Source organism: Lemur catta, chromosome 2 (genome assembly GCF_020740605.2).
Source record: "Lemur catta isolate mLemCat1 chromosome 2, mLemCat1.pri, whole genome shotgun sequence".
NCBI classification, from domain to species: domain Eukaryota; kingdom Metazoa; phylum Chordata; class Mammalia; order Primates; family Lemuridae; genus Lemur; species Lemur catta.
Genome location: NC_059129.1, coordinates 99,702,983 through 99,991,340, shown reverse-complemented (window position 1 = coordinate 99,991,340; position 288,358 = coordinate 99,702,983). Strand labels below are relative to the sequence as shown.

Genomic DNA, 288,358 nt, shown 5'->3' with positions numbered 1-288,358 from the left:
TATTTTGGCCTTGTGAGCTGTACCAAATCAGGATGAGAACAGAGAACATGGATGCAGGTTTGGGGTCCCTGCTTCCCGCCTCACCTGAGTGCTGGGGGAACCGAGTATAGAACAGATGCCTCAGATCCATGTGGGGGCTCCCAGGGTGGAGAAGACTTGGGCCTCCCTTCCCACCGTGAGTCCTGGTGTGACTGGGAGCTGCCTAGTGAAGCTCCATCCCCTCCCTATCCCCATGTCATTGGAGCATCAAGCAATGATGGCCAAGTGACCTAGACAGAAGGGCCTGGAGCTGGCTCTGTGACAAGCACCTACAAGGCTTGAGGGCATGGTAGTCAGAGTTCCTGAGCCCTGCATTTGAAGGGAGTGTAGAAGAGGCGGATGGTCGGCTGGCAAATTCAGAGAAGGCTGGGTGGAGGAGAGGCCTGCTTGGACCGAACAACCAGAGAACAGAACAGGGGCCCCTCGGCTGGCACAGCAGGGACAGCAGCTGATGCCCAAAGACTGCAGGGGAGGGGGCCTTCCTCAGAGGAGAGGTAGCTGCCCCCACTGCTCCAGCTTCCCTAGGGCTGGTGAGGGACAGGGGACAGGGGGCTCTACTTGTGCTAGAGGTACGGGCAGGGGGTGGGGGCAGGGGCTGTTTACACAGAAAACACTGAGCTCCTCCAATGCCAGAACTAAACTCAAGAGTATCTTAGCAGTAGCATCTGCCTTTCCTTAGGGAACATCTTTATCCACAAACAAGGAGGGATATTTCAAAGCCACGCTCATCTATTCCCACAGCACAAGGGGTCCTGCAAGATGCCAGACCATCTGAGGGGCTGCATGTTCTGTCTAAGACACGACGTCACAAGGCAGTGGCAGAAACCCCTCTGGCCCAGGTGTGCTGGATGCTTGCTGTGTGGGGGGACACCAGCCTAGAGGCAGGAGTCTGCACTGAATTGCCCCCCATTCTGTAGGTCAGCTTCATGACCAGACAGAGCCCTCTGAGCAGAGCTGTGGTCTCAGGGGGGTTATTCCAGAATAGCCTCAAAGTACTTGTTTAAATTCAGGACCACAGTGAGGCCTGGAATGAGACAATAGTCCGTAATTGTCTCCCATTAATTCTCTTTCATGGGAAGCAAAGCTTTTGGTTTCTTTATGCTTTAATTTCTTTACCTGCTTTCTTGTTGTTATGTCATATTTATTTGCCTCATTCTCAGAACCCCTCCTTAACAGATTTTTTTTTTTCCCACTGCTGAAATCCAGTCTGCAGAGACTAGAATTGTGCATTGGGTATGAAATTGAGTAAAATGAGCCTATTTATTTCCCAAACTGAACTTATGAGTTCAAGATAACTTTTGCTTTAAAACTCAGACTCCTCTGAATCAATAGTCAATTTCTGAATCTTCCCCCGTCCCTGGGTTATCTTCTCCCTGTTGAAGTCCCTGGGCAGAGAGTGAGGGCACTATAGCACCCAGGCACTGCTGAGAGGAAGTTTTTGGCTCTCACCATCCTCCGCCGTCCTTTGGCATTGGCTCAGCTGAAACTTGGCATGTCTTGTCCTTATAGTCATGTGCTGGCGTCTACACTTGTGCCCAAATCCAGCATGGCCTCACGTAACCAGCCCCACATATTCTCGTTCTCTTGACCCCAGCCTCGGGTTCCCCTGGCTCTGCAGGCAGGCAGGCTCAGCCACTTGGTGTTTTCTCTTCCCTGGGCTGGGGGCTCCGGGGGCCTCTGGGACACCCACTTCCCTGGCCCTTCACTCAGTCCTTGCAGGGGCCGTGCCAGATGGGGGCCCCTCTTACGGGCGTGCCCCGGTTCCCACTGTGCCTGGTTGCTCTCTGACCAATATAGGTTTGGGTTTTTATTGTCCCACCCTCAAAGTCAAGCAAGGCCAATGGGGAGGACAGGGTCTGGGACCCTCTCAAAGACATTCATTAATGTCTATTTTAATCTCTTCTCACAATTCTCTGTCCTCAGACATGCCAGGGCTTGGATGACATGACTTAAATTATGAATTATATCAAATATCCCCAAATTAATTTATAAATTCAATGAAATCCCAATTAAAATTCTAGCTGTGTGTTTTGTTTTGAGAAACTTGATATATTTATCCTAAAATGTATAGGAAAAAAATAAGTTCCACAAGCAGCTATATCAATCTAAAAAGGGCAGTATAAAGGGGAAATTGCCTACCAGATATTGAGACACCGTACAAAGTTGTTTTCAGTGTGGCAGTGGAGTGGAACGGTTTTCAGGTAGCTCTACATGTACCTGCGAACTTCACATAACATAGAGTTGACACCACGTGTTGGTTAATTAGGGAGGGGATGTATTGTTTAGTAGATGGTGTGGGAAAATAGGCAAAGAAACAAAGGATGCAGAAAAATAAAGTTGGAGCCACATACAAAGGAGATTTCCAACAGATTAGAGACCTAAATATGAAAGGTAAAATTATAAAATTAATAGGAGAAAAAAGCATTGGAACCTGGGAGGAGTAAAAACAATTCTTAAACAAGAATTCAAAAGTACAAACCACAAGGCAAATTGATAGATCTGATTACATTAATTTCTGTGAACAAGTAACATCACAGTTGGATTGAATTGAAGAGATGGAGGACAGATTGGGAAAAGAGATTTATGATATCTAAAAGTGACAAAGGATCAATATCTAGAATATACAAAGAACTCCTGACACTCAACAAGATAGCACACCAAAAGAAAAATAGGTAAAGTGTACAGACAATTTACAAATCTGGAAAACCAAAAGCCTAACAAGGATATGAAAGAAACTGCCCATTAGTAATCAGAGAAATGCAAATTAAAGCAATGATGAGAGGTCACCTTACACTCTAAGGCTGCGTAAAGCTATAAGGCTATTACACAGCTATTAGCCTGGGGAAGATGGAAATCTGGAGAATGCCAAGTGCTGGCCAGGCTGTGGGGATAAGAGATTCATTCTGCTGCTGGTGGGAGCACAGGCTGGAGAATAACCTGGTGCTAGCTAATCAAATTAAGTATATGGATACCTTATAACCCAGCAATTCCACTCAGGGGCATGGGTCCCTTAGAAATTCTTACACAGGTCCATTAAAGGGATGTGTAGGAAGGAGCAGGGGCTGATCCAGGATTTGTGGGGCTTGAAATTTAAATAATTTGGGGAACCCTGTTGTAATATTGTGATATAATAAGAAATATGTATTTGGTCTCTGCCACTGGTGCCTGACATACACCTCCTAAAACATTTGGAATCTACAAAGTGCTAAGTGTCTCTTTGTGCATTAATGAGATGGCAGGTGGCTGGGGTCCCCTAGATAGCTTTAGGATGGGAGCTGGTCACAGGAAAGCCTAAAGCATGATTAGAGGGTTAGGACTTTCAGCCCCATTCTCCAACATCCAGGGAGGGGAGGGGGCTAAAGGTTCAGCTGATCAAGGGATGATTTAATGGCCAATGATTGAATCAGTTATGCCTATGCAATGAAGCCTCCATAACAAACTCAAAGGACTGGATTCGGATGAGCTTCTGGATTACAAAACATGTGGAGGTGCCTGGAGGGCAGCACACCGAGAGAGGGCAAGGGAGCTTCATGCCCCTCCTTGTCCTGTGCATCTTTTCCATCTGGCTGTTCATCTGTATCCTTTGTAATATGCACTATAATAAATGGGTAAATGTGTTTCCCTGAGTTCTGTTTCCCATGCTGGCAAATTCATCAAACCCAAGGAGGGGGTTGTGGGAACCCTAATTTATAGCTGGCTGGTTAGAAGCACAGGTCACAACCTGGGGCTTGTGATTGGCATCTGAAGCTGGGGGCACTCTTGTGGGGCTGAGCCCTTAACCTGTGAGGTCTGATACTATCTCCAGGTAGTAGAGCCAGAATTGGATTTGAGGACACCCAGCTGGTGTCTGCTGGAGAATGATGGTATGTGAGGAAACAACCCCCCCACATCTGGCCAAAGAAGTGTTCTGTGTTGTGAGAGTATAGTAGCAGAAAAACAGTTTGTTTGGTTTTCTTCCCCATCAGACTTGTTTAAGCAAAGAATACAAATTATGAATACAAAACTAGGTACGGGCTTTGGAAGGAGCTTGTCCAAGTGCTGAGCCCCAAAGCTTAAGCTCCCTGTGAATCTGCCCCCACACATGGGGAGGTTCTCTGTGATGTTGCATGCAACATGAGGAGTTGAAAGCTTCTAAGCCAACTCGGTTATCACACCTCTTGGTCTCTTTGGGGTAGATCGTTGGTAATATTATCTCAGCATTCCCATTAGTATTAATAGTAAGACATACAGCTAAACTTAAAAAAAAAAAAAAAAAAAAAAAGGCAATCCTCCAGTAATGGGGATCCAGATCCCCAAACTGGCTCAAATAATCTCCTACCACTAAGGCTAAGGGCTGCTGGGTGTAGACAGGCAAAGGGACCCACAGCGATACAGTCAGGAAGTCTCCATGCCTCTGGCATGGCAGGAACATTCAGTTGTACTTGCTGAGAAAGAACATTTTGTAATACTTCCCAGTATGTATGTTTATTTTTAGACATGTCTGTCTACTACAGAGAGTATTTGAAATAAGCAGCTCCATGAGACCTGCTGGGGGTGCTGGGGCTTCCCTCTACCCTGTGAGCTGAGGGCCCGGAAGTTCCCCTGGGCAGTGTGCTGCTTTCATCTGCCCCAGCCAGTTTTCTGGAGGGATCTCCAAACTGTTTCTAACGAGGGGCAGTGAAAGCTGGAAACACCGGGATTCCACCTGAAGGTACTCGGAGAAATGAAAGAAGCTAGAGGAGCACTGCTCTCTAAGTGGAGCCAGCTCTAGAGATGGCTACTGTCAGGGATCAGAACACACCACCCCAAAACATGCACTTTGGCATAAGGATTATTTTGAGCTGAAGACAATAAGAAGAGCAGACACCAAAAAAAGCACTCTGCCCTCCTTCCCCCACCATTTGCCTGAAAGTAGGCCTAATTCTTAACCATCAGACTCTTTTATCATCTTCGAGACAGCATGAGAAGAATCTACACAAGGAACCTTACTAAAACAATCCTTATCTCCCATTTGTTTCCCCCATATGTTTACCTTGCCACAGTTTGCTGCCCTTGTGTCTTAGGGCATTCGCTGCTGCTATAACATGATGCCACAGACTGGGTGATTCATAAAGAAAAGAGATTTATTTGGCTTACAGTTCTGGAGGCTGGGAAGTCTGGGAGTATGGCACTGGCATCTGTCGAGGGTTATTCCTCGCTGCAAGAGTGGAAGGCAGAAGTGAGCCATGAGACAGAGAGGAAATTGAGCCAAACTCATCCTTTCTATCAGGAATACACTCCTGAGATAACTAACACACTCTTGTGACAACAACATTAATCCATTTATAAGGGATTGACCTGATCACTTCTTAAAGGTGCTGCCTCTTGCAATAAATTTAAACAAGTTTTAAAGGGGACATTCAGAGCATAGCACTCTGGAAGCCTAAAATCCTTTTCCTTTGTTTTATCACTTCTCTACACATGTATTGTTCTTTGTTAAGATATTATATAAGCCCAAGCTCCAGCCACCACTCTGACTTCTCTCTGAGTTTCTCCTGTGTGTATGTGCGCTGGACATGTTAATAAACTGTTTGTTTCTTGTGTTTTAGACTGTCTTTTGTCAGTCTAATTTGCAGGACACCAGCTGGAGAACCTAGGAGGTAGAGGAAAAAAAGTGTTTTCCCTCTCTACCCTCCCCACGCCTGACTAAGGAGCAAGGAGGAGGCAGCACAGGTAGTGAGTGACTCCTGCTGCAGGGCAGAGACAGCCCGTGTAAGACTGTTGACCCGCAGGGACCAAGCGACAGTTCTGTGGCTGTGGTGGGTGTGTGTCTGGCTTATTTGACAACCAGAATTAGAGACATTTTTATCAATCTTCATCTATTCAACAAAATGAAATTCAGTAATCATAAAATTGAAATGGATAAGAATAGTGTCCAGAAAAGAAATAATCAGTACTTTTTAAAAATTGAACTTCATAGAGTCATGCCAGTAAAAAATAAAAATTAAATAAAATAAATATTAGAGTAAAACAAAAAGAAAGGAAATTATTTTTATAACATTAATAAGATTTTTGGAAAAAGGGAAAAACTTACACCTACATATTTATTTGTAGTACAAGATGATGACATTACAGTTTATAACAAATAATAACGAAATTTTCAATTTAAAATATTTAAAAATTAGTAAAATATTTCATGTATAAACTAAAATTTGTACATACTAATCAAAAATGCAGGGGAATGGGGAGTGACTGCTTAATGGGCATGGAGTCTCTGGGAAGGATGAAAATGTTTTGGAACTAGCTAGAGGTGATGGTTGCACAACATTGTTAATGTACTAAATGCCACTGAATGTACACTTTAAAATGCTTAACTGGGTGTTATAAAAATTTCACCTCCATTCCAAAAATGTTCAAAAAAAAAATATACCTTGAAGTTCGTGCTGTTTCACTGCTAAATATCTTAATATAATACAAATGAAAACTCCAAGTGGTTACCTAAAATGCCAGTACTGAGATAACTGAAGTTCTGTTTCTTTATTTTACAATCATTGTGTTCTCTTTGTTTGTTTTAACTCTAGCGTTTAAAGGCAGATATATGTAGTACCCAGGAGGTGGCCAAACAAGTGTCTTGGTGGAAACCTGGAAGGATTCTGACATTTCTGGATTTATCCTGGTGCAGCTGAGACTGTGCAGATGAGTCTGTGTCAGGAGATGACATAACTGACACAAAATTAACTTTCATGCAGAGAACAATGCATATTAATGGATAAGTAATACAGTTTACTAATTTGAATCTTAATGTATATAATTAAAACTCAAAAATAACCACAGGAAGTATTTAGAATTTAAACCCAAAAACTGTTTTGTGAGAGAGGTATTTTATCACAGCAATTATGTAGAATTGCCCATTCATGGTGATAATAAAAGGCAGATCACCTGTTAACTTGGTTTTATTATTGCTTGTTAAATACTCTGTGGACAACGCACTCCTTTATTGCCTGCACCCGTAGCAAGCCACGCACCTGGCTCCCCTCCCAATGCTGTGGGCATCCACCTGCCGCAGGAGGCGCCACTGAGTCGGTCGGACCACTTGTCAAGGGCAGCCATCTGCCCTTCCAGCCTGCCCTGAGTTGGCCCTGGGAAGGTGCCTGGAGAGGCCAAGTTGGTAGGAGTAGAATTGGACACATTTCCACATTTACCCACTCTGCAGGGGCTGCCTGAGCAAACCGCACTAGATTGTGTTAAGAGTTGGAGAGAGGGCAGATGGCAGGTTTTTAGAGCCTGTTCTTACTTCAGAAAGATTTAAGTGGATCTCACGCTAGAAAGGAGTACTTGTGAGGGCTGCCTGCAGTGGCCAGTACTCATCCATGCCCTGGGGCTGGGTGGGGTTTGTGATAGAGCAAGTAACAGAGCACCAAAGAGGCACCCCCCGGCCATACCATGATAAGGGGAATGGTGTCCCTGGCCAGTGCTCAAGACAGAAGCCCACCCTGGTGGAGGGGCCATCATGGTGTGTTGTGAGTCTATGTTGTGTGTGTTGGCAGGTGCCCATCGCTGCTTCAGCTCCCTGGCCTTACCCTAGGCTCAGAGCACAAGGTCAAAGACAACTCAAAAGACTTCAGCTGCCATTTGCTGGAGCCACGGAAGCTTCTGGGCAGGAGCTCAGCCTGAAACAAGGGAGCAGCTGAGCAGAACTGGGCCGAGTTACCAGCCCCTAAAGGAACAATGATTTCTGGCTTAGGAGTTGAGCCATTTACTGGTAGCATTTCAGCTGGTCTTACAGTTAGAATTTGCCTATCAGGTATGGAGAAAGGAGGAAACCCCATGAGCCAAAGTGGAAGAGGGACATTTTATGGCCCCTTTGGGTATTCTTGACTGTGGCATGGGCCCATGGCTTGACACAACAGGAGAATAACAGAGAAATCTGGGGTCAGTTTGGCAAGGGCCTCGAGTGTGTGGGGCCAAATAGCTGGGGCCATGGGGAACAACAGAAGATTTTTAAACAAAGAAAGGGGGAAAGAAATGTTTTACAGATATGACTCTGGAGCCAGTGAGGAGGGAGAACTGGGAGGGGAGATGTTGATTAGAGGCATTAAGACTCATCGTGAAGGTGCCTGCAGAAGAGAGAACAGGACCTGAGCTAGGGGTGCAGGGTGAAAGGGCCAGATCCCCCCTAAACCTAGTGTGGAGGAGACGACAGAACAGATCAACACACCTGCCAGATAGAGATGCGAGGACTATGGCAAGGCACAGACAAGCACCTCACCCAGTGTGATGGGCAGGAATATCACAAAGGGTAACACCTGCACCGTGCTCTGACGGCTGATCCAGAGTGAGCCGGGCAACAACAGAAGGCAGCAGGCAGAGGGAACAGTGTGGCAAAGGCGTGGAGGCCCAAGACAGCATGGAAGCTTCGCAGATCTGCAACGGGTTTGCTTTGTGGCTGCTGCATGTGGTATGGGTAAGGGAGTTTCAGGGGGGCTGACTCGTAAAGGGCTTGTACCCCAGTGCGATGGATTTAGGGAGAGCACAAGGGAGCCATTAAAGGTGGGGTTGCAATATGGGTCTGGAGCCTACAAGCCAAGTTGGGGCAGAAGATACAGAATGGAAGGTCATTGTAAGCAAATGCTGTTTTGGAATAGCTGGAGGAAAATTCCCAGATTTCTTCTGTTTGTACTCTATTCTTTAAATTGCATTTTATGTGGCAATCAACGTACTGGTACTTTCCGCGGTCTAGACAATTGCCAGCATGAAATTAGTCTGCTGTGTGGAGCAAGTTGCTTGGGCAGAATAACCTTCGAACTTTGTTTCTCCCTGGCAGCTCCCAGCCCCAGACGGGTGCGGGATGTGCTGAATTTAGCCCTGCACCGAGTCTGGCGGGCTGATGGCCGCTAGCCAAGGCTGCAGAAGGAGGTGGCTCCTGGCCTTCAGGCCTCAGAGGAGGCGCAGAGCTGCCTGGACCTGGGTTTAGCATCTCTTTGGGTTGCTCAGAGGGCACGGTGTCCTGTGGAGGGTAAATTGTGGGAAAGCAGTTTAAAAAGTGAGAGGAATGGGAGGGACGAGGCTTATTTCCTGGCTGTTCTGCACTGTCGGTATTATGCTTGGGAGTTGAAAACGATTTTTCTAGCCCATAGAAACTCAAATTCACTGAAAAGGAAAAAAAGTTGGCATTGCTTTAGCAAAATTCAAGTAGGCTCTACATTCCACTGGAACAATCTAGAATGCATGTGCTAGTTTCTTCTGTACTGCAGGTTGCATTCTCTGGCAGGCCTGCCTCACTTGGCAATGACACATTTAAAGAGAAACTGCTCCATTTCCAGGTTCTGTGCCCCAGGCTGGCCAAAAAGAGGAATAAAACTAAAACGGTATTTGAACTTTTTAAAACATTGAAGTTGCTGGCTCAATTCAGACTGCCGTTTCTTAAAATACTGCTCTCTGCTCCCCAATCCACTGCTGAGGAAACCATAGTGGCTGTCTAATGTCCTTTGGATTTGGTTAGGAGAACTCCGCTTGCCCACCAAGGCTCTGCATAAGCCCTCTCTTCAATTTTGCCTCCCTCACCTGTGAATTTCTGTCATAGATTCTAGGCCAGCCTGTCATCTTACTTGCCCTCCTGGACACCAGGTGCTGTGCTTGTTTCTGTTTTCGCATTCTGTTAGGTTGTGTCCTTTGCAACTTAAAGAATGCAAAACCAGTAGAATGCATTTCTGTTCTTGCATCCTATTTTGCATTCTTGTTTAGGAAGCTCCTCCTAACTGCCTCTCTCCTTCATCTGCCCAAATATGTCAAGATTCAGATTTGAGGCCAGGTGCGGTGGCTCACACCTGTAATCCTAGCACTCTGGGAGGCTGAGGTGGGAGGATTGCTTGAGGTCAGGAGTTTGAGACCAGCCTGAGCAAGAGCCAGACCCCATCTCTCCAAAAATAGAAAAATCAGCCAGCTGTGGTGGTGTGTGCCTGTAGTCTCAGCTGCTTGGGAGGCTGAGGCAGGAGGATCGCTTGAGCCCAGGAGTTTGAGGCTGCAGTGGACTCTGATGATGCCACTGTATGCTAGCCCAGGTGACAGAATGAGACTCAGTCTCAAATAAAAATAAAAATAATTCAGATTTGGACCCAGCCCGTCTGCTTCTGACTGTGCTGGTGATCTCTCCTCCCTGCCAAACAGGACCTCAGTGCTGCTCAGGGGTCCAGCTCTCCTCTACTCAGGGGACAGTATACCTGACCCCAGCTCAAGGTAAGCTCCAATTGGCTAGGCCAATCACTGTGGTCTCATGCCCTTGACCATGACTAGTTGGAGTGGGCCATTAGTTGTGAGGGAGAGGGTCTGTCTAGAGACCTCTGGCATGGTTTCCTCTTTCTTAAGAAGCTGTCCCCTCTCTTTCACTGATGTACACTGCTATGTTTGGATGTTTCACTTGGAACCTGTGTAGCCGTCTTGCCACAGCTGGAAAACTAGCATATACACTGAGAATGGCCGAATGGAGAAATGGAAAACACCTGCCCTAACTCTCTGCTTCCCATTAGGTGAGATAATGCACTTTCGTTTTGTTTAAGCCAATCTGAGTTAGGGCTTTCTGAAAATGACCACCAAAGGCTTTCTAGGTGATCCAGGAGTTCTTAACCTGAGATACACAGACTCTCAAGAGGTCTGAGGATAGAATTCAGAGGTCCATGAAAATCGCATGTTTAACGGCAATTTAGTATTTCCTGCCATGATGAATATAGGCAACAAGCCTTAGCAAATTAGCAGAACCTGTGACTTATAGAAAGTCACGGGTAGAAATCATGGATATTTTCATGTCACATTTTGGTTGCTACAGGAATCTAGAATAGCCCTCGCTCTCCCCATGAATGATGCTCCATTTTTGTTATTTGTGTAAATTGATCCCCTCCCTCTATAAGCTCTTTGATGGCAGACAGTCTGGCATCCCTGTCCTTGGACCCAACAGTGCTTGCACAGCGCTGGTCACCCAGGAGATGCTCGGTGAGCGCTGACTTGACTTCACCTCTGAGCGTGACCCTGAGGGAAGTGGCGTGGAAGGTGCAGTTGTCTTTTGTGACCTCAATCAACAAAGCCCACAACCTTCTCATTTTCCTTAATCTGAGTTGCAGGTTCAAGGGCCTTATGAATTTCCCTAGAGCAAAATGAGTTACAATTAAACAAAAGTTCAGTGTGTAGGGCAGGAGGGTAAGATACGAAGAAAAAATAAGAAATCTTACTTCAGGGAGGCAAGGAGGAAGAAGTCTTCCTTAGAGCTAGAATCAACGTCTCTGTTTCATACAAGTATCTCTAGGGACCCGGGACCCCCAGGCCTAGGCCAGAGTCCAGCTCTACATGGTTTCAAATGCCAACCTCCAGCTAGAAAAGTAGAGGGAAGCTTAGAAGAGGCCAAACATAAAATAGGAGGCTGACAGGAAGCTCTCTGCTGTCCCTGCTTCACCAACGGTTAGGGGCCCAGTAAGAGTGATGTGCACCACCAACTTGCAGGTATTATTCTCACCTTTCATCCTCACCACAACCCTGTGGAGATGGTATTATATTCCCAACTCCACAGTGGAGAAATAGGCCCAGAGAATTGACAGTAAGTTGCAGACCTCCTAAAACTAGTCAGGGTTCCCTGAAGAAACAGAACCAATAGATTACCTATCTGTCTGTCTGTCTTTCTATCTCCTATTGGTTCTGTGTGTGTGTGTGTGTGTGTGTGTCTGTGTGGAGAGAATGGGAGGGAGACTTTGCTTATGAAGAATCGGCTCACTTAATTACGGAGGCTGAGAAGGCCCATGAGCTGCCGTCTACAGGCTGGTGGTATAATTTAGTCCGAGTCCAAAGGCCTGAGAAACCAGGAAAGTTGATAGTGTAAATCCCAGTCCAAGGGCAGGAGAAGATGACATGGCATGTCCCAGCTCAAGAAGGCAGAGGGGAACAAAAAGGGAGACTCTCTCCTTTTTCTCCCTCGGTGGATTGGAAGATGCCCAGTCCTCGGGGAGGGCCGTCTCCTTGACTGAGTCCATTGATTCCAATGCTGATCTCACCTGGAAACACCTCACAGACACAACCAGAAATAACACTGAATCTGGGCACCCCATAGTCAAGATGACACATAAAATTAATCATCACTCCTAATTTCTTTAGTGTGTATCTCCTAAGAGATCCATGGCTCCATATGCTCCTATATAATGATGGTACAATCAGTACCATGTTAATTCAGAAAGGTTAGTCTTGATAAAATGCTAATGTATAGTTCAAGTTCAAATTTCCCCAATCATCCCCATAATGTCCTGTGTATATATGAGTGTGTGTGTGTACATATGTACATATATTTTGGAGCCAGGGTCCAGTCAAGTATTGCACATGGCCTTTTAGTTGCCACATCTCTTTAGTCTTCTTTAATCTAAAAGAATTACCTAGTCTCCTCCTTCTTATTTTGGCTTTTTATAACAATGCCACTTTTAGAGAGTTCAGGCTTGTTGTTTTTCAGAACATTCTTCAATTTTTATTTGCTATTTCCTCATGATTAATTAGACTCAAGTTAAACAATTTCGGGCAAGAATATGGGTAGTCGCTTGATTTATAGAGAGAGAAACTGGTTTTTATAATTTCTGGGTCTTTTAAAGTGTGAGGGGAGCCACAGAATCCACGTTCTTGGAGGTATTGTGTTTGTAAGTGAGTTTCTCAAATACGTAACAGTCTTGGGGATCATGTGATTTTTGTGTTTCTTGTCCAAATTACTGAAGCCACTGGCATCAAGACAGGCTCTGACTTCTCCAGATGGTTGGCAGTCCTGCACCATGCAGACAATGCCTGGACCCAGGGCCCTGCGGCTGGGCCGTGGGTGGAGATGACAAGGGCGTGGCAAACGCCTGTGCTAGCGTCACAATCCCCAGTGCGAGTTTCTCCAGGGGTTCAGCAGGGGCTCAGTTTACAACCTCTAGGGCTCTCCCTCCTTTCTGCCTGGTGGCTCCCAGCCCTGGTCCTCAAAAGGCTGACTAGGAGGGGAATAGGGCCAGGCCCTTGTACGGTGCTTCACTTAGGCACAGGGTAAATACTCCCAGGGAGTCAAGAGTAAGGAGATAGAAAGAGCTTCATTGATAACTGACTGGCTGCTTTTCAGATCAATGCCATGAAATGATACGAACAGCAAGAGTAAATTCAATTGTTTATACTTTATTTTGTTCACCAACATTCTGGAGCTTTAGATAAAATTGCAAAGGAGCTATTATTACTCTTTGGTGCCTTCAATCCTCCCCTTCTGGTCCCTCACAATTGTCCTTCCTTAGAATTCTAGAGCTCAGAATTGCTCCTATAAGAACTTAGATCTGGCTTCTTTGTTCATGCTAAAGTGCAAATGGCTAGTAACACTTTACAGTGTTACTTCTGTGGTGATACTGGCATTTTGCCATGCTCAACAGCTAATAGAAGAGATGAAGCTTAAATTTTTTTGCATCTGCCAGATGGGAAAAATATGTGAGTTTGTATGTGGATCGCCCTTAAAATTCATTTATTTGTTCAATAAAAATTTATTGAGACCCATTATAGCAAAACCTTGGGGAAATAAGGGGTGCATATAAAAGTACACAGGAAAGAATTTGCACAATGGCCAAAATGTGACATGGAGCATTTAAATGTCTTGCCTGAGATTACCAAATTTACTTCTGACAATAAATCCATAAATCACTCGAGTGTTTATTGATTATTTCTAGATGTGTCCTTTGCTATGCAAAGAACCATGGGAAATACAGAGAAATGTAACTCAGTCTATGGCCTGAATTTACAATCTAGTTTGGGCAGCAAAAATAATATACATGAAGCAATTAGCCAATTGTTATGGACTGAATGTTTGTGTTCTACCCACCATCCCTCTAATTCATATGTTGAAGCCCTAACTCCCGGTGTGATGGGACCTTCGGGAGGTAATTAGAATTAGATGAAGTCATGGCGGTGAGCCCTTATTTGGGCTTAGTACCCTTGTAAGAAGAGACACCCAGAGAGCTTGCTCTCTCTCTCCATGTGCCATGCACACAAAGAGGAAGTCATGTGAGCCCACAGTGAGATGCTGGCTGCCTACAAGCGAAGAGCAGAGGCTGCAGAATGAAACCTAACTTGCCAGCACCTTGACCTTGGACTTCCCAGACTCCAGAACTGCAAAAAATAAATTTCTGTTGTTTAAGCCACTCAGTTTGTGGTATTTGGTTATGGCAGCCAGAACTGACTAAGACTCCAGTGAAGCAAAATAATCAGTAATTGTATATTAACCTGTGTGATATAAAACATAGGGGCTTTAGTAGAGAAGAAAATCAGGCTTTAGCAGGGGCATCTTTAATACCTCTGTTCAGGTATCACACGTTGCCTTTTCTTTTTTGGAGGAGGGTGCATATTTTTTAAAATGTTAAAAAGTACAAAGACTAGTGTTACAAGCCCCTGTGTACTCATTATTCAGACTTAAAAAATGTTAACAATTTTCCACTTTGTCTCATGCATAAGTTTTATATAAAATGAGGATATTATCTTAGATAAAGTTGAGGTTGTCTGTGTTCCACTCTCCATCCCCTTCCCCAACGGCTTCTTTTTCTCAGCATTGTACTTGTGAGATTCATGAATGTCGTATGGGACAGTTGTTTGTTCATTTTCAGTGCCAAATAATGTTCCATTGTGTGATGAGACCAACTTTATTCTACTGCTGATGGACATGTGAATTTCTATTTTTTAAACATTATAAATAATCTTGATAAGACATTTTTACATGTGTCTTTGGTTACCAAATAGACTCATTTCTCTTATGTGTGTGGCTTGGAGTAAAATTGCTGCATCACGGTATATGTGTATGTTCAGCTTTAGTAGATGTTGCCAAACGGCTTCCTAACTTAGTTGTGCCGGTTGCTCCACATCTCTGCTATTACTCAGCATTCACACCTTTTTAAATTTTAGTCTTTTGGTGGATATATAGAAATACCTCATTATAGTTTTACTTTTCACTTCTCTGATGACTAAAGAGGCTAATTATTATTTGCACATTATTATTCAGTTAAATTTTCTTTTGCAAAGTGCCTATCCAAGTCTTTTACCCATTTTTATAGTGTGTCAGTTTTTACTTACTGACCTGTAGGTCTTTATAGAGCTTGAATGCAAGATCTTTGTTACATGTGTCATAAATAATTTCTTCCTCTCTGTGGTTTATTCTATTAATGGTGTTTTTGATGAACAAAATTTTCTAATTTTAGGTTGTCCAATTTGTTGATCTTTTCTTTTATGGTTAGTGCTTTACAATTCCTGATTTAAAAATCTTTGCCTACCCTGAAGGATATAAAATTATTCTCTTTTGTCTAGAATCTTTATTGTTTTACCTTTCAAATTTAGATCTACAATATACCTGGAATTGATTTTTTGTGTATGGAGTGAGATTGAGGTCAAGTTTTGCTTTTTCCCATATGATATCTTATTGACTTGACGTCATTTATTGAAATGACTACTCTTTTCATACTACTCTTCAGTGCCACTTTTGTCATACTCAAGTATATACCTCACACCTCAGATTTGCCCCAGTAAGGGCTGAGGAAGCTGGGGGATTGGCCACCAACTGTATGGCTCACCTATGAGAAGTTGCTCCCGGGCACATGGACTCCCTTGCACTTCTGCCCTCCTCCAGACTCGAGCCAACAACAGTCCTATCACCAGGGAAGGTAATCAGGATTCATTTCTCCACTCACACTGTTGTTGGCAGCATCCAGTTCCTTGTGGTTATTATGGGACTGAAAGCTTGAGTTTTTGGTTGGTTGTTGGCCAGAGACCACCCTTAGCTCTCAGGGGATACCCTCTGTTCTTTGGCACTTAGGATTGCCAACATGGCCACTTGATTCTTCATAGTCAACAAGGGAAAAAAAGACTCTAGCAAGATGGGCACTACAGTCTTATGGAATGTAATCACATAATCTTGTACATACAATCACATACATCTTGCCCCTTTGTTCTATTCTATTCATGTCACAGGTCCCACACTTATAGAGGAGTGTATCACACAAGAGTGGGGCTACCAAGAGGCAGGAATCATAGAGGCTAGCTTGAGAGTCTGCCTTGGCAGGTATGGCAAGTATTTACCAAGCTGAAGGTGACCCCCAGAGTGTGCCAAATAGATATTGGCAAGACACCATTAGGGCCAGCTGTATGTCTCTATTCCAAACCACTCTTGAGTTTTAGACTTGTATATCCAATGGGCTACTAAATAGCTCCTCTTGGACAGCTAATAAGCATCTTGTATTTAACATGTCCCAAACTGAACTTAATTCCGCTCTTCCCGCAACAGTAACAAAAATCCTGCATTCTTCCAATTACAAAAATCCTGGAGTTGTCTTTGATTCCTGTCTCTTACAACTCTGTCGGTTCTGTTCTCAAGATAAGTCTAGAAACTGACCACTTTTTACCACCTCTACAACTACCAACCTGGTCTGAGCCACCATCATCTCTGGCCTCTTTCTATTCTTTAACCCCTGTAGTCAGCAGCCAGAGAGATTCTGTTTCAGTGTAAGTCTGAACATGGCAGTTCTCAGGTCAAAAAGCCTTCAGTGGTGTCCCAAGTTCATCTGAGTTGAAGCCTAAGGCTTCTCGTGCCTACAAATCCCACATGTCCCCAGCTCCAACCCCTGTGACCTATCCCCCACCAGCCTCCCCTCTTCACTCTGCTCAGCCAAGCTGGCTGCCTTGCTGTGCCTTGACTGCACTGAGCATTCTCCTCCCTCAGGGGCTTTGCACGCGCTGCTCCCTCTGTTAGAACACTCCTCACCTCGACACACATGGGGTTCATTCCTTCAGCTCCTCCTGGTCTCTGCTTAAATGCCCCCTTATTGGTGAGGCCTTCTGTTACCATCCAGCATAGAACAGGCCCCTATGCCCCTCATTCCACTTTATTTCCCTCCCGAGCAGTTATCATATAATGTGACAGTTCTGTATTTATTTTCTTATTTATTTATTGTTTCTCTTCCCCTACTAGGATGTAGGTTCCATGAGATTAGGGACTTCATCTCTTTTATTCACTCTTATATTCTCTAGATACAGCCTAGAACAATGCTTTACATGTCGGAGATGCTCAATAGATAATTGCTGAAGGAATGAATGCTGTGTCCCAGAAGAGACCTTAGAGGTCATTGATGTAGTTTCAGTTCAGAGAAGGGACCAGGCTGTCACACATTCAGTGAGTGGTAGAACTGGGACAAGAACCTAAGTCCCTTTTTTTCTGGTCCATTGCTCTTCCCACTCTACTACTTTTTATAGACAAAAGCTCAACACCATCAAGTGGTAATAGTAAAATAATAGGGAATAGTGCTGAACATGTTCCTGAAGTTTCTGGAAAACAAACTATGCTGCTCTTTTAATCTATTACCTTATCATCCAAAGCAAATGTCAACGGTGAGTAGAAGGCAGCAAGGTATGAGTTTTTATTAATATAACTGATAAAGCAGAGGGTTATTGATCAAGTGAGTCACTGTCCTGACCCAGGGAACAATAGTTTGAGTTGTCTGCAAATGTAAATGACCCTGATAAGGAACCCGGTTCCAAGTGAGGGAGGTATCTAGCTCTGTTCAATGGTTCCTTTCACTGTGTTCTTTACCCAAGCAGTGGCTTCAGGAGCTACTCTTAAACTCAGTGTCTCACCTACAAAGCCCAGAAGGAAATCCCTCCTCTACGAAGGGGCTTAGGCTCCTTTTGCAGAGAAGATACATGTGGAAAAGAATGCCTCCCCACCATCTCTTTCCCATCCCTTTCCCTGTCCCTTCCCTTACCATCATTTTTAGCAAACTGCTTTGCTAAAATAATTAAGCCAAAACAACTTCCAAGGTCCCCAGGCCATTTTTCCCCCCATCTTGTTTTCATGTGTCTTCCTTTCTCTGCACTCTATTCAAATACATTTTCTGTAATGGCTGGACATTGACATGGGATGCAAACTCAAAAAAAAAAAATGTTTTATTTGCTTATTTCTACAATTTCTCCAGCAATATGATAGATTGGAGTAGTGGAGGAGTTATGTTAATTTTTTAATTGACAAATAAAAATTGTATATATTGTGTATAATATAATTTTTTAAAATATGTATACACTATGGAATGGCTAAATTGAGCTAGTTAGCATATATATTACCTCATGTACTTATTTTTTTGTGTGCGTGATGAGAACACTTAAACTCTTAGTGATTTTCAAGACTATAAGAATACAATACATTATTAATTACAGTCACTATGTTGTATGAAGATGTCAAATTTACAGGTAGAATATGTCAGAAGGTTATCTCTACTAATTTAAAAGAATTCCGTATAAACTGTGATATATAATACATATGTGTAAATTAACTCTGCTATTCACTCTAAGGGACATGGATAGCATTTGAAGGAACCTAATCAGGAAACCAACATCTAGAAGTGGTTATGTAAGCATTATAAATATTGTTATAGAAATCTACACTAGAGGGTGTGCCAATTAGCATAAGTGATGTAAGAAAGACTTTTTTATTGGCTAAATGAATAGTGTTCTAGCTATGAGGTTGGAAAGAAGACTATACTAGGTCCCACCATCCTTGCAAGGGGATAGTTTACCTTTGCAGCAAGCCCAGGCGCCTTACACTTTGGGGCAGTGCCCCAGGTGCAGAAGTCCATCTGGCCCTGCCTCCTTCTACTGCCTGGGGGGCTCTGCTGCCTGACCTTGCCAAAGGCCAACTGAGCTGCTGTTAGCATGTGGTGTCTGCCTCCTTCTCATGCAAGGTGCTTGTTAGTATCTGAGTGTGGGAACTTGACCAAGATTAAAGCAAGATGATTTCAGTGCCTGCTTGCAAATGAAGGAGCTCAGGAAATTTCACCCCAAAATATGACTCCTTGGTATAAAGTGTATTTTGAATTACAGGCCCTTCAAGATCAAAAAGCATTGGAAGGGGCTTTCCCTCTTTCTGCATAAACTGAACTGTGACAGATCAAAAGAACAATTGACTCCCCTTCCTCTCCCTGTTATCTCGATATATTGCAGGAAAAGTGTCAAGAATGCAACCAGACTTAGCCCAAATAATTTTAAATTAATAACTATCTCTCAGGTTAATTTAATTTGCTAAGAGACTCATTTACAAGTCAATCTGTTTCCCCCATCCACTCATTCTCCTTAGCAACCATTTATTGCCCCTAAACAGAATTATCTATACTGCTCATTTCCCCCTCCCCTCTAAAAGGCAGGTATAAAATATGTGGAGCCCATTGGAATATTGAGTAATCACTCTGTGATTCTCCCCATGTGCATGGTTAAAAAAAACCAAAAATAAACCTCTCTCTCTTATAAATCTTCCTTAACTGTGAGTTGATCTTTCAGCGAACTTTAGGGGGAAAGGGCAAGTTTCTTCTCACCCCCACACTAATAAGGTTTGTAAGTTTAGCAAAAACTGGCCTAAGACTAGCTTTCATCATAATGAACCACCTGGGGCTGAGGAGCTGGTGGAAAGGGATGTAGAATCTCCACCCTCCTCTAACCCCAAGTATTTACCAATATTTACCATAGGAACCTGATAATTACTGAATGGTCAAATTGGCTTAAGTTAATTTGCAACGCATATCTTCAGCCATATTTTATTTTTATTGTTCTTGAAGAGAAAAAACAAATAGGTCCTAGTGGTTAGTGAAGGATGGCAAGAGGTTCGGATTTTCCCTCCTACGTATCTTTTGACATACCTGATGATGCTAATATTCAGGATTTCCTGATGTCTTTCCTCTCCCTTGTCTGGGAACATGGTGGACACAAAATGGTGGGACTTGGGCTTTTCTAAGGTAACTGCTATTTAATAGAGGAGCATTCTCTCAATGGTAAATGAAAGTCAGAACCGGGGAGTCTAGGCCAAATAATCAAAATATCATTTTCAACTGTGATTTTGGCCATTGGTACCTGTGGCCAGGATGGGGTTACAGAAGGAAGAGAATGAGAAGACACAAAATGTTCCTCCTGGCCAAGATCAACCCCTGCCCCCAACTCTACCCCTGAGTAGCGTGGCTGGGGCATGAATGGTTTGGGCTGATGCAGGGTGGTTCCCAGAAAATAAGTGACAACCCATCAGGAGAGGTCAGGTTTCTAAGGGACAGATTTGGGAGGACACTCTCAGTTATGGGAGTGAGGAAGGTGGTGTACATGCAGACTGACTTACACACTTTTACTGAGCCAGACAGCTCCACAACACAAAGAGATGTTACCTCTGCCCTTATACTACTAAGTGGGGGGGGGGGGCTCCCCCGAAACATACACTCAGAGTCCAGTGGGGCATATGCCTGGCCTGGTATGTGTATGGAGGGAGAGGCAGCTACAGGCAGCCTTGTCTTTCTCTTTTTCACTTTGAAATATTTAGGGGCAGATGAATTGGCATAAAGCAAATATAATTACATGTTAACTTCAAAGATGGAAAACACCACGGACGTTAAATTCCATAACCTGCCATGCAGGAAATTATTCATGTTGACCTAATTTTATTTCTTATCTACCTACCATAGTTTAGAATAAAAATGTTGGTGTTTGATTTTATAATTCAATACTTTTACTGGAAAATAATTTTTAAATGGCAATATACTTCTGAATAGAATATGCATTGTTCCAATAACATATTTTACACGGAACTGATAACTATGGATAATGGGTGGCCACTTTGGTAGAGAATTTCAAATCTTTTTTTTTTTTTTTTTTTGAGACAGAGTGTTACTTTGTTGCCCTGGCTAGAGTGAGTGCTGTGGCTTCAGCCTAGCTCGCAGCAACCTCAGACTTCTCAGCTTAAGCGATCCTACTGCCTCAGCCTCCCGAGTTGCTGGGACTACAGGCATGCGCCACCATGCCCGGCTAATTTTTTTTTTTAATATATATATTTTTTAGTTGGCCAGATAATTTCTTTCTATTTTTAGTAGAGATGGGGTCTCACTCTTGCTCAGGCTGGTCTCGAACTCCTAACCTTGAGCGATCCACCCACCTTGGCCTCCCAGAGTGCTAGGATTACAAACGTGAGCCACCGCGCCCGGCTGAGAATTTCAAATCTTTTTAAAAAGCAAAAGTATATAGGCTCATTCAGTTTTTGCCTTCAGATAGTTTGTCTTTTATTCTGATCATTATTATTCACTTATTATTAATCATGGTTTCTTTACCTTCTTGTTTTTTACAAATGGACTCAATTGGTTTGTGTCTAAATTTCTGGGTAGATGCAAGATCATTTTCACTATTATTTTCTGGTTTATTTTATTTTTGATGCTAGGGAAGACACTGAAGGGTAGAGATCAAAGGGATTTCAGTTATCATTCAATCCAACTTCCTGCTTTAAAGATGGAGAAACCGGCAGCAAGACAAATGACACAACTTATCCAAGCTTTCACAGCCAATTAGTCGTAAAGATGAATTTAGAGTCCAAGGTTCTTGTAGCCATGCTCCTGTAAGGTGGCTTGGAATTTCTCACCGGGCTCAGAGTAACAGGTGTGGAGGAAGAAGTGGGGGGATTAACAGCCTTCCTCTGTTGAGGAAACAGGAAGAAAATGAGGGTTGTCCTTTTAGATGCATCTGGTAAGTGAGGCAGACATCCTGAGGCTGCACCCGACTCCCTGCCCCTTCAGCTTCTGCTGCCCTACCTTTCCTCTGAACAACAGAAGCACTTTGTGCCCTGCATTTAGGGTGCATTGGAAAGAACACTGGGTGAACACCCTCAGGGAAGCCGTTTCACCTCTCTGGTTCCAGTTCCCTGATACGTAATGAAGGCTTAAAATTGTCATGGCAGGTGTTTCCCAGAGTAGCAGGAACTAGAACTGTGGCTTCTGCTATTCATAGTGTATTGCACTCCTAAGGCAGCAGCCGCTCTGGTGAGAAACGTGGAAGAAGTTGTGGGTGTAGAATAAGAAAGTATCCGGCCTGGGGCCAGAGGAAGAGAGCTAGCCCCAAGCAGGGACAGTTGCTGCTCGGTCCTGCCAATTGTCAATATGAGGAAACTGGGGCCCAGAATAGCCAGACAGTCTTTTTTTCCAAGAAAAGCTAGAAGTTCAGACTTTTCTGTTAAATTTCCTGTTTTTTTTTTTTTTAAAGACTGGCTATGAATTCATTAAAAAACAAAAACAAACCCCCAAAAAACCTACTGCTTATACAAAACAAATCTGAGGGCTGATGCAGCCCAGAGGCTGTCAGTGTGTGACCTCTTTCCTAAGTCCTTTAAAAGAGGAGAATTGGAATTTTCATCAGACTGGAAATAGGTAAACAGGACAAAGACTCTTGAATTGCTGCTTGTCCTAGTGTGGCAGGGCCTGGCCACGCCTCCCCGAGGGAAATAGAAACACGGATTTGCCCTTCTTGATGGGCACAGTCTGAATGAAATATTGTTGTCATACCTTTCCATTGCAACTAAATACAAAAATATTCAACAAGTCACATACTATAGGATGAAAAGAGACTATTATAATTAGTTGATTAATCATTGCCAGCCTCTTGTTGTGTGCTGATACATGAGTAATGTATGTTGGGAGTATTGATTACATCCAAGCTAGGGTTCCTTTGTGGCCATCACCTGAAGGACACAGTGACCACAGAGGTCCACCTCATGGTACTGCCTTTTGCAAAGTGATGATGGGTGCACAGCCAGGTGTAATTCAAGCACATCTTCCTACAGGCAGTGGGTGGTTACTGGTGCACTGCTGTAGCTGTATTGCTTTCAGCCTTAATGGGAATCTTTATTGAAACAGAAACCTAATTCCATCTAGGTTAATATTATGCCCACTCAATCTTCCTCTGCAGAACCAGCCTGATCTTTACACTTCTGAGCGGAGACGGGCAGTGATTCCTCACTGCGGTGGATATCTCATCAGATAAAGCAGGGTTAGGAGAGATTTACATTTCTACTCTAAGCCATTCTGATGGCTTTTTGTTCACAGTGAAAGTGCAGCAACTCTCTGTTATCTCTGCATGCAGTCTTGCTACAAATGCAGCGTAGGACCACAGTAGTTGGCATTTGTCTCCCAGATGGCCCAGGCTGAAACTTGGGAGTGGAGTGAGCTTATACCCAAGTTGGTGTTGAACCAGGACTACAGCTATTCAGTCCAACTCTGCTCTTTTAATCCAGGCTCCCTGCATGATTAATGGCTACGGAAATAATTTATGGGGCCAAAAGGAGGTTCTGGGAATGTGACAACCTGGATGTCTTTTCCATCCTTCCCACCCCCTCTCCAAAAATTCTTCCTCTTCAGACTCAAACAGCTGCTAACTCCTGTGGGTGGCTGGATGTGAGTAAGGCCTGCAGCTCTGGTAGATTCTAAGCAGAGAGAATTGTAAGGTTCCTTGTCCCAGTGGGCTGGACAAGTGCCTAGAGAATAGTGTCCAAGGTGAAAAATGGAAGGCAGCAAATCCCTAGGAGAGCTGGGCGGTCAGGGCTAAAGTCAGCACAAGCCCATGTGACTGCTGAGTTTTCCTGTCCCTAAAGAGGCTAAGGAGGAGCTGAATGGGAGGCTGAGTCCTCGACCCTGAGGCTGGGTGGGGTGAGAAGTCTGGGGGGCAGGGAGGCTCCTGCAGGTGCCTAGCAGGGTGCTGGCAGCCTGTGGGGACTGAGATTTCTTCACCTTCCAGCACCTGTGGGGCTCATGCCACTTGGAACACATAAACCACCATACCCTGAGACCTAATGAGCCCATGGAGAAAAATAACATCCCATTTAAAAAGGGCCAGCAGCCAGAGAGAGAATAATCAGTTAGAAAAGCAAAACACATTCCCAGCAAAATAAAGTGCTGGAAGGAGATCTGTGTTGGGGGAGGGGTGATAGGAGCTTAGATGAAAAAACAGCGACTGTCGGTGAGTGGAAGGAAGGAGAGGGGCAAATACACAGGATTCCAAGGCTGTAAGGAGGGGAGGGGAGAGGACAGCAAAGTGACTCTAAAGCTCTCCTCTTGTTGAGTGAGGAGGAATCAGGAGGAAGCTGAATCATCTCAGTGGTAAAGATGATAGTATCTGGTTTTCAGATGCTAGTAGTCAAAGTATGTGTTGGAATGGAACCAGGAAGAAATGATTTTTTTTCAAACCAGCTACAGTAAGGGAAAGAAAAAAACACTAAAATTATAGAGAAAAAGTTGGAAGAAATCAAATTAAGTAATATATCACAAAATGTGAAAACTGACTTCTTTCTTTAAGATAAAGTATTCTTAAATACTATGATGTGAAATTGTAAAAAAAAGATAAACTATTGGATTGGGCTAAAAAAAAAACAAACAAAAAAACACCCAAACCTACGTATATAAGAAACATAACTAAAACTCAGTACAAAAGAAGGGTGAAAATCAAGAAGTAGGCAAATGCAAGCAGAAAGAAAGCAGAAATATTAATATTATGTATGGTGGAATTTTAGAGGAAAAGCACTACAGGGGAGGTTTAATGTAATGATATAAGAGATATTATTAATAAGGAAAATATAATGATCAAAACATATAGGTACCAAACATCAAAGAAGCCAAATCTAAAGCAAAAACAATCAGAAATGCAAGAGCAACCTAACAACAAATATAATGATGGTGGGAGACTTCAATATATTCTCCCATGAGTGAATAGGTCTAATAGATAAACAATAATTAAGGACAGAAAGGAATTGATTAATATGATCAATAAAATTGATTTAATGACTATATAGAGATATCCTTCAAATAGAGAATATCATTTTTTATTGTGCTCATGAAACACTAAAAAAAAGTCAATTCTGCACTTGGCCATAAAGACAATACATTTTTAAAAAGTGTGATCTAACAGACCACCTGATCATAATTCAATGAAATCAGATATAAATAAGATGACAAAAGAAATTCCTAATGATGTGGAAATTAGGAAATGTGCTACTAGATAACAGGTTGGCTCAAAGAGGAAATTTAAAGGAAAATTACAAACAAAAGCAAAGAAAGGAACAAAGCTGTGGGACACAGTGAAAGCTTACTCAGAGGAAGTTTATAGCTTTACATTATTTTTAAGGAAGAAAGAATAAAGGAACTAACTATATTCATCTTAAGATATTAGAAAAAGAGCAATAACCAAAAGGAAAAGGAAATTAACAAAGATAAAACACATATGAAGCAAACAAACAAAAAAATATATATAAAGGATAAATCAAAATGTAGCTCTTCAAAAAGACTAATAAAATAGATAAATTTCTCAAGGGCCTGCTAAGAGAAAAGACTAAGAGAAGAAAAATATTCAAGAGTTAGAATGAGAAAGGTGGTATAATTCAAATAAAGACTAACAGAATTATAAGAGAATACTACAAGAAACTTGGGGCAACAAATGTGAAAGCCTAATGAAAATGGATGATTTGCTAGCAAAATATAAATTAATAAAATGGATCCAAGAAGACATGAAAAATCTGAACAGATCAATTACCACAGAAGAGATTGGAAATACAATTAAAAATCTACCATTGAAAAAAGAATCAGGCTGGGTGTGGTGGCTCACACCTGTAATCCTAGTATTCTGGGAGGCCGAGGCTCAAGTGAGGATCACTTGAGCTCAGGAGTTTGAGACCAGCCTGAGCAAGTGTGAAACTAGAGATTCTTCTCTATTAAAAATAGAAAAAATTAGCTGGGCATGGTAGCGTGAGCCTGTAGTCCCAGCTACTTGGGAGGCTGAGGCAGGAGAATTGCTTGAGCCCAGGAGTTTGAGGTTGCAGTGAGCTATGATGACGCCATGGCACTGTAGCCCGGGCAACAGAGCAAGACTCTGTCTCAAAAAAAGAAAAAAAAGAATGGGAACTGGATGGCTTCATAGACATGTCTTATCTAATTTTTAACACAAATAATTCCATGTTATTTAAATTATTCCAGGCAGTAGAAAAAGGTGAAAGGGTAACCATTTTGTGAGCCAGCAAAACTGTAATACAAAAACCTGACAAAAGCTATTACAAGAATAGAAAATTATAAAGTAATCTTGTGAATGGATGCAAATTTCTAAATGAAAAACCAGGAACATCTGGTTAAACTTCACGTAGTGAGCAGAAATATTTACTATTGTTCTCTTCTAAAAGTCTAATAAAATGACAGTAAGATGTTCAACTTGAAGGACAAAAGAACAGGAGAGGGTAACAGCAACAAAATTTTGAAAGTTTGAAAAGAGATGTATGAGTGGTAACCGACCAAGCAGACTGTAGATAGCCAAAACCCAAGACAGAAGTGAGTTCTGCCCCAGAAATGCTCAGGAACTGGGGGAATCGAGTACCTCTGAAAATGGGGGATCTAAGAGGAGTGGAAAACAGGGAAATTAATTAAAAATCCACATAAGGAGTTCTTAAGGCTCCCAGGTCACTTCCTTTGCTGTACACAGGATGAGTGGCCCTCCGCTCATAGGAGACTCTCTGGAGCCACCAAACCAGAGGGATTTGGGATTCAGGGACACCAGGCACACTGAGGCAAGAGTACCATATAGAAAATGGGAATTAGGAGGAAGAGTAGTTATAGAAAGGTGGGACCCTGGGTCTTCTTCCAAGCTTTCCCTCCCAGAATGCTAACAGCCATGCTTATCTTTTCCAGGAAGAACATTAGAGGTTTTCACTTTGGGAATCTGACCAGCCTAGGAAAGGAGACCTAAAGATACTGACAGTAGAAGCCCCCAGTGAAAGAGGTAGTGGTGCAGGGAGGCTCACAGGTTCTAGCCACACCCAGTGGACTCCCAACAGCCATTTAGTGCATCACTCTTAAATATGAGCAGACAACCAAGGATCACCAGGCATGTGAGGAAATCTAACATGAAAAGCAGAGACCAAAAAAAAAGAAAGAAAAAGCATAGGCAGTGGAAGGAAACTTTTTTAAAAAGCCTTCAATCTCTCTAGAGAGAAAAGAGAAGATACCATATTTAAGAAACAAAAGAAGCTAGTAAAGGAGGAGTGTTTAGAGAACAATTGAGAGATCTTGGAGATTAAAATAGGATAGCAGAAAGGAACAATTCAGTAGTAGAGTTGCAAGAAGTGTTGTCAAATTTAGCAAATAAAAGTTCAGGATTCCCAGTGTTATTTGAATTTCATATAAACAACAAATAACTTTTTTTCTCATTGTATATTTTTTATTGAGGTTTAATTTATATAAAATAAAAAACACAGATTTTAGATGTACAGTTCTTAGTGTTTTGATGAATTTATTTCTCCAGGTAACTCCCACCCTAATTAAGACATGAAACATTTCTGCTACCCAAGTAAATTTGTTTTGTGCCTTTAATTCTTTCCACATGGGCAGCCACTAATCTTTTTGCCATGAGAGATGACTTTTCCCTGCTCTAGGGATTCATACAAATGGAATTAATATAGTTAGTAGCCTTTTGTGTCTTTCTTTTGTGCCACATAATGTTTTTGAAATCCACCCATGTTGTTGATCTATCTACTCATAGCATTCTCTTGAATGGAAATCATTACATGTGATGTTTTATGTCTAGTGTCTCTCCCTACTTTGTAGAAGTGAATAGCCAAAAACATTAGAATTGAAGCATGGAGAACCAACCTGGGATTTCAAAATGGGATAGAGGCAGTAAATGTTAGGATCTTGGCGGCAACCAAAATGGACTATTCTGTGGCCAAGGAAGACATCTGTAGGGAACTTAACATTGGGGTATAAGCTGAGTTGATACAAGGGTGCCTAGTGACCTGCATAAATGAGGGCTACAGGATAGCTGTCGTTGGGGGATCTGGGTTGTTTGTCAATATTTCTCTGGCAGGGACTGGTCTTGACTCCACCCTGAGGTATCTGCTGTTATTGAGCTTCTTATTTTTGCTGAACATTCTTGCATTTTGCTTTCTTGAGTTTTGCTTTGTGGTTCCTGAACCAAACCTGCAGTGCTGTTGGATGTATGTCAATTTTTGAGGCCATCTCTTTCTGAAGGCTGGGGTTTGGGTATGGGTTCTTATTGAACAAGATGTTCAAAGTTTCCAGTCGCTTATCAGTAAACACGGTTTGTTTTCTGTGTGGATGCATCTGGTGCTTGCCTGTAGGAAGCTCCTCCGAGGCTAACATCTTCTGATCCAGATGTGCTCCTCTGGTCAAATACAGTGATGAGAACTCAATAGCAAATAACTTTTTCATATAATTGTGTCCCATGCAATACTTAGTTTGTCTGAAATTCAAATTTACCTGGGTAGCCTGTATTTTACCTGATAACTCTTGTTGGAAGATGAAGTCAATGATGAAGTCTCCAAGAAAACACAATCAGATAGACGGAGAAACAGAGAAAAGAAAAGATAAAATTCAAGGTTCAGTTGAGGAAGTCCAATATCTGAATGACAAGGAGTTCCAAAAAGGGAGAACAGAGGGAATAAACTATCAAGCAAATTTCTTAGAACAGAGTGAGTCTGCCCAGACCCAAGCACCAAGCATAAAACTACCCGACACTAAAGCACAGCACTGTGCAATTGCATGTCCCTAACGACAAAACAGTGAAAAATCAAGCCACATTCAGAGGATCAGGAGTGAGAATGGTAAAATTTCCCTGTAGAAAACAATGGAGCAATGCCTCTGAATTCTCAGAGAAAATATTATTTCCAGTCTAGAATTCGACACCCAGCCAAACAGACCATCAAATGTGAAGTCAGAATAAAATTTTTTCAGACCCTCAAGATCACAAAAAAATCTAACTTTTATGTGCCCTTTCTCAGAAAGCTCTTGGGGAGTGTGCTCCATCAAATGTGAGAATAAATCAAGAAAGAAGATAAGAACTCCATGAGAGAGAAGGGAAATCTCGGGATGACAGCCGTGCAGCCGGCCAGGAGGATTATCAGCCCTGACTGGAGCAGGATAGAAGGCTCCAGATGGGAAATCTATTTGAAAAAGATGCATTTGATGGAATATGTGATTTTTGGAAGCATGGAAATGAGATTTTTCATTCTGTCAGACAGTTTGGATGTGAATCAGTGATTGGTACATAAGAAAATTATGAAAGTAAAAAAGCAAGGAAATTATTAACAGTTGAGAAAAACCTCAAGTTGTACAAGAAGGAAACTTAATCATAGTTCATTTCATGACTTAGTTGGGAATATTATTTACATAGTCATAATAATGCAAACTGAATATTGATCAACCAAAATTATGATATAACTACATGGCCTGGGGAAGAGTGGGTTTCTACGTGTGAGTGTTCCTAGGGCGTGTGTGTATGTGCATGTGCATTTGTGTGTATGTGTGTGGGGGGGTTGTGTGCGTAAAGAAGCTAAATCCCATAATCCAATAGTTGAATTCTCTGCATGGTATCTATCAGAAACTAAAATACCAAGAAATAACTTTATGTCATTTGGAAATAGAAAAGCAAATACCAAAAGACACAGATATAAAAATTGTAAGTTTTTATCTTCTAGAAAGTGGGAATTGAAGAGTAGGTAGGGTAAGGCAAGGACTACTATTTTGTATTATAAATTTTATGGAACTATTTGACTTTTAAAAACTATTTACCATTTTAAAACATAACACATTTTGCTTTACATACAATCTAACAATGCATCCAAAGAATAGCAACCTTGACCATGTAGGATTTATTCCAAGAATTCCAGTGTGAGCCAATCTCAGGAAATCTATCAATGTAATCTGTTATGTCAGTCAGTTAAATCTTAACAAATGATCATATCAATACTGAAAATACTTTTAATAAATTTAAGCAGAACTTCCTAATAAAATTTCTAAGTAAGATATGAACAGAATAAAACATATATTAAAAAAATATATAAAATACTACCAAAAAACAAGAACAAATATTATTCTAAATGGTAAGAGATTGTTCTTGAGAGGTAGCAGCTCCTGTATCATGAAGAACCTTTTTCTGTGAAGATATTTAGGCTATATCTTTCCTGTATTTCCCAAAATGTGAAGAATTGCTTGTATTCAAAGTACTTATTTTAGGGTCCCAGGAATCTACATTTTAAACAGGAGCCGGAGTAACTCTGTTTTGGATTAACCTCGTGAATGCCTGTGTAGGCCAACAGAAGTTACCAGAGGGTTCAAACTGAGGAGCAACAAAATCAAATTTCCAAAGACCTCCTCCCTCCTCTTCTGCCCTCAGCCCACCCTTGCCCACGTCATTACAATGGAGGGCCAATAGAGTTGTTTTTATAAGTCAGCCGCCCCATTTCCTATGGAAAAGTTAGGTCGCTTGGGCTCTCAATGCCGGAAAAGTTACTGAAAGTGGCCTGGTTCCTGGAGCATTATTGTTGTCTTATCTGATTCACAGTAAACAGCGAGATAACATCTTCCTGGGACAGGGAAAGGAGTAAATGCTGTGTCTTGTCTGGAAACCTGGAAGCTGGTCTATCTCAGTTTTGAAAGTTTGCTGTTGTTTGTTAAATTCCATAATAACAAAACTGAAAATAGCTCTCAGGGGGAGTCATGTCACAGTGGAAGGGAGGCCTAACATAACTAGCTCCATTTTGCCTCTGACCCCAGCCGTAATATCCTTTAGGTTAAAAGCTTCTGTTGAGCTCTGCGCGTAGGCTAGAAGATAGGTGACAACCATGCTTTTTCCAAAACTAACTCCCAGGAAGATAACGAAAGTTATACATAGGAGTGTGATGATACTGTGTTAAAGATTTGTAGGAACATCCCGACCTTCATCCTCCAAAGTTAACTGACCAGGAGCAAAGAAAGTTTACAACCTCCTCAGACCCTCACTGATGTCTGTGGTCCTCAGTTACCTCTGGCGACCCAACCCCTCTTCTCCCTTTCCTTAAGATAAAAAGGAGCCTAAAGTTCATACTAAGATGGTTCTTGGGGACACTAGTCCGCCATCTTCTCAGTTTGCTGGCTCTCTGGATAAAAGTCGCTTTCCTTGCCCCAACACCTTGTCTCTTGACTTATTGGCTGTCCTGGGGCACGTGATGGGAAATTGAACTTGGTTACAGTCAGTGCCATTTTTGAAAATGCTGCAGGAAGTGAGCAGGGTTGAGGAAACCCTCTGGGTGGGTTTCAGAGCCTCGCTGGAGCCATTTTCATTCAGAATTTGGTGACAGCAGTCTAGGGAGGCAGCCGGGCTATCTCTAGGGATCCTGGGCAGTGACAGTCATAGAGAACCACAGGGCATCTCAGGAAACCTAAAATAACAGCAACAATAACAAACTTTCCTTCTGATAACACGGTTCCATGGGGAGCAAAGGAAACGACAGAGTGACCTGGTGAAGCTTTGCCCAGCTCTGGGAGACCTGGCTAACAGAAACCCTAGGCAGCGGTTCCTAAAGTTGCGCATCCATCAGAGTCACCCAGAGGGCCTGTGAAAACACCGAGAGCTGAGCCTCAGCCCAGAGTCTCTGATTCTGTAGATCTGGGTGCAGCCTGAGAATTTCCATTTCTAACAAGTTCCTAGGTGCTGCTGATGCTCCAGGGACCACACTTCGAGAACTACTGCCCAGTGGTTGGCAAAGGGAATCCTCTCCTCAACATCTTTTTTGTTTGGGCAATGGCCTCATGACTCTTCTGAGGGAGGGAAGTTAGGAATGCTGATGGGATGGGTGCTGGGGTCACACTTAGAGGTCAGCGTCATAATAAAACACTACTCGTCTTGGGGCTAAGGAGCAGATTGGGGCCTTCTTGGCCCGATAACCATGCACCTGCATCCATCCATCAAACCACAGACATCTGACCAGTGACTATCATAATTACTGCTACCATTTGTCAAGTGCTATCTATATGCCAGGCACTTCATGCACACGAGTCTCCACGGCAGCCCTGCCACTTCCTCCACACTAACCTCGCTGGGCATATTCCTACCCAGCACCTTTGGCACCAGCTGGCCCCTTGGCCTATGTAGGGGAAAATAAATATCTTTCCTTCCCATCTTAGGTTCTTGCCTGAGGCCCCTATAACAGAAGACAGATTAGCAAGAGAAAAGCATACAAATTTATTTAATATAAGTTTTCAATGGCATGGGAGCCTTCATAAGGAAATATCTTATGACCTGCTTCCAGGGAAGACCAGAAAAATCCTTTCTAGGTTTTATGACCTGCTTCAGGTGGGAAGGGGGGAACGTGAGACTGAGCTTCCTGCTTTTGATGTTTTCTTGAATGCCAAGGTGCCATATTTTGGGGGAGGGTGTCCTGAATCCCATCACCTAAAACCTGCTTCTCCTACACAGCTCTCTCCTACTCTTCTTTAAGGTCTCTGCACAGACACCACCTTGTCAGAGGAGCCTCCCCTGGCCACCCCATCTAGAATCTCAACCCCACCCCTGCCTTGACACTTCATATCCCACCTTCACGGATTCATTTTCTCTCCTGAGCATTTATGACTAACATTCTATATATTTTGCTTGTTTTGTGTATTATCTGTCTCTCTCATTAGCACGTAAGCACAAGGGCAAGGGTTGTGTCTGGTAGGTAGAGTCAGAACTGTCTGGTACAGAGTCAGAGGCAGTGCTGATTGGTAACGTGAACACAGGGAGCCTTTAGGGAGCCCAGCCTTGCTGGGCAGGGATGTGTAGAATTTGGTAACGTGATGATTAGAGCCCATCAGTTCAAGAAACAACACAGCTGTCATTTCATTGGTTGGAGCCGTTTCAATGTGCAGGAAAAAAAGGAGAAATTTCAAAGAAAGAGAAGACAGGAAGTGGGAGATGGGGGTGCAGCAGGCTGGGCTGAGAGGAAGCCTGGGCCGTGGTGCTACTCCCTTTGGCCCTGGGGCAGCTGTCCCCAAGACAGTGGGTATGTCCCTCTGGCTCTTCCTGGGAGCAGAAGAGAGCATCTGGGGTCAGCAAGTGTGGACATCCCTGCCCAGGCCGGGTGCTGGAGAGGTGGATTCATTTCTGAAATGACAAAGAAGAGTTAGTTGAAAATAGTAGCTTTGAAATGGCCAAACCAGCTAACTCTGGAGGGAACTAGAACTGGGTTTCCACCCAGAAGTAGCCGCTGGCTCAGCAGTGCGGTGGCATTAAGAAGCAGTGCCAGAAAGAAGGGCTGTGTAGCAGCCGGCTGCGAGCCAGCAGCCAGACTCCTGAGGCAAAGGGAAGAATCTGAACCTATGATTTAACTGCGTAAACAGGCTCAGTCTGGTTGGAAGCACTGTCTGACAGAGCCCATGCCACGTGGAAAATATTAAACATTTCCTCTCTTGGCACCTGCTTCTAACAGACAGACTGGAGTGTTAGCTATTTTGCAATGATACATAAATCCAGTTCTTTAGTGAACTCCAGGAAGAGTCCACATGCCCTGGCCAGTGTGGCTTATCTCTTATTTGAACATGAAAATAAAAGAGAGTGTCTGAGTGGTTGAGTTCCTGGCACTACGCACACACAGGCAGGTGCTCTGTCACGCTTCGCAGCACCTATGGGGAGAGAGAGGAAAAGGAACACAAAACCATTTAAAAACCAGTAAACAGACTTCACCCACAGTGATCAACTGACCAACCACCATTCAATTCAACTTAATTCCGCAAACAGCAGTTGTAGAAATCAACTTAGAGTAGAAAATCTTTCTCTCCAAGTGAAAGCTGAAGGATGACAGTGATGATGGGGCCTCCAAAGTTGACAGTTCTCAAATTGCAGAGTAGGTAATTTGGCAAACCTTCCTCCCTGTCTCCATCAAGAAGTCGGTGAGGACCTGCTATGGGCTGCTGAGTAAAGACCATTTGCTGTAGCAAGCAAAAGGGAGTAGATACCAGGCTAAGGGCTCAGTGGAGGGTAGTGGAATTGTTAACAGAGGTCAACCCATGTGCCCATGAATACATGAGTGGATCAATGAAATGTGGTATATGTATACCATGGAGGATCACTCAGCCATGAAAAAAAAAACCAGTGAACTAATTAATACCTTTTTGTAGTAACCTAGATGGAACAGGAGACCATCCTTTTAAGTGAAGTATCACAAGAATGGAAGAAGAAAAACCACATGTAATCAACACTAAATTGAAACTTATAGATCAACATTCATCTGCACATATGGTAGTAAAATTCAGCGAAAATCAAGCAGGTGGCGGGGAGGGGAAGGGATGGGTAAAGTCACACCTAACAGGTACAACGCACACTATATGGGTGATGGACACACTTATAACTTTGACTCAAACTGTACAAAAGCAATCCATGTAACCAAAACATTTGTACCCCCATAATCTGAAATTAAAAATAAATTTTAAAAATAGAGGTCATTAATAAAGGGCTCCAAGGTCAAATATGTTTGGGATGTATCAGGTTAAACAAAGTTAAACCAGTCTCTTGACTGTTTTCTTTTATAGGGTAGTGTGTACTAGGAATCTGCAAGAGAGGACTACAGTAGAGAGTGTTTTTCAAATATTTGACCTTAGAAGCCTTTTTTCAGAGAATTCACAATAGAAAAAACTGCTCTAAATTCGTTTATTCCATCTGCATCCATGTAGGGAAAGAAGGCTGTGGTATAAGTGTGATTGTTTATAAGCAGATTTAGTTAGATGGGGAGAAAAGCTTTGGTCACAACTGGATTAGTGAGTTCTTAAAATGGAAATTAAATTTCCTCAGGCCCCTAAGCCTGACTGTGACAAACAGTGACCTTGAGAAGATCCCCCTCCAGACGGGACTCAAGGTGGGGACCTTTCCTGGATACGGCTCATACTGCAAAGCTTCAAACCAGACCTGCTGTTGGATTCCAGTGTTTTTGTTTGTATGTTTGTTTTTAAAGTGCTGCTTATAACCTACCAAACTGATTTGATTAACGTCTACAGGGCTACAATCTGCAGTTTAAAACTCCCTAAACTTTATCATAATTTTAATGTATAAAAATTCTCATATCCCTTTCCCCCCTAAACTCTATACTTATTGTTTTATGAGGTATGAGAAGAACAAAGGCAGGTTGGAGAGGGCTTAAGGCCATGTTTTTCCTTGAAGAAAGGAGGTACCTAGTACCTTCTTCGTGTCCCTGGCTTTGGAAAAGAACAGGGAGAACTGTGGTTAAAACTGTTAACACTTTGCTTTCAAATTTTAAATGTGATTTCATATTCGAATCTTATTCTGTTAACAATTCACATCGATTCTCTACGTGAGTTCTAATCGAGATCACAGATGAACTCCCAGATAATAGGATTGCCATGGCTTTGGTCTATAACATATTGGGAGGCTCCCAGCTGCAGGGGAAAAGAAATATTTTTCTTTTCCGTCTTATGTTCATGGCTGAGGTACCTATAACAAAAGACAGATTAACAAGAGAAAAGCATACCCATTTGTTTAAGTTTTATATACAGGAGCCTTAAAAAATGAAGACCCAAAGAAATGAGTAAACCTGTGTATTTTCATGCTAAGCTTGATGAAGTGGACAGTGTGAAGTGTGACTGGACAAATGGGGTGTGATCTAATGCCAATACCCTGAGGGAACTTAGCAAAGCCCGTTTGTTCAGGTTCTTCTCTGTGTCCCTGTCTCCAGAGATAAAGGCGTTCCTTTCTTCCAGGTATGGGGGGCATCTCTGCAATGAAGTTTCTATGATCTGCTTCCGGGGAGAAGGAGGAGGAAGGGGAAGGTGAGAGTGACCTTCCTCCTTCTGCCGTTTTTCAAATGCCAAGGTGCCCTTTTGGGGCCAGTGCGTCTGGAACCGCCCACAGGTAATCACAACGCAGGCAGGCTCTTTCCTTCGCCTCACAGTTAATGTTGTAATGTTAGCTCCTTGCCACTGAGCCTGGGCTCAGCTTCTGAGGGAGAGCAGCGCCCCAAGACTCAGGGCCTCCTATGGTTGCCTGCTGCATTGAGAAAGACTAGTGGTTTTTTAAAAAAAGAAATTCTTAATACCTTCCTATCCTATCAGAAGGGTCTGAGCCTAAAGGCCCTGGCCCCAACCCTGGGGTGTGGTTTACAAGTCGGCCAGCGCCTCCTCCTCACCCTCTGGTATACCAAGGGCACTTCCAATGATTCTTTTTTTTTTTTTTTTAACTAGCAATTGAATGTGATATTTTGCAGAGCAGTGTGGCTTTTCAAGCTTTATTTCAAGGGGTCTAGAAAATATTTGTATTTTCAGTTTTCTTTTTCCACTCTCTTCCTTCTCTTCTCGATTGATTTGATTTTCTTCTGAGCATTTTGGCCATAAAATTCCCCTTTATTGTTCCTTGGAGTGATATCTGAACTATAAAATGCAATCTTGTTTGGAATTAAAAGAAAAATAGAAGTGCAGGTAATGGGGCTTGGGGGCCAGCGGGAGAGAAGAGGGGTAATGGTGGAGGGACCATGTCTACTGAAAATGGCAAATGACTCCACATAATTTCAAGACTGAAAAAAAGTGGATTTTATCACCCTAAATCAACTTAACTGTTCTAATGATGATTGTTTCCCTGGTGTTTATAAAAACACATGAAATGAAAGGAGACAGACTCATACAGACTGAAAGGGTTTTCAGAAACCATTAAACCCACAAAGTCTGTTTTGGTTTTGCCCGATGCTATGATTCCTGACCTATCAATTTCACTGCCTGCAGAAAAGGGACGGTAGAGCTCTGTAGTCAAGGCTGGCTCTGGACACGGCATCTGTGTTCCCGCCACTGCCACCGATTCTCCAGGTGACCCAGGGCAAGTCACCTCACCTTGCCAAACCTCAGTTTCCTCCTTTTATAAGTGCAGGCCATTTGAAGTTGTACTTACTTAAAGTATTGTCAGGATTTAATGGGGTAATATGTGGAAAGCCCTTACTAAAACATCTATTCTATGGTGAATGCGCAGGACATTTTGTTTTGAAACTGTACATGAATACAGTTCCTGCAAGTCAAACAAGATTCAGTCATTGGCAGGGAGTTCTGTGAAAGCCGTGGGAGAGAGGAAGACGGCATGGGAGTCCCCGTAGGCCTTTGGCTCCTCACACCAAACACAGCAGATTTTAGCTGGGAGTGATTTGCCCGCTGGGGCACATTATCAGTGTCTGGAGACATTTTGGGTTGTCATGATAGTGTGTGTGGGGAGGAGGAGGCTGCTACTGGCATCTAATGGGTAGAGGCCAGGGATGCTGCCTAACATCCCATAACACACAGGACAGTCCCTGCAACAAAGAATTATCTGGCCCCAAATGCCAATCATGCAGAGGTTAAAAACAACTGACCTAGCTCAGTCCCTTTAACATCTTAGGTTCAGAATTAATACTTTCCTTCAAGGCTAAAAAAGATGGTAAATGGAGTCTCGAGAGAATATAAGAGAAGTCCCAATTCCCTATGGGTCAAACCCCATTGACAAAGGGGAGTTGGGAAGACTTAGGAAATGCAGATTTTAGCCTGGGAGTTAAGGCTAGAGACAGAACCCTGGGATGTAACCATGTCCTGTCCTAGGCTTTCAATGTTGAGGCAAATGGAGGGGGCCCAGAGGCACCCCAGGGAGAATGAAACCAGTGAGAGCGTGGGTTTACGCTACAGGGTTTAGTCTGGTGAGGAGAGAAAATTTTGATATTAATCTGGGTCCTGAGATTAAAGCCCAGATATACCAACTCCAAGGGGAATATCTTTAATAATTCCTTAGGCCCATTTAAAAGTATAAGTCAGGATGGATCCTTTTGGGAAGGCTTATTTTGATTCAAACCAATATATTCATACTAAGTTGTGTGTGATTGTCCTAGATTTCCACAAATCGGATCCAAGGACTTTTTGGATTTCTGTTGACAATAGCCCCAAAGAGCGGCCTGTATCTTTATGCTGGACACCCTCCTACCTGCAATTTGAGATCAAACCATCTTCCCTTGTCATTTCAGAAGCAGCAGTATATGCCTCTCAGTTAAAGACAACGGACTGTTGTGCGTTTAGGAGATGGGAACCTGTGCACCTCACAGTCAGCTCCTTGTTTTTGTCTAGTAGAGAGAAGGCCAGGCAGCAATTGAACCTCTAGGGTGCAGGTGGACAGGTCGTTCACCTCTTTGCTCCACAGCCTTTTTGGCATTTGCCTGGGTCGCCTAAGGACCAGTCCTAGGGCTGGTGCAAGGGAGGTTGAAGGACAGCATGCTTACCTGGAAAAGCAGAGTAGAAAACCCCTGAAAGATGACACATGACTGTCCCATGTCAAACTTGAAAGATAAAGGTGCCACTTGAACTATCATTTAGGTCCTATTCCTCTTTATGAAATCCTCTTGAAATTTTTTTTCAAATTTAAATTTCTGTTGGAGCTTTTCCAATTGTACAACATCTCCAATGGCAATTTCAAGTTGAAAACATTTCAAAAGGATACAAAAATTGAGTAGGCTTCCTGGTTTGGGGGATGGGGTGATCGCAGTGCAAGGAATGCACTGGCCTTGCTCTTTACGAGCAGAAGGCAGATGTCTCAGGATATTCACAGAAGGGAATAAAGTCTACCCTATTGTCCCATCTGAATGTGATGCCACGGTTAGGAGGACAACAAGTTTGATTATATGGTTACCTTTGTTGTAAGAATGGAAGTTTGCATCATATTCATAAACTCGGGGCAAGTGGGCTCAATAAAATATTTTAAAGCTAGAATGCACCACAGAGCACTGAAACTTTTGATCCTGGAAAGAAATACCTGCAAGCAAATAACTTTACGGTAAGTATTATATTTTTATGATAAGCATTATATTTTGAAGAGCTCCCTAACTGATCATGATATAATGACCTCTGTCTTCAAAACTCGTAGCCCTGGAGAGGCTCTAATGGAACCTAGAGATCTGTAGGGTCAGGAAGAAATCTCCTTGGCACCTACATGAGTGACAAAGGCAGCAGGAAATAATACGTAGTGGCAGAAACTGCCCTGGACCAGCAACCCAAAAACCTGGCCAGCTTCTCACTTGCTGCTCATGCGATCTCGGATAGTCTCCAAACCCTCTGAGTTCAGTGCCCTCAGTGAAATGAGGATGGATGATGGCATCTGCTCTGTGTACCCCACAGGGCTGTGAACATTTGAGGAAGCTTCACGAATCATTGACTGAACAACCAGTGTCTTACTGTTCTTGTCAAAAGGTAATGAGAGTCAGAATCAAATTGTATCTTATTAAGGAAATATGTTTATAACCAAATTACTTCCTAGGAACTTCATGTTTCCTGGCATGGTCTTTCGTTTCTCTTCTAACATAAAATCTGTCAGGAAAAACCTACGTTTTCCTGAGTGCAGAATTGCATAGGCAGTAAATATATTTTATTAATAAAACGTCTCATTTTATAGTCATCTCCTCTGGTCATCTAGATGTGATCTTTTGGAGGAGGTTCTAGCCTGAGATCTTTTTTGTTACAGGGGACAGAAACCCATCCAAGTGAGTACAAATGAGAGAGAGCTTGTTATAAAGACAGAAACAAATAAAGTAAAAAGCCGAAGCTTATCTCACATGCATTCCAATCAACATAGAGCCACTAATCAATCATGCAAATCTTACCGCAAACCCACAAACCACAGAAGCAGCCCGGTCAATGCTGCTATCGGACCTTACTGGTTCAATACTCATCACTGATATACTGTGGTTTCTGTGTCTCTTCATTTAGTCTTTTTCCTTCTTCATTCTTCTTGCCTGGAATGCAGATGCAATGTTCTTTCTACTACAGCTTCCTTTTAATCACTTAAAGCTCAGAGTGCATGTCACCAAAGCAATAGAGTGACAAGCATGTTTGGAAGTGTACTTATACAGAATCACCTTTGCTCAAGCTGCTTAACCTCTATATGCCTCAGTTTCCTCCTCTGTAAAATAGGGATAATATTATTCCCAACCATAGTGCCTGATCCATGATGCTCAGCTTAGCCATTGTCATTATTAATTTTGGGGAGAGGTTAGTTTATGAAACTGACCCAAAGCAGGCATAGGACTGTGTCATCCAAACTCTGTATCAAGTTCTAAAATAAGATGAACTGCATTGAGTTTGTCAGGTAAGTTTCCAGAGAAGGTGACTTGACCTCAATCTTAAAGGAAGTGATGTTTGGGTTTTTTTTTTTTTTTTTTTTTGGAGACAGAGTCTTGCTCTGTTGCCCAGGCTAGCTGTGGCGTCAGCCTAGCTCACAGCAACCTCAAACTCCTGGGCTCAAGCAATTCTTCTGCCTCAGCCTCCTGAGTAGCTGGGACTACAGGCATGTGCCACCATGCCTGGCTAACTTTTTCTATATATTTTTAGTTGTACAGCTAATTTCTTTCTATTATTAGTAGAGATGGGGTCTCGCTCTTGCTCAGGCTGGTCTCAAACTCCTGACCTGGAGCTATCCTCCTTCCTCAGCCTCCCAGAGTGCTAGGATTATAGGTGTGAGCCACCGCGCCCGGCCAATGTTTTGGTTTTCAATTGCTGCATAGCAAACCAGCCCAAAACTTAGTGGCTTAAAACAACACTAATTATTTGTTTGATCATAATTCTGCAATTTGGGCAGGGCTTGGCAGGGATGGCTCATCTTTGCTCTACGTAGCATCTACTGGTTAGACCATCCAAGGTAGCCTCTTTATTTCCACACCTGGCATTTCAGGTGGTGGCTGGCCAGGCATCTCTCTTTCCGTGTGGTCTCTCCACATGGCTAGCTTGGAGTTCCTATCATCGTGATGGTCTCAGGGTAGTCTCAGACTTCTTACAGTGTGGCCAGCTTCTCCAAAATACAAAAGCAGAAGCTTTTAAACCTTCTTAATACCTAGGCTCCAAAGTTCCAGGATGTCATTTTCAACACATTGTATTGGTCAAAGCAGTCACAGGGCCAGCCCAGCTTTAAGAGGAGAAGACTGCACAAGAGCATAGCAGGAGGTGTTTGGCTCACTGGGGACACCCATGAAAGAGACTATGAGGTTAACACAGAAGCTTAGCTGCAGCAGATGGCGAATACAAAAAACAAAGCAAATAAACCAGGGTCAGCCAAGATGAGCATGATAATTATGAGAAGATACTGGCAGCTGTTGTTTTGAAGGATAGGGCTAGAATCTGGGGTTTATTTGGATCTAAGATAGTTCTATTAATATTATATCCCCTATACTGTAAGATTCAAAGGTTCGAATTAGGGAGTCATAGAAAACCCCCTACATGTCCCTAGAAGCCATTGTCTTTTGGGAATTTGAATAATCTCGTCAAATCCATTTGTTCCATTCATATCGAGCTTTCAAGCTGGGATTCTCACAGGCAGATACCAACACCAACAGCAGCTCTGAGTCAGGCTCTAATAGTTCATTTCCATGGTTGCTCTTTTCACCTCTCACCACTGGGATTTTTCCTCTCTATTTTTCCCTCTATTTCTCTGTTTCCTGAAGCAATAAAACCCTTGATTTTCTATGGGCAGATTATTTTCCATAGAGATAGATGTAGAAATTTTCCCAAAGAAACAGCATTGGGTTGGGTTGTCCCGGGTGTTGTTTGGGCAGTGGCTCTCCGCCCCACAGTGGGGGGGGGCTGGGGGTGGCCTGAGGTTGGTTGCGGGTGAGTGGCACGGCATTTGATGGGGTTGCTTAGCTGGGGCTTGCAATTTGTGCCCCAGTACTTCTCTCTCCTGCCTCCTAGAGTTACTTCTCTTCCCTAGAGGGAACCCCATAACAGCCAGACGTGCCCACCATAGAGAAGGCATCACGGTTATGTGTTAATTAACCAAGAGGACACGGTCCAACCTCACATCTCATTGTCAGAAACTGCTTTACAGAGGAAGAAATGCCAGAAGCCCAGCATTTGTGCTGAGCGGTGGCCTGCCCTGAGGTTGCAGCTGAGAAAAGGTCAAGGCCATTCATCATGGCTGCCTCTTCCTTAACCCCTCTGCCATTGTCTCTGCCTCCTGAAGGAACCACTCAGCACTGCACTCTTGCCACTTAGCTCTCCAGAGATTCAATCCCCTCTCCCTCTTTCCAATCACCAGACCTCTCTATGGTACCTTCAGAATGTGAGACATTTTTTTAAATGCACACGATTTTGTTTTAAAGTACCACTAGTCTCAGGCAGGGTTCATTAATTAGGACATCTCATGTAAATAGAGCATTAACTCATTCGTGGCTAAATCCTCGGTGCCTGGTGCAGACGCTGGCACAGAGTAGGAGAGCAATTCATAGTTGTTGGATGGTGCATGAATATCACCATGCAAGGAATCACACCCCTGCTTGGTATTTTATATTTTGTTCCCTAAGTGTGTCCCTCAGGACTCTTCTCCCAACACAGACTGTATCAAGGGAAAACAAGAGATGAATTTCTTAGAAACAGCTTCTGTCAACAGTTTCCCTCCCTCCTGCCACCTCCTCTGCCAAAAGTGGGGAGGCTGTAAACAGCTTTTATCAGAAAACTGGCACTTGGAAAATATAAAACCAATTAGGGAGCTGTGAAATGACTCCGGAGAGCATTATTAGAGAGCTAGAAGGGAGAATACACACATCTCAGACAAGAACCTTTAAGATGTAACCTTTAGGAAGACAGCGTTGATTGCGAATAGTCAAGCTTTAAGTTTAATCATTTGGTAGTTACTGAACTTCTTTAGATACATCTTTTTGTGCTTTGTAAGGTTGCTGGATCGAGGAGATTTATCAAGGGGAAAGTCGAGATAGTTTGTCAGGGAAACGTTTTATGTGATGTTCTTTTGCTTTGTGTATCAGTCTGCTCAGGCTGCCGTAACACAGTACCAAAGACTGAGTGGCTTAAACAAGAGAAATTTATTTTCTCACCATTCTGGAGGTTGGAAGTCCAAGGTTGAGGTGCCAGCAGGGTTGGATTCCTCTGAGCTCTCTCCGAGGGTTGCAGACAGCCACCCTCCTGCTGCCTCTTGCACGTGTACCCCTTGTGTCTCTCCCTCTTCTTATAAAAACACCAGTCATGGCTGGGTGCAGTAGCTCCTGCCTGTAATCCTAGCACTTTGGGAGGCCAAGGCGGGAAGATCACTTGAGGCCAGGAGTTTGAGAGCAGCCTGAGCAAAAGCGAGACCTTGTTGCTACAAAAAATAGGACGATTAGCCAGTTGTGGTGGCGCACACCTGTAGTCCCAGCCACTCAGGAGGCTGAGGCAGGAGGATCATCTGAGCCCAGAAGTTTGAGTTGCAGTGAGCTGTCATGAGGCTACTGCATTATAGCCTGAGCCTCAAAAACAAAAAACCCCACACCAGTCATATTGGACTAGGGCCCACTCATAAGACCTCGTTTAACCTAATTACCTCTTTATAGGTCCTCTGATGTATGAATTTTGGAGGGACACAATTCAGTCCATAACATCTTATTTGCTTGTGTTGGGGGGGAAAATAGCATCCTTTCTCCCCTGCACCCACTCTTTCTGCCAGTCCCTAGGATTGTTGAGACAGGAATGGGCTGTAAACAGGTGAGGGGATTGTACAGGGAGCCCCAAGAATTAGCTTTCCTTTTTCTGTTAGAAGGAAAAGAAATCAGATTTGACAAAGGGTGGGAGGGGGCAAGAAAACAATTACTTAATAATTAATAATCTTTTCAGAAGCCCGGTAGGTTTACCACTGAGGAAACCCCATGGGAGGTCATATTACAGTATTTTCATTTGAGTGTAGGACAAAGAATTGGCTGGCTAGCTATAGTCTCTCCTCCAACCTAGGGATGCGTAACACCTCTAGTCTTTTGTCTTGAAGGGTGTCTTGTGTAGCATTAGAAGCTAAAGCCATTGACAAAGCAAAGGCTAGAGCAAGTTGTCATGTGATGCTGTCAACTTGCTAGGTCAACACTTGCTGCTACAACAGCCCAGCTGCCCGGCAGTTCCCGCCCAGGATGAACTCCGGCAGTTCCCGCCCAGGATGAACTCCGGCAGAAACCCTTTATTGACCTGCAGAAACCAGACAGGTTTTGCTTTTCAACGGAAAGAGATCATGTCAGGACCTCTGGGATTAAAGCCCAGATTATTTTCAAAGGGCAGGATACAATGCTATTTTCGTAAAAGTTTTTTCCCTATATTAAATACATAGTTTTCTTCCAAGGAGCGTAAGATTATTTAGTGGTCTAGAAGAACATACACCATAGAAGCAGACCATCTGTGTTTTCTCTGGATGGTGGGATTACAGGTTCCTTCTTTTAATTCACTTGCATTTTCTAATTTTTTAATGAAGAGATGATATTCTTAATAATAATAAAAAGTTCTTTTTTTCCAAGGATGGGAGCATTTTTAATTTGTTATTTAAGTCTTTCATTGACTCCACTGGCACTTGGCAGGATAGAAATATTGCCTTTGTTCACTGAGTTTGCTCACCAGTGCCACAGATTGGAATGTGATGAACTACAGGTGTCTGATACGTGAGGGACTGGACAAGATGACTTTAGTGTAGCTCTGGGAGACATATCTCCTGTGTCACTAGAGTTGTGGGAGCTCTATATTTCTGTTCCAGGTCACAGCTAGACTTACTAATCTCTCAAAAGGAAGAAATTTACTGATAGTTTAAAAACTGATTGAATCTTAGCCAACCAACATACTTCATTTAAAATGCAATTGTTTTTACTTGCTTTCTGTTTTTTGTTTGTGTGTTTGCTTTTGAGACAGAGTCTCACTGTTTCCCTGGCTAGAGTACAGAGGTGTCATCATAGCTCACTGCAGCCTCAAACTTCTGGGCTCAAGTGATCCTCCTGCCTCAGCCTCCTGAGTAGCTGAGACTCCAGGCATGTGCCACCACGCCAGGCTAATTTTTCTATTTTTAGTAGAGACGGGGTCTTGCTCTTGCTCAGGCTGGTCTCGAATTCCTGATCTCAAGCAATCCCCCTGCCTCAGCTTCCCAGAGTGCTAGGATTACAGGCATGGGCCACCACACCCAGCCATTACTTGCTTTCTTTATGAGCACGGGAAATGACATCAGGGAGAAATGATCTGGTATGTTTTTACCTTTGCTTTTACATCAAGAACTACTTTAATTTGTTTCAGAAACATTTTATCTACAACAAATGGTGTGACTGAGGCTACTTAATAATTTTCAAATAATAGCAAATGGAATTATTGACACAATTGAAGCGATTATTTAATATTGAATATATAAATTGATCAAGTTTTACTTATTGAGGTATTTCTATTGTGTTTTTGAGAACCACAGAGGTTTATCTTGGAAAAGGATATACCCAGAAATGTTGGGGGAGTATTTACATGATTTTCAACCAAAGACTTAGCTTTTAAAAGGGCAGTTTTGATTAAATGTTAATATAAAAAACCCTATTGACTAAAAATAATAAAAAGCTCGAATTAAAGTTAGAAAAAATATCTTAAGAGAAGAAATTTATAAACTTCTTTAAAGCTTCATTTTAACCTATATTTCACACATTTGATTCCACAAAAACTTACCAAGCTTACCTTGCAGAGGTATGCAGAAGTCATTCTTGTTACCACAGTGATTAATAATTAATTCTTTTACTTAATTTGACCTTTCTTCCTTTATAGGGAATGTATTCATTTCCTAAAGTCCATTGGCAAAGTGACAATGATAAAACTACATGTTTTAAAAGCCGTTTTCTAGTCCAGAGCAATTTCTAATTAGATGTTGTAAAACAGTTTTGATTCTATTTAAATAAATAAGTGGGTTTATTAGTTTGTCAAGGACTTCATGCAAGTGTTATACTTTTAAATGAGATGCCAGAGTAACAGACCAAAACACATAGTACGCCCAGTGCATGCTTACCGTTGGCATACGGAGCTTTTAGAGAATGACGGGTTCATCCCAGTGGAGGGATTGGAGTCTCTGAATATAAACTAAAGAGTCCCCTTTCTGTATTCTTAGGCGTAGTTATTACAAACCTCTTTACTGATGGCTTACTGGTCTCCCGTCTTAAGATTCAGAGTAAATGGAGCGAGTCCTATGTAATCTAGCTTCATTGTAAGCAAACTCCACTGACCAGAACAACCAATGAGAAATGCTGGTAACCCTTAGGAAGGCCTGGTAAGTTTAAACAATAACGTATGGAGGAGCAGGAAGCGTTGCCCAAAATTCTGGTCAACCCCTATGAAGATTAAAAAGTATTTTTACATTTCAACTGAAATATTGTTTACAGCTTTTATATATGCATTTTTTATTTTAAAAAACTGCTTATCTTTAGAACAACTGTATGAAATATTACATAAGACACAAAGTCTGTTTCTAGCTGATTCTACATGCGCTCTGTCTTGCCCTTTGGTTAACACATTCTTCCTAACACTAAACATTTGTCTATGCCAACATTTGAGACAGAAACTAAAATATTTTCAACAAATATAAATTCAGATGCTACCATATGAGTCCTGGTTAAATGTGCCAATTAAACAATTATGTTTACTATCACTCCCTCTGGAAATAACTCTTAAATAATAGTAAAGGATTGAAAGAGGCACTGTGATTTTAGAAATCACAAAAACACAGAGAATGGAAGGAAAAATTAGGTAACATCAAAAAACTGGAAGCTGGAAATATTTGCACTAAGTGGTTTAGGGCAAGATCTCTCAACCTTGGTACTGCTGACATTTTGGGCCATACAATTTTTTGCTGTAGATGGCTGTCCTGTGCTATTGTAGGACATTTAGCAGCGTCCTCTACTCACTAGATGCCAGTATCACCCTCTCTCTAGTTGTGACATCCAAAAACATCTCTGATTATTGCCAGATGTTCCCTGGGGATAAAATTGCCCCTGATTGAGAACCATTGATTTGCAGAATAAGAAAAACCTAAAAATTTATCCCTAGGGAAAGTCCAAAGGCAGGTTTATTCTGGCCAAAGAATTCCCCAAAAATTCAGGAGTTAGTCAGAAAACAGGATTGGCTAAAAATGTGTATAAGAGGTAGATTAGATCCTCTATGCCCCTCTTCTAGAGATTTATTCTTCAAAGAGGCCAAATTGTTGGGACTCTAGGCCTGAGGACACCAGGTACCATTGAGGGTGAAGTTCCATATTGAATGTGGCTATTATGTGAAAATGTAATAAACAAGTGGGATCCTAGCTCTTTGCTCAACTCAGCTCTAATATTTTCCAGGTGAGAGTCTAGAGGATTCTTCTGATAAAAACTGACCAGCTAACAAAAAGAAAAAAGATCTATTGTTAATTACTCAAATTTAGTGAATTGACCTGGCCTTATCACCCCAGAGCCCTAAAGTCAATGACCCTCCCTCTCCTCTCCACCATGCCTTCTAAGTATAGGTTTTTTAGTGCCTCACTCACATGCAGATGGATAGCCAAGGAAGGCCAAGCATTTGAAGAAGTCCTCCAGTGTGAGAAAGTAAAAAGAAATAAGAAAGATGAACTTAGAGAAAACAGAAATATTGTGGGGAACAGATGAAAACTTCAAAAGCTTCTCTTCCCAGATCTTGGTTTCTAAATATCATTCTTCACTGAGGTGGGGGCAAGGAAACGTCATCTTGTGCCAGATAATAAAGAAATGTTCAAACAATGATGAGGCCATGAAAAAGAACATAGAATACAGCTTGAATGGATGTACCCTGGCCAAACTGAGGACACTTTGACCATAGATATAAATAAAGAGTATAGGATTGTAACTCTTGATTAAAATAGAAATCCGTGAGTCCATCATGATATAAATATATACGGAAAAGGGAAAGCACTTCCTTTCAGTAGACTGTCAGCTAATGAGTGTGGAAGGAACAATGGAAACATCACCACCATTTGGCAGCCCAATCCCTGGTAGCTGATACAGACACAGTCATCAGTGAATGCTGAGACTGGTGTGTGGAGATTTGGTGAAGAACAGGTATTGGCATAATCTCAGAATATTTCTGCACAAAATGCTAATCAAATGCAAAGGCAGAAGTGGTGACTTTATAGTGGAGAAAACTGGCAGACACTAAACAGAAGTGATCGATGTTAATACTGCCAGTAGTGGGTTGGGTTGACCTCACATGCCTGAGGTGATGCACTAAGAGCACAGCACCCTTTTTGCCGTCTTCCTTCCAAGAATCTGTGGCTCTAGTCTGGTGATGGGGAGACACTGGACACACAAGTGGACCATCATTCTACAAAATGAAATGTCTGTACTCTTAAGACACGAGAGAGAGTGAAAGGCTGCAGAAGTGTCTCTCACTGACACATAAATGCAATGTATGTTTTCAAATGGGATTCCTAGACCTTAAAAGAAAAAGAGCCACTGGGGAAACCTGCAACCTTAGGGCCACATGTGTCCGTCTAGATCCTTGAGTGCGGCCTTTTGACTGAATCCAAATTTTACAGAACAAATCCTTTTAATACAGGGATATGTTCTGTGAAGTTTGCCTTTGGTCTAGGGGCTCCTCTTGGGGATCGGGAAGGCCACGGGTGGCTTTGAGGCCACAGGTTCCCCACCCCTGGTAGACATTTGGTGAAATGTAAAGGGGGTCTAGCAAAGATACCACTTCTGGCTCAGCAGCTGAAATCAGAGCTACTTCTTTGTCCACTGTTACCCTTCAAATTCTGTGTTTTTGTTATTTCTTTGTTTGCAGGGGACAGACTAGGGAATTAAGGGGAGATAGCATGGGGTCCACCACCCCTGCATTCTGTAAGCATTTAACAGTGGCACTAATTTCTGCCAGACCTTCTGTAATGCAATATTGTTTTCCATTTACTGTCTTGGCTGTGTGTGTTTTGTGTGTGGGGTGGGGGGTGCAAATTTCAGAGCTTTTCACTTGCCTGTGTTCACTCTATTAGCTCTTAACCCCACAGGCCAAGGAAGCAGTGCGGGCTTGTGTCAATCACCAGGAATGTGTATTCCAGGTATACATTCGGAGACCAGGAAATTACTATGGATGGGTCTGCAGACCGACTGGATTCACTGGAAGCCACACCTGGGCCATAACTCCATTTATGACCAGGCCCCTCATATATCCCCACCACAACCAACTACACATATATTTTTTAATAAGGGGCCCAGCACAAACTGAAAATGCAGGACCCCTTATTAAAAAATTATTAAGAATTTCAAGAGGGTAACTGCAGAGCATTAAACCAATAATTAAACCATGCTTAGAACCTTCTAAATGTGAAGTCTCATGTGACTACACAAGTCACACACCCATGAAGCTGGCCCTGGCACCCACTCTAACAGGGTCCCTTGGTGATGATTCAGGTCTCTGTTTATTACTGTCAACCCGGACTCTCTGCCCAGCAGTCCTCAGAATGTTTGGCTATTCTGCTTTCCCAGTGTGGAGTGGCCCAGGTAAATGGCCTGTGAGCCCTTTGAGGAAGAACTGGGAAATCGTCACTGTGAATACTTGTGCCTTCCTGGGCAGCCAGCCTCTCTTTCAAGTGATGAGTCCTGGCACCCAAAACTGGCTCGGTTCTAGAAACTGGGCAAGGCATCCTGACTTTTCATTGCAACGACTGTCCTTACCCTCCATCCTTGATTTCTTTTGTTTGCACAGATTAAGTAGTCCCCCTTCTGGACACTTGTGTGTTTTTTCCCAAGAACACCACGTTGATTAGCCATCTCCATAACCCTCTGTGGGTCGGGCCCTTGGCTCCCAGCCCCCCCTCATTACAATAATTGCATCCACCTGGCTTCTGATGGCTAAGTACTTCCACCTGGTGGTGTGTGTGTGTGTGTGTGTGTGTGTGTGTGTGTGTGTGTGTGTGCGTGCGTGCACACACTGGCAGGAGCTGCCCTATCATCCTTATTGCTATCAGTGAGCCCAGTTCTGTAGGCAGAATTTCATCCCTAGCCTGTGGGGAAGAGCTACTACTGAGTTCTAAGAGATGTTAGTACCTTCTTACCAGCACATTCCTTACTGCTTTGGTGCATCGTGAATGCTTTGGCCCCTCCCAGGGAGCACAGTCATCTATGCCTTACAAGATGTATACACTCTTCTCTGATCCCATAGCCATACTCACTTCTCCGAGCCTTGTAATCCATCTGTCAAGGCAATGCTGGCATTTTATCTTCACTTAGTGCGAACTGTTGCTTTTACCTGGCTTCTTGGAGCCAACCTAAGAGTATGTCTGCACCGTCTCCTGGGGCCTTGCCAGAGTGTTGAATCCTGTATTCCAGGATAGTGGTCTTGGGAAACACCTTCTTATTCAAAGTAATGTATTGCCTGCTTTGATCCAACACCTACAGAAATCCTGTCCCCTGTGTTGTCTCCTGGCCCTCCCAGTACCTGCTGGCCAGGTCTGCAGTGCCATCTGTGTCTAGTCCCTTTCCTCCCCAGCTGAGTTACATGGTGACTTAAACCTGGTGATTGGCCTTGTGGTCAGGATGGGAGGTTGGGGCAGATCTGAGGGGGGCACATGTTTTGCAGGGGAGCAGCCTCTGCATTGTCTTCCAAACGAGGGGGGTAGTAGTCCGTACTAGGCAAGGTATGGACCAGTTCTGCAAGTGCCTCAACCCAGAGGCCCCATCCTACTGTCGGCCTCCTAGGCCTCCTATTCTTTGCCAACCAGAGCCCTGACCTTGGCATAGCAAACCTGCCTAGTTTGAGAGATGAACCTTTTTTGAAAATACCCTCATGAGAAGTTCTGAGCCTCGTCCTCAGCTTTCTCTGCACCCCTGCTGCAGGAAAAAGAGGTTCATTATATGCTACCGAGGAAGCCTTGTGGTTTTCACACTTAGCTTTTGAAAGTGGATTAATCACTTTTAGTTTTTTGCTATCTTTTTCCAAAGCATCAGTTGAGCATAGTAATAACTACTATGTCCATCCTTTTAGCTTCCATTTCCTCCACGTTGCTCAGATGCCTGGTACAGTGCACCAGCTAGTATGTTTGCTGCCACCAGGGAAAGTTGTCTTGTGCTGTCTGTGCTCCCCCTACAACCAGCAATGCGGTTCCCAGTGCCAAGCAGGTGGCATGCGATCCAGCTCCCAGACCCATCTTAGCATTGCTTTCTCAGACCATTTCTGGCACCAAACTGTCTCAGGTTGTGTTCCTCTGCAGGCAGACTCGGGGACAGAGACCAGCAGACAGGGGGCTGATTAGGGAGTACTCTTGCGATCAATACCTGTGGGAGGGAAGGAAAGGCGAGGAAAGAGATTGGGCAGAGGGAGAATTTGGTTGTAACAAAGACCTTAGCTGACTGCACAGGGAGCCCTACGGCTGGGCTAGCCCTTCAAAATTGTCCCAAGCTGCAGCCAGGGTCCTCACCCCTGCAACACCATACCAGTGGTGTTGAAGCTGCTCTGGGAAGGAGTGTTAACTATGGATAAGGCAACTCTGTGAAGGTGAAGTAATTCCGAAGCAGGCCAATGGCGGAGAGCTGTCTGCCAGCAGCACTCCCAACAACTGGGGGATAAATCCATATTCTAGAGGGATCTGGATGACTCATCACAGCATCCACTGCAGCATACTTTGTAGTAATTTAAACCCTGAATTTTAAACCCCAATCAAAAATTATGCTCTAATTGGGAGAAGAAATGTGTGTTTGTGTGTATGAGGTTGAAGGATATAAAAAAGAAAATCTTCTTTTTATATAATAGGAAGCCAAGAGATTAGATCTAAAATTTTGTTTAAAAAAATTAAACCAAAAAATCTACTATGAAATAGGCTGTACAAAAGGACCGGTGTAATTTACCCAGGTATTTCTGTCTTTCCTTATTAAGGATACTGCTTTGTCTACCCACAAGGAAAATGTTATATTTCTAAAAAATTATTTTCCTATAAGTTTTAATGATAAAGGCATTTTGCATCTAGTGTTTACATTTTCATTTTCTTGGACTGGAAGCTAAACCACCAATTCAGTGTTGGACACCTGGCAACCCTAGTGTCAGTGAAGACAAAAGGAATTGAACAAATCTGATATATTTAGGAGGGACTGGTTACCTCTTTCTTAGTAAGGAATAACAGCCAACTTAAAATTGTTTGACAGCTTTCAAACTGTTTTCACATCTTCAGTTCTCGCTGAAATTCTCCAGTGTCAATGGAGCAGATGTTATTATTCCCATTTGATGGATGAGGAAACTGAGGCTCAGAGGGACTATGTTTTACCAATAAAATCTGTATATAAACACTGGACATTAAATTCAATTATCAATGGATTTCCTTTATGTTTCAACTGTTTGTCTTGAATTTTAAAACAACTGCTGATAAAAAAGAAAATGTTTAAATATTAAATTGTATCGCATGGCAGATATTTTTCCACTCAAAGGTTTCTAGGGTAGTCTTTGACAGATAATAAGCTTGTTCTAGAATAATTTCTTCAGGTTTCAAGAACATCATGTCAATACCCCAAAAAAACTCACTCTGCCTTTTAAAAGATCTAAATTGTATGAGCTGTCAAACAGCGAAGAGTGGAATTAGATAATTCTATTCCTATTGGCAAATGACATATAATTTGTGTTGGAGATTGTTGGGTGTAAGTTTAGAAGCTAAAGCAAGACAGAGTGTTTGGACAGGTGGACGAGGCTCCCAAGGCTTGGCAGGATCTGAATAGTGGCAGTCATGTTTAGTGCTGTATATACTAGAGTACTGGGGAGAGGGCTGGGGAAGCTCTTAGTTTCACTCTGTGAAGCACTCTTCCTATAAGAATTTGCTGAAGTCATTCAGAACTTCATGATTTGGTCCATTTATATTTTTACATTGTGGAATGACTGCAGACCACTTTGGTCCCTGACTTTTGCTGTAAAATAAAGTACAGGAGATCCCCAGGTAATGGATGAAATATGTTCCTGAGAACAGCTTTAGGTTGGATTTGTATGCAATTCTGATGCCTGATGAACAGTGCATATGTGGGAATAATAATAACAATACTATAATGGCTCATATGTAGCAATAATAATACAGTGTAATACTATAATACTAGTAATAATACTACTCCTGTACTGTAGTAATAATTTATAGAAACTATTATATTCTTTCTTTTAATTCAAACTAACAACATAAAAACAATCTCATACAAAAAATTTAGACAGAAGATAGGAGAAACGTCAAAAAAGATATTGAAGGTTAACACTCACCTAATGTTGCATCAACACTAGGCTAATAGGAATGTTATGCTTAGTTTGATCTTCGAACCAAATAAATAAGAACCTTTCCATTTCAATAATTAATCCACTACACTGATTGGTAATAATTGATGTTTTCATTGGAGCACTGCCTTTCACATGTTCCATTTATTCTCACTTTATCCTTTATAAGTATTCTGATAGTCACCCAACAGAATCCTAATGCTTTCCCAATGAATGATGGTGTCTGGCCTTTCTTCTAATGCTTAGCTATTTCTACTTTCATTTCCATCGCAATCACCTTTCTCTTCACTGCAGGCTCATCTGGATTCACCGTGGACTTTAGCTTTGGAGGCATGGGCATAGGATGAACACAGACTCACAAAATCGAATAAAAAAGTTAAGACAAAAGTGATAGTGTGCATAGGCAATAATATAAACAATGAGACTAAGCTTGCATAAAGATGCTGCACCAATGAACCACTTACGCCATGTGGGCTTGTTTACATTCATGGAAGAAATTAGTTCCCAAATTATTAATTTAATTAATTATAAATTATCCTTATGGGGGGCCTTGGGAACCCATTTGTAAGTATGGAACGCCATTAAGTCGGATCGTCAGTAACCCGAAGACTGCCTGTACTCGTTTTTGTTTGCTTGCTCTTTGATGTCTTCTTTACATAATATAACATTACATTGGAGCAAGTACTTACTAAGTGCATTAATATCAGGTCCCCATTACTTGCTAAACACTTATTTAGTAGATTACCAAATTCTAACCTTCATTGGTTGCCCATACACTTTCTGCAGCTCTCATGTAAGAAATTAAAATAAATTGGGGGCAGGTAGAAATAAGGTAGGAAGATATAATATATTTATAAATTTCAGGCCTTGGTTTTTATGATAAATTATTTGGCTTACTTTAAAAATAGTGTGTGTGTGTATATACACATATATACACATACGTATATATATATAGAGAGAGAGAGGAGAGAGTTCATTTTCAATGGTACAAAAGAATCACCAGTGAAAACCAAGTCTCCTTCTCTGCCTGTCCCAGAGCTACCTAGTTTTCTACTTCAGAGGAAACTAATTTCTTGTGTTCCCCTTTCCAGAGATACTTTCTACATGCACAAACCTATACATAGATCCTACACAAATGGCAGTTTACAACATATAGTCTTCTACAATACATATCAGAACATAATAAAGCTACAATTTTTATTTCCCAGTGGGTAATCATCTTAAATGGAATGGATATACCATACTGTGTTTCATTATTGAAGGGCATTTAGGTGGTGTCCAATCTTTTGCTTTTAGAAGCAATGTTGTAATATAGTTTTCTCTTCTGTTTAAATCTTTGCTACATTGGAATTTATTTTGGAGTAAGAGGTGAAGTAGAGATACAAATTTATTTTTTTCTAGATGGCTACCAAGTTATCCTAGCATGATTTATGGAATAATTCATCTTTTACTGATTCAAAAGGCCTCCTGTATAAGAAAATTTTTATAAGTGTCTGAATAAATTTCTGGAATTTCTGTTCTGCTTCACATGTATCTACCTATGCAGACATTTTAATTATTATAATCTTATCATGTGTTTTAATATCTGATAGGGCTGTTTCCTCTCGTTATTAATCCTTTTCAGAATTTCTCCTAGCTTTTATTTCTCTTATATGGCCTGTGTAAAATAGTTCCAGATTGTCTATTTCCCCCCAAATTTCAAGTGACTATTGAGAACTTGATATGTGGCTAATATCACTAATGAACCAAATTTTACATTTTAATTAATTTAAATAGCTACATGAGGCTAGAGGCTACTGTGTTAGTGCATTTCTAACATATTCTTGTTTGCATATATTTAGCTCATTAAATATGAAATGTCCAATTTCAAATCAAAAGTGCAGTTTATTATATCTCAAACAAGGAGCAGTACAGTTAATCAAAGTATGCCCCTAAACTATTGACAGAGTTTTGCCATCTTAATGGTAGCTTGTGTATGCCAGCAGCAAAGAAGCCTGGAGAGTGAGTAGCAATGAAATCACAAAAAGGGTTTTTCACAGTTGTTGAGAATTGAATATTTTTCCTTGCAAAAAGTGGTCCAAAGCCTGAAAGAGGTGGTAGTCAGTTGGTGCAAGGTCTGGTGAATATAGTGGATGACAGAGAAGTTTCAAGTCCCGCTTCTGTAGTTTGAGCATTGTTGTTTTTTGCGACATATTGTCTTGCAAGAGGATTGGCCTGTCTCTATTGACCAATCTCAGCTGCTTAATCACAAGCATCCTCATCATTTTGTCTAGCTGGTTGCAGTAGACATCCATTGTAATTGACCAGGTTTCATGAAGCTGTAATGGATAATAGCAGCCCTGGGCCACCAAACAGACACCATTAGCTTTTTTTTTTTTTTTGATGAATATTCAGTTTTGGACAGTGTTTTGGCACTTCATCTTTAACCAACCATTGTGCTGAATGGTTGTGATTGTTAAAAAGAACTCATTTTTCATCACGCATAACAATAGGGTGTAGAAATGGTTTGCTTTTATGTTATGACAGTAAAGAAAGACAAGCTTCGAGACGATGTCTCTTCCGATGCTCGTTTAATTCATGCCGAACCCATCTATCCAGCTTCTTTACCTTGCCCATGTTTCAAATGGTCCAGTATTGTTGGAATAGTAATGTCAAACCTTGCTGCTAATTCACAAGTAGGTTGAGATGGATTCGCTTCCGCTACAGCTTTTAGCTCATCATTACCCCCTTTGGTCTCAGGTTGTCCACATGGCTCATTTTCAAGATTAAAATCACCAGAACAAAACTTCTCAAACCATTGATGCACTGTGTGTTCATCAGCCACATTCTTCCCAAATACTTTGTTGATATTTCGAGCTGTCTGTGTGTCTGTGCTGCATTGGTTCCACCACGGAAGTCATATTCGAAAATAACGCAAATATTTGACTTATCCATGGTTTCATAAAAATTACTCTAAAAAATGTGAAAGATAATCATAAGCCAAAATGGGCATTTGAAAGCCTGAGGATGTACCTTCACAATACAAATAAAACAAGAGTGTCAAAGTGAAATGTCAGAGATAACAACTGTCAAATTTAGTACTTAGGGAAATCGGGCATTTCATACTTAATAACCCTAATAGAAAGGCTATTGATTTTGGAACATTAATTTTGTACCCAACTTCTTAGTTAAGTCTTCTATTATTTGTAATAGTTTTAAGTTGATTCTCTTGGGTTTTCCATGTATGCAATTATATAATCAGAAGTGATTATTTTACCTCTCTCTTCCCAATTAATATAACTTCTATTTATTTCTGTCTTTTAGTTTTATGGAAACAGTGGTGTGTTGACAACTTCATGATGTAAATTAATTCAGTCAACAAACATTAACTGTCTTCTAAATGTTAGGTCTTAGAAGATACAAAATAATTAAGACATTCACTGCCTTCAAGAATTTGTAGTGGGGTGAAAAGGACTATGTCATAGGAAAGTGTAATGGAAAAGTGAGGCCAATTTGCCAAGGCCTCATGTTCAACCCATTACAGAGATATGCAAAGGGTTTTGCAGGGAGGCATTGGCACGAGTGCCGTAAGTGGTGTGTGTGTGTGTCAGATGGGAGGTGGAAGAGGAGATATGGATTTCTGACAAAGAAGATAGCAACTGATCTATATGTAAATATTTTAGCATTCTATTTCTTTTTGACTTATTCAAAATGTTTACTCTTTAGCTATGGTATAGGCATTTGATCAAATATTTGTATGACATATTGATCAGGCATATTTTGAAACTATATTTGTCTTTGGAAACTGAGGGTTTTCATAAAAATAGCACATGATAAAAATAAAAATAGAAGTGATATTTTCAACTAATGTTTAAGTCGCCTGACTATAATGGTGGCAGTGCAATTTAAAAGTTGATTGACTAATTTCAAAGTTAATTTTATAGTAGCCTTAAATTTTTTGCTAGTCATTATTTCATATTGGCAATCTATTTTGCCTCAAAACATATGATCCTTTCCTTGTAAAAGTGCTGTTGCACCAGGAGGTTTTTTCTATATAAAGCCAAAAGGATAAATTTTTATTTCCTTTGATATGCTTAGCTAAATTGTTTCTTCTAGAAATGTTGAAATTTAATCAATCACCATCTAACCAAATAAAACCCCAAAACAAAAAACTAAAACAAAAACAAGTGTACATTTAAACTTTTTGATGATGCTAATTCTTTCTCTCTCTAATATCATCTAGGTCATGATTAAAAAGGCTTCAGTATTACAAAAGCTCTAATTCAAGACAGAAACTTGCCAAATGATCAATTTATCAAATTATATATATATATATATGTGTGTACCTACTTTAAAAATATTAAGTTCTTATAAAATTTATGCCAATTTGCTGAGTTATACCAATTTGCTGAGGCCTCAGTGTTCAGTGTATTTGGGAAATGGGCATACCATGAATGTCAAGGATTTTGTAAATGTCCATGAAATAGAAGCATAAAGGGCCATGGAATGGATTGAAAATAGTAAACATCTATCAAATTTGGTGAATTAATCTCACATTTCTTTATAGTGATCTTTTCAGGCTATGTTGAAGATTTTGTCCCTTACAGAAAACTCTTTTTCTCTATAAATTGATATCTATTCAATGTAACTTAGTAAATGTTTCTTTTACTTTTTATGGAAATGTTAATTTCCCAGGCTTTTCACTTTTCGGATGCTGAAGCACTTCTGGAATGCTCAATTTCTATATATAAATGGGGGGCTTTCCCTAAAATGTAGTTGAAGTTGTTATGCATATGAGGAGAGCAAGTGAGAATGCAAATGTGAAATCCCTCCCTGGACCATTTCACCAGGCTCTCCCTGCAACCCTCTATCTCCCATTCAAGAATGCATACCAGTGAATGAAGAGAAGTAGGAAGGATAGTGACTGCTATATTGCTCAAGATGTGACATGTTGTGCTTCAGTAATATTCTACCCCAAATGTCAGCAGCTTAAAACAACAAAAGTTAAACAAGAGTTTTATTTCTTACTCGTTCTACACATCTATTGGTTGGCAGAACAGTTCTGCAAAACTTAGTCACTCAGGGACTTGGGCTGATAGAGCAGCACCCATTTTGAGCATTGCTGGAGGGAAAAGAAAACACGGTACCCACTCAGCAAACACTGGCCCAGACACGTGACACTTCTACTCACAATGGATTGGCTGGAACCAAGCACAAGAACCCACCTAACCATAAGGGGGTCTGAAAATGGAGAGAACTGGAAATATTTGACAAACAAAACTAATGATTACCATGGCTGTATTGAAAATGTGTTGAAAAAGCACTTTTGGCAAGAGCAGAGATGACTTCAGCAGAAATGGAAACAAGTGAACAAGTCTGGGTCACTAGTGCTGGCTATTCTATGATTATTCACATTTCTTCTCCTTAAAACTCTTTTTCAGTTTAATTCAATTCAATAAACATTGATAAATGCTTTATACAGCAAGATACCTGGTTATACAAAGGTGGGACAATAGCAAAACTGTAGGTATCACTGTTTCTTTTGAATGTTATACTCAGGTTACTTTGGGATCACCTTAAGAAAAACCCACAAATCTTTGACAATGGCCCCAAATCAGACCTAAGTATATATAAGCATTTAGACTATAATAATAGTGTGGACAGGAACTGGGTTAATTTCTCTTTTTAAAAAAAGTTACATTCCTTCTTCATATCATTTATTAACAATTACTACAGATACATTTGACATATGACATCAAAGGCAAAAGCCACAAAAGCACAAATAGGTAAATTTGACTTCATTAAAATGAAAAACTTTATTGCTTCTAAGAAAACCAAAGAAAGTGAAAAGACAACACATAGAATGGGAGAAAATTACTGTAAATCTTATATCTGATACAGGACTTACATCCAAAATATACACATTTTTAAAGACCTCAACCTCAACAATAAAAAGACAAATAACCCAATTTGAAAATGAGCAAAAGATTTAAATAGAAATATCTCCAAAGAATATACATAAATGGCCAGTAAGCATATGAAAAATATATGCAACATCATTAGTCATTAGATAAATACAAGTCAAAACCACAATGAGATAACACTTCACACTCACTAGGATGGCAATAATGAAAAAGACAGTCAGCAAAAAGTGTTGGCAAAGATGTGAAGAAGCTGGAGCCCTTGTACATTGCTGGTGGGAATGTAAAATGGTGCAGCCACTTTGGAAAACAGTTTGGCAGTTCCACAAAAAATCATATACAGTTACCATATGACCCAGTGTCTTAGCCCATTTTCTGTGGTTATAACTGAATACCATAGACTGAATAATTTATAAAGAAATTTATTTCTTATGGTTTTGGAGACTGAGAAGTTCAAGATCAAATGGTCCCATCTGGTGAGGGCCTTTCTGCTAGTAGGGACTCTCTATAGAGTCCTGAGGTGGGCAGAGCATCACATGATAAGATGGCCAAACTGGCTTTTATAACAGACCCACTCTCATGATAACAAACCCACTCCTTGATAACTCATTAACCCATGAATGGACGAATCCATTCAGGAGGGCAGAACTCTCATGATTCAATCATTTCCCAATGTCCCACCTCTCAACACTGCTGCATTGGGGACCAAGTTTTTTACATGAACTTTTGGGAAACACATTTAAACCATAGTGCACAGCAATCCCACAACTAGGTAAATATCCCGGCAAAATGAAAACACATTCACAGAAATACTTGTGCATGAAGGTTCATTATTCATAATGGCACAGAAGTGGGAACAACCCAAATGTCTATCAACTAATGATGAATAAACAAAATGTGATGTATCTATATATTGGAATATTACTCAGCGATTAAAAGCAAGAGATATTGATATGTGCTATCACATGGGCAGACCTTGAAAACATTATGCTAAGTGGAGGAAGCCAAACACAAAAGGTCACATATTGTATGATTCCATTTGTATGAAATGTCCAGAATAGGCAAATTCATAGAGACAAAAAGTGAATTAAATGGCTGCCAGAGGCTGGGAGGAGAGTGGAATGGGGAGTGACTGTTAATGGGCACAGAGTTTCTTTGTGAGACAATGAAAAAGTTCTGGAATCTAGTGGTGATGACTGCACAACTGTATGAAGTGTAACACCAATTTTATTAATAAAACACATATACTCATAAAAGGATGTACAGGTAGTTAAAGCTAAATAAGCAGGAGGTCATTAGCATGGGATTGTTTCTGTACCCAGAGCTCTTAGGTAAGCACACAGGAATTTAACTTGGAAACATTTCTTGTAACTCACTTGGTTAAAAAAAAAAAAAAAGCTTCAGCCAATCACTGCTAACCAGCTGATTGGTTATACAGCTAGGGCCCTTTCATCAGAGCGTACCCAAATAAGGCAAATACCTCATCACAACATGCCCAAATAAGGCAAACATCTAGCTGTAGCCAATCAGATAATTTCTCTACTTTGTTTCTGTGTTCAGCCTATAAAAGTTCACTGTTCACACTACTAGGTGGAGTTCTCTGAACCTCTTCTGGCTCCAAGGTGCTGTCTGGTTCCTGAATTGTTGTTCTTTGCTCAAATAAACTCTGTCAACTTCATTTTTCTAAAGTTTTTCTTTTAACAATATAGTATTACATGGTGAGATAACAAGTGTTTTTTTCTTTTATTGTGCTTTTCTTTTTCTCCTCTCTTACAGAGAACATGCATTACCTTGTAATTAGAAGAAAACTTGTTAAAATCAATTCAAATTAAAAAGCTGAGATTGTACATTCTCCTAACAATTTTTGAAGTGACCCAATACAGATTACATTCAGATGAAATTCTAGAATAAGCAAAACTAAATTGTGCTAGGAAAAAAATCAGAAGAGGGTTGCCTCTGGAAGGGTGGAGGCAGAGATTATTAGCAAGGAGCGTAAGGAAACACTCTGAAATGATGGAAATGATAGTAATGGTCTATAGGGTGATGGGATTTGTGTTACACAGGTGAATGGATTTTTAAAATTCAGGGAATATATACTTATGAGTTATGACATTTCATTGCATGTAAATTTTACATTAAAACTATAACCAAATATTGAACTCAAGTTAATGACAGGCATGTTGCACTAGTTGGGGAAGTGTGCTTTGAGGTATATATACTTAAAATAGGGTGGATTAATGGATAAATAGAGGTAAAGGGATAGATCTGTGATAAAGCAAATATAATAAAATGTCAATGGTAGAACATAGGTGGTGAGTATGTGAGTGTCCACTGCTTTATATTTGAAATTTTTCACAAAACATTGGGGGAAAAAGGAACCCAATATCAAGGCTTCATTATCTATCCTCTGTCTCCCAAAACTCGATCTTACTTACTTGCCTCTTTTCCCACTGCCTGTTAGGCATTCCTGGTTAGTTGTAGAATTCATCTTCAGTCCCTACAAATGTTTCTTGCTTTCTCCTTTTATTAATGGTAACACCACTCTTCTAGTTGTAAACATTTTGCAGGAAAAAAAATCATTTTTCTTTCCCTTCCTTTCTCCCCTATCCTCTAATCCAATTATGTTCTAAATTCTTCTAATTTCCACTTTATAGCATCTCACTTATTTTATCATTAGCACCACCTTCATTCTGCACCAAATACCTGGTTATCCTAGTGGCCATCTCCAAGAAGAAATAAAGTGGTATCACTAAAAAAATAATTTGCATATAATTTTAAAAGAAAGCTCTTTTTACAAGCTTGTCTATAGAATCATTCTGTAGGGTACCATATTAGAATTAAAGTGTCCTTGGTTGTTTTAAGTCTTCAAACTCTGAATTCCAGCCTCACTTTCTTTTAGTTCATATGTTAGTGACCTGAAACCAGTTTTGGATAATTTAAATGCATACATCTCTACCACAGAAAACAAAGATAGGACTTAAATTCATGACTACATGCATCTATTTATAGCTACAAATTATTGAGTGCTTTTTCTGTTAGACACCAAGCTAGGTGCTTTTAGTGCATCATTTAAATTGAATCCTCCCAACAACCCCATGGAGTAGATATTATTCCTATTTTACAGATCAGGATACTGAAACTCAGAAAAGTTACACAGTTCATAAATGTCAGTTAATAGGATTCAATCCCAGGTTTGTCTGACTTTTAAATCTGGTGGCCTTACCCCACTAGGAAACCTACTGGGAAATTTCCCACTATATCACACATCATTCAGCCTTAAACATCTGTATAGATATTGTGACAAGCATTTTTAATATCTCATTCTAGGTTTTCTTCTTTCCCACTTTTACTATCACTTCACCAATTTCCTCAACTATTTACTTTTATACCATTGTAATAACATATTTTTAATAAACCGCCTAAAATCCTTTTGGATTTATATTCTATTGAGGTAGAAATAAACAGAAATAAAAAAGCCCTCTGAAATCCTGTAATTACTTTTACTTAATGTTGGCTGTTTTTTTTTTAATGTTATTTGCCTTTATTCTCAGGTTTATGTTCTAGTGTACACACTGCTTAAGTTATGAAATAACTGAGGAAAGCCTATTTTAAACTGCCTCTGGTGCTTCTAAACACAATGAATAAATTTTGCCCTAGGCTTGCACAGAAAATGCACATTTCGCTTTGGTACGGATAACCAGATGTTTGAAAAAAGGGAGGGAGATTAAAAATAATTAATGAAAGTTCATAATAAAAGCGAGTTTTAAAATTCCATTGTTTTGCTCCCCTGCTTTGAATGGGACAGAGTGTGGCACACAGCTTGCCGAATCCCAGGGTCTACCTATTGGTACCCTGTAACCATCTCTCTTTTCAGGGTCCTTTAGATTCTGTTTAAAATCCTAAAGGTACTTGTTTACATTAGAAGGTGCAGGTTATTTCCTAATAGGAATAACCACTCTTTTGTCATTTTTATAAGCTACTCTTCTGTACAATGCTGTCTTTTTGGATGGGCCACATTCGTTGTTGTGACAGAGGACCTAGCATCAGCCATTCAAAGAGAACATTCTGCCTCCTTGGTGTCAAGTGATTTTTTTTGGTAATGCTAAGTGTGGGCCAACAGGAACACTGGTTTTCCCACTTGCGCCTCGGCTCTATGTGTGGTGTCAGGGTGCCAAGTTTTGTGACGGCACCACATTTTTTCACTCTGGCTTGTTTTTGTTGTTAATTCTAACTGTTGCTTTGTTTTTTGTTTGGTTGATTGGTTTGGTCTTGCTAGGGCTTATCAAGGAACTCATCTTACACTTGTAGCCACCTTCACTTTTCAGAAGCGCTCTGGTCTAGCAGTTCCGGGGCTAACAATTTCAGGGTTTAATTAGCTGAGACACAAAAACCATTTGTCACTCAAATTCTCACACAGTGACTTGGCAAAATGAGATCTACTAGATTTAGGGTAAAGATGAAGGGAAGAGAAAAACAAACTAGGTATCATTTCATTCTAGGTGGGTATTATTATGTGAGAACAGTAAGTATTTGACTTCTCTATTTCCAGATTCAAATTGTTAGTGCAGCTCAAGTAGAGATACAGGAACAAGAGAGTAAATATTCTTAGAAAAATTTTCATTTCAAATTATACATACATAAAAAATGACCAGGGCAAAGATTTATTTACTTGTGCTTTACATCATATTAGCTCCTTCAACTAAAATGGTTTCCTCTTGTTATAAAAGAATGTAATTCTCTCTCTTATGAATTTCTTCCTCTTTCAGAGATTCAGAGTCAAATTTATGAGAATACTATTGAGCCTAGCACATAAAGCTTTTATGTAAAGTTTATCAGATTGAGTATTTGAGAAGAGGAGGATCCCAGGGAGGAGAGAAAACTATTAATGGAAAGTAATCGGCAGGTTAAATCCTAGAATAAAACATCCCAGGGGTTCTGCAGATGGTTCTGCCTTAGTATTTTTTCCTCCTGTACTTCTTATTTAGAAAAGGTTTTTTCTTACTAAACAAAACGAATTTAGTAAATAATAGTTCACCTTTCTAATCTTCTGTATTAACAATATACAAGTGCCAAATTAGAACACCTGATCAACACGAGGTGACAATGGTGTTCCAGCAAAGAGAAAGGAAGCCAATGATAGCCTTATGGTGAGTAAATGTATGATTTCCATTAGATTTTATCAAATATATTATACAGATCTCCATTAATATCTCTCTGGGATCAAGGAGCCCAAATAAAGAACACTTGTAGACAGTCAAGAGGGTAAGAAAACCATAAGAAATAGAGAATCTGGGGTCAGGGAGGACCCTGCCATGGGCCTCCTCCTTTAGCATCGTCGCCAAATTATCTGCAAGTTTTTCAGATTGTGTGTTACTTGTGTATTTTGAACCCTTCTCACTAAAACCATACTCTCTACCGTCTACGAAGTTTCCATTCCAATATGGTCTGTTAGTTTACAACAAATGTTTCTATGGCATCATTGAGCTCATTTGTGACCAGTAAACAAGAGAATTAACTCAGTGTAACATGGAATTGTTCTGGCTCCTAGGCATGGGCTCTGGAATAACAGAAGTAAAATTTTAACTGTAAGGATTAAATGAAAAAGTTCTCAGTCATTTTAGCTCTATTTTTAGAGAAATAAAAGGAGTGCCTGCACCTGGGGTTCCTCCTCAGAGTGGCATACCCTAGGTTTTGCATGATTCTGCCCCAGAAAGGTTACACTTCCCCTGTGCTCTGAGTTCCTCTTCCACCTGCTTTGCTCAACACTCAGAAGCCAGTATTCCTACGTGATTGTTTCTGTGCATTTTTAATATCCCCTGAGACAGCCTTCACCACAAGATGAGCTGCCAGCCTGGGCTACCCAGGTTCTCTCTGGAGGTGCAATTATTGTTTCTGTTAGTGCTTTAGTTACAAAGCTGTGCAAGTTTCGAGTTTATCCCTGATCTTATTTTTACCGTAAGCTCTTGTTCTTTTTAATGAACAGTTTTGTAGAATGTATTGTTTTTCAGGAATATGTATCTTGTGTTATAGTAGAAATCCTGTACTTTGCACTTAGTGGATGCTTAATAAATGCCAATAGATTATTTATAATTAATTATCACAAGAATTTAAAAGTGATTCCAAGGAAAGACTGTATTGAGAATGAACCTAATTACAAGAATTGAGCAAGATCATTTGACTCTCTAGAGAACAGAATTTCTAACAGTCATTTTAATTTGCATGATATATTTATCTCTATTGTTTTAGAGAAACAGAAGCCAACTTTTCATTTTCAAGGATTGACGAACAATCATTCACGAGTTCTTGAAGTTGAGTAACAGGAAACTGTACTTGTTTTTCAAACCACTTGGCAATTGTGAGAAGCTGCTGGTCACAAAATGCACGCCCAATGAACTGCAGTCCTATTGGCAGCCCTTGGTTTGAGAGTGCTACAGGGATACTCACTGCTGGCAATCCTGAGGAAAGGAAAGAAACCCATTAGTTGATTAATTCTCTGTACTAAAAGCAGAGACCTCTTCCACTTTCCAGTGCTAGTAAGTATTTAAGACAGGATAAGGTTTAAAAAAACAACATAGTGCATTATGATAATGCATATATACTTCCGTACCATGCTTTGTTCCCTTAACAATATATCTGTGAAATCACTGTATCAGTTCACAGAAACCTTCTTCATTCATTTTTTTATAGGTATATAGTAAGTACTCCATTGCATGGTTTTACCATAATTTATTAAACCAGGCTTCTATGGTTGGGCATTTAGGTTGTTGTCAATATTTAGCTATTTCATACAATGTCCCAGTGAATACCTTCTATACATGTATTTTGGTATTCTTGAATGTTTCTTAGATGAAGAGGGATTGCTTTATCATAAGATAAGTACATATGTAATTAGATATTGCCAGATTCCCCTCCAAAGAAGTTGTACCATTTTGAATTCCCACCAGCAAAATGAATGCTTTATTTTCTTAAAGCCTTGCCAACAGAGTGTGTTGCTGAGCTTTTGAATTTTTGCCAATCCATTAGATGAGAAATTAGCTCAGGGTAGTTTTAATTCCAGATTTGGGGCAGAGAAAATATAAAAACCCAGAACATCTTGTTATGCCATAAAACAAGGAAGTTTTCAATAACTAATGGGAACAGTTTTAAAGGATACATACAACTTGAAGGGGCAACTATTGGCCAAATTTGGAACAATTTGAGCATCAAAAACAATAATGACAGTAATTGCTTATAACATACTGAATTTAAAAAAAGGAAAGTTCTTCTTTAGAGAAACTGCTAGCTAATAAATGCAGAAGGAATTATAGAATTAGAGAAGACAGAATTTTGTAATTCTTTAAGTAATAATTAGTTCAGGAAAGCATCATCAATGGCTGGTAAAATAATTGGGTTCAAGATTATTGAGAAATAGGATATATACATGGTCTCAAAATGTCACCCCATAAATTGCTTATAAATGATAAAAGGAAAACAGTACCCTTATAAGGAAAACATCTGGTGGTTATCTCCTTAACCAAGTGGTCAACTTAGTTTCCAAAAGAGGAATAAACTGAATTTAACTGTTTCCTGATGTGAAGAGTATGTAGTGTTGTAGTGTTTCTGTCAAACACGTTTCCCTCAGTCCAATCATGATGAAACAATTTGACAAATCCAGATTATGGATGAGACACTCTACAGAAAAAGTGTACTGGGCTCTTCAAAAAAGTCAATGTCATTCAAAAGAAAATTTTTAAAAGGTGGGGGATTTCTTATAAGAAACTATGCAGGACAGAAGAAAGTAGCACAACATTATTTAAGTGCTAAAGACAAGAAAACCAGAATCCTATATCAGCAAAATTACTTTTCAAAATGAAAGGGAAATCAAGATGTTCTCAGGCTGGGCACGGTGGCTCATGTCTGTAATCCTAGCACTCTGGGAGGCTGAGGCTGGACAATTGCTTGAGCTCAGGAGTTAGAGACCAGCCTGAGCAAGAGCAAAACCCCATCTCTACCAAAAACAAAAAATTAGCCAGGTGTCATGGCACGTGCCTGTAGTCCCAGCTACTTGGGAGACTGAGACAGGAGGATCACTTGAGCCGAGGAATTTGAGGTTGCTGTGAGTTATGATGATACCACTGCACTCTATCCGGCGTAACAGAGTGAGATTTGGTCACACACACACACAAAAAATTCTCAGAAGGAAAGCTAAGCGAATTTGTGGCCAGCAGACCTTTCCTAAAAGAATAGCTAAAGAAATTTCTCCAAACAGAAAAGAGGTGATAAAAGAAGGAACAGAGTAAACAAAAGTATAGGTAAATAAAATAGACTTTCCTTTTCATCTTGAGTTTTCTACATTATTTTAATTTAACTTTATTTTCTACATTATGTACGATAATTGAAACAAAAATTGTAACACAGCCTGATGTAGTTCTAAGAAAAACTAAGAGAGGTGGGGTGACTATTCTAGATTTTAAAAAGATACTATAACCAAATGTCATATATTAGGAGAAAAAATAATTTATAAAAGACATTTTTGGTACAACTGAGAAAATTTGACTATGGACTATATTTGGATTACTAATGAATGAATGTTAGTTTTCTTAGGTGTAATAATGAAATTGTGGTTATGTGGGAGAATTTATTCTTAGAAGATTTGTGCTAAAGTGTTTGGACCCCAGGTAAAGTGTTATGATGTCTGAAACTTTCTTTAAATGATTTAGCTAAAAACAAAGTGTGCGTGTGTGTAGAAAGAGAGAGAAAAAGAGAAGAAGAAACAAATAAGGCAAAATATTAAAAAGAATGAATCCAGGCGAAGGCACATTAGTATTCATCATACTACTTTTTTAGCTCTTCTGTGGGTTTGAAAGTTTTCAAAATAAAAGTTAAAAAAAAAAACCAGTAAGACTATTGGTTCAGAAAACATGTGTATGTGGTGTGTGGTGAGAGTATGCGCACATGTCTACCTGTACACGCACATACACACATTCCTTCCTAAACATTCCAAAAGGACAGGCTATCGCTTTTAGGGAACAATCTAGCTAGAACTTAAGTTGAAGACAAGGCTACCTGCCTAAGAATTTGAACAAAACCAAAATGTTGTTGAGGTATCCTTACCTGCCATATTTACAGCCTGTGTAAAAATATCGTCCTGGGCACTTCGTGTTCTGTTGTCTTCTTTGATGAACTCCAAGTATGGTACTGCCTCACTCAAGGTAGTGGGAGTTAGCAAGACATCTACTCCAGAGTTAAAAACATTCACAAAGTCATTAGCAATGAGGCGTCTCACTTTCTGGGCTTTGATGAAATAATTCTCATAGTTTCTATGGGGAAAAAAATGGATGATATTTTAAGGACTTTTTGTATTTTTCCTTGAATCAATTCTCTTCCATTAGGCTTGATAAAGAACCACGGAATTCTTGAGCAGGCATCACTAAGATTTCTAACAACACATAGAAATGAATTCTGTTCAACTGTATTGTTATACTAGTTTGTATATCTAGAATTTAATCAATCAGAATTCACTATTAGATGCAATTCTATACATATAATCACAAAAAATTAATAATTCCAGGGATATCAGTAACCCACAACATTCATTTTCAGGTGAGGAAAATAAAGCACATAGCAACTAAATGACTTTCTAAAGGTTACAAAGCTAGACAGTGGTACAGTAGGTTAGAATTTTCTGTTATAATGCCTTACTTCATCTTTAATATAATGATAACTAATTATTATAAGGACTCTGAGGTTTTGTAAAATTCTAGCATGCCATTTGAATTAGACACTAGGAAACATTCCTACAAAATAGGTTCTGAAAACAGAAGCTGGGGAAAGTATGCAGTGTTTGAATTTTGAATGTTATGGATAGGCATAGCCCAGGAGTAGAAATGTGAAATTCAAGAAAGAATATTTATTTTACCAAAAAAATTAAGGAAAAAGCCAGACATAGTAGTGACCATAAATCAATGATGCAAGGATAGGGAAAAAGAAAACGTTTTAGATCCTTCTGAAGCTGTTAAGAAAGATTAGAAAAAAGAACTAACTGTTCTAAACCTCAGTTTCCTCAACTGTAAAAATGGATATAACAACTACAGTTCTACTGAGGGCCAAATAAAATAAGATAAAAATATAAAATCTTTTTTACTGTACAAGAGTGCTACAGAAATATCAGATATCTTTACTATCATTTGACTACAGGGTCTACAGAGAGATCAATGCATGCATCACATATAATATATGCAACAACTATAACTGTTGGTGGCTTAAATACTACACTAACAGCATTCTCAAAATCTAAATTTTATAATAGAACAAATATTTGTTTTTTAAGAAGAGGGACCCTTAAGAGGTGATTAGGCTATGATGGCTACACCCTCACGGGTGGGATTGGTGCTATTATAAAAGGGCCAGTTCAGCTCTCTCTTGCCCTTCTGCCTTCCATCATGGGATGGTGCAGAAGAAGGCCCTCACCAGATGCTGGCCCCTCACTCCTGGACTTCCCAGCTTCCTGAACTATGAGCCGATAAATTTCTGTTCATAATAAACTACCCAGTCTCAGGCATTCTGTTACAGCAGCAAAAATGAATGAAAATACCCTGCCTTCTAAACAACTAGAAAACTGGACAAAACACATGAAACAACATTAAACAACAGGCATTCTGGAGAAATACTTCCGAGAGATGGAATGCAAATGAGGTAACACACTGATTTCCCCAGATTAATGCATGGAGGCAGTTTTCAGGCCTCATTTCAGAGAAGGGAGTTAAGTGGGTTGTGGTGGGTGTTCAATAAGTTAGAAAGACAGAGATCTGAAGTTCAGGGAGGTAAGGACAGCTAGAATTTGCAAAGCAGAGTACTGAATAAGAGAGAGTAGCACATAGATAGAGCTCAAGAGATCTGCAGAGATCCCTTGAATCTTTGGCTGAGTACTGATCTATACGTGCATAAGAAGAAACTTCCAAGGCTGGGGAAAGAATCACCAAAAAGTAGCAGGCCAAATAATTCCTAGAGCTCATACAGGGTTAGAAATATTACAGTTTGTGTTCCCAACAGCCAAAGTAGAAAGACCTCATAATATATGGGCATATGGTGAAAATTTTCAAGGGTATCACCTTAAACTAAGGCTAACTTAGCCCTAGACTGAAGGGCTGCTTTGGACTTATCCTAACAAAGCTTAAAAGGAAGACTTAGAAGGATCCAACATATTCCAAGCAACTTAATTGTGTCCCAGAACAAATCTCAATACTGTTTAAAGGAATATAACAAAAATTCAGCAAGTAACAATGTGAAATTCACAATGTCCAGGCATGTAAAGCAGAAACTATGACCCATATCCTGGGTGAGGGGGAAAGCAATTAATATAAACAGATCCAGAAATGTTGGAATTAGCATATAAGAACATTAAAACAGCTACTATAAATGTACTTTATATGTTCAAGAAGGTGGAGGAAAAGATAACATGAAGGAACTAAAGGGGTAAGAAAACCTAACTGGAATTTCTAGAGGCAAAAAATACAATATATAGACTAAAAAATAAACTGGTGAGAATTCGTACATAGAAAAAAGATCAGTGATTCTGAAAATAGTGATAGAAACTATCCAAAGTGATGTACAGAGAGACAAAAGATTGGAAAAGAGGAAGAAGAAGAAGAAGAAGAAGAAAAGGAATGGAAAATCAGTGAGCTGTGGGATGACATGAAGCAGATTAATATACACATAAATGGTATCCCAGGAGGATGGGGAAAGGACAGAAAAAACATTTGAAGATATAATGACCAAAATTTTTCCAAATTTGATTCAAAACCTATAATCTCATGGATCAAAGAAGCTCAAAAAACCCCTAAGGAAAAGAAATATACAGAAAACCACATCAAGTATTATCACAGTTAAATTCCTGAAAACCAATGATAAAGAGAAAATCTTAAAATCACCCAAAGGAAAAAAAGACACGATATAGAGAGGAATGAAGATAAGAATGACAACAGACTTCTCAGAAACTATGTAAGCCAGAAGACAATGAAACAATGCCTTTAAAGTACTGAAAGAAAAAACTATTAATATACACTTTTATATCCAAAGAAAGTATCTTTTAAAATTAAAGGCAAAATAAAGACTTTTACATATAAACAAAAGTGGAAAGCATTCATTGCTAGCAGGACTGTACTAAAATATTAAAGGAAGTTCTTCAGGCAAAAATATCAGACAGAAATTTAGAGCTATACAGACGGTGTGAAAAGCACCAGAAATCATAAATATGTAGGTAAATATAAATGATCCTTTTTCTCTCTTTTTAAGAGGAAAATTATTATTTAAAGAAAAAAATGAAAGCAAAAAAAGGTTAAAAGAAAGAACAGATGGGACAAATAAAAAGACAAATGGCAAAAGTTAGATTTAAATGTGGTTCAAAAGTAAATATTTATGTCAATTAAAAATAAACTCTGGATTCCAAATTCAATAAATTTGTGTTTACTAAATACAAGGTAAGAGAAAAATAAAAATCCTATAGTGAAGTATCATATGAATAAAAAGTGTTAGGACTGTTTACAGTTCCTGGCATATAAGTTGACTTTTTAAGATAAAAAAAAAAAGTACTCCAAATCCCACTTTTCCTATCACCCATGTCTACCCCCTTAAACTTAAAGAAACAAACACACAAACAATCCCCCCCATCCCACAAAACAAACAAGTCCTCCCTAGTTGGAACTAACTCAGAAGCAGGGATACCAGCAGTAATTCTCACTTCCTTTTATCAGTACCCCCAACTGGTGACCATGGAAGATGCTTTCAGATTCCTCTCCCTCAATTTCTTTTTATGCTGTTACAATGACCTATATAATTCATCAACTTGTACCCTGAGATATATATGATTCTAATCAGTAATATTTGGCAAATGTAACATCTTTAGCTTAATAAAAGTTTTTCTTTAGAAAACTTTTAAGCAATATTTCATCTTCTTTTCCTACTACAAAGTCATTACAAGCATCTGGTAAATATGGATAAGAATCTTTTAATATGGAACATAATCAAATAGTATTTTTAGAAAAAGTAATCCTAGCTATTAGCCCTGAGAAGATGCACAGATGAATAAAATGCTTTCTGCCCTTGAGGGCATGGAGAAAACCTCCAGGAAGCTACTCGTTACAATATCCAATCTTACTTTTTCACACTTCTCAGGTCCTCTTACACAGACTTGATGGTATGGAAGACAAATATGATTCACAAGATTGTGAATAAACTTATAATGAAGACAATCTAAGTAGGAGACATAGTAATTTAGAATTATTTCTTGGAGCAAACAGATACCTAATATAAGGAAAAACTAAATTGATTCACTAAATTTTCAAGAGACAATAATATAATTCCCTGCTTAAAGCTCTTATATCAATAAGCCAATGTGGCAATAATGGCCAGAGGACATTTAATGAGACTAAAATCCTTAAGGGCTTCCTACTCACAGTCATCTCTCATCTGTGGGAGACTTGTTCCAGGACTAACCCTGGATACCAAAGTCTGGGTATGCTCAAGTCCCTTATATAAAATGTATGCATATAACCTATGCAAATCCTCCTGCATACTTTAAATCACTTCTAGATTACTTTTAACACCTAAAAACAAGTAAATGCTATGTAAATAGTTGTTATGCTTTTAAAAATCTGTATTATTTTTTATTGTTATTTTTTTATTTTATTTTTTGAATATTTTTGATTCGTGGTTGAATCAAAATTCTGTAAATGCAGAACCTATGGATCCAGAGGCCTGACTGTAGTTTGTACTAATCATTTAGCTAGAGTGTCAATTTTTTTTGTTTTTGAACCAGGAACCAAAAGTACCATAAACAGGCCTTTTCTAATTCAAATAATAAAGACTTTGTTTCTTTAGTAAATACCTTAACGTATAAGACCTGACAGACACGCTACTACTTTACTCTTGAGGTTTCAAGAATAGAGAAAATTCCTCAACTAATTGACTTACTCTTTTAATAAGAAAAAATTTCCTGAGAGAATTCTTCCTCTCACCACATCATTGAACCCTTCTCGTCTAGTTGCAGCATACATGGCTTCAGTGGACACATCAATGTCACATCTGTGACCTGAAAACAAAGAGATAAACATTACTGGAAAAGGAAGTATAGTTTTGGCTAAAACTAAGCCTAGATTCACATTTTTGTGACCAATAATAAAATTTAGGAAGCTTTACCTTAATGGTTACTTTGCTCTACCTGCCTTTTGACTGACTGACTGACTGACCAGTCATGGAGAGAGAAGAAAATAACTAAGAAAGAAACTTTATTTGTTTACTCCCTCATTCATTCATTCAAACATTTATTGAGCTCCTTCCCTGTGCCAGGCACTACATTAGCTGGACTGACCATACAAATGTAAGACACCATCCTTTCAAGACAGTCACAGTCCAGAGAAGCAAACTGAACACAGATATTTATGATGAATGACAAAGGTAAAATGATTCACTGATTTACTTTTCTGAATCATTAACATTATCTCAGGCGATAATTTTTTTTGTCACTAATAAGCAAAACTTTCAAATGTTTGAGACAACTACGTTAAAAATCCAGAAAACCCACCATCTTACCATATTCTAGCCCATCAAATCTTGCCATATTCGATGCCACTTCTGATGTGCACAATACGTGGTAGCAGACAATTGAATAACTGGTGTGGGGAAGGGATACATCAATTACTTTGGCTCCCTCAGATTCAAAGAGGTCAGCGGCTTTGGACCAAAGAGATCGTACTTCACTTGATAATTCTGGTACAAGATATTCCTTATAGGAGAAAGTCAAGATGCAGAAATTGGAACATTTGTATATATGATTTTATAAAAATTTGTACTCCAGGACCTTTGGTAACACATTAGAAAATATGATAAAATTGCTGGTAGGTAGCCAGAAAGATTGAACCCATTTAAGAGTGTTTATGGTATGACAAACATAGTACTAGATATTATGACCTAGATATAATAACATAAAACATTAGAGATCTGATTGGGGAACATATTTGTTAAATGTTCATTATGTATCAGATACTATGCTAGATGTTTTTCAAAGGTTCTCTCATTTAATGCTTTTAACAAGCCCAGGATATAGGTATCATCCTTCATTTTATTAATGAAAAATATTCAGATGACAGGTTAAGTAACTTTCCTAATGTTACATAGCAGGTAAGTAGAGGATCTTGGATTCCAAACTAAGTCTGTTTTAAAATCTGTTTTCTAAATTCCTTTTTTTTTTTGGAGACAGAGCCCCACTCTGTTGCCCGGGCTAGTGTGTCGTGGCATCAGCCTATTTCACAGCAACCTCAAACTCCTGGGCTCAAGCAATCCCGAGTAGCTGGGACCACAGGCATGCGCCACCATGCCCGGCTAATTTTTTTAATATATATATATTTTTTTTTAGTTGTCCAGCTAATTTCTTTCTATTTTTTTAGTAGAGACGGGGTCTCACTCTTGCTCAGGCTGGTCTTGAACTCCTGAGCTCAAACGATCCTCCCGCCTTGGCCTCCCAGAGTGCTAGGATTACAGGCGTGAGCCACCACACCTGGTCTAAAATCTGTTTTCTAAATTCTTAAAAGAAGGCACAGATATTACCTTAATGAAATATTTTAAATAAAGTAGTATTTCTCTACAGCAGTGGTCTCACCTGGAGGCGATTTGTCTCTTTGTCTCTAGCCAGGGGACATTTGGCAATGTCTGTAGACATTTTTGGTTGTGGGGTTGTGGTGACGGTGGGGGTGCTACTGGAATTCAGGAGTAGAGGCCAGGGAGGCTACTAAACATTTTACAATGCACAAGACAGTCTCCTACAACAAACAATTATCTAACCCAAAAGACCAATAGCACTGAGGTTGACAAACCTCATTATTCTGAATGGTAACTTATCTTTCTAGAAGATCTCTGAAATGTTTAAAGCATCAATATATTGCTAAGTTTAATATTTTTAAAAGGTCAGTAATTCAACATGATTACATTCATGTATGAATTATTCGATCGCTACTGTAATATGTGTTGTAGTGTAATAATAAAGATGATAACATTTATTGAGGTCTTACTATGCAACATATGGGTTTGGGCTAAGTCCTTTACATAAGGGATTGGCAAACTATGGTCCACAGGCCGGATGTAACCAGCCACCTATCTTTGAAAATAAAGTTTTATTAGAACACAGACACACTCTTTTGTTTACATATTGTCTAAGGCTGCTTTCTCACTATAATGGCAGAGTTAAGCAGTTATAATAAAGACTGTATGGTCCACAAAATCTAAAACATTTACTATCTGTCTCTTTACAGAAACAGTTTACAGACCCTGCTTAACATGACTATTACCTCCTAAATCCCTGAGGTCAATATTTTTATTATCCCCATTTTACAGATGGGGAAATTGAGCTTAGAGAGATTAAGTCGCATGGCTAATAAAAGTGGCAGAGCAGGGCTTCAAACCCAATCATTCTGCCTTCCACGCCTGAGGTCTCTATTTGACTTGACAATATTTCTGTTAAGTAATGAAAGGAAGAATTTACCTTTGGAATTCCTATACATAGTTTGCTCACATCTGTCAAATTGGGAAGCACAAATGGTTTAACGGGATCTTGTACTGTGGTAGAATCTTTGGGGTCATGTCCAGCCAGTATACCTGTAAGGAGAAATACTTATGAGTGACAGATACTGTTTTACAGTGAAATTGTTTCAAATGGTATAGAATCATAAAAATACCCAACACAATTGCTGCATCATCCACATATCTGGTTAAGATTCCTGGCACATCCATTGAATTCACCAGGGGAATGAGACCATGACGAGAAACTAAGCCATAGCTTGGTTTGACACCAACAAGCCCACAGTGGGCAGCAGGATTTCTGGTTGATCCTCCTGTGTCTGATCCTAAAGCCCTGGAATTTAAACAGAATTATCTTTAGAAGAATGACATATCTCTAATTATATTTGAAATCTACCCTTTTAAATGTATGTTTTTAAATGTTATTTTCCCCTGATTATACAAAAGTAACACATGCTCATCTTAGAGAATTCATAAAGTGTAGAAAAGTGTAAAGAGATAATCCAATATTCCATTACCCATAAGCAAAAACTGTTAACATTTTGGCATATGGACTTCAAATCTTTTTTAAAATGCATTTTTCTTTTATAGTTGAGATCATTCTATAACCATAAGTTTCCATCCCTTTTTTGCTTATCATGAGTCTTTCATTATGGCATTAAAATTACTGAAAATATAAAGTATATATAATATTCCATCATATAAATTGGTGATTCTCAATATTTTAAAGTCCATTCTCCTACTGCTATACATACAAATCTTATACTTTCCTCTGTTACTTGATATTTAAAATAAATCATATTAATGGCTATTTTATACTATGCTTTTACAAACTAAGCACACCCCAGAAATTCAGATACAGCCCTTTTGCTACTCCATTTAGAATCATAAAGATGTACAATAATTTACTTAAACATTTATGTTGTTTTCAACTAGATTAACTATATAATAAATAACTTTGTAACAAAACCTTTAAACATAAATCTTTGCCTATATGTCTGAATACTTTTTAGGCTACCTTCCAAGAAGTAGAGTTAATGGGCATAAACATCTGCCTATTATTATAAATTCTTGATATATATAGTCAAAATCACTTGTCAGAAAGATTATGCCAGTTTATATTCCTAATTGCAGTAAATCAGATTGTGTTTTAATGTTTCAGTATCATCACTGAGTACTAGCAGTTTTTAAAAATTTTTGGTAAATTTGATAATCAAAAAGTTTTGTTAATGTGCATTTTGGAACAATTTTTCACATTTATTAATATTTGTATTTGTAATACAACTATGAAATGACTGTTCATTTTTTTATCCAATTACCTACAGAGTTTGTGCTGTTCTTATTTTAAAAAACCAAAAATTAACCTAGAGGACATTATGCTAAGTGAAATAAGCCAGTCACAAAAAGACAAGTACTATATGATGTCACTTACATGAGGTACCTAGAGTAGTCAAATTCATAGAGACAGAAAGTAGAAGGGTAGTTACCAGGGACTAGGAGGAGGGTTAATAGGTACAGAGTTTCAGTTTTGCAAGATGAAAAGAGTTCTGGAGATTGCACAACAATGTACTTAACACTTCTGAACTGTACACTTAAAAATGGTTAAGACAGTAAATGTTATGTGTATTTTACCATAATTAAAAAAACTATCTCGATGCAATCCCCATCAAAATATCAACGACATTCTTCACAGAAATAGAAAAAATAATCCTAAAATTTATATGGAACCACCAAAGACCCAAACACATCCCAAGCAAAAAGAAAACTGGAGGAATCACCTGACTTCAAATTATACTACAGAGCAGTAGAAATCAAAGCAGCATGGTACAGCCATTAAAAACAGATGCACAGACCAATGGAACAGAATAGAGAACACAAAGAAATCCACACATCTATAGTGAACTTAATTTCTGCAAAGGTACCAAGATCATACATTGGGGAATGAACAGTCTCTTCAAAAAATGGTGCTGGGAAAACTGGATATCCACATGCAGAAGAATGAAACTTAGATCCTTACCTCTTGCCATATACAAAAATCAAATCAAAATGGATTAAAGACTTAAATCTAAGACCTGAAACTATGAAACTAATAAAAGAAAACATTGGCATACCCCCAAAGCACAGGCAACCAAAGCAAAACTGGAAAAATGGGATCACATCAAGCCAAAAAGCTTCTGCACAGCAAAGGAAACAATCAACAAAGTGAAGAGACAACCCACAGGATGGGAGAAAATATTTGCAAACTACCCATCTGACAAGGAATCCATAACTAGAATATATAAGGAGCTCCAGCAACTTAATAGGAAAAAGAATAGTCTGATTAAAAAATGGGCAAAAGATCTGTATAGACATTTCTCAAAGGAAGACATACAAATGGCCCATAGGTGTATGAAAAAATGCTCAACATCATTAGTCATCAGAGAAATGCAAATCAAAACTACAGTGAGATTTCATCTCACCCCAGTTAAAATGGCTTCTATCAAAAAGGCAATAACAAATGCTGGTGTGGATGTGGGGAAAGGGGAACCCTTATACACTGTTGGCAGGAATGTTTAGTGTAACCACTATGGAGAACAGTATGGAGGTTCCTCAAAAAACTAAAAATAGAGCTACCATATGACCCAGTAATCCTACTGCTAGCTATATATGCAAAAGAAAGGAAATCAGAATATTGAAAAAATGTCTGCATTCCCATGTTTATTGTAGCACTATTCAGAATAGTCAAGATTTGGAATCAGCCTAAGTGTCCATCAGTGGATGAATGGATAAAGAAATTGTGGTATATATATAAACAATCAAATACTGTATAGTCATAAAGAACGAAATCCTGCCACTTGCAACAATATGTAGGAACTGGAGAACTTTATGTTAAGTGAAATAAGCCAAGCACAAAAAGACAAATCTCACATGTTCTCACTCATATTTGGGAGCTAAATATTAAAACAATTGATCTCATGGAGACAGAGATTAGAATGATGGTTACCAGAGGCTGGGAAGGGTAGGGGGGGTAGGGGGACAAAGTGGGGATGGTTAATGCATGCAAGAATATAGTTAGATAGATAGAATGAACAATATTTGATAGCACAGTCAAGTGACTATAGTCAACAAGTTATAGTATACCTTAAAATAAAGCTCTACAGAAAATGCAAATCAGATTTCCTTTCTTACCAAGTCCATTTAAGCTACAAAATCAGACTACTGCTTTCACAATTTTAAAAGATACATTTTCTTATTAGCATTCGCTGGCAGCTGTGTAAAAGTAAAACTTACATTTCCACAGGAATTATGTGTCAAAATGCCATCTTCTCAGAGCACATTCAGAAAGATGAACACTAAGTGGGATGATGAGGATAGAAAAAAGGCACCTAATCCTGCAGTCCTAACTTGTCAGAACTCTCATTAATATTAATGCAATGCTATAAAATTCCACAGAGATAAAATGAAATGGTTTTACTTGTTAATAAGATTTCAAGAAAACGGAAAAAAAAATCTGTAGAATTTAAATCTCCATAGCTCTAAAAAATATAAAAATTTATTGGTTGCAATGTGTGCATGAAAGAGCTTAGTTTTAGTGGACAATTAAGGAGAGATAAAATACATACAATATTACTAAAGAAACACATTCAATTTGGTTGAATTGAGACTGATAAAATAAATATAATAACAACCATATTTACTTACTCTTCTTTAGATGGTTAAGAATTGCTTCACAAATGGGTCTTAAAGTATGATCGATAGATTCTTACCAAATACAAAGTACGATAGATAAACAGAATCAGTTGCTAACATGGAAAAGACTTTACTTACTGACATACATTTTTAGTTGCAGATTTATGAAAACATTAAATATCCTATTCATACATATTAAGAGCATTTTTTCCTTTTCTTTCCTGTTTTCTTTTTTTTTGCAAAAGTCAGATTTAGCTGAAGGATAAAACATTACTAACAGTTTAGCTCAGCAGCACTCAGCTAAAGCCATGGTATATTTAGTCCTTAAATACTTTATAAACAGTGAATACAAAACAAATTATTTTAAAAATGAAATTCAATGAAGTCCATTTATGCTCAATGCTTTATTCTGCAAGATCCATAAAACCATGTTTTTAAGAGAACCAGATATTATAGAGGAAAAGTTTAAATATTATCTTACAGTTAAATGTGTAAAATACATGTAGTGTACTGTATACCTGAGTGTATTTATATGATATAGTTTTGATATACATTTGAGCACAAATAGCTCACTAAAAAGAAAGAAAAACACCAAGGTATGCACTACACCCTATTGTTGGATTTTGCCTATAGCTTATGATTGTTTGTATCTGGATAGGTTTTAAAGTACATATAAAGTATCTTACGCAAAGCACGTGAATGCTGATACAGCAGCTGCGCTCCCACCTGAGCTTCCTCCAGTTATTAGCCAATTTGAATCTTCCTTCCCACCACGTGGCTTCTGCTTCCTCTTTTCTCTAAACTGTTTTGAATAACTCCAGGGGTTTTTAACCGGTCCAAATACACCATCTGTGCTTCCAGATCTGAGATGAAGAAGTGAAGCAAGATACTTTAGTAAAACTTTCATTTTATGTGAAAATTTCATCTTCTGAATGTATTATTTGCTTCCGACATTCACTGAGCTTTTAATAATCCACTGTAGCAGGAATTGGAAAAGGCAGGAAGTCTGCTCAGATGTAGCTTTCATTAATTATATGGTTGAGGAGGATGGGAAGGAAGAGCATTTGTGGTAGAAAGTAGACAAAACTAGTCTGCTAAGAAAAGAGTCAACTGAAGATGATTTCCTTTATGAATTTAGGTCTTCCTGTTGAATAGGGTCATATTAAAATAGTTAAGAAGTCTTTTGAGGGAATCCCTCCCTTAGTCAGAAGTTCTAAGAAAAGCATTACAAGTGGAATGCTAATAACTTATTTTTAAACTTTTAAAATAATTTTATTCTCAGATAAAATGCAAAAATAAAAATAACATGTCAAATACTTTATACCCTTTACTCAGATGCACCTATTGTTAACATTTTATCCCATTTGCTTTATAACTTGCATACTGTGTGTATTTGTATACATGTACATATACACACTTCTTTTTCTGAGCCACTAAAGGGTAAGTTATTAATATTAATATATATATCATGACCCTTAATCCCTAAACACTTTAGTATGTACTTCCTAAGAATAAGGACAATCTATTATATAGTCACAGTAGAGTCATCAATCTCAGTAAAATTAACATCAATACAATACTTTTTTCTAATCTACTGTATGTAATCTAATTTTGTCAGCTGATCCAATAATGTACTTTGTGGCATTTTATCCCCATCTCAGATCTGGATAATATAGAGTCAGGCATTGCATTTAGTTATTATTGTCTCTTTAGCCTCTTTTCTTTTTTTTTTTAACCCTTTACCAGCCAATAGACATTGGGTTATTCTCATTTTTGGGCAATTATGAATAATGCCACTATAAGTGTTGCACTGAAAGGTCCTAATGCCAGTGCTTTTGTGTAAACATAAGTCTTCATCTCTTAGGTAAATACCTAGAACTGAGACTGCTGGGTCATATGGTTAATCATATGTTTAAGTTTATAAGAAACTGCCAAACTATTTTCCAAAATGGCTATACCACTTTGCATTCCCTAGCAACAATGTCTAAGAAATCCAACTACTCTGCATCCTTGTTGGTACTGGATATTTTCATTTTTAGTATGCCATGCTCATAGGTATGTAAATCTCATTGTGGTTTTAATTTGTATTTTCCTAATATATATCATCTTTGATGGAATGTCTACATAAATCTTTTGCTCATTAAAAAAATTGAATTGCTTATTTTCTTATTATTGAGTTGGAAAAGGTTCTATATATTTTAGATACCAGTTCTTTTTCAGATATATGTTTTGGAAATATTTTCTCTCAGTCTGTGGCTTGCTTTTTCACTTTTTAGTACTAGTATATTTCAAAGTACAGAAGTTCTAATTTTAATGAAGTCCAATCTATTGGGTTTTTTAATGGATTTATGCTTGATATGTTCTAAGAAATCTTTGCCTAACTCAAGATCATAAAGATTTTTCCCTAAATTTTCTTCTTTAAGTTTTATAATTTTAGGTTTTACTTTCCTTAGACTCTTTTAATCTGGAAGATTTTCATACATAGCCTTTCATTGTTTTTATGATATGATACTTTAAAAGAATGCTTTTCATTTTGGATTTGTCTTCTGTTATTAGATTCAAGTTACATATTCTCAGTTGGAATATTATATAGGTGATGTTGTGTCCTTAGAGAATCACATCTGGAGGCACACAAAGTCCACTTGACCCTCACTGGTGATGTTAATTTTGATCAGCTGATGAAGACAATGTCTTAAAAACCTTTGTTTGAGTTTACTGCTATGGATTATTAGTTCAAGGACTCTGTTTCTATGAAACAGGGAACACAGACCAAGCAAATATTACAAATCTGACAAGTGTGATAAAAGGGGAAATATACAATGCTTTTGGTGAAAGACTGAATGCTTTTCTCCAAGATCAGGATCAAGGCAAGAATATCTGCTCTCACCACTTCTACTCAGCAATGCACTGAAGGCCCCAACTGGTGCAATAAGGCAAGAAAAAGAAATAAGAAGAAATAAAACTGTCTTTATTTGCAGACTATACAACCATCTACATAAAATATTCATAGAATCCATAAAGGTCAACTAGAAGTAATAAGTGTGCTTTAATAAGGTCATGATGTAAAGTTTCTATGTACTAGTAAAAAACAATTAGAAATTGAAAAAAATACCATTTTCTATAGAATTAAGAAACATAAAACACTTGAGGAAAAATCGAACAAATTATGTGCAAGATTTATATGCAGAAAATCATCACTGAGAAAAATTAAATAAAATCTCACTAAATAGAGATACAGGATGTTCATGAATTAGAAGACCCATATTAAGATGCCAATTCTTCCCAAGTTAATCTATAAATTTAACACAATGACAATCACAATCCCATAAAATTTTTTTTGTAGAAATTAGCAAACTGATTCTAAAACAAATGAAAATACAAAGGACTTAGATTATGTAAAATGATTTTGAAAAAAGAACAAAGTTGGAAGACTCTCACCACCTAATTTTAAGGCTTATATAAAGCTATAATAATCAAGATAGTATAATATTGGAGTAAACAGAGATAGAACAGAGTCCAGAAATAGACCTACACGTGTTTGATTTTTGACAAAGAAATAAGGTAATTTAAGGAGGAAAGGATAATTTTTTTTTTTTTACAAATACTGCTGGAATTACTGGACATCTATATGTAAAAAAATGAACTTTATTCACCATATACAAAATTTTAATTCAAAATGGATTACAAGTTTAAATGTGAGAGCTAAAACAATAAAACTTCTAAGAGATCATCTTTGTGACCTAAGATTTCTTAGGACACGTAAGTATGAATCATAAAAGAAAACAACTGATAAGCTCCAGTTTACCAAATGGACTTCATCAAAATTAAGAGTTTTTTTCTTAGACAGAGTCTTACTGTCACCCTGGGTAGAGTATGCAGTGTCATAGCTCACTGCAACCTTAAACTCCTGGGCTTAAGAAATCTTCCTGCCTCAGCCTCCCAAGTAGCTGGGGCTACAGGTGCATGCCACAACACCCAGCTAATTTTTCTATTTTGTTTAGTAGAGATGTAGCCTCATTCTTGCTCAGGTTGGTCTTGAATTCCTGAACTCAACCTTAAGCAGTCCTCCTGCCTGAGCCTCCCAGAGTGCAAGGATTATAGGCGTGAGCCACCATTCCCTGCCCAAAATTAAGAGCTTTTACTAGTTGAAAGGCATGTTCAGAGAATGAAAAGATAAGCCAGAGACTTGGAGAAAATATTTGCAAATCACCTATCTGATAATGACTTGAATCCAGAGTATATGAAAGAACTCTTACAACTCTATAATAAGGTGACCCATTTAGAAAAATGGACAAAAAATTTGAACAGATAATTCACCGAAGAAGATATTTGGATGGTAAAATAGACACATGAAAAGGTGTTTAACATCACTAGTCATTAGGGAAATGCAAACTAAAACCAAAATGAGATATGACTATATATCTATTAGACAACCGACATAATCTCACAGAGGGACTAAGAAACTGGCATTAGAATCCTCAAGAAATCACCTCACTACTTTTAGGTACCTACATTCAGTGAAATTAAAGATACAGATGGAAGAAACGAAAGAGAAGAAAATTTCAATTTTACTTACCCCATAGCAAACTCATCTAAATTTGTCTTCCCCATTAGTAGAGCTCCCTGATCCAACAACTTCTGAACTACTGTAGCATTATAAGGTGGTACATAACCTGAAAAAAATTCAGTTATTTTTATGATAGGAGACAAAACAGTAAATATGTAAATCATATGCAGGGAACAAAATTTTAAACTGCAATTAAGCAATTCATATTGACATGTGTTAATTATTCCTAACTTAAATAGTAGGTTGACTTTATTTCAGGAGTTAATGTTTTCTACTGCTAACTGTATATGTTTTCCAAAGATAGTCTGTACTTTAATAATCTAAGATATTGACTTAAAACAGTTCTACAAAATACTGCATGATAGAGATGTACACAATTCATTTGAAACTAATCACAAATTGTTATTTTGCTCATTGTACTTGACTTTTTCTTCTCAGACAATGTTATACCTCACAGTAATTTTTATGTGCTTCTGGTTAGAAATAGATTTTTATTCTCAATTAAAATTTCCTCTAGCTATTGAAAAGCTCTAGTGTATATTCCAAAACAATTAACAATGGTCTACCTATTAGAGGAATGTGGGGCATATTCCTCATGGAATATTACTTTTAGTGTGTGGTGCTCTGAATAACCTTTTTTCCATTTCTTTTTTCTCCTAGGACCTTGATAAACAAGCTTCCTTTTGACTTACTAAACTCTAAAAAAATAAAACTAAGTATCACTATATTGTGCTATAAGAGAAGTCAGGAAATAGAAAACAACTGGTTAGTAGATGCTAGTGAATCTTCACATGATCCACGAGAGAGAGGGAATAATGGCCAGTTCATACTTATTCCTATGTTATTAATGACTTAGAGTTAGATGTCAGTTAGTGTGTTTGTGGTGATCAGTTATTGAATTGAGTCTTCCTAAATAGGATTTCTAAAACTTCTGAAATAGCATTCATTCATTAAGCTGGCCTACCTCTAAAGAATAATTCTGCATTTTGAAAGAGTAAATAGTAAAAAAAGTAATATTTCCTATCCTAAGTATTTCCTTCAAAGATATAATTAGTCTGAAATTGGTACTTTAGTATCTTTAAAGTAAAAAATACTTCTTTTCACAAAATTATTCATACTCTGATTAGTTAAACTTTACCTTTCAGCATATTTGATGCACATGTTGTCTCAATGCCAGACGTGCTAAAGTTGTCTTTTACTGCAACAGGAATTCCATCTAAATCCCCAAGTGACTGACCTGCATTAAAAAGCCAAAATAGTGAAATTGGATATTGGATAATAGTTCAAAATAAAAGGACATGTCAATACCTGTTATTATAATAACTGCTAGTTTTTGGCAAAGATACTTCTTTAGAAATCAAATTTGTTAGAAATTAATGCACTTGGACATTATAAAGCATCACAAATCCATTAGCCTCATTTTTATTATAACTTGTGGCAATTTCTTTAAATAAGGGTAGGTTTTATGTTTAAAGCTTCACTTGCCAAATGAAGACTACTAGATCCAATTAAACTCTTTCTCTAGAGATATAATGATTAAGTGTAATTAAAAGTAATTTACCGTTCTTATATCTTTTTTCTGATTCTTCAGCTTGTTTTAAGGCCACCTCTTCTGTTACAGTAATGTAGGCATTTAGAAACTTGGTCTTCTTGATAAGAGAAAGACATTTTTGACAGAGCTCTATTGGTGTAATTTGGCCTTGTTTCAGTGCCGCAGAAACCTATGGTATATAAAATTCAAAAATCTTTTACTGAGTCTGCAGAAGTTTCAAATATTATACTGAAGGGGGTGATAGAGTGGTTAAGTATAAAATTTTGAAGTGAGGCCTGGGTTCAAAATTAAGAAAACATACTCTCTCTAACTTAGATAGTGTAGTGAACGAGGGATAACACATTGATCAGCTTGAGGACAGGTGGAGGGCATGATCTCTTTCTCCCTAGCTAGCTTTCTGCTTTCAGAAGTTGAACGTTCTGGGGGAGTTGAGGCCCAGCATGGGTGAGGGATGGGTATGGGTAGATAATGTACAGAAGGTAGCTTAGCTACAAAACAGGCAGTCCAGAGAGAAAAAAGAGAAGTGAACTGGACAAGGCACTGCATGATTTTATGGTTCTAAATAAGATCTGTATATATATTGTGGGATTCAAGCAAGAGACACTATGAATTGAGAAAAATGCGTATAAAATATAGGTTCAAGAGCAAACTAAAAATAAACAAACTTTTCTGAAATTCTGTCTCTGATGCATTAGGAAGGATAGTAAAGAAAGAGTTAAAATAAACTACACTAAAAGTGACTAGAGCATGCATATTGACAGGAAGTAGGGCCTGAGATGAAGTGAGGACTGTGTAATATTTCCTGTAGCAAGTAATAATATGTACTTACTAATCAGATAAAAGGAATGAATAACAAGAAGTCAAAGATGACACCGAAACTTTGAAGATTATACAAAAAGAGAGTTGGATAAGGTGGGAGCTGAGAGATAAGGGGGCTAGAGGGAGAAGTAATATCGAGCATTTACCAAAAGCCAGGTACCGTTGCTTTATATAATTTAACCCTTTTCTTTCATTTAACCCTTAAGACAACCAGACAGCTCAAGTATTATTAATTTCATTTGACAAATGGAGAAACTGAAGCTCAGAGAGGTTGAGTGACTTGTCCAAAGTCATGCAAACAGTAAAGGATAGGGGACTTCATAAGATATGCTCCTCACCATTTGTATCTCTACTGGAGGCTTAGCTTGTCCTCCAAGTTGAGTCACATGCAACAAGCAACAGGAGTTTGCATTTGAGGAGAAAATCTGCAAATGATCTGTTCTCAGCTATTGAATAAATCATCAAAGTAATGGCATTCTTAGGGCAGAGGGTTTCAAATGTGAAAAGCAGTGGGATTAGAGCATTGAGAGGACCCCTAACGCTCACGGACAAGAGGAAAAGGACTTCCACAGGGAGGCTGCGGCAGTGCTGCAGGAATGGGAGGGCAGCGAGGCTTGACTTAAATTAAGGAGGTGACTTAGTAACAAGAAGAGATATTTCTGTTGAATAGTTTGTATGAAATATAAACTCTTTATAAAAAGCTAGAAACAACAGCAGTGTGTTCTAACATCGTGTATATGGAGTGGGAATAAAGAGGACAGTGGTAGGCTGGGCAGAAGGGAGTCAGAACTAGCAAAAACCCAAAGCTAGAGAGACAGAGAGATATAAAGGAAGACCTATCTCATGGCAAAATTATAATAATCGGGAAAATTGTGTCGCCACTTTCTCCCCTTCCCTGATTCCCCTCAGGTCCCCTAATACCTACTATCTTCCAGCTGCTTTCTGACTTGCCAACTGCTACAAGAGCTATGGAGTTACAGTTGTGGTTAGAAAAGCAAGAAATGAGACTGTAAATGGTGCTGATCTTCATTAGGACCATCTTAAGGAACTCCAGATTAGAGAAAATAAGGAAATTGGAAAAGAGAAGTGAAAACAGAGGATGCTAATTAGCTGATATGGACTAAGCATAAGGAGGAGGAAATATAAAATGTATGTACAGCTCCCAAGGGACAAAACTGCAGGTGTCAGATCTGAATATATAATAAAACAAAGTCACCTTAAAAAAAAATTCTCTCCGGGAAGCCTTTTGTTTAATGGAAACTAGGCCTTCCCTGGCAGTCACCGCTTCTCCCATTTGGTGCCTACCTACCAGGTATCATATTCAGTGTGTGTGTGTTGGGGGAGGGGGTGTACAGGCAGGTGTCCTCCCTGTTCCTCCAGCTTGTCTCTTCCCTCTTGTCTCAAACATCACAGGTCCTCTGAAGCACATGCCCTGGAGGAGATTATACCTCCCTCGTGTGCTGATCTAGTCTCCCTGGTACTACGTTTTATTCGTTGATGATTTTAGCACCTGGCTCCTGTCATCTTTGTTACTACTGCCTATTGTCACTCTTGCTCACTCAAACTTCAAGTCCGTGTACACTGACATTTGGCCTCTTGGTTCCTTGCCCTCACTTCACACAAACTTTTCCTTCACTTCACCGCAGCTGCCAACTGTCCTGGTCACTGCCCAGAATACATCATTACCAATACTCACATGATCTCCTAAACATCATTTAAAGTCATCCCACATCTCCTGCCCCTCAGCTCACTGATTTTTCTACCCACATGGCCAGCAAGAAATTGGGGACCTCAGTCCCATGACTGCAGGAAATGGGATCTGCCAACAACTAATGAGGTTGAAAGAGGTCTGGAGCTCCAGATGAAGCCGTAGCCCTCGCTGACACCTTGCTTTCAGCCTTGTGCCACTCTGAGCAGAGAACCCAGCTACTCCATGCCTAGACTTCTCATGGACAAAACTGTCAGATAATAAGACTACACTATTTTAAGCCACAAAGTTCATACTAATTTGTTATGCAGCAATAGAAAACTAATATACCTCCTTAGAAAAATTAAGAAAACTTCCTTAGAAACCACTCTTCTTACAAAGTAGGGGAAGGAAAATTATAAATGCATGCAAGTTATTTATTAATTTAGTAATTCAGTCCCTGTAACAAAATTAATGTTAATGATAGCTAGCACTTAGTTCTAGGCATTGTCCTAGGAGCTTTATATTTCATTTAATCTTTACATCCACACTGAGGGGCTGATGTTACTACGTCCATTTTGCAGATAAAAAACTGAAGTTCCTGCCTGAGGTCCCAGAGCTAAAAAGCAGCAGAGCTGGGATTCAACCAAGGACTGATCTTGTTTCTAAAACCCATGCTCTGAAACACTATACTACAGGTTGGATAGCCTTATCCAAAATGCTTGGGACTGGAAGTGTTTCAGATTTTGGAATACTGTATTTGCATGATACACTTTCCAACTGAGCATCCCTAATCAAAAAACCAAAATCTGAACTGTTCCAATGAGCATTTCCTTTGAGCATGAACTTTGAGTGTCATGGCGGTCAAAAAGTTTCAGATTTTGGAGTATTTTAGATTTTGGATTTTTGTATTAGGCATGTTCAACCTGTATAATTATTCTCTATGCAAGGCATTATGGCATTTACTCCTCTGTAACAAAGTGGAGAACATTTTTATTAACTTTACAAATAACACAGGAGTTCACTTAGGAAAAGAACTTTCAAAAAAAAAACTGCCTTGCTAAGTGCTGAAGGTGTAGGAGTGCTCTTGAGGGCTGAGTGTCCAGCTAATGGGTACCTATTCTCTCTTTAACACACTCCATTCATGCTTTTGTCTTCATCGTTCCATGAAATTGCAAGATCACCAGCAACCTCTGCATTCCTAAACATAGTGGTCAACACTTTAATGCTCATTTTATAGTACTCACAGGAGCATTCAACACAAGTGCTCACTCCCTCCTTGAAATGCTTCTTTACTTGTGTTCAGAATAACACACTGTCCTGGCTTTCCTCCTGCCTCACTTGGCCATTCTTTCGAGTCTCTTTTGCTGGCTTTACTTCATGTTGCTGGCCTCTAAATGTTGGAAAGTTTTAGGCCCTTATTTTTACACTCAACTTCCCAGGCAATCTCATCTGGCCATATAGCTTCAATCATCTTCTATATTCTGGCAAATTCGTATCTTCATATCTAGCTTCTTTCCTGAGCTCCAAACTCGTGTCCACCGCTTAACTGACATCTTCATTTGGATTTCTAGGAGGCATCTTAAAAGTAATGTCTAAAACAGAACTCTTGAGAACCTCCTCCTTCTAAACTTTTTCCCTTTCCAGTCTTTTCCATCTTGATAAATGTTACCATTTCCCCAATTGCCCAGCCCAAAAACCTAAGTACTCTCCTTGATTCTTCTCTTTTCCTCAACCCCCATATCCAACTCATCTGCAAGCCCTAACTTAAAAAATAATACCCACTCCCATTACCCCTACTGTTGCCACCCTATCCATGTTGCTACCATCTCTTGCCAATGCAATAGCCTTCTAACTGGTCTTTCTGCTTCCTTGCTTGCTTTCCTATAGACCATAGTCCTTACGAGTAACCTGAAGGAGCTTTGAAAATCTTAAATCAGTTCACATCCGCAGACCCAAAATTTGCCAGAGGTTTTTTATTACATTTAAAATAAAATCTGCACTGAGCTGGGCGTGGTGGCATGTGCCTGTGGTCCCAGCTCCTCAGGCTGAGGAGGGAGGATCCCTGGAGCCCAGGAGTTTGAGGCTGCAGGGAGCTATAACTATGCCTCTGCACTTTAGCCTGGGTGACAGGGCAAGACCCTATCTCAAAAAAAAAAAAAAAAAAAAAATCCGCACTCTCTACTACGGCTACAAAGGTTCTCCATGATCTGGCTCCTGTCTATCTCTCTAACCTCTCCTACCTCTTCATTCACTTCTCTCCAGGCATGCTGGCCTTCTTGCTATTTTTTGAACATGTAAAGCTTGCTCTTGCTTCAGGGTCTTTGTATTTACTGCTCCCTTTGCCTGAAGCACTCTTCTTCCCGATATTTCCAGGGCTTACCCTTCATGTCCTTCTGGTCTCTATTAAATATCACCCATTCAATCAGCCTAGTTCTCACAGTATAGGCGACTTAATTTTTCTTCCTAGTACTTATACTACCTGAAATTATATCATTTACTTAAAAAGAAAAACTATTTAATGCTTGCTTTCCCACAAAAAAAATGTAGGTTTCATAAGGGCAGGAGCTTCTGTCTGTCTTCAATGCTAATCCCCAGTGCTTGGAACACAGAGGTGCTCAATAAATATTAGTTGAATGGATGAATAACTGAGTTGTTTAAAAGTTGGAATCTATTTCCCTGTATAATAATGATTAAATGTTCTTAGGTTAGACCCCCAGGAGCCAATTGAATATATCATTAATTAAACTTTACAACTGATAAGATTAGCCTGGTGTCTGGCTCCTAGAAACAGAGATTATGCCACAAAAGACAAAGTGAGGCTCCTTCCCCTTCCTGAATGCAGCTGGATAAAATTACAAATATTAGTTTTACCTATTTGACATTTTACCTCCTTTTGGTGGCTGTTCCCAGGGCTCCCGTTACCTTAAGCCTCCATAACATCCCCCAAATGGTTTCATAAATCCGTATTTCCAGCCCCTTGCCCTCATTTCAACCCTAGCAAATTTCCATTTTCTTCAATTGAGTATCTCAACTCAAGTGTTACAAAGAAATTTGATTGAACTATTGCAATTTAAAATAATGAGTGAACAAATCATTCAACCCTCTTAGGCATCTGTACATGTTTAAAGAGAACGTGTACTGAATTAATCACTCACTAATTGCAGAATTTGGGGCATCAGTACAGTGATGTGCAAAAAATACAAAGTGGACAGAAGATACCTTTGGGGCTGCGAAAATAACCACTAAATAATGTTTCACACACAGTAGGCATTAATAAGTATTTGTTAGAGGAATCATTAAGTGAAGGCAATCATGCCCAGGCAAACTCTCAGTCTCCTCTTGGGTCCACTCTCTTAAATGGTTCTTTCCTTTCCCCCCTCGACGCAAAAGTTGTTTCTCACAACGTTAGAAAAGGGTAGCACAAAAAAGGTGGTTCTTAAAAGGATGTGAAAGTTGTCAAAATCAAAATAAAGTCATTTGTGTTAAAACCCTGACAAACGGAGCCAGGGAAGGCAATGAAGAGACAGTTCTCATGCACAAATGGCTGATAAGAACTATCACAAAAGACTGCAAAAACCACAACCTCACACAAAGGCCACTGCAACTTTACACACACACATAGAACTTCTGCAAGGATGTCTGTCTAGCAACTGCATGTGCAACCTTGAACTGACACCACCCTTGTTATTGATCCTTGTAGCCAAGGATAACTGATTCAAAACTTCCCCTAGCTTCCACCTCCTTGTATACACACATAGTTTACTATGGCACCCATATTCCCATGGCATTGTTATTCCCAAATAAATATCATTTTGTTTTGGACAGTCTCTCTCTCTGTTATTCAGATTGACAGGTGAAAAAGCAGACAAAGCAAATATCACATTTTTGTAGGTTGTATTTTATTTTAATACAAGTTTTGGGGAACTTTCTGTTTTTTTTAAGAAGAAATTTGATTTTTCACTGACAACATATGCCTGATGCAATTTAAGATGGCAAAATAATAATGTATTTTGGGGAAGAACTATTTATTATTTAATAGTCTGGATTTAAAATTCTCATTATAACATAGCTTTCTTTCTTTCTTTCTTTTTTTTTTTGAGACACAGTCTTGCTCTGTTGCCGGGGCTAGAGTGCCCTGGCATCAGCCTAGCTCACAGCAACCTCAAACTCCTAGGCTCAAGCAATCCTCCTGCCTCAGCCTCCCGTGTAGCTGGGACTACAGGTACATGCCAACACGCCCTGCTAATTTTTTCTATTTTTAGTAGAGGCAGGGTCTTGCTCTTGCTCAGGCTGGTCTCGAACTCCTGACCTCAAGCGTTCCTCCCATCTCTGCTTCCCAGAGTGCTAGTATTACAGGTGTTAGCCACCAAGCCCGGCCTTATAACTTACAGCTTTGTATAATTATGATTTCAGGCTGCTAGCTGGGCAGGGGAGAAGACTTCCTGGGTGGAGATAAAAAAGGAAGATGAAAGGCAGGATAGTCTCAACCACTTGAGGGTCTCAACCACTACTTATCACTAGAAATCACCTAGAGCTCCCTTTAAACCGCGCTAGGGGCCATATCTCACAGATATGTCTGATTAAGCCTAGAGTGGGACACAGCTGTAATTTTAGTAAAGGGCCCCAGGTGATTCTGATAGCAGTGGGCCTGCAGTCAGTTTAAAGGCTGAGAGATCTGGGCCAGAAGGCAAGGAGACCTGAATTAACACCATAATAGCAGAAGTAACATGAGAGAACAGAGTCTGGCCATATCTACAAGATAGAATTAACAGGGCTTAATGATTTGTCGAATATTTTCATATTTGACAAGGAAGTATCTAAGGGCAAATGGGATTGTAGTTGTGACATTAAAAGAAAAGGTTACAGTAAGAATTGAGAAGAATTCAGAGGTTTTTGTTTTAAAGATGGGGGTTGACAGGTAAGAGGTAGTCCCTGTTACAATGATGACTTCAACTTCGGTTAAAGTGAGTTTGAGGTGCTTAGGGGGCATTTGGAAGAGATGTCCACAAATGTAGCCTAGAGTTCAAAACTGATGTCCAGGCAATGGAGACATGGGTTACGGAATCTGGTATCTTAGTGGTTAAGTGAAGCCTGGAGAATGAATTAAAAAAAAAAAAAAGCCAAAAATGACTCGTTTGGAGTTTGCAAACTACGAATTCGCGAGAACTGCATCTGCTGAGTATCGGGGACAGAAGAGAGATTGAACCGGCCCGGCAAAGTCCCCGTTGTCTGGTTAAGCCCACTCCGATAGACCCTCCGGAACCCGGCCGTAGCTTGAGTGAACATCTGATCCCGAAAAGCCGAATGGATGTGCACTTCCACCCTACAGCTGCGCAGTGCGGAGATCTCCCTTGCTGAGGTATAACTTCTGAATGGATAAGGTGAGTACAGCCTAAGGACCGAAAGGTCCGAATCCCCCACCCAGTTGAAGGGAAGGAGGCGGCAATGCGGACCTAGGTGCGTAGTCAGACCGGGGTTCCTTGTCCACGGGGCCCGCGAAACTTTCCGCCCTCCCGGGCCCCTCAGCGGACTAATTCCACTCACTTCTCGGAGGGTCCGGCCCAGCATGGTCCTCGTGTTCAGCCTGCCACCACCAGGGCCAGGTGACAAGGAGAAAAAACTGAGGTCAACGGGCGCTCGCGGTATTACGTGGGCGCAGCCATCTTTGATCGTCACCGAACCCTTCAGCACCGAGTACTTGGATTGGTTGAACTGCAGCCCGAGGAAATCATCTTTGCACGCGATTGGTTGGCGCCGCAAACCCTTCCTGGCCGGGACAAAGGCGGGCGAGCAAGGAGACTCCCGTGCAGGGTCTCGGCTGCAGTTGGGAAGCGTGCGATTCTCTGCAGCCTCGGATCGCGAGCGGTGTCTGCTTGTCCAGCCGAGGGCTCCCAGGACTGGGGTCTAGGGGGTGCTGCATATCTGCTTTTGTTTTTTAAGGGGGGAGCGGGTGTAAAGGAGGGAGGAGAATGGACGGAATCCTGGCTGGAACGTTAATTGGAGCATTTCAGATGCGAAGAGCCCAATAATAATTCCGCATTCTTCCTTCAGTTGCTCCGTTAGGTTAACTTCATTTTCGAATGCTTAATTTTGAATGCTTTCAGTTTTGAAACTAGCCTGTGTGTTTGGCAGAATTTGACCGAGTTCAGGGGTGACAATTTGATCCAGTTCAAGTGCATTTTAATTGGGGCACTCAATTCAACCTCTGTTTACAATGGAGTTTCTGAAGACATGTGTACTTAGAAGAAATGCATGTGCTGCAGTTTGCTTCTGGAGAAGCAAAGTTGCACAAATGCCTTCAGTTAGAAAGATTAGTACTACCTCTCCAAGGAGCACTGTCATGCCTGCATGGGTGATAGATAAGTATGGGAAGAATGAAGTGCTTCGATTCACTCAGAACATGATGATACCTATCATACACTATCCAAATGAAGTCATTATCAAAGTCCATGCTGCGAGTGTAAATCCTATAGATGTTAATATGAGAAGTAAGTTTTCGAAAGATACTCTTCGTTACCCTTTTTTTTAAAATCAATTTCCTCAGATAATCAGTTTTAAAAGGTCAGTTTTTTGATTATTACACTTCTTTGATTAATACAAAGGAATCATTTAGATTTTTGATAACACTTCTGCAAATGTTAATTTCCAAAATTTTTGAAATTGCAGTGGCCAGGTCATACTTTACTCTTTTACAAAATGTTTGTTTCCATGCTTCCTTAACATGTAAATTGGGACTTGAGAATTGTATCTACAGCTGACTTTCAGGTGTACTCTTCTGTGAACTTTGTGATACTCTGAAATCCATCACAGGTTCTGGAGATATTGTTGTGTTTCCTCATCACTTCAGAATTTGCATTTTTGTAATAATTGCTCTCCTCTTTGCTCCCCCTTTCCTCAGCGCTTTCTTTTATTTTTTTGAGACAGAGTCTCACTTTGTTGCCCGGGCTAGAGTGTGTGCCGTGGCGTCAGCCTAGCTCACAGCAACCTCAGACTCCTGGGCTTAAGCGATCCTACTGCCTCAGCCTCCCGAGTAGCTGGGACGACAGACATGCGCCACCATGCACGGCTAGTGCTTTCTTTATTGGTCCAGTGGATAAAGCAACGGAACAGTACTACAGGATATAGACATAGTACTTTCCTCATTTCTGCTATTGTGTTCTGCCCTCAACATTTAAAAACACACTTTTCTGTTACGCTCCATTCCAAAGGGGAATAATCTTAATTTCTGCTGGAATATATTCACAAAGCTTGGAGAACACTCTATTCCTTATATATATAATACAGCTATTTATTATAGTGCTGAAAATACTAGTATTTATGAATTGCTTTAACTTTGGAAAATAATGTCAAAAATATTATCAGTCTTTCTTATGGGAACTCATGTATGTTCTTCTGAAGAAATCAGAAAACACGTCTTTTAGGGTGATTAACCTCAAATGTTAATCACAGGTTGGTTAACCTCAGTGATTTAAGCAAGCTGCCATATGCAGTTTACTCATGGGTCAGTGTTCGGCAGGGCTTGTGTGTAGACCTATGTTCAACCAATTGCCTCAATAGTAATTCTCATCTATGACTTATGTGTGATGAATTTAATTTCTTTGTTCATATATGTATCTAACTGCAAGATTAAGATTAATAATAGAATGAACCATTTTGTGGAATTTGTAGAGAGTATGAAAATGTTGAGACTGTGACTTCATTTCTTCTTTTTTTCAGGAGTGATATGGTAGATGAGGGTAGCACTTCTCAAATTTTTTGGTTTCCGCCGGGCGCGGTGGCTCACGCCTATAATCCTAGCACTCTGGGAGGCCGAGGCGGGCGAATTGTTTGAGCTCAGGAGTTCGAGACCAGCCTGAGCAAGAGTGAGACCCCGTCTCTACTAAAAATAGAAAGAAATTATATGGACAGCTAAAAATATATATAGAAAAAATTAGCTGGGCATGGTGGTGCATGCCTGTAGTCCCAGCTACTCGGGAGGCTGAGGCAGGAGGATTGCTTGAGTCCAGGAGTTTGAGGTTGCTGTGAGCTAGGATGATGCCACAGCACTCACTCTAGCCCGGGGAACAGAGTGAGACTCTGTCTCAAAAAAAAAAAAAAAAAAAAGAAAAAATTTTTTTGGTTTCAAGATCTCTTCACATTCTTAAAAAATAATGGACTTTTTAATGTAAGCTATAGTTACCAATATTTACCTTATTAGAATTTAGAACAAAATTTTAAATATTAATTGATTTAAAAATACAGTAAACCCCTTTTATGTTAACATTACAAAATTAGGATTGAAAATATAGAATGACATGAAAATAATGACTAAGAGACAACTACATACATGAAGCACCAGAACAAGTAATAGTTAATAGAGCATGAGATCTTCTTTCAAAGAGCTTACAATGAAAAATTGATATTTTCCAAAATAAGCCAAAAAGTTAGAAGACTATCATTGTTTTATACTTTCACAAAAGTCTTTATCTGGTTTAATAAGACAACTGGATTTTCATATGTGCTTATGTATTCAATCTGTTGCAGTACATCATTTGAAATAATGAAGAAAAGCCAGCCCTCGTAGATTGTTGGAAAAGAAAGGGCTTCTTGGAGTCTTTGAAAAGATTTTGGGGATGTACCAAACTTGAACTTCTGAATTAGGGAAATAAAGATTCACTGTCTTTAGGCCCTTTGACTCTAATTTTGAATGCTGCTATTTTTAACTTAATGAATATATCTGGACCTGTACTGTTCAATATAGTAGCCACTAGCCACATGTTGCTATTCAGCAGTTCAAATGTGGCTAGTCTGAATTGAGATGTGCACATTAGATTTCAAAGACTTAGAAAAAAAGAAGGTAAAATGTCTCACTAAGAATTTTGTATTGATTATTTGTTGACCTGGTAATATTTTGGACAAATTAAGTAAAATATTACTAAAAATAATTTCACTTTTTACCTTTTTTGTGGATACTAGAAAATTTTAAATTACGTATGTGGCTGGCATTATATTTCTATTGGACAGCACCTATCTAGACTATGTGATAGATAACTGTTGTGTATTTTGGGGGAAAGAGGTTTGAGGAAAGACTTTTGGAGTCAAAATGGTTAGAAAGTTCTATTAAGAATGAATCGAAATGACTTTACTATGATTGCCTCATGACATCCACGGATATATTTTGTTTTTGAATTTGTTTGAATAATTGCTACTAGTTGGGCATGTTGTTTTACTTTATTCTTTTTACATTGGTCTTAAAGATATTAATAATTTAATTCTTACACTATGTCTGTAAGTGGTAGGTTTTACCCAATGATCAGTATGTCTTTTGATCCGTAAGATCTTTGAAGATAGATCCCATGCTTCATTAACCTATTTCAGCATTCCACATATGTAATTGTCATTCAGTTATTTTTATGCCATTTTATATTTTCATTCTGACTTAAGATTGCAGACTTAAATTAGCAGCATTTTATCCATGAGTAATTTTTACATTTTGTCTTCATTTAGATCTGTAAATTTTTCATTTCTTTAAATACACATGCACAATTTGTGTTGTGTACATTTTCATTTCAGTAGAATGGCTGTATTTAGACTCTTCTTGGCTGCTATTTAATAATATTATACTGTAAAACATCTTTTATATGGTATTCTTGAGACATCTTAGTTTTTTATGACTTGACTAGGTAATATTATTTGTAAGTTATCCTCTTTGTTTTTTTTTTTTTCCCTCCTCTGCCATGGATTCTTTTTGAGAATGTATTATTGTTGTTGCAGAAGATATCCGAAATAGTAGCTTGGGGAAATAAAATAATGAGTACGAGATCGTGAACTGTAGGAAGCAGTTATTTCCCTTGACAAGAAAATAAGAGACACGTCTATTTTGAAAGATGAAGGCTGGCTGTTTTGCTGGAGATGGCCACTACTGTTGGCCATAAAATAATAAATCATAGAAATGGCTTAAGAAATGGATAACTTAAAAAATACAGCCAACAGCATCATACCAACAAAGTTTGGTTTCGTTAGATGGGATTAAAGTCTTTGAAATGGATGACAGATTTAGGATTTTCCAAATTGGCACAACTTTGAACAAGTCAAAGTGGCAGCCTCTATCAATGGGATGGAACTCTTAAGGGCTTCATTCATTTGTGTTGCCAAGGAGGTTCTCAATTACTATCTACCAGCTAGCTGCATTCTGGATTTGGGGCTAGTTTAGATAGCACGAGTGAGCTAGGGCTACTCAGTTAATACATTAGCATATCAGGGTGACCAAGAAAACTTGGAAAACAACCATGAGCTGTAGGCTCTGTACTCAAAGAAGACTGAAACCTTTTTTGCAGCTCTGAAACAGCAGCTAAAATTTAACATGGCTCAATGCCCACTTCTGTTCAAACCACATAGAGGTTTCAGTGAATAATTGTTGAATTATGTTTTAATGGTGGAAAAGAAATATAAGACAGGAAAAATGAAGCATGTGACTTTTGTGAGTATTACATGTGAAGTTGTTTTTTTTCCCTGGCAGAATGTGGTCCTAACTAGCCAGATGGCAAATGTGTAATGTTTGCATAATGGCCATCAGCTTAGATTTTCTGGGACTATCCCAACTTTCAAATACTTCCTCCCATGTGTCTTGGATTTTTATTAGAAAAACAACTTCTGCAAGCTACCCACCTGTCAGCCTCTCTCTCTGTATCTTCTACCTTTGCTCCTACTGTATGGACTGTCATCGCTCCTATCTAAGGCCAACCTTACACTTGTGTTCCTGATCCCATCTTTTCTCACTTACTCTGGGGTCTCATTCCGGCAAGTTCCTCCTGTATCGTCAATCTTTTCTGCTGGTTGATTACAATTAGCTTATAAACTTGCTGTTATTTCTCCCCTCTTAAAAAAAATCCACTCAAAAATCCTCTGTTCATCTCAGTTATTCCCTCCAGGCACTGCTCCATTTCCCTGCTCCCCTTTATAACAAATCTGTTTGAAAGAGTTTGATCTTCTCCTAGTCTCCAGTGCTTTGCTTCCTATTCCCATTCCCTAGCACACTGTTCCTATCAAGGTTACCAAAGATCTCTATGTTGTCAAATCCAGTCTTATTTGTTTGTTTGTTTTAAAGCCTGTTAGTAGCTTTTGATCTTATTTGAAAACATGTCTTCCCTGTCAGCAGCATTTGACTTCTTTAAATGACCTTCCTCACTTGGCTTTCAGGCCACCTCTCAGTTCACTGGGCAAGCCTGCCATCTCAGGCTCCTGTGCTGGTTTCTTCTCATCCTTGAGATCTAATGTTCTACTGCTCACAGGAGGGGGAGACAGAGTGGGTTAGTGATTCTAGAGCATGCATTGTGGGGCAAGCAGTGGTATATGACACCGGAAAAGTAGGCAGGGTGCCTATCTTGGACAGCCTCACATAGCAGAAATGTTCTCTTCAGAAAAATGTCAAGCAGAAGAGAGAATAACAGATACTTTTGTGTCTTAGAAAAAACATCTTATATGTTGAAGCTGTGTAATAAATTACTTTGGAGTATTGTAGATAGAGCAGCCAATTTATCTGAACCAAAAAATTATGATTAGAAGAATGTTTTCAGCTTTATTTAGCTGATATTTATGTAAATATTCTTAAATATGATAAACAGTTAATGTGAGTTAATAGATGCAGCCAAGTGGCTCTTTCCCACTCAGGAATTTATGTACTTATTCCAAAAGTGATGTTCTAGAAACATTTTTTAGGAGATGGGACCATTACTCATAGACTGATACCAGTATTAAATACTTTATATCCATCCCTTGTTTATTAACTTTAAACAGCTTTAACATTTATCTTCTTCATGAGACTTGGCACCAAACATCTTTGTTGTTTAAAAAGTTCATGAATTAATAAGTCAATAAAGATACCATCCTCAAAGAACAGAGTAAAACTGTATAAAAGACACTACTAAAAGTTCTGAAGACAATTTTTTTTTTTTTTGAGACAGAGTCTCACTTTGTTGCCCGGGCTAGAGAGAGTGCCATGGCTTCAGCCTAGCTCACAGCAACCTCAAACTCCTGGGCTCAAGCGATCCTCCTGCCTCAGCCTCCCAAGTAGCTGGGACTACAGACATGTGCCACTATGCCCGGCTAATTTTTTCTATATATATTTTTAGTTGGTCAGATAATTTCTTTCTAGTTTTAATAGAGACGGGGTCTCGCTCTTGCTCAGGCTGGTGTCGAACTCCTGAGCTCGAGCGATCTACCCGCCTCGGCCTCCCAGAGTGCTAGGATTACAGGCGTGAGCCACCGCGCCCGGCCTGAAGACAATTTTACAATTCAAATTTCAAAAATATTTTGAGCAATAGCAGCTTTAGTTTTAATAAGTGATTATGACTTTGTAGTAATTTTTTAAAGGAATAATACTTATTATTTTTATGCTTTCCTGTGTAATGACAAAAAAATTATAAGGTTAAGTACTTTATCGTCTATGTCTTGAGCATCTAAAATTGTACCTGGCCTATAATCCTGTAGTAGTTTTAAAATCATTCCACTCTTACTTCTGGAGGAAACAGGTAAATTGTATTTTGTAGGTGGTTATGGAGCTACGGCTTTAAATATGAAGCGTGATCCTTTACACATTAAAATCAGAGGAGAAGAATTTCCACTGACCCTGGGTCGGGATGTCTCTGGCGTGGTGATGGAATGTGGGCTTGATGTGAAGTACTTCAAGCCTGGAGATGAGGTAAGTTAGGGAACGCCTCTATTTTCTCAATGTGCAGATTTCATCCTTTTTCTTCTGGAAGTCTATTCTATACTGTTGACCGTTTTTCTTTTCAACAAATGTACCGAGCTTTGGCTAGAACCCTCATTTTCTTGGTTCTGTTATTACATTTTTCACAAAGAATTCCAAAATAGCTTGATGGTACTTGAGTTTTCTAAATTTAGTGCTTAAGAATTATGAGACTTTAAAATATGTAGTATTGGGACTATTTTTTTTTTCTTGAAAGAGCCTTTAAATGACAATTTCTACCTTATGGATTAGGTGGCTTTACAATAGCTAAAGTTTGTTATACTCATCTGTCACTTGTCACTTTGAACCTTTGTACCAAAAAATTATAGTGAGCTCATGACAGCTAACACTGTTCTAGTTGCTTTTTGTAAAATCACTCATTTAATCCCCCTGAGGTAGGTACAGTTAGGCCCAGTTTACAGATGAGGAAGCCAAGCTATAAAGAAGTCCCACAGCTAATAAGTGGTGGAGCCAGGATTAAAGCTTCAGAGATTAAGGTCTTTCTGGTACTCTAAGTAGTCAGTAAATGCAGCAGGATATACTGTCATCTGTTTCCAGTGTGGTTTGACTTGATAAATCCATAATCATACTAAGTAATAAATTTATATCATGTGACAGTAACTCTTTTGGTTGGTGTATTGCCGACTTGTGCTTTTTTCCAAGGGTGGGGTATGTATGAGGGAATGCTGTCATGCTTATCTTTATTGGTGGGAAAACATCTGTATCTCTAATGAAGTTGTGTGTGTATGTGTGTGTTTCAGGTCTGGGCTGCAGTTCCTCCTTGGAAACAAGGCACTCTCTCAGAGTTTGTTGTAGTCAGTGGGAATGAGGTAACTCACCAACCCTGCTGAAATCCCATTTGAAGGTTTAAACAGAGACTGACAACTATCTCTGAAATAATTGGTTTTTTTCAGATCAGGTTAACCTTTGATGGGCAGTTTTGAAAGAGCTGAGGGTAGAGAATAGGAATTTTTGAGAGATTAAAAAGCATTTAGTGTTATTTAATAACCATGCCTGCTAAAGTAGTTATCTTTGACTCTTGGAGTGGGGATTTGGAATGAGATCTAGAACCCTGCTGTGTTTCTTGGTATTACCCAGTATAAATAGTTGAAACCAAATGTATCCATTGGAAAGTATGGATTAGTCATCAACGGAGGCATGGAAGTATCAAGCTGTTTTGAATAACTCTAAAAGCAGGAGTCCAATCAAATATGGTCAGGAGACCTGACAATTTGAATAGAGAGAAGGGGGTTAACATTGATGATATTGGCTACAAAACAGAGCGCAGGAAGGGGAAAGGGGTGTTACTGAGATTAGAGGAAGCATAGAAAGATTACATTCCAGAAAATGGGAGTAAAGGAAACAAGTGATCTTAAAAACAAATTAGAATGTGTTTATGAGGGTTCAAGGTTTATTTGGATTTATTTCTGGGTATTGTCAGGACTTAATGGGATTATTTAGTATGGTCTTTTTATAAACAATGAAGTAACTATATATGATAATATAGCCTACAAAACATACTGAACCTCTGTGAGGCAGATAGAGCTATTTGGAGAATATTCCTTAGCAATAATCCTACAGTAGGGTATGCAGTACACAGTGAGCCTGGAAGAATTTTACAGATTTATCTGTGAAAATACAGTTGACACTTGACCAATGCAGGGGTTAGGGATGTCAACCCTAGTTGAAAATCTGCATAAAACTTTTGACTCCCCCAAAACTTTACTAGTAGCTTACTGTGGACAGGAAGCCTTGCTAATAACATAGTCAATTAAAACATGTTTTGTATGTTATAGGTGTTCTATACTATATTTTAGTAATAAAGTAAGCTGTAGAAAAGAAAATGTTATTAAGAAAATTATAAGGAAGAGAAAATATTTTTCATTAAGTGGATCATTATGAACGTTTTCATCCTTGTAGTCCTCACGTTAAGTAGGCAAAGGAGGAGTAGGAAGAGGAGCAGTTAGTCTTGCTGTCTCAGAGGTGGCAGAGGTGGAAGAAAATCTGCATGTAAGTGGACCCGCACAGTTCAAATTCATGTTCAAGGGTCAACTGGGTTGAATTTCTGTGAAGGTAAATGTACTTAATTGTGTTCATAGGTTTGAGAGTCATTGCTTATTTTTGACTGTTATCTTTAAATCTAGATCTCTCACAAGCCCAAGAGACTTACTCACACTCAAGCTGCCTCTTTGCCGTATGTGGCTCTTACAGCCTGGTCTGCCATAAACAAGGTTGGCGGCCTGAATGATAAGAATTGCTCAGGAAAACGGTAAGTGTATCAGTGGTAGCATCTAAACCTCCCTTCTTTCATTCTGTAAGTTCTTTGCAGATTTGTCAGAGCATTGAAATTGGGATCATTTATATGAGCTGAGTTGTGCTGACATTTGAAAACAATTTCCAAAGAACTCTGTGTCAGTTTGCACTTTCATAACCTTATTCTGTTGATTCTCAGCCCAATCAAATGGGAATTTTTAAACTCAGATGTGTAGATGGGCTATAGGAGTCTGAACCTTCTAAAATAATGCAAAATTTTGCATGTGAATCTCTGGGAAGAAGATCCATAACTTTTATCAGATTCTTAAAAAGGTTCAGAATCACGCTTTCAGTTTCTAAAGAATGATGTCAAAGCAAAGGTGTTTTTTTCCTTCTCCTACCAAGAGTTGTTCTCACAGTTGCTTATTTCCATGAAAACCAGATGTAAAGGGACTACAAGACACTATTGAATATTCTTGAGATCTCTTGGGCTCAATGCTTGATATCCTTTAGGTCACGTCTGGTTCTCCAGTGCCTTGAAAGTATGCTCATTTGAGGCAGCAACAACACAGTGACTAGAAATGTCTCAGATGTACTTGAATTCGTATTCCAGATTCTGCCGCTTTCTAGCTGGGTGACCCACTCGGTCACTTTTTTTTAATGAGTTTTGTTTTGAGGGTTAAATGAGATAACACATGTAAAACTGGTGACACAGGTTATGGCACATGGGAGACTATTATTAATGAGGCGATTATAATGTTCTTTGTATTTTAGAAAGTTGATATCGTAGAAAAAACTGATTTTGATTTTTGGTGAGAAAACCAGGTACTAAGAAACATTTAATAATTTTAAGGAAGGAGAAAGCCGTAGGTCAAATTATAATAAATTGAAATAACCTAGTTTTTTTTTTTTATTACTAAGGATTGTATAGGTAAAATAACTAAAGTCTATTATTCTCTATTCTCGTTGTTGTGAGACATTGCACTTTCCACTTAATGTGTTCAGTGATAGAACATTGAATTTAATAAGTTTAATAGCTGTATTTCTGAAAGCATTGTGAAGGCTATTCATCTAATGAGGTGCTACCCTTTGTCTTAGAATTCAAGGGAAATATTTATTCTAAAGGTCAACCTTGTTTATTTTTTAAGCTATTGTGGCTTATCTTTCTTGAAGTTGCCATTTTGGTAAAACACTTTGTTTAAGTTAGATTAGTTTGGACCACATAGATTTTTCTAATGATTTGCCTTAGTTAATCTTGCAAAAATCTTATTCAAGATTTTTAGACCTTTATTATTATTGTAGGCTCGGCAACAACATTGACGTTTTATTATGTTGTTTTGTTTTCTTTTTTCCTTTAAAAACATTAAATTTTCCATACCTGCACGACTATATGTACACTATGACTACATGTGCACTATGGTTAGAGAGCTCTGATTCCTTTTGCTGCTGCAGGGCTCTCTGAGCATACTTTCAGTGTATTGTAGAAAACAATTTAAAGACAAAGATCTAGCTTCTCTTCTCACATACATAGGTGTGCATCTCCAGTTTATTGTTGGCTTTGTGGGTAATTCTTTTGTACTCTGTTATCTTCTGTTTAAGCAATAATGGCCTAGCTAGGAAATTGGAGCCCTGGGCCCTACTCTCCACCCTGTAATTAACTAACCAGGTGATCACAGGCTATATATTTATGGTTTCTTTGCAGTTTCCTCTGTGTTACTGAGTGTAGGACAGTGTAGGTTGTGAGGAAAGCTTTGAGAAGTGAAAAGTTTTATACCTTACAAGGTGATGATATATTGAGTTGGCTCTGCTCATTGATTTAGCCACATGTTAACCAAACTGTAGTGAAATCCATTGGAAAGAGCCTCAAAATTCATATCATAGTTTTCTGCCACTTTCCCACATGCATAGTGATCTGTGGGATGCATTTGTTCTGAGCCATAGTGAGACCTTGGTGTCTTAGTCCATTCAGGCTGCTATAACAAAATACCATAAACTGGTGGCTTATAAAAAACAAATTTATTTCTCACAGTTATAGAGGCTAGGAAGTTCAAGAGCAAGGCACTGATAGATTTGGTGTCTGGTAAGGGCCGACTCTGGTTCATAAACAGTGCCTTCGTGCTTGTTTTCACATGCTGGAAAGGGTGAGGATCTCTCTGGGGTTTCTTTTATATATGAGGGTACTAATCCCATTCCTGAAGGTTCTGCATATGACCTAATCACTTCCCAAAGGCCCCATCTCCTAATACCATCACCTTGGGGGTTAGGATTTAAACATAATGAATTTTGATGGGACACAAACATTACAAACATTCAGAACATAGCACTTGGTGCTTGGAGCTCTCAGAAATTTCAGTTTACTGAAACTACTACACATGGATTATAATAATGGCCTACATCTCCAACTACTTATTTGTGAGAATCACAGAAATGTGAGTACCTTAAAATATTATAAAAATACTTTTAATGAGGAAATTATATAATGAGATTTTATTGTACTTAAACTCAGAGGTTCCAATGTCCAAAGTGGATTTTTTTCAATTTGACGTTTCATTGTGATTGATGGGGCATATTTTGGCTTCCCTAAGCAATAATTTTTTTCTGTAAGTTCTTGGCATTAAGGTATGGTTTGGTCTGCACAAAGCAGGTCAGTGTTTGTTATCAAGGACTACCAGTCTGTTTTTTCAACCAGTTAATTTAATACTAATTATAAAAAAACAACTAACATTGGCAAAAACATCCATTAGCACCTTAAAAGGTTTTATAAGATTTCTTTACAACAAACAGCTTTTTTGAAATTAAGACAAAGCTTTCTAAGTGTTCAGTGTTTACGTTTTTCTTCTTTGTTATAAAATTATACTTCTACAACAACCAAGCATCAGCAAACTAAGGGGATTATTTAATCTTGATGTCATGTAATGTCATATTAAGACATTGATATCACTAGAAAATGGCAAATGAAATTATTTCCTTGTTATTAATATCAGCCCATCCATACTATCTTCGTAATTTATTCAGTGGGAACACATACATAACTTAGGGCTCTCAAGATGAATAGAAATTTTTTAAAAAGTTGTTGTACCTGATATTTTTTGAATATGCTACGAGCTGATGGTTTTATTTATTGGTAGTGTCATGGGTGCACTTGAATATTTCATGGTGTGCCTGAAATTCATCACTAGCTGGGAAAGTTGTACCGCACTCTGTTTGACAGAAGAATTAGAAAGTGTTAGAAATTGAACTATTCCTCCTCCGCAAAATAAATTTCACTTTTAAATCGTGTACACTTGAAGCTCAATGCAATGAATTTAGGAATACTTTTCACTGTTTCCTTTTTGAGATTAGGCTTTATGATAGTAAAATTTTGTTAAGTATAAATCAGATGTCTGATTTATTCTGTTTATTGAATTAGAGAGGCTCAACCCCTAAAAACATTGGATTTACCCCCTACCAATATGCTTATACTGAAATTAAAATGACTTCCTTGTAATTACAACAGCTTTCTTCTTTCAAATGCCTTCTGTGGCCTATTGTTCACCCTGCCATCCTGTTTCTCCTCACTCACCATTTTTACCAACCCTGTGGACTTTGGGTTTTCATTTGCACCTGACTATTACATGGTTAGATGGGTAGGGGGAAGAAGAAAGAAACCCCTGCTATTTACTTGCATGTAGAAACTGTGGGGTTGAGGGGAAGAGGAGAGTGAGGGTGAAGGCTCTGGCCTGGCCTGTGTGATGCAAATGAATCTTCCTCTGCTCCAGGACCTATTTTTCCGGGGAGCCCCAGAATGGCTCAGTTAAAGGAATAGTTGAAACCTTACTCCTGGCAATTTGTGTTTTATACAATGGCTTTCTGACTGACTGGGGCAACCATTAATATCTTGTGAGGTTTAGAAGTCATTTATTCTTCAATGCGCCGTAATCTAGCTTCTAGACTTGCCTTTCACCTGCAGCTGCCCTCACTGGGGTCATAGCTGACTAAGTTGCCAAGCCCAATGACATTTTTCAGTTGTTATTTTAATCTGACCTCTCTGAAGTATCTGGTACTGTTGATCACTTCCTTAGTACTCATTTTCTGTATGGTTTCAGGGACATTAGACTCCTTTAGTTTTCTTCTTGCCTTTTTGACCATATCTTGTCATTTTTTAAAAAGACCCCCCTTTTTATCCAGCCTTCTAAAGGCGCTGTTTTCCCAGTGTTCCACTCCGTCATTCCTCTCTGTCTCCCAGGGTTATCTCGTCTACTCGCAGCTTCTATTCGTAGTTGGGTAACCTTCAGTATTTCTAACTCTCACCTCTCTACTGAGTTCCAGTTAGATGTTCCCTTTGTATCTCAAACTCATGAAAAACAAAACTTACCAACTACCACCCGACTCTTCCTCTGTATTCCTAATTTCAATTAATTGTGATTTACCTTAAGCCAAAAGCTGATGTTGTTCATACACCCTGCTCCCTCACCTTCCACTGCACAACTCATTATTGCTCATGTCATATAAAATGTAGGACTGTTGGAAAACATTGTTCCAAGTTTGACAAGTTTCTTTTATGTATAAGTTATAAGATTTCAAGGCATTTCAAGCTTTCTTCTGCAGTGAATATGCCTAAAATATTATTTTAATTGACAATCCTTATTAACTAATTTGTTGTTAATGTCTTCCCTTTAGTGGTATACTGTAAGTTCTTACATCTTTTAATTGGAAGATTTTCCCACTGACTAGCTTTTGGCTCTCTATGTCTTAAACCTTGTTTAACCTTATTTCTCCTTCATTATTCACATGATCCTGTGCTGGGTGGCAGTGGTACCCAGTCTTTCCTTAATCAAATGTCATGATGCTAAGGTGAGTTGACTTTAGATAGAGGTAGGAATATTTCTGGTTGTTAAACAGAACAGCTAGCAATAATTTAACTCTATGCCAAAGTGACTATGAACCACATCAGTATTTGCCACTAAACCCAAAACAAATGTATTTCCAATTCAACTTCCTTTTCACCAAATCTAGTATCACCTGACAAGAGGGAAAGTATGATGAGAGAGTATAGGAGTGGAAAGAGACAGCAATCTTAACTGATTGTGGTTAGCATATCTTACTTTTGCAAATTTTACAAAAACATATGTCCATGCAAATATATTGCTAGGGCTCCTCTCAGGGTCCTGTGTAAATGGAGGGGTTTAGCTTCATTGCGTAAGCTTCAGCTTCATTGGTTCCATGGTAAATCCTTCTCTGACTATGCTACAGCTCTCTCTCATCTATTGTCACCCATCACAAACATTTCTTCCTTCTTTCTGCTTCTGCACAAGATTGAAGGAACCAGTGATTTGGGATGGTTCCCACTGCATGTATCTCACTTGGGGAGATACATTCTCAGTACTCCTGGGTGTCATTCTGAATACATTTCAGGTAACAACCATTGTTATCCTGTGTATAAAATTCTTGCTCCATTATAGGTTAGCTGAACCTTTACAAATGGTTAACCTTGGGCACTTACCAAGATGTATAAATAGGTTTGTTTTTGTGGGAAAATGTGTATAAATTTCCACCATCTAATTATACATGAGCTCGTTTGTAACTTTGGAAATGTCAATATGAATTACAGAGGCTTAGAAGAAGGGGACACACAAACTTAGGCTGTCTTGGTCTCATTTGGTTGATTGTTTTGTAGCTCCGTTTTTCCACTTACTCAAAGACGTTACTCACTTTAGAGAGTAAACTTAGCATAAACTTAGTATGCTAAGATACTTTGCTGTCTTTTGCCAGTTTTTTTCCAGATTTAAAAGTTGCATTTGAAGCTGAAAAAATGAGATACATTTTCAGCATCATCCTTATTTTTTTAAAGACCATTTGTTTCTACTGATGGAAGATTTAGCCTTATTTAAATCATTTTTGTTTCAAAGTGATTAGGGTTTAATAGATGACACTCTCTAATCCTGTAATGTGGCTTTTCCCCCCCATAAGTGGTCTGGGAGAATCATGACGGCCATATACTTCTAATGTTAGAAAAGTAGAAAAACAAAAGTAGAAGTTTAAATTTGATTGAGAGTGCCTGCTTTTTTTCATTGACTCCTAGAGTATACCTTTGTCATTGTCATTTCACAGGTGATGGATCTGAGGTCTAAGGATTATATTAGAAAGTTGAGACTAGAACCCAGGTCTCTAGATACCTAGCCCTGCCATTCCGAGGTTTCTGGGGCCAAGCCAGACTGTAGATATTTGAAGATGATTTTCTACTTCTGGATGTCTTGCTGTTTTAGAGCCTGTTTCATATATTTTTTATTTGTAAGGCACTTAAGGTTTTGATGCCCTACCTTATAAGATTGTAATACTAAAAACTTCGATTGTAGAGGACTTAGGTACCCAAACGCTAAATAAAGAGTGACTCAGTCATGGAAAAGAAGACAATATAGCTTTAGTACCTTAATGTATGTTTAAGAAGAATTCAGAGCAAGTTAGATTTTTAGAGTTTAAGAATGTATAAGTAGTGTCATAATTATTCATATATTCCCCATATTTTTTATATCTGCCACTAGTACAATTTCTACTGACTTCAAAAGGAGCTCTATATGTGAACTTAAGAAGTAAGAGAGGCATGTGATTAAAAACCTTGGCAATTTTCAGTTATAGTGCTTTTTGCAAGCATTTCCTGGGCACTTTATATAAACTGACAAATAATACAGCACACATTTCTTCACTATAACAAACAGGCTTCTACTTTGTGATGTTTGAATACATTGTGTGGCCTAGCAAGCTAGGTGAAAGTATTCCCACTGTGTAGCACCTGAGTGAAGGGCCATTGGTAGGTAAAGCAACAGCAGTATCTTCACTTTGCAGTGAAAGTACTTTGAAGAGTACAAGGATAATTAGTTCAGCCACAGCATTTCAAACCTTAGAGGACGAACCAACTTATTGCTGGCTTGAAAATTTATTTTGCCTGCTGTCCTTTTGGGGACTTTCTTTGTTTGAAGAAGAGTATGGGCCCTAGTTGAAAGTGCATAAAATGTGGAGTTTACAGGCCCAGGGAATGATGTGTCCCAGGGCTTCTTTCCAAGTTAAGAGCATTTCACGGGGCCTGTTCCTTGCCTCTTTTGCACTTTGGGGTTGCCACCAGGTGGCAACATAAGGAACTGAAGCTGCTGTTGCAGAACCGCCCTGTCTGCCAAGCCCTGCTGTGAAACACATTTTTGCTTTTTTATTTGAGGGAATGAGGCTGCTTTGGATGAACAGTTACGGGGAAGAGATGAACTGACAATAATGAGGTCAAAGATGTGTCAGGCAGTTAGGTCCTGAACCAGCCATTATGTTTGGTATTCAGCATTCACACACGGAGAGAATTAGAAATTATTTTCAAGCTTTTCTTTACTGGAGGAAACTTTACTAAAGACTTTCAAGTAGCCAGGTGATCCCGGCATTTGAGGTAGTAACAGCTATTGACTGTAGGATCTAATGCTGATTGGATGATTGTTACAGTCAAGAAACATTGATCAGGCGTCTGCTACATCCAGGGCAGTATGGCCAACTCAGGGCATGATGTGAGGTCTCTGTCCTAGAGTGCTTGCAGAATAGCTTGGGAAGCAGAACACATGTATAATAGTTAACAGTGTGACAAATGCCAAATATGTGGGATAGATATCAGATTCTAGGCTATGTCAAGGGTATTGTGGAGGAAAACTGGGACTCAGGCATTCAAGAGCCTAGAAGAGTGGGCCAATGTGGGGGAAGAATGAGGGGACCATTGTTTCTGAGGAGAGGAGTTATTTCAGGGAACAGGGAAAGAAAAGTCAGAGAGTGGAGATGATTAGATTGTGAAGAACTTAAATGAGAGTTTGACTAGCTACACTTCTATAAGAATGGCCAAAAGTAAGAGTAAAATATTTCATAGGTGAATTAATTTGGGGATCTATCAATGAAGCAGTTTTAATGCTTTTTTTCCCCATTTAGGAAGTACTAAATCTATGAAATATGTGAATTGAAAGGTTTTGAAGGGGGGAGTGGATTGTCGGGGCAAAAGGAACTTTCCTTCTACCCTCTGAAGGTTCTATAACTCAGTCTGCTAAAATAAACTGACAATAGATTAAGAGGAGAAAAGACATACAAATTTATTTTTTCATTTATTCATTTTTTCTTTCTTTTCTTTCTTCTTTTCTTTCCTTCCTTATTTATAGTTGACTCCTGAACATAGGTTTAAACTGCATAGGTCCGCTTATACACTAATTTTTCTCAACTAAATGTGGATTGAAAATAACAATATTCACAGGATACAGAACTTGCCTTTATGGAAGGCTGACTGTCTCTGTAAGCCAGGGGGATAGTGGGGAACCACCCACCTTGAGTAGGCGCACATTTTGGTATACACAGGGTTCTTGGCACCAGTCTTCCAAGTATACCGAGGGATGATCGTATTTCCTTTTATTTTTAGTTGGCACATAATAATTGTATATATTTATAGGATACAGAGTGATATTTTGATATATTTATACATGTCATGATAAAATCAGAGAAATAACATATCTATCACCTCAAACATTTGTCATTTCTTTGTATTGGGATCATTCAAAATTTTCTACCTTTGCAAAAACATAAATTATTAACTATATTCACCCTATTGTGCTGTTTTGGTTACTATAGCTTTGTAGTATATTTTGAAGTCAAGTAGTGTGGTGCCTTCAGCTTTCTTCTTTTTGTTCAGTATTGTCTTGACTATTTGGGATCTTTTGTGGTTCCATGTGAATTTTAGGATTTTTAATTTTAATTCTGTGAAAAATGTCATGGATATTTTGGTATTTTGGATTACATTGAATCTGTAGATTGCATTGGGTGGTGTGGTTATTTTAATGATAGTCTTTCAATCCATGATTGGTGTGTAGAAATGCTACTGATTCTTCTATGTTGATTTTGTATACTGTCCCTTTACTGAATTTGTTTGTTACTGTTTTTTGGTGGAGTCTTTAGGTTTTTCTATATATAAGATTATGTCATCTGCAAAGAGGGACAGTTTGACTTCCTCATTTCTAATTTGGATACCCTTTATTTCTTTCTCTTGCCTAATTGCTCTGAGTAGGACTTCCAGTACTGTGTTTAATAAGAGTGGTGAAAGTGGGCATCTTTATCTTTTTCCAGTTCTTAGAGGAAAAGCCTTCATCTTTTCCATATTTAGTATGACACTATCTATGGGTTTGTCATATATGGCCTTTATTATGTTCCTTCTATATCTAATTTGATGAGAGTTTTTACCATGAAGCGTTGTTAGATTTTGTCATATGCTTGTTCTGCGTCTATTGAGATGATCATATGGTTTTTGTCCTTAATTTTTTTGAAGTGATATATCACATGTATTTATTTGCATATGTTGAATTATTCTTGCATCCTTCAGATAAGTCCCACTTGGTCATCGTGTGTTATCTTGTTGATGTGCTGCTGAATTTGGTTTGCTAGTATTTTGTTGAGGATTTTTGCATCTGTGTTCCTCAGGGATATTGGCCTGTAGTTTTCTTTTTTTTGTTGTGTCCTTGTCTGGTTGTTGGTATTGGGTAATGCTGGCCTCATAGAATGAATAAGGAAAAATTTACTCCTCTTTAATTTTTTGGAATAGTTTGAGAAGAATTGGCATTAGCTCTTCTGTAAAAGTTTGATAAAATTCAGCAGTAAAGCCATCTGGTCCTCGGCTATTTTTAGTTGAGAGACTTTTTATTACTGATTGCTATGGTTTGAATGTTTGTCTCCTCCAAAAGTCATGTTGAAATTTAATCCCCAATGTGGCAGTATTGGGTGGGGCCTTTAAGAGGTGATTGGGTCATGAGGGGTTTATCCTCATGAATAGATTAATCTGTTTATGGATTAATGGATGGATGGGTTAATGGTTTAATGGATTTTCATGGGAGTGGGGATTGGTGGCTTTATAAGAAGTGGAAGAGAGACCCGAGCTATCAGGTGATGCCCAGTGCTGCACTGGGGGACTCTGCAGAGAGTCTTTACCAGCAAGGAGGCTCTTACTAGATGTGACCCCTCAACCTTGGACTTCTCAGCTTCCATAAATGTAAGAAATAAATTCCTTTTCTTGATAAATTACCCAGTTTCAGGTATTCTGTTATAAGGAACAGAAAATGGACCGACACTGATTCAATGTGTTACTCATTATTGGTCTGTTTGGATTTGCAGTTTCTTCTTGGTCATGGTAGGTTGTGTGTGTCCAGGAATTTATTCATTTTCTCTAGGCTTTTCAATTTATGGGCTCATGGTTGTTCATAATAGTCTCTAATGACTTTTTGTATTGCTGTGGTATCAGTTGTAATGTCTTTATGTTTCATTTCTGATTTTGTTTATTTGGGTCTTTCTTTTTTCTGAGTTTAGCTAATAGTTTGTTGATTTGATTTATCTTTTTAAAACACCAACTTTCATTTTGTTGATCTTTTGTATTTTTTGATTTAGTTCTGCTCTGATCTTTATTATTTTTTTCCTACTAATTTTGGGTTTGATTTGTTCTTGCTTTCTTAGTTCCTTGAGGTGCATCATTAGGTTGTTTATTTGAAATCTTTATACTTTTTTGGTGTAAGTGTTTATTCTGTAAACTTCCCTCTTATTACTGCTTTTGCTGTATCTCGTAGGTTTGGTATGTTGTCTTTCTATTTTTGTTTGTTTCAAGAGATTTTTTTATTTCCTTCTAAATTTCTTCATAGACCCATTGGTTGTTCAGAAGCATAATGCTTTATTTCTGGGTATTTGTACAGTTTCCAAGGTTCTTGTTATTGATGTCTAATTTTATTCCACTCTGGTCTGAGAAGATACTTGATATGATTTTGATTTTTAAAAATTTGTTGAGACTTATTTTGTGGCCTAACATATAGTTTATCCTGGAGAATGTTCCATGTGCTGATGAAAAGAATGTGTATTCTGCTGCTGTTGGATGAAATGTTCTGTAATGTCTATTAGGTCTATTCTATAGTGTACTTTAAGCCCAATGTTTCTTTGTTGATTTTCTTTCTAACAACCTGTCCAAGGCAGAAAGTGGGGTGTTTTAATCCCCAACTATTATTGTATTAGAGTGTATCTCTCTCTTTAGCTCTAAAAATAATTGCTTTATGTAACTGGGTGCTGTGGTGGTAAATGCAAATATATTTACATTGATATATTCTCTTGCTGAGTTGATTCCTTTACCATTATATAATGACCTTCTTTCTCTATTTTTGTTTTTTGACTTTAAGTTTATTTTGTGATACAAGTATAGCTACTTCTGCATTTTGGTTTCCATTTGTATGGAATATCATTTTTCATCCTTTCACTTTTAGTCTGTGTGTCTTTATAGGTGAAATGAATTTCTTATAGGCAGCATATAGTTGGGTCGCTTTTTTTAAATCCACTCAGTCAGTCTGTATTTTAGACTGGGGAATTTAGACCATTTACATTCATGGTTGTTATTTATAGATGAAGACTCTCATTTTGTTAATTCTTTTTTGATTGTTTTGTGTATCCTTTGATCCTTTTTTTCCCTTATTGTTTATCTTTGTGGTATGGTGGTTTTCCGTAGTGATGATATTTCTTTCCTTTCTCATTCTCATTTATATATCTGCTCTACCAGTGAGTTTTATGCTTGTGTGTGTGTTTTATGATGATAGGATAGATATTGTCCTTTTGTTTCCAAGTGTAGGACTCTCTTATGCATTTCTTGTAGGTCTGGTCTAGTAGTGATAAATGCCCTCACTTTTTCCTTATCTGGGCAGGACTTTTTCTCCTTTATTTCTGAAGGTTAGCTTTGCTAGTTATAATATTCTTGGCTGAAAGTTTCTTCTCTCAGCATTTTGAATATATAATCTCATTCTCTCCTGGCCTGTAAGGTTTCTGTTGAGAAATCTCATGGGGATTCCCTTACATATGACTTGATGCTTTTCTCTTGCTGTTTTTAGAATTCTCTTTGTCTTTGACTTTAGACACTTTAGCTATACTGTATCTCAGAGAGGACTTTTTGGTGTTGGATCTATTTGGAGATCTCTGGGCTTCCTGTATCTGGATGTCTATATGTCTCCCAAGACTTGAAATTTTCAGCTATTTCATTAAATTGGTTTTCTATGCCTTTCCCCATCTTTGCTCGTTCTAGATTTACCAAACTGCAAATATTTGTTTGATTAGTAGTGTCCCATGTGTTACTTAGGCTTTTTTCATTCTGTTTTCTTCTTTATTGGTTTTTTTTTGGGGGGGGCAGGGGACTGACTGGGTTATTTCAAAAGACTGTCATAGAGTTCAGAAATTATTTCTTCTACTTGTTCTACTCTATTGTTGAAGCCTTATTGTATTTTTTTATTTCAGTCATTGAATTCCTCAGTTCCAAGATTTCTGTATTGTGCTCTTTTATGGTATCTATCTCTTTGTTGAATTTCTCATTCAGATTATGAATTGTTTTTCTGATTTGTTTTTCTTTTTATTGTCTATTTGTGTTCCCCTGTATCTTGCTGAGTTTCCTTAAGATCATTATTTCAAATTCCCTTTCAGGCATTTTACAGATTTCCCTTTCTTTAGGGATTGTTGCTAGAGAATTATTGTATTCCTTTGGAGGTGTCATGTTTTCTTACTTTTTCATGTTTCTGTGTCCTTATGTTTATATCTGCACATCTGGTTTAACAATCACTTTTTCCAATTTCATGAAGCATTTGTAGTAGGGAAAGACTTTTTCCTGTAAATGTTTATCTGTAGTGTTGGTTGAATACAGTGCTTTGGCTTTGGTTCTGGGTAGGTACATTGGTAAAGTCTATGATTTTTTTTTTTTTTTTTGGCTGTAATCAACATCAGCAGTGTCTGCAAGTTTTTTGGTGGCTTATGCTGTAGTTGTTTTTGGAGGTTGTGAGACAGTTTTTCTGGGAATGGGGACATCAGGTAAGTCAGTTTTCAGGCCTCTGGATAGTGGGCATGCAATGTGCCCTGCTGCTGGACTGGGCAGCAGCTCTTGGTAGACCAGTTCTCAGGCCCTTGGTCAGTGCATGCAGGCACCAGTGGTGGTGGTGGCCCGAGTGGGCTGTTCCCTAGGTCCCTGGATGGCGGGTGCCAGAGACCGTGGGAGTGGGCCCAGGGAAGACTGGTTCTCAGGTTCCTGGGCCACATGTGTGGGCATGTGCAGTTCCACTGTTGGAGGAGTTGGGGTTGCTGTCATTGTCAGTGGTGGAGCACTGTGCAGGTATTAATGTGCAGGTACACAGAAGTCACTCAAAGTATGAAACTCAAAGGACCAGATGTTTAAAGCTTAACTACCTTCTTCATCGGGGAGAAGGAAGTGGAAGAGGCAATTTTAAAGGAAGAGTAAATGATTTTTAGGAGAGGTGAATGGGGCCAAAGAATAGACAGTAGCCTGGGACACAGTTTGTCTGGGCTCTGGGTGTGGCATCTTCTTTCTTTTGAGTTAATCTTTGGTGAGATTATAGGGAAAAGGCCCAAGATGATTGCATTCCTTTTGGAGGAACTTCCCTTGGTCTTATAAGGGAACTTCAGGGGAAGCCCCTCCCTGTGCTTTGGGAGAGGCAGAGGGGAAATACACCAGGGTGGGAGGTGGTCAGAGAGACTTTGGTTCTGAGGCTGCATCTTTCATTCAAGGGTACTCAGCATCTCATAGTGCCTTACTTTGGGGTATTGTTTTCTGAGCCCCAACCGTCTTTTCTTCACAAGTTATAATTCTTTGAAATTAAAAGTAACTCTTCTAGAAGGAACATAATTTGTAAGGAGACTTGTATCAATTACACTGAATGGTGTTAATTTCAAAGGGAACAGCTGGTTTAGCAACTGTGAATTTTTAAGATATAAAGGGTGACAGCCAGCCTTCTGTGATTTGGGTGAGAGGGGAAAAAAAATAGAAAAGAAACTAGACTTAAGGTTATAGACAGAATGCACGTTCCAAGATCCGTTGTACTTGCTAGAGATAGGTGGCAAAATCCTCTGCTCTTTCTGGCAGTCAAGGCAAAAGCTACCTATGTCTAGCAGTTATGCAATTTATAGTGATGGATAAATAACACAGATACTCCCACCACTTAGTCTTCAGAAAAAATATTTTCTATGGGCACTTATAAAGGGAGTTCTCATGAAGATTTCTTTCAATATCCTTAGCTAAGGAAGCATCAAATATCAAACAATCACTTTTTATAATTTCCCTCAGCACTTGATTGGTAGTGTTACACCAAGTGTAGTTCAGTACAAACAATTTTCTGGGGACCTGAAATCCAAGTAGGCAATTCTCTGAAGCTCTAGCTTAATTTAAGAATAAAATGAAGCCAGGCACAGCTGGCTTGTACCTGTAGTCCCAGCTACTTGGGAGGCTGAGGTGGGAGGATCACTTGAGGCCAGGAGTTTGTGACCATGGGCAATATAATGAGACCCTCTCTCATGAAAAAAAAAAAAAAGTAAGACTATATAAAGAAGTGATTCTTGACCAATGATTCTATTTTGGATCACATACTTCTTTGGAAAATAGATAAGTCTAAATCCCTCTCCTTTGCCAATGCATATATACATAATCACACCAAATTTTGCATGTTATTTTAGGAAATTCACAATTTCAGAGGGTTCATAATCCCTTACCCTACCCCCTCAACCCCAACTCCTCCCTGAACTCATCCATAAACTTATGGCTCAGAACCCTTGGTCTCAAGTGGCAGGAGGGCTACAGTGAGTAAACATAGTAAATGTAAAGAACCTGGAGCACAAAGATGGTTGTGCTGATAGAACACGTTCATCTGCTTTAATAGGAACTCAAATTGAGATTGATTTCCATTTGTGAAAGTTGATGAGCTTGACAGAACATGTCTGAACATAGGACATTTATTCTGCTTTGGCAGGAATGTGGTCAGGAATGTGATTTTTCTTAGAGAGCAGTAAGTCTAACACTCTAAAAAGGGCCCCAATTTTATAGAGGTAGCTATGGTAATTTTAGCCTGGAAAAATTGTAAGGCATATGTTACAAAGTACCATGTGAGCTACTTAAAAAAAAAAAAAAATACAAGTTATTGGTATTTTTGGTATTCAGTATTCATGGTAAAGAGTTCATAGAATGCCTGACTTTAAGCACTTAGAGCTTCTTGGTGAACCTAAAATAAAAATCCTTACATAATATAATCTTGGAAAGCTGAATAACTTTATTTGCTTTGGGGACTGTTTATCACTGGACTGGTGGTTACATGTTGAAAAGATCTTATTTACTTAGTTATATCTGCTTAAGATTCTCATTAATTGTGGTTTCTTTTGCATTGCAGTGCTTTAATCTTGGGTGCTTCAGGTGGAGTTGGCACTTTTGCTATACAGGTAAAACATTTTTTAATATTGTGAATAGGGAGATTTTGTTTGCATGAATTTATAAACCCACATGTTATAAATTATTTTTCCTTTAAAGCTGTGAGAAATCTGTCTGGTAAAAGCACTGTAATTTCATTGTGCTCTTCTAAGAGGAAAATGTTCTAATTTATAAGGGTGTGTTGACCTTTTCATTGGTTTAATATATGAGTGAATATGTGGATGTCTTGTATAACAAATAGAGGAAAGCTTTTATGCAAAAGACCATGGACAGTGCAGGTAGATGGAAGTTTGCAATTTGGTAGGAAATAGCCAATGCCAAAAACCATGCTAGTTTCTAGTCATAATTTCTGTAGGCTTTTTTGTAGAAATTGATAAACTGATTCTAAAATATATACAGAAATGTAGTAGCCAAAATACTGTCAAATGGCAATGTTGCCCCAAAGTGATCTACAGATGCAAACCTTGTCAAAATGCCAGCTGCCATTTTTTGCATAAATGGACAAGCTTATTCTAAAATGGATATGGAATGGCAAGGGACCCAAATTAGCCAAACAGTCTTGAAAAAGAACAGAATTGGAGGACTCACACTTCTGAATTTCAAACTTACTACAAACTACAGTATTCAAAATAATGTGATACTGGCATAAGAATAACATACAGATCAATGGAACAGAATTGAACAGACCCATACATCTATGGTCAATTGATTCTGATAAGAATGGCAAAATGAGGAAAAGAATAGTCTTTTCAACAAATGCTGCTGGGACAACTAAATAGCCACATGCATAAGAATGAAGTTGGACCCCTACCTCATACCATCTATAAAAACAACCCTCAAAATGGATCAAAGACCTAAATATATGAGCTAAAGCCATAAAATTCTTAAAAGAAAACAGGAATAAATCTTCATGATCTTACATTTGGCAACAGATTCTTGGATATGACACCCAAAGCACAAGCAACAGAAGAAAAAATAAATTGTACTTTGCCAAAATTAAAAACTTTTTTAATTGGCATTTTTAAATGGCATTATCAAGGAAGTAAAAATGCAACCCACAGAATGGGAGAAAATATTTGCCAATCATTTATCTGATAAGGGTCTAGTATTCATGATATATAAAGAATTCTTACAACTCAACAACAAAAAGACAAATCACCTAATTAAAATTAGCAAAGAAGTTGAATAGACATTTCTTCAAAGAATATATATAAGTGGCCAATAAGTTCATGGAAAGATGTTCAAAATCTTTAGCTTCTCTCAATATGGGGGGGAGAGGGCCTTTTCCCAACATAGGGGCTAGTGAGTACCCTCAGAGGCTCTACCACATAGCCTTCCAAGAGGGAGAGTTTGGGTGCTATGGACCACCCCAGGCTCTGCCTTAAACCTTTTGGGGACCCACATGGTGCTGGGGGCTGACTGAACTGGGAGAGTGGGGAGAGGACTCCTAGGGGGTGCACACTTTGACTTCTTTTTAATTCATTGCCAGATACTCAGGACCCAGTCCAGAGACTGCTGTTGGTAAATGTGGGTTGAGTAAGTTAAATTCATTCAATTAAATGGAAGAAAGAGGGAGAGAAGAAAAGAGAAATATCATACCCTGTTGGCTAGAGTATAAATTGGTCTAACCACTTAGGAAAACCATTTGGCATCTATTAAATCTGAATATAAATTGCTCTATGACATCCCTCCACTCTTACAATTATACCCTATATATAGGTATTCAAGCATGTTCACCAGAAGATAGGTGCCAGAAGTTCAGAGTAGGACTGTTCTATTGAAATCCTCCAACTGGAAATACCCAATGGCCATTAACAGTAAAATGAATAAGTAAATTGTGGTATATTCTTACATTTTGAAATATTATCTGTCATGAAAAAAGACCTATAATTCCCCACAATGAAGTGGGTGAATCTCAGAAGCAGAATGTTGAGTGAAAGAAGTCATGTAAATATGATTCCATTTAATGATGTCCAAGAACAGGTGAAACTAAACAATAATGTTTAAGGATGCCTACTTAGAAAGTAAAACTTCTAAAATATAAATAAATAAATAAAGGATCGGGTGCAGTGGCTCATGCCTATAATCCCAGCACTTTGGGAGGCCAACGTGAGAGGATTGCTTGAGCCCAGGAGTTCGAGACCAGCCTGGGAGTGATGGCAGGCATCTGTAGTCCCAGCTACTCAGGAGGCAGAGGTGGGAGGATCATTTGAGCCCAGGAGTTAGAGGTTACAGTGCACTATGATTGTGCCACTGCACTCCATCCTGGGCAACAGGGTGAGACCCTGTCTCTTAAAAAAAAAAAAAAAAAGTGAAAAAGGTTACTGTAAAAGTCCTGATAGTGATTATTACTTTTAAGGGAGTGAGAGTTTTGATTGTGAGGCTTAGGGGCATAGGTGGTATTCTAGTCTTAATCTTGAGTGATGGTTACAATGTTTACTTTGTAATAATTTGTTAAGCTGTACATTTATATTCTGTGTACTTTGTGTTGTATTTCCCAAGAAAAATACTTTGGTAAAATTAAAAAATGAGTAATAGAAAACTACCAAGCTTAAATCCCATACAAAGGTGTAGAATAACATATCCGTAATGAAAATATGTCAGAAAACATGCCCACAAAACAGATCAGAATGTAACCTCTATCAAAACAAGTTAAAAGACATTAAAAATACAAGACATGAAAGAACAAAATAAATCAGAATTGGAAAAACTCAGGAGAAAAGGTAAAAATAAATGAAAAAAATCATTTAGTAATGAAGACTAAACTAGCAAGAACTCAATAGCAAATAAACACAACACATAATGCTGCCTTAATAGAAATAGGATACAGGAAAAATTTTTAATTACAAAAGAAGATAAAAACAGATTTAAGAGAAAATGTCAAATATTGAAGACAAGCACAGAAGAGTGATATATGGGTAATAGTAATCCCTGAAGAGGGAAATCAAAGCAAGAGAATAGAACAGATACTAGAACAATAATTGAAGACACTCTCCTACTTTCCTGAAAATAGAATGATTTGAAACTACATATTGAGTAACCGTCTCTAAGAACATAGACCCAGAATGAGCAATACCAAGGAAAATTTATTAGTAAAAATGCCAAGGAAAATTAATTGTATTAATAGTAAAATTACTGGCATTTAAAGAGAAAGAAAAAAAATCCTTTGAGCATGTAGAAAAATGAATATGTGGCTTATAAAAGAAATAAAATTAGATTGTCATCAGATTTGACAGTAACACTTTGTGAGAAAAAAAAAGGGAGTAACATATATAAGATACTCAAGGAAAAGTGTGCCAAGAATTTTTGGTACACCAAAACTGGTGTTCAGGTATAAAGGGCACATACAAGAACTTGGGGAATATTGTTCTGATCCCTTTCTGAGGAATCTACCAGAGAATGAGCTTCTGTCAACTACAGTGACTAAGGGAGACATTTTAAGCACTGGTGGTGAATGTTAAATGTAGTTACCTGTAGAACAAAACTAAGGGAGAGTTGTCTCCCTTAGAAGGAGACAGTATAGTGTGTAACAGCCATATGCTCTGATAAAGTGAATATTGTGCAACTATTTTTTAAAAGGAGGGGGAAAATAAGGAAAGCACATGTTAAAATTATTTTAATGCTTTCATTAATCATACTGATAGTGATGAGTATTCTTATTCAGAGACTGCTGTATGTGTAATATATAATAGAACAAATGGGTATTTATGTCATATTTTAATTCTGTCATTCCATGTGTCTTTGAGGACCAGGATTCTAGGTGTGGAAGAAAGGAGATATAGCAGAAAAGAGGTTAAATAAAAGCTTTGTAGTCTCAAATTTGAATTGGAAGTATCAATATGAACTCGAAGAGGTATTTTGTATATGCATGTATGTAAAGCTATCTCTTGAAGTGTAATTGCTCACTAAAAGAATGCAGGACTTCTTGGAGAAATAGCAGATTTTGGGTCTGGAGCACAAAATGTACAAGAATAAACCTGGAGTATATTAAACAGCAAGGATGCTATCAAGGACTAATCAGGTGATGTCAAAAGATTCAGTAGTCAACTTGAAGACACTCCCAAAGATGTGACAATTTGAGCTTCAAATAATGATAATTACAATGGATTAAAGACTTTTAAATATGTTTAAATCCATGAGTTCATGATGCTGTATTTTTAAAAAGTGGTCTCTTTTGGAAGATAATAGGGACCTGATTTTATTATCTTATAAGCTGATAAAGGGAAACAAACATTTGCCCTGCCTTTCCCACATGTACTGTGTAACTGAATAAACCAATTATTATACTACTATAAATAGTATTATATATGAGGGGAGGTGTTTATAGAAGTATTCCAACTACCAAATGAAAAGCAATATAATTAGAACATCACTATTTTGAATTACCAATAAACAAAAACAGGTATTAAACACTGACAGATGCTGAGATTATAAAAAGAGCAAGAATCAGACATGATGTGCCTCCTCTAGTTTGCCATACATTATCCTTAGTTTTGCTATAAAGGGATTGAAACTGAATCTGATCCAGTCTCTAGATCCATCTGCCAAGTTGCAGAAAATACAGAGGGCAGAGCAATATGTGGAACAGCCCCCTGAATTTGCAATTAGAAACTCCAGTGGGAAACTATAGGTCAGATGGTCTGGATTCTTCCACAGATAAGTTATAAGCAAAGAGATAGAAGAGGAACCTATAATTTAAGAGACCTAAAAGATATCACATTTTCAAAATGCACAGGACTAAATTATAGTGTCTAAGGAATGCATATTTGGGCGATAAGACTTTTTTAAAATGCAAGCAGATGATTACTATAAAAATCAGGGTCACAATGACTTATGGGGGAGGAAGGGGCTTGTGTTTTGGGGGCACACAGAGCTTTTAGAGTGGCTGCTGGTTTTCTGTTTCTTTATCTGGGTGGCATCTGCCTTATAGGTGTTTACTATAGTTGTGCTTTATATTACATAAAAATGTTTTTAAAAATAAGGCTTACTTTTAAAACCTTCTAGTAATGTTGAAAGATATAAGCTAGTTCTAAATAGAAAAAATAATCCTTGAAATTTGAAAAAAATAAACAAACAAAAAACCTTTCAACATGTGACACATTCTTCCTGAGGATTCAATACTGTTTAAAGAAAAACATATTAAATGTAGGTGCTTAGAACATAATTTCCTTTTTCTCAACAGTTTCTTTTTTATATAGATATCGGAGAAAGGATGGTCACAGCTAGCTATTCATCTTGGATTATATTAATCACATATTTGATTTGGGACTTGCTGTGAAAAGCAACATGTCATTATATTCAAGTATCTCTGCAGCCCATAAACAAGAAATTATATATGATATCACTCCTAAATGTTTTAATTCCCCCCAGATTTCCAAGGTATATAAATTCTTGGTCAGTATTGCTTTTTTAAAGTGAGAAACTAGGTAAGATTATGAATGAGTTTAAAACCCTTTACTTTTTATATTTAACAGAAATTTATTTAGCACCTTTGTGTGCCATGGGGTGGATATTCAACAGTGAACAAAACACACACAGATCTCTTATGAACTTACGTTAAGGACTCAAGAAATTGCTACTCAGGACTGGATTGAGAAAACAGCTGATCTGTTATGCTCTATAAGTATCAGTACAAAAATTTCTTAGTGAGCTTCAAGTAGCTATTCTTAAGTTAGGGTGAAAATAGTCTCCTGTTAATTCTATGAAATTGGTATTACAGAAAAGAATTATAGCAGTTTTGGAGTAGAATGTTTTCTGGATGCTTAATCCTGAATAACATTAGAATTTAGCTCTCCTCTTTATTGAAATCCAGTTATTTCTTATAATTTTAAAATGTAAGGGCATCTGCATTTTAAAACCTGGGACCAGTTATTTAGGTCTTCTTACTTGAAGGGAGAGGAACTGATGATCCATATTTTAAAAATAAAATGACCATATTTTCTTCCTCTTTATAAGAGCAACTTTTCATATATTATTAATACCTAGTACTTACTGGCTGATTACTTTGAAACGCTGTCTGAGTTAAAACAGTGTTAACACTTATTAGAGATGCAAATGAAGAGATGTTGCATTTTTATATTCTGGACACATTTGAAATGGTCATTTTCTGAGGACATGTGATCTTGGGGAGTGGGAAGCATTTACCTTTGTCATCTGGGAAAGTGCTAAATTTGGGGCTTTTCTGATACTGGTGAGGCACTGAACTCTTCTCTGAATGGATTGGTTACAAGTGCATGACAGCAAGGTGACTGCTGTCTCATCTAGGGGAAATGAGGTCTATGTCTCAGGATTTTCTTAGTGACCCAAAAATTTAATCATTTTTACTAGTCTCTGATAGATGGCTTCCTATAGTTCTTGTTAAGATGAGTTGCTTAAAGTTCTCTAGAGATTAGACTGATATATGTACACATGGTGCTATTTTTTTTTTAATGCAGTTTTTCTACTCTTTCCCTCTTTTTTTTTTTTTTTTGTTTTTTTTGTCAGGTAATGAAAGCGTGGGATGCTCATGTGACAGCAGTTTGCTCTCAAGATGCCAGTGAGCTTGTAAGGAAGCTTGGGGCAGATGACGTCATTGATTACAAAGCTGGAAATGTGGAAGAGCAGCTGAAATCCTTAAAACCGTATGTATTAGAACAGTGTTCACATGGGGAAGGTGGGAGCAAGGACAGTTGACAATGCAGGTCTGACGTGGTTTGGTGGCCTTCCAGTCATGTTGGAATCTATGAAAACATTCCATGTCATTAGAAATTACTTACCTAGGTTGATTTCTGTTTTAATGCCAGATGTTAATACAACACAGTAACATAATGTGGTATGTACTGAGGAAGTTATTTTGCTTACATGGTCTTTTGCTAATTTTTAAGTTAACTTTTATTGCTGGTTTGTAAGAAGTCTGAAGACAAAATTGAAAGTGTATACCCTTCTGTGGCATCTTGGCACCACAAGAAGATTATAGAGTGTTGATGAAAATACATGATTAGCACTAAACACGCCTTCAGTCTTTTAGCTTAGTAAGGGCTTAAGAGAAGCAACATAAGTATAAATATTGGTAACGGGAGCACTGTGGATGTTCTCAGTGTGTCTGAATGCCAGGCTGTGGTTTGGCCTGAGGTACCGAACAGGAACAGATTCAGGAATTCTCTTAGGCCCTGTTGATTCTGACTGTGGCTCAGGCTTATTAATCTGATCTTCATCCAGCCAAGATCAAGCTGAAGCTGTGAGTACAACTGAGGAGTGTTTGGAATGATGTTTTACTATTTCTATTTCAAAGGTTTTTCCTTTTTTAAATTAGTTTTCAGAAGCCAGCTGAGTAGAAGTGTATTGTCAGGGGTTAAAAAAAACAGGAAAAGAAGGGAGCCCCTGTCGGACACTACCCAGCCTTTCCCAGCCAGCACCACCCACCCCAGCAGTGGTGTGGCGGTGCGCCCCGCAGCAGCCAGCCAGCCGTTACGCCTTCAGCTGTTCTTGGAGCATCTACTCCTGCCAGGCAGGATTCTAAACACCAGATAGAGTGGTGAACAAGACAGATGCCCACTTCCATGAGCTTGTTTGACAGGTTTTAGTGGTAAGTGCTCTGAAGAGAATTGATGCAGTGGAAAGGGATAGATTGGTCAGGAGGCTGTTCTAGACAGGGTGGTTACAGAAGCTCTCTTGGGGGAAGCAGCATTTGAGCAGAGGCTCCAGTGAGGAAGCCATATGAATGGGAGTGTGTGTGTGTGTGTGTGTTGTTCCCTGCTGTATCCCTCTACCTGAAACAGTTTAGTAGCAGGTAGTGGGCACTCAGTAATACTTGTTTAATTAATTATTGAGGGAATCTAGGAAAACAGTTGTTCCAGCTGGACATAACAGCTAATATAAAGCTCCTATGTCAAGAACATGCTCAGCATGTTTGATAAGTAACACTGTCCCTTACAGAGATCTTGTCAGCTACCCCTCTGCCTGTGTGTCAGGGTCTAAGCTTCTCTGGGCCCCCTAAAAGTGGGGACATGACAGTTCTCTGAAATCTGACTTCTAAGTAGTGGTAGTTTAGGTTGATCTCATATCTTCTGCTGCTTCTAGGAATAGCTGCATGAGACTGAGGCCAAGGCCTACCCATACCCTTCTATCTACCTTAAGTTTTGTACATGTCTAGAATTTGTTACTAGAGAATAGAAGAACTTGGCAGATAAAAAGGCTGGAGGACCCTCAGTCTAGCCCCCTAACTTAGTGCTGCAGTTCCCTCCTCGGCATCTCTAGCAAGTGGTCTTGTTCCTTTTGCTTGTGCTTTTCCAGTGGGGGAACTTCCTAGCTTACACATGGAGCCCATTACTTTTTTTTTTTTTTTTTTATGGTGATAGCTTTAGTTAAAATTGACTTTTATAACTCCTGCCTGGGGTTTGACCTCTGAATCTACGTAGAATAAATTTGTCCTTCCTTCCAAATAGCAGCTTTTTAGATATTTGAATCTTAGAGTTTTATATGAAGAAGTGGCTTTGAAATCCTTCAGTCCGACCCAATCATGTTATAGTTGAGAAAATGAGGGGCGGAGGATTTTTGAGTTTTCGCATGCTCAAGATCATGCCACTAATCATTCATGGGACTAGCTGTGTCTACAACCGGATCTTCAGACTTCTTTTTTAAACCTATAATACCAGGCTACCTTTAAGTTTTCTTAAAGTATCCTCATATGTTTGTTCAAAATTTGGGAATGAAGTAGAAACTTTTCTAATGAGAAGAGTAATCATCTAGTAAGGTCATTCTCCTGCATTTCATACCCTTCCATTTTTATTTGCCCTTTAGTTTAGTCTCATAAAAGACTCAAGATCCAGGCCCGGCGTGGTGGCTCACGCCTGTAATCCTAGCACTCTGGGAAGTGGAGGCGGGAGGATCGTTTGAGCTCAGGAGTTCAAGACCAGCCTGAACAAGAGCAAGACCCTGTCTCTACTAAAAATAGAAAGAAATTATATAGATAACTAAAAGTATATATAGAAAAAAATTAGCTGGGCAAGGTGGCGCATGCCTGTAGTCCCAGCTACTCGGGAGGCTGAGGCAGGAGGATTGCTTGAGCCCAGGAGTTTGAGGTTGCTGTGAGCTAGGCTGACGCCATGGCACTCTAGCCGGGCAACAGAGTGAGACTCTGTCTCAAAAAAAAAAAAAAAAAAAAAAAAAAGACTGAAGATCCACAAAGTTGACCAAAGCTGGTTTTAGAAGCTTTGATGTTTGACTTCATCCAGATGAATTTGGAAGGGAAAAAAGATTTACCGAAGAGGAATTCATCAGTTGAGTTGCTTAATTTATATTCATGCATTCTCTAAATAGATCTTTGTTTTCAAAAGTATTTAAAAGCTTCATCGGGTTTTTATCCCTTTAAGTAGAATATAGTGATTATAGCAGTTTTAGATTAGATTTGAGGAGTTGAATTATCTGTCAGTTCCTATGGATTACAGGATGACTGATTTTTTTTTTTTTTTTTGGCATGTTAGAACAGGCTGTTGATTTCTCTTTATGCATTGTCCAGATGCTGTATGTGAAACCAAAGAATAGAAAATTCCAGAAGGTGAAGAGGATGCTTCTACAAGCATTTCTGACTGTGGAGGGAATAAAAGCAAATTATTCTTCTGGTTGAAAACCTTATATACTTCTTTCAAGTACTCGTGTACACTAAAGAATACTTTGACTTGAATAATAGCTTTCCAGTTTTCGGCAAAGCTTAAGTCAGGGCTTCTCAACCTTGGCAACCTTATTTTCTCAACTATTGACATTTTGGGCTGGATAATTTTTTTGTTGTGAGGGATTATTCTGTGCATTGTAGGGAGCCCAAATCACCTTCTGTTCAGAACCACTTATTTTTAAGTCATCCTTAAAGTGTTAGGAAATGCAATGATTTTTTTTGAGATAGTCTTGCTCTGTTGCCCTGGCTAGAATGCAGTGACATCATCATAGCTCTCTGCAACCTTAAACTCCTGGGCTTAAGTGATTGGTCCTCCTGCCTCAGCCTCCCAAGTAGCTGGGACTACAGGTGCACGCCACCATGCCCAGCTAATTTTTCTATTTTTAGTAGAGATGGGCTCTCCCACTTGCTCAGGCTGGTCTTGAACTCCTGACCTCAAGCGATCCTCCTGCCTCAGCCTCCTAGAGAGCCAGGATTACAGGCATGAGCTGCCATGCCATGCCTAGAAAATGAAATGATTATATGACAAAAAAAAAATTAGTCATACTTGACTTACCTTGGAGAAAAGCCATAGATCCAGTGAGTGGGTATGTTTTTTTTCCTCTGCCAAAGCAGCCACCCCTCTGCTGGATGGTGAAGTGCAGCATGGTTTGTGAGTTCTCTGAAATAAACCCTGTAGCCGGCTGGCAATGGGAATGAAGGAGGATCAGAGCCCAGTGTAAAGACTGACAAGGATGTTTTTATTTGATTCTTCCTTTCCAGGTTTGATTTTATCCTCGATAATGTTGGTGGATCCACTGAAACATGGGCTCTAAATTATCTCAAGAAATGGTCAGGAGCCACCTATGTGACTTTGGTGACTCCTTTCCTCCTGAACATGGACCAGTTGGGCATAGCAGACGGCATGTTGCAGACAGGAGTCACCGTGGGTTCTAAGACATTAAAGGTAGGAAGAAGGATCTTGGTTGGAGGGAGCAAGCAGGCGCCTCATGCAGCTAGAAATTGGTTTGCCACCTAGCCGGCTTCTCTTCACTTGGTGGCAGCACAGCACAGTGGCTGCAAGCATGGACTCTGGAGTCACACTGACAGGGTTAAAATTCTGACCCCTACTTAGTAGCTGTGTGACCCTGTGCAATTTACTGAACATCTCTAAACCCCAAAGTCTTCACCTGTAAATGAGGCTGATAATATATCTACCTTACTGCACTGTCGTAAGGTTAAATGAGATAATCCATGTGAAGAACTTGGTACAATGCCTAGTACACAAAAAGCTCTTATTAAATGTTAGCTCTTATTAGTACCTATTATTATCTCTCTTGATTGCATCTGATACACCATCTGCCTCCTTCTTGACTGGGGCTTTAGACCTTCAGAGTTCTGTGGGCATTTTTTTGAATTTCAAAAACCTGAAGGAAATTGTACTCTTACCTCAGTGAGGCTGTGTAAGGCTAGTAGAGCATCATGCCTTTGCTGGAATCATATCAGCGTGTCCTAACACTGCGTATCCCATGTGAGTTTGAAACTCTAGCTATTGATGGCATTATGGGACCTTCTGGGACTTGGTTAGTCAGCCCAACTCTGTTAACAGGGCTGCTGTTACCAGGGCCGTATGGAGCCATCTCACCCTAATCGAACACATCTGGTGAGTGGTGGGCTCTGGAGACTAGCACAAACCAGCCCTGGTTACAGGCCTAATAGCAGAGCTCGAGAGTCTGCTCTCTACTCAACATGCTAGCGTGTTGTCATCACAGGGGGGACAGAGGCTTGTAAAATTTCATGTTATAAACTGTTAGTAATTATAGAATCTTGGTTTAAAATCTAAATTAGTATGAAGTGCAATATGATAGTAAAAAAAAGATAAATTCTATTTTTTTTAATTAGACAAAATACTTCAAACTCAGGAAAAAGGCAGTAGAAAGTTCCTCAGTGGTTAAAAAGGTTGTGAGTCATTGTGTTGATCCAGCCAGCAATGACCCATGTATGTCAGATGACTGACTTGGTAATTATCTTTAGCATCTTTATTCTAGAAATTAATTTGGGACATTTTGGGGAGTGAAATTTAGGACTTTGGTGTCTTGAATTCTGTGTACCAACTAAATACATAGGAGTGGTAATGAAGAGCTATGACGGAGGAGACCACAACTCAATTCTTAACGAAATATATGTGGATCATAGAGACGGACAAACCAAGCCCTGCTCTCTGGTGCTCTTTATTTGCATTTGATTCAGTCGGCAGCCAGAAGCAGTGTCCAAAGGAATCTTAGCTGTCCTTTGTCTCTTCTTTCTCTCTCCACAAAACCCAGACATTCCAGTGCTTTAAAATACAAGTTTAAGTTTTCTATAGGATCTCACAATTTGTACTTCAGTGAGGCCTCTTACAAGTTAACCTTCAGAGTTGTCCTCTGAGAGTGAAACAGTCACAGCTCTCTGCATTTTCTCTTTTCCCCTTACTTGAAAGATGATAGTGGAAATCTCATGTGAAAACCTTTTAAGTAGTTTCTGATGCCTTTCTGTGAGTGTGCACAGTTAAAGCCTCATTGGCATGCTTCCGACTCTCCTGCCTGCTTTCATTTACTTTCTCTCCTAGAATGGTCAGGGGAAAAAACACACAGACCCCTTGGAGCAGAATATAAAAATTTTGCTATTGCAGACCAAGAGTGTCACTTTACAGAGCAACATGCTGTGAAGAATTATAGATGTGGTGGTGGAGACCATTCTGTAATACCCTAAACAATCACCAGAATGTTATAATTGTAGTCTATGAGGCCAGACCTTAGGGAGAAGTATTTGAACAGGTCTTCTCTGACTGTCATTAATTGCGTCCACGGTGAACCTGGGAAATTCTCAGTGCTTCTGGTATGTAGCTATGCAAGCCTGCAAACAGCTTTTATTTATTTATTTTTTTTTTAAGTTAGTTGCCTAGACTAGTGCATCATAACCTCTTTCATGTTATTACACACATAGAAATTGGTAGTATTTGAATAGCACATTTAGGTTGCTGTATCTGGAGACTTCTGCCAGCCGAGGTTCAGAGGGCTGAGGGGAGTCAGTAGCTCGTCACACCTATTCTAGAATAAGCTAGACTGTTTACAGTCTAATGGTGACTCCTTTTACTCACAGTTTTTCTGGGTTAGTGATGATCTTTGCCTAGGCAACAGCTTAGTTTCTTCTTTCTTTCCACATTCTTAAACTCTGATTTGGTATCCTCCCAGTCTTTCTTCTATAAGCTTTACCTTCAGCACTGGACAGATATTTACTGAACACTTTTTATGCATCAGGTATTTTATATACATTCTCCTTTAATCCTTCCAACAACCCTATAAGCTAGGTGGCGGTACCACCATTCTGCAGGCCAGGAGATGGGCTGAAAAAGATAGCTTGACTGAAATAACGTAACTAGCGAGTGCCTGAGCTAAGGTGGCGAGGGTGTGCCATTATACTTGCCAGCCTCCTACTGAGGGATTATGAGGCCGAGGGTGAGCTCAGTGGAAAAGAAGTCTAATCTCACCTAGTGGCTGTGGGTGGGTGTGGGGAGGGTAGCCCTATGGTACTGGCTGGCCCGGTAGTACCTTGGGTAGCTCCCATCTGATGAAGTTGGTTGGGCAGGTCATTGAGGTGTCATGGAGAACCTCAACTCATTTGTTGTTTCGATAGTGGCCCACCTTACCTTGACATAAAGAGTAAGTTACAAGTGGTATGGCGGCAGAGTGCTCAGGAACCCTCTTGGTGTATGAGTCTTGCTCATCTTCCTTTGGAGAAGTTTTGTTCTGTAACAGACTGGATGGCTTGGTATTTGCTGTAACTGTAGAGAAAGATCCAGCTGTGATACATGAGGAACTTTACAGTTGGTTTTGCCTTTAAAGCTGCCTATTCTTGTCAGAGGCAGAAAAAAATTTCGTGATTAGGTTCCATGTCTAAGATAATATTTTGATGCCTATTGCCCCCAGAGCATTCTTGGATTTGGTAAAAATCTCTTTTCTGGTGCCTCTGGGTTGTTTTCAAACCCTAGTGGGGAAAACCTAGAGGTCTCAGCCCTGATTCTGCCTAGGGAAGAAATCCAGTGTGTAAGACTATTTAGACTATCATTTTAAGGAAAGCTGTCCTGTGCTTACCTTCTTGTCAGTCACAGCTTGGAGAAGCAGCCTGAGTTGACAGGGATATGTGTGGCTCATTTATTTATTTATTAAATCATTTATGGGGCATCTACTCCCAGTCATTGTGCTGAGATGCCGGGCATACAACTTTCTGTGTCGGCATGAAATGGGAAATTGGTTTGTCTGTCTTAGTCACCCAGACAGTGCTTTTCCCTAAATCTGCATCTAGTCAGCCTTAAACCTTTTTCATATTTGACATGTTTTGTTTTCTTTTTTTTAGCATTTCTGGCAAGGAGTCCATTATCGCTGGGCCTTTTTCATGGCCAGTGGTCCATGTCTAGATGAAATTGCAGAACTGGTGGATGCGGGAAAGGTATGTGCATCTGGAAACCTTTGTGTGGCTATAACACCTCTTGTAGACCTGCCCACCAAGGCTAGTCAATTGGACCTCTCCAAAGGTAGGCTTGGCCAGTATATATGTTGCCTCACATGGCCAAGTTTAAATGCCGTATCTTTGGTTTTATCTCCATGGGAATCGTAGACATAGACTGCTACATCTGAAAAAGAACTTACCCCATCTAGTCCAACCCCCTTGGTTTAATAGATGAAGAGGCAGGCCCAGGCAGGTTATTTGATTTTCCCAAAGACACGTGGTTAGATGTGGCAGAGCTGGGATTTACTCTGGGCTGCTGATATTTTGGAAATGGTTCTGAACAGATGGCACCATGAAGGCAATGTCTGCACAGAGGTGAGAACACACTTGCGAGTTAACAGTAGAACTGCCCTGGAGCTTCTGTAGTCTGAGGGCGAGGCTGCTCTGGAGGTCAGCAGGTTTCCACATGAGCAAGGGAACAAACACTGTGAAACCTAAATCTTAGCATGGCTGGATGAGAAGTCAGGTCCCCAGGTCTCCTGATTCCCAGGCTAACGTACGTCTGAGGAGCTCATTGGCCAGGGTGTGGGTGAGGACCAATGGAGATTTGGGTGGAGACAACTGGTTGGTGTCCTCTGATTGCTGCTGTCTGTCTCGCAGGAGGGGACTGTTGCTTATCATCTGCTCATCCTTTTTTTGGGGTGTCAAAAGGCCTTCAGGTTTCCTGGGGGTCGAAAGGTTCCTCTGTTACCACCTGCTTATTTGGGTTCTTACATGGTCTTAACCGCCCTGCCATCCCATCTCTGGAGGAATAATCCAGAAGGTGAACTCATATTCTGGTGCTGATGTATGTGATTTTGTTGAGAGATTATAGGGAGTTATAGAATGGAGAACCTTGTGCACCTTAGAGGGTTGTATGAGATCATAGATACAATGATCCTCATTTTACCCACGAGAAAACTGGCTCACAGAGAAAAAGGAGCCTGCTCAGGCTTGCAGAAGTGGAACCAGAACTCACGCTCTCTGACTCCGAGCCCCGTGCTTTTCCTTCTCCACCATTAGCTGCATTCTTAGTGCTGGGAGCTGAGTTGGGACTTCAGTGTACATCATCTTGTCCTTGTCGCTTTGCAGGGGGCAGAGAAAGGGGTTGGAGCAAGCCAGTGTTGCCATCGCATGAGCCATGCTGAAACACCTGGACAGAGGCCCTGGAGGTGGGCTTTCTTCTGCTTGCCCCCTGCCCCTTGCTGGTGTATTTTATCTTTCCAGTTCAATTTTGGAAAGGTGGTTTTTAGGAACTACTGGCTGCTTTTTGTGCTTTTAGGACTTTTATTCTATTACAGCCAAGGAACTACTAACATAGAGGATGGCCTGTTACTATTTCCCAAATTTTTTTGTTCCAAGTTTGCATGCTTTTTCTTGGACATCCAAGTCCTTTGTGGGGACAGGGGCCCAGTGTTGTTGTGACTGTGTAAGTGCCTCTTCGTAGGGTTCCCCCACACCCCACCAGGATGCCTATTTCTAGGAAGAAGGGAATGAACCGTCACCAAATAGGTAAGTGCTTCACTTGGCTGCAGCCCCATTATCAGAGAGGCCACTGTCCTCCAGAAGTACACCACGAGATTGTGCCTGTCGTGGTACCTGCCCCAGGCTGTCCACATGCTTACCATTGTTCTTTTGTATTCAAAATACTGTAGCCCTCTTTCTCTACATGGAAGTTACTATTTACCCAACAGAGATGAGAGGTGACTTGTATATATCTACCTATTAAATTTGGCAGATAACTGGCATAATGGCTAAAAGAGGACATGGTATAAAAAAAGATATCCTTGAAGTGTCCTCACAAGAGAGTGAATGAGGAAATGTTCTTTTTGCCTTTGATTTTCCTCTCTTCTGCTCAGGCTGTTTGGGTTTGGGAGTCATTTCTAACCAATTCTGGGACAGTGCAAGTTGGTAGGTGACACTGGATGCCATGGTGAAGTCATCTGTCTTGTCCCATCCCGGCTTCTGTGTGGATGTGGGCGGTCATTGCCTGTCTACGCCGGGAAATTAGAAAGAATAACACAACTGATCTACTTACATGTTATGTGGTTAGTAGAGATTTGTTAAATTGGATGAGAACATTTAAATTCTTCCAAGCTTTGGCTGAGTGCTTTATGAATCTAATTAGCAGGTAGCTGATAGAAGAACAATAGTTGTGTTTTGACAGTATAAAGCTGTGAAACAATAGAGCCAAATCTTTTAAAATTCTTTTAAGTTTTTGAATAAATACATTCACAAGGTTAAAAATCCTAAAGATAGGAAAAGTTATTTCAAAAAATCTTCCTTTGACTGCTGTTCCTTAGTCACTGAAATTCTGCCTGTCAGACACAACCAGTGTTACCAGTTTCTTGGATATTCCAAAGATGTTCTATCAAAACAGGCAAAAATATATATTTTTCCCTCTCTCTCTTCCTTCCTAACACAAATGGGTAATATAGTCTTCTGCAACTTGCTTTTTTTTTTTTTAACAGCATATCTTGAACTTTGTTTCATGTCAGGATATAAAAATCTTTCTCATTCTTTTTTTGGAAACAGCTACGTAGTATTCCATTGCATGGATATGCCATCATTTGTTTAATTTTAATCTTTTGCAGATAATGCTTCAGTGGATAACCCAGTATTTGTGTTTAGTACCTAATTGTGAATATATCCATTTCTATTCATGGACATGGAATTGCTGAGTCAAAAAGTATATGCAGGCCAGGCTTGGTGGCTCATGCTTGTAATTCTAGCACTTAGGGAGGCCAAGGTGAGAGGATTGCTTGATGCCAAGAGACCAGCCTGAGCAACATAGCGAGACCCCCATCTCTACAAAAAATAAAAGAATTAGCTGGGTGTGATGGCACACTCCTCTAGTCCCAGCTACTTGGGAGGCTGAGGCAGGAGACTCGCTTGAGCCCAGGCGTTGGAGGTTGCAGTGAGCTATGATGATACCACTGCTCTGTAGCCCAGGCAAGAGAGTGAGACCCTATCTCAAAAAAAATGTATGTGCCTTTATAATTTTGATAGGTATAAAATAGCCAGCTTTTGAAAATCTAGTTTGTGTATTTAGTGTCAGGAATTCTTCTTGTGGCCTACCTTCTAGGCCCCTTCTCTCTTTATTTACCCATTGTCTTACCCTCTGGCCTGTTTTACCTCATTAGAGACTTGGTACTAGGAATGTGAAGATCTGGCACTGGTCACTTGTGACTTAAAACTATCCTGATAAAAATAGAATCTGAGCTGGCTGGGTGTGGTGGCGGGCACCTGTGATCCCAGCTGCTGGGGAGGCTGAGGCTGGAGGATCATTTGAGCCCAGGAGTTGAAGACCAGCCTGGGCAACGTTGCCTCATCTCAGGAAAAAAAAAAAAAAAAGGAAAAAGAAATAGAATCTAGACTAATGAGTACTATTGGTGGAGTCTAATTTCTGTTAGTCCTGCATGGCCCAATAAAAATGGAGATGCCACTGAGTTGGATAATCCACAATAATGAGCACTCTCTGTCAGTCTACTAATAGCACCATACTTCCACTTTCATTGTGAATGCCAACCCTGCCTTTGCTTTCTCAAAGTGTAGCACTAGCAAATGTTTTGGAATTAGGTCTCCTGCTTTTAATGTGCCCACCATTGTCAGGCTCAAAGTGATGAGGAGCTGAAATTTCACAGGTGTGTGAGGACCTCACGGTCCATTTCTAGAGATCCAGGCTTAGGCATTGTTTTCACATGGCTGTCATCACGAAGGCTGTTGCACACACCAGGATTTCATATTCATACTAACTGGGCACAATTTCAGTCTGAATTTTAGGAATTATATAGTATTTTCATTATATCTTAGACCAGTGGTTGGCAAACTACAGCCAGTAGGCCAAATCTGGTCTGAGGCCCATTTTTGTACATCCCCTGAGCTAAGAATAATTTTTATATCTTTAAAGATTTAAAAAAAAAAAAAAACAAAGAAGAACTTAGACCACGTGAAGCCTGCGAAGCCTAAAATATTCACCATCCAGTCCTTTACAAAAAGAGTTTGCCAATCTTTATCTCAGACGAGTGGTTAAATGTTTTGAACTGTGGAACCCACTCCTGCCAAGCCTCAGTTTACAGAGCAGGCGGAGGAGGAGCTGCCCTGCTGGAGGAGTGACGGAGGGGAGTGGCCTGCCTCCCTGCAGCTGCTCCAGATAGCCAAGGACCGCTGGGCTCTGGTACCAGTTTGAAAACCACTGTTCTGGGCAGTCCTAAAAATAATGATTTGTAATTAGCATGTTGAGTATAATGGGCTGCTACTGAAATTGTGCCTTGTGCCTATAAACGGTTTATTGGCATTTTCTCCTAAGCATAATAAACATTTCCTGAAGGTCAGAAGTCCAAAATACGTTGGCAGGGCTGCGTTCCTTCTGGGGGCAGCCCACCTGCATTCCTTTGCTCATGGCCCTGCATCACTCTGCCCTCTGCTTCTGTCGTCCCATCTTCTCTGACCCCAGCCCTCCCGCCCCCCTCTCCCAAGGACCCTGTGATTGCACCCAGGATGATCTCCCCGTTTCATAATCTCCAACTTAATCCATCTGCAAAGTCCTTTTGCCATGGAAGGTATCATTCACAGGTTTGGGGAGTTAGGGTGTGACTGTCTTTGGGGGCCATTATTCTGCCTACGGCAATGCATAAAGTATCTGAAAACGGTGCGAAAGGAACTGGAAGTGCTGGTTGGTTGTCTCTGAGGAGGGATCCAGATGGCTGGGGGTCCGTCTGGGAGGAATAGTTTTCCTTGTACCCTTTTGTCTCTTTGGGTATGTTTATTTGCTCACATATAGTCTTCATATAATTAGTAAAGCTCTTTGATGTCATGTCCTTAGTGTTCACAGATCTGTTCAAAATCCTAGGTGACCAGACACACTTCTTGGGTGAGCAGTGATACAGATGTCTCAGTGTGCTGTTTCTTTATTTTAGCCAGGGTCAGAATAGTTCCTACATAACTTATTTGAGTTCAATTCCGAACATTTACTGAGGGCCCAGTAGCACTTACTTCATGCTGTAGGGTGTGGAGAAATGTGTTAGCCACACTGAGTACATTCTGAGCAGCACTGTCCTCTAGAACCTTCTGCAGCGATGGAAGTGTTCTCTGTCTGCACTGTTCAGTGTGGGAGCCACTAGCCACAGGCAACTCTTGAGCACTTGAAATGTGGCCGGTGCAATTTTTCCTTCTGTTTACTTACTTTTGATTAATTTAAATAGCCACATGTGTCTAGAGGCTACCACACGAGACACTGCAGCTTTAGAGAAAAATGTAATGAATTCTGAGGTAGGTGATTTCTCAGACCCGTCTTGGAGGGCCAGGCCCTAATTTAGCAATGACTTACATTCTGCACTTTAAGTTTCTTTACAACTGGATTTTGCTCCACAGGGAGAATATGATGATTGGAGATTGAATCCCCAGGGCCACTAGAAGGCCTGGCCTGATATGGCAGGTGTCTCGTGGATCTCACAGCCTTTATGCTTCCAACGTTCCTCTGACGCTGCTGGAATTGTTTCCATGAGGAAATGTGTACTGAGTCTCTCCTCTCTCCTTCCGGCAGGACCCCAGGGACAAGCACCGCCCCCTAGGGTGCTTTCTGTTACGGACACGTTTACTCCCCTGGAGAATGGCTCTGCCCACCATCCCCCTCCCATCTCACCACCTCTCTTCTTTCCTGAGTTTTCAGACTGGGGGCAGGAAGTTTCTAAGAAACTGCAAAACGGAGCAGAATTTACCTCTTCCTTTTATCCTCTTCTTCTCTAAAGGGACTTACTGAAGTCCCCTTCTTCTCCTTTACCGTGACCCTGGAAATTGTGGACCTATCTCAGGTCAGGGACATACCTGTCGAGGAGGTAGTGCGGGAACTGTGGGCCTGGTGCCCATCTGCAGGTGTATGGGTTTGGACTCATGCCGGAGCCCCTGGCTGTCTAGAGTGTCGGTCTCTGCTCACACTCCCCACCCTCTGAGATCCGCGGCCTCTGTGCCTGCCGGGGCCTGAGGCTGAGGGTCTAGGGAAAGAAGTGGAACAGGCTGTGAGTCCCAAATCGCTTCTACCCCACCGATTCAGTAATGAAATTGGAGTCCTGGATCCTCATTTTGTCTCTGCGGCGGCTCTGACCTTGCACTACCGCTCAGACACTTGCGCTTCGATTTCCTAATCTATCAAAACAGGCTCACTCGGATCCCTTTTAGCTTTACTGTTTGGTGCTTCTCACTGGGAAGATGGGCATCGAGGGTAAACTCTGCCTGCTGTCCTTCCTCTGCTAGCAGTCCTGTGCTCTTGAGGTGGTGAGAGGGTTTTCTTCACTCTTTCCCTCAGGGGCAGAGAGGATTTCTGCCTCAGGGAGAGAGGACTTTCCCAGGAGCCGGTAATCAGCCATATTCTGAGGCCACATCCAGGGAGGTCGAGGTTCCTATTGTCTCTATGTCAGTTAGCAGGTGCCAAATCTTGGGACTTGGCTTGGTTCAGCCTTTGTTTCAGGCAGGTAGGACACAGTCAGGAGACCCCACACTTGGCCCCACGACTGAGTGAGGGTGTCTCCTGGCTGGCTGCGAGCCCCGTGAGTCCATGTAGCGGGAAGCGCGGTGTTGAGCCTGCCCGCTTATAACAGGGCTCCCTGTGCCAGGTGGACTATAGCAGTGTCATCACATAAATGCCCCCACGTCACTGGGAGTAACCTTTCTTTCCCCTCTCTGGATTTTAACTCTGATCCCTTTGTCCTTAACAAACAAGCACTCTAGGTCCGACGTGAGGCTGTACACAGACACTGGCTCATTATCCAGTTAATCTCCGTTTGCTGTCATGTATTCAGCCAACAGTGGCATTTGCCTGCCTTCAGTTCGAAAGCCTGTTTTTTCATTGTCGCTTACGGGAATTGCTGAATGACTCATTATGCCACGGTCAGCCCTCTGTGTTATTTGCCACAATAGGCCTGACCAGCCAGATTAAAGTGTGCGGTAACTACAAGCTGCTGTGTCATCGGTTCGGGATCTGTGTCCCCAGTCCGAGCTCTAAACTGAACGAAGCGAGATGAGCTCAGGCAGTTCATTCTGGAGTTGAGCCTGTTTTGTGTACCTGCTCCGGGTTAGTGCCAGGCTTAGAAGGCAGATTCAGTCGATCTTTGTGGGATGGATGAGTATGTTCATGATACAAGTTAGGGACTCTAACAGTAAGGCACAGGCTGCAGTGAGTCCCGCTCTAGTGTGCATATGGATCACCTGGGAAGCTTATTCCAAATGCGTTGTCTCTGCCCCACCCATAGAGATGATTCAGTTGTTTTAACAGGAGGCCTAGGACTTGCATTTTAACTATGCACTCAGGTGATTCCTTTTCCAGGTAAATCTAGCATCTAGAAAACAATGTCCCGGGGCTTTAGGAGAGTGATGGGTACAGGTTTCATATGGGACATACAGGAAACACTTCAATGCGTTCCATTCTTGTACCAGGGAAGACAAATAGGTTTCATCGAACAATTCAGCTCAGAGCAGTTAGTAGTGGCTGTGGTGGCGGGGAAGATTCTGAGGTCATGCTCAGCTTGCAGGGGATTATCAATTGCTGATGTCTTCCGTAGGCAGGGATGGGAATGTTGGCACATAGACCATACATCTGTCATCGTGGTGGCCCGGACGCAGGGCCTAGAAGCCAGATCCTCACCTGGCACAAGGAAAGCAGGCCATGATGCAAGTGATAGATAAGTCACTTAATCCTTGGCTGCCTTTCCGTTCCTGTAAGATCTTAGGGTAGTTGTAGACAGCAGCAGTGGACACATGAAAAGCTCGGCGCCTGGTGGTGAGTGCAGAGACAGTGGTGCCAGGTTGAATCCTGCCTCACTACTTAGCAGTAGTGTGACAGCGGGCAACTTGTTTAACTCTGTGCCTTCATTTCCTCATCTGTGAAATGGGAATGATAATACCTACCTCAAAAAATAGTTATGGGGATTAAATGAGGTAAACCATATGGAGCCCTTAGAACAGTGCCTGGCACGTAGGACAGTATGTGTCAGCTGTTACTTTTATTATGAGCTTATTGTGATTTGTGGGTGTAAAATTATTTTCAGCTCTTTAGAGAAGGGAACTTTCGTACTCTAAGACGGTGGTCCCCAACCTGGGATGGGGGGCGGGTAGGCAGAGCCCAGGCGGTCGGGAGCAGCTGTAAATACGGACGAAGCTTTGCTCACTCACCTGCCACTCCCCACCTGCTGTGCCCCGCTTCCTAAGTTTCATGGAAGACAATTTTTCCACGAGTGGGGGTGGGGGTCAGCAGAGCTCTGCAGCCCAGCCCAGTCCAAGGCCTGGGGTTTGGGGACCCCAGGTCTGAGATATTCCTCAGGTGGCTGGGCTGTGAAATCTGTACAAGAGGAAGGTTCATCAGATGCATCTGAATGTTGCAAGAACACCTCTTCCTGTTGTACAAGGAAAAGGATGTAAAATGTACAAGTTGGCTTATGTCTTCTGATAACTTATCCCTGCCACTGGAGCCACGGCGGGCAGGCCACTGAGATACCCAGTGGACAGTTACTGATCTTTGCTTGAAGTTTTGAAAAGGGAGAGTTCAGTTGGACTTTTTGCATGGAGAGAGAGGGTGTTACATGGGACCTAGTTTCAAAGGAGGTTGCTGGCAGCACTAATGGCACAGTAAAAAGACCCAGCAGCATTCAAACATTTATGAGCTGGCTGGAATGGCTTGCTTGTAAATTCTAACCAGCTGCGCTGTTGTTTAGCAAAGCCTCCCAGGGCAGCTGCAGCCTGGGACAAGTTTTCCTGAAGCCCAGAAAGCTACATAAGACTCATTTCCCACTTACCTTATAGGTTTTCACCTAAGTGGCATTGATTGAGCTCCTACTATATGCCTAGCTTTTATGCCGGGTGCTGTGGGGGATACAAAAGTGGTGGCCAGTGCCACAGGTACTTTACGCTCTGGTTGAGTAAATGTTAAATGTTTGGCATAAACTTAAAAAAACTATACTTATTCTGTGTACTGTTTGTAAGGGGACCACAGGGATACAGACAGCAAGGACCGTGGGACACCCCCTTTGGCATTTACCATACACTGCAGGGTGTCTGAGACGCGTCCTCAGCTGTGACAAGTGCAGTCCATGAGAAGGGCCTCGTGGCTCCTGCAGCGGTCGAAAGGGAAAACACGCTGCAAGCTGGGAGATTAGGGAAGGGAACGCGAGAGCAGGGCTGGAGAGCTGGTCAGATTTTCAGAGGAGGGATTGCTGAGCTGAGTGCCTTGTCCGAGCAGAAGCGGAAACATGCCGTGTTCAGTAAATGACGAGCAGACCATTGTGGTTAAAGCACAGGCCTGTGTTGAGGGCTGAGGGCAGGGGGCAGTGGGCTCTGAACCCAGGTTGGGGGCTGTGGAAGGGCTCTGAGTGGGAGAGTGACAAGACGGTATGGAGCAGAAGTCAGGTCAGGGAGGCAGGGGGGGGATGCAGTGCAGCAGGAGCCGAGGCGGCAGCACAGCTGGGTGTGAGCACCTGGCCCTGGTGCACTGGAGAGAGGCCGGCCTTGAGGGACATCGTGAAGAAACTAACTACAGACATCATTTGCCTCAAAAGATGTAGGCTTTTTATCCACCAGTCAACCTCTTGTGTTTTACAGATTCAGCCAGTTATTGAACAAACCTTCCCCTTTTCTAAAGTTCCAGAAGCCTTCCTGAAGGTGGAAAGAGGACATGCACGGGGAAAGACCGTAATTAATGTTGTTTAAATAAATATGCAGTTTGGTGATTGTTGGCTGTCTTACTTGGTGAGTGCCTGAGGGCTCAAAACTTTTTTCTAGCCATCCCTTTCACACATTGTTTCCACATTAGATTATAAATCCCATGACATAAGCTCAAAAAAATAAACACACCTTTTTGGCCAGTAATTGACACAGAAGTACCAGCACCTGGACTTCTCCGTGGTCTCCTGTCAGTGAGAACTGCATCTCGTTTTTTCCAAGCTGTTCTCTCACGCCAGCTTTGCAGGTTGCTGTGGCACCTTCTTTCTAGTAGCTCAAACTCTGCTGTGCCAGGTTAAGGTTCGTGTGATACTAAAACTTTCAGTGTAGGGATGGATGTCAGCATGAAGAGATTATTTAAAGCCGGCTCCTTGGATTCATGGATGGTCACTTTTCTAACTGGCCAAGGTTTCCTTTTGTTTTTATTCCTCTACCCTAATGTGGTCATCAGCCCCCAAAGTTTTGAATCTCTTAGAGTTATATATAAAAATCTGGCCCCTGATTCATTTGTTTACTCTCTTAATATTGAAACTTCTTAAAACCCTTACATTTTTGCATAAAGGCTGGGCCTCTTTCAACACTGGAAACATGCTTCTCTGAGGGCTTTTCCGTGGAAATTGCAACCCTTCCAGTGGAGCCCAGAGCTCCCGATCATCTGACCTCAAATGCTTGCATTTAGGTATCTCACCAAACTGTTGTCGTGTATACCTTTGACTGTCTAGTCTTTTGCATTTATTTAAGGTAAGTGTTTTATTTCCTGATGTACTCATCCCCAGCATCGTACACTGTTTCTAGCTTTTGATATAGACCAGTTTTAAGAAAATTTCTGCTGGGTTTATTCCTGTTAGACACTGATTTGGTAGTGTGTTTGGAGGCAGGCTTTTCTCTAGAATTGCTGGTCCTAGTTCAGATTTATTTCAAAAGAAAAACGTGATTTTCCAGTTGTAAATACTAGCTGCTCTGGACTTCCAGCTGGAGCAGTCGCAGCTCTTTTCCCCTGAGGGCTGCCTCGTGGTAGTGAGGGGGTAAAATGATACTTGAGCCAGGACCTCACTCGCCCTCGTTTCCACCCTCAGAAACAAGCCAGTCTGAAGAGAGGGTGGTCAGGAAGACCTCCTGCTGTTGCTTAATATTGAGGCACCCTCAAACCTGCCTCGTCCTCATCAGCAGGCATTGTCCTCTAGTCTGCTAGCTCACCCTCTCTGAAGTGTCACATGAGGGCTGCTGAGTGGACTCTAGCAGATTTCATCAATATTGTTAACCAGAAACAAGTTTATTCATGAGAAATTCAGCACAGGCTGTCGTAGAATGTCTTACCCCACCATACTGTAATGACATGCACAAAAAGGCCTAAAGTCAGAGCTGTACATGTAATGCCTGCTGGATGCCATTGTACATGTGCAAAACTGAAGGTAAACTAATGACCATGATTGCCTACCATAGACTCTAGGGAGGCTCAACTTAGAATTGGAAACACACTTGAACAGATGAAAAGGAAACAAGATTTGTTCTACCTGTGACAAGAGCATCAGTATTCAGTGATGAGGACAAAAAGCAGAAAACAGGTATTTAAGGAAATGTTTAACAGTTTTGTTCAAAACTAGAACCCACTATTTGAACAGCACTGTATGGGGCCAGTGTATTGTCAGCAGTTAAACAGTTTCAATTTGCATTCTTGAAATGCTTACTGCATTTTAGGGTTCTCAGAGTTCTAAGATTTGACCAACAAACATCACTTCAGGTTTCCTTCCCTTCTCTTCCTGGAGATAATTGCTGGTCCATCCCTCTGTTCTGCTGCCCGAAGGCAGTGATGTAGGGGCTGCTGTAACCCAGACCTGAGGCTGCCACCTTCAGCAGGGTTGTGTGTGCAGCCGTGGAGTGCTACAGGGAAGGCAGCCCATGCAGGCCGATGCAGGCAGATATGAGGGCAGGAAATTAGGCTGAAAGATCTGAGTTCAGCAAAAAATTGTATAACATGGTTTCAGCCTGTTGTAGATGAGTAAGGATGGGCTAAAAAATTAGGTCCTGGTAATAGTGTTCCCGTAGCAGCTGAGAGAAAGGCATTAAACAACACTTGTGTGACATTCATAATTCAAATCCTGCTAATGTTAGCAGACATGGACATGAAATTTTGTAAATTTAAACTGAAAGAAAACAGTATTTTTGTTACTGAGTTCCTTAAAATATGTCTGAATATATAAGGCTTTCCCTCTTTGTAGCATAACGGTTCTAGAAAACGTTAAGGCCAAGAACCAAAATTACAGACCTACACAGTCCTCTACCTTACAGACCTGAGCTTTTCTCCTTGTGTAAGGGATCTGTAGGTCCACGAAGTTGGTAAATTTGTTCCTGTCCTCTCCTGTCACTATCTTTGGAAATAATTTAAAATGTACATAGTTTTGATAAAAAATTTTTAAAAAACATCCAAAAGCTGCTAATAAGGGAACCTGTTTAAGCAGCTACTAAAAGGAAAAGGCAAGAAATGAAAGGAGGACAAATTATTGGTTTTAAAACTAGTCTTTTGAAAGGATGAGACAATTCAGTCATGGCAGTATGACTCAAGATGGAATTTAGAGTTATTGAAGGAATAGATCCACTTTCCAATTGGCTTGTCCATCAGCACTGTCCTTTAGTTTTTAAATAAGGTGGCTGGAAAGACCTCCAGAAACATCTCTTCTGCCTTCTTTGTTGAGGTTTATAGGACCATGGCTTCCCACACTTGTGTAAACTTCTCTTTGCTGATGGTGTTGAGGATAATGTGATTTTGATCATACTGTGTACCCCCTGAAAGAAAGAAAAATAATAAAAATATAACATGCCCACAGGAAAGGGGCTATAGCAGACACAGTTTATTCCAACACTGGCACAGCAAAAGTAAACAAGGTGTGAAACTGCAGGCCCCAAGGAACCAAAGCAGGGGGAGAAACCCTGACCGCCCACCCCAGGGGATGAGACGGTCACCTGCTATGGGCGAATCTGTCAAAATGCCATCCCGGGGCACCAGCAACTTCACACAGGATATCCTACCTGAATGGGGCTCCTCTTTCTACCCGATTCTTAAAAGCTAGTCCACAGTCACTCTTAAAGTGTCTGAAATTGAGGGGAACGGAAAAATCTCGAGAAAAGGAGCAAAGAGACTGTAAGATGTATTCAGTGGTGAGATCATGGGTTTGAGACACAGTGAGGAATCGCAGACCTGGCAGTGGAAAGCTGGGAGGAGTGGTGGTCAGAGGAGCAGGTTTCGCATAAACACTGAAACACGACTGCAGTAGGGCACAGGGAAGGTGCGAATGACGCCGAAGTATACAAAGGGCTGGGGTAGCACTCCCACTGCCGGGAACTGGTCTGCTATATGAAAATTCATGGTATTTCAGATGCTGAGTGCCACCGAACCATACAACTAGTGTCATAAACTACCTAACTCCCTGTCACCAGAATGTTTGAAAAGATTTTTCCAAGGGTGCTTATTAGATATTTCAGATACTTTCTGTGTTAAAAACAGCCTCATGGCTTCTTTCAATGAAGAAGTATCATTAACAAAATAAATTTTCAGGTATCTAATTTTTTTCAGTGTGGAATAAACATCCTTTCAGATACCTTATCCTTTTTTAGCATCAGCCTTTGTACCAATATTATATCACCAAGGAGCCCATCAAAAGACAAATCTGTGCATCTAAATGTAGGGTATGGCTGGTATTAACATCATGCTTCATCCTTAGGCCAAGAAAAACATTCTTCTCTCCTTTAAAGCATTTACAAAATATTTACAACATACTCTATTAAAAAGTTCCTGAGGAAATAATTCATTCTTTTGTCTTTGGAAAGAATTTAAATCATCTAGACTTAATAAAGTGAGCATGAATCACCTTCTACTGTTATTACAAGGTATGTAGTCTGGAATAATATATAAATGTCTACCAAGACAACTCCCCAAACACAGAGTTGGGCTAAAAAATAGGTGATCCGATAACTCTTATGGCAATTTTTATAGGTAACAAGTGATTCAACAGTTGTAGCTGATGAAAATCATGGTTTCCTATTAAGTGCACCAAAGAAGAGATGTGTTTGCATTTCCTTTGCATAGTATGTGGGATGTGCAGCCCTGCTCTCTCATGTCCACAAGATGGCGTCATTCTCCCACATTCTGAGAAATTTAAATTTGGCTTAACAAGAAATTGACTGTTGTAGCTACCATACTAGATACCGAGAGTTCACAAATATACAGGAGGTACTTAACTAATTTATGATGTATGTTAGGAAGGGGCCTTGGAGCTTTAAAGTGAAGTCCGAAGGAAGAACCTTCTAGAGTCCCCAAAGTTCACGTCAGCCAAGACTAGGAGCCACATGTCCTTACTTCTGGCCCACTGTTAACGCAGCAAGTGGGGGGCGGGGGGCGGGAATCCTCTATACTTGGAGCTTCTAGAATGTAAGCTCTCTGAAACCAAGGTAGGAGTCTTTTTTTTTTTCTCACTTTGGCAGCCCCAGTGCCTAGCTCAGAGCCTGCCACATAGGGGGTACCAAATAAATACATGTTGGAAGAATGAAAGAAGAAATGCTCTAAGGAATAGTGACCTTAACCCTGGAAGGGACCCAGGAAGCCGATTACACTTGTAAGAAACATGAAGGTTTGCTCAGCCTTCCTTTGGGGAATAAATAGCCTAATTTTTCTAACATATCCTCAAAAATTCCATTTTTGCAATTTAGTCACATTTCTTTGGCTTCCCTGGAGGTTTTGAAACTATCTTGTATAGCCGGAAGAGCTGCAGTGCAATAAAGTAGATCAAAATAAGAATAAAGAAAAGTCTGACTGAGTGATTTTTTTTACCAATTTGAGCCTTAGATTGATCATCTATTCAATGGATATTTCACCTGTCTACATATTGACAAATCTGTTGCACCACATGTGATGTGAAGGATACTACATATTAATCGTTTTCTGAATGTTGCATTTACTTTCTTACATCCAACGGTACTACCTGCATCCAGCCTGTGGCTGTATTGCTTAATTTGTGCTCCTTAAATGCAGTACTCTGCCTTAAACTTTGCCTCTGAGCACCCTTCCAACTTCTTGGGTTCTGTGTGATTCTAATTCCATTGTTAAGTGGGTTGCCCACTACCCATCTGGAAGTCACCCAGAAATGACAGCCACTTTTGCTCCATTCAGTTACCAAAGCCCCTGATGAAAATGTTCAGGCTTATTCTCCATTATCTCCAGAAAAGTTTTTTAAAAATCAGATCACAGCTGTTTCTTTACCCCTACCTTTAATAACAGCATTGGCCTAAAGCCCTGATTAAAGTAAAATTAAGCCAACTTCTAGCAATGATTTAAAATGGAGTATGTAGTGTAGCATGGTTACATTATCACCAGTTCACCAAACTTACAAAATATAAGCATGCTGGCTTTCCTGATTCCTATTAATTTAAAGCAAAATTACCCCCAGATGACATGACCAAAACACACTATGTGTTTGTCAATTGCAACAACACTAGTTCACTGAGTTCCTGTGTATAAGTTAGGTCATTTTTGTTTTGTTTAAAAATGACCATCCATGGTTCTGGTATGGTCCTCAGACCAGCAGCACTAGCATCACCTAGGAACTTGTTAGAAAAGCAAATTCTCAGGCCCCACCCCAGACCTACTGAATCAGAAACTCTGATGAGGCCTGGCAATCTGTGTCTTAACAAGCCCTTCAGGTGATTCTAATGCAAATAAAGTTTGAAGACCACTAGTTTAAACCTACTCTTCCCCAGCACTGTCAGTTCATTCTGGATTAAGTTCACTGAAATACACATTCCATTGAAATCCTCTAGGCTGAGTTGTCTAATTCCTTTTCTAGCTTAGATTTTTTTCAATGAAAGGTTAACATGTATATACATGAGAATCATCAACTATACCGAACAGCCTTTTAGCTTGTGATTTTTAGTCTAACACTATTATAATAAATAGTTTGAAGGCGGCCTGTGTCCAGATTCCAGTTTAGCACTTAGGAGTGTGAGGTCTTGGCCAAACTGATTAACCTCTTTGAGCCTGAGTTTTTTTGGCTATAAAATTGGGGGGAAGAAGAGAGGGAGAAAGGGACAACATAGAGCTCATAGGGTTGCTATGAAGAGCACATGAGATAATGTACTTATAGCAGGCATATAAGGGTTCTCTTACTATTGTTAAAATAATACACATCATTTTCAAAAGTTAAGAATAGATTTTTCCTTAACTAAAGACAGACATATTACAATAAAGAAAATAAAGGAAATGATCCTTACCTTTGACATCTAAAACTAAATTTGGCTTCAACTTGCTGTAGATTCTGCCATCCGACTTCATGCTCCAGAACTGACTGTCTGCATTCTGGTCAAGGGCCAGGCCAAGTTTAGAGCCAGATGTCACCAAGCTACCCACGATTGTCAGACAGCAGTCTTCTGCTATCTGCTTAGTGGAAAAGACAAGGTATCTTAGAGATGGATACATACTTAAGTCTCCTAGCAATTATTTTCCTGGCTAAATTGATTTTTAAAAATTATCTTAGTTCCTGGGTTCATTTAACCCACATAAGGCAGGCCAGCTTCTAGCCAGAGTAACTAGAATCAAACAACAAATATATATCCCCTTCATTTCAGATGACATAAGTGATGGAAAGTTCTCAATTTTTGTCCATTGTGCGAGACTTTGACCCTTTGCAAGACTCTGTGCCTTACTAGTGAGGAAAGCCTCGGGGCATTAAAACTGCCCATGATGATATTTTTCCCTGTCAGACGTGACCATGATCCTAGGCTGGTCTACAGCTAAATCTCCCCTGACATATCCACCTCTGCTTGGCCTGACCTTCCAGTATATGACTACACCTCTAATTCTGTAGCTCTGGAGTGGCTAAAGGGCATTTTATCATTTTAAAACTTGAAATTGCACTTATTAGCTTGTCTTTCCTTCATGAGAAATGTCTAAAATTTTCTAAACGGACATGCTCTCCAGCTATTAAAAAAGAAAGAAAAAAATACAAACTTAGTAGAGGGTGTTTTAATGCAGAGATTTTATGAGCCCTCCCCTGAAGTGAATCTACCCTTAATATATTTAAACAATGTATGGCAGTCAGATGTTCACATGCCATGAACGTGTCTTGCCATAAAAATGTTTATGAAAGGTATACTATTCTATATTGAGATAAAAGCACTGTGATAATCTAGGACACTTTACTTTTTCTCATTGACCTACTGAATTCAAAATTGTTAAACAAATCACTGAAATGTGGGTTAGAAATAGTTGTTGAAAGGCACCATTTTCTTGAATTACGATAATTCAGAGGCAGAAGCTGGCTGCCTTCCACGCTGCTTTATTGCAGCTACTTCTGGTTCTTGTGCCGTCTCTCCTCTGCATGTCTCAACAGCACTTCTGTTTACTGAAAGGATCATTCTCCCTCAAGCACAACCGACCCAATTAACAAGTTGTACACCTTTTCACAAGGCTGCATGCCTTCTGCTGACTCACGGGGCACCCAGGTTTTTTTTTTTCTTTCTTTTTTTTTAAATCTGGAGCAAACAGTCAAGCTCATAAAATCAATGAGTAAGAAGTTATCTACCATAGAAGCATAAGCTTCTCTCATGAAATCTTACTACATTCAGCTTTTAAATGTCTTATAGCAGAAGTGATATGGGATGGATGGGTCATTTTCCACTTTACAATACGTGACAATCAGGAAATGGATTGTGTTGTATACGCAGAGGTATCTCTTCTATCTTCATCCTATTCTGTGGGCTTCTCCCAAATGGAAACGAACCAAGAGTGGTTTTTGTTGATAGTGCTGGAGCTTATAGTTATTAATATTTGTATAAAAAGTAGGAAAAGGGAAAGAATAACAAAACACTTCCCCTTTCCTATTACTACATAAAAATCAAGTATAGAAACAAATACTCTATCTTGGATCAGTGTAAGATTTATCTCCCATTTTAAGTTCCCAGACTGCTACAAGAGCTAGAAAATGTTTTCATGAAAAAAGTTTCCAATTTATTTCTGAAAATGCTTCAGGAATTATGAAATAGCAGCTACTTGAAGAAAGACTAAAAGCATGTTAAAGGACAAGTTAGCTCCTAGCAAAGGTATTACAGACCCCTATCTAATCCTAAAAGCTCACCCTGCATTTGATGCATCCTTCTTGATAAATCCAAATCTGATCATCAGCACCAACATCCTCCATGACCTGTATTCTAAGAAGCTTCAGATCCTCTAGGTTCCCATTGGTTGACATGAATAACCCTGTTGCTTTGTTTCGAAGTCTGAAACAAATTCGTTTCTAGAAGACAAAACCCCCCAGCAGTTGTCATATATAAGATGCACTATTAAAAGCACTGAACAAGCATTAATGTTGGGAAGAATCTGAAGTGACATATGGATTAGGGATAATTACTATACCCAAGAGTCTCACCGGTTTTAGAAATTTCTCAATGAGAAGAATTTGACAAAATTTCAAAGTGCCTGGGGCAGGAAGCCTGCCTACAGACAACCCAGGGCTTGGACATGCCATGTTTAATGTTTGGTGTTGGGTTTGATGGCATTTCTGAAGCAGCCACACCTCTTAGCACCAGAAGCTGAGCCCAAATTCCTGGGGGTGGGGCCCATTTTAAATTGAAACCAGAAAGTTGGATTGCATTTACAAAAAAAAAAAAAAATTCAAAGAAGAGTCTACTCACAGCATGGAGAAGAGAAAAATACCTGAGCAAAAGGTCGTAGAGAACCTATTTGGCGACAGCCACTGAATTCATACCAATTAGGTACTTCTGCTGGTGACAGTAGGAACTGCCGACCTCTGTAATTGCCATATTCATAAGTAACCCATCTGGAAAAAAAAATAACCACAGTAAGGAACAATTTCCATTTGACAATGGACCCCAGTTACATTTATTTTTAGAATGTTTTCAATTTCTAGACTGAACTTTATACTTTAAATATACATTGGGGGAAAAAATGAAACAACTTTATTTTCTTGAACACTTAAAGCAGCCTTTTCTTGATGAATAGCAAATTTTCGGTACATGAGTATTTATGCCAACAAGAACCACTCTCGAAGAGAAATAGGTAAGTTTTTTCCTCCAATAAAGCAATGAAATAGAAATGGTCTTTTAGCAGGATTCCCCAGTTCTTCCTGTGAGCTATTCATAAAATATCCCCAGTTGTAGTAATGGGTCTTTAAAAGTTATTTAAATGATTAATACTTGCAAAGCTCTTAGTGTGTGGTACTTGGTAAGTGCTAAATAAGGGTTAGGTGAACAAAAAAAATAATACACTTTTGTTTAAAACAAGAGTAATCGTCCTCAAATCTAAAAACTGATAAGATATTCAGGTCCCTTCCACGCAGAGACGCTGGTGCTGCACACCCAGGGGAGCCCCAGGGCGCAAGCGGACTGGCGTGTAAGTGACCCAGCAGCCCTCCTCTCTTGCTGATACATTGCGTCAAGGAAGAATGTTCTCTACTTTTAATCCTGGAACTCTAAAATGTTACCATTTTAACCATCTTATCACAAAAGCAAAATATTCGTTAAACCTGTTGAAGAAAATCACCCATAATTCTACCACCCTAATATTCTATAGTTGCTTTGTAAATAGCTAAAGTCCCCATCCTGCAACATCTGATGCACACAGGTGGACCACACTTACTGTTTCTGTAAAAAAAAAAACCAGAAAAAAAACTTTCTCAAAAACATTTATTTCACTGATGGTACTTATTCATTTTGATATCTTATTCAATTTCAAAATTATACAAAGTTGAGAGGGAAAAAAATCTTCCTAAGTTGACTTTTAATCATTTGCTAGTTATTCCTAGCTAAAGGAAAAATCAAAATTCTTAGCTCCAAAATCAAAGGACTTGGTCTTTTTCAAGGGGATAAGAAAACTCAGCTCTCTCTTGCTTGCTTGCTAAAAAAGAGTACTCAATAAATTTGCTGAGCACTGGTGTGCAAAACATTCCCCCAGGGACTTTGAGAGGCATTAAAGACAAATCCTTACCTTAAATAAACTAAAAATCTGGATAAGGAGACGAAAGATGCTTTACACATGGCTTTTCCCAATGGGAATTGTGTACTTTGAAGGTGCACAATTATTAACCCTTTCAGAAAATAGCGGTCATATGCCAGTTAGTTTAAGGTAATGTAGATAACTCACATGCCACCAATAACCTGAAGAGAGCGTATTTGCGTGTTGAATCCCAGGGATCGGAGATTAACCGTTTCTGCATTGAGTTCAACCTTTTTTCCTTTGAAGTCTTCTCTTTCAAAAAGAATAATTGTTGGTTCAGAAAATTCCTATTTAGGAGCAAAAATAATGTTCTGTTATTCATCTTTATTGATAATTTGAATTTATGTGAAAATCATCTCGTAACAAGAACAAAGCACAAACCCTGCCAGATTTGGCCTATTTATAAACTCCCTTTCCCAGGAAATCTGGATGTCTGAGTACCCCAAAGCTAAGGAGAGAAAGCATGTTGGGGCAGGAATTTTTTCCATTGCATATAAAGGCAGGTAAATGTAAACATTTTATGAACCAGGAAAAAAGAATATCCCAGGCATAGAGAAATGGATATATGCCTGGAATATCAACGATCTTCTAAGGGAATTTATTTTCCACTTAGCAATTTCATTGAGACAAGGAGGGGCTGGAAAGCCATAGACATAAATGGGGGGCATCAGAGGGCTGTGGCAGTCTGGTGTTTGATGGCCTAGTGGTACTGACTAAGCAAGGAACATTCCTCATATGTGTATTTTCAAATGTCTTTTCTTTCCTGTTGTGACTGTCAATAAGATTGTGATTCTGTGTACTCACACTCCCAAATTTTCCTGTAGGAATCTCTGTCAGGAGGAGAGAAGAAAACAGAACGGAAGCCTTAAGTTTAAACTGTCAATCATTTTAAAGAGCACAATAGCACAACAGTCCACTGACTTTGAGAAGAATGAAAAGTTGGCAGCTTATGCTTATTTTTTCAAATTACAGATCCTTATGACCCTAGACTAAGCTCTAATGATAATACTCCTGAGATCATAAATGATACAGCATAAAAGCCCGGGGCCTTACATTTTTTCCCTATCTGCTTAGAGTTTTGTGGCAAGGGTGTGGCACCTTACTGCTTCACTTCCGTGGATGTGCCCTGACATGTAGAAAAGATCTGTCCCTCAGCACAGCAGATTAGTGTGTACGGGGGAAATGTACACACAGGGATTAGGTTATATAAAACATACAAGGAAGAAATGACAAAAACTGTAGTATTACTACTCTGCACTTTCTCTGAGATGGCATGCCAAAAATGTCCTAACACTCAAGCTTAGTATTAAAAATCAATTAAATAATTTTGAAGTATTAAGTCACAAAGATATGTAGTCTTAGTGTGGGTAAAACGTTCATTCCTCATCATTAAAACCTAAAATCACTCTAGCCCTGGGCAACAGAGTAAGACTATGTCTCAAAAAAAAAAAAAAAAAAAAAACCTAAAATCATCCATAAGCATCAGAGTGAGGTGAGCGTATCTGCTAGTTCTGGTTGAGAGAAGGCATTTGAAAACGTCAAAGATATACTTGTAGGTAGCTTTCAGAATTCTAGGCAGGTTACTATCAAAAAGTCTTATTTCATTACTTACAAGCTAATGTACTTACCACATTATTCCGTGTTTCACTGCTACATTTTCATGTCTCAGTAGCATTTTAGTTATTTAAATAGGCAGGCAGGGAGGAGATAAAGCCAACTCAGATATGTTCTGCCTCCCTTTAAAACTAAAATCACCAACTACATATGTTTAAAGCTTTTTATGAGAGGTCAGCTACCTACTAATAAAAATTTCAAAAACTAAAGACACTCCTAGACTTTAATATCTGAGATCAGGGCATGGTCAGGGTGGTATGGCCGTAGTCAAAAGCCTAGACTTTAATATCTTAATATTATCTTGCAGTTTTGTTCTATTGAATGTTGCTTTGACTACATCAAACTGAAAGATTTCTGTTCAAAACAGGGCACTATAATCTGAATTAGCACATAGGTGATAAACTGGGAGAAGTCATTTGATAGCAAATCTCTAAAATAACCTAATAATACACTAAGAAACTATCAGGAATTTCTTTACATCAATAACAACAAAAGATACAGGAAACTGAAAAAAAAAAAAAAAGAGTTGGGCAAAGGATATAAATAGGCAATTCACTGAACAAAAAACCCAAATGATAAATAAGAGATACCAACCTCACTAACAGTGAAATACAAATTATCCCAACAATGACACCATACTTTCTGATCGTTCCATCAAATTGACAAAAACTAGAATATCCAGTAATGCCAACAATGTGGGAAGCGGGAACCCACAATGCACTACCAGTGGGAGTCTAAAGCGATGGGATTTGGCAGCACTGAGTGAAATTGCCTGTTCATACATGAAATCCAGCAATTCTACTCCCTAATATACAGCCCCAAGGCACTCCCACACAGGTCTATAGGGATACGCATGAGGATTAAATAAGCAAAACAGGGTAGTGGAATACTTACATCAGTTAGAATCAATAAACTAGATGGACATGCAGCCACGTGGATTTAAAGCCCTGATTTTAAGCCCTAGGTAAGTTCTGCCTGCTGGTTACCTTGCCCTGACCATCAGCTATGTGAAGCATACATTTCTGTAACACTATATCACACTGGCATACTTACAACGTCTATAAAACGAAGAGACTTGAAAGTTGCTCCAGGCAGGCAGCCCATTGCAGAGAGACAAGGGTAATGGCCTTCCTCCAGTACGTACTGATTCCCGGAGAAGTTTTCTCCATCATATGCAACCCAGCTACAGTAGGGAAAACCACACACAGTGTGCAATTTCAGTTTTCCTATTCAAGAAGTCTGATTTTTAGAGGCAGCCTGATATAAAATATAACGCTTGTGGCTAAGAGTCTTTTCTTCAAAAATATTTAGACATATTCACTGCATTTCATCTTGTATCAAATTACTATTCACAAGAAGTCATTTAACTTTGCATCTGGGAAATAAAACTTTCTCCATGAAAGTCCGTATGTTTTTATTTCCTTACCTACCAGCCTTCCTTGCTCCTCTCGTGGGTGCCACCTTTCTCCCAGCCCTTGTAGCTTCAAGCTCTCGGGCCCTCTGTGAATAAGCCTTCTCCAACCTTCATACCTAGCTAGCCCCCAAGCCACCAAAGTCTGTTGATCTCCTTCCTCCTCTCACTCCTCCTTCATCCTCATTCCCGACACCTCTGCCCTGTGCCAGAAGTCAAAATACTATAGTGACTTAGCCTCTCGGGGCCTCCACATTTTTGATACAATGGTGATTTACATGCTTCTCTAGAAGGTTTGTGTTTTGTTGGGTTTTTTTAACCCAACAATTGTGTATCAGGTACTTTTCTACCACTGGGGATACATTAGAGAACAAAACAAAGTCTTTCCTCTCTTGAAGTTTAGACTCCAGTGAGCTGAGACAGACAATAAGTGAGCAATTTAAAAAAGTACATGTCTGGCAGTGGTAAATGAAGCAGGGTAGGGGATAACGAGGAACTGGGATGGGGTGGAGGTACGTGCTAAGAAACTGTGAAGCTTTACTGTCAATCTCTGTATTTGAATGCAAAGCCAGGGCTCTTCCACTGTGCAATGCTAAATGATAGGATAGTGTTATTTCAACCATAAAGAACTACATGATTAAAGGCACTATTACTATTATTATCATTATTAGACTTAATTTTTCATCATCTCTTGCACAGACTGCCCCAAGGGTTTCCTAAGTTTCTCTGGCCTTGGGCTCTCCCCTCTCTAGTGAAGTAAGCTTTTGTAAAACTATTGTTTTCAGCATGGCATTTTGAGCCCATTGCCTTTACCCTTGTCTTGTGTTTCCCATGGCATCCACCTAAACTCACATGCTCAGGGAGTCTTCACAGCCTGATCCCGCCCTCCCAGTCCAAGCTGGCTTCCCTTCTCCTCCTGAGCACAAAGCCCTCCCAGCTAGGGAGGGGACTGTGCTGCTCCCTGATCAGCATGCACACCAACTCCACTCCAGACACACACTTTTCTTCCCTCCCTATCATGCAGAGAGCCTAGCCTATCCTGTCTACCTGTAAAGATTATGTAGAGTCCAACTCTCCCTTTACAGACGATGGAGCGGGCATAGAGAGCACAGCACCTGGTGTGAATTCTATTACACAATGAGGTGATCTTCACCTCCAGCCTACCCTGATGTCCACGTCCTCTGGCATCCAGCACTAAGATGTCACAAAGCATACTTTCAGACTACAATGGTGGTTTCATACAGTGCCAAGCACCTGACAGGTGTCACTAAATACTTGCTGATGTGTGAATTCTATTTTACCCCAATGACTCAGCTCTGCTAACCCATTGTTTTACTTACCTGCCTCCGGAAACTCTGCAAGACTTAGTAGAAAATGATTCATCAATTTGACCTGTTGTTTCTTCAAAACACTGACTGTGACCTTGAAACTGTGGTTCTGAAAACAAGTGAATCTTTGAAAAAGTAAACAGAAAAACATAAAATTATTTTCCTTAACTCATTCAGCCTTTGAAATGATGACCCAAACATGACCTGTGAACTCTTGTTACCATAAACTGGTATGGATTTTATAAATCCTTTAATTTTCTAATTCTACATATATTAATGATCAATTAGAAACATGTTGGCTACCCCATTCATGACTATTCAGAGACATCAGAGGAAAAATCAACAATGGAGGTAAGTTTCTACAGAACACCCTATTAAGAAGCTGTGAGGCATTTAAAGCTTTATTGTGGCCAAAAGTTGTTAATCAGTTCTACTATTAACAATAAACTATATTTTGGAAATATATAGTATAGTTTTTTCCCTCTCAATGGAAGATACTTACTGTCTTATTAGAATCTCCTACATGCCAATAAAGGAGGCTACAGTGGTAAGTGTGCCTCTATAATTACTGGCTATGTGAACACTTCCATTAAAAAGCCTAAATAACAAATGTAACACTTCAGTTGATGTTAAGAGTCCACATTCAAAAGACTTGAGGGAGAACAAATGTTTGTCCAATGCAGACACAGCAAATATAAGCATTCATTTTACTATTTATCATAACTGTATGCTATTTTTTGGATATTAATCTTCGTGTATTAATATAAACTGATTCAATGTAATGATATAAAATTCAGCTTTACACAGCTAGATCATTTTATAAGAAATATTGAGACATGGGCTAGTGCTATCAATTAAGCATCAAAGTAAACTTAAATCTTATTTTAAAAATACAATTATGTTTTTAGGCATAAAAAGGGGTGAAACTAAAAGTCTTCCAAATGTCTGACATTTAATACATAAGTTCAGCCTTTCAAAAGAAGGACCCTAGTTATAAGAAATAGAATATTTTCAAAGTTACCTGATTTCGTCTCCTTGGGCCAGTGAAAGAATCCTAAAAATTTTTAAAGGGAAGAAAAAAGGAAGTGAATAAAGCAGACATGCTGAAAAGCTTTTTCTTCCAGATTGTTAGCAATTACTGCTAAAAATGACATCAGAGTATTTTCTGTAGCAATAAATATTATGTGAACTAGAAACACACATTAGGGAAATCCAGAATTCAGTTAAATATTCTCACATAAAAATATGACTCCTTACCAAACATATGGGTTGAACAGAAGAGATCTTACAATTTTTGCCTCCCCAGTCCTCAAAAGTGGTATAAAAGCCTTTATCCAGTATATACTGTTCTCCTGTGAAGTCAGGATTTTCATAGGCTACCCATCTAAAGAAACAAAAACACTGACTTGTTATGATTTATATTTGATATAATAAAACTATCAAGCACACATTATGTATCATACAGTAACTTTTATTTGTTTTATTAATCAGTAATCTTAACTTTTCTGATTCTCTATTATTCTTTAGGAGCAGGTGGATTTATCCATATGACAAATCAAAATGGTAAGTGAAAGAGTATTATTACATGAACTTTTTGGTGTTCTTGCTTATCAAATCCCTATTCCTTGAGAAATTGCCAATGAGGATACTTCTCTGTGATTTTTTTCTAATTCTATTCTAAGGAAACAAATTGGACTTTTAAGAATCTACTTCTTTTTATAAACAGGCAAGAATTCTTTTTTTTTAATCAAGATGAAAATATTTTAACAGAAAGTTCTTAACAGAAAGCTATGTCTATTATACAACAAACCACACTGAAAAAAGTTAACAGAAGAAATGCTAAAATAAATAAATGCAGCAAAGTAACTAAAATTTTGTTTCAAACAGTATTTCCAACATGACACAACTATTTATAAGCAAAATTGAACAAACCCTCAGAAATACTAAAAACTAATCTCTTTTGGAATGTTTTCATTTGTTATCTTATAAGTGATCTTTACTCAGGAAAATCAACAAATTTTTTTTTTCTTTTTTTAAGAGACAAGGTTTCACTTTGTTGCTGAGGCTAGAGTGCATTGGCGCAATCATAGCTCAGTGCAGCCTCCAACTGCTAGGCTCAAGCAATCCTCTCACCTCAGCTTCCTGAGTAGCTGAAACTACAGGCACATGCCACCACACCTGGCTAATTTTTAAAAAATTTTTTAGAGACAGGCTTTTGCTACGTTGCTCAGGCTGGTCTCGAACTCCTGATCTCAAGTGATCCTCCTGCCTCAGCCTCCCAAATCGCTGGGCTGGGATCACAGGCATAAGCCACCATACCCGGCAAAACTAACATATTGATTTTATTTCTTATCCAAAGGTAAAGTCTTTGAAGGGGAAAAAGTTTTCAATTCTCTTATATTCAAGAGATACTCAATGTCTACTCAATTAAGTCATTGCTATAATGATCCCCCCTCATAGCTTAAAGGAATAATATCTATTATGTATAAGTAAGCAGAACTTTCCAAAATGTTTTCACATCTGTTATATCACATTTAATCTTCTAGGGAGGTACTGATGTTCCCATTTTACAGATGGGAAAACCTAAAGACACAGGAAAACTAATTCATTTATTCATTCAGTAAACGTTGATTGACCATTTGCCATGAGCCAGGAACTAGACCAGCCCTAGAAATACAAAGATGAGAAAGATAAAAATCCCTGCCCCGGAAAGTTCATAGACAGGGAAGAAGCATCACATGAAATTATTTGTTGGTGTTCTGAACAGAAAATGACTTGTTCAAGGTGATACAATCAATGAGTGACCAGAACATGACTGAATGAATCTACGTTTCCTGAGGCTCCCTGGGCTCTCCTCACTTTGAGACCTGAACTGCCATGTGCCCTATAAAGTATCCTTTCATGTACATTCTATTAGTAAACTATACCTAGAACAGCCCACACACTCCCTAATTAGAACAGATTATGATTTTACTATCTAAAGGGCTGATTTGAGCAAAAACTTGAGTACAGTCACATTTAGGAAATGAATAGCTATCAGGGAGAAAACACTATAGTCTCGGGTGGTAAGCAGCTATGACTGCTAACAGCTGTGCACTCGCTCCTGGCCATCTGAATGGAGAAACTGCCATAAGCACCAGTCACAGTCTTTTTCAGGAAATAATGCCACGTCCCCACCCCCCAGGTTGAGAACCTCATTAGCAGTTGTACAAACCTATTCTTCATCACTGTGAGGTGAGCAGTTAGGAGACTTGATTCCAGCTGTGGTCATCACCCTAAGTCTCATGTAAGTTTGAGGAGGTCACTGAACCTTTGAGAAAGTTTGCATTTTCATTTCTAAGTAGGGGAGCTGGACAAGGGCCCAGTGCCCACCCGGCGAGGCTGTACAGCACATGGGACCTGCGTGTGCTGCCTTCGCTCATCCCAGTGGGAAGGGGAGCAACGGCACAGCCGGAGCAGTGAGCGCTGCTGAGTGGGAGGAATGTCTGCATAGCAAGAAAATCTACTTTATGTAAACCAGAACTTTTAAAAAAGCAACAATTAAAGAGGGTAAGTCATATCACAAAAAAGTGTTCCCAGCAGGGCTCCGGGTCTGTAACAAGTAAGAGAACAGAGGGTTAAAGGCCCTTCTGTTTGACTTCAATGTTTGGAGGGAAAAAGGCAGTGAGTAGAGACTAAATATTATACAAAGGAGAGAAGGCAGCAACTGAGCAAGCCCTAGAAGTGTTATCCAGTTTTCATTTTTCTTCTTTTTTTTTACTAACAAGTATAAGTACTACATTTCCCTATAAAACCAAAATAAACTACTTGTAGGTAAACATCCAACAACCCAGTTAAGCCCATCTAGTTCACTGAAGCTGAAGCAAAGAAACAATTTATTAAGATGTTACTTGTGTGGACAGTAGTGTTGTTTTCCAAGATGCAGCCCCAGATGAAACATTCATAAATACTGGGGAGGTGGGGGACAAACCCCCAAACCCAGATCTGAGATTTTCTGCTGTATCTAAGATCCTAGTCTACTTAAAACTTATGCTTGGGACACTTAGGAAAATCCCGCAATGTCCTTGTTCTTATGGGTTCTGTACACACGAATGAACACTTCTCTGTTTAAAGAGTGGAGGAGGGAAGGGGAGAGCAGCAAATACAAGTACCAGCAGGTCCCAGCCTGGTGGAATAATTGATCAAAATTTAAGGGCAGTAGGGCCAACCTGCCCTTCTCTGTAAGGCCAAAGGAAAAAGAATTTAAAACAACAGCACTCTTTTTTTTATCTGAACTTTAGAAATATTTCATTGTGCTTTTAATTTAAAAAAATTAGCCCAGTTTCACTATTTGACCGAGAGTATAGCATAGAACTAGAAATTGATAAGCAGGACTGGGGAATTTCTTTTGACATTCCAGTAAGAAACAGAATGCACTTCCTAAAAGCCTCAATTGTTGGACTCATGAGCATCCTTTCTAAAGGCTGTTCTGTTTCGGAGCTGATAATGCGTTTACTACCCAGAAAATTTATTACCAATGTGATCGTGAGCCTCCCAGGAGATACTTTCACAGAACAAGAATTTCACAAAAGTTTTTTTCTGACATTGAGTTCCACACTAAGAAATGAACCAAACTGAAGTGTTTATAAAAATAAAGTGTTCATAAAAATAAAGCCACTAAAATACAATAATTTTTCTTTGAAACTATTAAAAATGAATAGCTAGTCTTCCTCCCTCGTCTTGGCCCACCTCAGCCCACCTCCCGTGCTGGCTCCTTCAGTCTCCCTGTGCCCGCACTGGAAATTCACACTGCGGATTCCCAAAGTGTTTCATCGCTACCTCTTTTGGCAATAATTATGTTTTACATAAATACTGTAACTTCTTTGAGGACGTAATATAATGCTTTGTACATAACAGAACTCAATAAATATTTGTCAAATGACAAGTGGAGTGAAACACGAGGAAGCAGCTGGCCCTGGTAAACACAGAAGCCCTTCCACATCTAACGAACTTAAAGGAAGTGGTGTGCGTGTGTGCGTGTATACCTCCCTCAACTTCCTCCTTGTACCAAAACTCAACTGCTACAACCAGAAAAAGCCTAAGCCAGGAAATACAACTAGAAATGACTAAAAGTAGAAACATATAAAGGCAACATTTTATAAAGGAAACCGATTTCAAGTGAGCAAGGCCTATGGTAGGAAGGAAAGCAGATTGGCTCAGGGCACAGTAATTCTACCTACGGCTCTATGGGAATTCTGCCCAGCATCCTCTTGCTTCCTTTGCTAGGGTGGATGACAAGGCTCTAACAGAACCAGCACACCTGGTAAGCATCAAAATACATAACTATTTCACCAAATTGAGTTGGTCACTATATTGTCCTTCTAAATAATTAGCTTTAAAGGCTATATGAAATACTACAGAGCCACAGCAATATTTCAGATGACTTCTGGTTTTGTGACAGCCAGCTCTGATTCTAAAATGTTAGGGCTCCAGAATAGGACCCAACAGAAGGCACTTCCTGCTAAGAATGGAAGACCCAAAAATCACTGGTGTCATTTCAGCCAAGATGGCAGCACCTGCAGCAGCCTACACAAGAATTTGGTCAACATGACTAACAGTAAAAGTATATTACATTGTAGACACATGTCAAATATCTAGGGCTACTGCGAAGGCCCCACGAGATACAATAGGGCTGAGGCTAGAATGATTCAAATAGTCTGTATCACTATAACATCAAAAAAACCCTAACATCAAACAGAACCAGTGTCAAATTATTTCATGTAACTATTTAAGAATATTCTCACTTATAACAAATTAGAACAGACATCAGCCTAGATTATAAGAAAGATTACGTAATGCCCTATAATAGCCATCTACTGTATTTGCCCATCTGGTATCTATCCCCAGAAAGATCTAACTCTTTCTGATGGCCCTAGGGAACCACCAATCCCAATCATATCTAAGTGGCTCCTATGAGATGGCTCCTACATCTCAGGTCTAGGGATGGGCACATAACCCAGACACGGCCATCTCCTTCGCCACAGTGATTGGTTCAGGCATGTGCACATGAGCCAAGCCTAGGGAATCAAAGTCAAACCTGGCACTTGTGAGGAAAAGAGAAGTTCTTTCCGCGAGAACAAAAGCCAGATGTGGCCACAGGCCACCAGATGCGAAGGGGCTGCCTAAAGTGAAGCCAACATAGAGAAAAGCCCAGTCAAGAGATAAAGACCAAGTTCTGATGACAGTGTTTAATCCCCTCTATCCAGCTGTACCTGAAGCAAAATCTTCTCTAGGAGTTCTCAGTTACTTAAGCCAGTAAGTTCCATTTGTATCACTTGAGCCAATTTGGCTTGGCTTGCAGTCACTTGCATCCCAAAGAATCCTGTCTAAACTTCTTTCAATAAAAACTCACTTCCCCATTAATAAAACATTCAATTGCTAACTCCAGGTGCATTGAAACAATTATACTTATGTCAAAATAATAGTGGGAAAAATATACAGGAGCAGGTGTAGGACCATAGGAAAATCAAACAGAACTTTCTCCCAACCTCAGGTCTCTAATGTTAGATAACTATTATTATTTGACTCCCCTCATAAGAAATTCATGATCTTTCCATGCAAAATGACAAGGGAAGCAGAGCTATAGATTTCTGTCATGACACCAAATAGCCTACTCCAACATTATATTACATGTAAAAAAAAGATTGTATGAGAAAGATTTTTTAAAGCAGTTATGAAAATATCATGGCAATAACTATTAGTGACTGATTTAATGTTTAGCTGTTGAGATATTTATTTATTGAGTGCCTGCTCTGTGTCACAGACTCAGTTTAACACAAACCAAGGTAAAACCCATGTTCAAAATCCCAGTCGGGTTATTTCACTTACACTCCACTCAGTACATTAATAGACTGTGTCTTCACTCCATATCCAGTCTCCTTTAAATTAGCAACAATCCCCAATACATCAATACTGGAACCTTTGGATCCAAAGTTTTTTTCACTGTACATTATCATGTGAGCATTTGAAAAATCCTAGTGGGAAAAAAAAATTCGAAATTCAAAGGCTGGCCATTTAATATCCAAAAAGGCCAAGTTTTAGCCATTAGCTTTTCTTTAACTTACACCTAATATAGGTCGTAACGACTGAAGTTCTCCGTTGTAACCTCCCCAGTCTTTCCAGTCCCTGTATTCTCCTTCTTCTAGTAAATACTGATGACCAGTAAATCCAGGCTTCTCGTACGCAACCCAGCTACAACAAAAAGAACATGACAGTAGTAATTTTCAGACACGTTAAACTCTTTCCAATGTACAAATCAATTTCATTGACCAATACAAACAGTCATAAAGCTAGCCATAAACTTCTGCATTAACATCATTGGAATTCTCTAAAATTTAGGAGAATAACAGAATGGCCCCAAGAAAACAACCTGAGAAACGTATAGAGTTCTGTAAAGGAAAGTACAGGAGTGTGTGTATGTTTAATAAGGACTCGAAAGAACCTCAGCAAATAAAACTGAATAAATGCTCTTCAAATTGTAATTATAATATTATGAATATTTGGCTATTTTCAAGACTAATTTCAGTGTGTACTTCTACAGGAAATGTGTAAGATTTATAAAATGCAAAAGTATCATAAACATGAGAAAGCAAACTAACAGCTCAATAGTTGCCACATAATTCTAATAAACAAGATTGTAGATTTGATCAATTTGGATGGGCCAATTTATCAGCCTTGGTTTGTGGACTGACCCCACAGTTGTCCCTCAAACTGTTTTCTCAAATCTAGTCAGGGGAATATGGATATAGCTGTCGAAATTCACCATGCCATAGAATCAGGAATGTTGTCTTTGGGGGGAAAAAGGATACATTTATTACTTTATTAAGGAAAAAAGAAGAAATCCTTACTGGTAACCCATCTACTTACATGCCTCTCAGAACTTTCATAGACCCCACTGGCGTAAATGGCAAACGATCATCTCCAGTTGTGTCTTCTGTTTCACCTCCTTCTGCGATAAAACTGCACATATCTGCTTCTAGTTCCATACATTTTCCCTCAAAGAAAGGCTTTTCATAAATAACTACCTATAATAGAAATGAGTAATTTGTAAGAAGTTAAATATTGAAACATTAAATTGGTCATTTCATATCACTAAGTCCTGGAACATAAATTAAAATTTTCTAATCATATTTCTAGAAATTAACTAAATAATAGCATCTGATAATATAGTAAAACAAAAATCAGGCTTTTTTCCTGATGTGGTATGATATAGCCCAAGGCCAAGGTTCAAAGTACACTTTTTGAATAATTGGTTTTTATTCAATGTCTAGAACTGACATTTAGAATTTTGCTTTGGTCAAACTAAGGAACCAGAAGGTTCTAAAGTTGCTTTAAAAATGAAAAAAAAAAAAAAAAAAAAAAGCATAGCATCCAAGTACGTGGAATAGATGTGGGAAATAGGAATGGCAAAAAGAGCATTTGGGAGTAGGGAGAGCTTGTCTTGAAAAAGTTTTCTCCTGGCTAACTGGCAAGCAGCAACAGGCCCTGCAGTTAGTAAATACAACCACAAATTATAAACTGAATACAACAATGAACCTTTTGAGGCATGGCTAAACATACTGTCAGTGCTAACTAGCGCCATTAGTTTCATATTCCAGCCTACAGGAAGGCACGTGTAAGTCAGGGCTACTTGCTTTGTCTGCATTTATGTTTGACAGAGGTCTACATGTGAAGTCACACAAGCATTACTTTATAAAGTGGGAATAACATTTTAAGTAAATACATGCGTGTTTATATATTTAATATATATCTTTACCTTTGGATCTGTAGGGAATTCAACTTTACGGCCACCCTGAAAAGAACAATGACATAGTAAGAAAAGTAGTTTTCCATTGATACATTACCATTTTAGCCATAGCAGTTTATGGTAAGCCATTGAACCTCACAGGGTGATTATGTTCAGTTTGTTTTAATGTACGTGAGACAGTTCCCAAATTACCAACAATGCAGGTGAAGATGTGAAGAAGACAGACAAGAGGAGAGCCTCATACTGATGGTCTATAAGCTGAATCTGCATGGTAGATGTGTTTTTTGACCGAGTAAGTTTTTGGTTTCCATATTTCTCACTTCTCTTGAATTACAATCCTAAGCTCTGACATCTCTGGACCCAGATTCTCACAGGTAGCAACCTTCATGTTCTACACTTATTAATCCTACACTGGGCACATCCTTCAGCTGGGGCACAGGCTCTGGTTTGCCCAACTCCACCGCTCTCTTAGGTTCAATTCTCACCCATCTGTTTGCTACCTGGCCCCTGGAAACATTTGATTTTGCAACCCATGGTCTACAAAACTGTTGAAGTTCACATAATATGACCTGGAGGACTCATGGAATAATTAGATAAACTTTTAGATAAAATTTAAAACATCCCAAAGGATGAATCTTGGGGGGGTTGTTACACTTTTATTAAAAAAAAAAAAAAAACCTTTTGTAAAATCCCTAAAAACTCACTAAAAATAAACCAAAGTTATTATTTAAAAATATTAAACAGGTCAAAAGTTAATATCAGCAATGGGAAAGTCAGAAAGATATCTTCTACCAATATATCTTTAACAGGTTTAAAAAAAAGTACAGCCAAAGATGCTCAAATGAACTAAATGAACTGTAACTATAAAGGAATGTGGCTGATTTTATCAGCAAACCAGAGCTTATACAATCAAGTACATGCCCTTTTCAAAAGCTATCCTTTTCAAACACCATAAACTTCACAGTTTTTTAATCTCATTCCAAACTGCTTTTAAAACCTGGGGCAATTCTTTCATACATTCACAAAATTAACAAAACTTTGTTCTTTGAAAGTGGATTTAATTTTAGGAAAAAAAGCCCAAATCATTTGCATTAAGGCCAATAAACATGCAGATAATTAAACCAAATGCTTTGGCTAGACGGGTAAAATTAAAATAAAAAAATTATCTTCCTAACTTTCTAATTTGTTTCAAACTGGCTCTGGAGATAACTGCAAAGCGGTGTTTCAAAAACACATCTGTAACAGGAGCCTCACTCTGGCCAGAGGAATTTAGTGAGCAGCTACTATGATGCAGCCCACACTGTGCTCAACCCTGGGGGACAAGACAGGTGCAGCCTGGTTCCTCCCAAAGCTTACAGCCTGGCAGAAGAGACCAAGAACAAGGCAGAATACAGGGACAAGGTAGAGGAAGCACCAGTCTCCCTCTAAGGCAAATACTTGGGGGGATACCTCTTATTTGAACATCCAGCCCCAGTATCCCACACTGCCACCCAGCCCAGCCTCCTGTCCCTGCGGCCAAGCTGGTTCTCAGAGTGCCCTGCCCCGTCCCAGCTCTGCACCCTGGCTCATGCAGCACATCCATTGACAGCTCCATCTAAAATAATCTTGCTCAGTTTTGAAAAACCCAACTTGATTTATCATGAAGCTCTCCTAATTGTCCCCCTTTCTCTGTCACATTACACAAGTTGGAATGTCATTTATCCTTCCTCCTGTTTTTCCACTAATATTTAATTCTTTACTCTCTTCACTTACTAAATCTACACTGGGCCGAAGCTTTGTGCACTCACTCATCTGCAGCTCTGTAAGGCTGACGATGCCTTGAAGGCAAAGAATATAGCTTATCTACTTTTTTATCTGTACCATCTAGCACATTATTGTTTCTATTATTTCTATCAAGCAACTGGCCCCATTTACTACATAATTGTTCTTAAAAAGTCAGCTTTATTGTTTCAAAGTTACAGCCTGTGAACATCAAGCTGACAAAGAATCCCTTTGTTTGATTTCATTTTTACCATTTTCAGAGGCCGCATGGATCCGATGTACGCTGCTTCTGTATCCCAGAAGGATAAGTCAGGGTATTCACCAGGTTCCAGGACGAAAGGGATACCCTGAAATCCAGGTTCTTCATAAATCAGCCATCTAAATACCCCAAGGCAGGAGAGAAATGGGGAGAACTCATCATTTATTTCAGCTTTGCCTCCAGTCTGGTACACCAGACCCACGATGACGAGAGGAACAGAATAGGAGAGGATACTGACCCACACGGTGTATGCTTACACTTCACCATTAGACCCAGGTTGACTCAAGACGGAGTAAACCATTATGTGCTCCTCTTCTTGGTCTTTTGCTTTTCCCCTTGGCTGGCTTTGCCCACTTAATTCATATTATTAATTACTTCTAAGTTCCACCTAATTATCTGTCATAGTGTCAAAAATTATTAACAGCTAACATCTCCCCAGAGCTTATAAGGAATGCCACCCAGAATTTCCTCTAATCCTCACAACAATGCAATGTGGACGGAATACTGTTGTTCCCATTTTACAGATAAGGTGAAGTAAATTGCCCAAGGCCAAAGGCAAGGCTGATCCAAGCAGACTCCAGAACCAGGCTCCTAATGGCTTTTGGATGGCAGTTCTCATTGCAGGGAGTGCACTGAACATCATTTACGCTTTTCGAAATTACTCAGCAACATCACTGTGAGCATTCCTTAATGCACACTGGTGTCCTCATGGGCTTTGAAGATCTGTAGGACTGCTTGTTCCCAGGCCACAAAGCTTTCTGAGTTCTTGATTCTGATTTTTACAGCTTTTCAACACCGCGCCCTTCTATCAGGCTTGTCAGCTGTCACTTCTGCTTTGGTCAGGGACCCAGCAGCCCCACCCTCCTCTAAGGGGCTAGAAACCAGGAAACCTGAAAATTACACCCCTTAGAACTGTCTCTAAAGACTGCACAGTCTTCTTGGCTCATGGAAGGCTTTGGGGAAGGTGAGGATGTTGGAGAAGTGCCTTTTACATAAGAGAAGTGTTACCGTACCAGCTTCATAAACAGAATTCTTGGCGATCGCTTACACGCGCCAGCTCTTTGTTAGTCTTACTACAGTGTCCTAGCTGTGGCACTCCACCATGCTATGTCCCCAGAATACTGTGCCAAGAAGAAGATATCTGTAAATGAAATCTTTTACCAACAAAATGGGTTTGATGCTCCCCTCTTTGTTTTTCTCTTGTTCTCAATTTTGGCCCAAGGCACATTTTTGGTCATGGTTTTTGTTAAAGATTCCCCTGGATGAATTAGTAACTGCTTTAGACTCACTAATTATATGGGGATTTACCACACGCACATAAAAGAATGTTGGGAGGCAGGTGCGCTATATGGGTGGGGGATCAAAACGAACCTACAGTGTTAGAAGACAGGATAATAGTTACGGGGGGCAGAGGGAGGAGAGGATGGCTGGGGGGCAGAATGAATGAGGGGGGCTTCTTCGATGCTGGGAATGGTATACTTCTTGATCTCAGTGATGGTTATACTTGTGTATTCACTTTGTGAAAATTCACTCAGGTTATATACTTAGGATTTGTTGTGTACCTTTCGTACAAATGTTATACCTTTAAATAAATTAACTTACAGGGAAAAGAGAGGCTTATCTTTTAAATACCATGTAATGCCCCTAAACCACAAGAAAACAGAGGCTAAGAATGGGGTACTTTAAACTTCCTATGTTTAAAGCATGACAGTTAAGGATACATTACATATTTTTTGGAGCTCAAAGCTATCACAGGCACACTACACATGGATTTTGTGCCCTAACTAAATAATGGCAGTTCTCTAATATGTTATGTTATTAGGCTAACAAGTCAAGGACGACCTCGAAGTCTGACTGCTTCACAAATGAATGGGCTTAATTTTTCATAAATAGAACGTGTGGCTCATGAACAAGAGGTTCTGAGATTCTGGAATGATGTTTACTAAAGTACTCTTTCCATTAGTTCTTTCCTTCCGTAGTTTGAGTTCTGAAGGGATTTATTCTTCTGATACTAAAAACTTCACTTTTGTTGAAGCATGTAGTTTAGTCACATAACAGAGAAGGAAGGTAATTTTGGGTAAAGGGGAATTTGTGAAAACACTGAACTGACACATTTGAAAAGCCTGCTGCCCTGAGTGAGCGAGTGCTGTGGGGTAACTCAGACAGACATTTCTGAATGTGGGGTGGACTTTGGAATTTGAAAACTCATATACAGAGTATGATTCATTTTTCCTAAATTCTGTTCCAACAAGATACATTATTCATGTGGCCATCAGGAGAGAGGGAAACTATCTTCAGGCAGTGTTGTTTCAGTTTCTAAAGGTACTCATTTTCTCATACACTTAGGTAATGAGCTTTTGCTACCAATATAGATAAAAAAGTACAACTTTATAGGTGTACTTAATAAATAGCTCATATAAAGCATGAGCTTATTTTCTAATAAACATAATAAATTTATACATACAAATGAATATTGCTGAAGTAACAATGGCCATCTTTTTGTTTACTAAAAAATATTTGTGTAATTATTCTTTTAGAAATACCCTTTGAGTCACACAAGAAAAATCGGTCTGATCTTGTTCACTTGTTCTTAAACCAAAAACAGCATTTCCAGCTAGATCATAAGGCTTACTCCCCAGACATGGCTGTACATGAATGTTGGCCATTTATAGGAACCAACTGGATACTTGAAAGATTAAATATGAATGTGCCGACTTTGAGGTTACTCAAAAGCAAGTGGGCTCTGAATCTCAAAGAGGAAAATGTACCTTTACAATGGAAAGATGTGGGAGGCACCACTTTAACCAAGCAACCAAACTTGGTATCATTAACAGGCGAGCTGGTTGGCACATGCCGCCCAGTGTGACACAACGTAAGTACACGGCACTACCTGTATGGAGTGTCCTCGTCCCAACTGTTCAGCCTGAATCTAATTGTATGGCTAGACCTGACCCCAGTAGACAGAACATTCAGGTGATAAAAGAACAAGTTAAATGATATCATGAGGGAACACTCAGACAAATCCAGAATGTGGGGCATTCTCTAAGACAGCTGGTGGCCTAAATTCTTTAAAAAGGCAGTGGCATGGGAAACAAAGATGGGAGTAATTTAGAGATGTTTTAAAAAGAGACTTAAAGAGACAGAACAACCAAATTCATTTATATGAACCTTGATTGGATTCTGATTAGAAAAAAAACAAATCTATAAAAGGCATTCCTAAAGCAGTTGGGAAAATTTGGTTATGGGCTATAGAAAAGATATTATCATGGACATCTTATTTATTTTCTTAGGTGTAACAGTGATACTTGGGCAAGAGAATATCATTATAAAGAGATGCAAGCTGAAGTACATAGGAACTACAACTTACATTCAAGTGCTCAGAGAAAAGATAACACAAATATGGCAAAATGTTGACAATTATTGAATCCAAGTGGATGGTACATGGGTGTTCACTGAACTATTCTGCTTTTGTGTATGTTTGAAAACCTTCATAATAAAATATTGGGCTCTGATATGGTATACTGCACAATAAAATATATATAGTGAATATTGTATAGCAATGAAAAAAAAATAAACATAGACATATTCATCAATGTGAGTAATCTTTGGAGAGTGGTTACATGTGTGGAGGAGTCAGGAGGATGGGACCAGGGTGGGCTACACAGGTTCTGCAGCAGTGTAGGTAACCGTCTAGGTCATAAGTTGGGTGGTGGGCCCATGAGAGTTTATTATGAGGATTCATAACTCACATATATATATATATATATATTCTTCTGCATATATCAAATATTTCATAGTAAAAATGATGAAGGAATGTTTTACCATAAAAAAAGTCCCTTGACTTCAGAACACCTGCATTCTAGTGCACGTTCTACTAATAGCTAACCTAGTCTGGAGAAAGTGACCAAAGCCTGTCTTCCTGGGTTAAATGATGGTGTTGGGCCAGATCATCTTTACCCTCCCTTTGAAATTCTAAAATTCTTTGTTTCTGTTTATTATTATATACCAAAAAAAATACACTTTCACCTCTGGGAGGTTGGGTGCTGGGATTAGCCAGCTGCTTAAAACAAAGGTTTAAAAATAAATTACACTCAACAGAATCTGAAAGGCAAATTTAGTTAGAAATTGCTCATTTCCTCAAATAAGAATTTGACAAGACAAGTGATACCCTTATTTTGTGTATGTATAGAAGACCTTAATCTAGAGGGAATGGGTCCTGGAAGAAATCTCCTAATGGAATTTAAAACTGTTCCCCCCACCCCCCACCCCCAGCAAAGACTTCTCTTGTCTCAGTTCAGGGGTCTGGCGCACCATCAGAAGCAAAATGAGCTCGAGTATTCAGTTAAATCTTCTCAATCCATCAAGACTTTCCTCGTAGATCTGTAAAGGTATTAATTCCTGATCCCTAAGCTTACCGACCAAGTTCAAAGAGTCCAAACTTTGAATTGACATCCAAGGCAGCTTTCCATTATCCTAACGACAACAGAAATGAACAGCCAGGAAAAAGATGCCCATTGCCATGCGAGCCCATCATAAATTGTGAGCGATGACAGGCCCGTAACTACCACCTACGAGGCAAAGCTAAACTTACTGCCCGCCAAGAAGAAACATCATTTAAGGTAGCTCAGTGTGCTTCAACATAGCCCAAGCCTGAGTCATGAAACCTTCCAGACACTGAGATTAAAATATTATGGCAGATGCCTTTTTCATTCTTTTCTAAGGATGATGTTCTTCAACTTAACACCAACCAATACTTTGAAAAAAAGAAAAATGTGTATAGATTGCTTTGATGTGAAAAAATGAATGGCAGTAAGAGATTAAGACATTTTCTTTTGCTTAGATTCCTACTTTTCTTCCAAATATCTGAACATAAAAGTGCCTAAGGCTCATATATGGCTTCTCTTCCCTTAACTACACTCACTCCCTTTTGGGACCTCATCCTGCACCTGGCTTAATCACCTTCTCTATGCTTATGATGCCTAAATTTCTATCTTCTGCCTCTTCTCTGCCTCTATCTTCTGACTCTAGCCTCACACCCAGTCACCTTCCTGCCCTCTCACTTGAATGTGCAGTTGGCATCTCAGACTTAACCTGTCCAAAACTGAATTCCTGAATTTCACTATCCCACCCAACCTGCTCCTCCAAGTCTTCTCCACCTCAACAAAGGTTGGCGTTCCAAATCCTGAATGTTTCTCAGCCCCTCACACCCTACGTACAATCCGTCAGCGAATGCTGTCAGTTCAGCCTTCAAAATGCATTCGGAATCTAACCATTTCCCGACACCACCATCACACTAAGCCACTGTCACCTCTTGGCTCAATGACTGCAACTGCCTCCTAACTGGTTTCTTTGCTTCCACCCTTGCCTCTTTATAGTCTATTTTCTACAGAGGTCAAAGTGATCCTCTAAAACACAAGTTAGATCAAAATTCTTCAATGATTTCTCATGCCACTCAGAGTCAATCTAAATCTTCCTCCCAAGGCCTAAAAGGCGTGAGTGATGTGAGGCCTCCTCCCATCATCAGTCCTCCTAGCTCAGGCTGTTCCAGCTGCCTTGGCCTCCTAGCTGTTGCCCAAGCACGCCCACAGGGCTTTTGCAAAGGCTGTGCTTCCTTCCTTGGGACACTCCCTTGCCCCTCCTCCCCCAGCTAGCTTCAGGGCAGACTCCCTCACATCCTCAGGTCCCTGCTTAAATGCCAACAGAGACCTTTACTCACCACTGCATCTAAAATAGCATTGTCCCTGCCTCTCTCTGTAATTTATGTTTCTTGTAGCCTTTACCATCTGAACGTTACATATGTATTTGTGCTGTCTATTCCAAGAGAATAGGGACGTCATTTTATGTGCTCACTGCCATACTCCCAGTGCCTAGAAAAGCACATAGCACATAGTAGATGCCCAATTAATTGATTTACTGAAATGTATACATCTCATAGACACTTTTTGAGGTTTATATTTGTTAAAGTTGCAATTCCTTGCCATATTTAGAGAGGATATGAAAAGAAAAAGCCTTTCCTAATTCCTACTTCCCAATTAATCACCTTCAGAAATTTCATAGCCTTTTAAGGCCTCCAGGGTACCAATTGCTATAACTCAAAATGTACACTACTTAAAAGCAGTAAATTTCTCAAAAGAAGACATGCAAATGGCCAACAGGTGTATGAAAAAATACTCAACCTCACTAATCATCAGGGCAATGCAAATCAAAACCACAATGAGATATCATCTTACTCCAGTTAGAATGGCTATTACCAGAAAGACAAAAGATAAGTACTGGTGAGGATATGGAGAAAAGGGAAACTTTACACATTGTTGGCAAAAATGTCAACTAGTACAGACATTGTAGAAACAGTATGAGGCCGGGCACGGTGGCTCACGCCTGTAATCCTAGCCCTCTGGGAGGCCGAGGCAGGTGGATCGCTCAAGGTCAGGAGTTCGAGACCAGCCTGAGCAACAGCGAGACCCCGTCTCTACTAAAAATAGAAAGAAATTATCTGGTCAACTAAAATATATATAGAAAAAAATTAGCCGGGCATGGTGGCACATGCCTGTAGTCTCAGCTACTCGGGAGGCTGAGGCAGTAGGATCGCTTAAGCCCAGGAGTTTGAGGTTGCTGTGAGCTAGGCTGACGCCACGGCACTCACTCTAGCCAGGGCAACAAAGTGACACTCTGTCTCAAAAAAAAATAAAATAAAATAAAATAAATAAAATAGGAACAGTATGGACGTTCCTCAAAAAGTTAAAAATAGAACTACTGTATGATCCAGCAATCCACTACTGGGTATATATCCAAAGGAAATGAAATCAGGGATATCTACTTTCCCATGTTTACTTCAGCACTATCACTAGCCAAGATATGAAATCAACCTAAGTGTCCGTCAACAGATGAATGGATAAAGAAAATGTGGTATATTGGGACCAGTTATCAAAAGAGGAAAAAAAAAAAAAAAAAAAGAAAATGTGGCATACATACACAATGGAATATTATTCAACCATAAAAAAAGAATGAAATCCTGTCATTGTGACAACATGGATGTACCTGGAGAACGTTATGTTAAGTGAAATAAGCCAGGCACAGAAAGACAGATACTATGTGTTCTCACTCATATGTGGGAGCTAAAAAGTTGATCTCATGGAAGTAGCAGAAAAGAGGTTACTGGAGGATGAGGAGGGTAGAGAAGGAAGAGGGAGATGGGGAGAGTATGTTCAATGGGTACAAAGTCACAGCTAGGAGGAATGAGTTCCAATGGTCTATTGCACAGTAGGTTGACTACAGTTAACAATAATGTATATTTTACAATAGCTAGAAGAGAGGATTCTGAAGGTTCTCACTGCAAAGAAATAAGGTTTGAGGTAATGGATTTACTAACTACCCTGATTTGCTCGCATATCAAAATATCACATTGTACCCTATAAATGTGTAATTATTATGTGTCAATTAAAAATAGAAATTTTTAAAAATCAGTAAAATGTACATGGTCTTTGGAAAATAATTTTACACATCAAAAAGATATTTAAATTGACATTTCTCTTAATACCATAAATTCCGCCCTAATAAATATATATTTGTATATTGACAAACCATCACTATAGTCTTTCCTTGGTCTCATCTCACTTATCTGGGGAGAGGGAAGCTGTTTTCTGAGAGAGGGGACTGGCAGAGGGAAGGCGCTGGCTGGGCTTCTAAGGTGCTTGCAGTGTCTAGTTCTTGGCTTGCGTGGTGCCTACTTGGGTGTTCACTTTATTATGTGTTAAACCGTACATTCACCTTCTGTGAACTTTTCCCTAAGTATGTTACATTTCAAAATGTTAAAGGTAAATAAATCAATGAACAGTCATAAAAGACGTATGTAACTCACACTTTACTTCCTCTAGAAAAGCCTAGATAAACTTTTTTCCATCTTCTACTATTGCCCATCCTGTGACGAGAAACTCTCTACCTGACAAAGCAGCCCACTTCCATTTCAACTACTCAAACCATTAGAAAGTTCCAAGTCAAAATTTACCTCTCTAATTTCTACTGGTCTTTCCTGGGACCTCCTATGAAATAACAGAAAGCATATCTAATAACAGAGAGCGTATCTAATTTCTCTTCCATCTGATCATCTTCCATCTATTCAAGGAGCCCAAATCTCAACAGTCACATTTCCTACTAAGTTGCCTTGAAGTTTTTAGTTCCTGATTTTTGAGGATCAAAAATCAGACTCTGTGATCTCTAATTTACCCAGTTTCTACATTCTGCACCATCAAATCATTTCTAAGATAAGAACAATAGCAACCAAGACTTTCAGTAGTCAATAGAATGCAAACAACATGAGTAAGAAGTGCCTTATCATTCACTGCGGAGATATTCTATCTCATTTTACTGAGACTCTAAACTTTTTTAAAACTGTGTACCCCATTAGTAAAAACATCTGAACATTCTCTGAATATACGGATATTTATAAATTGTACACATTATCATTGAACTAATATATTATGCATATGAGAAAAATACAAAAAAATAAAATCCTAAGAGGTAGAGATTTTAAGTAAAATCTAAAGAAGGTTTAGTGGTTTTTTTTTTTTCCCTGCATCTCAGGGTACGTCTTTCATATGCCCTGGGCTATGCACTCCACTTTAGAGACCACCTTCTTTAGTACTGTAGTCTGCACTTTCTATCCTAATTTCTTCCCCATCTGACATATTCCCATTTCCTTCAAAATATTCTTGCTGTTTCCTGTGATTTGTGAAACCAACATCCTAGGGGCTTGGGACAGCATTGTGTGAAAATATTAAAGGAAGTACCATGTGTGTTGGCTTCCATCCCACCTGAAATATCAGGGGCACATGCTTTGAATTACTTCCTCTGAATTACCACGAAGGTATGATCTGTTACTTAGCTTTGAATGAGTCTGGTTCCTCTGTGATAAGGAAAGCCACACATTAAAAATGTAATTTTTTCCCTACATTTCCTTTAATAAATCATTGTTTATAAGAGAGATGAATCATAGTAATATAGGTGCAAGAGAATCAGAATTTTATGTGCCTTATAAAAATATACCTTGTAGTCAGTAATTACTTAAGAGGACAACAAATTAGAGGCAAAATATCTTAAGTCCTCTCTTTCCAGTACTGCACTCACAAGAAAGCTTCACTAAAATTGCATTTGAAATAAAATACTTACATGCCCTGATGTACTTTAATGGAACAAGTCTTCTGCATTATACCAAATCCCTGCATTTCTTCAGTATCATCAAAGTAGGAATTTAGGAGTCCTAACCCTTCTGGTTCAGTATATAAGTCGATGTGACTAATTCTGTAATCCTGAAACAATATATATACATGCACACGTATTTAATAACAATTATACCAAGTATTCAACTCTATGGTAAGCTCATTATTCTTTTTCTTGCAACTATTTAAAAGCAGCTTTAGATACACATTTCACAGAGCTCCTGCCATTTTATCCCTTTCTGTTTTCATCCATGAATTAATAATAAGCCTCTTTCGAGGCAGACACTGCTTTAGTCATATATCTCAGTGTTAACATTCAAGCAAAGATCCTCAGAAATGTATTTTATTGGAGTTGTGGAATAAATTTCTTTATCGCCTTCTCACGTGGCCTTAAGGGTTTTGGTTCCTTTGCTCTGATATAACTATCCAACTCCAGACTAGTCTGCAGAATGGCTGCACTTGTAGTCTTCCTCAGCTTTTGTTTTGTGCCTATATACTCTGTTGTAATTCTCCTTGACTCTGAGTAAACATTTCTCTATGATGTTGGTTTCGTCTAAGTCATAAAGGCAAAAGCACACATTCATGCTGATTTACAAATCTCTGTACTTTGGTCACTGTTCCATGTCCTACATATTCATGGCCCATCACTCTTCAAAAGGCCTCTCCTGGCTGCATGCCTAAGCGTTAATCAAATATTTACTAAACATCTTCTACACTGAGTGAACTGAGGTATAGAAGAAATATTAACACTTAGGTTAGTTCAGGCGAGGCTCTTTCAAACATTACCAAAAAGAGCAACTTTAATGAACTGAAAAGGTGACTCTCTTGAATATATTAATATGTTGTGACTTAAGGTTCATCTTTTAAGAAACCATGCACACCATCAGTAAAGAAAATAGAATTCATGACATATCAGGAACCATAAACCATACCCTTTAACATAACATTATTCAGAAAAATTTAATTCAAGGAAATAAATCATAAAATTATAAACTACTAAATGTACAAAAATGTTCACAAAGCATTATTTGAAATAGTAAAAAACTAGAAACAACCTTAAGATCAACTGAAAGAAGAAATAATAAATACATGATGGTACCTCATTTATGTACTCAATGACAACACATCATTTCAATGGAATATGAGGCTCAGCTAAAACCCAAACTATGCATAACATGAAAAGCATTTGCTACATTAAGTCTGCCACTATCAGGTGAAACAAGAGATAACACTTTCCTTATCCCACCTTCCTGAATGTACCCAGATCCTCATCCCACCTGATTCTGACATCTCCCCCCAGGTGCAAATCCTGGAGAGATGTTACCAATGGAGTGTAGTACAGAGAGAAAAAAGAAAAGGATTGTGAACCACAGTGTTAAGTAAAAAAAAAAAAAAAAAAAAAAGAAAACAAAAAAGTAGAATATTGTCTTACAACTAGAGAAAAAGCAGATTAGAATATGGCCAAGAAAGGGTTGAGAATTCAAAAAATGAAGAGAAGACATGTCATGATGGTGAGATTCAGATATTTTTAAACATTGCTTTATTACCAATATTATTTGAGCAAGAAATGAAAAATCTGGGTAAAGTATTCCACTACTGAGGACATTTTGAAGTATGGCTCCTCCTGTCTTACTTAGGCTTATCACATTATGTACTTAAAGCCATTAAAAGATAAATCATTTAGAAAACCAATTATCATCTAAGTCACTCAAAAATGTTGACCTAGGAAATAGGTAACTCTTTCCTCTGCCAAAAACTATTACTCATTCTTAATCTCATTTTAGAGTCTTCCTTTTCTCTTTATTGCACTTTGACACTCATCTCTATTAAACCTTGGAATTTTCATTTTCTAGTTGGAAGACATCAGTACGTACATTTTTAAAACGTAAATCCCAAATCATCAAATCCCAATAGCCACAAAGAAAGACTCTGATAACACCTTCCTCATCAATAAATGAGAAACCAAGAAATTTTGCCCAATCCATAAAGTGGCCTCAAATATATCAAATAATATTTTATAAACTCACATGAAACGCCACAGTTGGACAACTAAATTATTTTTAGATTATTTGTTTTTCTAAAATAGAATGCCTATAAACCACTCAAGGTAATCAGAACTCATGAAAAAAACTAAGTAAAAGAAAAATCTGTTCATATGGAACTCATCAACACCAGGTTACTAATAAGTAAAACGCATTTAGGAGATGGGAATAGGAGGCCAGGAGCAAAAGATTTACCTTAAGGATGTACTGTGAAAAATATCTCACCAATTACAGTGTTTCTAATTCTTTAAAGTGAACAAAAATACTTAAGTCACAGAAATATATCCATAAAATACCAAATATTTTTCTCACTTATTTCATAAAATGAACATTCCCCTTAAAGTAAGAATGAATAGGTATTTGCTGAATGAATAAATGAAACCCAAATTTAACACAACCTACCTGGACCATAAGTCTGATTGAACCAATCACCACAGGCTTATCAGACTCTCCTTCCCAATTCTTTTCCAAAATTTCTTCTATACCCCAGAGATCAGAGAGTTCCAGTTCTCCTTCTTCCAAGGGGATAGAGTGCCCTTCAAAATTTGGCTTCTCATACAAAATCCAACTAAGAATAAAACACAACAAAACCATTAGCCACTCTTGGTGACAGAGGTTGTCATTACTCGAAAATTCTGGCTAATTGCTACTATATATGTATATATTAGTGATCAATGCTCTAGCAATTAAAATAGCATAAACTCTCCCTAACACTAAAACTTTACTGGGTATAATTAAGCCTCTGATAATTCAAGAACTATATCAGGATGTTAGAGAACTTTCAGTTATCAATATGAATGTTACACAGCTACTAATGTTCTAAGGCAGCAGTCCCCAACCTTTTTGGCACCAGGGACATTTCATGGAAGACAATTTTCCCATGGACGGGGTGGTGGGGTGGGGGATGGTTTCAGGATGAGTCAAGTGCATTACGTTTACTGTGCAGTCAAACGTCTCTGCTAATGATAATCTGTATTTGCAGCCGCTCCCCAGCAGATCATCAGGCATGAGATTCTCATAAGGAGTACACAACCTAGATCCCTCACATGTGCAGTTTACAGTGGGGTTCACGCTCCTACCACAATCTAATGACACCGCTGATCTGACAGGAGTTGGAGCTTATGACATGATGCGAGCGATGTGGAGTGGCTGTAAATATAGATGAAGCTTCACGGGCCCACCTGCTGCTCACCTCCTGCTGTGTGGCCCAGTGCCTAACAGGCCACTGACCAGTACAGGTCCACGGCCCCTGGCGGGGGGAGGGGGCGGCGGACCACAGTTCTAAGGAATTGCCAGTTAGTGGAGACTTATAAATAGTAAGTCAGATAAACGGGTGTTTACTGTAGTGGTGTTGTTTTTTTTTTCTCCTTATGTATATAGAAAATATTTCTCTTAGAGGGATTTTCACTTACATAGCACAGCCATATCAACAGATATGCTGACACAAAAGACTACAAGCATGTTAATGGGAAGCATTTTTTAAATATTCTTCCTAATAACAGCCAAACACTAAAGAAGAACCTCATGTCAACATGATAGTATAAGTGCTTAGGGTTTTGAGAAAAAGCCAACAAAAATTGCAAAAGAACAGAAAAAGCACTGTTCTATTAAAATTGTCACAAAATTTGTTTTTAGTGCAATTCTCAGTCTTCAAATTATAGAATAAAAGTAAACTGTTTTTCTAATGAATATGTTGAACATACAGAAAAATATCTTAAAATACCTAAAAATCTAATAGGAAAGATGTTACATATTTATTCAAATGGCAACCAAAATAAAAACTAATTTTTTAAACCATAAATATCTAGAATGCTACCTTCTTTATTTCAAAAATGTTTATAGATAGATACTGAAGATAAGTATTATGCCAAATTAGTTTTTTTTTTTAACTTGCCCTTTATTCAACTTCCTGTGCATTTTCAAGAGGCAATTAAGCTGGTAAACAATCTTAAAAACTGTCAAAGTATTTATATTTTCACCAGTTTCTTTATCAAAACTATCTTTTGTTGAAAAATTGGAAAGTAAATTAAATTTTAGGTTAGTCCTTCACTGAACTGTCACAAAAAAGTTAGCAAAAATGTCTTTCCTTATAGATTTTTAAAAAGTCACATCAGGCCTAGCAACATGACTAGTGCAATTCTTATCAACCTCATCTAAAACTCATTAACCAAAAGTATATTACGGACCCAGATGTATGACTACTCCAAAGCAATGTTATGTGGGGAAAAGAAGCTAGTTTTACTGCACTTTCTCAATTTTTCTCCCATAAACATGTATCACTCCTACAATCAGAAACATGATTAAAAACCATATTTTTTAGATACGAATTCCTTGTTTTACTATAAATAGTATTTTCTGCACTTTACATTGCTAAAGGCATAATTTTAAATAAGTAGTGAGGACCAAATAGGTAATTAAGAATGTAAAACACAAACACTGTTAAGTCAGGAACTTGAAGTGCCATTCTTACCATCCTCTTACAACTTTTATGAGTATCACTGGGGAGAGGTTCCAAGAACTGCAATCCTGAATGTCACTGAAAACTTCAATGCACTTCTCAGAGACATCGGGTTCACTGTATATCACTACCTACAAGAAAATGAAAGGGGCAGCACATTTTGTTGTACTCTATGAGACCAAAATAAAATAGAGACTAGAAATAGAAAATAATCTTACCTTTCCAGGTCGGGGATTGAGTTTATTTTGTACACTTCCTCTAAAAGTCTGTAATCAGATGAACAAGAACACAACAAATAATTACAACTTTCCATAACAGTCTTTTCTCCACCATGATCCTTTAAGTAGATCATATTTAATCTCACAATTTATCAATTTTGAAACATGTCCACCTTAATCTATAATAAAGTTGTTAAAACTCTTTGAGTTTACACTTCTAAATTAAGAGCTTTTTTTCCCCTCTAACTGAATTAGCCATTTCAATTTCTAGGATATTTTCACTAATACTAGAAAATTCAGGGCTCAAAAGTCAAACCTATGTTTTATGTCAGTTCACATAATAAAAACCGGTCTAAGAGATTATAATTCAAATAATCTCAGTATAATCTCAAAGAGAAATTAGAATATATTACTTACCTAGAAAGAGTTGAATCAATTTTATGTATTCATATACATACCCTACCTAAATTTATCAATGTTTTTTCATAGAAATATCTACCATCACATAACTACTAGTCTAAATAAAAGTGTTTATGTTATATTTCACAATGTACATTCCATATGGTATATTTAATCCTTTTTTTGATGGACAAATATATTTTTAAATGGCTCCAAAAATTAATCATTTTCAAGACTATCTGACAAGACCAGTAAAACTAGAAATGCATAAGATAATAAAAATAATTATACATGTAAAAATATTACAAAACATGGACAACTTTCAATGCCAACCTGGATGCCTATTCTAAGAACTGCCTTTGATCTATTGCTCTTTCATCATACTACAGTGTAAGATGCTCACAAGCCCATAAGGTTCCACTAGAGTGTTATTAGAGACCAAAATGGCATGTACTCTTTTATATATATATATATATATATATACACTTGAGAAATAGATAAACTGAAGAAAAGGCCTAAGATTTAAAACAAAACTCAAAGCCCAGACCCTAAAGACAGATAAAATTTTTTTTAATCATAAAAAGGCCTAGAAAAAGTATAAAGCATTTTGTTTCTCCTTTTTACACCATTCAACTTGGTTTTCATAGTGAAACTCTGTATATTCTGTTGTCAGACTCTGTCAGACTGTAGTCAAATAAGAGAAATGATCTAAGAATAATTAAAAAGAACAAAGCCATAATGAATGGAAAGTAGACTAGAGCAAATTTTCTGCTTGAGAGAAATAGTTAGGAATTTCGTGATGTCTGAGTACTATAGGCTGATTCAGTCTTATTTGTTTACAGCAGTGGTCGCCAAAGTATGTTCCAGAGGCCCCTGGAGTTCCCCAAGGTCCTTTCAGGGAGTGCACGAGGGAAGTCAAAACTATTTTTATAATAAGGAGAGGTTATTTGCCTTTCCCATCTTCTCTCACAGGTGTCCAGTGGAGTAAGGCTCCATGACATGGGATGACATCATTGCTCTGACGGCTGATGGAACGTGCACTTGTGTGTTCTGGTGTTTTACAATTTTCTCAGTGTTAATTTCTAATATAGTAAATTCTGATAGGCATATCCCATATAAACAAAAGCTCTTTGGAGTTCCCAATAATTTTTAAATGTAAAAGGGTCCCAAGACCAAAAAGTTTGAAACCCACTGGGTTTATGAAATTACATGAAAAGGGTATCTGCGCCTCTGTTGGAAACCCAACTATATATTTTGAAAGAGCTTCCAAAATCACATCCTACGATAGGATTGTAGCAAAGGCCCACTACACTGAAACACGCTGCAGTCCCAGGCACAGATGAGGAAGGGTGCAGGGTATTTGCTGTCTGGAAAAACTGTGCTGAATCACGGTCTGCACTTGCCGGTTCACAGGGTGGCCACCAGAATACGAGCTCCACTCAGGTGTCCAGGCTGGTAGAACTGATCTCTAAATCTTATATTCTGCTTTCCTCTTTCACTGTCCTTCTTCAACATTGAGTATTAAACTTGGTAACAAAAAGACAAGCTCACACCAAAAACTGAATAAAGAAAACAACTTCTGGCAGTCAAATAAAAGAAGATGCAGAAATCAAAATTGTTCCTCAAAATCATATTTTGTTGTTCTATTATATTAAAAGAAAGATCCAACAGAAACCAAAATTCTTTACTCCCCATAACTTTGCAGGAAAAAATTATTTCCCTAATTAAAATTGTTTCTCAACAAAGAGAAAATACTTTCTCAATTGCATGGGATAAACACATATTGCTACTTAGGGGAAGAAAGGGAATCTTACAGTGTGAGAAAGGGAATTAGGAAAGTTTCCTTTCCAAATAGAGGAGGCTGCTTCATAAATCTTCAAAATTCCAAGGATAGTATTGAACATTTTTATACAGAAGAGATAAGAAAAAGTATCTTGTCTGTCTCTGAACTCTCAAAGCACCTTATCTATACCTTTCATGATACAACATACAAATTCACAGGTGCCTTAAAATATCTGTAGCTTAATCTCCCTGCTAGACTACAAATGCCTTGAGAGAAGAATCTTAATATCTTTTTTCCTGGACCCTCACAGACCCCTGTACATAGCAGGTTTTCAAATATGTGATGAATAAATAGAAAACTATCGTACATAAGCATAACCATTTCTAAACAAATAACATGAGTTGCTCCTCATCCGTCTCTCCCCTCGCTTTATAAATACCCCAAATAAATGATCATATGCAGTTACTTACCATTGTATCTGATAACGACATTCCAGAAAAAGAAATGCTTGGGTCAAACCGGCTTGATTTGAAAAGACCCACAAAGGCGGTGTCACTGTTTCCATAGTTCGGCAAGTTTGATTTTGAAACACTTTCAATATGATTTGCCTTTTCTGTATTGTCGTTGTTCTTCAGTTTTGAAAATTCAGAAAATTTAGTTTCTGGCAAGTGTAGGTTGCTTCTTGAATCTAGATCTTCTTCGGCTTCCTCTTTTTGCAGGGATTTTTCCATGTGGCTTGGACTTTTCAAACCTGAATGAGATGCATTTGATGAGTCGAAGTTAAAGACCTTTAAGGAGTTGCTGGGTGGAAGATTTGGCTTTTCTTTGTTTGAACCACAGGGCGGGGCACCCTCAGTCACAGGCTGTGGCACCGAAGACTGAGATAGGGAACTGTTCTGAGAAGTGCTGAAAGTTGTGGTCATAGTATTGACTGATGTCACAGAGGGAGAAAAGATTTTGTCTTGTGGTAGGGAAGACAACAAGCTTGAAAAAAGTGTACTTTTTTCTAGCCTCGATCTCTTAACTCCACCATTTGTGATATCCCTGTTCTCTTTGTCATTTATTTCTGGAGTCACCACAGTTTCATTTTTCCCATTAGTGTTAGTGTGCAAGGACTTGAAGAGAATACTCTGTTCGGTGGATGCACGTTTGGGTCTCAGTTTGGATTTTGTGTCAAGGTTCTGCATCAAATGTAAAGCCGGTGACATTTCTGATTGGCTTTCCTTCTTCTTCCCCAAACCAAAGGTGAACACATTGGGATCTAACACCTTTTCTAAATTGTCTTCATGAATTGGAGGCATGGCAAAGTGAGGGGCAGGAGAGTTGGGCACCCTGGCCTTCTTTTTCTTCTGGGGCACACAAACTGCACTATCCATCTTTTTTATAATTTCAGTGAATTTTTCCATATCAGAAGAAGAATCAAATACACTATCATCACTATCAGCAGAAACGTTCAAAAGACTGGCAGGGCTATTTTGGCCATTCACAGCATTTTGATCTGGCTTTTGAGCAGTTTCTAAATGATTTCTGCTGTTGGGAGAGTTGGTGGGACTGGATTCAGTCGTCAGGGGTGTTTTGTTGCCTGGACTTTGCGCCTGAATAGGCAGAGTTCTCTCTGATTCTGACGGCATGACTTGCGGGACAGATTTGGCCACGTGTTCTGCTTTGCAATGAGTGTGTTTGGGTGATGTGCTCTTATTGCCCACTACTTCCTCTTGCTGGGGAGCACAGCTTGCAACGGAAACCACCTCAAGTTCATTATTGTGACAACTTGGCAACTGCATTTCTCTAACTTCAGAGCTATCTGAGATGATGTGGGAGCTCACGTCCTGGGTGCTCTCCACGGGGAGCACAAAGGACCTGACCTGGACCAGGACCTTGGATGGACCCTCACTTCCCACAGCCTCCGGACTGGGCTCTGTGGACAAAGGAGGGCTTGTTTCTCCTCCAAGTTTGGAGGGTGGCATTTTCTCATTATTCTGATGAGACACAGGCAAAATACAGTTTTCTGACACTTTTAGATCAGTGCACGGAAGATTGCTTATGGGAGATTGAACACATGAGTCTTCGGGAACATCCACGGGAATGGGTGCAGACGGTGAGAGAGAAGGCCCATTAGATGACTCCGCTGGAGGCTGTGAGTCAGAAAATTCATCCTGTGGCTTTGGTAAGGCTGTTGGAGGTAAATCTTTGGTATTAACAATGGTGGGGACATCTTGTGCTGTATCAGTCACATCTTCAAGTACACATCTTTTGCTGTCAACAGTCTTTGAGTCGTCCTCTCTAAAGAGCTCATGGTCCTTGACAGGAATCAGAGCAGTAGCCACCGGTTCTGAAGGACAGCCAGCATCTGTCTGCACATCTGCTTTATCACCTTGGTTAGGCTGAGAACCAAGAGCTTGACCCTCAGTAGGCACTGCTTTCATTCCTCCGGTCACTGGTGGAATCTCTTCTTCAGGGAGAGGAACTTTGGCTTCTGCAGAGGTTTCCTTCACCAGCACACTGTTCTGGTGACTGTTTGGCACTACTTTCTTCTCAGGCTGCTCCATCTCTTTGGCTTTTTTAGCTAAATTCAGCTTCGCCCTTCCAACAAATGTTTTATTAGAGGCAGGCGTGCTCCTCGTGCTTCGAATGTCAGTGTGTCTTGGGCTATTATTTGCCCGTTTGTTTTCAAATAAGGAGATTTTAGTGGCAGTGTTTCCTTTATGAACTGGCTGGCTAAATGGATTATGTTCATTTCCCAAGCTGTCAAGATTCTTAGGGGTTTTAAGATTTAGTTCCACATGTTTGGGCTTGGCAGGGCTATGAGAAAAAAGCAGTAAGACAGTTATTGACCTAATTTTAAAAAGTGGGACACACAAACCAATTTATTACAAAACATCTTCCTGGTACATAACATTTGTTTTTTAATGAAACTATTTTTAAACAATCCTAAGTACACTATCAAGCATTTTTAATAGATATTTTGCTTGTATGAAAGATGACAAGATTATATAGCTAAGTAACTCTAGGGATGAGGCATTAACAAGTTTACCGAGTACCTAATATGTATGCACAGTGCTTGGCATGAGACTTGGAAGACATTTCAGAGCCTGAAGAACATTAGAACAGATTTAAATATTTAATGCATTCCCATACTTTAAATACGTAAATGATTTCCCTAATATCAAGTATGTATTTTTATTTTATCATAACTTTTTTTTACATTACCTCAAAAGCCTAGATTATAAAAAATATCCATCTATTATTGACCTCTTTGGATACTTTATTCCTCTTATCCTTCCCCCATAAAATTTTTCTCCGATTATATAAATGTGTTCACTGTAGAAATTTGGAAAATAAAAAACCTTATAATCCTACCAGAGGACAGCCCTGTTAACATTTTAGTACATTTCCAGTCTTATGTGCATAATTAAATATTTTTAATAGAACTGAGATTATTCTGTTCATAGAGTTTGGTATCTTATATTTTTTTAGGCAATAAGATGACTTAACCTTGTAGGTAACATTTTTCAGGATACTAAAAAATTTGTTTGAAAAGTTTTCTTAAAGCTACATAAAGGTCCATCATGTTTGTACCATAATTTACTTATCAATTATTCAATTGTTGGTTTTGTCACCACTTCTTGGGCAAAGAGAGTCTCCTCTGTGTCACATTTCTTGGGTATAATTACCCCCCGATGGAAATAATAAGTCTTTGAATGTACACAGTGCTTTCTTTCAGAGAAACAAGATGTGCTCTGTTTGACTCGCTGGCGCCAGTTCTGGCTGTCATGTTAATTATCTGTGTGAACTTGGTAAGTTACTTTCCCTCTCTGGACTCCACTTTCTCTATCTATGAAAAAACTACATGGTTTAGAACTGAGTTATTTTTACCGCCCCCCCCCCAAATTATGGTCAAAGGAATCTTTGGTGTTCCCTTCAAGGGCTGCAGTTGGGGATAGTGGGGACTAAAGGATGGGGCCGTGCACCCTCCTTTCAACCAGAATCACTCCCACTTATCTGTGTTATATATTGCTTCTATATAAGCTTTACCAGAAGAAAGGCTTCCAAAGCTTAAAAAAAAATGTCTAAACCACTGGTCTAGTGGTTTATAAGACGAGAGAGATAAATAATAACCACCATCAGCCACTGACTGCCAAGCATTTGAGCAATGCTTCCTATGCCTTACCTAATGTACAACTTTATACGTTCTATTTTAAGACGAGGAAGCTGAGGCTTAGAGAAGTAACTTCCCTGAGGCCACACAGGCAGTGAGTGACAGGCCATGACTTGAAGCCAGGTACTCTGGTTTCAGGTGCCATACTCCTGACCACTACACTATTCTGCTTCCCCAGATGGGGCCAAACTAGACTCGCCTGAATGAGCTCCTCTGGTTCTTTCCATCTTTATCATTTAAAAAGTCAAGGAATTATCATGAGCTCTATAAGAAAGTAATCAGACTTTAGAGGCCACCTTGATAATAAGAACACAAAAGCAGAGAAGCGCTGAAATCTAATGCTGTCTACAGCATGGACTTGGCCTTCAAGAAGGCTAGGCCCGGCCGGGCCGGTGGCTCACGCCTGTAATCCTAGCACTCTGGGAGGCCGAGGCAGGTGGATCGCTCGAGGTCAGGAGTTCGAGACCAGCCTGAGCAAGAGCAAGACCCCGTCTCTACTAAAAATAGAAAGAAATTATCTGGCCAACTAAAATATATATATAGAAAAAAAATTAGCCGGGCATGGTGGCCCATGCCTGTAGTCCCAGCTACTCGGGAGGCTGAGGCAGTAGGATCGCTTAAGCCCAGGAGTTTGAGGTTGCTGTGAGCTAGGCTGACGCCATGGCACTCACTCTAGCCAGGGCAACAAAGCGACACTCTGTCTCAAAAAAAAAAAAAAAAAAAAAAAAAGAAGGCTAGGCCTGACAAGCTTCTGGAAGGGACAGGCAGTATGATTTCGGGTAAGGCACTTTCTAGATAAAATGGGAAGACTGAGCTAGTTACTATCAAGTCTCTCTAAAAGCAGCACTGAGAATTCATATGTTCATCTTTTTTTTTTTTTTTTTGGTACAGAATCTCACTCTGTTGCCTGGGCTACAGTGCAGTGGCACAATCACATCTCACTGTAACCTCAAACTCCTAGGCTAAAGCAATCCTCCTGCCTCAGCCTCCTGAGTAGTTAGGACTACAGGAGCGCACCACTATGCCCAGATAATTTTTCCATTTCTTGTAGAGACAGAGTTTCGCTCTTGCTCAGGCTGGTCTCAAACTCATGGCCTCAAGCAATCCTCCAGCCTCAGCCTCCCAGAGTGCTAGGATTACTGGCATGAGCTACCTCACCCAGCCTATTTTCATCATCTTAAATTTTATGTAAATACTAAATTTGATCTATGCTCATAAATTTCTCCCAGGCATTGCTTTCCCCAGTCTCTCCATAAGATATCTAGCCTCCCTTATTACAGGCCCATATCTTAAATTTGAAAGCAAGATGAACTTATAAGCATTTCCTTAAAGATTAAAGTATAAAATCAGTGAGATGATCAGATAAAGAGCTTATATATACTATCAATTAATGAGGGATGGTCTCATATCAGAGAATATACTTTTTAAAAATTCTCACTAATCAGCTGAAGAAACTACTCAATTCAGACATCAAAGTGTATCTTATGATGTAAATAAAAAATGCTACAGGTTAGCCAACAAGTTACCTTAAGGGCAGGAAACACACATCTGCACATTAAAGATTTACACCAAGATCAAAATACATTTTACAACCAAACTTTCTGTGCTATTAAGTTCTGCTACCAAGAGTCACTACAATTAACCTACTTCAGACTGATTAAAAGGAAGGCTCCTATAATTCATGTTGTAATGCCTTCATTATAATGAGACAGGGGAAAATAATCTAGAGTCTCAAAGGCCCTAGTTATAAGAGGAAAATTTTCCTTATTCTAAATGTACCATTTTAAGAATTTCAACTTTCAGCACTTGGTAGAGAACTCGAAGGAAGAATTTTTCTAGCAGCATAAAGAAACCATGCTGCTTCACAGTCACTATCTTTCAGGAAATATGAAATGGTTTTTCTAACTCTTCAATCTCAGATTGTTTTAAAAATTAATCTGATTAACATTTGTACTTGCAATACAGTCATAGGAAGAATTAAAGGGTCTAAAAAAAACCCATCAGAAATAGGTCAAAGGACTAGAAAAAATTATTAATTTTCCATTTCAATAATTTGCCAGTTCACCATGTGCAAGGCACTGTGCAAAACAAAATTAAATAAACTGAGTGGTAAAGAAAATTTTTAGGTAAAAAATAATCAGAACTGAGAGACATTTCATTTAGTTCTATAGGAAACAGCACGTGAAGAAATGTTTCATCGTAAGATCATCTTCCCTGTTTACCCTATTCCTTAACAGGTTTCTGGCTTTTCTACCGGTGTCTTCTGATTGGAAACAGGTGAAGCGTCCTGAATTAGGTACACAGCAACGTTTCTCTAAGGCTCACACTTACGAGGTTTCAGCTTTCAGTCACACTGGTCTTCTACAAATAATGGGCATCATACACTCAGGTTATTTCTACAATGCTACCATGGCAGAATAAATAGCTGACTCTATCAAAGATCTCTAGGTTGACAGCTGGTGAGGTAGTTCACGTTATTCATTAAGCACATTTTCCTCTCAAGTGTTTACCAAACAGACCTCCTATTCTGAAGCTTACTTATCCAAGAAATCAAATAGAAGGAAACCATTTACTTCAAGAATGATAATGTTGTGAAAATACCAGCTCTTTTAACATTTGTTAAATTCACATGTGTGAGTGTAGGAAAAACGTGAGTGTTTAATCATTTTCATCTGTACTAACTGGTGAATGGGGAGCAGGAGTGTGGGAAGGGAGGTTCTTTTTTTTTTTTTTTTTTGAGACAGAGTCTCACTCTATTGCCTGGGCTAGAGTGAGTGCCGTGGCGTCAGCCTACCTCACAGCAACCTCAAACTCCTGGGCTCAAGCGATCCTATTGCCTCAGCCTCCCGAGTAGCTGGGACTACAGGCATGCACCACCATGCCTGGCTAATTTTTTCTATATATTTTTAGTTGTTCATATAATTTCTTTCTATTTTTAGTAGAGACAGGGTCTCGCTCTTGCTCAGGCTGGTCTCGAACTCCTGACCTCAAGGGATCCACCCGCCTTGGCCTTCCAGAGTGCTAGGATTACAGGCGTGAGCCACCACGCCCGGCCAGGAGGTTCTTAACAGTTTTATAGCGCCCTCCCTCTTCTGTCCACCTACACAAACGACATTTATCATTAGGGCACAGTGATTCTTCCTCCCTTCCACTTCCCCAGCCTTTACAGATGGTAACAACCATTTGGCAGTTTAATCAGATATCACCTCATATTGTTACTTGATTTGTGTGTTTCTTGTATGCCAGAAGGGGCCATAAAATTTTCAAGGGCAACAGTTGAATCATCGATGTAGTTTTTTTCTCCCCATAGTACCTAACACAATACCACATACAGAAGGTACTCAATAAATATTTGTAAAATCAATAAACTTAACAGTAGTCACAGTCTGTTGTTTTGTGTCCTATCACCTAGCAAATAATCTGCCAGTAAGAACACTGATATTTCTCCATTGCAATAACTTAAAACTACTTTTCAACCTGGAGGCAAAAATATCACCAGATTGCCTAACATTATAAAGGGAAAGCAGCAACCAAGATAATCGTATGGGGGGCTTTTTTTTTAAAAGCTTTAGGCCAATAATGCACTAAGTTCCATAAAAGGTTCTGTGAATTCTCTTAAACTCACACATGTCAAAGCTACTGGGTCATACAGAACATACGTATATATCAGTGTTTGCTCCAAGTTTTGAAATTCAACGCATGTGTGTTTTAAGAACGTCCTACTCTGGAACACACGTGTACATCTTGAATGAAAAAAGAATTAACCCGTGTCAAGCCACGAAGTCTTATTTCTATACGTAAGCACTGAGCCTCAAGGGATATCCTGTTTTTACTTAAATCATATATTAACATAGGAATTAACCGAGGCGGCAGCCACATGTGTAACTGTTAACTGTGTAGACTGGCCCTTCACTAAGTTCAACACATGGAGGCAATTCTGTGCACAGTCATTTCTTCCACAAATGGAAGACCCCGAGCCTCTCAGAGCGGCGCCCCAGCGCGTCTGCCACACTCGGCCCGGACCCATTCCGCAGCTACTTACAGGGTCACTTTGGTAGTCACCGTGGACCTGCCCGCACCGAAATGGTTCCTGGGCTTCAAGCCGTCGGCGTCAGCAGCTCCAGAGGCTCCTGCCGATCTGCCCAGCTCTTTGCTTCGACCTCCCTCCGCCCGGCCGTCGAAGTGGTTGGGCAGAGGGCCCCGCTTGTGCTCGGGCTTGATCTCCGGCAGCAGCGAGCTGCTCCTGACCGTGAGCTCGCGGGGGACGACCCGCGCCGCCTCCTCCCCGCTCTCGGCCGCCGCGCCCTTGGTGCCTTGGGACTCCCTGCCCGGAACCCGCGGGCCGCTGGCGGGCGGGGTGGGCACGGCCTCGGGGGCGCGGTTCCTGCCCTTCCTCTTGGTGGGGGACGAGGTCGGGAGCGGCTGTTTGCTCCGCTCCGACTCCCCCCGTAGCTGCCCTCTGGGGCCGGGGCTGGGTTTGGACTCCGGACTCGCGGCGGAGGCAACGCCCCCGTCAGGGGCCGCCCGCGGAGATTTCACTTTCTTTTCGGCGGAGACGCTGTCCTTGGCCGGGTTTGGCGCCACCTCGTCGTCGAACACCGCGTCGTCCCTCGCCGTGCTCTCGGGCAGCTCGACTTCTGCACCGGGGGAGTCGGTGGATTTCTGCGACTTCCTCCGCTTCCCAGACCTGCGACCGCTCGACCTCTTCTCCATGTCGTCCCAGTCGCCGCAATCTTCTGCCCTGGCAGTAATCACGACCGGCTCGTCCACCTGCTCCACTTCAGTCTTACTTAAGTAGATGTCCAAAGTCAACACTTTAGCGGGATGAGGGCGGTCGCCCGGCTGGGAATCGCGCCTTTCGGGCCGGGCTGTGCCGTTGGCCTGCCCCGAGCCGCCCCTATTCTCGGCGTGCTTGGCTGGAGAGTCACCTGTCGGAGCAGATGCGTCCTCGGGGGGCTGGCTGCGCGCGTCTAGGGGCCCCAGAGAGCCTCCTCCGGCACGCAGGCTGGGGACTCCGTCAGGGGCCTCGCCTAGTCCTTCTGCCGGCAGCTCCCGGACGGGCGACCCCAGCACACCCCTCGCACCCCGGGAGGTCACCTGTTCGCGGCCAGAGCCCAGCGAAGCGTCCTCCCCCGGACTGCGGGCGGGCGTCTCTAAGTCCTCTTGCCTGGAGGAATTCCCTGGCGAGGAATGCAGCTGCTTGGCAGCGGTGGTGGCATCTGGGAAAGTCTCTCCCTCTGCCTCCAGAGGTTCTAATTGGGGTGAATCACTTTCATGGCACTGCTGCACAGCCGCAGCCGCTGCACTGCTGCTGGAGCAAGGTGACAGCTCGGCCTCAGGGGACCACGCCTGGACGCAGTTCTCCGAGTGCTCGCCTTCTGCCTCTTGGGGTCTCTCCTGGGGGGAGCCCTCCTCGCTCGTGTCCGTTTGCTTTGGCTGGTTGCTCTGAGATTTACTCTTCTCATTCTCTCTTTCAGGGAGTTTAGAAGAGGTTACATCTTTGGGAGAGACTGATTTGGCATTTGAGCTGGTGGGACTCTCTAGACCGGTCCTGGTGTTCCTTCTCCTTCCCGCCGCGAATAGAGTGCCAAGTTTCCCTAAAACTGGCTTCCTTCTGTTCTCATCTGGTAGTTGTGCTCTGGACTGAAAAAGAAGAGGGGATGGGAAGATTTGAGAATCTGGTGTTTCCCCCTTTAGCAGCATAGTGCAGAACTACAAGCCAAAATAATAGACCAGAGTTTCTCATTGAAAATGAGACATTGGGTCTCTCTGTTACATTCATTCCAACAAAATAAACTCTAGTCTTAAGTTTTAAATTTTTCTTAAACACGTAAACTTCTGGGGCACTACTTAGAATAACATTTCCTTTAATCTTTTTTTTTAAGGACAATTGGAAAGGTCCAAGTAATCCCATATAGAAAACAAACAACTCCCAGTTCTCTTAGCTTTTGCTTTTTACCTCCTTCCTCAATAAAGATGCAATTGCAAAACAGCTAGGCGTGACCAAAGTGCAGTAAAAACACTAAAATATCTTCAGGCGGAATTTCTTTCTGAAACACCGCCCTTTCTTTTTGAAGTAGGAGAAGAGTACGAGAAAAAAGCAGTGCTAGCAGTCTTCTCCTCGAGAACGTTAAGAAGCCAACGTACAGTACTTGCAAACCCCAAAGAACACTTGCAGGGACCCTGCACCTGGGCCCCGCCCTTCACCCGACCTCCAATGGGAGAAGCGCGCGAGCGTTCAAACGCCCGCAGGTCCCCCGCGAACCCACGCCGGGTCTCTGGGCTCGCCCCGAAGCCGCGAAGATGCAGGGCGACCGCCTTCGCACACCCTCCTTCGGGCCCGGGAGCGCGCGGAGGTTTGTCCACGCCGCCTTCGGCCCCGGCCGGTCCCTCGCCACCCCGCGGGGCTTCGGGCGCGCACGGGCGGGAGCCCTTGGGCCGGCCGCTAACGACCTGCACGGGTGCCGGGAAGGGGGAAACCTACACCTCTTACATAGCCTGGAGCAAAACGGCTCGCACCTGGTGCCCGCACTGGAAGCCGGGAGAGAGCTCAGAACAAATCAATAAAAGCAAACCCGCCAATGGGCGCGGCGGCGCGCCGGGGTGTGCCCGCGCACGACTGGGTAGGTGAGGGCCGAGCGGTGGGCAGGAGGAACGGCAGGCGGGCCAGGGAAAGGAGGGAGCGGGAAAGGCGGGCACAGCTGGGCTCCTAGGGGACGGAAGCGTATTCCAGGTAACCGACTCCACAGAAACTAGGCCCAAACCTGCGGCTGCAGTGTCTTAAGACTTAACGATCACACTCAAAACCCAGGTGCTAGCTGGAGTCCCGGTAAGACAGAAAAGATTCCCACCTTTCCTGGAAGGGGAACATTCAGGACAATATTGACTATCTACTGGGAGATTCCCCAATTACTCTTTAAAGCAGCTCCATTTCATTTGGGTTACATGCAGCCAGTGGACTTTGGAGATGGGAAATAGGAAAGAGGGTAAAACAAAGTGTGAAATTAACAGAGTCAACGAGCATTTGTTGAGACAATCCTGGCACTGTATTAAAAATATCGTGTAATCCTGCTACAGCCTAGTGCGGTAATGCTGTTACCCCACAGCAGAGATGAGGAAAGGAAGCTCGGATGATAAAGAGAGAAAGTGGGGGAGGGAGAGGGGCAATAAAGCCAGAATTCAAACCCAAGTCCTCCCCTTCCAGCCCATGCGCCTTCCACTCCACCACCAGGCCCCTTTTAGAGCACTGGGAGCTGAGGAGGTGCTCATGAATCAGATTTGCTCACAAACTCCTGAGGCAAATCTGGTCTGAGAAGCACCTGTGGGAGCTTTGGGACTAGACAGCTGCTGCTGAGAGGGACCAAGAGTGCAGCCACTTGGAGCTTTTGTGACTGAGGTGCTATGTTTCTAAAAATCTAACCAGGTTTTGATTAATTCAGTTCTTCAATGGTTATATAAATAATAATGGAAAGAATTCGCAGTGTGATTTAAGAAAAAATACATTAAAATATTCTGACTTCCTGATGAAACATTTAGATTCTTTTTCTACAAATCAAAGGTGTCACATGATTTATAAGTCATAATACATGTTTACTGAGCCATCCTTAGGCACCAGAGCCTTGCTAAGTGCTTTATGTAGATTCTCATTTTATCCTCCCAGCAGCCCTTAAGGTAGGCAGTCTTTTCATGCCCATTTGCCAAGGTGAGTTATCTCTGTTCAAGGCCCCACAGCCAGTAAAGTCTGTCTGACTCTGATATAGAGCTCTTTGTCTCCACTGCCTGGACAGGCCTTCAAACATAGCCTGCAGAAGTAGCCAGGAAAATAGGTTTGAGTCTCTTGGCTCAATTCCAGTCCCTGTCAAAATAAAACAACTAAGGGTACGTATTATTCCATCCTGCCAATGATGTTGCAATCCATTTTCCCATACAGTGAAGATGCCTGATCAGCAGTCCTCTCCGTGCTCAATACAGGCATTTTTTTCAGTTTGGGCTATAGCTGTATTTTACAAAAAAAAGTTTGCTCCTCTACTTGTCTCAACTACTTGACTCCTCCTCCCCCGAGAGGGGCAGGCTGTTTATCACTTGCCAGACTGTTCTGTTGAATTTACCAGAATTCCAGAATTTTATTTGTTTATACATGAATGTTCATAGCAGCTTCATTCATAATACCCAGAAACTGGAAACAACTCAAATACCCATCAACTGGTAAATGGATAAATAAATTGTGGTACATCCATACAACAGAATACTACTGACAGACTTCTGAAACATGTAAACACATGGGCAAATCTGAAAAGCATTATGCCAAGTGGAAGAAGCCAGACTCCAAAGATTACATACTGCATGTTTACATTTATATGACATTCGAGACAATGCAAATCTAACCTATGATAGTAGATCAGTGGTTGCCTGAGGGTGGAGACAGGGGCTGGCAAGGGGTGGGTGGATGTGATTGGAAAGAGGCACTAATGAACTTTTGGGTATAAAGGAAATGCTCTATATCTTGATTATGGTGATGGTTACACATGTACGTATCTTTGAAAACTCATCAAACTGTACACTTAATATGGGTATAATTATATCTTAATAAAGTTGCTTTAAAAATAGAGATTTTCATACTCTGGTTTCTCTTCAGATTGTATAAATCTTTCAACTTTTACAAAGAATAGAGATTTTCCCTGGGAAATAAAGACCAGAAATGCAGTGTGTGGCACAGTCCATCTGGCTTGGATACACATTTCATAGTTCTTAAGGGAGGGACCCATGTCATTTCAAAGGACAGGGGAATGCAGTCTTTCCCCTAGGGGCCAGGTCCCTATGGATGTCCAGGATCACGTCTCCAAACAGGATCATCTGAGCAGTGCTCAGAATTCTCCATGCCTCCTGAGTAAAGTCCTCAGTCACATGTTTGAGGAACACTCCCTCCTAAACAGGATCCACATTTCTTTTCAGTTAGGGATTCTTTCTTTCCACTGCTCAAGGAGGAAGTATGGCAGATGGAGAACAGAAAACTAGATGGTCTGGTAGTCGTCAGAGAGTATTAGTAGGCACCTGTGTAGGTTTGAGCCTTTGGGTTTAGAGTCTTAAACCTAGGATGGGAGGCCAGAGACCCAGCACCTTGTCCCTCAACCTTGATGATAATCTGTTAGGAAGGGGACTGTTTTGCAAAGAGGTTGCTGGGCTCGTCAGGCTTCTCCATGCTCCCTCAGACTTGCCCCAGCTCTTCTCCAGGCCTGGGCAGAGGCCTGAGGGTTCTCAGAGCACATGAAATCTAGGAACCTCTTTTTGTATTTATTTTGTTACCATGTACTTTCTGCCTACCTTACTTAAGGCAGCCTGCACACCTCACTGTGCAGAACCTGCATTCGGCACCACCCCCATCACCCATGCCCAACTGGGATCCAGCAGTCCACAATAGTATTATTTTATACGTGATCCATGGGATTTGTGCTAGGACCTGTTTTAGAATATTCTTGTTGGCTGATATTAAATGTGGCTCATTAAGGGACATATGTGGGCATTCATGACAAGATCGTCCTCCAGCAGTGTGTAGAGGCCCAGGCAGCACTGGCTGCAGTGCTGTTCTGTGATTCTCAACCTTTGTGGTTTGGCAACACCTGCTATCAGCAGATACCACTTAGTAAATGTTACTTTGCACTGTTATATATAATTTCAAAGATCTGTGTTATCTCCTAACTAACGGAGAGCAAAAGTCCAGGACATACAGGATAAATCATTAACATAAACTACAGTATGTCCAAAATGTCTGGACATACTAATAACAGACAAAATAGTGTATTAACTGCAATTTTTTTCAGATTACCAGTTGGAGTAATTGCTTTAAATTTAGAAGTATTTCACCTGAAATCATGTTTGAAGATCAAAGAAAATTATGTTGAGCATATTATTTGAAAATGTAAATAACATACTTTAAAAATAAATCATATGTTTCCCAGCTTTTCATTCCTCAGTAGAATTTAAGTCCCTCAAGAACAGGAAAAATGTCCTGTCTGCATTCCCAAAGCTAGCACAGGGATTTACAGCTAGACACGAACATAAAGTATTTGCTGCTCCTCCTCACTTTCAAGAGGGAGTTTTCAATGCTCTTGGAGATAACTAGAAACACGGGTCTAAACAAAACAGAATGAAAATCTTTTCTGCCCAAGACTTAGGGTGGTCAAGACTTTGCAGCTTTATTCAGCCCATGTGAGTGTTCTGCACGTTAATGGAGCTACTGGCACACAAACTTTGATTTCTTCAGGTTTACTCCTGGCTCCCAGCCCAAGTCTGACTCGAGAAAGCAGATCAAGATCTTTGTACATGTACTCACCTGTGCATCCTTCTAACATGTAGTCATCAATGTACAAAAGTAACTCTGTTTTTTCCTAAGCACTTGTGATTCCCTAAGAGCTCACTTTGTTGGTTTCTGAAAGAGACCTTAGCTCTTCAGCCATAATGAGGAAGAGTCAACCAGTGATTATTGTAAATGATATGATTGGCCATGTTACTTGTTTACAACACTTCTATATGTGTGTTTGTGCTGGTGAAGAATTTTTTTTTTATGAATGGATTTTTTAAAAGAATAGTTTTAGTGTTTTAGTTGTGTGGCTTAAAAATTTAGGAATCTGAGCTACTTTACCCTTCAACTTTTAAAAGTAAAAATGGGGTCAGAAAATTCTGTTCAATAAAAGTAAGAAATACTTTAGAACCATGTGACAGCTAAATAAAACACAAAGATGGGGAGTGGGGAAAGGGGAGAAAAAAGAAATAGTCAAAGCTGGATAGAAAATCTGTGGTAGAGTTACTTTGGGAGAAACACAAAAAGCAAGACAGACTTTCATGAGGAGACATCACTCTTTTCTTATAACTTCCAGGATGTTCATTCTGAAGACTTTTAGAATTAAAGTTAAAATCACATTTTCCCATGATAAGTATATAGCAGAGTATCATCTCAGCATCAGAAAAACCAGACAGGTGAAGTTAAATTTAAGGATCCAAATACAAATTCCTGATACTACAGACCTAGATTTGAAATAGGCATTTAAAATAAATTAACTATCCTCCCCACCTCTCCATTTTGTTTTCCTTTTTGATAATTATTGTACCAACATATAATATATCGCCCACTCTAAATACACACACACACAATGCAAAAGAAGAAATGAAATGTTTGTATAAGTAAACTGCTATATTAAGCACTGAAACTTTTCATTTAAACTTTTTAAATTAATATTTTTCTATTATATGTTATATAGTTCCCTCCCTCAGTTATACTAAATATAATTTAGCTACTTCTTAATGATTCCAGAGACAGAACTATGAACCTCTGTTATTACATTCGTGCTATAATAGTGATTTCTTCTAGGGCTATTACAATGAGTGAACGCTTGCATTAAATGACCCACAGGCTATACCACTATTCAGCAGTAGGCAGGCCTCTTATGAAAAAAGCATGTGAAATTGCTACATTTGACCATTTTTGATCTATGGCCCAATTTCATATGGTGCAACCAATAATCCTTGAAGGGCTTCAGAGCCTTCCTCTCCAGCATCACTCCTCCCTAGGCTCCCAGGGTGGAAGGCTTGCTCACTCTGTGCTATTTCTAATATTTGTCACCACTTCCAGTGCCCATCCCATCTCTGCTGCTCACTATTTTTCCCTGTTTTTAAGTCTCTTCTATGTCCTTTCCTCATCAAATGACACATGCCTCTCTACTTACACCTCAATGTTTTTTCCTATGCTGCCACTTTAAGCCACACAACAATCACATCTTGTTGTGTAAAATCAAAGGTATATCATTGGGTGAAAAAACAGTGATAAACTATTTTTTTTAACTTCTAGCTTAAACAGTGTCCTGAAAAAGAGGCATTATTGAATACAAAAGCCATCATTTATGAAAGAGTTAAATTTTCATTCTCCCAAAGAGTTTCTTTCACAAAGCAGACTCCCAGTTTCAGGTAACTATTGTCTTTAGGTCATTTACTTTTTGACAGAGACAGAGTGAAACCTAATTGATTAAAGCCACTGACACTTGATCAATCAGAAAGGAAGAAAAAAGGTAAGATCATGGTATGTTCGAGTTGTAGTATCATTCACTCATTCATTCCCCCAATAATTATTGAGCGTCCACTTTGTGTCAGAATATTCTCCCTACCTTAAAGAGGCAAACCGTGCCCCCAAAATATAAATGGTTTTCCTAAGACACAAATCAGGCTTTCTAAAAGCCAGCTTGGTAATTTTTCCCATTTGAAGTTACAATGTAGTCTTAGAAAAATGAGACTTTATTTACTAGAATATGATTTATGGACCACTTTTATGAATGTATTGACTGCACAGAGCACATTACATCTGTGTGGTATGCTCATTCCCAGGCCATGCAATACAGTAAAAGAGACAGCAGATAAACCCTCTCTTGTGATGGAGTTCTGTGTTTAGAATTCAAGTAATTCTGTAAACAGAGTTGGATATTTCTATTTGCTCACCTTTCACACACCCTTGTCTGTGCCCCAGCCCCTAATTATGATGGACTATAGAAACTGACATCCTTGCCCTTTGGCTTTGCTTAGGTTCAGCCAGTGGGAGGCACTGATTTTTCCCCATATCTCCATCTCCCAATGAGGCTCTGGGTTGGCTGTGGCTGGGTTTGGCAGGCAGCCCTGTTAGGCAGCCCTCCCCTGCAGTGGCACTCTCTCTCCACGTTCCAGTGGTAGCTTCCTCCTCTTGCTCCTTCTGGCCTGATAGAAAAGGGTCTCAGCAGGTGCCAACCCAGGATTGCCTCACTAGCCTTTGCTTGGGGTAGAACGAAGTTTTGTGGAGTGTGAGGCATATATGATTTTAAGAGCTTTCTTTAAATAAAAGAACACAAAATTCTAGATTACAGATTTAGGGACAAAACCTTGGAAGAGGCCAGGTGAGTGAAGAACCCTGAAGCTTAAGCTTCTTTAGCCCCTCTTAGTTGCCTTAAAACCTTGCCCATACTTTGTAAATAGTCCTCCATTACTTTCCTCAATGACTCAAGTAGAGCGTGCTGTGTGTTTCCTGTGCTGCGATCCTGACTAATACTTACTGTGCACCTAATTATGAGTAACCAGTAACCCAGAATGTTTCCCTACTGCTCTCCCTAACATTTTCTTTTTCTCACAAAGATAACCATCAGGTTGAATTAATTCACTTTATAGTTGAGATGTATAATCCTAATTTGGTGAGTTTTTTTTCTTATGCAGAATGTGTAACTAAAAGGAGATATGGGAGTTTGAAATTTGTAGCAAAGTATTTTTTTATTCTATCTCACGGTTTGCATATCCTGATTAGCATAATCAAATTACTAACTAGTTAGTTCCTAAAGTTTAGCCAGACTGGAAAATGGAAATGTGTTCATTGTAAAGTAGTCAAATTAGTTCCTTTTTTATTGACTCACAACCAAAAAAGTAAATACTTTAATTATGCAATTTAAAAAGAATGACTCACACAATAACTCATGTCAAAGATCAAGAATAATTACTCTAAAACACTAAAAAACCATCAGTATGTCTTCAAATCTAAGTATAAAGAACCAAGGACTAAACTTGAGTTAGGTCACCCATGTGCAAATGACATGAGGGAGATAGGGCCAAAGTTGGGGAGAGAAAGGTGGAGCAGCCTTGGAGATACTGACACAGGCCACCTGCCCTCCCACCAGGCACAACTAGCCGTTGAGTCAGCAGGAGGTGGGGGCGGGGACGGTGCCTGGGGTTGGTGCTTGAGACTGTGAAGAGCAAGGAACCCGGAAAAGAGGAAGGGGCAAGTCTCTCCAGGGCACCACTGCTGACTCTAGGCTGCCTCTGAGACTTCTAGTGACCTTGAGACCTCAAACTCAGGTCAGTTTAACCATATTTAAAAGTGTAGCAGAAAATGGATTTATTTCTGGAAAGTGGAACAATCTTTATCTTTCCAATTAATATATACTGCCCAGAAATTTCTCAGTTTCCTGTAGTTTATAGTAAGAATTGTTGACTTTCTAGCAATACTTTTCAAATTAATAAGCAGATTTCATGCTTTCATGATAGAACTCAGGACTACTACTAAATAGGGATCAAATCACTTACCCCTCAAAAATTGCACATCCGTCACACCGGGTATTGAGAAAATTCTTGTAAAATGATACACATGAACATGCTTTGAGAAGCACAAAGTGGCCTATGATAGTATGATGGCTGGCATTATTAACAGTCTGATATTTTGCTGATGTTTCATAGCCCAAGTTAAAATTATAGAAGCTAAGTAAATAATAAGACGAATTTATGGTTCTCAGTTGGTGAGATAGAGATGAAAATAGCAGCTGTGTCATATGCAGTTTCCAAAAGAGTTAACATACCTGCAGAACTTGGCATATCATTGCTTGTGAGCACTATCTTTAATGAATCTTGGCTAGAATAAAGAAAATAAATAGAAGTCTAGTCTTTTTTAACTTTTTTTGTTTTTTTTTACAGATCATATATATAGAAGATATGCAATTAGGCCAGGTGCAGTGGCTCACACCTATAATCCTAGCACTTTGGGAGGCCAAGGCAGGAGGATTGCTTGAGGCCAGGAGTTCAAGACCAACCTGAGCAAGAGCAAGACCCTGTCTCTACAAAAAATAAAAAAAATTAGTTGGGTGTGGTGGTGTGCACCTGTAGTCCCAGCTACTTGGGAGGCTGAGGTAGGAGGATCACTGCAGCCCAAGAGTTTGAGATTTCAGTGAACTATGATAATACCACTCCACTCTACCCCAGGAGACAAAGCTAGACCTTGTCTCAAAATAAAAGATATGCAATTAGTAGAGTGAACAAACAATTTTGCATCACCGTATGTAAACTAGCACTCTCACTTTCTATAACCTTATCTTTACTTCTCTTCATAGCACTTATCATTACCCAACTCTATTGTATATTTATTTGTATACCTCTTTATGGTCTGTCTTTCCTTACAGAATGTATACTTCATGAGGACAAGAATGTTGTTTTGTTCACTTCTGTGTCCCTAACCTTTCATCAATGCTTGGTACCAATAGGCACTCAAATATTTAGCAAATGAACATGTCAACCACATTTTCCAGAAATCCCTTACTCGCCAACCTATCAACAAGCAAGGGCCAGACAACAGTGTACAATGGAACGGCCAGTGGTTTGGGAGCAATTGTTTATCATAGATTCCGAGTGAGCAGTTTTCACTCAGGAACAAAGGCCTGTCTCTAACCTTAGTATCTTTCTCAAATGATTCCCACAAAATTCAGTTTCTGAAACACTCCTCTGGATTACGTTAAGGATAAAATGAGATGTTTTGTAAAACACATAATACAGTCTCTGGGGAAGAGACAGTGAATGAAAAAGGATACCATAAAAGAAATACATATTTGACCCCAAAAGCACAGTCAATAAAAACAAAAATAGACAAATGAACAAATGGAATCTTATCAAACTAAAAAGCTTCTGTATAACAAAGGAAACAACAGAGTGAAGAGACAACACACAGACTGGGAAACAATATTTGCAATCATACATTAGATAGGGTTAATTTCCAAAATATATAAGAAATTCAGACAACTCAATAGCAAGAAAACACTAGCTCTATTACAAATGGGCAAAGGACCTGAATAAACATTTCTCAAAAGAAGACATACAAATGGACAACAGGTTTATGACAAAATGCTCAACATTACTAATCATCAAGGAAATGAAAAATTAAAATCACAATGAGCCATCACCTCACACCTGTTAGAATGGTGATCATCAAAAAGATGAAAGATAAGTGTTGGCGAGAATGTGGAGAAAAGGGAACTCTTACACTATTGGTGGAAATATAAATTAGTATAGCCATTATGGAGAACAGTATGGAGGTTCCTCAAACAACTAAAAATAGAATTACCATATGATCTAGCAAGCCCACTACTGGGTATGTACCCAAAAGAAACGAAATTAGTAAATCAAAGAGATATTTGTACTCCATGTTCATTGCAGCTCTAGTCACAATAGCCAAAATTTGGAATCAACCTAAGTGTCCACCAATGAATGAATGGATAAAGAAAATGTGGCACATATACAAAATGGGATATTATTCAGCCTTAAAAAAGAAGGAAATTCAGTCATATGCAACAACCAGGATGAACCTGGAGGACATAGTGTTAAGTGGAGTGAGCCAGGCACAGAAAGACAAACATCGCATGATCTCACTTATATTTGGAATCTAAAAAAGTCGAACTTACAGAAGTAGAGAATAGCATGGTGGTTACCAGAGGCTGGGGGTAGGGGTTGGGTTAGGGAGATGTTGACCAAAGGGCACAAAGTTTCAGTTAGACAGGAAGAATAAGTTTTATTTATCTATTGCACAGCATGGTGACCATAGTCAATTATAATGTATTGTTTATTTCAAAATTGCTAAAAGAATAGATCTTAAATGTTCTCACTACAAAAAGTAAATACCTAAGGGGATGGATATGTTAATTAGCTGGATATAAGAATTCTACAATGTATACATATATGAAAATATCACATTATACCCCATAAGTATACATAATTATTTGCCAATTAAAATTAAAAACTTAAAAAAATTAAATAAATTAAAAAAACCAAAACACACACACATACAAAATATTTGAAAACCAGAATAAATTAATAACTATGAAGAAGGAAATATAAATTATCCTTAATTTTTCCACCCTAAAACACCACTATTACTATTTTTTCTTCCTGACTTTTATTTTCAGGGCCTTATACAATATCATTTTGTAAATGCTGTTTGGTATATTGTTCTTTCACTGAATTCATGTCAATAAATATACATCTATATTAACATTTTTGATGGCTGCACTGAATTCCAGCATGCAGATGTACCACAATTGCTACAGATGTTCATTTGTGTTATTTTCAATACATTGTAGGCTGAAGAAAATATATGCAGCTTATCTCTACACATATCCTTCAATATTTCCATAGAATATATTCCTAATGGATTTGGATCATAATCCTGAAAGACAATCCCAAACACTATAATCTCGAATATTGAAATCCTAAAAGATCAAAATCAACATTTAATGTTCAGGGTTATAGTGTTTGGGATTGTGTTTTTCAGGATTATGATCCAAACCCAATCAGAGATCCCAACAGGAGACTTACAAGGTGGTAGCAATATTCTATTTCTTGACCTATGTCTAGTTATACAGGTGCTTGCCTTATAATTATTTATTATACTCTACATTTATATTTTATACACTTTTCTGATGCAAGTTATGTTTCACAATAACTAAGTAATATGCATTTCTTTTGTTTCTAATGGCATTGAACATGTATTATATACTTACTGACCTTTCCTTTTTCCTTTTTTGTTGTTCATTTCACCTAATATTTGTTAAGAACCTACATGTGCCAGGTACCCTGTGATAGTCCTGTGAGGCAGTAATTGTCATCCTTATTTCACATTCAAGAAAACTGTAGTATGAAAAGTGATTTGCCAAGGTCACACGTAACTGGTGGGACTAGAAGATGCATAGTAATGTTTGTGCTGTTTCTCTACTTCCACTCCATGTTCTGTCCCTTTTGGCTGCATTTGACTATCATACACACACATACTTAAACATGAACAGAGAAGGACAGGGTGGGTCACCTCAGACACAGAAAGAGCTGAGAAGCAGAGCCTGCTGCTAAGGGGGCCGGGGGCAGGGGAACAGGTGTAAGGATGGGAAATAGACCATGGAGGCCAAGGAGCAAGGGCTGTGAGGGGCAGTGCCTGGAAAGCCTACAGAGCTGCACTGGAACTGCCAAACTGGGGCGATTCACGCTTTTACTCATGGGGGCCTATAAAATTATCCTTGTAAGGGCTTTCATTCAACATCTAATATCTTTTTCCACTCCCTGGAGCTACTGCCCTTCCACTCACTTCCGTTCTACCCTCAGGAAGACGGCCTGATTTCCCCTCTATGGGATTTGGCCTTAATCTTTGCTCCCTCCATTAGACTCTGTCCTCGGGGAGATGGGATGGGGCAGGTGGTGAGGATTAGGACTGTGTGTGTGTCAGGAGTGGGCAGACTGAGAAATGCGCCGCTGCTTCTGTTTTGAGAAGTAAAATATTTCATCACTCTCACCACTCTGTTCCTGGCAGGTAGCATGAGCCTCAGATGCCTTCTCTCTGCCTCAGCTTGTGCGTTTGGATTGCAGTTTGCAAACACCACTCCTGTACAGGCTTGAGGTGGACAAGCCTGTGCACCAGGCTTTCCTGCACTGCCTTCATCCTGATTACGCCTGGAGACACCGGCAGCAGGTTCCTGCCCATTTCAACATTTTGAATTACAATAAAAACGTCGTCTCACTAGCCACTACGCTGTTAGTACCTGCAGCACTTTCCGTCTACCTTTACGTCATATCACAGAGAAACTCAAGGGAGAAACTACCTTCAAAATACTATATGGTCAATATTCTATAGTTAAATTAATCTGCTTCTTACATTTTTAGATATTTACAACTAGGTCTTAATAAGACAGTTGACCAAAATATCAGACATTTCACTTATTAAACTTAAAATTCTTTTTGGAGGTTCATAATGTTTGTTTTTTTTAATTTGGCAAATTATTTCAAAAAGGCATTTTTTTCTTTGTAGAACACAAGGTATTAATTCTGAAGGTTTCTAGGGGAAGATTAAAAGCTTATACCTTAGTGTAAAGACTATTCATCAGTATAGTTATTAAGGCATTGTGTCTAAACTATCAAATGATGGGGAAAGTGTTAAGTATTAAAGAATTAACAAAGAAAATAGAGGCCATAATGCCCAGCACTTACTTGGGGCTTCACATTTATGCCTCTGTGATCAAACTAGTGAAGCAAGGTTTAATAGGTCTTATATAAACTTTTTTCCTTAAAAGTTTACAAGATTACTTTTTTCTTATAACTTATTTTAATCCCCACCACTTCTTGAATGATAGGGTTGTAAGAAGCCAAGTCTCTCCCATAAATTTCTGTGTCCTAATAAAATCTTGTTTGGGGAAAGTCTGTGCAATACATAATAACTTGTTATGGGACAGGCTGGTGAGGGTGGAAGGCGGCCGACGCCCACTGGAGAATGCATTTGAAAGATAACCTACATTTTTAAAGAATGTGTAATAAAGTTCTAACTTTGCCAATCATGAAGAAAAATGAAAATCAATCCTTACTCTCAAAACAATATTTCCCCACTAGCTTTTTTTCTAAGAGACTGAACATCAGTTTACCTTTGAAATATGAAAAGATTTTTTTAAACTCAAGGAAAAAAAGGATTAACTAAATTCTTCACAGCATTTTCAACAACAGGTCTATACAATAGACCTTGTTGGAATGGCTGATGAAACTGACTCAAATATATTTAACAAGAAGCGCTTGTTAATGATTACCCTCAATATTTGAAAGAACGTAGAAAGGAAGAGACAGCAGCAGATCACATACTGAACATTTTCATTTCTATTCAAGCCAAAGTCTCCAAGGGTACTCAGCTTCCCACTATATTCTTTCTAGTCAAAATTGCTTAAGATTCTTAAGCCCAAAGAATTTGCCAGATTTAGACAATAAATCATTGTGAAGTTAATCGATATTATTAATAATAATACTATATAAGTTCAAAACAAAGCCTTAGGCAGTAAAGAGATAACAAAACTTCAGTTAGTTTCTTACCATGATGTTGCTTCTTTTTTGCTTTTTATAGACACACCAAGAGAATACGGGAAGGAAAAGGCAGCTGTGCGCGCATTACCATGTCAATCTTGTTCTCAAAACAACCTTGTCTTGTCCTCCTCCTTCCAGCATACCCTGTTCATCTCTCACCTTCAGCGATGCTGCTCTCTGCCAGAGCCAGAGCAGAATGACGGACACTGACTGTTTATGTGAAAAGCACATTTAATAAGGGTGTGTTTGATTCATAAGTTGAAAGGGTTAAATAGGTGTGCCCTTTTTTGGGTGTGACACTAAATCAAAATTGCTGAAAAGACAACAGAGGAAGTAGTAGGTAGTTTGGAGAAAGTTGCCCTGCATACATTAAATTACATGAAAAACCTGATTATAGCTAGAGAGGAAGCAGGTAGAGAAAGAAAGGATATCGTAGCTTTGATTTTCCTTCTCCAGTAAACAAGGTCAACTTTCTTTAATGCTAAGTTTTTGTTTTGTTTTAATTCTAGCTTTTATTTACTTAACACTTTTTTTTTACAAAGGTGCAAATTATATACTACAAACTACACCTCATGTAGCATTATAAAAAATGTGTACAAGCATGCAACATAATAATAGCAATGGCAAAAATTATGTCTACCTCATTAATACTTAAATAATTGACACTTATATTCATCAATAAATATAATTTGATAATTATAAATCACCATAACATTTACTCCAGTAGTTTCTCGTTTGTATATGTCTTACCAGAAGTTTTCTATACCTGGTAACAAGTTCCATTTTTCAACAAAATAGTCACAATTCTAATAGACCTCTTTATTACTTGTCTTTGTATTTAAGTGATATAAATCAGGAAAAAAATTCTCTACTATTTCTTTCATCATGACCACCATTATTAGAAAGATTTATTAAATACCTACTGGTTCATGTCAATGTATTGATAATGATAAGTATGCGTTTGAGGTGCTATTTTTTTTAATTTAATTGTGGTAGAAAGTACATAACATGACATGTATCATCTTAACTATTTTTTAAGTGTACGGTTCCACAGTGTTAAATATATTCACATTGTTGTGCAACAGATCTCTAGAACTTATACATCTTGCAAAACTCTATACCCATTAAGCAACTTCCCATTCCCCTCTGCCCCCAGGCCTTGGCAACCATAATTCTACTTTCATGTCTCTATGAGTTTGTCTACTATAGGCATCTAAGTGGAATCATATGATATTTGTTTTTTTATGACTGGTTCATTTCACGTAGCACAATGGCTTCAAGATTCATCCATGTTGTACCTGTGACAGGATTTCCTTCTGTTTTAAGGCTGAAAAAGATTCCATTGTATGTATACAACACATTTTCTTTATTTATTCATCTGTTTATGGACATTTAGGTTGCTTCTATTTCTTGGCTGTCGTGAACAATGCTGCAGTGAATGTGGGTGTGTAAATATCTCTTTGAGATCCTGCTCTTAATGCTTTCGAACATATACCCAGATGTGGGATTATTGAATCATATGGGAGTTCTATTTTTAATTTTTTGAGAAATTGCCCTACTGTTTTCTGTAGCACCTGCACCATTTTACATTCTTAGCAACAGTGCATAAGAGTTCCAATTTCTCAGCATCTTCACCAGCACTTGTTTTTATTTTATTTTATTTTTTGATAGTGGTCATCCTTGTGGATGTGAGCTGATACCTAATTGTGGTTTTAATTTTCATTTCTCTGATGATTAGTGATGTTGAGTATCTTTTCATATGCTTGTTGGCCATTTGCTTCTTTGGAGAAATGTCATTCAAGTCCTTTGCCCATTTTCACAGAGTTATTTGGGGGTTTTTTGTTTGTTTTTTGAGAAGGGTGCTATTCTTAAGAAAAGTTGTAAGAAGTAGAAAACTAATTTAAAATCTGTATTACAAACTTCTCTAGGGTTGGCAGGAAACAATTCACTTTCTTCTGCTCTAAACTCAGCTGTAATTTTCTCTGTAATAGTCTATGTAAAAAGATAAAATTTGAATAGATTAAGAGGTAAAGTTTCCCAAAAGTAAAAAGAAAAAAATCTTAGATAATCACTTAAAAAATAGAAAAAGGTTTATTTATGAAAACACATAATGGTCATTTGCCAACTCTAACTGTATTCGCAGAATGTCACACTCACACTTATGGCTACATGAGGGCTCTCATATTTTATTTATTCCTTCAACAAGCATTTATTGGTTACCAGCTCTATGTCAGTCTCTGCAGATCAAGGGATTAAAAGACATAGCGTCTCATATCAAAAAACTCAGTTTGGGGTAAAAGGGAAGGAAAGAGGATAGATATGTGAAGACAATACAAGGGGATATTGCTACTTAGAGGTACGTATAGGATGAGTGGAGTTATAACAATAGCAACCATTCAGGGATGGCCCGTGTAGAAAAGGTAGTGCTTTGTTGAGAGGGTGGCATTTGAGTTAATACTTAAAATACAAATACTCCAGCTTTAGGCTTTCTTTCTTTCTTTCTTTTTTTCTCGAGAAGTATTATGGCTGATAGCAGATAAAACTCTTCTAATCTAATATTAACATTAATATCTAATATTAATATAGTATTAATATTAATAATCAATTATGCATCAATCATTTATAGTAAAAGCATTTATTTAGTACTATGACTATATAAGTACTTGATATAATCTAAAAATAAGAATTCTTCTATTACCCTAAACTGTACAGAAAAGATATGAAATAATTAGTATCTTCTATATAGTACCTATCACATACTCACTATACGAAGGCTAGAGAATATATGACTTATTTTGACTTCTAGAAGCTTATAGGCTTGTCTATAAAACAACCACCCATGTGCAGGCAGGCATATAATTAAGTGCTAAAGGTTGTAGTGGAGACATTTGTAATGCTTTAAGAGTTCAAAGTGGAGGAGATCAGTAAGGCTACGCAGCCAGAAGACCACAGGAAGAACAGGACTAGCCTTGAAGGATAGGTTTAACAAGACAAGGGTCAAGGAAAGGCATTCCAGTAAGGGGAACAACTCCAAGAAAGGCAACCAAATGACCACAGGCAGAGGGGCCTAACTAGAGTTAAGGGGAATGATGAAGGTCAGTGAAATGTGTAAGTGGAAGTTTGAATGAATATGATTGATCTCATTTGGGGAAGGCCTTGAAAGGCATGTCAAGGAGCTTAGGTGTGATGTGATAGGAAATATGAAATCTTTGAAGATTTCTGAGCAGGGAAGTAACATGATCTGAAGCTGCGTTGGAGGAAGACAAGATTTTGGTGGTTCCAACTGGATGGGGACCTGGAGTCACCAGTTGTGGAGGGAAGAAAAGTAAAAGAAAGCCGACACTGAAAGACACAGATGAATCCAAAGGAGCTCCCTGGTGCAGAGTCTCGAGGTCAAGGGGAACACTAGGTGCTCCATCGGAGGGTTGGGAGTCTGGCTTGGGTCTTGTTGAACTTAGGAGACAGTTAATATTTCTGAGTGGAAATGGGCACGAACCATGCAGTGGCCACTCTCAAAGCCATGTATCTGTATGTTATCTGAGCCCTAAGTCAGTCACATAGTCCATCACAATTTGGCAGGAAAAATATAAGCTACAGTTTATAAATGGCATTATTAACTCTATTATAGGGCAATACGTGCTATTTATTCCCCATAAAAGACAAAGGGCACATTTATCTGCCTTTGGCCTCCATCAGCATTTTCCAGTTTTTGATCAGGAGTCAGTCCTTTTGCATCAGCACAGGTGGCTCACGCCGGGCAGCCTTTGTAGTGAGAAGTTCATTAACAAGCATACGTAATAACCACTCGGACATGACTTGTGAGTATTTCATCATTTTGTTTAAATAAAATGTTTGACAAAAGGTCATGCTTTGTGATTAGCATAATGAATGAAATAAATATGGCAAGGCTGTAGTTTTGTTTTTAAACAAACCAATGAAATCCTTTTGTAAGAGGAGACTTCATTAAATTAACATCACACAGAGATGAGAGGAAGACCTGCCAGTTTTATTTACTTTCCAGCTTTACTCAAGGTATTGTACTATGCCATTAGTGCACATTTTTTTAGTACAAATTGAAAAATGATCACTGACAACAGGCCTTCTCACAGAGTGTGAGGAAAGGAATGAGAATCTAGCACCCCTTCTCCTTCCTGTCCCCTCAGCCAAATGCCCCAGGGGTCAATTCTAACTTGAGGACTTTCCTCCCATGCTCATTTTTTTCTAAGATCTGTATTCCTGCCCCGCTCTAGGACTGAGTTTCTACAAAGCACAGAAGAGGGGCTAAATGCAAAGGAAAACAGAATCGCCAGCACCTGACTTTGCTCCCACATTTGTTAGCCCTCCCCTTCACCTTCCATATCCCATTGGAAAAAATTCAAAGAAACATATTTTAGCTACAAGTCACAATATGCATATGAATAAAAGTAGAGCATATGTTCATGGGACCCCACAAGTATTCCCAGAGCAAAAATACAATATTTAAACTTTCAAAACTTCCAAAAGAAATAATCTTTAATTTGCCATCCTCTATTTTAATCTCCTCAGTCTATTACATTAGATTTCAACTGGTTCCTCTTTTGTGAGAAATGTTCCCCCCATAAACTGAGCTATAGAATTTTCTTTCTGTCCTTATTCCTTTAAGAAACCTCATGCCAGGCCAGCCTGGTTTAAACATGGCTATGTCATAGTTGTTGCTCCCCAAAGTTTACACCTTTATAGGGGACACATGCTGCATCCATGCCAGGGTGAACTAGGGGTTTTCCTGGCTGTGTTAAGATGCCAACCACATTATATCATCCCAACTTTGTGAATATATTTGCATAAAATCTGGGTAGAAATTCTGAGAAGGAAATGACAACTGTTATATGGGTTAATTTATTAAACTAAGGACTCCCCTATGGTTGGCTTTTCATGCTCTGCTGGAGTCGTTAGTCTCTCCATAGAAGACATCTTCCCATGCTTCTTTATCTGTTTCTGAACCTATGCACTTTTAGACAGGCATTTAATCTCTGTTGCCCCAGATATTAATTAACAAACTCAACTCTGTCACATACAGAGGATACTTTTGTGTTCTTGTTTCTAGATTAAATAAAGTGAAACCAACTCTAAACAACATAAACTACCACCAAACTAAAATGATTCAAAATTATTAATGTTTTCATTTTTAATCTGTGAAAAAATGATGGGAGAATTATATCTTCTTTCATATACATTATATGAAGACTTTTAGATTTAAAATAGTAATTAATTTGACATTTCTACTACCGTTCTGAAATAATTTTTGGCCTTGTGACACAATCAAATTAACAACATTTATTAAGACCATCACCCATTTAGAGTGACGTCAGCAAGATGGCTGACTAGAGTTGCCTGGCTCTCATCCCCTCACGAAAAGGAAACAAAACAATGAACAAACAACTATATTTCAACTGGAGTGGCTGAGGAAGTGTGCTGGAAAGCACCAGGAGAATAGCAAAACCCTGTGGTGCACAGAAGCCCAGGACAGAGCCGTAAAGAGGGGAGTGAGGCATCCTGCTTCTGCCATGCCATCTCCCCTGCTGGGATCAGACCAGAGCCAGGGAGACCTCTTCTTATAGGAAAAAGGTAATCTGGAGACCCTCAGTGGTCCCCATCACTGCCACAGACTCCAGCAGGCATTGCTACAGGAGGGTCCTCCAGTCCTCACAGGCCCCAAGTCTAGTGTGAATACTTGCTGGGAGTCCGTGCAGCTACGTGCACAACAAGGTGGCCCTGTACAGCTGCCAGGCTCATGTGCACATGCCCCTGGCCTGACAGCAGGCCTGAAGGTGGCCCCATCCCACTAGAGAGAACTTCACTCAGCTGCCCAACTCTAGTGCATCTACCCTCAACCTGACAGCCCAGAGGTGGCCATGCCATTAAGGAGAGCCTACTACACATCCTGGTGTCCCACTGTACCCACACAGCTACACCCACACATGCCCAGCCAACAACTAACCTGGTGTCTGTGCCCCCAGCAAAACCACACCACCAAACTCCTGCAGCTTAGGCCACTGAGATAATCACAGACATTGCAGGTGAGGATTACAGCTGAAGAATCTGTGAGGAGACTAAACTACTCTGTCCACCCAGAACAAAAGCCCACACACCATTCCCACCTGACCTAAGACCCAACTATAGGAAAAAGCCTCTTCCTATGAAAGGTACTTCATAAAATTGGAAAAAGCAACTATTTCACTAGATGTGCAGATATCAATATAGGGAAACAAGAAACATAAACAGCAAGGAAACATGACACTACCAAAGGAACACAATAAGTCACCAGTAACAGATCCCCCTAAAAAAGATATTCGTGAAATTCCTGAAAAATAATTCAAAATAATGATCTTAAGGAAACTGAGCAACATACAAGAGAATATAGTCACTCCAATGAAATCAGGAAAACAATTCATAATCTTTATGAGAAATTCAACAAAGAGATAGAGACCATAAAAACAAACAAACAAACATAAATCTTGGAGCTAAAGAATTCAATGAACAAAATCAAAAAATACAATTGCGAGCTTCAACAACAGACTAGGTCAAACAGAAGAAAGAATTTCTGAACTTGAAGACAGGTCTTTTGAAATAACCCAGCTAGAGGAAAAAGAAGAAATAAGAATAAAAAAGAATGAAGAGGCCGGGCGCAGTGGCTCACACCTGTAATCCTAGCTCTGGGAGGCCGAGGCAGGTGGATCGCTCAAGGTCAGGAGTTCGAGACCAGCCTGAGCAAGAGTGAGACCCCATCTCTACTAAAAATAGAAAGAAATTATCTGGCCAACTAAAAATATATATACAAAAAAATTAGCCGGGCATGGTGGCTCATGCCTGTAGTCCCAGCTACTCGGGAGGCTGAGGCAGTAGGATCGCTTAAGCCCAGGAGTCTGAGGTTGCTGTGAGCTAGGCTGATGCCACGGCACTTACTCTAGCCCGGGCAACAAAGTGAGACTCTGTCTCAAAAAAAAAAAAAAAAGAATGAAGAAAGCCTATGGGACTTATGGGACACCATTAAGCAAACAAATATTTGCATTATAGGAGTGTCAGGGAATGAAGAAGTGGAGAAAGGCATCAAAAAACTATTTAACAAAATAATAGCTGGAAACTTCCCAAGTCTTGGGAGAGATGTGGACACTGAGATCCAGGAAACTTAAAAGTCCCCAGTGAGATTCAATCTCCCCCCAAATACTTTCTGAGGTACATTATATTCAAACTGTCGGGAGTCAAAGACAAGAAGAGAATTCTAAAAGCTGCAAGGAAAATCATCATGTCACATTTAAGGGAATCCTTGTTAGGCTATCAGCAGATTTCTCAGCAGAAACCTTACAAACCATGAGAGAATGAGATGATATAGTCAAAGTGCTGGGGGAAAAAAAAACTGTCAGCTAAGAATACTATAGCCAGCAAAGCCATCCTTTAGAAATGAAGGAGAAATAAAGATCTTCCCAGACAAGCAAAAACTAAGAGAATTCATCATCATAGGACCAGCCATATAAGAAATGCTGAAAAGGGTGCCACAATGGGAAACAAAAGGACAATAATTAATACCATGACAACACATGAAAATATACCAATATAGGTAAATACATAACCAAACTTAAAATACCCCAGCGCTATAATAGTGCTATGAATTCAATTCTCTAGTATGAAGGTTTAAAGTCAAAAAGATCAAAAACATCAACAGCTATAATTAGAGGCTAAGAAATACACAAAAGTATAAGGATATAAATTAAGGGAATCAAAATACAAATTGTTGGGGGGAGGGGAAAAAAGTCTAGACTATTTTTATGCAACCAAAGTTGTCACCAACTTAAAATAGCCTATTATAATTACAAGACTCTTTATGTTTACCCAATAGTAACTACACAAAAAAATTATAGTAGATATACAAACAAGAATGAGAAAGGAAACAAAATTTAACACTACAGAAAACCACCAAATCACAGATACAAACAGCAAGAGAGAAAGAAAGGAACAAAGAATCTACAAAACAACCACAAAACAATTAATAAAATGACAAACGTAAGTCCTTACCTATCAAAAATAACCTTGAATATAAATGAATTAAATTCTCCAAGTAAAAGATATAGAGCAGCTAAATGGATAAAACACAAGACCCAACTGTATGTTGTCTATAAGAGATGCATCTCACCATTAAAAACAAACACAGACTGAAAGTAAATGGATGAATAAAGATATTCTATGCAAGCGAAAACCAAAGGGATCAGTGGTAGCCATACTTACATCAGATAAAATACACTTTAAGTCAAAAACTGTGAAAAGAGGCAAAGAAGGTCATTATATAATGATAAAGGAATCAATTCAACAAGAAGATATAACAATTGTAAATATATATACATCCAACATTGGAGCAAGTATATAAAGCAAAGATTATATAATATATTAGATCTAAAGGACAGATGGACTGAAATATAGTAATAGTAGGGAAGTTCAAAACCCCACTTCAACAATAGACAGATCATCTTGACAGAAAATCAACAAAGAAACATCGGGATAAACTACACCATAGGCCAAATGGATCTAACAGACATTTACAGAACATTCCTTCTAACAGTTGCAAAATATACATTCTTCTCAACTACACATGGAACATTCTCCAGGACAGATCTCATGTTAGGCCGCAAAACAAGTCTTAACAACTTAAAGAAGATAGAGATCATATCAAATATCTTTTCAGACCACAACAATATAAAACTAGAAATCAACAAGAAAAACTTTACAAACATTAAAAATACATGGGAATTAAACAACATGTTTCTTGATAATCAACTAGTCAATGAATAATTTAAAAAGGAAATTAAAAAGTGCCTTGAGACAAATTAGAATGGAAACACATCATATTAAACCTATTTAACACAGCAAAAGCCATTCTACCACGTAAGTTCATAGCAATAAATTCCTATAACCAAAAAGAAGAAAGATTCTAATAAATAACCTAACCATGGCCCTAACTGCTCTTTCTGCTTCAACCCTTGCCCCTTCAGTCTGTTCTACACACAGCAGCCAGGGTGATCCTTTTCAAATTGTGAGTCAGATCTTGTCACTCCCAGGTTTAAAATTCCCCAACAGCTTCCCTTATGTTCAGAATGAAAGCCAAAGCTCTTACAATGGTCCTCAAGCCTTTGCATGATCTGGCCCCTGCCTACCTCTCTGCCTTCAAATCCTCCTACTCTCTGCCTCATTCACTTCCCTTAGCCTCCATGGCCTCTTTACCTTTGTACACTGTTCTTTCTTCTGGATGCTGTCCTCCAGATAACCATGTGGTCATTCTTTGAGGCCTTCAGTACCATATATCCTATCTAGAATAGCACTGTCCTGTCATCATCACCTAGTCCCTTGACCTGTGCTATTTTTCCTCCTAGCACCCATCACTAGCTAACAATATAGTGTGTACATATTTGTTTATTGTCTGTCTCCCATTAGAATGGAAGCTCCTTGAAAGCAGGGGTTTTATCAGTCTCTTTCACCCTAAATCCTCAGTGCCTAAAAGAGCTGGCTTATAATATGCATTTCAAATACATAATAGGTACTTCAAAAAGACTTACAGAATGAATAAATGCATTTCCCAGAATTGTTCTAAAGTGAAAGGCTTAAAGCCTGGCCTGTTCAGCACACAAATGCCCGACTAAGAGAGAAGGTACATCAGTCAGGTCCTGAGAGAAAGCAAGTACACAAGAAGTGGGATGATCTGATGAGCGTCTACTTAAGGGACCAAGGTGTGCACGGGGCTTAGGGAAACCCCAAGAACAGCATCCCTCCCCAGGACTAATAACATGCCTGAAGGGCACGGAGTGGGCAGCTACCAGAGCAGGCACCCAGAGAGGGCGGTGCTGAGAGGCACCAATGGGGCTGAGGGACACAGCCAGCCTGCAGCGGCCCTGCAACAGGGGAGTCCAGAAGAATCAATGGCCTAGTATCATTTCCCTCCCTCTCTCTGATCTCCTGCCAAGACTCCCCTTTGACTGACTCCAACAAGAAGCCAGACAACCAATGAAAGAGAGCTGGTTGGTGTAATGCATGCAGGACACGGAGTAGGATGGGGAAGGGTGGAGTGGGACCGGGAGGAGCAAATGGAGAGTCTCCAGGAGAGAAGGCAAAGGAATCTATGGGGGCAAGAGAAAGCTAGACCTCTGCCTTTTGCTCCTTCGGAGAGAGGAGATGCAGATGAAATTAGGGAAAGGAAGAGTTGAGACCCCCATCACCGTAAAGTCCAGCTTGGGATATTGCAGACATACAGGAACTCCTTAAGGAACTGTCCAGTGTGTCTTATCTCACCTCTCATGATTTAACCCTATGGCTGGTAAGGTTTTGTAATTGTTCTCTCATAAGTTTAGTTTGTAACAGTGACAGCAAGCTAAACTTTCACCTCCATTGTAGCAGCCAGATTTTTTGTAATAACCAAATCCTCTTGATAACTGTGTGCTGCAGTGTGCAATCCTAGCTTAGTCACAGGGTCAGCCAGGTCCTGCATGGCCTGCATCACATTTTTCTGCCATACTGTGCCCAATCAGAACCACACAGCTGTGGGCTTTGAACTTTATTTTATTTTATTTATTTTTATTATTATCATTATTCTAGAGATAGGGTCTCACTCCGTTGCCCAGGCTGGAATGTAGTGCCCTGACTGTATAGCTCATTGTAAGCTCCAACTCTTGGGCTCAAGTGATCCTCCTGTCTCAACCTCCTGAGTAACTGGGAATACAGGCATGTGCCACCCTGCTTGCCTAATTTTTCTTATTTTTTTGTAGAGATGAGGTCTTGCTATGTTCCCCAGGCTGATTTTGAACTCTTGTCTTCAAGCGATCCTCCTGCCTCAGCCTACTAAAGAGCTGGGATTATAGGCATGAACCACCATGCCTTATGCTCACTTTATAATTCTCTTAGCCCTGGAAATCAGTTCTGCAATTATATTTTTCCTGGCATCACGTCATTGAGAAAACAGGCTGTATTTCTACTAAAAATGGATGATGACCCCTACCTCATCCCAGATACAAAAACTAACTCAAAATGAATCAAAGAACTAATTTAAGAGCTGAAACTATAAAACAGGGGAAAACATAAGTTGAAACTTTGTGACTTTGAATTTAGCAATGGTTTTGTAGGATACCTAAAGCACAAACAACCAAAAAAAATTAGATAATTGGATGTCACCAAAATTAAAAACTTTTGTGCTTCTATGAATACTATTGAGAAAGTGCAAAGATGATCCAAGAATAGGGGGAAATATTTGCAAATCATATGTCTGATAGGGTTCTATTATACAGAACTCTTATGTTTCAGCCCTTATAATGCAAATAACCCCATTTAAAAATAACCAAATAACTTGAATAGACAATTCTCTAAAAAAGATACACAAATAGCCAACAAGTATGATATATGCAAAGATATGCAATATCACCTGTCATTAGAAAAATGCAAATCAAAATCACAATGAAATACCACTTCATACCCACCAGGATAAAATAAAAAAGATGGACAATAAATGTTGGCAAATGTGATATTGTGACTATATATATTGGTTTTTGTCTATGGTTCCTGGCTCATAACTCCCATAACCCTTGTTACTGTCTTTTGTTATGACGTTGGGCCACTTTAGGCCTCAGAAACAGGCCTTAGGAAATAGAATCTTTCTCCCTGACCCCCATCCTCCTTTCACCTGTCTAAGACAGGACTCTAATCTGATGTGGGTCATAAGGCCCTATTCCAAAGAGGGTCCTGCCCCATACGCTGGAGGAAGAAATGTTGCACAGCAAAAGCAAAAAGAATCTGAACATACAGGTCTTGCTGGGTTGGGATCATACCCTTTTTGTCCAATCACATTTCAACACAGTTGTCCATGCTTCAATCATGGGCATACAATGATGTCTCCATCAAAGGCCCAAAGGATAGGGTTTGGGGGCTTCCAGAGAGCTGAACACATGGAGGCAAACAGGAAGGTGAGTAAGAACTCATCCATGTGCCAGGAGGGTGGTGCATCCCAACTCCACTCCATTCATGGATTAATGGATTAATAAATTTATGCAGGGAAAGGTGGGGCTAAAAAATAAAAAATAAATTTATAGTTAATGATAATGGGTTATCATGGGGTTGGAACTGGTGCTTTATAAGAAGAGGAAGAGAGACCTGAGCTAGCACACCCAGCCCCCTCACCGTGGGATCCCCTGCAGCACCTTGGGGCCCTGCAGAGTCCCCACCAGCAAGAAGGCCCTCATCAGATGCAGCCCTCCACCTGGGACTTCTCAGCCTCCGTAACTGTAAGAAACAAATTCCTTTTCTTTATAAAACACCCAGTTTCAAGTATCCTGTTACAAGCAATAGAAAATGGACTAAGAAAGAAAACTGGCACCGAGAAGTGGGGCTGTTGCTGATGATGACTACCTGAAAATGTGGAAGTGGCTTTGGAACTGGGCAATGGGCAGAGGCTGGAAGGATTGGGAGGAGCAGGCTAGAAAAAGCCTAGATTCTGGTAAGGGCTTAGAAGACAAGAAGACTAGGGAAAGTTTGGAACTCCTTAGAGACTGGTTAAGCGGCTGTGACCAGAATGCTGACAGAAATATGCACAGTAAAGGCCATGCTGATGAGGTTTCAGATGGAACTGAGAAACAGCTATTGGAAACTGGAGTAAAGGCCACCTTTGTTATAAATTGGCAGAGAACTTGGCTAAACTGTGTCAATGCCCAAGGGCTTTGTAGGAGGACAAACTTGAGTGATGAACTAGGATACCTAGCAAAAGAAATTTCTAAGCAAAATATAGAGGGATTTGCATGCTTACTTTTGGCCACTTATGCTGAGATTCAGGAGCAAATAAATAATTTAAAGATGGAAGTTATGATCAAAAGGGAAGCAAAGTCTAAAGATTTAGAAAACTCTCAGCCTGCCCATGTAAAGAATGAAAAAGTGTGTTCAGGAGAGGAAACCAAGGGTATATCCCAGACTGTTTGCTAAAGATATTACCATATGTAAACTAAATATAAAATCCTAAGCCCCCCAACCAAGTGAACAGATCCCTTCTTGGCCAAAGAGATCCCAGAGAAACCTTAAAAACTAGGTTCCAAGTCATGACAAGACAGGAGGTTGGACAGCCTTCATTATACCTCCTCCCTTTTACAGTTTAGACACAACAACTGGCCAGCATTAATGTTAAAATAGAGATCATAATACTGACAGAAGGGACTCTTTTTGGCAATAAGATATCGAATTATAAACAAGACCTAAGGCCATGCCAGGCCAAGGGTTAAGTCATGCACTTCCACATTTAAAGAATAAATGATGTTCTAACTGCCATAGGTTTTTCTTTTTCTCAGGCAGCTAAACAAGCACAGGCCTTGAGATAAGCAATACTAAAATAATTATAGCTCATCAACTATCAGAAGCTGAACCTCACCCCTCTGGTCCACTTGCCATAACTACAGCTTTGATTGGATGAGACTGATTTCAGTAACTTTGTCTTGATAAAACCACTCTCCATGAACTGCTTCTGGCAAGTTTATAGAGGCTGTGCACTTGAGTGTCTTTGTGTCCCTGTTTCACCTTTTGATGTAGAGGGCCTAATTGTAATACATTTAAATGTTAAGTCTCCATCCCAAGGTGAGTGTGGGACACATGTATCATGCATGTTTGCTTTTATGCATGTGTGCAACACCCCTTCATGAATATTCATAGCCCCTCTTATGACCTACTGAATACGTATACTTAGCCAACCCATTCAGCATAAATCCCTATTCCACCCTCCCATCCCTTAAAGCGCTTGCTAAGGGCTTTGGCCAGAGGCCACACTTCCCTGCCTTTCATAATGGCCAACTTGCAGGCTATAACCTTTTATAAGAAATAAAGCTCTCATTTCCAAATGTATAGATAGTGTGCTTTTTTTTAATATAACATATGGAGAAGGGAGTCTGGTGTTACTTCTCAAGTCAATGGAAGAAAGACCCCAAAGGCATTTCTGAGGTTTCAAGGCTGCCCCTCCCATCACAGATCCAGAGGCCCAGAAGAGAATAAGTTTCAGGGGACAGGCCTGGGCCACTCTCCACAGGCTCACTGCCCAGGGCCTCCCTGTGACTCCAGGCACCCTGGTGCAGCACTCTGTGGCTGACCTGGCCATGGGTCTAAGTGGCCCAGGTGCAGCTTATGCATAGCTCAGGAAGGCACAAGTCATAAACCATGGCAGTGTCCACATTGTGTTAATTTTGCAGGCTTGCAGAAAGCAAGAGCTGTGGAGGCTTGCGGCCTCTACCCAGATTTCAAAGGGTGTGTTGAAAGTCTGTCCAGGCAGAGACTTGTCCCAGGAATGGAGGCACTACAGGGAGTCCCCCTCAGGGCAATGCCTAGGGGAGCCATGGGAGTGGGACCCCAGGACTATGGAGTCGCCAGCAGCATGCCATACCCACCTGGAAAAGCTTCCAGGACTGGACTCCAACCCCTAGGAGCAGCCACATGAGCTGCACCCAGCAAAGCCATGGGAGTGGGGCTGCCTGAGGCCAGGGGGGACCAACCTCTGTTCCAGTGTATCCAGAAGGCAGAACATGGAGTCAAGAGATTATTCTCCAGCTTTAAGATTTCATGTCTGCCCTGCTAGGTTTTGGACTTGCTTTAGAGCTATTACTCCTTTCTTTTTGCCTATTTCTCCCTTTTGGAAGGCAGTTAAGCTAACCACTATACCACCAACGCTGCGGTTATTTCTCCCTTTTGGAATGGGAATGTCTGTCTTGTGCTTGTACCACTCACTATCTGCCTGTATTTTGGAAATAGATAACTTGTGTCAATTCCACAGGCTTACATATCAGACTCGGGATTTGGGACTTTTGAATTGGTGCTGGAACAAGTTAAGATTCTGGGGATATGGGGTTGCAAAGAATGTATTTGTGAGAAGGACATGAGTTTTGGGGGTTCAGGGGTGAAATGCTATGGCTTGAATATTTGTCCCCTCCTAAACTCATGCTGAGAGTGAATCCCCAATGTGGCAGTATTGGGAGGTGAGGCCTTTAAGAGGTGACTGGGTCTTGAGGGCCCTGCCCTCATGAATGGGTTGATCCCTTCATGGGTTAATAGGTTAATGGCTTAATTATTCTCATGGGCATGGCCTGGTGGTGGTGGAGGTGGCTGAGGCAGTGGGGCACTGGCGGCTGTGGAGGCAGGCTTAGCCGGCAGTTGGAGGAGCTGCTGTGCCTCAAAGCCGAGTCCCTCCCTGTGGTCTGTTTCTGGGCACCAGGGGCTCCACAGTGTGCACAGACAAACCGTGTAATGGCAGAGTTAGCTGAAGAGCAGCCTCAAGTTTCATTTTTTTCAAGTTGTAAGCTGAAGCAGTTCCTGAAGTATCTAAAAAATATGAAATTAGTTCTGTTCCCACCTTTCTGGTTTTCAAAAATTCTCAGAAAATCGACCAGTTAGATGATGCACATGTCCTAGAGTTGACCCAGAAAGTTCAACGACATGCATCTGGTGGCTCCTTCCCAGCCAGCAATCCTGAGCAGCTTAAAGATCTCAACCTTCACCTGAAGAAATTAATGCATGCTGCCCCCTGCATGTTGCTTATGAAAGGAACTCCTCAAGAAGCACGCTGTGGTTTCAGCAAGCAGATGGTGGAGATTGTTCACACATATAACATTCAGTGCAGCGGTTTTGATATCTTCTCAGATGAAGAGGTTCCACAGGAGCCCCAGACCTATTCCAATTGGTCTACCTATCCTCAGCTCTCTGTTTCTGGAGAGCTCATACGAAGACTTGATGTGTTAACAACTAAGGAGCTAGAAGCATCTGAAGAGCTACATACAATTTGCCCCAAATCTCCCAAATTACACGAAAAGCTAAAAGCGCTGACAAATAAAGCTTCTGTGATGTTCTTTAAGAAAGGAAACAAACAGGAAGCTAAATGTGGATTCAGCAAACAAATTCTGGAAATACTAAGCAGTAGTGGTGTTGAATATGAAATATTTGATATATTGGAGGCTGAAGAAGTTCAGCAAGGATTAAAAGCTTACTCAAATTGGCCAACATACCCTCAGCTGTATGTGAAAGGGGAGCTTGCTGGAGGATTGGATATTGTCAAAGAAGTGAACGAAAATGTGAATTGTTGCCTATACTGAGAGAAGGAAATTAATAAATCTCAAAGTTGGTGCCTACCTGTTGTAAGAGATATTTAATTACAGTGCAGCAGTTCATGATTTAGTCCTCAGAAATGGACAAGGAATAGAAAAATGATTCTTACCAGTTACACATTGTATATTTCACAAGGTTGTGCTAAATAAACATACATTACATTCTTTCTTATCAAAAATAGGATGCAATAAACATCGTCAAATTATTAACCAAAAAAAAAAAAAAAGAAGGAGAAGAAGAGACATCTAGGCTAGCACGCTCAGCCCCCTTGCCGTGTGACACCCTGTGCCACCTTGGGACTTTGCAGACAGTTCCCACCAGCAGGAAGGCCCTCACCAGAGGTAGCCTCTTGACCTTGGACTTCTCAGCCTCCCTAACTGTAAAAAATAAATTCCTTTTCTTTATAATATACCCAGTTTCAGGTATTCTGTTATAAATATCAAAAAAAACAGATCAAGATACCACTGAATTGTACACTTTAAATGGTGAAATTTATAAGTATGTGAATCATATTTCAATTTTTAAAAATGGATGATGAACTATATTGAGGTGAGACCATTCCAGTCTTCTTGATGTACCACCCCAAGGAAACTAATTAAAGTAATTTAAAAATCTGAAGTTGCAAGAAAAATATTATGGGGCCTTGGAACAATGCAAAGGCCAAATTATAATAGTCCTTTTCATTATTATTGTAGTGACAGTTGCAGAAAAGGAAATGGAAAGAAGGAGGATGGGAATTAAGGTCCAGGGAGTGCCACCCAGAGCTTTATCCAAGCCTGAGGTCTCTAACAAGGGGTGAGAAGAGAGCATTCAGCCCAGGACTCACATTCTTGAGGAGCCTCAGATACGTCTCATATAATACATCATGAATTAACATTTTAGCATGAATCCTTATCTTATAAATTACATAATTATATTGCATTATATTTGTTTCTGCTCAGAATGTTAACTTGTTAAAAGGAAACATCTAGAACATACCATTGTTTTATAACTCTATTTTTGCATTTGTTCTTTGTTCTTGTTGTTGTTCTAATGTATTAGGAGATTCTAAAATGGAAGTTATCTAGGGCTCTCAAGTTCTAAAGAGTCTTCATTATATTTAATCTCCACAACAACTCTAAGACATAAAGATTGCCTCATTTAATAAATGAGAAAACTGAGGCTCAGTAAGGCTATGTTAATTGACCTGTTTGCAAAGTTATTAATTGATATAACTGAGGTTTGAATCCAGGTCTATTTGGTACCAAAACTGATGGTGCCATTTCTACATGCTAAAGAAGCAGCACGAAAACGTAGGTTTTTCTCCACTTAAATGCATCATAGCACCCCCATGCCAAGGTCCCAGTCAGTACAATGGTGTCCTTCTGTACAGTCTTGATGACAGCCAGGCTGATGGCAGGACTACTCACTCATAACCTGCTGGAATCCTCCTCCAAAGCTTTTCTACTCATGCAAATGCTTCAGGAATACTTTGAGGAAGAATGTTTAATTGATAAGCTTAAATCAAGGTCTGCATTTCACTAGAAATACGGAAATATCTTTGCAGGACTTCTCCTACTCCCCTTAAAGAGAGGACCACACATTAAAGCAAAAATGCAAATCCAGGTTACTTACTAAACTAGAGGACTTAATATCTTTCTTCATGTTGGACAGATCTTACAAGCACTGAAGGACTTGAAGTAAAGAGACTGTATCTTCAGCTAGCATGATGGAGGAAGGAGTAGAGAAGGAATAGAAAGACTGGATGCATGCCATATGAATGCAAAAGGCAAAATGCATTATCTTTATTTTTCAGAGGAAGAAACTAGAGGTAAGAACAACTTTTCCAAGGTCACATGGCAAGTACAGCTGGCTAGAATTCCCACCAGGTCTGCCTGACTCCACAGAGGATACCCCTCCCACTGCCATAGTATGTGAAAGACACATAACATCACGGTCAAGAGCTATGCTACGTGAGTTCAAATTCCAGCTCTGACACTTACTAATCAGTGACCTTGGGCAAGTTAAAAGATCTCTATTCCTCAGTGTTCTCATTGAGAAAAATTGGAACAATAACTGTATCGACCTCACAGAGTTGTTATAAGTATTAAACAAGTTATCATTATTATTATTATTATTATTGAGACATAGTCTCACTCTGCTGCCCAGGCTAGAGTGCCATGGCATCAGCCTGGCTCACAGCAACCTCAAACTCCTGGGCTCAAGCAATCCTCCTGCCTCAGCCTCCTGAGTAACTGGAACTACAGGCATGCACCACCATGCCCGGCTAATTTTTTCTATATATATTTTTAGTTGCACGTATAATTTCTTTCTATTTTTAGTAGAGATGGGGTCTCGCTCTTGCTCAGGCTGGTCTGGAACTCCTGAGCTCAAATGATCCACCCGCCTCGGCCTCCCAGAGTGCTAGGATTACAGGCATGAGCCACCACGCCCAGCCAGCAGTTATTATTTATAAAGTTAGAACAGTGTCTAGCATGTACCAAATGCTATGCTAGGTAAGAATTTGCTATTAATTTTCTGCACAATTTTTCCAAATCACAATGGTACAATATAATGAGCAGGTATTATAGACTGAATATTTGTGTCCCTCTAAATTCATATATTGAAACTCTACTCCAAAATGTGTTAGTATTGGAAAGTGGGGACTTCGGGAGGTGATTAGGTCATGAGGGTGGGCCCCTAATGAATGGGATTAGTGCCTTTATGAGAGTCACAAATGAACTTGCCTCCTCTCTGCTCTCTACTAAATGAAGATACAAAGAGAAGCTGGCAGCCTGCCACCTGGAAGAGGGCCCTCACCAGAACCTGACCGTGCCAGCACCCTGATCTCTGACCTCCAGCCTCACAACGTGAGAAATAAATTTCTGTTGTTTATAAGGTATTCAGTTATAGTATTTTGTTACAGAACCCTGATCTGACTAAGATAGCAGAGGGTATAGAAATATCTGTATATACGTGTGTAACAGAATGTTAAAATGTGATTTTTTCTGCTCCGTTTCAGCTAAGCCTGCCTCCACTCCAAAGCAGAGAACCAAATCTGTAAGGACCAAGTACCTGCGTATTCCAGAGTGAGGTGCTAGATTGACTATACCAGGACTTGCAAAGGCAAGTCTTAAAGCCAGTATAAAAAACTTGGAAGTTAAAGTAGCTGGGAAAGATTCCATGTGGAGAAAGCTGTTGGAGAGTGGAGCTTTCCTTCCTCACTCTCACTTCCCGAGGGAAGAAAGACCATGCTTTCCCTTCCCTCCAGCCTAGTGAGAAGTGTCTAGGGGGACAAATGGAGAGCTTCATGTGCGTCCCTTTGAAGGCTGGGGGACACAGAGGACAAGTGTCTGACTCAAGCTTGAGAAATCGAAAGGCAAGGGACTGAGATTACTGGACTAAGAAGGAGGCAGCATTGGTACTTCAACAGAGGATGAAAACCAAAGAATGTAAGAAAGTTTTTCATGGCACAGATGTAGACTCTGCTAGAGAAAACCAGTCTGGAGCAGTCTTAAAAGAGACTCTGCCCCGGAAGGGGGGAGTGGGGGGAGGGAAGTAGGACCCTAATAGGGTCAGTGTGACAGGGACTCAATACCTAAAGGCTGTGGGCAAACTTATGAACAGTTAGCCCAAGGCATTGGCCATCCTAGGAATTACAATTAGATATATTTCCAACAAAGGAGCCCTAGAGAAAACCACAAAAGATAAATAATCACTTAATCTAGAGAGCATCCTCAACATACACTAGTATTGTGAGCTGGGATTGAAAAATGAAAGCAAACTTGGGGAGGGAGGAGGAATAAAACAGAAGCCAATTATGCTTCTCTCCCACTGCAGGCTGCCCGCCTAAAGCCCACCCAAGCTAGGAAAAGGGGAAATATTAACTTGAATGAAATCTAGAGTCTTAATTACTACATTGAGCTAGACATTTTAATCATGGAAACAAGGCTTTTTACTTTCTCAGAGTGGGTGATAAATCTATGGAAAAGAAATGGTCCATAGAACATGTTTAAAGGGACAGTGCTAACAAAGAATTGTTTTCCACTTTCACAGATTTGTTCTATCAATTCAAAGTTATATCACCCATGTATGGAGGCTTCCTAAAAATATAGAAAGTCAGGTTGACTTAGGGGTCCAGCTTGAGGAGGTAACCTGGACATGAGAAATGCACAAAAGACAAAAGAATCACCTTCCAGATTGTAAAGGGAGGATGTATGAGGTCCACATAGAAGAAGGTGAAATCTATGCAACACGCTAGAGCTATTGTCCTTCTTTCTGAAAATGGGAGGAGGAGAATGAACATGAAATTATAGAACAGGTATAAAACACCTTGAAGGATATGCATGCTTAATTGATGGAAATGATTTTTTATTGAAATATAGAAGTATATGCTCTTGCTGTTAACCCTCAGAATTATGTTCTTTCATTCCTTTAAACATTTATTGAACAGCAACCATTATATAGACAAGCTTTCTCTTTTCACATGTTTGTGTCTAATTAGAGATGTATACTGATTAGAATAAGCCTCCCCAACAGTTAGCTAGGAAAGATATGATCTCCCATTTTTAAAGGGTTAAAAAGCAAACTATGTGTTTTAGTCCATTTAGGCTGCTATAAGAGAACACTATAGACTAAGTGGCTTATAAAAAACAGAAATGTATTTCTCACAGTTCTGAAGGCTGAGAAGTCCAAGATCAAGGCTCTGGCAAGATGTACTGTCTGGGAAGAGCCCACTTCCTTGTTGTTTACTCACTGTGTCCTCACATGGTGGAAGGAGTGCAGTGACACAGTCATAGCTCACTGTAACCTCCAACTCCTAGGCTCAAGGGTACTCCCCACCTCAGCCTCCCAAGTAGCTAGGACCACAAGCACATGCCACCATGCCTGGCTAATTTTTAATTTTTTTGTAGAGACCAGGGTTGTCCAGGCTGGTCTCAAACTCTTGGCCTCAGGTGATCCTCCTGCCTCAGCCTCCCAAAGTGCTGGGACTACAGGCATGAGCCACCATACCCAGCCCAGGGGTCTCTTTTATAAGGGCACTAATCCTGTGCAAGAAGGCTCTACCATCATGACCTAATTACCTCCCAAAGACCCCACCTCAGACCTTCAATGCAAGGTAGATTTTCAAAATATGAATTTTTGGGGAAAACATGCAGTCTATAGCACTGTAGTTGGTTTTCATGGTAGAAGGTATGTGGAGCTTATATATGTTCTTTAAAAATGGTATGTTGGGGTAGAAAATAGATTTGACTTGAACACACTTTCCATTGATTTGTACTCTGCTAAATGGCATACTGTCCTTATAAGATGCATAAAAGGCACAATCCAAACCTTCAGGCATTGTCACAAATGACAATTATTTTCAATAGAGGATTTTAGTTTTTTAATTTTAATTTTTCATTTTTTTGAAACAGGATCTCACTCTATCACCTGAGCTAGAGTGCAGTGGCTCAATCATAGCTCACTGACTGTAGCCTCAAACTCCTAGGCTCAAGCCATCCTCCCACCTCACCCTCCTGACTAGATAAGACTACAGGCACGTGCCACCATGCCCAGCTAATTTTTTTAATTTTTTATTGTGACAGGGTCTCATTCTGTTGCCCAGGCTGGACTTAAACTCCTAGCCTCAAACGATCCTTCCACCTCAGCCTCCCAAAAGCATAAGATTTTATAATTCAACATGGGCATCAGTTTCTAGATTGTAGTTGTCATCAGTCTCAGCCCAAACCACAGTTTAACTGGCTTTATTTGATTACAAACATAATTAGAATTAAAGTTTAGAAGAAGAGATAAGATAGATCTAATCTTCTTCACACAAAAGAATAATACATACACACTCATGATTTTCTTTTTAATTTTTGTGCACCCTCATTATCGAGGAGCTTTTACATGGTGTCCAGATCTCACCTAACAGGGCAACATATGAAGGATTATCCTGAAATCTTCTCCACCTAAAGGAGCAGAGGTAGAAACCAACATCTCCCAACAGCTAGTCTCACCCAGTGATGGCCACATCCCAGCTCAGGGCACAGCCTGGCACTTGGGCTGCATCAGGCTCCCAGCCAGGGAGAACAACAATCATCCCCGTCTCCTTTGTGTAGGGACAGGAACTTCTGCCGAGCCTCCCTCTGCCCTGAGGGAATGGGACTGGCGCCTTGGCACATGCCCCCAAAACAGTGGCAGCTCCATGTTCCAGATCAACCAAAGGGAGAATGAAAAGACCTTTTCATGGTGTGAGATCCTTCAGACAAGAAGAAAATCTTCACCACCCACTTTTGATGAGACCCATAAAAATGATTCCTTGGACTGAGGAACAGAGAGCCTTCAGGAAAACTTGGGCAGAAAGTCGTTCACCAATAGGGCAAGAGTCTGAAGGAAGGGTGGGGCCACAAGGAAACCATGATCCCTGTCCCTCCTCCTTTTTTTCTTTTTTGGCTATTTGGTCCCAGCTCAGATTCTCAGAGATGACTGAGAGGGAGATGCTTTACTAGTTGTTTTCCAAGGCTCAAATAAATGAAGCTTAATTTGAAATAATCACAGGTAATTCATTAACTATGAGCTAAAGAACTTCGATTTGTTATCTAAAATGAAGTAGCTTGAATAGGAGTAGTCTTAGAAACCCTGACTCACTGCTTCAGCTGAACTTGACATTTTAGTTCCCCAAACTGCAGCAGAACTTTCTCCCAGTGAAAACAAACTTGAAATGAATATTCACAAATGAAAGCACAAAGCAAACATAAGAACCACTTCCTTCATTCATTTCTGCCTCTAAACCTCCTCTTTCTGTACTTCAGTTTTCTGTAGAACATTTCTCCTTAAGAGCAAGTATGTACCCCATACAGATAAAAAATATTCATCTTTAGTAAAATGTAAATAGGATGAAATAATGATTAAAAATAATGACATTTTTGTGGCTTTGGAATTACAATGGGACCTATACCCCCCCAAAAATCACCAAACCAGCTGAACAGATCTTGAAGAAGAAATGCTGAGTTACATAATTATGCCTACAGCTCTATATGACAGGGTGCCTTCCTAAATAAATCTGTTTTTTTTCCAATAATAATAGCAATACTAAATGCTTATGGTAGGTGGTGTTCCAAGTGCTTTACATGTAATAAACACATTTAATCCTCACAGTGACCTTATAAGGCAATTAAGTAAACTGCAGCACAGAAAGGTTTAGTAACCAGCCCAGTGCCACACAGCTAACAAGTGGCAGTACTTGGATTTGAACCTGAGCAGATGTGACTCCAAAATCCATGCTTTTAACCATTTCATCATAATCTCTTTTAGCCTTTTCAAAGATACCAGTGGTTCTACATAGGGAAATGGCTTCTCTTCATATTCCTCATAAATGATCCCTAAAAATTCACAAAAGAAATATGATCTATTAAATTATAACTACAAGCTAACCTATTTTTAACAGTGATTCATGGGAGGAGGAGATATAATTTCACATACTACATTTAGTATGTGAACCTTAATACACAGTCAGCATTAAAAAAACTCACCTCAGTTTCCCATGAATTAATCACAGATAAGTCCACATCTGCGTCATTCTTTGGTGTCATAGCTGCCAGGAAATTCAGCCAGAGTCTGACTCAAAGTGTATTTAGAAACACATTTTATTAAATGCTTTTTTGGTGTGAGATCTAACTTACATAATTATAGAACGTTAGAGCTGAAGAGGGCCTTGGGGTTTATAGAATTTATTCTCCTTGAGCGATGCTGTTCAAGAAGCATGAACGAGTTGCCCCAGGTCCTACAGCCATTCAGCCAGAGGATCATCAAACTCACAGACCTCCCAGCATCCAAGGCCTCTCTCCACTTCACCATGCTGCTCACCCCACCTGTGTGCCATATTTATATAAAAAACTAACATGTTTTTGTTACCTGGGGATAAAGCAACTTCCCTATGTTCATGGATACTCATTTTCTATTATTCTATTATGTTTCATCAATTATGTGTTCCCAGTGGAAATTGTTAATTATAGCTCTGAAAACCACTAGGCGAGGATTTTAGTTCTCTAAAAGAAGAAATGTGTCTCTCTTCAAAATGTCAGGTCCTTGGCCTCTCCTCTGGTCCATGAGCTCAGGACCTCTGTGCTCTGCCTGCCTCTTGCCTTCCTCTGCCAGTCTCCAAACAAAGCCATTTGTTTGTTCTTCCCAAGTCAAGATTTTATCCTACCATCTATATCTCAAAAACCTTTAATGACTATTCCCTTTCTTCAGCATAAAGCCCAAACTCTCAAAGCCCTAAACAGACAGCACTACATACCTTTCAAGTCACCCCACCTTTGTGTACCCACACAGACCGTCCCTCTAACCAAATTATTATAGTATATTCCCAGTTCCCCAAACATGTAGTGCTTGCCTGTCTCTTTATCTTTGCCCTCGTGGCTTTTCCTTCCCCGAATATCACCTCATCTGCCTGTGCCAACCCAACTGTGATTCTCACGGCCAAGCCCAGCCCAGGAGGCCTCCCTGACAAGCCAAGCTTGCTGAAATCCTTCTCTCAGAACATTCATTACAGGTAGTACTGATTTCACATTTGCTGTTCTGTTTTAGTTTAATTTTTCCAAGTACATTTCTTTTATCTTCCCATTCATTATAAATTTCTTTAGAGCAGGGAACACTTCTTAGATTAAAAATATGTCCTCTGTGCTTTAAACACATAAAGAACTAAGTAAGTTTCAGATAGCTGATTATTTCATTCTCTCCCCACTTTCATATTCCCCTTGAAGAGCTGGCATTTAAAACACTTTGGATGATTTTTATACATTTATTCTAAAAACCTAAAAGCTTATGGAATATATCTTTTAGGCAGAATCTTTTACCTATAATGCATGGTTAAATTCCAAGATAACCTGTTGTAGAGAATTATGAAATTAGGAACAGAGGAACTCAAATTTTTTGTTTTGTTTTTAAAAATCTATCCAAGTTTGCCCCAACATTGGTGGTGAAAGGGAAATAAGAATATAAATAAGGATCACATATCATATGTTTAAATATTTTGAAGTTATAAATCAAGTAAGCAAAGTATGTTTTAATTTCTTGCCTTTAAAAATACACCTTCAAAATGACCTGAAGTTCAAGTTGGCCTCTTTCTCTTCCCTTTGTTGTTTCCATTCTATACTACCAGTGGCCTGCCACATCTGCCTGTGGCCATCTCATCTTACACATGCAAGCTCTGAACAAATTCCTGCCCACAGCCTCCCTGGCTCCCTCCGGCCTGGGGATACCTCCTGGCAGCAGGGTCTGCCCTTGAGGATGGACAAAGAAGAGGTCTACATAGGTCTTTTTAAAGGGAGGCCACTCGTGCCCAGATCTAAGGGAGATAGTGAATCCATTCTTTTTTACTTCTTTTTTTTTTAATTTCACCATATTATGGGGATACAAAATTTTAGGTTACGTATATTGCCCTTGCCCCTCCCTCACTCCCCCAAATCAGAGCTTCAAGCGTGTCCATCCCTTAGACGGTGCGCATCACACTCATTATGTATGTATATACCCATCCCCTCCCCCACCATCTGTCCGACACCCGATTAATGTTATTCCTAAATGTGCTCTTAGGTGATGATCAGTGAAACCAACTTGATGGTGAGTACATGTGGTGCTTCTTTTTCCATTCCTGGGATACTTCACTTAGTAGAATGGGTTCCAGCTCTATCCAGGAAAATACAAGAGGTACTATATCACCATTGTTTCTTATAGTTGAGTAGTACTCCATGGTATACATATACCACATCCTTTTTTACTTCTTAACATAATTTAATTCAGAATTTTTAGCAGTATTCAAAGTACTAAGTAAAAAGTAAAACCTTTATGACATTAAAAAACCAGTTAAACCTTTAAAAGAAGTTTCATCTTAAATGTAAAAGCACATAGAAAGAGAAACATAGTATAATTATTAAAATTTGTAAATTATTACACACTATAACAATGCCTAGTGAAATACTGATATCTTAACAGCAAGATGGTTTATATTAAAAACACATTGGCAAAAGTGTAACAGTCACAGTTGACAATGTCTGAATATATAGTTTTTTAAAAAGGATTACAGATGTATTGCTTAATGAACGGCAAGATACAGTTTCTTTTGTTTTCCAACCCTACTCCAAGTTAGCTTCTGAGTCATGGTGTAGTTTGGCAAGTGTAATCATATTCTTCATCCCTTCTAAGTAAGTAGTGCTCTTCTTATAAAGATATAATCATATGTAAACTCTTCATGCATTGGGTTCCTCAGTGAAGAAGTAAATATATGTTTATCTCAGTTTATGTAGGACAAGTCTATTTCACGGTTAGTGTGGGAGATGACAACAGGCCAACGTGTTTTGAAATTACGTGTACAGAAAATTATATACCACAGGAGTGAAAGAAAAAAGTTGAGAAAGAGGTCTCATTTTATCCTGAGAGTTGGCATAGATAAGGAATTCAAGAAAAAAAAAATGGCAAAACAGAGATCATCTGGGTCAGCAATTAGTATTACCGAAGCATAAAATATTGTTAGTGGCATTCTCGCCACAGTATATATGTCTTTTCTTTCCTTCTGTTGTCTCTGTTTTTCATTCCCTGTGCTGTGTCCATCATCTGGTTTTCTCTAGAGATGTCCTTGTTTCTAGGCCCTCTTAGCTGACAGAGCAAGGAAATAGGTGTGTGTACTTACTACTGTATACACAAATATATCTAAGTGTCTCCACATGTGACTGTCTGTATCTATGTTAAGCTAGACATGAGTTCAGACTGATGTTGGAATTGGCTTTTAATTTAGCTGTGGGGTGACTATGGGACGGGAGAGTTGGGAAGGTAGAGAGGAAAAAAGATTGCCCACAAGTTGGTAATTGTTGAAACTAGACGGTGTGTAAATGGAAGTAGGGTAGGGTGATGGTTCATTATTATAGCCTCTCTACTTTGTGTATGTTTCAAAGTTTCCATAACAATTTCATTTATTTATTTATTTAGATACAGAGCCTCGTTTTGTCACCCCAGGTAGAGTGTAGTGGCATCATCATAGCTCACAGCAACCTCAAACTCCTGGGCTCAAGCAATCCTACTGCCTCAGCTTCCTGAGTAGCTGGGACTACAGGCACACGCCATGATGCCTGGTTAATTTTTCTATTTATAATAGAGATGGAGTCTCACTCTTGCTCAGACTGGTCTTGAACTCCTGAGCTCAAGCAATCCTCCTGCCTTGGCCTCCCAGAGTGCTAAGATTCCAGGCATGATCCACTGCGCCTGGCATAATAATTTTTTAGAAAATAAGAGTGGTTAGGATTGGGGAGGGCACCTTGGTCTCACTCCAAGCCCACTTTACTCTTCTTTTATAGACCACTCTAATGAGTGTTATTAGCTAATTTCCAAACACATTGCTAATCAAAACATCAAGATTTGAAAAGGTACACACTGACAAAAGTAAGAAATGACAGGTGACAGGTAACAGGAAGGAAACTTCTAGAAAAAAACTATTAAAAATAACATAGAAATTATAACATAGAAATTATTGCAGTAGCACAATAGAAATTTCAATAAGCTCTGAGAACATTAATTCATTTTCATTAAAAAGTCTCTTATTCATAATAATCATGTATCATCAATAAAAGCTAAAAATATTTAGTATACTCTGTTTTCTAAAAGCAGAAAAATAAGTAAACACATCTTTAGATAGTTTTTATTCAAAACAGTAAAATATTTAAAGTTTTTAACCTACAAAGACACTAAGTCATCTATAAAACTCAGCTGTTTAGAATGACTCACTTTTCAAGTTTCTAGACAGCCAAGTATTATAATTCAGCTATGGACATCCAATTCTCCAAAATATTTAAGTAATTTATATTTCTATGAAAACATACATTTAGTGTTCATAAGAGCCTCAGATTTAGCTTAGAAAAAAATTCAACAAAATCAATTCCTACTCAAATGGCTCTATGAAGGAAATATAGTATATGAAAAAAAATTCAAATTCTATTTCCAATTAAAAATGTAAAGCATATATATCCGCTTACGTTTACAAAAATTTTTATAGTATACCATGATGTTATTCTCTCCCTGCAAAGGAGAAGCTAAAGCTATATGATATGCCTAGTGTTCAGAGAGTATGTTTTGCTTAAAAATATACTGAATCAGTGAACTTCTTACTGGTCAACTCAATCAGTTGTAAGAAATATTTTCATAGTTACTATTAAACTTCTCTCCCTAAATCAGACCAAAAATAAGACACAGGGGGTGAAAGATTCTATGCAAATAAACAGGACTCTTTTTCTTTTTTTGAGTGCCTGGCATAAAGAGCACTTAATAGGGCTAAAACACCCTTTGTGGAGGGAGAGGAGGCTACCAGTCTTGCATTCAAAAGATCATAACAAGTACTCTCCTAAGAGGACTCCTGTTAGATTGTGATGTTCCAGGCTTCTGGGCTCATTTGAATAATTTATAGAGAAGACTAAAATAGATATGATCCTGTGCAAATGTGAATAGCAGAAACCAGGCCAGCATTACTTGTCAGCACACCAGGCAGCTGCCTATGAAACACCTGCAAAGTAGACCCACACATAGATATACACGTATTCTCTCTGTTTTCATAGATCTTTGTTCTGCCATCTCTGTGCTGGGGAATTTCCTTTAAGGATAAGACGTCTGCTCTTTGCTCATAGGATTTGCCAGGAACACTTTAGAAGGGAAGGCCAAGTCGCATGTTCAGCCCTGCTCCCTGAAGACCAACACATCTTTCAGACTAGAGACATCCTCAAGAAGCTTAGCTCAGGTACACTCTCTAAAGATCAGAAATCATGTGATGCATTTCCCCTCCTTTTCACCATGTCATCCTCCTCCTTTCCCTCCACACCCCCTTTCCTCCAGCCCCCAAGCATGCCAAACAGAGAACAGTCTCCTTTCATGCAGAAAACCACAAGGGTGGGGCTGAGATATTGCAAGAACAACATGTTTTTGGGTTATTTCCACTTAGTTGTCTTCAATGATACTGACTCCACAGTGCAGGAAACCCAAGTTCAGACTGACAGTCAGGAATTTCAGGATTCTTTATTGAGCCTAGCTACACACTGCTTAGAGTCTAGGCACAAACACCCTTGCTTTCCCTTGTTTGCAAAGCAGGGATAATGATACCCACCTAACTCAGGGGCTTGAGTATGGGCTAATTAATGACTGCATGGTGCTAACTATAAAGATGCTTCATGGTACAAGCAGGTAACGCAGCCCTTTAGGAATGATGCATATTAATTATACTGCGTTAGAGCCCAGCACAGCTGTGTCAATCACTCTGAGGAAGGCAGTCTAAGCAGATCTACCTTATTTCTTTTTTATGATTATATATTTGCTTTGGGGTTCCTGCTCTAAACTCATCTTTTTAATAGTGCAGAAGTATTTTATTTAAATTTCTTCTTCAGCTCCATATATATGGTGGGCTTTCAGTCAGTTCAGTGAAGGCATGGCATGCTGAGAGTTATTTTAAATTTTTCTGGGTGTGCCACAGAGCCTTGTGTTTACCAGGCTGTTTTTGGACAGACTGGAGAGGAGTGACTGCACCCACACCTCGGGGACCAACGGGAAGAAGAAAGCGTCTTGTCCCCAAGGAAAATTCAGGACTTGGCCTGACAGTCTGAATGCTGAGCAGGGGTGCTGCACCCCCACTCCCTGCCCAGCCAGCACAGGTGACAGCTTTATAGCATAAATGAGATTGACTACTCTGCCTGTAACTCTCTCAGGGCTTCTCATCAGACTTAGTCTTCATGGGCCTTGGGGCAGAGTTGCCAAAGCTGTTGGATGCAAATCTGCTTCCTAACAAAAAATATCAACTTTCTGTTATGTAAGATAGCTACAACAAAAGACTTTTTTTTTTTCTTTTAATGCTATTAACTAGGGCAGTGGATGAGAAGATTGTGGCACAAGGGAAGAAAACAAGTTTTGGGCTTGACTGCCGAAGAAGTTTTGCAGGGATAGTTAATCCCAACAGTTACAAAACTATAGAAAAGAGAAGCAATGTCCTCTACTTACTGTGTCAAACTGAAATTAATACATCAAACCACATTTAAAAATTGAACAAACTCCTGAATACCTTCTAAGTATTAAGTAGTCCTTGAGAAATAATTAAGGAAATTAAGTTGAAAGTAAAAGGTACAGAGAAGACATTTATTTGTTCATTCAAGAAATATTTGCTGAGCATCTAATGTGTGTCAGACATCATGCTAGGAATGGGGATACAGCAGTGAACAAAAGAGACAAAAATCTCTGCTTCATGGCATTTATATTGTTGGGGGAAAAGACAGACAATAAACAAGCCAACAAGCAGGAAAACATTGTACAGTTATGTGTGCTATGCAGATAATTCACGTAGGTTGAGGTGATAGTGTCTGAGTGGTCTTTCTGCAAAGGTGACATTTAAGCTGAGAAGTAAGGGTAAGAAGGAATCCGTTCCATGAGGACTGGGGCAAGTGCATTCTAGGCCAAGAAAACAGGTAACACCACATTCTCACGGCAAAGAAACAGTTCTGTTCAAGTAACTGCTCTCACGTGGCTGGGGCAGAGGGAGGCGTGCGTGGTGGGGAGAGGGGCTAGTGAGTCAGGCAGGGCCTCTAAACCTGCAGAGAGGCTGGAGATTTCTTTTCTAAGTGTGTGGAAAGCCCTTGGAGAGCTACAAGCAGAGGAGTAGTAGGATCTGATTATGCTATAAAAAGATAATTTGCATTTTTATGGATTGGGAAATTTTAGATTGTGTTGAGTAACAAGATAGTCATGGCCAAACAGTACTTTGCACACATCTGGATTTTAGATTTATGGTGTTTAACTCATCCTGGCCCTTTGACATCCACTGGTTTTCTGTTGAGTTCGTACCATAATTTTGTCAGTGAGTTACTCAAAACCATACTCTTTTCATTCATCAATTCTCCCCTGGACCCATTTTTGGGTAGTAAATTTCTTTCTTGCTCTACAAAGAAAAGTGACTCTTCAATGTGAATTTCTTCTTGTGCCAACTTTACATTCTGAAACTTCCTCTTAGTTTGAAAAGATGTGCCTCTCCTCCTCTCCAAAACTGTGGTCCCCCTTGTTCCAAGATCCTCCTCTCAACCAATATGCGCCTCCCAAATTACTCCCTCATTTTGAGGCATTTTGAATATTGTCCTTTCTCCTTTTTGCTTTCTCTTTTCTGCTTCTAAAACTGCCTGGTCTATCCTGTCTTAAGAAGCAGCCCTCCCCTTAACTGTGCTACCCCTCAGGCAGCCATCATCCTTTCAACTCCCAGGCGCTGCCTCTGCTTCAACCAGCAAATTAATCTCAGGCTCCCTCTCCAGTTCCTATTGCTTACATTCCCCTATTCCCATAACCTTCAAGAACCGCACAAATTCAACAATATCCTTCTTCTTGCCAAATCCAATATCCTCTTTATCTTACCTATTTTTACAATTTCCTCTTTTACTTTTTACTTTCTACTGGTGTGAATTATTATGTTCCTCTTTTTCAGTTTAATCATTCATTCTAAGTATCTCATCATTTATTCCACACTTACAGATGCCCCCCAGCTATGTGTGATTCTGTAAGACCCCCTCACTGCCAGTCTTTCTGTAAACTTATTACAGATCCACAATCCTTTATACAAAGCTCACTGGGGCCAGAAGCATTTTAAAAGTAAGAATCTTCAGATTTTGAAAAAGTAATTCGTTCGCATATCATAACATTAATATTTCTGCAGCAAAAATGTACAGCTGTTCACTGTAAGTGGGATTATTAAAGATACTAAATTGCCTTACATCAGTTCAGATCAGATTTTGTTGCCAAATGAATTTTGATGTTAATTTACCTGAAAAAATGTAAAAGAAAAACTTTGAAAGTCTTTAGCTTCTATTTTCTTCTGATGATATTCCAAATCTATTTTTCTGTATTGCTTTCTCTCTGTTATTCTAAAACTTTCTACCTAGTTTTTAAGTTACTACTTCAAAGTCAACATTTTCTGAAAAGAACCAATAGATTTGTCCTGACAAGCAGGTTCTCTTTCTGAAGAATTTTATTTGTTACCAGGAACATCATTTTTTTCAGCCTCCTAAACTAAAATCTTAAAATCTTTTCTTCAGGTATTTTTTTAAATTTATTTTTCAATTTCAGAATATTATGGGGATAAAATCTTAAAATCTCTTTGTTCCATTCACTTTTGTTACTACATGTAATCTATCATCAAATCTCTTGACTTCATTCCATTCAAGAGCCTTTATCTTAATACAAATCCATACTATTTTAGCAACCTCTTGGGCAGTTTCCGAGCTTTCAGTTCTCTTTTTATTTCTCTCTACCCAACTCCTCCATCACACCAGGAATACCAATGTCACTGTCTCTGAAATATTTCAGTTATCATGAATAATTCTTTGCTCAACAAATTACAATAATTTCTTTGACTGAATTTAAAGATTGGACCCCACCCCACCTATATTCCTTCAAAAAATTCTACTTTTTAAGGTTCATTTCTGTACCATTCTCTCTAGCCAAACACATTCTACTTCGGTTAACTTATCCTCTCATGTTCAACTGGCAGCTTGGTTCTGATACCTTTTCCAATTATAAGAAAGAATAACATAGTATTCAATTCAGCTAATACACTGTGTCTTATTTTTTTAAGTCTTAAATAAAATTAGTTTGTCATTTCTTTTAGGCTTGGTTTAGGCTAAATTGTTGGTAATTTGTGTGACTAAGTGAGTTAGTATACCTCCACCAATTCGCTTTTCATTCCCTTCCATTTTCGCAGAAACAAGCAGCTCCCCAGTTACCTCATTAACAAGCATGAAGTGAATAAATAAATAGCATATGTACCAGACATAAGGAACAAAGGCTAAGCCACTGGCAGAAGGCTAGCATTAAAATTGCAGAAGCACTAGGGACATTTAGTGATCTTTGAATGAATACGGGACACAGGAAGTATTTGAATCCCTTTCTTTATTTGTATACTTTGACCTTCTAGCGCTTCTTTCCTTTGCTCCTATAATCCACCTACTCATTCCTTCGTTACTATTTATGCTGTGAAAACGTGATGCTCCATTTAGTACTTTGGGTGACAGCCATTGAATATTTACTCGCAACCCTGAAAATACTTGCTATTTCAAATACCATTTTTTAAAAAGATGAAAGTAGAGAAGACAACTAATGACAAGATCAGCTAGCCACACAAGGAAGGTCAGAATATTAATCTATTCAACCACCCCTTCCCCTAGTAATTTCAACCTGAATACTACTCTCTTCAGTGACTTCACAAATGACCAGAAGGAAGTGATGAATCTAGATATGTCAGGTTGCTAATGCACAGAGAGATAAGAATAAAATTCAAAACAATTCATTAAATTTAAGACGGATTTTGTAAACTTAAGGAAGTCCAATAGGGACAGGCAGCTTACTCAGGTTTAAAGAGTAATTACATGATGTAATAGGCAAGTTGGCTAAGTAAAAATACAGCAAAAAAGATCTGTAAGGGTGGGTGGGGGGAGAATAAATAACAAGTTAATGATAGTCAATAGTGTGATAAAGTTTCTTTTAAAAGGCAATATGATAATGAGATGAATTAATAAAATTGTTACATAAAATCATAGATACTAGAGGTAGAAAAATATTATACATAATCTAGTCCAATTGTTTTCTAGATTTTTTTCAGCAGTACAATATTTTATTCAAAAGACATTTATGCAGATTCAGCTATATGTGGAAAACAAATAGAAGGGAGGTTCTCTGAGTGAAGATACGGCATGAAGCTTGCAAGCCTGAGTTTCTTCAATCCAGCTTTCTCTGCCCTCCAGCTGCAGCCTCTGAGGTCCCTCAGAGGGATGCCTAGGGCTTCACACTGCACTGTCTAATTCCCACCCCTAATTTACAGATGCAAAAGCTGATGCCCAGGAAGGATAAATGACTTCACCAAAGGTCTTACAGATGGTCTACAGGAGAGCTGAAATCAGAGCTCTGGTCTCTTCTGGCTACATTTAGTGCTTTATAATTCATTTTTCCAGTCATTGCAATTGCCTGTATTGAGTATCTTCTATATGCCAGGCTCTGCAGTAGGTGTGAATAAGATGTGAGTCCCCTGCCATAGAGAAGCTAGTAGTCTTGTGGAGAAGAGATATAATTTCTGAATAATAAAATGGAGGAATTACTTGGGATATTACTAAATTCCATGAGAACATGTGAGATGTCAGACAATACCCAGTGGGAATTAGGGGAACTTCACAAATCAGATAATATTTAATCCGAGTTTTAAAAATGAAGAGATGTTGATCAGGTATACTTTTTGCATTCACAGATATTTACTAGGTTACAATAGCCAATTTGGGTTAGTGCAGTTTTAAAATAAAGTAGGAAATCAAAGAAGGTTTTTTAAATTTTGTATAATGTATATTGTCATTTTGTAAAATATCTGAAAAGGACCTGGTGGGGTGGCTCATGCCTGTAATGCTAGCACTCTGGGAGGCTGAGGTGGGAAGACCGCCTGAGCTCAGGAGTTTGAGAACAGACTAAGAGTGAGACCTGGTCTCTACTAAAAATAGAAAAAATTAGCCAGTCATGGTGCCGTGCACCTATAGTCCCAGCTACTTGGGAGAGTGAGCCAGGAGGATTGCTTGAGCCCAGGAGTTTGAGGTTGCTGTGAGTGAGGCTGATGCCATGGCACTTTAGCCCAGGCAACAGAGTGAGATTTTGTCTCAAAAAAAAAAAATCTAAAAAGAATCCAGTATTTTGAATTAACATGTACATTGTGGTGAAACATCACATAATTATCTAACCTCTTAGAAGCTAACTCTTAGAAGAAGTATTTTGATATTCTTTTTATTTATTTCAGGCAAAATTAATGACAGAATCGAAGGGCAAAGTCCTCTGCAAGGGTTTGAATGGCACCATCATCAACAGGGAGATGCTTTAAGTTAGGAGTTTTAGCATCAGTGCCAAAACAGTCCCTACTTTCCTCATTTTCTAAATTGGGAAATCTTCATTTTGAGATTCTAATAAAACAAAATCAATTAGGAAAAGTTCTTTATTATTTAGGGCTCTTATTCACTAATAGCATGTTAACTTCCAGGTTTCTAAGATCTTCGTTCAAAGTCAAGCAAGTCATTAGGTTAGACAGGTCCAGTGTTTACTGAGATGACCCAGGTTGCCTTGCAGTTATTCATTTTAGTTGCATTTGTCCTAATGACAGAGATCTTTCATAGCCACAAAGTTATCACAAAGGTTCTAAGCATTTAAATTAGAGTTGTCTGTTTGTCCTCCAGTCACAAATTTTAGTTTTCCTCCTCAATTTCTTCCATGTGGCTGGTTGGAAATCATTAAACCTATCCTCTGGTAGCTGATAATTAACTAGTAATTCCAATAATTAGCAAAGGACATGAATCAATGCATAGTGACTTGTTGGCCTATGTATAGATGGTGTTTGACTAAAGCTTCCAAAAGAGAGAGCCATCAGGCACAATGGCAGAGTGATGTCAAAACTCCACTAACAAGAAATGACAGTAAAATCAATAGTGATGGAAATAAACAGAATAATTAAAAAACCAAATCTTTTCCCTCTAGTCTTGAATGCAAGAAATAACTAAAAGGGTTTATCTGACTGATGTGGTCAGCAAACTGCCAATATAAAATGTTTTATTCCATCTTCAACTATCACTTTAGCACTAAGATGATTTTCAAAAGTATGCTTGTGGGTATGTGTATGTGTATACACACACATACATGTATACACATACAAACACATAAATATTTTAAAATAAATTACCTATTTCATTAAATTATGAGTTATATTCTAATTAGTACTCTGAGAGGGGAAAAAAAAAGAATAGAACAAGAGTTTACAGGGCATACTTTTCCCAAGAGCACATTACAAAACTAGGCTGACATATATTCTACACCTTCCATCCAATAGCTTCAAAGCTATCCTGTGCAAAGCAAAGCAAATGTATACTATTAAATGTGGAGAAGAGAGGGATAAATAAACATCAAAGATAAGTTCAGACTGGTGGTGAGGCCACCTCATTTTACAGAGTAGCACAGAAGAATTAATACTGAAACAACACACTGGTTTTTACAAACAGGAATTGGGGACAGTGAGGATTAACGCCATCAAGGTTAAGACCTTGGTTCACCTCTCAATCTTAAGACAACATCACCTACGAAATCCAGCGCACAAAAAGCAATTCTGCGCTGTTGTTGTAGAATCTTAAACTAATCATCCCACTTCTCAAAGCATCTTTATGTGATTTATTATTATCTGATTCAAATAAGAACTTAGTATACTGCAAATGAGCCCAGCCCACAGAAAAGTGGATTTTGAGAGAATATAAAGTAGTTTGGTTCTTTTTCCAGCATTAGAGGGTCTGAAAACCTAGCATAGAGAAGACTAAGTCTCAGAGAACACTACTCAGCAGGAACCACCTTTGCTGGCATTTACTTTGCTAGTTAAACTCTAACCAATTGCAAAAAAAAAATCATGTAACACAAAGAGGAAGAAAAAAGAATAGCTAAATAAGCATCTTAACAGATAGTGGCCAGGATATTTTCAAATATATGAGACTAAAATATTTGATTAGCCTTGCGTAATAGGCATAGATACTGATTCGCGATCACGTACCTCATATGCATACATTATTAAAGAGACACTGGACAAATCAATGACACAGGCAGATTTCCTCAGCAAGGACTTACCTCAAGGTCCCTGTCATAGTACCTGTTTCTGGGATTTTCATATCTACTCCGGGAGTCAGGACACCTATTCCGAGAGTCAATATTCCTGCTGCGATTATTGGCACATCCATTACACCTGCCACAGCCACACCCACAGCAGGTCGAACCCCCCATGGAGGGTCTGGAGTGGAGCAGCCTTCAGAGTTTCCCCAAGAGAGAATAATAAGTACTGTAGAAAAGCTGGAGTGTCCAGAGCTACATGCACAGCCAGATATGTTTCCAATAGTCCCAAACACAGTCAGTGCAGCCAGTGGCCTTTGTTCTTGACAAAAGAAAAGATCCCCAGTTAGGGATTTCTGACCAAATCAAATATTCTCTTATGATTGGGAAAGACCCTTAATCAATTCAAAAGAAGACAAACCCCCAATTTTTCATCTTTCCAGCCCAAACAATATGATCCTCTCTTGATGGCCTCGGGAAAACAAATGAGCATCGCTGACCAGGGACTCCTCTTTATTATGGGGATGATGTCACCACAGCTTTAATTTTCTCCTGTACTGCATTAGCTGGTAGGAATTCAGCTTGAAATTTAAGGATGTCAGAGAACAATAATAGTAATTACCACTTATATAGAGCTTTGTATTTGCCACATGGTTCATTAGTGATTCCTTATAGCCAGATGGGCATGCTGGTGAGGATGACCACAAACCACCCAGGTATTCCTGAGGCAAAGGGACCTGTCCTGACTAAAGCTGGAAACAGGATCCCAAAGGACTTCATTTAAATGTTTTTGGTCTCTGATTCTTTTAAGACTGCTTTTAATGCAAAGAATAATCAATTCATTTGAACAAAGGGATTGAAAGACACACAGAACTGGGGTAAGTGAGAGGGGAGAGCATTTCAGTCACTTTTCTGAGACCTTCATTTAATTCCATGGCGTATGAGTGACCACAAAACATTATTTCAAAAGCCCTACTCCTCTCCTCATCTCCTCTGATCCCCCCTCTAGAGTAAGGACAGAGACACATTTCTGGATTTTTCATAATTTAACAGCTCCTTCCACACACAACCCCCCACTCACCAAACACATAACAAATTGTTATTCTGATTGGATAACAGAACACTAAAGTATTTTTTTAAATTATTATTTATTTATTTATTTTGAAACAGAATCTCACTCTGTTGCCTGGGCTAGAGGGCGCGGTGTCAGCCTACCTCACAGCAACCTCAAACTCCTGGGCTCAAGCAATCCTTCTGCCTCAGCCTCCCGAGTAGCTGGGACTAAAGGCATGAGCCACCATGCCTGGCTAATTTACATATATATATATATATATATTTAGTTGTCCAGCTAATTTCTTTCTATTTTTAGTAGAGATGGGGTCTCACTCTTGCTCAGGCTGGTCTCAAACCCCTGAGCTCAAACGATCCTCCTGCCTCAGCCTCCCAGAGAGCTAGGATTACAGGTGTGAGCCACCACCCTGGGCTAAAGTATTTTCTTTTAAATACAAAGAAGATAAAAATGTCCCATATAAAAACACAAGTTCTTTATTCTGAATACCAATGATTATCACTTTATCACATTATCTTCAGCAAGATAAACAGCCCAATACAAAAACATACAAAGAACATGAAAAGATAATTCATTGAAGGAATACACATGGCCAATAAACATAAAAAAGAGCTGAACTGCAATTTAAATAATGAGATACTAACAGGTTGGAAAAATGAAAAAGATTGATTACATACAGCATTCATAAAGTAGTAGGAAAACAGGCACATTCGCTCACTGTTGGGAATGTAAGTTGATAAAACCTTTCTTTGGGCAATTTGATAGTATCTTTAACATTTAAAAATATGTATGCTTTTGATTCAGCAATTTCATTTCTAGGGAATTTATCCCACAGAAATAGCTGACAAAACAAGCAGAGAGACAGTGCTATTTATAAAAGCAAAACAGTGGAAACAGCTTCAATGTCCATAAGTAAAGACTGGTAAAATATATAATATAGTACATCCATCATATTATACATATGGAATACAACTTAGCAATTCACAAGAGGCATATTTATAGTGACTTACTTGGAAAGATGATAATAAAGATTTCTTAGAGAAAAAAACCACAAATGGATTAACTCTGTTTGTATAGATGCATAGGAAGAATGTCTAAAAGAGTACACACCAAAATCATTACCTCTCAGGGTGAAGACAGAATTTAAGGCTTTATTTTGTATGCTTCAGTACTGTTGTAATTTTTTTACAAGTAAATATAATATTTAGACAAAAAAATAATAAATATATCACAAAGAAAAAAAAGAAAAAAAATACCCTACAACAGATAAAGCCTTCTAATTTATGTTAATACAGGAAATGGACTGGCTGATATATATTTATATGTTTATTTATATGTATGCAAATAAATAGCGCCCACAGTCACTACCTCAAATAAAGACAGCACCTGTACTTGGGGGAAAGAAAAACACATCATTAATTGAGCTTTCCTGTTGCATCCTGGTGACCATGATACCTTCAACTGGAAAGTATCTCAAATAGACATGGATAACCTGGATTTTTCCAAAGCTGGCTATACATTGGCAATCGATCTTTTTCTTACAATACCAGATATTTAGCTTTTATGAGAAAAACAACTGGTATGCCATATCCTACTATTTCTAATGCCACACTTAGGATACTGAAGCAACATCCTCCAGCCTAAAGAATGCCCAACCTGTGAACCTCGTATGTATGGAAAGGCAGCTCTTCCTGCACTCAATAATATCAGGCTTTTTCAGAGACAATGAATGTGTCCCTGTGTTACTGTGTACTATGTAACTTTGATCTTGGCAACTCCACAGCACAAGTGGTGGAGGAGGAAGGTGGAGTCATGCTCTGGAAACTGCCACATTATCTTCCTGCTGCCTACACATGGTTTATTTATGTAAGTATGTATTTGGTGAGATTTCCTGCTCTACCTCTGAAAGCCTAAACAAAAATAAAATTCATACTGGAGCTGAAATGCTACACATTTGCAACAGCATTATTTTCTACTATTTTCTTTTACTACAAATACATGCATGTCATTCAGGCAAAATTTATAAATAATGTTCCAGTCATACAAATCAGTCTGACCCTTAGGGCCTTCTAGTCTAATAAGGAAGGAGACTTGTAAATCAGTATAGCAAGTACTAAGTTCAAGGTACATTCAAGTTAAATGGCAATACAAAGAGGAAAATGAACAACTTTTCTGGGGCAAAAGCCAGAAAGAGCTATTTGAGCAGGATCTTAGAGGATGAGTAGAAGTGTGCAGTTACATAAAAAGTGGAAAGACTTTCTAGGCAGGAGAAAGAGTCTATGAAAATGCAGTAGAACGTCCCCTTAAGGAAACTTGGGAACAACAGTAGCTTTCTCAGATAATGCAGTCAGGACTGGTATAGTTTACAGCAAATCAGAGGATCGTAAGAAATTACACATGCATACCTAAACCATTTCAATTTAACTTTCATTACAATATAACTTAAATTATTCTTCCATCCTTCAGAAAGTTTTTGAATAGGCAATACTTTCACATAGCTCAAAAATAAAAATATTAAAAAGTACACAGTAAAATGCTTGTATTTCCTGTCTGTTCATTTCCCTTTACCCCTATCACAGGTAATTATTATTAGCTTTTAATGTATATTTCCATAATTTATTAATGTACCTACAAATACATATATACATATATATATTCTATTTCTCCACTTTTTTACACAAAATATAACATGCTATACACATAGCTGCCTATCTTGCATTTCCACTACCCCTCCAGCCCCCAACAGTGTACTTAGCCTTTTAGACCAGGGCTGATAGAGCACAGAGAGACTTCTGCCACACAGACACTACAGGAAGGGCTGAGAGATTGAAGCTAGGTACTAGATTTACCTATGCAGGTAGGACAGAAACCAGGGTGGGGTGAAATGATGGCAAGATCTGACTGATGATGAAAACAAAGATTTGGACCTACTATGGGGTAGGTGCATGGGCTCAGCAGTCTCTAATCACAACACCAAATGGAACAGGTAATTTAAAATGAAATCCCAATAGGAATGCAGAATGTAGTGTTAGGGTGTCCAGATGGATGATACTCATAAGTCCTCTAAGTAAATCACATCTTTGGTTTGAATATTTGTTCCCTCCAAAACTCATGCTGAAATTTAATCCCCAATATGGCAGTATTGAGAGGTGGGGCCTTTAAGAGGTGCTATGGTCATGAGGGCCACTCATGGATTAATGGATTAATGGGTTATCATGGGAGAGCTTTATAAGAAGAGAGACCTGAGCTATCATGTTAGCACATTCAGCCCCCTTGCCAAGTAATGCTGCGTGCTGCCTGGGGATTCTGCAAAGAGTCCCCATCAGCAAGAAGGCTCTCATTTGCGGCCCCTTGACCTTGGACTTCTCAGCCTCCAGAACTGTACAAAAGAAATACCAGGTTGAGGCATTCTGTTATAAGCAACAGAAAAAAGACTAGAACAGTTCATAAATGTCCCCATCTTAGGACTAGGGTTGGGGGTTGGACTTCAGGATTTGGGGAGGTCCTACTTCTTGCTGGATGATTTTAGAAGGCTCCTTACTGAGATTAGCAGCCTGGGTGACTTAAGCCATGATATGGGAGCCCCGTGATCAATGTTCATGTGCTGTGTCCTAGAACAGCCCAACATGGAGGAGACACAACACATGGCCCATGGGATGGGGCAGGCATGGGGTGGGGTTAATGAGTCTGAGGCCCCTTAAATACTTTATATTTTTAACTTGGTCTCATCCAAGAAATGAGGTGAGGCTGGGGATTGGGTATTCAGCGAAAAATCAGTGGATCCTTGTTGGAGTAGCTGCGATGAGAGAGAAAAAGGAGAGAGAATAGAAGTGGGAAGGGAAATGGGATAGAGGGATATGTCACCTCTCTAAGTGGTCAACTACCTGGGGAAACTGGAAAATGAAAGTATTATAAAATGTTTTTTTCTCTCTGCTACCTCAACAAGTGCTTGTTGAATTGAATTGTTATACTCATCAACTAACCTAGAATAAACAGGCTAGAAATTGGGAAACATGCCACCTTGACAATCTAAGATTAACGGGGTAATGAAAAGGCTCTCAGAAGCAACTGTGGTAGAACCAACTCTGAGACAGTTGAGCATAAAGCAAAAACCTGTCTGTTTTGTATGATTTGGGAGCATCTCAGCAGTGAGGCTAGAGAGATTCACAGATGACTCTTGAATGATGGAGCAGAGAAACATAGCCGAGGAACTAAGATTTGGACAAGTGACATCTGAAAAAAGCAGCACTGATTTAGCAAGATTTCTTCTCCTCTGCTGATTATAGTTACTTTTGTTTTTGTGGGGGAAAACAGGCTTATTTTTCTTTTTGAAAAGTACACACACACACACACAACACACACTCTTATGCATACACATACACCGGTAGAAAATCGGAAATAGCAGCTTTATCCAGGCCACCAAGAAGGAAAAGATCAAAATGATTGAAGCAAAAAGAGGATTTTTGTTTGAATTAATAAAATAATTGCTGTTTATTCCATTTTATTTGTTTGAATGTGGCTCCAGAATAATTGAAAATATGACAATTTAATTTATAACTAATATAGTCTCAATTTTCCAGATCAAAATAAGTGATTAGAATTGAAGGGGAATTAAAAGATTTTTATACTAGAAATCATTGAAATTCTCATTAAGGTAATTTGCCCTCTTTGAAGATGCTATATTTTAATTAATAATACACATTGCTTAGTATTCTTATCCTATTTTTTAAAAGAAATGCTTTAATTCATAAGGGGTATTCTTCCATGTCCTGGAAATACTCCCCTATAGTGGAATTAAGATATTTTCATTCCCAAAATGAATTAAGCAGTAAATATATTAAATATAAGTAGATATATGTAAATAAATATAACAAAACACATAATAATCTACAATGTTAATTCTTTCTTATATGCAGAGTTATTCAATTCATGATTGTCATGATACCTAATATGTTTTCATTTAATGATAAGACTTCCTTATGCTTTTCTCTCATAGGAAAAAATGGTCTGTTCAAAATATAAATATTTTAAATAAACATATCTTCTACTCTAAAACTGACTAAAGATTCAATGTAACTGTTTAAAGAAAAAATTTTTTAATATAAATAAATATACAATCCTTGGTGATTTTTCCCACTTAAGATGTATAATTAATTCTAGTAACATTCTAATTTATACTTATACTTTTTACACTAGTTGTATATATATTGAGAGGCAACATTATGTTTGTAATTACAAATCCATATTTCCATTTACACAAGCAGGTATAGTAAATGTCTTCTTATTTTAATTGAAGGATTCAATATATTAATAGTATTATCAGCTTTAAGAAATATTATAGCATGTTAAAATTAGCAACAAATAAACAAATACAATAACATAGAACATATAAAGCAGATATAGAGAGTGGGTAAATTCTGTTGTTTTGGGAAGTGCAAACTGCTTACATTTAATGCACATAAAACATTTGAACATTTGTTTGAATAAACAGATATAACTGGGAGGGCTAGATCAACCCAGGGATCTTAAGAAGAATGTATGGTCTTCTGCCTGGGAAAGGCCATTGGTGGTCCTGTCATAATTCCCTCAGTAAATCTGCTGACTCTTGGAGGAAATGACCAGGCTCACTGGGGAGACTGGACTAAGAGAAGGGTAATTTGGAAGGAATGGGAGGTACCCTGGCAACCTGGCACTCACTAAGTAGAGTTAACGGCTGTTTTCCAATAACTTTGGCCTGGGTGGTGGTAGTATGTGTGTGTTGGGGGAGTCTAGCACTTCTGAGCTAATGTTCCAGTTGCCCCTCTCAGCCACGATCTCAAGAGATAGAAAATTTCAAACACATCAGTGGGGAAGGGAAAGGCTGCCATTTTGCCTCTTCCCTTCTTCCAGCCCTAGTATGATATGCGAAGAGTGAGAAAGATTAAGAGAGCCAGGGCCCAAAAGAGAAAGAGTGAGAAAGAGGGAAGGGAGAAGGGATGATGGAGGGGGAAGAAAGGGAGAGAGGGTGAGGTGAGAGAAAGGGAGGGAGACAACAGGCAGATCCAGAAGTGGACCCCGGAGCCAGTTCTTGTTGTAGGCATTTTGACCATCTCTGAGGGGCAGGGTGTGGTACAGCATAGAGAGAGTAGGGCAGTGTCTGGCTGACCCCATTCCAGTTGCCACTTGGAGATAGTGTATTCTGAACCACACTCTGCCTCTTCTTGCCCTCTCCTTTGAGTTTCTGCCTTTCTTCTACCTGCCCTGGCTCCATTCCTACATCAGGATCCAGTTAGACTCTGTGAGGCCCCACGCCTCTGCTTTTCCCCTTCTCCAACTGGCCTCCTTCTCCCTTCCCTGACCTCCTTGGCTTGGCTTTGAGGCCTCTCCTTGGGCAGCCCAGCCCTCAGGGCTCCTTGGCTGAAATCTGGGAGAGCAAGCAAGGGCCGAGAGACCATGTCCACATCAGTGCTGTGAACAAGACACCTGTGATGCAGTGCTGACTGTACTGCACAGTGAGGGAGGGGGACCTGAAGACCCTTCCTTGTCACATGCCTCAGAGAATTTATTTTTTGCCCCAATTCTGAATGCTGTCACAGATTGTTTCCTGGACTTCAGCAAACATCACAGGACATTTAAATGCATTATGCTTAGAACTCTGGAAAATCAGCAAGAAAAAAATCAAACAACCCTATCAAAAAGTGGGCAAAAGACATGAATAGAAAGTTCAAAGGAAGACAGACTAATGGCCAACAAACATATGAAAAAATGCTCAACATCTCTAATCATCAAAGAAATGCAATTTAAAACCACAATGAGATATCATTTATCCCCAGTGAGAATGGCCTTTATCAAAAAGTCCCAAAACAATAAATGTTAGCATAGATGCGGAGAGATAGGAGCACTCATACACTGCTGGTGGGACTGCAAACTAGTACAACCTCTGTGGAAAGCAATATGGAGACACCTCAAAGAGATACAGGTAGAACTACCATTTGTTCCAGCAATCCCATTACTGGGCATCTACCCAAAAGAACAAAAGACATTCTATAAAAAAGACATCTGCACTCAAATGTTTATAGCAGCACAATTCACAATTGCAAAGATGTAGAAACAACCCAAGTACTCATCAATACATGAGTGGATTAATAAAATGTGGTATATGTATACCACGGAGCCACAAAAAACAATGGTAATATAGCACCTCTTGTATTATCCTGGATAGAGCTGGAACCCATTCTACTAAGTGAAGTATCCCAAGAATGGAAAAACAAGCACCACTTGTACTCACCATCAAATTGACATTAATTGATCAATACTTAAACGCACATATAGTAATAATATTCACCGGGTGTCAGGCAGATGGGAGGGGGAGGAGGGGATGGGTATATACACACCTAATGGGTGTGGTGTACACCATCTGGGGGATGGACACACTTGAAGCTCTGACTCGGGTGGGGACAAGGGCAATATACGTAACCTAAACATTTGTACCCCGTAATATGCTGAAATAAAAAAAAATTTTTTAAATTATAAAAGGCATAGTTATTAAAGGACAAATATAGGAAATAACTTGAAACACTAGCTAGGGCCAATGGCTGGCTTTATCAGGTTTTTTGTTTTTTATTTTTTCTGTTATAAACTATTTCCTATAAAGAGAGGAGAAGAATGTGAAACCAATTTAAAAGTAAGTATATGGTATAGTAAGCCAGGTTACTTAAATTTTTTTTTTTTTGAGTCAGAACTTTCTGTGCAAGCATCTAGATAGTAACTGCTGATAAAATAACAACAACTCAAAACACTTTACAATAGAATAGAATATAAATGCTTTTTATGAGGAAAAACCACCAATTCCAAATATTGATGTCATATGACTCTGTGTCCCTCACTTTAAAGCACAGTTGTGAGAAAGGAAAAAGGGCGGGCAAAAGACAGAATGAGAGGAAGAACACCTGAAGGGAGCAAAGAGCAAAGATGCAAGTTCATCCATTGAGATTCATTATTTATTATCATGGTACTTGGATATATAATGTCATGTGATATATGATATATATTATGTAATAGTCACATAAAAATAGATCATATAAATTATCTTATATCTTATAATTACCATACAGAAAAATATAATACATATTAGATAATATATGTTATATATGATATATATTTTATATATGACATATTGACATATGATATATAGTATATAACGTTCCTTTTAAGTATGTGTTCTTCAGTCAGACAGGGTTTATCTTACAGCGTTTTAATTCTTTGAAGTGTTTATATTGGGAAGCCAAACATTGGAAATGAAGCTTTACCTTTTTAAACATTCCAGACTCTGTGGGGAAAGGACCAGAGGCCTCCCTGGTGGTGTGAAAGAACTGGGACTCCCCACAGTGCAGTGTAACTTCCTGGAACTCCAGAGCCACAGGGCTTCCATCCACCACCTCCAGAGCTCTGTGAACAGGGGAAACACAGTCAAGTCAATAAGCTGTGAAGAATGCTGAAAGCTCAAGAAACCCAAAGGCGTATTTCTCCCTGTACATTTCCAGTCAGCCCAAATAATGAATCATTCTTCAAAATCTATACAGCATTGTGGATAATTTGGTACTCTCATAGCATATTTATAAATAAACCTTGATGACTTCACCATGAGGCCAACTGAATTCTTTTAAACCCTATTCAGAAAACAACTTAGAGGTAGATAGGTAGACAGATAACCAGATAGATAGACAGATTTGGGCATGAAAAGGATCCAGTTTCATTTTTTTGGTTTCTTGGTTGCTCTACTGTCATTGCTCTTAAAGAAATTACAAAAATCTTCCTGAGTGGAAACTCAAAAACAAAACAAAGAAATGACAAAAAAAAAAAAAATTGTAAGTTTCCCACCCATTGGAAATAAAGTGGGAACTGAATCCCAGTGGGGGAAGGATCTAGGCTATGCCAGGAAAAAAGAACTGTTCCCAGGAGGATAATATTTATCAGACTTAAAAGGAATGATTACTCAGCTATAAGAAATAACGGTGATATGGCTTCTCTTTGGTTCTCCTGGAGAGACTTGGAACCCATTCTATTAAGTGAAGTATCCCAAGAATGGAAAAATAAGCACCACATGTACTCACCAGCAAGCTGGTTTCCCTGATCATTACCTAAGTGCACATTTGGGAATAACACCAATTGGGTATCGGACAGAGGTGGGGGCTGGGGGGAAGGGATGGGTGTATACCTACTTGATGAGTGCGATGCGCACTGTCTGGGGAATGGACACGCTTGAAGTTCTGACTGGGGGGGATGGGGGAGGGGATGGGTGCATACCTACGTGATGAGTGCGATGAGCACTGTCTAGGGAATGGACACGCTTGAAGCTCAGACTCCAGGGGATGGAGGGGCATGGGCAATATATATAACCTGAACTTTTGTACCCCCATAATGAGTTGAAAAAAAAAAAAAAAAGGAATGGACACTAATGAAGGCAGAAAGCATGTCCCAACAGTCTCTGATGGTTGCCTGCCTCAAGACCATTTCCTTTATCTGAGCCTACCATTGTCCCTTCCCCTCAATACACACGCATTTTTTTCATGAATAACCCTGACTTTGTTCAGCTATGCATCCTCCCTAGCCTCAGGGGTAGCTGCTTCCAGCCCTGGTAGTCACTCGTGTCCGTGTCCGTTCCCCTCACCAGTAGCTGAGTTAGGCATGTGCCCATACATATCTCTCGCTGATATTACCACATTGATTTATGCCTCTAAAATGTTTGTACTTTGCCCTACTTGTCTGGCACAGTTCCGACCAATGAGATGTGAGGGGCGTCTGCTGAAGGAATCGGGGAAAGGTCTTTCTCTTGAAGGTTTCCAAGAAGAAATAGTTCCTCTTCTCTGCAAGCCAGTGTCACGCCTGCATGTGACGAACACGATAGTCTTCCTGGGATCCCTAGTGGCATTAACTTAAGGAGACTAGATGGAGGAGAAAGCAAGGCAGAAACAGGAGAGTAACTTAAGTCTTAGAATACATTGTCAAGCAGCTGAATGCACCAATCCCAGACCTGCCCTATCTCTAGAGTTTTGTGTTAGATAATAAATTCTTTTATCCATTTTGAGTTAGGTTTTCTCTATTATCTGCTGTATAGCATTATAACTGATCCAAGGGTTGATAGATTTCTTTAGCACAGGAATAAAGACACTGGAGCCAGATAAGGGCTTTGAATGAAGAATGCCCACGAAGTGGAAAGAGAACTAAAAATTCAAGACCTCAATGAAAGGAATTCAGTTTCATTTTTTTGGTTTCTTGGTTGCTCTACTGTCATTGCTCTTAAAGAAATTACAAAAATCTTCCTGAGCAGAAACTCAAAAACAAAACAAAGAAATGACAAAAAAAAAAAAAAAAAAAAAGAAGAAGAAGAGGAAGAAATAGAAGTTTTTGTGGGATTTCTACAATGTGCCATGGATAAAAAGATAAATAAATAGGGAAAAATACTAATACTTTAAAGGGGCAGGGAGATATAAATCAATATGGTAATATTAGCAAGGGAGAAATGTATAGGTGTAATTTGGGGAACTCTACCATGTACATCTTTGTTTTAAAAAACATTATTCTTTGCACTATATAAAATGTGAAGGTATATTAGCAGCAATATAATTCTTTTTGTCTTTCTCCCAGTTTTGTACAATAAAAGCAATACTTGTACATAGTAAAAATAATTCAATCAGTAAAGCAGGAATTGAAATAAAAAAAAGTCTCTCCAGCCATACCACAATTTCATTCTGCATAAGTCACCAGTCTGGATGATTTCCTCCTTGCAACATTTTATGCCATATATAAGCCCTTATAAAATTACATTTCTACCCTCTAAAAGAGTGCTAAAGCTTAACTTTGAGACAAATCTCTTCTCAGGAATTTTAAGATGGTATATATAAAGGGATAGAGCAACACATATGGCTCAAGAGAATTTAGGTAACAAGGGAAAAGTACTTTAAAGCTGAGTAGGTGTTAGTCTTACCATGGATGTGTCTTTGCATCAAGACCTATTTTTACTAAATGTTCCAATAACCCTAAACCACAGGGTTCACCTTGTCCTTCTGCTCACAAATACACCAAGAGGAGCCACAAGCAAGAGAAGACTCCCAAGGCTTTATTCCAACCACTGCTTATAAATTATAAAAGTAAACCAGAGATGTTAGGTAGTCGGCCACCCTTAATATTTTTCCTTTTTGGAAAAAAATATATGTGCCCTTTGAATGACTCCAGAGACTGCAGAGATAAAAGTAACATACATGTGCTTCCTGTGCTTTATATTGTTAAAAGAGGTGGACACCCCAAAACAGAGCTATCTCTTCCTACTAGATACTAGTATATTGTAAAGTTAAATGCTGGCTAGGGTACCCTTTTCTATAATATATATTTTGCTTGTGATACAATCCCTGCTTATAATATAGGATCCTTTTGCCTGCAGGTAACAGAAAGTCCAACTCACAGAAGCCTGATAAAAAAACAAAATTTATTATCACATATAAAACAAGAGACGTGATTGAGTTGGTTTAATCAGTTTATTCAGTTGCTACTGAATTCAGTGGCTGCTACAATTCTAGTTGACACATAAAGGTCTGATAATTCTAGAGGATGAAAAGACCATCTTTTCCTATATATCTTGCTTAGAAGTGAGGACCTCTTCCCTAGAAGCCACCTAGCAGACGTCTCTTCACATCTCATGCCTATACCAAACCAATGCCTGGACCTAACCCTCTGAGGCTGGGATTTGAGGGACACTGCTGTGCAGAGAATAAGCACCTGAAAAAACTGGGCTCAGTTAGGGAAAAAGGAGTCAGGGAGAGAATGGAAATGGATGTTGACATGTGTTCTATCACCTCCTTAACTTTGTCTTGAAACATTTCCCCTACACTTATTGTTAATACACTGCTGGTAGAGGTAGAGTTGATATATGTTTAAGATTGAATTTGAACTGTCAAAGTAGAAACTTTCACGGTTTTAACCTCATAGTATGTTGGCCCCTGGGAGCCTGCTTGCCCTCCTGATTTAGGGGATAAACTAACTCGACTTGGCATGCTATCCGGGAGTCGATTCTGTATGTTTGGGGTCATGACGGGAGGAATACATGACACCGGGAGTAGGTTTAGTTTATCAATGGCCAAAGGAGGAAAGGACTATGACAGGTATTTCCAGGGAAGGTCCTGGCTTCACCATAATTCCCAAACAGGAAATGCTCAGTGTTTGTGGTGCACCCAATAACCTCTGCCTCCCTTTCAGGGGAGGAGAATGCTGAGGTGTTGGCTGACTTCCCTTTCCTCATGACCCAGATCCAGGCAGTGCTGCTGGGCACCTGGCCACAGATGCCATATTTCAGTTTGCTCCAGCACTCGTATTGGGGGTGAGGCAAGGCTACGGGATGCGTGGGCTGAGAGGGCTTCACCAGCAGAGCTCACCTGCAGGGCAGCTTCTCACCCAACCCCGGATGCTCAGGCCATGCCATGAGCATTTTCTATTTCCTCTCTAGAGAGTCAGCCACAGACCCTCTGCTCATAGCAAACTTACTGGACAAGCTTGTCTCCTGAAACACAACCTTCACAATATATTACACAGAAAACATAGATTTGGAATCATGCTGAAGGGTCTCTAAGGCCCTAAGTGAACTTTGTAACAATAACTAGTGTTCATTCTTCAGCATTTTTTCAGATCTTCCACTATATGTCATATATCAAAGCATGCTAAGATGAACAAACCCACTCCCTGCCCTCAAGGATATGCAGGTCTAGTAGATAGAGGGGCTCATTGACTGGGCAGCAATATTTTCAATTCTGAATAATGGTTACATACATAGGTAAGTTTCCCTAGCCTAAAAGCCAACCATAATAAATGTTTGCAACAGGAAAGGCCAATTGGAAAGTTTGTTAATTTTTCTTTCCCAAAAGGTAAATTATAGTTTCACTCCTGATGAGTAGGCTATAAGTGGTCATAAGAAAAGCTAAGATTGGTTCCCTGGTGAGAAATTTAAGTTTTGTAAATGGAAGCACACTTTCCTTTGGGAACAGTCTCTACTGGTCACTTATTAAGGACGATAACCTCTTGGGTAAATAAAATAAAATAAAATCCCCAAATGCTGTCATATTGGTCTGGAGTCTTACTGGAGGATAACTTATTAATTTGCTAATTATAATATTCCATACTTCCCTTTTTTAGCATAGATATTATGCTGTCAGAGTGAAAGGGTTTCAGTGCTAAGTACTGTATTTGATTTTACTCAGACTTATAAATAAATGGAACATTTGCCAGTTCATTCAATTATTCTTTATATTTCCTCTTTATTTGGCTTACTTTTAAAATCCAGATTGCCCTTCTCCCTGGAGATTAAGTTGGTAGCAAAATTAATAATGGCACGATTGTTTTCCCTTTTCTAAGTTAAAAGAGCCACACGGCTATTCTTAGACAAATCCAAGCTTTGTGAGGCCTGAAGCTTATATAATTGGGGGGGAGCTCTCTTTAAGGAAAAAAAAAAGCCAAAATATCTTACTTTTTCAAAATTTACAGTGCTAGGGCCTCTCTGAAGGCCTTGGAAGTGGCCCTGAAGCTCAACTTCGTTTGCTTCCATAAATCCGTTTCAGGTTTTCCTAGTGCTAGTCTATCCCAGCAAGTTGATCCCCAAGCATTTTAATATGTGTAGTACAATATAAAGCAAGTTAAATAACTTTCTTTAATAATTCTTGCTTTAGAGATAATGCACATGCAAAATAATAAAATGTGGTATAAAAGTGAAGGTTTAGTGTTAGCTGTAGGGTATAAATTGATGCTGTACTGCCATCTATTGTCTATCCAAAGAATTATTAGTGTGTTCTACTGAGCCTCAGAGTTGTGATTTGAAAGTTACCAAAAGGTGCCTCCATCTGCATTGAATTATTTCCTCAAGAGAGCTTAAAACACCAGATACTAGAACCACTCTTCTGAATTAAGGCATTGGCTGTAAGGCTGGCCACAAAGGAAGGAAAAAACTTAATTCACCAACAAACAGCACTAATAGTCTGAGTAGTATTTCCTTACTGCTAAATGGTAGAGAGCAACCTCTATCCTGCTAACACTAGACTCTGTATTAGATTACGGACACACACCATCAGATAATTCTAGCGCTGAAAAGGCCCCTAGTGATTACCTGGTGTAGTCACTTTGTTGCAGATTTGAAGAGACATTGTCCCTGAAAAAACCCACATGACCGACAGAGCATTGAGCCTGCTGGTTACCCACGTGCACGGAACTGGAAGCCAGCTTCTATGCCCAGGCTTACCAAGAGGCATCTAATAACAGCGTGACAATGGAGCTATGTAAGTCTGTCCCATCTCTAGAAAAAAAAAATCTCCAACCTCTGTTTCCCTTGGAAAATCAGTGGTTTGGGATTTACAGAATGGGTTTTTCTTTCAGAAGCAATATTGTCTTCAAATTTATATTTTCTCAACTGAATAAAGGATGAAATATAGCAATGTATACACATAAATTTCAGTCATACCAGCCTGTCCATTAGCTGTGTGATCTTGAGCTAGTTTACTTAACTTCTCTAAGCCTCAGTTTCCTCATCTGCAAAATGGGGATAATAATCAAATTGTCATGAGAATTAAATTGGGTAAAATTCATAAAATGCTTAGCCTGGTACTGGCACATAGTAGGTACTCAATAAGTATTAGCTATTTTAATTATGCATATGAATGTCAATTGACATTTCCTGAATAATAACTTATAAGGTATCATGGGGATGGTACTTTGAGCTAGCATACTTAACAGGCTCAAATATGAAATGATACAGAAATGAGAATGGCTGAGTTGGAAGATATCTTAGAGATAATCTAATGACCCAACCACCTCCTTCTGCAGATGAGTTCACTGAGGCCCAGAGATATTCATTGTTCAAGGTCACATGGCTAATTACCAACAGTTAGGAGTAGAGAACCCACCCAACTCTTAGTTCAGAGACAAAATTTAAATTCTCAGCAGCTGAGTTTCACGATCACAAAATACTCAGTTGGGTGAGGAAATGAATACAATTTTCCATGCTCATTCAAGTTTTAAAAATACAGAACATCCTCAAAGTTTTAGCTGCACAAAGAATACAAACATCATTAATTCAAGTATTTAGAGTCAGCAAATAATAGAATGCAGAAACTCTGCCATCTAGTGGTTGCACAAGAATATCACTCCTCTTGGCCTTTTTGGTAGCGTCTTAGTAGTGTTTTTCCCACCCTCTACAAAACTCATTTCCTGCCAAAATTTTAGCAGTGTTTTTGCAGAAGTAACACTCCCTGTCCAGTCAGCCTCTACTCCTTGATTGCCTCTATCTTCCTGGGCAACTTGATGTTTTAAATGGCAGCCTGAAAGCCAGGAGCCACCTCCCAATGTGCTGTGTGGAAAACAAATGTCCAAGCTCCCCTCAGATCTGAGCAGTGGAATGAAAATCATCTCTCCAACAAAGGCTGGGGACCTTTGTCCCAATACTTCCACCTTGTGAAATCTAGGCTTTGGGTGCTGCAGAGTCTGTGAAAGTTAACCAAGCTACCTCAGGACCAACAAACCAACAATATGTTAATTTTGGTCATTTGAGATCACTTCACATGATTAACAGAACCAGGCTGGGCTCAACAAGGCTCAACAAGGTTTATTAGCATTGGTCCCAGAGGAAGGAATGATGTCATTCTGGGCAGGAGCAAAGAGAAGCAGAGGCCAAGGACCAAGCAACTCTGGGATCCTTGTCCACATCCCCATAAGAACTGAGGAACTGAGGTCTGTGCCTCAAGGAGGGGCTCAGGTTTATCAAGAGTCTTGTGTTTCATGCATGCTTGCACAGCCTCTCATTTAGAGGAGCTGAAGATCATGGCATTTTTTTGAGCTTCTCTTTACAACATTCAAGTTGGGCAAGTTTAGTTTTCAGTTCTTAAAATACAAGAGAAGGCTTTTCAATTGCTGAAATTTTCCTTTTAAGGGGACTCAAATTCCTATAATCTAATGGCAGAGAAGAGAAAATGTAGCTTTTCTTTTGATGGCAATAAACTCCCCAGGGATAGACTAGTGACCTTACTAAGTTCATAAATAACAAATTAATAATGCAAGAGAGAGTATTTTCAATTGCCGTCCTTTGTAACACAAAACAAAGCTACCAAGGATAGTACCATGGAGCAGGCAAGGAGGAGGGAATCTGGCAGAATATAGTTATAGGTACAAGGGTAGAGAGATGGCCCCCAAATCACCAGGGGCGCCTCTGAGGACTTATCCCTGAGCCCTCTTTCTCCAATGGACCTACCTCTGATCACTCGTCAAGAGGTCCTTTGTCATCACACTTGAGCTTGCTTTGAGGGACACTACAAAACGCAGCCACATAGAACTTTTTGTTGGACATATTGCAGGGAAGCTGAGAAGAGTGTTAGCTACTATCTTACTCAATATCCTTTCTATGGGGACTGACAGGAGAAATTTCTCTCCTTCTTAAATACCAAGAAAAGCTTTTATTTTTCTCATCTGTTGCCTTTTAGACAATGTGGACCATGTATCAGATTATGCATCAATTTTAGTAATTATATAGAACTTTATGAATGTATGTTTCTGTACAGTAATTGTTTCTCTGGTCTTTTCACACTATTATTCCTTTAGTTTTCTGATCTTTTCCTATTTGCACTGTTAAATGGATGTAAACTACTGTAAATATTTTTGAGGAGGAAGTGACGGGTGGCAGTTATAAATACATGAAACATGCTGCTTCCACCTCACCAGTATGACATCTACCTACCCTTGCACATTTCAACTCCACTATCCTAGTTCTAAACTTCATTATGTCTTCAATTTAGCAAGTTTCCGGTTATTCTTTGCTAGTGAGTCTCTCCTACAGCCTTTAACCCATTCTAACTTTACAAATAGGTAGATCTTCCTGGTGTACTCTCTTGTTTGAAAACCATGAGATGGTTCGGCACTGTCTACAGAATGAAGTCCTAACATCACAGTCTAGCATGCGAGTGCTTCCATCTTCTGGACCTAGTCTACATTTTCAGGTGTAGTTCCCTTATACACCCTGTGTTTAAGGCTATTTTGCTATGTTTTACCTTCATTATAATCACTGATGGCTCTTTCTCTCATCTTGGAGAGTAAGCTTCTTAAGAAGCTCTTGTTTATGTTTCTCTTTGTTTCTGCCACGGGATATAACACCACCTGCCACATCACAGATGCTCAGTGAGAGTTCACTGGGCGAGTGAAAACAAAGCCCCTTCTGCAAAGCTGGTTTCCTTCATGGCTATAGCAGCTGCTTGTAGAGCCTGTTTATGATTGTTTCAAATAATGTCAATATAAAGCTTTGGTTCGAAAGTGCCTCCTGCTAACCATGGTAGTTTCACGCAAGGCTGGTCTGTCTGTTATTATTTTCCAGAAGTCTATGGTGATGTCACACACTTTGAAGTTGACTTTATAGCATCTTTACTGTGCATCATATGCCTACTCTGTTTACCTTTGCCCCACCTTAGCTCACTAGTCCAAAACAACTCATGCCAGCAACAGTGAGTAAGAGTCTCTGAAACTCTGGGGTCCCTACAAAACCTGGCACTGAACTCTTCTGCCTTAGTTAGTCCTTCCAGGCACTCAAATAATTATCTTCATCAGTCCTGAGCTTTGATAACACTTGCATCACTGCAAACGTTATTACTTCGTGGCATTTCTAGAAACAACAGTGTGTCAAGAGAAATTGTGTAACTTTTCTTGTATTAAAATATTTTAGCATTTACTATATTTTCTGAATTCACCAATACGTACTTTTTTTTAGGGAGTGTTCTGGGCTAAATATCTACTTTTCTTACAGATCAAATACTCTCAACTTTCTCACAGCTATAATTCAGAGGTTTAAAGGCTCTACTCAATACACTCTTTCATGTGGTGGTCTATAAATCTTTATAAACCTGGAAGTGAGAATTGAGTCTTTAAACATTACTTGCAAGATCTCTAAAACATTCCTATACATAAGAGGACACTTATAGTACATGCCTTTTGATTATTATATAAAACTAAAGAAATTATTTTCAAATATGAGGGGATTTTCTTTACTTTTCTTTAGTTTTTCAAAATAATTCTTACGGAGGTTAGTTTTTTACATTAATTTTCATAATGTCAGGTTCATCATGTTCCACTTACTCAATTTCCAAATACCTGCTATTTGTTCGATGATTAATGTAAAATGATCAGTAATTAGTACATAATTGCCTGAATCACAACTTTGACTTCTCCCTTCTACCTGCTCCAGGCGAGTAAACTCCACAAGGGCCCAGAGTTGCTTAAGGACCTCCTAGATACATCCTTTTGCAGTGACTAGAATCGTCATCAAATACTTAATGAATGAATTCAATTAGTGTCTTTGACTGGTATTATGTTACAAAAGAAAACTCTAATTAAAAATCATTTCTATCCAGTCAGATAGGGTCCACAGGGGAAAAAAAAGAGAAAAGAATCATTTGTAATTAAAACTCATTGTGTATTAGGAACACACCAGGGATACAGATTTGCTGACTATAGACATTGGAAAGGCTATGAAGCTGAATCTGAGAGGGACTGACATTTATCATCTCAGCTCTCACGAACAGAAATTCTCTAAGGCGCAGAGGCAAGAAGTTATCACAGTGTCCCTACTCTCCATCTAGCTTGATAAAGTTGTCCTTACTAATGCTGGTAACAAGTTCCAAATTTCAGTTTCAAACCCCCTACCCGAGGGATGCTCCAATACCTCTTTAAACTCATTCTACACCCCCTCCACCTCAGACTTTCAGTCGTGGTTAGAGAGATCTCTTTGCCCTTTCCTTATTTATAACTTGTTTCATTATTTATGTCCTCATTTGGGCTTCCTATTAATGCTTTCTTGTCTCCTCTTTGCAATCTTTGGCTATCAAATTCCATCAAGTCTAATTTCAAAATTCACTTCCTCCAAGACTTCCCTGATGGGAATGAATCCTGTATTTCCTTTACCCCTTAGCTATCCACGTTATACTAAACAAAATCGCAACTTACAAAACAGTTGTGTTCCAAAACTTTTCCTTGAAGGTAACTGATTTATTACCCTGTAAACAAAATATTATAAATGGTGATTTGATTCCCAGATAAGCCCCTAAAAGTCAATTTCGTGTAGCTGAAATATTACATCATAGATGGGGGGGGCCGCGGGGGGACGGGGGGGGGCAGGGGGGGTTGGAGAAGAGACTGTCATTATGAATCATAGAATTGTTTTAACATTTGTTTAAAAAAGGAACAAGAAAGCAATAAAATAGTCTGAGAAACAGTGTTTATTTTTCTCAAGTGTGGATCATTCTTTTTTTAGAAATGGGATTATTGAGAAAAAGTGGGTTCACCCAGAAAGAGATGATGGTTGAAAGATTTTTCAGAGATTATAACATTTGTCATTACCAGATGTTGATAGCTATTATTTCTAATTTCACATCAAAACTCATGATTTTAACTTTTCTTCATACAGATGCATTTAGCCTTTACAGCCATCAACTAAGTGATGGTGATTCTTAGTGGAATGAAAAGAGAAACAAAGGACAGAAAGAAAACAAGAAAGGGGAAGGGAAGTGAGGGAAAAGGAGAAGTGCTCCCAGGGCCAAGACTAGAAAGAAAGAGGAAGAGAGGATACTATTCCAAATAAGGTGAGGATGCCCTTGGGAGGAAGGAAAATTCCACAAGTTGGAACAAGGCAGCGGAGGAGGGAGAGCAGGGGCAGGAGTTTTCCCCAGGCCGAGCGCCCAGCACCCAGGTTAGCAGGCTCCGCGCAGGCCTGGTGCACACAGCTCTTTGCATGGGGGGGGGGGGGGGGGGGCTGAAGGACGTGCCAGACGCAGGTGAGTGCAATAACTGCCTTTGATCTTTGAGGTTGAACATTAGAAATACCATTTTCGTAGGTCAAAACCAGTGAAATACAGCAACTTCACATGCTTCAACCTAGTATCATTTGATAAGTGTTCATATTAGGTTTTCTGTGGACATATATCAATTTCTTAATTCAGTTATAGGTTTTTGGGGAGCTAAGAACCATGTCATCTTCTATCCCTAGAACCTGTGCTCAGTGGGTATAAAATATATGGTTTTTATTTTTTGGTCAGGCATGATACAAAACAAGTTTTTTCTTGCGCCGCCAGCTGAGGCTTCCAGCACCGAGAGTTGAGTCACTAAACCACAAAGCATTCTGTCCCAAGAAAATATTTATTTTGTTTAACAGGATTTTAAATTAGGGAGTGTTATCTCATCAGGTAGAATGAGGACTTGTGAGTCAACAAACTCTGTACACAGGAGATTTTTATTTCTGCAGACGAGATGAAGAAGGTAGGAACTTTCACCAGGTTTGACTGTGAAAATAGGGCACTATCTAACAGAACAGCTGTGTTCATTTTCTTCACTTAAAAAATCTTCATATTGTTTTTGTAACAAAAATTTGTAAATATTGACAATAATTCAAAAAGGAAACAAACTTGTTTTTTATAAACTAGATAATGGTAGGAAATATGAAAATGCTTCTAAAAACGAGCAGTTCATAAAATCAAAAAGGAGATAAATACATTTCATTACAATGTTTCATTTCACGTATTGTTTAAAATGGAAGAAAAAAGGCTATTGATATTCACAATTGCTTTTTACTCAAAAGAATCAAAATCATTTTAATAGTAAAATTAATTTCCCAATCTGTCATCCTTTTTTCCCTTTACAAAAAGAAAATCTTAGGGTCCCTCATTTAGGAAATACTCAAAATGAAGTATTTTTCTCTTGTTACCAAATTTAATAGTCACAACTTACATCATCAGACTTCAAATATGAGAAAAATCATGCAACTGCAATTACTATTAACATAGATTTTTGAAAACAGAAAAGATTTGACAATACATGAATCATTCCAATGGATTACTCATTTTATCCTTTCACTTTTCTATCGAATACTTTATCTGTTCTATTAATAGAAAAGGGACATATTAATCAACCTAAGGAAACACCATGTAAAAACTTAGATTTCCCACTTAAAATGTAAGCAGGTTATCAAGAAAACAAAGCACATGTGGATTTGCCATTTATATGGTTACAAAATGAGCCACACACAGACACACGGAAGGCCACATGATGACAGCAGAGATTGAGGTGACGCGGCTGCAAGCCAACAAGAACACCAAGGATTGCTGCCAACCACCAGATACCAGGAAGAGTCAGGGAGGATTCTTCCCTAGAGCCTTCAGAAGGAGCATGGTCCTACTGACTCCTTGATTTTGGACTTCTAGCCTCTAGAACTGTGAGAGAAAATATTTCTGCTGTTTTAAGCCACCTAGTTTGTGGTCATTTGTTATGGCAGCCCTTGGAAATGAATACACTGTGCCACTCCACCGAGGGGAATGTGCATTTTAAAAGATGACTTTGTGAGAGGGCAATGCCCACAAAGAGATGAAATAACCGGTATTTCAGGCATCTAGTAACTCAGAGGAGGAGAAGTTGGTAGGGAAGTGGGCCTTCTCAGTACCTTTTAAATGAAGCTTGGCATGTGCCAGCCTCCTCCCTGGAAGTGTAGGCCTGGCTCTGTCTGCGTGAAACATTCTACTAAGCCCTATGTCCTGAGTAGTTGGGCACATGTGCCCCTGCGCCCGGCTCAAGATATAATTTTAAAACTGGTAATGTTCAATGCTTTTACATACTACTGGGGGGTATATTAATGCAGTCTTTTAGTAAACAATGTATTAATACTTATCAAGAAACATAAAAATGCTATTATACCTATACCCTATAATTCTACTTCTAGGAAATGATACTAAGGAAATAATTAAAGGAGCATTTAAAGATTTACTTACAATAATGCTTATGGCAGTGTTATTTATGATAACAAAATTTGCAAACAACTCAACCCATGCAGGTAACGCTTAAGTAAATTACTACACATCCATATTATGGAATACCGTTTGTCTTTTAAGTCATAGCGGTAAAGCTTGTGCTATGATGGTAAGTAGAAAAGTAGGATAAGAAATTGTGTGTCAACTATGTTATTAATACACATCCAAGAATATACTGAAAGGAAATACACTAAAATCTTAACAGTGGTCATCTCTGGCTAATTGGATCATAAATGATTTATATTCTCCTCTGTATTTTCCAAAATTGATATGCATTCTCTTACAGTAAGAAAAATATTTAATAAAAAAGTTTTAAAACTCCTAATAGGCTCCTCAGGGAAGTTTAAATAAAGACTTTGAGCAGCAGTAATAGAAGGTAAAACCCTGACGATGGAACAGACCTTTTTATATAATCTAATAAAATATTAATGCACAGATTTTGCCTGCCAGTCTCAATTTCTCTTTCCCAATTCCTCAGGCCTATAATTCCCAATCTGGATCTTGGAATACTCCAGGTTACTGTCAATTATCTCATCAGAGTCACAAATTTTTTCTTGGATGGTTTCCAAGACACCATTTGTTTCTAAAATTTGCAAGGAAAATAATACTTGCAGGGAACTTCAACTCTGGCATGTCATCCATTTTTGTAAATAGAGTTTTATTGGAACAATCACACAGTGACTGCAGTACAGATGTGTCTCTGGCTGCTTTAGTGTTATGATGGCAGGGCTGAGCAGTTATCATAGGTATTGTGTGGTGGACTGTGCCTAAAATATTTACAACCTGGCCCTTTAAAGAAAAAGTTTGCTGACCCTCATTTTAGATCATTAACTACCATAAGCTTGCTAGCACAATGTCTTTTTTTTTTTGCACTTTTATAACCTTCATTGAAGAAGAATAAGCACTCCTAAAACTCTAATAAATATGATCAGATTATTATAATTATAATTTATCCAAACCTGGATAAATTTAAAGATAGGAAAAATTTCCCCACAGTCTTAGATACAGGTAAAAATCTGAATAATTCTTAAATTTATTTAATTTTCTTGACTACTGTTGTAGTCATCCTCCAAGATGTCCCATATAATCCTCATCACCTGGTATTTATAAACTTGTATAATCCCCTCTCACATAGAAGTGATGATATCACACTTCTGAGACTAGGTAGTAACAGTGTGCCTCCACCCTCAGTTCTCTCTCCCACTCATATAATTTGCTCTGGGCACGGCGGCAGGGGGGTGGGGGGTGGGGTGGTGGTGGGGGGAGCCAGCTTCCATGTCATCCTGTGGAAAGGCCCACATGGCAAAGAACTGGGGCCTCCAGCAAATAGCCAGTGAGGAACTAAGGCCTCCTGGTAACAGCCACATGAGTGAACTTGGAAATGGATCTTCCAGCCCCAGTCAAACCTTCAGATGACTACAGCCCTGGTTGACAGCTTGAGGGCAACCTAAAAGAAAACCTGAGCTGCAACCAACCAGCTAAGCTGCTCCTGAATTCCTGACCTGCTCAAACTGACAGATGATAAATGTTTGTTGTTTTAAGCCACTAAATTTTAAGGTAATTTGTTATACAGCAATAGATAACTAATAACCTTGCCTTTGCCACCACTACAACTTATATGTCCTGGTTTCTGTCTGTTAAAAGCAATCCGCGTAAGAACTGTCAGACACAAGCCTTTCCTTGAAATGGACTGTAAATGAGACCTAGCCCACATCTAAAGTCCGTAAGTATCATGGGCTTCAAAAAACTCGAAGACTTTCCTCTGTACAATAAACATTTCAGATATATATCAGCCACTAAAGTAGGTCTAAATTACTCCACTCTATTGCTATAATGACACTAGTCAAAGATTTAAATGACTAGGGTAATACGTAGGCACTGGAAACAACACAATGTTCACCCCAGGAAGACTGAAAACCTCCCAGAACATATCAACAACCGAACTCCCAAAGTGGCAGTGGAACCAGGGCTCAAACTTCTCAGACCAGTTTAGGCTTCCAGATAGCTTTCATTCTGCTTTCTCTTAGGTTTTGACCAGAAGTGAACAGTATCAACACTGTCTTACATCTGTGTAACACTTTATAATTTGAAATGCAATGCTTTCATGAATGTTATTTCTTTATCCTCACAGCAACTCTGACTTGTAGTTTTGAATTAAGAGCCATCTTATTTTTTTGTAAAAATAAAGAGAGAAAGAATATTAGTATAAAATAGAAAATAGCATAAATTATTTCTGTGAAGTATTAGGGTGTTTTGCAGAACATGCCTAAAGCCCAGGAGCTTAATGGAGGGGCCTCCCAGGCTGAACTGGGGCTCAGGCCCTGGGGATAAGCCAGTGGGCTCATTACTGGGATTCCACCAGAGAACTCCATTTTTTTACCTGTTCAGCATAGCCCAGGGTACACTCACCAGCATAAGTCCTAAGAGTATTGCACCCTTAACTCTCAATTGTTCAAGCCCTCCTACTGATTTTCTTTAGAACATGCTTAACTCCCTGGAGGGTATGTGCTGGGTATCCTTCCTCTTTGCACCCCAACAGCTTGCAGTACAATGAATCTACATAGAGGGCACTCAATAAACGTCTGGAAAGGGGGAAAGAAGGAGGAAAGAGGAAGATAATAAAGGATGGGTTTGAACTACAACATGGTTTTCTTCAAACCACAAAGCCTATTGTATTACGAAGTATTTTAAACAAAATTGTATCATTTCTCTCCAGGGACCTCCTGCCATTTAAAATTTCTGGAGTAAGCAAAGTCATGCAGAAAACATTAATGAAAGCATAAAGTAGGGTAGAAAAACTCTTCTTTGAATTAATGATGATTCATCTCTCAAGGAATCTAGGTTATGAGGTACAATTAAGAGACTGGTTATTTGAATATTTCACTCTCAAAAGAGCTTCAAAAGACAAGAGGCATTTAGAAGACAGCAATGATTTTGCCATCCTAGAATTAATATTCTGGTCATTAAAAACATAATCAGCATTTAGAGCAATGTTTCCTATAACACAGGGCCCCACCCACAAGCACTTATAATCTAACTGATGCCTAAACAAACAATGTAAAGGAACCCCTCCATGTCAACATAGCCTTGTGGGTGGCAAATCCATCATGTCATTTGCACCCACTGATGAAATTAGGTTCTGTGAAGCCAGAAAGGACTCACACCAGCTCTTGCTTGGTCTTGACAGAATTGCCAGGGAGCCAGCCAGCCCTCTGCAGGGTGGGGGCTGCAGGGTACAGAAAGATTCCAAAACAGCCCCTTTCAGGCTTCTGCAGGACAAGTCTCATGACAAACTATTTAAAGCACTCAACAACAGAAATATGGCACGCTACAAAACAGTGTGGCCATTTCTGCATATATCTTCCCCACACATGGTATAATCTGCCCACCTGCAGGTAGAACAATTAAGTTGTTAAAATAGAACCCAATGCCTTTTTCAGGTTGGTGTACTTGTTTGATGGGAACAAGCAATTTATTTGCCCATCTGGATTGTTAAGTGCCTCATCTTAGAGTCTACCTCAGACATAATTCCCAAGATGGCTTGGAATCTGAATGTTTTAGTCTAGAAAGACCATGTAAAGTAAGTACCTGCATTGAGTGAAAGATTAAACTGGCCACCTAAGAATGTATTTATGTAATACTTAAGCAGGTGTTGATTATTTTGAGAGAGGTTTATTCCAAAGTGGGATTTAGGTCTCCTAAACATGGAGAGGCAGAGGGCTCAAACACATTTTTAGGAGGCTGTGGTAACAAGTCTCCAAAGACAACCCTGACAATTGGCATCTCCCTGTACTGCATGCTGCTCCTCACATCAAGGGGTGGAGTTTTTTCCTCTCCCCATCTGCCTTGTAAGAAGTGCAACCACCCTGCCAGATGGCCACATGAAGAGGGAAAGGACATCAGACTATGTGGGGAGAACCTTCGAGCTCAACCAACAGCAAGAACTGAGGCCCCACACATATGACCCCAGAGGAGTTGTGCTAGCCAGCTCCCCGCTGTTCAAGCCACCCTACTTGAGACGCCAGGCATGTGACTGAAGGAGCCATCTTACAGGTTCCCGCCTCAGCAGACTTCACGTGCAGTGGAGACGAGCTGACCTTTCGCATCCCATTCAAGCTCCGGATGCACAAAATGCAATAAATGATTGTTATTTTAGGCCACCAAATTTTGGGCTAGATGTTATGCAGCAATAGATAAACAAAAAGGCTAACGTTCCATATAATAGCTTTGTGCTAAAATCCATTTTTTGTAATAACATTACACTTAGTCATTTCTTATGGGAATTATGCACAGACAATCCAATTGTTATGAGAACTTACAAGGCACAAGCTGAAATCTGAATAGACATACCTGAGAAAGAATAGATAGGTTCATGGAGGATCTAAAAAAATAATACGTAATATATTTCCTAATTGATCTCTTACTATTTTAAATAAAAAGGGAAGTAGGAGAGGGCAAATAATCAACTCAGTAGTACTAAGCACCTTGATAATTCTAGTTTAATAGTAATAACTACCTTTTATTGAGTGATTGCTATATCCCCAGCACTGTGCTATATATTTTACCATCTTGTTTAATCCTCACAACAAACCTGTGAGACAGGTGTTATTAACGGCATTTTATACAGATGAGGAAACTGAGGCTCAAAGGGATTAAGTAATTTGCCTATAGTCACACTGTCAGTTGTGGAGCTGGGATTTGAACCTGACTGACCTGACTTCATTTAACTATTTACTATCCTATACGGCCTCCACCTTTAACAATAAAATGGTTTCATTATTGGGTTGCCTTCATGTTCAGAGAGGAATGTGTCCCACAGTAATAACAGCTAAAAATGAAAGCTATATTTTGGTCTAGAGTAAGTGACACAAAGTATTTTGTATGCAATTTGGCTTCCTTTTGCATTTGGTATTCGGTCAGTCTCATGCTATATAACTCTAAAAGCATATAGGGAAAATTCCCATTTACAGTATGGACATCTATTCTTTTGTTAGTTTATCTTATATTCCCTAAAAGAGTGTGTGTTATAGAAAGGGAGAACTGAGGCACAACCATCTTATTCCAGCGATTTTCCCAGATCAGCCCTCCTGTGAGTATAGCGTTTGATTTACCCTCCGCTGTTGCTGGCCCTGCCTGTCCCATCTATGTTTTCCTTCTTTCTTGAACACACATTCTTCCTTCCCCCCACAAACACATGTCATCCTTTCACTAGTCAAAGAGGGCATAACACAGATTAGCAAGGCTGTAAACGGCAATATATTCCACACAGAGACGGAAAATGGAAGGAAATGAAAGGAACATAATTTCGTTAAAGGGTAAAATTTCCAGGTCATCAACTCTGCCAGCCTTCCAGATTGGCTTTTCCATTCCAAACGTCTAAAACACTGTAAAAATCTCCATAAAAAGAAGTTGTTCTAATACCAAGTGAATGGCTACTTTTGGTTGTTTCTAGACCCTCAGTGAGCAACTTGCATTCACAAAAGATCAAGGGAAAGGATGCTCTTGTTTATCTGATAAAAAGTTAGAGAAGCTGCTAAAACTGAGAACACCTGATCTGTTATTTCCACAAAGATCCTTCACAGCCTCCTTAGCTTTGCCAAATTGTACTAGAATTTAGGATGATGCTTTGATGGAAAGGACATAAAAAGGACAACGAACTGAAGGACTGACATACTTGCCTTATGCCAAACATTTCCTTTGTGTCCTTAGAGTAAAAGAAGAATCTGATTTGGTTATCTGAAGACCTCATGTAAATGCTATCGCTGCCACATCTAACCGTATCACCTTGGGCAGGACACTTCATCTCTCTGATTTTAAGATTCTTCACCTGCAAAATAAGGACGCGGATATGACATGCCACAGGGCTGTTACGGGATTTAAATGAGACCGTACTTGTGAAAGTACTTCGCAAACTATGAACCTCTTTAGACATTTTACTACATATTACAGGAGTGTACTACTTTCAACTTTCCAAAGAAAATATACCATGTATTATCATACATCAATTTCTTGTTTACATCAGACACATCAAAAACCGGAAGAGTAGACATTTAATTTTCAATGCCTGATCAGTCTATAACATACTGTGTGCCATTCAATATTCATTAATTCATTCAATAAAAAAATTTTTGAGTTACTTACCACAATGAATAAAATGCCCTCAAAGAGCCTACATTTTGAATGAGAGAGACATAGAATAAACACAAGAGGAAGCTGATATTAATTATAATGCCAGGTATTGTAAAATTCTACAAAGAAAAACAAATTGGGTTAACAGGATGGTACCGTTTTCAGGGCAGTCCAGGCAGGTCTCTGAGGAGGAAAATATTTGAACAGAGACTTAAATAATGTGAGGGGGTGAGCACTGCCTGCACAGGAACAGCAAGTACAACGGCTTGGTTTTGACGTTGTCCAGGGAAGTCAAAAAGGCTGGTGTGTCTGGAAGGGCTGAGCGAGACAGACAGTGGCAGGGGACCATGCAGTTGGGGACTAGGTCATAGGCCATGTGGCTTTGGATTTTATTCTGAGCGTAATGGGGAAGCACTGAGGGTTTTGGGCAGGGGAATAATGCCATAAGATTTAGGTTTTTCCAGGCTCCCTCTGGAAAAAAGTTCTTAATTTAAGAAACAAAAGTGTCCCTCTGGCTAGTATGTAGAGAACAGACTGTAGGGAGGAGGGTAAGAGTGAAAAGAGGAAGACCAGGCAGAAGGCCACCGGGATAAGCCAAGGTGGACATGACAGAAGTGTGGACTAGGATGACAGCAGCAGTGAATGAGCTGAGAAGTAGTTGGACTCCAGACATGTTTCAGATATATGACTTTACAGAATGAAGGTGGAGTGTGAGAGAAAGAAAGGTTTCCAGAATGATTCCAGGATTTGTTGGCCTGAATTACTGAGTTATTCAGACTTACTGAGATGGGGAACAGAGAGAAAGGAGCAGGTCTGGGGGGAGTTAGTGTAAGTTGGGTTTGGGACCTACTCTGTTAGAAAGACATGTTAACATCTAAGTGGAGACCTTGGGAAGGCTGTTGGATAGATCAGTCCGGGGTGCAGGAGAGAGATGGATATTAGAGATATAAATGCGGAGTCATCATCATACTGGTGATTTAAGGCTGTGACACTAGATAGCTCACCTAGAAAGTAAATGCAGAGAGAGAGAGAAGGGCTCCCAGTGCTGAGCCCTGAACCCCTCCAACATTTAGAACTTGAGAAGGGGAGGAATAACCAGCAAAGGAGGCAAAAAGAGATTTCATGGAGATGAGAGAAAAATAAGGAGCGTTTCCTAATCTGTACAGAACCCAGGCAGGAAAATAGTGTTTGTTACTAATTAGACACTGCTTGGAGACCTCAAGAGCCTCACAGAAAGTGTTTTGGAGAAGCCTGATTGGAGTGGCCTTTATGGGAAGAACGTGGGATGAGAGGAAGTAGAAATATCAAGTATAAACAACTCTTCTGTGGAGTTTTTCTGTGAAGGTGATCAGAGAAATGAGGAGACATAGGGTCTAGGAAAGTGTGCATGTTTTTAAGATAGACGATATTATGGCATATCTGTATGCTGATAGGAATGACCCGACGGAAAAGATGAATAATGAAATGGAAGGGAGGAGAGGTTTTCACAGGGGCAACGATTGGTGAGTATGTGAGATGGGATGGGGTCAAGAACACAAGTGGAAGGCCTGGCTTAGCTAGGAGCACGGACATAATAGTAATACAAGAAAGGTTGAGGAAATGGGTACAAATGAAGACAAACTGGTAGTGGCAGGTGTCAGATTTCTATAGGACTGGTTCTATTTTCTTGGAATGAGTAAGGTCATCAGCTGAGATGGGGGTGGGGTTTAAAGATTTGAGGACAGGCAAAGACGTGGGAGAAGGAATGACTTGAGGAAACCCAGCAAGATCGCTGAGTCAGCACCTAAGGCCCACGTGGCGTATGTGGTCATAAATTTAAAGTGAAACCAGTCAGCACAGTTGGGAATTTTTCTCCAGTCACATTTGGTTAGAAAATATGTTTAGAGAACTATGCATGTCAGAATTGCGGTTTTCCCAGGAGAAGGTAAGAAGACAAGGGTCAAGGGAGCTGAAGGTGTGTGCAAAGGAGTAATGGTAATGGACCAAAAAATCCACTCTGGAGGGAGTTAGCTGGAGCTATAGAAAGTGGAATAAATCGAGGTTTTTGGAGATGGTGAAATTTCTGGCAAAGACAAGATAACAGTGAGCATGGTGGAGGTGGGAAGGGCAGCGAACTGAGAAGCAAAGGTGCAAGGACAGGTCATCTACACAGATACTGAAATCACCAGCAGCAAATGGAGGAATAATGCTGGAAGAAGAGAAGGTGGCCCAGGCGTCCAACTCTTCATTGAATGACAGGAACACTGGGAGGACCCCAGGATAGCAAGGATGGTGCGTGCCTCCCAGGGGCTGAGGGTCTGGAAAACACCTCCTCCTCCACTGGGTGAGAGCTAGAATTTAGAGGGAGGCAGGAAGATACCATCCTCAGGGGAAGTGCAAGTTTTGCTCAGAGAAAGGAGGCACCTCACAGAGAGTTTGGGGGATTTTCCTGATGGTGCACCCTAAGATCCAGAAGACACAGTCCAAGGGCTTGGGGGTGGGGCAGAGGTGGGAGTGTCCAGAAAATATGGAGTAAAGATGTCAATGACAAGCAGTGACCAGAGAGGCTGGGCTTCTGGTGGTGATGAGGTGACAGGCATGCAGGGCTGACAGTGTTAGTGCTGGTGGGCTCTTAAGGGGCAGTGGGTGAGCCGTTCTCATCGTAGCCTCCTTCCGTGTGCCGCAGAGAGGGAGGACAAGCAAAATGGTCGTGTGAGTCCTGTGTCATCATTAGGTTTTTATTGAAATATATATTGTTAATAACTTTTGTATGTTTACTTGGAAGCTTAGGAAGAGCCAATTGATTATTTTCCTTCAAAGAAGGTGCCAAATAGGTGAAAAAAATACATTTTAATGTGTTTCATATTATCTATTCCCATAAAAGTTATTTGGACATGAAATTTTAGAAACCAAACATTATTTATAGCTTGTTATTAATAGTTAAAGGAAGTTAAATTACTTTGCAAAGTAGAGAACCCTTTGCAATGCAAACAACTCTTTGCCTTTTTTCCACAATTTTGCTGTGTGTGTGTGTGTGTGTGTGTGTGTGTGTGTGTGTGTGTGTGTGTGTATTTTTTTTAAGGGGTGGGGGGTTGTGAGGAGGGGTGCTTAGTTGCCTTATTTGTTTTTGTTGAGACAGAGTCTCACTCTGCCACCCTGGGTAGAGTGCAGTGGTGTCACTGTGGCTTACTGTAACCTCCAACTCCTGGGCTCAAACGATCCTTCTGCCTCAGCCTCCTGGGTAGCTGGGACTACAGGTGCATGCCTCAATGCCCGGCTGAGTTTTTCTTTTTTTTTTTCCTTTCCTTTTGGTAAAGACAGGGTCTCACTCTTGCTCAGGCTAGTCTCCAACTTCTGAGCTCAAGCAGTCCTCCTGCCTCAGCCTCCCAGAGTGCTAGGATTACAGGTGTGAGCCATAGCACCTGGCCGCTTTCTATATATATTAGGCTACCTTAAATCATAATGGGGGAAAGAAGAGAAGATAAGAAAGTGAAAGTGAATTAAATCCTTTAATATTTTAAAAATAGTGCCCATATAGTTCAACTGGAAAAGTTCACTAGAGCCAAACTTACATCATTTTGGTACTTCAATTCATCTCTTGTATTGACATAAATAACATAAATGTTATGCTTATCTTTATATTTATAACACAAGTAAAAATGTTTCTGCTGTAGAGAGTTTTACATGGAAATTTCTCTACAGATCAACCTCTTTATTTTCTACAGAATTAATCCAAGAAAGATAAAGGAAGAAGTTGAATGACTGAACTGTGGCTGGGAGGTAACTTAGCAAATGTATTATTTATGAACAAGTCTTATTGATAAAAACGATCAACTCTAGCACTTACTTTAATGAGTCAAGTTTCTTTCAGTCTCCAATTGGTATCAGTCACTCTACTATTTCAGCCTAGCTATGATTCTTTAAGGCCAATTCATCATTTTCTGTAGATCAAGGGGTCATTACAAGGTAAATGCTATTCTTTACACACACCAAGAAGTAATTACATCAAAGTAGTCCCCTAGACTTTGTTGAATTTATCTACAAGAACAATTTACTTCTAGAGCATTTTAATCACCATTCAACTCTGAAGGTCTTTACAAAAGCAACTACTTTTAACCTACTTTTAAATTACAACAGCACTTCTAAAATGAATCTCCTAAAAAGGGTGCTAATGTGAGTCACAGTTCTAGTCACTTAATCATGCTCCCGTGGTGCCCGTTGATAGCATTATCACGTTCTTATCTAGCTGTTGATTCTTAAGGGCAGGGACCATCTTCCATCCTCCTCATAATAAACATTATGGAATAAGTAAATGAAAACATGCATGAATTATCCCAAGTCAGAGTGGCAGAAGAATGAAATATGTATTTTTTAATTCTTGAAAAAACAAACAAAGCCCTATCTACTAGATTAGTGACTATTCTGCCACCTAAAAAGTTTTGCCAATGTTTCCCAAATAATATTTAATATACTCTTTTAAGAAGGAATTGATGCTTCTAAGGGAATTCCAAATTTTTACATTGTTAAAAAAGAAAAAAAGAGTGGGATGGGGAAGAAATACAGTAGGTCAGAATAACTAGAAAAAAGAATGATTACCAGGAAAATAGAGAATGATTTTTAAAAGGCTACAACAATTTCCAATTCATAAGATTCATTTCATTAGTTTGAAATACTAATAAATATTGATAAGACAGCTAATTAAGGGCCAAACCATGAAGATATTTATATGAAATTTACCTAACTTCTTTAAAAATATTAACTATGAGATATTAATTTTCTCAAGTCATGCAGAGACATCACACTTAAGAATAGGAGAAATGGGCATTATATGTGAAATAACAAAAGTTCTATAGCAGATATTTTACTCATTTTGGATTATTTCATACTCTAGCAGTAGACATAACATACACAGATAATAAGGATGAAATTTAAAATATTTAACAACCAGTTAGACTCTATCAGTCTGGCACACAATGATATTATGTAGCCATTCACTTTTTTTTTGAGGAATAATTGCATGGAAAATTCTCATAATATATTTTCAGTGAAAACTGAAGGGCACAACTTATATATATGTATATATACAAATACACATATGTACATATACATAATTAATTTTTTACAAAAGATATAAAATGTTAAAACCAGAAACCCTACCAAAATATTGAAAAATGATTCAAAGATTATCTCTGAAGAATGGGATTTGGGATTTTTTTTCTTTTCAAAATTCTGCATTTATTCAATGTAAAAAATAAGTATGTGTCTTTTAACAGAAATTATACAGTACAATTAAAAAGAATGGAAATAGGCCAGGCGCGGTGGCTCACGCCTGTAATCCTAGCACTCTGGGAGGCCGAGGCGGGCGGATCACTCGAGCTCAGGAGTTCGAGACCAGCCTGAGCAAGAGCGAGACCCCGTCTCTACTAAAAAAAAAAAAAAAATAGAAAGAAATTATCTGGCCAACTAAAAATATATATAGAAAAAATTAGCTGGGCATAGTGGCACATGCCTGTAGTCTCAGCTACTTGGGAGGCTGAGGCAGTAGGATGGCTTAAGCCTGGGAGTTTGAGGTTGCTGTGAGCTAGGCTGATGCCATGGCACTCACTCTAGCCCGGGCAACAGAGTGAGACTCTGTCTCAAACAAACAAAAAAAAAAAGAATGGAAATAAAATTATCTCAGTCATGAAAGCCTCCTGCATGCCCCTACCAAAAAAAAGGAGAATCTATTACACTGCAGATTCCCCCTTGTCTTCCTTTTCTCACCAAACTTGTAAAAGGCATCATTTATACTTATGGCCTGCATTTTTTCAGCATCTGTTCACACCTTAACCTCTTCCTAGCCGGCTTCGGTCACCTATCATGCTCGGAAACCCAATTCACACATGTTTCCAATGACCTCAACAGTTAAATTCAACGTTTTTGCTCAGTCTTCATTCTTCTTGAATTCATTGCCATTTCTGACTCTGCTGAACACTTTATTCTCAAAATTCTTTCCTCTCATGGCCCCCAAGATGCTACAGATCCTGGTCTCCAGCCGGTTCTCTTGAAATGCTCTAATTTTCAGCCTCTCTCCCTGCTTTCACTTCCCACCTACAAACCGGGTTTCTCAAGGCTCCCTGGCCTTCCTTCTTCATCCTCCTCTCACTGATGAGTTTAGCTTAGCTGCTGTTCTGTCTCACCTGGCAGGAACCCCCCTGAGAAGAGGGTATGGAGACAATGAATAGTGAACATGGAAATAGGGCATGTGCTTAGTTAGACACCCTTCAGCCATTCTGTCATCCAACAAACATTTACTGGGACCGTCTGGTGCCAGAAACTATAATAAGCACTAGAAGTTCAAAACTATGATCCCTGCACTCAGGAATTTACCAACTGCTTAGTCCTATAAAGACCAGGTTGTGTAGCCATAAAGGAAGTATGCACATATAGGCTGCATCAGAGTACAAGAGGGAGTTAGTAATTGCAGTGAGACAGGGTCAGAAAAAAACGCAAGCTGACATCCTGGCTCAGAACATTGAAAGAAAACTGAATCTAGGGTGGATGCTAAATGTGGACAAGGTGAGAGCAGAAACCAGAAACCAATGACATTTTGAGATCCTAGCCCACAGATTAACAGGACAAGACTTTGAGTCACATCTGAGGTAGGATCCAAATGACATTCAATGCAAAGCCCTCTGCTTTGGAGGGCTTCTTATGAAGAGGCCCTATTCTCTGAGGCTCAGCTCCCGTGGGCCTAAAAGAACTCTGGACCCAAATTCCTAGAGAGCACAGCCAGGTATGGGCCTCACCCATCTTAAACTCAACCATAAATGGTTTCCCCCACTGCCAAAAATGATTCTACATCAAGTTCTGTCAAGGGCTTGGCAAGGGAAATTCATCATCCAGACCTGGAACCTTGGAATTGCTTTCTACTCTTCTACTTCCCCATCACCCACATGCAGCCACCTGCTGACTTGCAATGATCCTCCCATTGTTTTGCTCATATGCAACTTATTTTTCATCGCCACCGTTGCCTCCAAAGTCCAGGATCTTATGCCCTGAGGCCTGAGTAGTGACCATCATCTCCTCTGCTCATCTTCCCTGGTCTCCAGTGCATTGCACTCCTTCTCTCCTGGATGTGTTGACTGCCTCAGTTTCCTCCAGTGGGATGGCTTCCTGTCTCTGTTCCAGAACAGACTCACTGCCTCAGGAAGCCTCCCTACGAAGCCAGGAAGCTTCCTCAGAGATCTCTCCTGTTTGCCCGTGTCCACAGTTCCTACCTTCTTCATTGCTGTGCTGGCACAGTTTACTCCTATCCTGACCCCTCTGATATTTGGCACTTTCAGCAAACGAGACTTCACCCATAATTAAATGCACTAGAGAATGGAAGGTTGCCAAAATGCAACTTCACAGAAAAACTAACTATTTTCTGACAGAAATTTTTGCCAAACAAATTATGTGATTCTTTGCCCTCAGAGTATGCTGAATGTGTTTCATCTTTTCCTTCAATACTTGGAATGATTTTGAAATGTATAAAATTACCATGCTGTAGTAATTATTGGAGCCACCTGGGAGGACATCTGTATGGGCTCATCCCTGTTGTAAGTTGATGTTAAAGGTTTCTCATCTGCTAGACTTAGAAAGAACTGCAGAGTGAATCAGAAAGCCAAAGTTATTAGATCAGCAACTTTACAGACATGCAATTTTAAATCAATATGGTCTGGCCTAGGGACAACTTTATCTTGCTGTACAGAAAGGAATAGAGACTTCAAAACAGCTATATTTGTTGCTCAGAAGATTTTTTTCCCCTGCCTTGAGATTTTTGATTGAAAGTCAGAGGTGAGCTTGCTAGAGGCTGTCTCTTGAGTGAGTGGCATTAACAAGGCATTTCTGCACTTAACTTTTCCAGCATGACCACCTTGTCACTTTAAAACTTAGAACTTGGAAGGGTTATATTTAATTCTCATATTTCTTTGTCTTTCTCACAGTGTAATGCTTACTGTATACGTGTAATAAATGTCTGTTGGTTCCACAAGTATGAACCCAAGTCATTGCCAAGACTCTTGTTGTCATGATGGCAGTTAACAGTTTGAAAAAATAGTTTTAAGTTGATGGTGAGACTGTTCAGGCTAAAACAAAAATAGAGTTTGGAAAAGGAATTTAGAATTAAATTTTAGAGCAGTTAATGGTAAAGAACTGATAAGATATTCACCTCTTTTGCCTAACCCAAGTCCCAGCTTGGCTGCAACATTCTCTTCCTCACTCTTCAACACATCAGTTGCCAGTTTATAGCCCTGCTTTTTACATATATACTTTTTTAAGTTTTAAAAATTAAAAAATCAATTAAAAATGTAAATTTTATCATTACTTTTTTCTCTGTTAAAGTAAAAAAACTCAATTTAAAACAATTCAAGAAATACAAAATAAGCTGGAAATTAAAATCCCCATAATGCCACACCTAGAGATAACCATCGTATTTTTCAGTGCCCCCCCCACACACACGTTTTGCAACAAAAGTGAGATTAGATTATAAACTGTTCTTTTGAAATTTATTAACAGTATATGACAAGTATCTTTTATGTGAATAAACACATAATGCATAATATGTTTAATGAATGCCATAATTTGTTTAGTGAATCCTTGATTTAAGGACTTTTAGTATGGTTCCAGTTTTTGCCTTTATAATTCACTTGGAGATAAACATCCATCATTTATTCAAATATTTATAACTTGTCTTCTTTTCTCAACATTTCAGCCTAAGTCCCACATTTGAGAACACCGGGCAACACATTCTGAAGAAAGATATCAGAAAAATCTGTGCCAGAGGTACTGAAATATAGCAGAACCTGTCTAGCAACTGTCAAGCCCCGATTTTTACCTCAGGCTTACATAAAATAAAACTAGAAATCTGAGGGGAGACTGAAGATGCCATCAGAGTAAAGCTTATGTTTAAATATCCTTCTCTTTCCCCATGGAGGAAGAGTGAGTACTTGTCTCTCCTCTGCAGCAAACCATCTGAGAGAAACTCCAAGAAAACCAAGAATAGAAATCAGGAATGTCTGCAAGAAGGAAAGGCGGCATAATACTTAACTCCCCATATATGTTTATTGTGCTATGGCATTTTGGCCCCGGAGCTGCCATGGGCCCACGGTGGGAGCAGCATTGGGAGAGTTCGGCCAGGGTGTCCTGGAGTTTGGAGACATACATGGACACACAGGGCAGTGCTGGCTCCCTGCCAGGAGAACTTGCAAGCTGAGGGGCCAAGAAGGGGGTCAACAGAGGGAACAGTCTGCAGAGGGAACAGAATAAGTAAACTCTGCAGGAGTGTTCCAGGTGGGCACGGCAAAGCTGCCGGGCTTGCACTATCTGGATTGTGGGCCTCTAAGAGGCCTGACTGCTCCAGCAAGAGGAGCTCAGCACTAAGAAAGAGGCTGTGGGGTGGACTGCCAGGCAGAGTTCAGGGAAGGGATCTGCAGAGAAGAGCCTCATCATTGCCCACACCAGGGAAAGCTGTGGGGACCTCTCAGGAATTCACAAAAGCACCCCTGGACAGAGACAATCAGCACTGGAATATCAGAAGCTCTGTCATATACAGAGGACCAGAGAAGACAGTCCAGTTGCACCAACTAAATAGAAAGACCTTTGCCCTTCTTCTTCCCACTTTTTCTCCCCCTCCCCAACATTGAGGGCAGAAGTGGAGAAGGAGCCCTGGTGATTACTTTTATATAAACAGAATTTTATGAAGCATTTTTTATACTGAATTATGTTGTTCATTATTATTTTTATTAAAAAAAGATTACTCCCTGAAAACAAGCACATCTATAATATATAAACATATATCTTAATGAGAAACTTGATGTTATTTAACTGGAGTTAAGAAGTTGAAATCATGAAATGGTCTTTGACATTCTATAAGTTTTGACTTTGCGTATTAGTAGCAACCGGGACTGAAAATCTGGACTCCTGAGGATTATAGGAGCAGGTAAACTCAGAGCTCCCATCTCTCACTTTGTCAAATTGAAGGCACGTTTATGTGAAAAAAAAAATACTAGGATTTCTTCAAAATTCTGCCAGTTGAATGCATTATTATTATTGTTGTTGTTATTATTTTGGCCTCGAATGAGGTCATCTTTGGCAAAGTTTGTGTCCTTGATGTTGCATCTATCAGAAAGGAAGGGATTATAAGTCCACTTTCAATTTTGAAGTTACATGGGTTGAAATGTACTCTTCAAAAGAGTTCTATAGTGTTTGCAGATGATCTTTGCTGGCAGAGAGAGTAATAAAAACCTGCCTCAACACCTCCTCTATTGTCACGTTCACATAGTATTATGCTTCCAATTTCTGCTTCCACTCTGGTCCAGTAGCAACACCATTAACATTGCCTGCAGGGTTTTGAATAACAAGGTTCACATAATTGATAAAGCCAAAAAGATACACCAAGTTAAGCAAAGGCAAACATTTCTGCTTCTAGTCAACTTGCTGAGTGGACTTTCCTTATCCCCCCCTCAAAGAGAAAATGAAACTTTTGAAGAAAGTTAGTAAAGCACTTCCAACTTGTCTTCCAGAACTGGTGGCCTCCTGTATAGTAGAGAAAAACGTGATATTCTGCTTCTGATTCTTGGTGAAAACTTCTCAAAGAGGAGGCAATTCCAGGCTTTAGCTCTGTGGGAGTAGACAAGCCTGCCTTTGGCTCAATCTGTGGTGGCAATCCGTCCCAGTGCAGAAGTCAGCGACCGGTCTTGGCTTGTGGAGTTTCTTCCTCCAAAAGGAGCAAACAAGATACTTTGCTAAACACCAGAGGAGTTCCACTGGTGCCCAGAAAGTGGAGAGATTCAATTCACTTCCTTTCGAAGTGTTGTTTGGAATGGTAATTTTTCACCATTTCAAAGACAATGGAAATCTTTGAAGTATCCAAAAGCAGCTCACAAAACAGAAATCCTTATCAGGTGCAACCCACCCCCACAGGATGGGGGATAATAAGGAGCTTGTACTGAGAGGTGTCAGTAATTTCATTCAGTTGTCTGCTAATGGAAATGAAATAATTGCCAATTTCTCCAAAATCTGGTTTAAAATTGGAAAAACTATCAGCAATTCTGGTGTAAATATAATATGACAGAGAATCTGGTACAATTTCTTCTGCAAGAAGCCCAAAAACAGCCTGTAAATTTTAGGATCAAAGAGCTTCATCACGGTCTCTGTGACTGTGTGTGGCTTCTTCTATCTGGCAGGGCAATAAGAACTTTCAGAATGCTTGACTATAGGGCTTTTGTGATGCAGCAAATCCAAATGTTGGTAAAGTTAAATCCATTTAAAGTTCACTGTCTTATGAAAAAGATCTGCTTTGTCTGTAGTGAGCATCTGTTCACTTATTCTGGCCCAGAATTTCATCCACTTGTCTTCCAATTATAGCACATTGATTTCTCTTTGGGAAATCACTCCTACCCTACTCTGACTGTGTGGTTCTACTGTGACTGAACCAATGCTCAGTGCCAGGGGTGGGCAGGATTACTGTGGCCAGGAAGATGAAATATACTGATTTCACAAGCATGGACATGTAACCCAAATCGGGCCAATGAGACACAAGCACAAATCTTTTGTCGGAGCAACTGGTAAACAGAAGTCCTCTTTTTGCAGGGATCGCTAGCTATGGAGGTGATATAAGGCTAGAGTTGAGGGGGCCACTTCATGGCAAAAGGGGAGGAGCATGTTTACCTGAGAATGTTGCCCTCACAGAAGAAAACAGAGCAGGACATGACAAAATGACTTGAACCTCTGGACCTGGCCATTCCTACAGGCAGAATCACCTTGAAATTTTCAGGTTCGTGAGCCAAAAGTTCTTTCTGTTTTCTTTTTTTTTGAGAATTTGAATTGGACTTCTGTATTGACAGTCATGAGTGACAGTATCCAATGTTTAATTTACTTTTAGATGGACACATAGAAGGCACTCCTTTGACTTTGTTGGTTTCATATGTTCACTGGTAAGAAATTTGCAACACCAGATGCACTGAAATTTGAAGCTTCATCAGGTTCAGAGCTGAAGGTGAAATAAGGAATAACAATCTTTGTCTCATTTTCTTTGCTTTAACATTTCCCAACTTATGTTAGGCCAATGTAAACAAAGACAGATGTCCCTAATCATAATGGCAGGGGCATCTCTTTTCTAATTCCTGTCAGCAGCAAACTGCTCTAGATATCATCTCTGGGGAACAATGACCATCACACTCTTTATGCCATGCTACACATACATGGGGTAAAACAATAATGTGATAACATACTTTTTTTTTCCTGACAAAGTCATATTTTAAAGTAATAGAAAGGCCTTTGGTTGAGATATTAAATGAAGAAATTCAAGAAGCCTCTCTTTTCCTACTTCAAATACATAGAAAATCTGGATAAATTATAGTAAAATATTTAAAATACATAATTACACTCAAAAGAAAGAGAATTTTAACACTCCAAAAGAAGAACAGGAAACCCAGAGCATCCGGCATAAGTAGTGTGAGGCTGCCTGGCGTAGTATCGGGGCCAAATGCATTCGGCCGTGTTGGGTCTTTAATATCAGCACCAGGGTGGGTGCAGAGGCCTCTGGCCCCACAGTGAGGAAGGTGAAACTGGGCTTCCCACACAAATATGAGTGTTGAAAAAGCTGTCCTATCTGTGAATAAGGACTAGAAGAATTTTACCTGCTGGCCTTGAGACAAGGTGTGAAGAGTAAAAAAAAATCAATTAAAAATGATTTAAAACCCAAGACTCAAAGCCTATGTAGATACAAATATGTGGCTCTGACCTAAGAAACTAAACTAACATCAGAATTGCTGAGTCCTGATGAAACCAGTAGACAAATGCTAAGCTGCCTCCTTGGTAAAGCTTCACAGACGAGGTTGACACTCACGGACATCAACCTCTGCTAAAGACAAGCTGGTATCGGTCGTTTTCCCTATCAAAAATAGGTCAATATTAGTTGAACATTGTGTTATGGCCCTAAAGCCAATTTCCTCTAGAAACCCAGCAGGTTATGATAGAAAGTGTATTTCAAAGGGACTTTTATTACCTCATGTCAGCATACACAGATGCTTTCTGATTTATGTACGTACATTACTTATTAACTACATTTTATCTATCATCTATTTTACCCAGTTCTTAAGATTAAAAACAATCTCCCTGGGGCTTTCTACCATTAGAAGTTTTATGATGAATACATTTCCTGCTTTACCCTCCCACTCTTTCAGCCCTGATATCAGTGAAGATATGATGTGATTGAGATTTGGATGTTCAGATATAATTGTTCCTTTTATGAAACATTAAATATGTTCCTAGATTTCTGAAGAAGAAATTCATATACCTCAATTTTAATTTTTAATACCAAACCAATTAAATGGTATTAGCAGCAAAACTCTTAGAGTTCTAGCACAGAAATGTACCACTGCTGAAATGCTGCATTGTCATTTTATAATCCTAATTCTTTTTTCATGCATAGGCATGAAACAGTGTAGTACAATGGGAAGGTCACAAGACCAGTGACAAGGAGGCCTGGAATTCATTCCTGGTCTGTCCTCTTCCTAGGCATCTAAGCTTGCAGCACATCACCTTCCGACTTCAGTTTCCAGAGTCATAAAATGGCAATAACATCACCAAGCCTCCATGTCTCATAGCTTGCTGTGAAAAGCACCAACAGGGAGGCTGAAGGAAACCAGGGTAAGATCACAGGTGCATGCGAAATCTGGGCAGAGCCCTCTTCTGATAGGACTTCCCATGAGCCCTTGAGCAAATTTACTTAACTTTGGTACTTTTCAGTTGGATTCCAGAATGCCTAAAATCCTTCCCACGCTTAACATTGCATCATGAGTTCCCCTGGTCAAATTCCTAGCCTCTCTTCAGATTTCTGTTTTGCATGTTGTTTTTAAGCCAGGATGTTTTGATCTCTCTTATATCACCTAAAGCTTCTGTTTTCTATAATTTTATGCACATAACCTCCATCATTAGAGTATCCAAACTGTGCTTATGATTCATGAGTCATACTGGTTTTGGCCACTACTGTTTATAAATATTAAATAGAAAATAAAAAAATAGAGCACATCACACTCAGTAAGACTATACATTGTTCATAAACAATCATTTCAGGTATATATGTACATACTTGTGTTTTACTAGGTTACAACGGAGAATGTATTTCTTACTGTTGGTCATGATCAAAAAGTTGGAAAGCAGTGCTCAACACTGTAGAGAAAATCCAAACATCATCTTCTTGCTTAGAATCCTTTGATGGTGACCCACACTACTGAGGACAAAGCCCATTATATTTAATATGGCCTTGCACGGCCCTGCCTTGCTCTCAGGATCACTTTATTCCATGGACCCCTTGCTTTCTGTGTCCCGGTCACAATGGAACCTTTTCAATTCCTCCTTCAACAAACATCTTTTGTTGTTGAACAACAACAAAATGGTTAAGAACATTTCAGAATAACAGAGAAGCCAATTCACTCTAACAGTTTCAAATATGTATGTGCCCAATAATATAGAGTTGAAACATAGGAATAAAATTTGAAAAAAAAATGAAACGAAAAATAAGTTCACTATCATAATGAAGCAATTTAAGGCACATCTCTTAATAAAAGAGAGAACAACCTGACAAAAATCTGAAAGCACACTGAATATTGGAAATACAAAATTAACACGATCTAAATGAAATACACATAATTCTGAAATGAGAATTATAAGTCATATTATTTTCTAGTGCAAATAAAAATGTGCCAAATTAAAAAAAGAACCCACCATATGTCAATGTTCTAGGTGTGTGAAACAGCCTTGTGAACAAGACAGACCAGTTTCCTGCCCTCAAAGAGCTTACATTCCAGTCCTGACTCCAGCATGATGTGGGTATGCTCATCACACTGCCACTCTCCCCCCAACGCCTGCTCCTCATCCTCCACTTGCCCATCCCACACACTGTCAAGCTAATGGTCACTCCTTCAGGCTACAGATCAAGGGCTCTGCTGTCATTTCCTCAGAGTTGCCTTCCCTGACATGTCCCCACCATTCATTGAATGATCCTGGGTGAGTCTCAAAGAATTGTACAGAAGACAAGAAAATAATAATATCACTAGTGATAGAAAATATGACTAAAAAATTCTCAGACTCTAAGTAGAGGTTAAACTCTCTCTAGAATAGATAATGCATACAAAATACAAGTAACATCCAAAGAATTCCCAGTTCTTACTTAAGAGTCACTTGTTATAAATGAATCTAACTCTCTTATTTGCTCTGTAGGTTGAACATAGGTAAGAGAATCTTCACAATTTTAGATTTAATATCAAGAAAAACAACAATCTGCTTTTTGCACCTCTTTTTATCTGAAAACTCAATTATGACCAGAATGCCATTAGATGATCTAGGAGCTTGGAGGAGGGAAGGTAGTACAGAGCATCAGGGCACACAGCATCTAGCCAGCAAGAGAGATGGCTCCCCCAAGCCCCATGCACTTTTGTACCTCTGGTCACATTGCTTTCTTTGATTCAAATGCTCTTCCTCTTACCCTCCTCTATCTGGCAAAGCCCTACACCTACTTCATGACTTAGTCCACATGTCTCCTTCGTGAAACCTTTGACTTTCCTTCAGAGAATTGATCACCCTCTCTGTGTCCTCATAAACACTGTGGGTGTTGTAATTTTCACATGGCATTATAAATGGTCGGTGTCTGTCTAGCTCACTAGACTCTGAGGTCCAAGAAGCCAGGAATTGTATCATATTCATTTTCGTATTGCACCAACTAGGGTGTATTTTGTACTCTATAAACATTTATTAAATATTTATAGAGTCTACTCTTAAAGGCCTTTGCTAAGTCACTTAGTTTCTTCCAACACCAAGGCGAATCTTTCCATAGCACTTACAAATATTCTGCCCACTCTTGTGATCAAGCTTCCCCTGTTGAACCTGTTGTGCCTGTCTCTATTCCTATCTTCTGGAATAATTTTTCCATCCACTGTTAGGATCCAATAAAATAAAAGAAGAGACAGAGAAAACACAAGCATAATTACACTAATATCAAAAATGAAGTGA

At 39.5% G+C, this 288,358-nt stretch overlaps 4 protein-coding genes across 5 annotated transcripts; 2 read left to right on the top strand and 2 right to left on the bottom strand.

The window, feature by feature from the left end:
• Positions 1 to 64,720: 64,720 nt before the first annotated feature.
• On the bottom strand, positions 64,721 to 93,054 carry QRSL1 (glutaminyl-tRNA amidotransferase subunit QRSL1). The gene is made up of 11 exons (XM_045544112.1): positions 92,918 to 93,054; positions 84,874 to 85,033; positions 84,451 to 84,549; positions 83,322 to 83,418; positions 79,432 to 79,608; positions 75,235 to 75,410; positions 75,042 to 75,154; positions 73,097 to 73,289; positions 72,479 to 72,596; positions 67,622 to 67,827; positions 64,721 to 64,983 (listed from the first exon to the last, which is right to left on the bottom strand). Exons 1-11 carry the CDS (start codon positions 92,939 to 92,941, stop codon positions 64,763 to 64,765), a joined length of 1,584 nt encoding a protein of 527 aa, XP_045400068.1. The 5' UTR covers positions 92,942 to 93,054; the 3' UTR covers positions 64,721 to 64,762.
• Positions 93,055 to 93,129: 75 nt separating this feature from the next.
• RTN4IP1 (reticulon 4 interacting protein 1) lies at positions 93,130 to 141,474 on the top strand. Of its 2 annotated transcripts, none has more exons than XM_045544110.1 (9): positions 93,130 to 93,861; positions 99,901 to 100,052; positions 100,862 to 100,930; positions 102,245 to 102,369; positions 117,566 to 117,614; positions 124,087 to 124,223; positions 128,015 to 128,198; positions 131,627 to 131,719; positions 141,347 to 141,474. In XM_045544110.1, the coding sequence occupies exons 1-9, from the start codon at positions 93,588 to 93,590 to the stop codon at positions 141,452 to 141,454; spliced, it is 1,191 nt and encodes a 396-aa protein (XP_045400066.1). In that variant the 5' UTR covers positions 93,130 to 93,587; the 3' UTR covers positions 141,455 to 141,474. The 2 variants fall into 2 exon arrangements, with proteins under 2 accessions (XP_045400066.1, XP_045400067.1); XM_045544111.1 differs by having other exon boundaries at positions 93,151 to 93,284.
• Positions 141,475 to 143,967: 2,493 nt separating this feature from the next.
• Positions 143,968 to 191,645, bottom strand: CRYBG1 (crystallin beta-gamma domain containing 1). The gene is made up of 20 exons (XM_045544108.1): positions 190,941 to 191,645; positions 183,210 to 185,541; positions 180,558 to 180,605; positions 180,352 to 180,470; positions 178,284 to 178,449; positions 175,790 to 175,929; positions 166,617 to 166,743; positions 164,614 to 164,649; positions 163,725 to 163,882; positions 162,923 to 163,049; positions 162,687 to 162,832; positions 157,077 to 157,203; positions 156,841 to 156,873; positions 155,832 to 155,944; positions 154,134 to 154,263; positions 151,614 to 151,753; positions 150,168 to 150,291; positions 149,590 to 149,748; positions 147,728 to 147,890; positions 143,968 to 144,250 (listed from the first exon to the last, which is right to left on the bottom strand). The coding sequence occupies exons 1-20, from the start codon at positions 191,609 to 191,611 to the stop codon at positions 144,162 to 144,164; spliced, it is 5,148 nt and encodes a 1,715-aa protein (XP_045400064.1). The 5' UTR covers positions 191,612 to 191,645; the 3' UTR covers positions 143,968 to 144,161.
• Positions 191,646 to 222,099: 30,454 nt separating this feature from the next.
• Positions 222,100 to 222,660, top strand: LOC123633118 (glutaredoxin-3-like). The gene has a single exon (XM_045544109.1). The coding sequence runs from the start codon at positions 222,100 to 222,102 to the stop codon at positions 222,658 to 222,660; it is 561 nt and encodes a 186-aa protein (XP_045400065.1).
• Positions 222,661 to 288,358: the final 65,698 nt, after the last annotated feature.

What these genes read in the sequence shown, in the direction of transcription:
- QRSL1 (XM_045544112.1), bottom strand. Translation starts at nt 92,941, where the DNA reads ATGCTGGGCCGGACCCTCCGAGAA. An exon ending in AGAAAAAAGATATAAGAACG is followed by an intron (nt 84,550 to 84,873) that starts GTAAATTACTTT and finishes TTTTTAATGCAG; the next exon opens with GTCAGTCACTTGGGGATTTA. An exon ending in TTAGATGAGTTTGCTATGGG is followed by an intron (nt 79,609 to 83,321) that starts GTAAGTAAAATT and finishes TCTTCATCTCAG; the next exon opens with ATCTGGAAGCACAGATGGTG.
- RTN4IP1 (XM_045544110.1), top strand. Translation starts at nt 93,588, where the DNA reads ATGGAGTTTCTGAAGACATGTGTACTTAGAAGAAATGCATGTGCTGCA. An exon ending in TTGGCACTTTTGCTATACAG is followed by an intron (nt 117,615 to 124,086) that starts GTAAAACATTTT and finishes TTTTTTTGTCAG; the next exon opens with GTAATGAAAGCGTGGGATGC. An exon ending in AACTGGTGGATGCGGGAAAG is followed by an intron (nt 131,720 to 141,346) that starts GTATGTGCATCT and finishes TGTGTTTTACAG; the next exon opens with ATTCAGCCAGTTATTGAACA.
- CRYBG1 (XM_045544108.1), bottom strand. Translation starts at nt 191,611, where the DNA reads ATGGAGAAGAGGTCGAGCGGTCGCAGGTCTGGGAAGCGGAGGAAGTCG. An exon ending in TGTCGTTATCAGATACAATG is followed by an intron (nt 180,606 to 183,209) that starts GTAAGTAACTGC and finishes ATCTGATTACAG; the next exon opens with ACTTTTAGAGGAAGTGTACA. An exon ending in ATAAAAGTTGTAAGAGGATG is followed by an intron (nt 178,450 to 180,351) that starts GTAAGAATGGCA and finishes TTTTATTCTTAG; the next exon opens with TTGGATTTTGTATGAGAAGC.
- LOC123633118 (XM_045544109.1), top strand. Translation starts at nt 222,100, where the DNA reads ATGTTGCTTATGAAAGGAACTCCTCAAGAAGCACGCTGTGGTTTCAGC.